Source organism: Pelmatolapia mariae, linkage group LG12 (assembly GCF_036321145.2).
Source record: "Pelmatolapia mariae isolate MD_Pm_ZW linkage group LG12, Pm_UMD_F_2, whole genome shotgun sequence".
In the NCBI taxonomy this organism is placed as follows: domain Eukaryota; kingdom Metazoa; phylum Chordata; class Actinopteri; order Cichliformes; family Cichlidae; genus Pelmatolapia; species Pelmatolapia mariae.
Window position 1 is genome coordinate 458471 of NC_086237.1, and position 288358 is coordinate 746828.

Below are 288358 nucleotides of genomic sequence, written 5' to 3' on the forward strand. Positions count from 1 at the left end.
TTGGCCAAATTTATACCGTTTATACCGCCCACCCCTAAACCAAGGTAAGCAGATGAGCATCTCTGAATGTACGACATTGAACCTTGAAGCAGCAGAAGACCACTTAGGGTGTCATTTCTGTCAGCTAAGAGCCGGAAACTGAGCCTACAAGTCACACATGCTCATCAAAACTGGACACCCAAAGTTTGTCAAAACATTGCCTGGTCTGATGGTAGGGTCAGAAATTTGTGTAAACAGAGTGAAAGCAAAATTCACATCATAGATGTGCAGCTAGCAAACTGTGTTATTCTATACGGTCAGTATGGAGCAAAATCTCTGAGAAATGTTTCCAGCAGCTTGTTGAATCTTCACCATTAAGAATTGCTATTAGGTACAAGCAAAGGGTACCTAATAAAATGTCCAGTAGGTATGATGTTTATGTGGGAAAAACAGTTTTATAACAAAGTTACATTTATATTATGTATTTAGGTAACTGATAATTCAAATAACCTTTATCTTTTGCTGAGTAGTATAAGTTTTAATTAAATTATTATACAACAGGCATCATTTACTGTCGCAATGCTGGATGCTCATATAAACACGGCCAATAATGATGTCAGTGTATGCACAAGTAAACTTTCTTAGCCAAAAGCTCAGACTTGTCTAAACACTTTGTGACAAGTTTGTGTCATACAAATGGGACAACCATAATGTTGACATTTAAAGCACAGAAGCCCAACCCACCTGTGTCTGATTATGAAGGGCAGCCAATCAGAAGACAGTTGCTTTAAATGAGATGTTAGGAAACTAAAACATCTCGTTTCAGACAGAGGGTGAACTGAGTAAAAGATAAATAATAATAAAATAATAATAATTTTCAGCTTTGAATCATGCATTGGTACTCTAGTAGACTCCAAGAATAAAAACATTAGCATGATAGGTCCTCATTAATCTGTATAATAAATTATTTGGGAATTGAAAAGAAGAATGTCTTTAGCCGTATGTCTGTGACACTTTGAACTGCAAACATGCCTTCAGCCCTCTGCACTGGCCTTCTTGAGTATCATTAGAAAACAGCCTAACCACAGTGAAAGTCAGCACATACCCAGACTGTGGACTGATGAATGTGCACAGCAATTAGGTCAACAAACAAGCTGACCCAGATTTAGATACACTTAGCAATAATTTACTCCCATTTGGTTTGTTTCTGTGATTATTTTTGAAATAACTGACTTCAAATGATTCATGTAAAAACTGTGATTATCTGGAAAGTTGTGAGAGGCTTGCACAATTTTCCAGAATCTCTAACAAAGAAGCCAATGAGTCCCAAGTTATCACAACCCATAGGCCACATGGGCCAGATTTCTAAGAAGTCTCCTGGGTTGAGGGCATTAACTGTCCGAATTATTAAAGAACATATCACATGACTGCAACTTTGCACTTGTTGCTTACTGTGCCTTTCTGTCTCTGTACATGGTTCCTGTCAAATTAAACAATTATCTGCAAAAAGGTTAACTTAAAAATATTAAAACACTGGAGTCTTTCTTTCTATCTTCCAGTTCTACCTTCACCAATCAGAGGGAGCAACTGAAGACCATGATTAACCTAAACATTCTGTCAAAATAAATATATTCCTTATGGGCAGTGCCTGCCAAAAAGGAAATATATACACTGAGGAGATTAAACATAATAAGCAGTGTATGCCTTCCCTTCATCAGCTTAAAAAAAGGTTGTAAGGAGCTGTTAAACAAGGGTGGATGAGAGGTAATGTACAAAGGTGACCTAATTGTCCTGCCTCTGTTACATCTCAAGTGCAGACTAAAAGGTCAGCTGCAGCAGGGGGTTACCCAGGAGTGATGTTTACCGTCACACTGCTGGGTCGTTAGGTTTTAAAAACGAGGTCAAAGCTGATATTGTGACTATCGAATAATAACACCACTGCCAATATAAAAAGATTTGTCTCCAGCCCCAGGATATGACAATGCACAAAGGATAAATCCAACAACAGAAGATGAGTAATGCCATCAAAAGTCTGCAGAAAGATAAGGCACCAGGCTCTGTTTGATACATGCAGAGAAGCATCCACGGACACAGCAACTGTACTGACAGGCCTGTTCAATACAGAAAGAAAAACATCTCTGAAGACTGGTGCATATTTATGTTTTTTTCTAGTTTCTAATCAGTTTTTATTTACAGTGCTTAACAAATTCCCCACCAAATAGAACACCACCCAATGTAGGGTGTCAAGCTACCCTAAATTAACAGTATTGGTAATTACCAAAACAATTTCTTATGTTTCTAGAATGGTTAATGTATGTATGTTTTTAATGCTAAAATATAATTACTCTTATCATCCAGTAATTTTCAAATTTACTACCTTACAAAAAAGCAGGGGGAAAAGTAAAGCACATTACTGTTTTCAATTAAGATCCCAAATTACAGTTATTTGCTTGCATTCCTAAACATAAAAACTTGTTTTAGTGGTTGAAATTAAATTTCTGACTTCCTAGAGAGGTCCAGTGTGCTGGCTCAAAATTGAGTATAAAAACATGATTTCAGCTTATTATCAGCCTAATAAATAAAAATATGCTCAAAGTTTTGAACAAAAATGTTGACAGAATTTTAAATTATTTGAGTGGGTTTGTTTTTGGTTGTTTAGTTTTAAGACAGTTTTAGGACAAATTTGTTATACAATGTTTTTGTATATTTTATTTTCAATTCCGTTGTGTTTCCATGGACCCCCAGGATGTTTTAATTCAATTTTCAATTCAACCCAATTTTATTTATACAGCACCAAAATAAATAAACTTGACCGAAATCACAACAACAGTTGCCTCAAGGCACTTTATACTGTAATGTAGACCCTATAATATTACATACATAGAAAACCCCAACAATCATATGACCCCCTATGAGCAAGCACTTTGGCGACAGTGGGAAGGAAAAACTCCCTTTTAACAGGAAGAAACCTTCAGCAGAACCAGGCTCAGGGAGGGGCGGCCATCTGCTGCGAGTGTTTGGGGTGAGAAGGAAGACAAGACAAAAGACATACTGTGGAAGAGAGACAAAGATTAATAATAAATGTGATTCAGCAGAGAGGTCTATTAACACAGTGAGTGAGAAAGGTGACTGAAGCAGAAATAATCAATGCATCATGGGAATCTCCCAGCAGCCTACGCCTATTGCAGCATACCTAAGGGAGGTTTCAGGGTCACCTGGTCCAGCCCTAACTATATGCTTTAGCAAAAAGGAAATTTCAAGCCTAATCTTAAAAGTAGAGATAGTGTCTGTCTCCTGAATCCAAACTGGAAGCTGGTTCCACAGAAGAGGGGCCTGAAAACTGAAGGCTCTCCCTCCCATTCTACTTTTAAATACTCTAGGAACAACAAGGAAGCCTGCAGCGCGAGAGCGAAGTGCTCTAATAGGGTGATATGGCACTACAAGGTCATTAAGATAAGATGGGGCCTGATTATTTAAGACCTTGTATGTGAGGAGCAGGATTTTGAATTCAATTCTGGATCTAACAGGGAGCCAATGAAGGGAAGCCAATACAGGAGAAATATGCTCTCTTTCTAGTCCCTCTCAGTACTCTTGCTGCAGCATTTTGGATTAACTGAAGGCTTTTCAGGGAGGTTTTAGGACTTCCTGATAATAATGAATTACAGTAGTCCAGCCTGGAAGTAATAAACGCATGAACTAGTTTTTCAGTGTCACTCTGATACAGGATATTTCTAATTTTAGAGATGTTGCGCAAATGGAAGAAAGCAGTGTTATATATTTGTTTAATATGTGCGTTGAAGGACATTTCCTGGTCAAAAATGACTCCAAGGTTCCTCACAGTGTTACTGGAGGCCAAGGTAATGCCATCCAGAGTAAGTGTCTGGAGATAAAATATTTCTATGAATTTTAGGGCCAAGTACAATAACCTCAGCTTTATCTTAATTTAGAAGCAGAAATTTTGGTCATCCAGGCATTTATGCCTCTAAGACATTCCTGCAGTTTAACTAATTTGTGTGTGTTATCTGGCTTAATAGATAGATAAAGTTGGGTGTCATCTGCATAGCAGTGAAAATGTATGCTGTCTTCTGATGATACTGCCTAAGGGAAGCATGTATAATGTAAACAGAATTGGTCCCAGCACTGAACCCTGTGGAACACCATAATTAACCTTAATGTATGAAGAGGACTCTCCATTTAATTGAACAAATTGGAGTCTATTAGATAGATACAATGATACAAACCACTGCAGCGCAGTACCTGTAATATCTATAGTATGCTCTAATCGCTTTAATAGAATATTGTGTTCAACGAACGATGCACTGAGGTCTAGCAGGATAAGCACAGACATGAGTCCACTGTCCGAGGCCATAAGAAGATCATTTGTAACCTTCCCTAAAGCTCTTTTTGTGCTGTGATGAGCTCTGAATCCTGACTGAAACTCTTCAAATAAGCCATTCTTCTGCAAATGATCTGTTAGCTGTTTGACAACTACTCTTTCAAGGATTCTTGAGATGAAAGGAAGATTGGAGATTGGCCTATAATTAACTAAGACAGCAGGGTAGCTAAGACAGCAGGATATTGATCCATTATTCATTTTACTTTAGCTTTTATTAGTTTACCTTCGCTTTTTTCAGTTAATATAATATGAAGCCTACTTGTCAGGGGCAGATTTTAGAGGTTCACAACAAAAACAATGCTGTGTAAACCCAGTTGATTCTCGGTCATGTATTCATCCTGAAGTAAACAAACACCAAAGCCTCACCAGCCTTTGACCAAACTGACCAAAGACTGAAACTAAAGACATTTGCAGTACTGTTTTTAAATTGAATCTTATTAATACACAATATTGTTTAATCTAGTACTTTTTTCCCAGCATTCTAGTTTTCTTTTTTTTTTTTTATTTCAGCTAACCAAAGTGTTTCATCACACCTACTTTCAGTTTAGTTTTACATAATTGTAAAAATCATAAAAGGCATGTTATTAAAACTACCAAAGAAGGGCATCCTAGACCTCTCCATCCACATTAGCTGACCAGAGTCAGCATTGGACTCTAGCAGGAAGGGTTCAGATGGTGCAAAGGATATGATGAACAAACCTTTGCTTTTCACAATATCCTTGAGGAATCTGAAGCATTGTCTGGAATCGATTGCATTTCTCTGCATCAACTTCAAAGACCTCAATTTAGTAAATGGTAAATAGATTGTTATTACTATAGCACTTTTCTACTCTGAGTACTCAAAGCACTTTGTACTGCAAGCCTTGTTCACCTAGTCACACATAGTTACACTTGCACCCTGACTCAGGCTTCATTATCTTCCCCAAGGATACCTTGACATGTATGCTAGATTTAACCATCCCATTGGTAGAAAACTCGCTCTACTTCTTAAGCTATGGTCACCCCATCTGACAATATTCATCTTATGAGCCAGTTTTACCAAAAGTTCAAGTGTAGCATCATCTTATAAAGTTCACAGATTGACATTGACTGAGAATCAATCAAAGTAAGGATGGCTGTAGCTCAGGAGGTAGAGCAGGTCATCTGCTGATCGGAAGGTTGGTGATTCGATGTCTCCATGCTAAATATCTTTGGGCAAGATACTAACTCTAAGTTGCTCTCTGATGCATCCATCGGAGTGTGAATGTTAGTTTGAAAGCACATAAAAGCATTGAATGCATCAAGTGAATAGGTGAATGGGTGGAATGTTGTATAAAGAGCCTTGGGTGCTATGTAAGAAGTCCATTTACCACAGTATTTCATTGTGGTGTCCACAGACATGGTTATGTGTGAAACCACAGCAAATGTACAAAGTAGTATATAGTAGGTTAAGTTTGAGGACCTGAATTATTAATAAACATAATTAGTGACAAGATAAGTACCCATATGGAAAAGATATATATAAATCTTATAAAGTTTGTATCTGTCTTGTGTGAAACTTGTATGAAAAGCATACAAGAGTGAAAACAGATATAAGATCCCTTGAAAAATTATATAATGAAACTTGTATGTTTTGGATACTTACTAAAACAATATATGAAAGTAATGAGAAAGTGGCCACTTTCATGAGTAAATCATGTAAGCCTTATATGATTTACTCATGAAAGTGGCCACTTTCATGAGTAAATCATATAAGTTTTTACTATTTCTTTTCCATATGGGTAGCAAAACAGTTGGGGATAGGAGAAAAACGAGCATCTCACCAGAACACAGTTACAGTTACATCAAGCTTGAACTTAAAAATCAAAGATACAGACATAAACACAGTCCTATTTCATCCAGTCTAATCCTTTATCCAGTCTCATTGGGATTAAAAATCAATTTTTCAAGGTTAATTTGACCAGAAGAGCAGCAGAGACTGTAACAAATATAAACATAAATTTAAAAAAAAAATAACACATGGCACAGAGTGAACCCAGATCATATGCAATAAGATATCATGAACGAGAGCAATTTCCAGAGCAATGACAAAGAGGACCACTTCCTCAGTTCTTTTTAATGTCCTAAAACTCCTCCATAGTAACCACTTCTGATGGCTTCAGATCCTACGGCAGATTATACCAGGAAATAGAAAACACGTGTTTAAAAGCATTTTTTCCTGATTCTGTTCTGACTCTGGGGGTCAAAACAGGGCTCTGTGAGACCAAAGGTTGTGTGACTATTGTTTTTACCATAATTAGCATATCCTCAGATAACAGTCAAGCAGAGATTTATATACAAAAACCATGTAAAGGGAAAGTGTATGGGCTTACAGAGACAAGAGCATACAGAGAACAGAGTTGTGAGATGATAATGAATCAGACACACATAATAATTTTACAAACTGCACAGTTGCAATGAGGGACTTAATCTAATAATAATAATTTGATTTAATGCATTAAATCGCCTTCATTGGCAAACTACTGAGAATTACTCTGACCCGAGATTATTGTCCATCAGCATGACCTTAACAGAGGAAGTAATCTGCTACCTTAAAGAGTGCGTGTTAAGCTCACCTGGCCAGAGATTTATCTGTTATTAGCAAACTTACAGGAGAAGGACAGGCCAATGGGACTACAGAGAGGATCACCCAACCCTTCTTCTTATTTAACATCCCAAAAGGTCACTGTTTCATAAAGTCTTCTACATCATATAATACTAACTAATTAACTTCAGTGATTAAATCACCTACACAACTACAACAGCTAAAAGACCATCAATAACTGCTGAATTGTTTGTTCGAGTTCTTATTGAACCTTCAGTCAGTTTTGGACTAACGGCAGCAGGTAGAATCTTTTCTTTATTCTTTAAAAGGCACAGTCCTTTAAATAAGTGTTCTCATCTGAAATCATGAGGGATGGCTGTGTGAATGATCACATATTAGTCAAATGTACACTGTTAACAAGCCAACAAGCTCCCTTTATTTCACAGGCTCATACATGATTCATGATGTCATAAATTCACGCTGATATTTTTTTCCCTGTTTTAAACCACCCTCTCTGTTTTTTACCCCCTCAGAGAAACATTGTGACCTGTGAGGACTCCAGTTAAAATTGAATTAACCTAAGGCACATGGTTCATTAGTGGAAGGCCTGCCTGGTGCCATAGGCAATTAGCTTTTACAGTCCGAGTCTGCACAGTCAGTTCTGTGTTCTTGATGACACACAGACACACACAGAAACACACAAATGCAGGATGCAGCCTATTAGCATCAAAAAATAGAGAGAACAAAATCTAACACGTCACATCCTTTTGGTTTTCAAATCTTTCTGTCCTTCTGAAGTAAAGCCTCACTCCTGATCAGAGTAGCCTTGCCTGTAGATTTGCATCTTTGAAGCACTTCCTCTTCTGGAAACAGCAGAGGAAGTAAGATAGAGACCCACACAGCGAATCAGGTGTTGTCCAGGTGCTGGCCCACCTTTAATAGGAGTCTTGTTCTGCTCACTGCAAGTTAGAAGGCCGCTCTAACCAGAACCTCTACATGATGGAGAACTGCTGCAGCATAGCATAGCTCACCAGACTGCAGAGCAGAAGTGAGGAGTTCCTGCTGCAGTGAGCGCAGAAAGAATCAGGAACTGACTGCAGCAGACTTTTTGCACCATTACTTATTGACACATAATGGAAATGGTATTATTCAGGCCAATCACATAATGTTCATAACTGCAGCTTCTCTAATGTCCACTTGAGGATGTCTTCAAAAGAGAGTTAATCCCACAGACTCCCATGGTATAGTCCTAAATTTACAGCACAATTAATCGTGTTACTGCCTCACAAGAAAAATAATTTTGATCTCTGCGGATAGTTTCCAACTTCATAACAACTCTGAAGAGTTTTTTCTAACTCATTCACCTGAGTACTAGAGATAGGCACATAGCGACTCTGACAGCTGCCCCATGGTCACATCAGGCTCCCAACATGGCAGCAGCTAAAACATAAATGTTCAAAACCAATCACATCCATCTTTATCACTCACTATGGGAAATCCAACTTGGACATTACTTGGACTGCTCTCTCTGCCCCTTCCTTTGCAGTTTCGGGAAATCTCAATAGCAACATAGACAGGCTTAAAAAATGTGAATCTAAAGGTTTGCAAATATGGACCTCAAGCTAAAAATGTAAAACTAAGAAGCGCACAGTGAATAGCTAAAGCTAAAGCAACATGAATCCTCACGACCCTCAACATTAACAGTCCAAAGACAAGACTCTGCTTGAGTTGTAAAATATACAGACCTGATGTGCTGACAAATGTGACAAATGATAAGGGAAAAGAAGGACACTAAAAGAAAACAGATAAGCAGACAGTACAGCAATGATGGAGATGGAGTAAAATAAAAATAAAAAAAAGAATAACACTAGACCTGCTATTAAATAGTTCCTGCACCTTGAAAAAAATAAAAAATCCGTCATTCACCAGTGTTGGGTGCATTTAAGTTTTTATATATGATTTTCAAGCCTAGTATTTAATCGGCAATCAGGTTGACACTAAACTGGCCAACTATTTTCATGACCAATTAATATTTCTCTAATGGTGGTAAAATTTTGATGCCTTCCTTGTCTTCAAGAAATCTTCTTCATCTTTAGATAAATAGACAGACGTTTTCTATCATTTTCTATTTACTCTATTAAATTGTTAACACAAAATGAGGCTGTTTTGAAGCCAGATTTTGTCAGACTGTTTGTAGTTAAAAAGGAAAAGAAATTCTGACCATAAACATCCTTTAAAATAGTGACTAAACGTTGCCACAGAAGTCACAAAAGCTGACTCTATGTTGAACCCCCCACCAGCTGCTGAGCAGTGCAGCCACATCATGCAGGGTTTGTTATTTTCCTGGCAGTGGTTTACATTTTCTGAAAGGTGTCAGCAGATAAAGGTCAGAGGTCAGCGGTGTTCATGTAAACCTCCCTGAGGGATGTGGACCAGAAGACAAAAACAGACACTGTGACTGCTTAATGAAACCTTAAGTCTTAAACGGAGTTATTAGAGTTTTCTATAAGTTTTTTTTTTTTATTCTTTGTACAAAAACAGCTTAATTTAATATAGTAGTAATAAAGGGTTTGCTCATTTCAGTAATAAAAGGTTTGCTCATTCTATGAGAATGTTTAGCTTGGTTTTTATTAAAAACAAAATGCTTTGGAACATTGTGAAGGCAGCTGACTCAAGTCAGAAGTGGGAAGTAACGAGGTACAAACACAGTAGGGATGGGAATCAATGCAAATTTAGCAATTCCGATTCCATTATCGATATCACTTATCAGTTTGATTTCTTATCAATTCTCTTATTGATTCTCATTAGCTTCACTTTGAGAGCCACCACTATCGCTAAGGCATCAAGCAAATTAATTGCATGCTGTGCGGTTAAATGTTAGGTAACTTACTATACATGCACTAATTACTCCCAGGAGAAAGTAATTTGTTATACCACTCGTTACATTACTTTAGCATTTCTCCGTAAAATGAACTGACACACACAGTCTCATAATTCCCATTTAATAATATAAACATATAGGCTAGAGTCTCACAGACCAACACATATTCCTATCAGAATGAGGACACACATATAATCTTTCTCTTAGCATTTAGGCATGAACACAAAGCACAGAGCAAATATGGGAACCAGCACAAAGACTTCAAAGCGATCGCCATGGTGACACTGGAAACACTTGCCACCTGATATTCGTACTTCAGAGTCTTTACAGTCTTTCAAATCCCATCGTAAAGCTTACTTTGTTATGTTGGCTTTTAATTCGAGTTCAGTTTGAGTACCATCATTTTTTTTTGTTTATATTAAATATAATGTATTTGCTTCACCTCATGTCTTATTCTTCTGTATTTATTTTTATACCGTTTCCTCTTACTTGTTAAGCACTGTGGTCAACTTTGCTGCTTTTAAATGTGCCATAGAAATACAATTGACATTGACCTTGAAATTTTACCAGAGCATCTTTTTAAGTACCTGTACTACTTCTTCACTATGCAAAAGCTTACTTACTTTTTCCAATTATAAATGCTGTATTGATTTATGCTGTATTGAATGGCGCCCCCCGTGTGCGGCAGCCTGTTACAGCAGCTCTGCTCATTCCGAGTTTCTTTCTTTCTTATCTTTTCTTCTCGTAATTTTTCTATAACTAACGTATTAGTAATTAGACTCTGCAACCATGTTCTACCGTTTTGTGCTAGTTCTGGTCGTTTTTCTTAGTTTTTTTCTACTTTTTTCACCCGTGTGTGGGGACCCAGAGCAGGGATCCTTTGTTTACAGTAAGGATCAGCTGTTAGCGCTGCGTCCCACAGCAGTACTGCCGGCGGACAGACCCGACATTCCCAGCGAGCTGAGGAGGAAAAGACGGGGGTGTCGTGCTGGGAAGGAGCGCCGTCGCCCGAGAAGGAGACGTTATCGACCATCTCTTCCTTCTGTAATTATTGGAAATGTACGGTCTTTGCACAATAAATTGGATGAGCTCACGTCGCTAACCTGGCCACAGAGGGAGTACCGGCAATGTAGCATCATGATGCTAACGGAGTCGTGGCTAACACCGCTAACTCCGGACACGAGCGTGACACTACCGGGATTCCAGCTGCTTCGAGCGGACAGGACAAGAGACAGCGGTAAGAGGAAAGGAGGGGGACTGGCAGTGTTTGTGAATGACAGATGGTGTAACCCTGGGCACATCACTGTGAAAGAACAACTCTGCAGCAGAGACATTGAGCTGTTAGCCGTTAGCATGCGTCCGTACTACCTGCCCCGGGAATTCTCGCATGTTATCGCGATAACAGCGTATGTCCCCCCCTCGGCCAACGCGGATGCAGCCTGTGACACTCTCCACTCAGTGGTCAGCAGACTGCAAACACAATCTCCGAGAGCCCTCCTCATAATATCAGGGGACTTTAATCATGCCTCACTGGACTCCACACTGCCCACCTTCACCCAGTATGTGACCTGCCCAACCAGAGACAATAAAACACTGGACTTACTGTATGCCAATGCTGAAGAGGCATACAGTTCATCACCTCTCCCTCCCCTGGGCAGATCTGATCACAACCTGGTGCACCTTGTCCCTGTGTATGAGCCCTTAGTGCGCAGGGAGCCACCAGCCACCGGCACAGTACAGAGATGGTCGCAGGAGAGCGAGGAGGCTCTTAAGGACTGTTTTGAGTCGACTGTGTGGGAGGTGATCTGTGACGACCACGGAGAGGACATCGACAGCCTTACTACATGCATTACGGACTATATTAATTTCTGTGTGGATAACACCATACCTACCAGGACTGTACGGTGTTTCTCCAACAACAAACCTTGGATTACCCCGGAAATTAAAGCTGTCCTCAAGCAGAAGAGGAGGGCCTTCAAATCCAAAGACAAAGAGGAGTTGAAAAGGGTGCAGAGAGAGTTGAGGGGACTGATAAGGAATGGGAAGGATAGCTACAGGCAGAAGATGGAGTACCAGCTTCAGCAAAATAACGTTGGTGAAGTCTGGAGAGGCCTCAGAACCATCGCGGGCCACAAACATCAGAACTCTCTGCCTGGGAGGGATGTGAGGTGGGCAAATGAACTGAATCATTTCTTCAACAGATTTGAGGCAGTCCATGAGGCAGTCTTCAACATCGGCTGCAGACTCACCCACCCCCACTGCTGCTGTTCCACCTCTGACACCTCAGACACTTCACACCTCCTCTATTCACCCTGCTCACTCCTCCCCACCCCCAACAACAGCATCCAATACACAATCAACACAAGGCTCCAGACTGTCTCTCTCAACCACCCAGGTTAGGAGGGAACTGAGGAGGATTAATGGCAAGAAGGCAGCGGGTCCAGATGGCATCAGCTCGAGGGTCGTCAGGTCCTGCGCGGACCAACTGTGTGGTGTGATGGAGCACCTCTTCAACCTGAGCCTGAGGCTGGGAAGAGTCCCACAGCTCTGGAAAACCTCCTGTGTTGTACCAGTGCCAAAGACTTCACGCCCCAAGGACCTCAACAGCTACAGGCCGGTGGCTCTGACATCCCACCTGATGAAGACCCTGGAGCGGCTGGTCCTGGCTCAGCTTCGGCGCCTTGTGAGCTCATCACTGGACCCACTTCAGTTTGCCTACCAGCCTGGCATTGGAGCGGATGATGCCGTCATTCACCTCCTACATCGCTCCCTCGCTCACCTGGAGACCGCTGGGAGCACTGTGAGAATCATGTTCTTTGATTTCTCCAGTGCCTTCAAAACTATTCTTCCCTCGGTTCTGAAGGACAAGCTGGAGAACTCTGGAGTGGACCATCACCTCACTACCTGGATTTTGGACTACCTCACCGACCGACCACAGTATGTGAGGACTCAGGGCTGTGTGTCGGACAGGGTCGTCTGCAGTACGGGGGCCCCACAGGGAACGGTTCTGGCTCCGTTCCTCTTCACCATCTACACTGCAGACTTCTCCCACAACTCCACCCAGTGCTTCCTGCAGAAGTTCTCTGATGACTCTGCTATAGTCGGCCTCATCACTGATGGGGACGACAAGGAGTACAGAGGACTGACTCAGGACTTTGTGGACTGGTGCCAGCTGAACTACCTCCAGATCAATGCCAGTAAAACCAAGGAGCTGGTGGTAGACTTCCGCAGGCACAAACATCCTCCACTGCAACCACTGAACATCCAAGGTATGGACATTGAGACTGTGGACAGCTACAGGTACCTTGGTGTTCATCTGAACAACAAACTGGACTAGACTCATAACTCAGACGCCCTCTACAGGAAAGGGCAGAGCAGGCTGTACCTGCTGCGGAGACTCAGGTCGTTTGGAGTGGAAGGCCCACTCCTGAAGACCTTCTATGACTCTGTGGTGGCCTCAGCCATCTTTTATGGTGTGGTCTGCTGGGGTGGCAGCATCTCTGCTGGGGACAGGAAGAGACTGAACAGGCTGATCCGAAGGGCCAGCTCTGTTCTAGGATGCCCTCTGGACCCAGTGGAGGTTGTGAGTGACAGGAGAATGGTGGCTAAGCTGTCATCCCTGCTGGACAACATCTCCCACCCCATGCATGAGACTGTGACAGCACTGAGCAGCTCCTTCAGTGGGAGACTGCGGCACCCACGGTGTGGGACGGAGAGATTTCGCAGGTCTTTCCTCCCCACTGCTGTCAGACTCCACAACAAAGACTTTAACTGATCATACACACACATCCACAAATGTGCAATAACACAAATGTGCAATAATCTTTCTGGCACCGTTGTATTTTTCACTCTGTTGTATATAGCATTTGTATTCTATTTTTATCCTATTGTATATTTTATTCTATTTTATTCTACTGTATATAGTATTCTATTTTTATTCTATTCTGTACAGTTGTGTACTGTATTTATTCTTATTTTATTTTATTCTAATTGTCCTTCATAACTTTTGCACTGTCCACTTCCTGCTGTGACAAAACAAATTTCCCACGTGTGGGACTAATAAAGGTCATCTTATCTTATCTTAACAGATTTGACTAATCCTATAAAACTGATTATACGCTAAAACTGAGACGTTTATTTCAGCTCACATAAATGTTTGGAGGGTTTCATGGATACTCTATCTTGGCATACGCTAGCTCTCTTAGTAGCAGCTGAGCATCAGTTAAATGCCAAAGCCTGCCAGAGCAATATTGTCCACACCTTCATGACCAGTACCCATCGTCTGACGGCTCATTCTGCTGCTCATTTCAAACTGATTTCTTGAACATGAGAAAAGATACAGTCCAGTCCAAGGATAATTATATGGAGACAGGAATGATCCAATTAAGGCGATTTGTATTTCAGAAACTGCTGTGATTTTCCCACACTACCATCTCTATGGTTTACAAACGTCAGGAAAAAAAAGAAAATGTCCATGGAGTGGCAGTTCTCTGATTGAAAATGCCTGGTTGATGTTGAGATCAGAGGAGAATAGACCACTTCAAGCCTATATGATGGAAACAGAAGCTCAAATAACCACTTAGTACAACCAAGCTATGCAGAAGAGCATCTATTCACGTTAAACCTTGAAGCAGATGAGCTACAGCAGCAGAAGACCACACCCGGTGCCACTCCTATGAGCTGAGAACAGAAAACGCAATAGAAGACTGGAAAAATAAATGCTGCCTGGTCTGATGAGTCCAAATCTCTGCTGTTATATTCAGATGGTATTGACAGAATTTGGTGTGAACAACATGAAAGCATGGATCCATCCTGCCTTTATGACCACAGTTCAGCCATGTTTTGATGCCTGTTTCTAGTATGATAACGCATTTTAAACAAAGCTCAAATCATCTCAAACTGGCTTCTTGAACATGACAATGAGTTTACTGCGCTCCCACTGTACTTCATCATTATAGCCGTCTAAAATAACACCAGTATCTGTTAATCTGGCATTACAATCGTGTGTGTGTGTTATACCTATGGAGCTGTAAGAAATATAAAAGAGTGGAAGCCACCCTCTACACCTTTTTGAAAATCTTGTGTTTAATGAGATAAACATGACAATTATATTCTGAAGCAAATTTCTAAATATTTTCTAAGTATTCTTGGACAAAACATTCCACGAATTGGACAAAGAAAAGAGCTGATACTTCCAAGTTTGGTTTGTTTGATATGAAAGCATCCACTGAATGCCTTTAACTTAATTTAATCATGACTTGGAAATTCTCCACCACTGCAGCTGCTCACCGAGCCAACATAATAACTTAATAATCATAATTGCATTGCATTGTTTAAGTGGAGGCCTGCAGATTAGACAGCTCCCCGTGGGCTAAGCACGCTTTTCCAAATGGGCGTTTTAGCTAATGGTTCCCTAGAAAGAGCGCTGTGCTAAAGGCTGATAAATGAGCACCTCCATTTACGGCACTCAACACACCCAAACACACACGCGTACACACACAGCTGGCAGACAAGCACTAATTTTAGTTTTAATTGAATTCACCACCTCTTGAATTCATCTCAGGGTTGTGATTAAGAACAAAAGCTGCGCTGTGAAACAATCACGGCTGATTTCTCCTTCACAGCTCAGAAACACCTCTGCTGTTACCCATGACTGATTTTCAGCTGAAGTGTGCAGTGAGGGGAGGAGACCAGTGTGTATAACAGGCCTGTGTTTTTAAGACTTTCTTCTTAGCAAGAAGCACGTGTGTGGGCATGTGTTTATGAAGACACCATGTGTTTGCATGCTTGAGTGTGGATACCCGTCCATCTCGTGCATTGTGCTTTCAGCAGCCACAGTTATTGTCAAAATTGGCCCGGGTTCCTGCACTATTAAAAGCCACAAATCAATGCTTTTTTAAGACCTTTTTAAGACTTCAATTAAGGAAATGCACTTGTGAAATGATGACATATTGACCCAGTTCCCTGCACTTGGATGGAGCCACTCGTTTTTTTAAAATTGTGCCGCAGTTCTTTGTCTTTTGTTTTTTTAATAAACACAAGCACCCAAAAACCATTCAGTTGCCATTTGGAGCCTCTCTAGCTTATTATTCATGTGTAGCACATCTTTAAGCTAACTCACAGTGTGCATGCGATATTCCAGACACTAAATATTCAACGCCAATCAACGACCCTGGATATGACCTTTTATTAAGAACAATGTAACCATCATCCTTTATATTAGGGTGATAGCAGCTAGAAAATTAGGTTGCACTAACCCTCCAAATATTGCTAGTATTTAGTTTGTGTCCGAATCAAATAATTTAGTAAGAACATGGTATATCATATAGCTACTGTTAGCTTCTAACTCAGCCGAATAAAATTCCTATTAAGCTTTACAAAACATGTCTTTCTAATAAACAAAATCAAAAGCAACAACAATACTGAACAAGTTAATATCTAAATATAACATCTCCATCACATGTTGAGAAAATATGACATTTTAGACTCTTGTTCTTGCCAATTTAAATTTTGGATTAGATGGCAACACACACTGCCACAAACACAACAACGTAACAAATGTTTGTTTTTTCTGCAGCTGAAAGAAAGGAACATATCACCCGAAGCATCAGAATATCCGATTCTACAAATCACCAAATACTGGTCGGGCTTTAACCCCGTCTGCTGGTTTTAAAGATTTAAAACAATTTACCATTTTTTACAACACTAATCAATAAGTGCACCGAGGCTCTGGGACATAAATATACTCAGTTTGAAACCAGAATAAGTTAAAACATCAATGGTTCTGGTTCTGTCATGTGACTGTAGAACAGGGACTAATAATGAAAGAAATGGAAAAGGACAGTAATGACGGAAAGAAGGATTCATTTCAGTGACTATGATGTTAGGAGAAAAAAAAAAAAAAAAAAAAAAAAAAACACACAGATGAGAGAATGAGGTCCCAGAGTGAAATATCTCATTAACTCCAGAGGTCAAATGTTACAGTACCTTGTGCCACATTTAGTGTTCTGTTAAATAAAAAACAGGTGTGTGCTAAACAGACCTGGAGATAAGTTGGGGCCTAAAAAGATTACAGGTCCCCCCTGGGCTGGGTCTTTTTTGTAATGTATACTTGAGCAGAGGTTCCCAGGCGCTCTGGTCTGACCTACTTCCACAGTCCTGGCAGCTGAACTCAAGAACCCCTTCATCAGCACCGCCCATCACACTCCAGATGTGCTGATCTGAACTAAACTGGAAGCTATTTAACAACGCTTACAACATAAAAATCTATATTACTGTAATAAATCTTCATTTAGTCTAGTTTGCTTCTTTTACAGTAAAAACTGCACTTCCTCTAATGGCCACTCAGGACAACAGCGAGCTTTTCTTCAAACACGAAATGTGAACTTTGTTATATCATAAAGTTAGTGTCATGGCTGCTTACACAGCTGTAGCTGCTAGCTGTATGCCAGGACTCACCTTCACTAATTTCAGTTTAATGTCACTGAGCCTTACCTTTCGATTGTGTTTTTATGTTTTTTGAGCATTTTAAAAGGAATTTTATGACAAATCATATTCTGAATTAGTCTTTATCAATAAGCACAACTTGTGGGAACTCAACTGAATTGGTTGTATTCTGTTTATATTCCTGTTGAACAGGAAGGTTGCTAAGTGCAACCGTAACTGTTAAATATTAATTTCTCTACATAGACAGGAATACATGATTTTCACTGATTTATCAAATTTTATTTCTGTATTACAAGAAATAGATTGTTTGTAATTTAATCAAACCCCCTTTCTCCTCACTCAGCAGGGGCTTTTAGCTCAGGGATCATGGTTTGTTGTTTGAGAAGACCCATATTTTCTTGGAATAAGTAAAGAATTTTTTTAAAGCTCACTTTCCCTCTCATAAACAGCTTATAATTAGTAGTATTTACATTCTCACATCATACAAACACCATGAATTTACATTGACAAACAGTGCATGAGACAAACCCAGGCATGTCTGCAAGCCAGAGCCACGTGTCTTTTCTGATACAGATTTAGCATCTGAAAAGGAACTACTTCATCAAACTTTAAAAAAACTGTTTCTGCTAAAAGTGGAAACAAACTTGTTTCACCACTTGAGGCAAGAACACACTGTCAAGTACAACGTGGTTATGAAGGAAGTGATAATGGTATGACACAGCCATGCTGAGCGACAGGGTCTAATTAGCAGAATTTTGTGGCCCAGTAATACAGCAATAATAAAAATTAAAAACATGAAACTCTGGTAAACTTACCTTTAATACTGCGACTTTACTGCGACTTAAATCCGGACATAAAAGCAGCTTTGTGAGGTCATTTAAGGGCTTTGTAGCCTCTTTAGCTTGTTAGCAAACATTCCTCTTCGTGTTTTTCTGATATTCATTTCCTGTTATTTGTTTTGCTTATTCACTTTAATGGATTCAGTTAAAAGTCCGTCTCTCATAGCGTGGGTATTTAATGAAATCCCGCGTGACACCTGCGTCATAGATGCTGCCCCCTATATGAACTTTAACCTTTGGCAAGAAATACTCCCACAAAAGTTGGAACAAGTCAAAGATACTTTCAGTAGAAAAATAAAATTAAAGCCTTTAATCTAAGGGTACATCTGTGGATTTTTTTTTTCTTTTCTTTTTTTGTTATACTTTTTTGCATTAAAAAAAATCAGTTACCAAATTGGTTAATCACCCAATCGTTTCAGTTTGACTGCTAGGGTATTTAAACAACGCAATAGAGATTAATACTGTATAATTTTGCAGAAACTCCACAGGGGCATCTCCAGTCTTCTGTTTCACCCAAAATGTACTTTTTTACATTTATAATAAATGGAGTAAAAACAAAATTTTTAACAAATGTTTCTACCCAGGACACTGATATAATGCTTTAAGGTTTTAATTTGTGTTGACTTTGGAATATGAGTCCAGTACTGTATAGCTGACCACGTGTGATTTTATTGGCGGACAAATTGCTGATGAAAGTAAATCAGCTTGTTATTTGGCCATTAATTTTATTAGCAGAGTTACATTTAATGGTTTAATATAATTTAATATGAGCCTGAGGGGATTATGAGGACATGCCAGACTGGGATAGAAGAGATGATAAGCCAGAAACAAACAAATAACTGAAGCATCATAAAATGCAGCATCAGTGCTTTACAATAACGACCCGAACCTGAAGCAACATCAAACCTTTGAAATCCAAGGTGCTGTCATGAGGCGCTGCAGGCTTTGAATCTGCCTCAGACCTGTTCCTGTGAGCTGGAGGACCTGAGGTGAACCAAGGCAGGCATGGGAATCCATTCAAACTCCACACAGAAAGGCTGGAGCTAGCTGTTTTATATGTATGTTTTTATATATGTTTTGTATCAAAACAACAAATAAAGATTATTGTTTTGACATAAGTGTAACATGTGTTTGTTCATTTTTAATTTTCATGTCAATCATCTCTATATCCTGACCTCTTAGGGGCCAAACATGGCTCACAGACTGTGTCAGGGGCTCAGTATAACATACGATGGACATGATGCAAACTACATCCAGATGTGGATACACGCTTTAAAAAGAAAAAAACAGCACAGGGCAACGGGAAATCATTGCTGTATTTTCCCAAGGATAATACAGCCTTTCCCATTTCCATAGAGAAAGATAATCCAGTATGTAGCATTTGACTGAAGAATTCCACACTATAACAAGTCAGTGAGTTTAAATATATAGGAACTACTGTGAGTAGAGATAGAAAATCATTGCACAAAATCAAGATTTAGATTGCAATTGCAAAGAAAGCATTCTCTGACTTAGCAGAGACTTTATTCAACTGACAAATTTCTTTCTAGATGTCTGAGTTATACCGATCATCACGAGCTGTATGAAGGAAAAGCACGGACAACAAACAAGAGAACTGCAGATACCATCCATGCAATATCCATATAATGAGAATATCACACTGAAAATTGTACTTTTTTTTTACTCTTAGTTTGGTACATGAATACAGGCACACTCTCTTTGTGATTGAAAGCTAATCAGAAGAAAACTGGCTTAAAAGTGGTGTGGGCGGAGAAAAAGAAAAAGATTAGTTTATGCAGTTAATCATACAAAGCTAGTCTAGCAGAGTCCAAGATTATAAATGAGAAGCTGTAAATGAACAGGATAGGTCTATCTGAAGTCTTTTAAGCCCCCATAAATGTGTCCAGTCCAGCAGAGACAATGCACGCTTTTAATGTTCATCCCTTTACACGGTTAGCTGTGCTTTGTCCATCGTTCATCCATTTGTAAGTACATCCATTCATCTATTCAGTTGCCCACACTGTGAAACAGATAATCCTTCCAAAATGGCCTTTAATCCACCCACATACACTCCCCATGCATCCATCCACAATCTGCATATTAACACTATTAGCATAATTAGAAAACAGTAAATAATTATTTATATTTAGCTCTACAGGCTGTCAGTAAACACACACTGCTTGATGTGGACGTAATGAAAACAAACATTCTTAAAATACATTTCTTCAGGAAGAATGTAAGTTAATCTAATTATCTTGAAACCAAAGAGTGATTCCTTATGCCAGGCCTGTTTCAAAATAAAGTTAAAAGACACATGCTAACAGATTAGCCACCAGTAGCTCCTGCATCCTCCCGAGGCTAGAGCAAACAAAAGCAGGGGGTCAGTGGATGAGTAATGGGAGGAAAAAGGGATATCTGCTACTGAGAACAGTCATGGAGGCTATTTCAGGCCAGGGCCTGTTTAACAAAGAGTCCTTATTCAGTTCAAATAGGCCATTTATAAAAACAATGGTCAAGGTCTGGAGCCAGACTCTGGAGAGTGAAGGACTGAAAGTGCTTGTATATGTCAAATAAGCCACCTGAAGAATGGCAGCGGTACAAATAGCTATATTACTCCAGCTATTATTGTCCTGGATCAGACAGAGGAAGTTAGGGTTGTGTACAAGATGACGGCAGAGCTATATTTTAAAACTAAAGTGGATTTTTGTGAAAAATATGGGAGGAAAAATCAAAAGCTGGAGCTTCAACAAAAGCCATCGTCCAACAATCAGATCTGACAATATTCACAACCTTTACTATTAGTTTTTGAGCTACTTGCAGCCAGACTGGGTGTTTTATGCTACTGCAGTTCAGAAAAAATACTATTAGTACAAATTTGATGAAATTAGAAATGAAGACGTGGCATTGAGATCCCAAATGTTAGCACATACCAACTTAACTTATTGTCGGACTGTCGAGGACCCTCACTGCTCATTTTCTGGATAAAAAAAAATGTCTGCTTGATTACAAGCTGGATAATCAATGATTTTTCCATCACTGTTGCACATCTCAGGGTGTGATATAAGGCCATTTTGCCAGGGAGGATTCATATGTTGTTGTTTCAGACTTTACTGTGTGCATGCTGGGCAAAATGTTTATAGAGACAACAGCCAGTGAGCCTGAGCAGCAGGCAGGTTATCTTAGAGATATGAGACAAGATCCACCACCCACTGACCAATAAACTATCTGGATAAAAGCGGTTCACGTGTCATCATTCCTAGAAGATCCCTCTGATGTAAATGCACAGACAATAAGAGAAGATTTCATTTCAAGAGACCATCTAAATCCTTTGATTTAGATCGGCGGTCCCCAACCTTTTTTGCACCACGGATCAGTTTATGTCTGACAATATTTTCATGGACCGGCCTTTAAGGTGTCGCGGATAAATTCAACAAAATAAAAGCAGTACAGGTACCAAAAAAAGAAGAATTATTCATAACACACGGGGAAAGACCCAGAGAAACTGAGTTAACGGTTGAAACTATAAAAAAATAATGATAAAAACCGATAAAAACCCTGAAAACCACAAATTTCACACGTGAGCCTCAACTCTCACAACGACTCACATACCGGTACCAGTCTGTGGCCTGGGGGTTGGGGACCGCTGGTTTAGATTCTTAGGGGCAAAATTATTCCTTCCAGTTTTTCCCTCCAATACACCTTATATATAGATATATTTAGCTTTTCTATGAGCTGCATGGAGATGTAGTCCTTAAGTAGGGCACCTATGTCAGCTCATAGCCAATGAAAAAACAAAGATGATTCATCGTCAGCTTCTTGCAACCAGTAATCATGACTGATGATGTTAGGGGTAGGTGAAGCCAGATAGGGAACATATTTCCTGGATATGTTGAACTTGTTTCAGAGGACAAACCCTAAAGAATGGTTTGCATTGGAAATTTTCACTTTTCTGCTGGTGTGCATCTTTCTAAAAAATTGTCAAGGCAGCATTTGTTCATACCAGCTGTATTTGTCCGTGTTGGGAAGGCTTGTCTTCAATGCACAGGAACATATACCCCCCAATTGTTCTTTTCTGTTTATAAAATCATAATTGCACTCTCCTTGGAGTCCCAGGGCTGAAGAGGCTCACCTGTATTCATATAAATAGGTGCAGGCAGAGCAGCTGGGTTTCTCCTGCATTGCCAGCAGCCTTTTGCTTACACTGCTTTTTGCAGTTTTGACTGCAGTCCTGTTTTTACACTCAGTTTTATTAGTTTGGTTTATTAACATACCTGCTGAAACCTGTATAAGACAGCACATTTTATGGTTGGTTTAAATCATTTTCTCCCCCTCTCTCTCTTTTCTTTTCTTTTCTTTTCTTTTTTTGCTGAAGCTACAATCTTGCACTTATTAACATGACTCCATAGTGTATTATTTTACCCAATAAGCTTCTCAGTTTGATCCCAGAATGAGAGCTGTATCCCTGGTAGGTTTATGTCCAGAAGGGCATTGGGTGTAAAAAAAAAAAAAAGACAAATCTGCCAAATCATGTGGATCACACTGCTGCAGTGACCCATGGTTTCTTCTTTCATAAACCTTCTTCCCTATTTGTATGTTTGTTTGTTTTTACTAAAATTTGTTTAAAATGCAGCAAATTTTTGTAGCATGTCATATGCTGAGTTCCTTTGAGCCACAGATTTGGTGACTCCAACAGAAGGCTAGAACAGAAGAGCTGAAACTGAAAACAATTGGTCTCTTTTTGTGCCACGATTTTACAATACATCTGAACTACAGATAGGTGAAATCTCTAGGACTATACAGTCTTTCCTTCCATTGTTTTGCAGGCACTGGTTATCAAAGGCAGCACCTAAATGAATAACCAAAATATACCGTGCATCTGAAAGAACTGAAAGAAATTCTGCATACAGCAACTCTTGTTGCTGTGCCTGTGCCATAGAAGAATACACTAAAAACTTACATGAAAAAAAAAAACAGTTCAGTGAGATCTTCTGTTTTATTAGAAAATGTATAATATAAACATTAAAGGGCTTACCTCACTATCAACACATTCAAATGTGGCTCTGTAAAATTATGGCATTTTATTTCTCATAAAGCGGGATTACGGCTGATGTATGACCACCTTCTTCTGCTATCACCCCGAAACCGTGTCACTGTAAGAGAAATGAAGCGTCTTATCTTTGCGTGAAGATGTATGTACTTATTTTGGACTGTTAGAGGTGTTTTCTCTTTTCCAAGCCAGAGCAGCTGCTCCAACTTTTTGAAGCCAACTCTTGTGTGTATTCTGCAAAACTGCTGATTTCAACACAGTTTTCACACCAATCAAACAGCTCTTCTCATTTATCATCTATTCAAAACAAATAAACAGGCTGAACAAGGAAAGACGGAAAAGATAGCGATCAAAGATAAAGCATGTAGCAAAGGTTTAAAGAAATAGCTTCATTCTTTTTTCCAGCGAAAAGTAAAATCAGATGAGTGGTTCTAAACTAATGTCTTGGTACTGAAATTTAACAGTTTGGGGGTTAAAAAGCTCATTTGTTGGCTGAGATTAGGCAACAGGACTGAAACCACTTTACAGCAAATACACAGCCAGCAGCGGATTCACTTAGCACCTCATTAAAGGCGTGAATACAGGAAAGAGACAGTTTGACTCCCTTCAAATGTGACAAGAATCAGCAGATTGAACCTCAAAGTTCAATATGTCACAGTATGTTAGTATAAACAACAATTCACTCTTTATGTACAGGGCCCAAGAATGCGAGGGCTTGGAAGGACATAGCAAACGTTGAGGAAAAAGAGGGAGACACGCAAAAAGTGGCTGCACTATCAAAAAGAAAATGCCAAATATTTTAATCAACATAAAAGCAGCAATACAAAATCTCTCTGTAACATTCATACCATATATTAAAGATGGATACGAGCGTTGTGACATCACCCTGAAGGCTCAATAGCTGCTACCATGCTTTTTAATCGTTTGAGTGACCAGTGGCATCCAAATGGGACTACATTTGAACATTTTAAGTGAAGTCCAGCTTTGGTGAAGAAGTGCCAGATGTGTAAACACTTGTGTACAGCATGAACAGATAAGGATAAGATGTGTTGCTGTCAAAACTACATTTTCAAGATGGTGTATGTAATATTTAAAGAAATTAGGTCACTGCTGAACTGTATATAACCATCATCCTTATCATTACATTAATTATCATTTCATCAAAGCATTTATTGAAGCTGTTGGCATTATGTTATAGTTATATTATAGGGGTTATCATAATCAAATATTAACATGTTTATTACAGGTGCAGTTATAACTACTTTAAAATGATTGAGTTAATATATATATATCATAACTCAGAGCCTGAGTATATGGTTACAGTAAAATAGTAGCTGAGCAAAGGCCTGAATGTATTCAGCTTCTTGTGGTATTTGAGTTTGCTTAGTTACAGGTGACGAAAGGATGTCCAGTCCACGGGGACCTCAAAGGCCTGAGATCTTTACCATATTTGGATGGATGGGGAACTTCTGTGTCTGCAGTTATCTCTTAAAATACATGGATGTTCTCTACATGCAAATTATGTGCTTGTAAACGCATGAGGGGGCGCTACAATACCCTGATGTTATAAAAGCAATCTAGAGTGTATTTTGGGTAGAGATGTACAACTGATGTTTTGCAGTTTACACCTCTCCACGCTGCGTGCATTCATTAAAATCAATTGTTTGACCGACCTCTTCTGGACCATCATTGTTTTACTCTCGTCCTCAATTTCGAACCCGTAACATCTGGTGCATTGGCCGAGGGTTGAGGGGGAGAAAGTTGGAGGTTGAGACTGAGAGGGTCCAAGGTGCTCAAACAGCCAGACACGAGTCAGTGGTCGAAGTGGGTGGACATAAGCCGGCTTATTCAAAGGTAAGGCACTACCTGTTGAATTATTTCCAAACAGTGCTGAATTGGTTCTGACAAAATTGAAAGTCTACTCACTGAAAATTACTGGTAAAGGTCTGTTTTGATTTTGGTGAAAATCTCATGAGAATTGAAGTTGAACTAATGATAATGTAAGGTTAAGTGACAGTACTGATTAAAGGAAAAGCAGTTGGACTGCTACGAGGATTTAAATGCAGTTGGACTGCTAAGGAAAGAGAATTTAAAGTAGTTGGACTACTGAATAGGAATAGGTAAAAGTAACGGAAATAGGAAAAGGACAAGTTAAAGTAGTTGGACTACTGAATTTAGGATATAGGTCATTTGAAATCTGTATATGGTCATACAGTTATAATTGAATATAAAGCTGGGCTTGGACATCAGTAAAGTCGGTTTGGTGGTTTCATAGGATGTCTTTAAAAACATAATTAAATTTATGTAGAACGGAACTGTGGGATGTTCTAAGAAGCGCATTTCTCGGAGGTGACGCTCCAAATTTCCTGGGGACGCTTGGGATTTTCCTTTGGAAGGGATAGTCCGATTGGCGATCGTGGAGAACTTGGGAACCTCCAAAATAGCTAGTGGTTGGACCACTTTACCGTTTGGAACGGTACTTGCGCTTTTTTGGGTAGCAAAGGTTGGACCTTGGGCATTGGACGCTTTTAAATTGACTTAGGAACTTTAGCAATTAGACCAGATACAGGTTGGACCTGATACTGTCATTGATTATCAAAAACTTGGAGTTTGTCCCTTGGAGGGTTAATTCAAATTTTGTCTAAATTATGTAGGTTGTGCAATTTAAGGCCTTGTAAATATTATTTAATTTATCAGACGTCTCTGTGTTATAATTTCTATGTTTGTATATAGGCTCTGTCTGCCACGGGCACTGCAGCAAGCCGGTTATTTTGAGAGTGTGTCTGTGTCTATGTAAATGAGATGCCTGTGACTTATTTAGAGTGACATTTCCTGTTTACTAATGAGTGGCTAATGACTGACTGCAGAGCCTGGGTGAAGGACGACGTATATTGGTGTTTTAAGGGAAGAATTGCTTTTATTTCTACTTTGTTGGCATTACGGTTGTTAAATACGATGATTACTTTATGATAGATGTCTGTCTCATTTTGCATGTGTGCGATTGGCTTTCAAATGTAGTTTTGTAATGTAACCTGTACACTCCATGGAGGAAATAGACCATGGAGTTTTGGAAGACGATAGCAGAGATATGACTGGCTTTACGTTTAGTCTTGTGTTGACTCCAATTACGGATGGTCAGACAGGGCTGGTTGAAACAGAGGTGCGTGTTTGCTGTGAAATAGGGGCCACTGACCATGACTCAAAACACAAAGGCTGTGAGATTAAAAATTACTGTGAGTAACGGTTTGACTTTTGACTAGGGAAATAATATGCTTGCTTTTGGGGCTATGAAGATATTTGACCTTGAGTGATGTTATGAGAGGTTGAGTTTATTTTTCTGTTTAAAAACACATAAGTATATGCACTTAGTACACCCACTCAAGAAATGATTGTGTGACTGATGCTACAAAACTGACCTAAAGAATGGTGATGTGTGTGGAGAAGTGTTAGTTGTCCTGATGTGTGAAAGAGCGCTATTAAAATGTGTGTGAGTGAAAATCAGGCTATTGTTTGTAGATAAAGATTTAGTAGAATTACTGATTATTTGTAGACTGTGAAATTAAAAGAAGTCTCTGCAGAAGCTGTAGAAACAGGAAACCGTGTGTGTGTCTGGGACAGGAAATGCATGCCCATAAAAGGGAAGCTCTCGGTGACAAGTGTGCACCCAGAGTAGAGAGAGAGATTTAACTCTGGGCAGATGAAGCAAAAGGGAGGTTTTAAGATAAAAATGAATATGATACTAATTATATGCTTTAGTGTGCCAATACAGGTGGACTCTCTCAACTTCGCAACCTTGAGTTTAGCAGCAGAAAAGTAGATTAAAAGGATTGGGAGAAAATAAGCCAGTCTTTGGCTCGAAATTGTGCAGCTTGAGCTCTCACTTTGTCCTTGACCCCGAGAAGAAACGCAAAGGACAGTCAATTTCCTGATGAAGACCGATAGAACATCGTGGACGTGAAGAAGTAACGGAAGCTAAAAGACAGTGCAGGCGAAAGCAGTAACACTGACAACGACTGATGAGTCCAGCAGCATGGAAGAAAGCACGTGATGCAACATGCATGCTGGTGAAGAACAGCGTGATATGTCTGCTTGAAGGCACTGACTGTCATATTTGCCAAGCCTGGAGCAATCTTGGAAGAAAAGACTGAAAAGATGAATGGAGAAGAAAACAGAGCAAATGAAAATAAGACTGAAGGAAGAGGAAATACTGAAAGATCAAAACAGAGAAGAAACACACTGTGTTTGCTGGAGCTCTGAAGCCCGAACAGGACACTGTGAATGAAAAGGACCAGTGAGAGATGAAGCTGGACGAGTTTGACTGCGAGAAGATAGGAGAGGATTGGATTGAAATTGAACCCTGAACTTGTGATTGTTTAGGGATGTCCACCACAGCACAACAAAGAGGTAAACAATACAAAAGGAAAAGATAATCAAAATAACTGACAATTATATTAATGAATAGAAAACACACATATATAAATTGTTACATGTGAGATTATTTTTGAAACGAATCAGAAGTGAGATAGTTTGAATGTAGAGCTCAGTGAAAAGATGCATTAATTAAATATGAATACATGAAAATGCAATAAATACATAAGGATGCAATGAAGAAGCAGCTTACACTCATGCAATGAAGAAACTGCTTACACTTAATTAAGATGATCACCTGGCATGCAATGAAGAAAACAGCTTACACTGCATTTACATGACCACATAACGCAAGGAAGAACACGCTTACATACATGACATAATTGGTATTTTTGACTAGAAAAAGAGAAATGGGTCGTTTAGGCACCCGTGATAATAATGCAAATGTCTTAGTTTGTTATTTTTAGGAGCAAAGCAGACCCGGACCAACTCTCAAGATCCAGCAGTTGGAAGAAAATTGTAGGTTAACGCCAATGGATATGTTAAGGCAAGTCTCTGGTTGAATTGTTCACAGAATCATGTGTCCATGAACCTGGAAAACAGGCCCTAGCTCCTGGCTGAAGATTAGGAGTGCTTATTTAAGGTGGGAAATTAAAATAGAGGGTTAGTAATTCGGGGAAAGAAAAAACTGACTGCTTAACTGGAGAATTGGGAAGGAGTTTGAAAGACTGTGAAGCCATATATGCAAAATAGCAAACATAAGCATATGCAATGAAGATCTGCTTGCTGCTTGTATGAGTGATAGAATGGTGTGAATGTTTAATAAAGTAGTTTAAAAGGGTGACTTAGGAGTGCTCTTGCACTGATTGATAAAACAAGTGATTAGTATAGGAAGAAAATGAAAATAATTGAATAATGTGATGAGGTTTAAATATGTATTTATCTTGTGACTGAGTATGAAAATTAGTTGGAGAGCTAATGTGAGTGATGACAGAGGAGCTTGCTGTGTGTGTGATTGAGACCTTAGAGGAGAAGTAGACTGTTACGAGGTGAAAATTTGATTAAGAGGTTTATAAATTAGTGTTGACATATTGTGAGAACGTGCTTATATGTTTGGTTGAATGTGAGTTTGGTAAAGTGCTTAAAGGGGGATATTGTGTACGAAACGGTGTAGCTTTTTACGTTTTGGGTGTGTTCTATGGCTGAAATTTAAGATTGTTGAAGATTTTTGAGGTTGTTGTTTTATTTTTAAAGAGGGAGTTTTAACAAACATGGACATGTTTAAGGGGTTTTGTAACAGTGCACTTATAAAGAAAAAACCTGTCAGGTGATTTTGTTTTGTACTTTGATGAGCTAATACTCAGCTCTCTTTTTTCTCATTTTTGTTCTAAGCAGGCCTGCAAAAGACAACAATGAATAACGGCGCCGACAATAGTCTCAGGAAAACAAAAAGTAAGGTGACCTTTTCCGAATTACAATGGGTCAGATTGTGGGTCCCTGTCTAAGAGGATTGCAGCGAGCCAATCCAGTCCAAAAGTATAAAGAACTATTTTCCTAGAAACGAGTAAAAAAGAAAATAAATGATTATATAAATACACTGAGTTTGCTGAAAGTGGAAAATCTGATTATTGGTGCGGAAGTGTACCAATACCCGATGTTAATGCGTGTGAGTGAATGTGTGGGTGAATGGACGGACCAGGAAGACCATAGGTTGGACCGACTGGACACTGACAAAAGACTGGACTAAGGTTGGACACATGACTGATAATTGTTATGTTTTAAGTTTTGTTTTATAACACAGGTTGGATGATAAGTGGAGAAAGTGAGTATAAAAGGTGATGTTCTGGTTAACACACAGGATTTTGTTTATAGGACGTTTCAAGGATGCAGGCTGTGGATGGAGCCAAGAAGGGATTTTGACATGATGATTAATTTGATTTCATTCCTTAAACACAGGTTTGAAGGCTCGGAGCATCTATACCTAATATGATATGATTAACCTTTTCTTTTAATTCCCCAACCTGAGTGAAGGATTTTGAGTTTGTAACACATGAGATGTGTCACAAAAAGGGGGGGAGTTACAGGACTTAATGTTTAAGTTGAAATGGGTTTTAGGATTACTTGATGACGTTCGGGGTTTTTGATAATTTAGGTATGGTAAAACTGAGGCAGAAAGTGTTATTTTCAGGTTATTTTTGATTTCTAGAATAAGAGGTTATAATTTAGGCGTGCACATACAGATATGTTAAAGGAAAATTGTATATATGTGATTAGCTACATGAAATGTGCTCTTTTAGGGTTACTAAGCAAATGTCTACGTGACCTTTACCTAACAACCTTTGTGATGATAAACTTGTTTACCGACTTGCTCTTTTGTAGAACATACAGACTTAGGAAAGGGGAACCTCAGCTCTGAGTTTTGAGAATAACTCTGTTAAGTTGACAGGAAACACGTCGGAATAGCCATATAGGGCAAATGTATTAGAGCTTGTAATTAAATGTGGGACTTGAAAAGAGGAAGCAAATTTTGTACAGGACGTACTTGAGATGATCAGATGAGAGAAGGAGAAGGTCAGGAATAGTTTAAAGTAAGATTGAGAAATTAAATGGGGTAAAAGGGGGTGTAGCTTCAGGGCAGTTCACAGCCCGGCGTAAACGCAAGGTGCTGTCACACAGCTTAAGTTATTTGGTTGATTTATTTTATGACAAAATAATAAGGAAATATTAAAAATATACAACACGTTGAGAAGATCTCTTTTGTTATATTTTAGTGTTTAACATGGAAGATGCCTCTCTGGAGCTTCTCTCCTGATGCTACCCCACCAAAAGACGCTTATCCATAGAGACTATGTCAGCTCCAAAACAGACAACAACAAACCAAGACTAGCAATAAACAATCTAAACATAAATAATAACAAATAAAGAACAATACAGAATCCAGATCTGAACCGAAGAACAAAATAGTGAAATGTGGATTATTAAATATTAGGTCTCTCTGTTAAAAGAAGTCTCTGTTAGCTGACGCCAAGCGGTCGCAGCAGATGGCTGCCCGTACCTGAGCATGGTTCTGCTGGAGGTTTCTTCCTGTTAAAAGGGAGTTTTTCCTTCACACTGTTCCCAAAGTGCTTGCTCAATAGGGGGTCACAAGATTGGTGGGTTTTTCTCTGTATATATGAAGCACCTTGAGGCAATTTTTGTTGTGATTTGGCGCTATATAAATAAAATTAAATGGGAATGTATTGAAGTAAACTTAAATGTCATAAACTAGGAATTAGTTCATTTCTCAGGGGAGAAATGAAAAAACGGGGACTGGTGTTAGGAATAAAAGCTATATTTTTAATATGAATCTGCTCATTATCTTGTTTTATGTACTTTAATAATGAAGGCTGGCTTGTAGAGCAAGGCCACCTTTTACTCACAAACAAGTGCTCAGCCAGACTGAAAAACAGGAAGTTTTAGTGCACAAGGCATATTAATAAATATAGACACAAAAAGAGGAACTCCCCATATAAACAACATTCAAAATGTGTGAAGTATAAAGTACCAAAATAACACTATATAAGTCACAGCTGATGATTCTAATGTTAGAGAGCTCTTGCAACTGGCGTCTGAGCTGTGCAGAGGTCGCTCTTAAGACAGGTACTTATGTAGGTTAACATAAGGTTGAGTCCAACAGAAGCAAGGCACCCCAAATGTGCACAGCATGCAGCAAGGGTGGCCAAAATAATATAGGAAACAGCACATGTAGGGAGAGAACACTCATTAAAAGTTCTGACTACACATAGTGTGGTGGCTTATGTGAATTTGCAGGTTTTAATTATGACATCATTAGCACAACAGAGACTGAGTAAAGTTTTAGATGCTCGAAATCTGACACTTACACATGAAGGAATCAATATGGCAGATGTAATGGGATTAGGAGGACCTAATTATTGTACTAAGACAGCAGAACTTGAAGGGAGAGCCAGGGAAGATTTAAAAACAGGACCTGTTGGGATTGGGGATTTAGAGATTTTTATTGCTATTATATAATGTGCCTTATGATGACTGCATTAATAACAGGTTGTACAGTATAATTTTAATAGTATTGAATATGTTTGTGATAACAGTGATGTCTCTATTTACAGGTTGAGTTTATTTCAGACACAATGCATAACTGTGCTTGTTTAGAGTTCATGTTCCGTCCAAAAGGGTCTTAAGCTTCACTGGTGAGAGTGTCCAGGTGATACATGTTGAGGGAAGATGAGAACATAGCAGGTTAATTGCATGCACGCTTACAAACACACATGATTTAAATATAGGCCAGGCTGAAGGCCTGGACTTTATGTAGCTTTTAAATTTACAGCTCCTAACTTGCAGGAATGGCGTGGACTGTAATGAATGAATGCAAAACATGTTTACAGACACAAACATGAAATGGATTTATTTTACAGGGTAAAGGTGGAACACATGTTGCTTTGTTTCTGCTTAGCAACTGCTGAGGTAAAAGGTGTTAAAGATAAATATGCAATAAGTGAACAGGAAATGTGTGAGGGTGAGCCGGGTGAAACAAAATGTTGTAGAAACTTGTCTAACTGGTATTAACAGTAACTTTCGCATGTTATGTATATGCATGAAGCAAAAAGAGGCGTAAATGATGATAGAAAATTTTGAAGTGTGTTTTCTAGCGGAGATTTAGGCTGACATAGGGATGGTGTATATTTTACCCGGGGTGTTTTTAATAGAACTAAAAGCGTTGCTCACACACATAAAGAGTATTGAGATTAAGTAAAGTTAATATAATGGATAGAGCCCAGAACATGATATTGTGAACAGACTTTGAATAATGACAGGAACATTAGATGAACAAAGTAGGTTAGTGAGGTGTAGCAGAGAAAGGCTGTTTGTTTTTTATCCCTTACAGGAGAAGATTTCCACTAGAGAGGGACCCAGAAAAGGAGCAGAAACCACTTAAGCATCAAGTGTTTTTAAGTGGGAGCTGGTGTTTTATTACTGGACCACCTAGAGGACATGAGGTGGTTTTCTGATTTGCTGAGTCAGAGGACGGCTAGAGAGGGTCAGAGCGAAGGAAGTGGACCTGGGAATGGTGGTTTCGGGGCCCATGATGCCATTAATGGATGTAGAGGTGACAGAGTGGGTCGAGGAGTGACACAAGGAAATGGTGTGGTGATGTCTCTGGAGAGACATCAAGAGAGGGAATTGTAATATTTAAAGAAATTAGGTCACTGCTGAACTGTATATAACCATCATCCTTATCATTACATTAATTATCATTTCATCAAAGCATTTATTGAAGCTGTTGGCATTATGTTATAGTTATATTATAGAGGTTATCATAATCAAATATTAACATGTTTATTACAGGTGCAGTTATAACTACTTTAAAATGATTGAGTTAATATATATATATCATAACTCAGAGCCTGAGTATATGGTTACAGTAAAATAGTAGCTGAGCAAAGGCCTGAATGTATTCAGCTTCTTGTGGTATTTGAGTTTGCTTAGTTACAGGTGACGAAAGGATGTCCAGTCCACGGGGACCTCAAAGGCCTGAGATCTTTACCATATTTGGATGGATGGGGAACTTCTGTGTCTGCAGTTATCTCTTAAAATACATGGATGTTCTCTACATGCAAATTATGTGCTTGTAAACGCATGAGGGGGCGTTACAATACCCTGATGTTATAAAAGCAATCTAGAGTGTATTTTGGGTAGAGATGTACAACTGATGTTTTGCAGTTTACACCTCTCCACGCTGCGTGCATTCATTAAAATCAATTGTTTGACCGACCTCTTCTGGACCATCATTGTTTTACTCTCGTCCTCAATTTCGGACCCGTAACATGTATTAAAAAAACAAATACACATCGACACATACACATTAAAAAAAGGGTGGAGAAGATGTGGAAAAGCTGGAATCCCCAAAGTCCTGAAACTAGCAGATTTAGTAGCAGAATAATGCCAAGTTTAAGACTAATAAAAAGCACCTTCAGTCACCAAAACTGGAGCACAGACCCCTTTGACATGCTGTTAGTACAGTTAACCACAAGCCACAATAATTACCCGTTCAACACATTCAACTAGAATCACCAGTTCAATTCCATCACTACCCGACTAGTATGGCATTGCTTGCAATCACCTCTTCGTTCATGTTTGTTCGTTAATGCTGCTTAGAGATGGTGGTGATTCTCAAAGAAGAGCCAATGACACCCCAGTTAAAAATGAAAAACGTCTGTCTGCATGCCAAAGTATCCTTGGGAAAGATACTGAACCCTAGGTTGCTCCACTGGAGTACAAATGTGTATAAATGTTAGCTAGAAAGTACCTAGATGTAGAAAAGCATGCTTGTGTGAATGAGGCATGTTGTTTAAAGCGCTTTAAATGCTCCAGTAGGGAAGAAAAGTCCAGTCCAAAAGAACCAGTTATTTACAATAAAACCAACAACACAAAAATAGTCAAGTGTTCCATTTTTGTGACAGGAATTTGCTTAGTGAAGCCCAGCAGACTGCCTGTATAGGCACACCTGTCAGTATTAGTGTCCATTCCATTAATAATGCCAACTGTAAGCTTAATAAAAGTTAAACTGGTCAGTTATATAAAAATGTACCCTCTGTGCAGTAGTTTTAATGGACCGTTTCCTTACATGCAGAATGAAATCAGGAGTAGTAGTAAATGCAAAGATTTTGGAATTTGGCTTTAACACACACCTGATCTTAGTCAAGAGTGATGCGGTATATGGGCCACATCTGGTCCACACAACATTTAGCATTGTTATAACTGAGTTGAAGGTGCCACAAGTTGCTTAAATAGGGCCTAGGTGTGTCTGCGACCAGTATCCAGCTTCTCTGTCATGACTTTTCGTTAACCCAAAAAACCAGCTATTGTTTTTAGTCTCATCTGTGTACAAATGAAAACACACACTCAGGCTCCCCACCTTACTGCAGTTAGTGAACCTTAGCGGAGATGATAGGAAAAATATGTAAAATCTACTCAGGGTTGTTTCTTTTCCGTCCTGGAACAAAACTCTCCATCTTTCCATATAATTTGATGAATGTGAACACATTCCGGGCAGGAGAAATCCTTTGTCTGAGCCCGATTAGAGTTATTCCTGCCCTATAAAGGCAAAAAGCAGCATAAAGAGAGTGAATGTGAGAAAAACAGCAGCCAAGCAGCCAAACGACTTGACAGATTTGAGAAAATGCAGTAATTTATTGACTTAGTGAAGTTTTCCCTCACCGAACACAAGCTGACAAACTGATTAAGTTTCATTTTCCGCACAGATGAGTAAAGTTGTTGCATTTTTGTTTTGCTTTGTAAGGCAGACGGTACATGTGAATATTGTTAGTAGGTCAGTTAGTGAGGGCTTCCCTGCTCTGTAAAGTGAAAACACTCCTCTCATAGTTCTCCGTTTTCGCAGGCTTGCATGGAAGTCATCTTTACAGGTCTGAAACCACTGTACTGTCCATCTGGGCTCGGGTACTCCCTCCTGATTCTCCACACGCAGCAGCTAGGGATGGCAGGATGGGTGTCATTGGGTGGGACCCCAAACCGCCAGCTGATGTACTCTCTGTAGGCACAGTGACGCAGGGTGGCAGTCTGAAGCTTTTTCAATGAAGGAGACAGGGGATCCTGGTACAGGAGCACTGCCTCCAGCAGGGAGCGCCGCAGCACCAGCTGCCCAAACAGAGGAGACGAGGTGATGCAGGTGCCCTCGGTCCGCCTGCAGCACAACTCCTCCTCCGGGAGGGAGGAAGGAGCACAGAAGTCACACATACACCAGGCTGGACGATGGGGTTTGGCATTTGGATCGGTTTTCTTGTCAAGGGAAGGCTGAACATCATCATTGGTGCCATCACTTGGCTGTAGGAGGCAGAGAATGGCTCTCAAGTGTCCTGGATCCTCCTGCAGAGATGAGAGCATCATTTTAACAATCTGTCTCTACAGTGAGAAATAAAATGTTGTTGCATGACATCACACACACAAACACACAATTAGGTTTTGTCATCACAGGTTGTTTTTTTTTTTTAAATCGTGCTTATTCCGGTCCCTCAAAAAGGACCGATTTGCCTTAGAAGATAGTACCAAGGCAAATATCTCCAGTTCCTGGGATCACTTGGATGTGTAAACCCCTAAAACACAATACGGTAGCGATTCATGGAGAACTCTGGATGCCTTAAATAAGAGGAATTCTTGGAATGTCCAAGTGAGAGAACTCGAGGCCGACCCAGGACACGTGAGAGGGATTGTGTCTCTCAGCTGGCATGCAAACACGTGTCCCCCCAGAAGAACTGGTGAAGGAGGAGGTCTGGGTATCTCTGCGGATGGATGGATGGATGGATGGATGGATGGAACTTCTTTTTTGATGAAGAGATGAAGATGCTCATAACTTTCCTTATATTTACATCATACAAAGTGTGTGTTTTGGAATGATTTTTAAGAGTCATGTTCATCTCAGCAATATTACTGAGTAAGAAAACTGATTGGGCAATATTTCTTTGCCTTGTCAAACTGGCATCAACCTTTCTAACCTTAAAAAAATGCTCATGACTTCTATATGGTTAGAAACCTCTCCACATGAGCACACCTGCACTTAAACTGCACCAGAGTTGAACTGCTGCTGACTAATAATAGAAATGTGTCTATCAGATATAGTTAAATTCACGATAGAATTTTCAGAGGTAGGGTATGAATTACGACCTCTTTGTGTTTTGGGAGTAGAAAAGACCTGCTGTGAGAGAAGAATTATGTGCTACAGGTGAGCACAGATGTTATTCTCATCTCGCTGCCCTTTATAATCTTTGCTCACATGGTGTATTTAAAAGCAGCTGAATTAGCCATTAGCAGCTCCCGTTTCTTTCTGTGGGGTTGTATGTGCAGGCTACTATCAAGCATCTTTTTTTGTACATTTTCCTCATTTACACTTTGGTTTCTGCACTCTGTGCTCTGTAGGTTTACCTTACGTCGCTGAACAGACATCGGTTTGATGACCTGTAAACTTTTCTTTTGTGAGCGTTTTACCAGTCGAAGGTTGTTCTCATCAATGTAGGAAACACAAAGGATGCACTGCAACACACGGTCACATGAAATAACATTAATGAAAGTATCTATTAAATTTTTTTTCACTGGTTCAGAGCTGCAGTAAACACAAAATCAAATCAAAACACCTTCACCTTCTCTTTATCTTGGATTGATTCCACTTTCCTTTCAGAGTAGTTTTGACCGACCTCTGCAGAGTAACAGCTGGTTCCAATCAACCAGTCGATCAGGATGGTTGTCTGGACAGAAAGACAGACTTTCACATGAATAGAGATGAGGGACACTTTCCTTCAGTAAACGTGAACTTTACACTAAATACGATAAATTACATTAGACACATACAAAATACAATCAAGTTGTTTAAATCAAAATTAAGTAAAAAAGTTACAATTTGGACATAAAACCCACATTTATCACCAAACCTTTCTTGCCAAATTAAAAGGTTCACTTGCCATATGTAAACAAAACTAAAATTACTTAATTTCTTTTTTTTTTACTGTGCATATTTGAAAGGTAAGCTTTTAACTCTTTGAAAATTTTATAAATTAGTCAAAAAACTGTCAAAAGACAATTTCAAAAGTTTTTAAATAAGTTCTTAAAATGTATTAAATAATAAGGTAACCATGACATTCAAAGGACAACATCATGTAAAAAAAAAATATATTATATATATATATATATATATATATATATATGCTTGGCTACAAGTTGAACAGCCACAAGGGGCAGTACCCGCCATGGAGAAGGAGGCTAGAGGGCAAGATCAAAGTAGCACGAAGGGAGGTTAGCCAACTAACGGAGTTGCAGAAAGGTGTGACAAAGAAGGTGCATAAGAAATACAGCAAGCTGTCCATACCTGAGGCCTTGGAAACTGCCAAGCAAAGACTCACAGCCTTGGCCAGCCGCTTGAGGAGGTACACCAGAGAGATAGAAGGCAGGAGAATAAACCAGCTGTTCTCCACAGAACCAGCAAAGGTGTACTCTCAGTGGCAAGGGAACAATAAGAGAACAGCACCACCAAGGCTGGAGACGGAGCAATACTGGAAGAGCATATGGGAGAAGGACGCAACCCATAACGGCAATGCTCAGTGGCTAGTGGATCTGAGGGCAGACCATAGCGACCTCCCTGAACAGGGTCCAGTAACCATCACAGTGGCAGACATCCAAGAAAGGGTCTCCAGTATGAAGAGTTGGACAGCACCAGGGCCCGACATGGTTCACGCCTACTGGCTGAAGAAGCTGACTGCACTCCACGAGCGTCTGGCAGCACAAATGAACCAGCTGCTAGTTAACGAGAGACACCCGGAATGGCTAACCGAAGGTCGGACGGTCCTGATCCCCAAGGACCCCAAGAAGGGACCGGTCCCATCCAACTACCGACCAATAACCTGCCTCAGTACTACATGGAAGCTCCTGTCAGGCATCATATCGGCTAAGATGAACAGGCACATGGCTCAATACATGAGCGGGGCACAGAAAGGGATTGGCAAGAATACCAGAGGCGCAAAACACCAGCTACTGGTAGACAGAACAGTCAGCCGAGACTGCAAGACCAGACTGACCAACCTGTGCACAGCCTGGATTGATTACAAGAAGGCCTACGACTCAATGCCCCACAGCTGGATACTGGAATGCCTAGAATTGTACAAGATCAACAGGACCCTAAGAGCCTTTATCAGGAACTCAATGGGAATGTGGCGTACAACACTAGAGGCCAACTCCAAGCCCATAGCACAAGTCACCATCAAGTGCGGGATCTACCAAGGAGATGCTCTGTCCCCACTGCTGTTCTGCATAGGCCTGAACCCCCTCAGTGAGATCATTAACAAGACTGGCTACGGATACCGACTACGAAACGGAGCGGTTGTCAGCCACCTCCTGTACATGGATGACATCAAGCTGTATGCCAAGAGTGAACGAGACATCGATTCACTGATACACACTACCAGGCTATACAGCAATGACATTGGAATGTCGTTCGGACTGGAGAAGTGTAGTCGGATGGTAACAAAGAGAGGGAAGGTAGTCAGAACTGAGGGGATTGAACTACCAGAAGGCAACATTGCAGACATAGAGGACAGTTACAAGTACCTGGGGATCCCGCAGGCAAATGGGAACCATGAAGAGGCCGCTAGGAAAGCTGCAACCACCAAGTACCTGCAGAGGGTCAGGCAAGTCCTGAGGAGTCAGCTGAACGGTAAGAACAAGATCCGGGCCATCAACACCTACGCCCTGCCCGTGATCAGGTACCCTGCTGGGGTAATAGGCTGGCCAAAGGAGGAGATAGAAGCCACTGACATAAAGACAAGAAAGCTCCTGACCATGCATGGAGGGTTTCACCCCAAGTCCAGCACCCTGAGGCTGTACGCTAAGCGGAAGGAAGGGGGCCGGGGACTGGTGAGTGTCAGCACCACAGTCCAGGATGAGACAAGAAACATCCACGAATACATCACGAAGATGGCCCCAACTGACAGCGTGCTCAGTGAATACCTCAGGCAGCAGAAACCCAAGAAAGAGGAGGAAGGCGAGGAACCATCATGGAAGGACAGGTCCCTGCACGGTATGTACCACCGGCAGATAGAGGAGGTGGCTGATATCCAGAAATCCTACCAGTGGCTGGACAAAGCTGGACTGAAAGACAGTACAGAGGCACTAATCATGGCAGCAAAAGAACAAGCTCTGAGTACAAGATCCATAGAGGCTGGGGTCTATCACACCAGGCAAGACCCCAGGTGCAGGCTGTGTAAAGATGCCCCAGAGACAATCCAGCACATAACAGCAGGGTGCAAGATTCTAGCAGGCAAGGCATACATGGAACGCCATAACCAAGTGGCCGGCATAGTGTACAGGAACATCTGTGCCGAGTATAACCTGGAAGTCCCGAGGTCAAAATGGGAGATGCCCCCAAGGGTGATGGAGAATGACCGAGCTAAGCTCCTGTGGGACTTCCAGATACAGACGGACAAAATGGTGGTGTCTAACCAACCAGACATAGTGGTGGTAGACAAACAGAAGAAGACAGCCGTAGTGATCGATGTAGCGGTTCCGAATGACAGCAACATCAGGAAGAAGGAACACGAGAAGCTGGAGAAATACCAAGGGCTCAGAGAAGAGCTCGAGAGGATGTGGAGGGTGAAGGTAACAGTGGTCCCCGTGGTAATCGGAGCACTAGGTGCGGTGACTCCCAAGCTAGGCGAGTGGCTCCAGCAGATCCCGGGAACAACATCGGAGATCTCTGTCCAGAAGAGCGCAGTCCTGGGAACAGCTAAGATACTGCGCAGGACCCTCAAGCTCCCAGGCCTCTGGTAGAGGACCCGAGCTTGAAGGATAAACCGCCCCCAGGGGCGAGATGGGTGTTTTATATATACATATACATATATACATATATATATACATATATATACATATACACATATATATACATATACACATATATATACATATATATACATACATATATATACATATATATACATACATATATATACATATATATACATACATATATATACATATATATACATACATATATATATATATATATATATATACATATATATATATATATATATATATATTATTAGGGGTGCAACAATACTCGTATTGATATTGAACCGTTCGATACAGTGCTTTCGGTTCGGTATGCATGTGTATCGAACAATACAAAATTTTTAATTCATTTTATCAACTTTTCTTCTGACGATGCTGTCTGTGTTGAGAGCTCAGTGGATCTGCATTCGACTACTCCGCCTAGGCTGCACTGTCGAGCGCAGATCCACTGAGCGCAGTGCAAGCTAGCGAGACAGAAGTTGCTCATTGCAACATGGCAAATTGAACCTCCCCCACCCTCATTCAGATATGGCCTTTGGAACTATTTTGGTCTTCATGTGAAGTATGACCCTGGAAAGTAAGCGCGTCATGGACAAAAGTAAAACAGTATGTCGGATGTGCCACGCAATGCTCAATTACATGGGTGTGAACTAGTGCGTTAGCGCAGTTTGCTCGTTAACGTGTTGACGCCGTCCAGCCCCACGCACGGGGCGATCCGCGGTAGCTCGTTAACGGAGATTTGCCGTGTTGTGGCGTTAACGTCATTTCAGATTAAGCTGACAGCACTAGTGGGAACACAACGAATATGACTGCACATTTACGCCGACATCATCCTAGTGCAAAGACAAGTGGAAGCAGACAAAAACAACAAGCACGCATGCTACAAACTTTACCCGAGTCATTTAGACAGCCGTTAGCACATGATTCTCCTTATGGGGACCTGATATGTTTAATATGCTGCTGAGAGTATACCCCAGAAGAAGCGTATAGTATAGCTTTTATTTTGGAAAGAGCCATTTCTCTGTAATAAACTCTCTTTTCCAAAGATGAGGGATTTCTCCATGAGATATTTATTTTTTTATTACTTTGTCGTTTCAGCAACATTAAATTTAAAAAGTGTACTTTTGAGTTAAATATATATATTTATAATTTTAATAAATGATAAATTAAAAAAGCATGAACATTTTTTTGTATCGAAAAAATATTGAACTGTGACACCAAAGTATCGAACCAAACCGTGAATTTTGTGTATCGTTGCACCCCTAATATATATATATATAATTTTTATTTTTTTTAAATTGAAAAAATCAAATATGATGCAAAAGGTAAAGGTAAGGAAAATATTTGAATACAAAAAAAAATGTTAAAAATCTAAAAATAAAACAAGAGATAAAAAAGGAGTGTTAACATTAGGAACATTTTTTGTTTAAGTCTTACGTTAAAATTAAGACACTGTACACATGAAACGTATTTTGACTTTTTACTGTGAGTAATTAATACAGTTTAAGAAGATTAAAATCATGTAAATTTTATGAAATCATGAATAACTTCTCAATTTTTAATGACATTAATTGGCTTCCTTTGATATTTATGGTTGCTCCTCTGCAGAGGAGTTGAATAAATTTTCCATGCGCTGCACTCCCACTCTGGACTCTAACACTGAGTCCCACTGTGCTCACTCCTGAAGGAGGATAAAAGCATGAATGGACATGTCTGTGGTCTCTCACCAGGGCATAGTAGGACAGCGTTGAGCCGATGTAGATGATGAGTTGAATGAAGCTAAACTTTCCCGCCTGAAAAACAAATCACAACATTTTCCCCTTTACATTCTCCTCTCGCCAAAAATTTAGATATACTGACGTCAGAAATTCCCAAGAGCAAACAGGCAAGCACAAATTGAGTTACTGATAAAATACATCTTGTATGACTTGTCAGTAATTTTATTTCACTAACAAGATACAAAACTTTTTCCCTTTCAACTGAAAAAAAAATGCACATAGCCCACTAAACATAAAAGCCAAAATTCACAGATACCGAGTCTAAAAATGTTACCAATCACATAAATCTGATTTGTCTGATCTGATTACATTTTGCTTCTCTGTCCAACATCAGTTTGAATTTTCCAGTGTTAAACTTAGATTATTTCCTACAGCATCACACAATCAGTCCAGTTTTAAGCATTTTTTAATCCAGATTCCAGCTGGCTTGACATTGACTCCATTTAAAACTGTGCAAAAGTTGCATAACAGGAGTAGGGAAGAAGTAAATACATAATTACATAAAAAAGGGGATGGCAAAGAAAGTAAAATAGAAAAAAAAAGAGATTATGAATGAGTTTTTCGAGAATAGTTTGAAAGAGTTTTTCAAAGAATAAGTCATGTTAAAAAACTGGAGGCTTATGCAACCGATTTCTTTGAATCCAAAAATTGTTTTACATGCAAGGTCAAATGACCCAACTGTAATACATTATACAAATACAAAATCTTATCTCCTGGAAGTACATCTAAAATGACTACAATTTCTTCACACAAGGCAACAAAATGACAGGAAGCAGGTTTTATTACAGCTGTGTGAAGTTCAGAATTCAGAACATATCAGAAATGAATGGTATGAAATAGAAAGGTTAACTATTAACATTTACATTTGTCAGTGATGTTGACTGTTTAAAGGAGCACCTCATTGCTGTGCATTGCCGTTATCGCCTTCTAAGCGTATTCACTGCTAAAAGAGGTAATAAAGGAAGCACTGACCAACAATCAGCTCTTTTTATGGCTGCAGATACTTCAGGGTCACTTCACTCATTTCAGAGCCTTCCTGAGAAAAGTTCACTTTTCAGCCACAGTCCTGGAACTTTTGTCTTAATGAGGGCTTTTTGATAAATTATTAAATAGGAGGAAAATATACGGTGGCCCTGAGAGGCCAAACGGACTGCAACTTAAGAAAACACCAGCAATAAGAAAAACACTGCAAAAGCACACAAAACAGAACGGAAATAGGAAAAACGAAAACAGAAATAGGAAAAACAGATTTCCAAAAGTACAAGGGAAGTGTTTCTGGGGAGACAATAACCCGACGGACCAGTTGCAGGAACCAAAATATGCTAAGAATTGCGCTGGGAGACACTTAAAAGAAGTGGAGGATCGGTTTTGTGAGGAAAGAAAAGATGAGAGGTAAGTGTGTTAGCCTAACTATTAGCCTAAAAATCCGTCATCAGTATTATATGAATCATGATAAAACACACCTAGCATGTTTTGGGTTCCTGCAACTGGTCCGTCGGGCTATTGTCTCCCCAGAAACTAGGGGTGGGTTTTAATAATCGATTTATCGATTAAAATCGATTCTGGCTTGGATAACGTGAAATCGATTCATTAAAATCCTGAATCGATTTTTAAATATAAATTTATTTTGCCCGAAACGCCAGAATCTCAGGTGAAACCTCACAAAATTTCAACAACCACCAAACAGCTAAGACAGTAAATGAGAGCAGGCACACGGATTCTGCACAAGGACGTAAACACACAGCGCGACCCGCGGATCAGAATCAGTGAGATGTCGCCTTTCTCACCCGACGGGCGCTGCAGCTTTAAGCGGCTGCGCGCGCTCCCGCGGACGGCAATCACTTTCTGGCAGACAATCACTTTTTGGCACAACAACTGCACGGACACGGTCGGGGCTGAAAGCCGACAGCTCGCTGATTCAGATGTTTCGGCGGGTCCGCGCTTTGTGTTCACGCCCTTTTTGCGCTGATTCTAAAGCTGTTAGTTTGATCTCTCTCCAAACAATATTGACCGAAGCAGCAGCAAAAGAAGATCCAAACTACGCTTCACATAAACATTGTCATGAAATCACTCTGACTTTTACTGTTTTGCTTCCACCACGATAAAACCACACTTCATGCACAGCTCTCTCTCTCTCTCTCTCTGTACTTCAAGAACAGTTTCCCGTCTAAAAATCTGTTTTCTGCATTATTCGCTTGCTTGTTACGCACAAGTCTACCGTTGTTTACAGCGCTGTCGGCCGCAGTTTTTTTTTTTTTCGTTTTACATACTTCCAAAAAGAAAACCTAATTTCTGCCGTTCAATACTGAACAAATTTAAACTTTTTAATATTATGCAAAATGCAAAACGCTTAGCTGTGTCTCTAATAAAACCGCTGTAACGTCAGAGGTAACGTTCATATGTTGATTAATGGTTTTCTTTCGTTTTTGATGTACTGCAGAATAGGGCTGCCACGATTAGTCGACTAGTCACGATTACGTCGACTATCAAAATCGTCGACGACTGATTTAATAGTCGACGCGTCGTTTGAAGCTTTGTAAGATCCCAAAAGACGCAGAAATAAGTAGTAGGATTTAAGAGTGTAATAACGGACTGAAACAGAAGATGGCAGCACTGCATGTACAAGGATGCCAGCTGCCGTTAAACCCCGAAGAAGAAGAAGTAGCTCTGTCCCAGAATTCATAGCGCAGCTCAGTTTCCAACAATGGCGGCAGCTAGTTAGTTTTAATATTACTCTTATTATTCTTTCTGGGTCACAAAATAAACGTTTAACATATTTTCAGGCGAGAATGTAACTGTGCAAACCTCAAATATCTGCTCAGTTTATCAAGACACCACATATTTTCAAAAGCGCTCCGACGTTTTCGGAGACGTCTGTTACCCACTAGCTCGATAGCTAGCCGGGGGCAAGGCTCACTAGAGCCGCTGAGAACACCGGACTCCCGGCAAATCGTTTTCAAACCCACTGCCGTCTTTCGCTACTCAGGTTAAACATATATAAGTCACTTAGATAACTTAAAATGTTACTGTTTGGCTTTTTTTTTTGTATTTTATTTGTTCCTGAGTAAATCGGTTTGGCTGAGGTTAAAGTTATAGTTTTTACACAGCTGAATAAACGTCAAGCAGACAACTGATTATCAGAAGTGTGAGATGCTCAAGAATATACTCCGGTGTCCCGTTACATTTTAGATAGCAAGGAGTTTATTAAACTTCACCGAAACAATCTGCAAATTTCATTAGCATTTAATAAACTATCATCTTGTCTTTATTTTTAGTTAGCACATACCTTAAACACTTTAAAGCTGTAAGCTAATGATAGTCATATAAGAGCAGATGCTGCTGGTGCAATAAGCTGTACGTTTTACGTCCAATGGATGCAAGATCTGATTAGTCGACTAATCGCAAAAATAATCGGTGACTAGTCGACTATCAAAATAATCGTTTGTGGCAGCCCTACTGCAGAATATTTTTATAAAATCCCAGGCCAGGAAAACCACCTTCATGTTTTTCTGTGTTTTATCTTCAGCTACTTTGACACAAAGGCATCTGCTGTGACGCTCACACCTTTGATAATGTCTCGCAAGTGTCAGCTTCCTTTTTATAGATACAAAAATATGTAAATGTACTGAAATGAATTATAATATTTCTGGCTGTCAAAATTTTGAATTGAATTGAATTGAATTGAATTGAATCGAATCGTGGATCGAATCGATTCGGGACCTTGTGAATCGGAAACGAATCGATTCTAGAAATCAGTGACGATACCCAGCCCTACCAGAAACACTTCCCTTGTGTTTTTTCCTATTTCTGTTTTCTTTTTTTCCTATTTCCATTGCGTTTTGTGTACTTTTGCAGCGTTTTTCTTATTGCTGGTGTTTTCTTAAGTTGCAGTCCGTTTGGCCTCTCGGGGCCACTGTAAAAATATCATAAACTCACTCCCCACTGGGAACCCATCAGCTGATCTAAAGCAAACATTTCCCAAATTAGCGTGCCAGTGTGGCTACAGTACGCAAGGACTATAGCAGTGCAGTGGTTAAAACTGCTGCCTCGCAGGAAGCAGGTTGCTGGTTCAAATATCCTGGTTGGCTTGGGCCTTTCTGTGTGGAGGTGTATATAGTTTGCATGTTCTCCCTGTGCCTGCGTGGGTTTCCTCCCACAGTCCACAGGCATGCATGCTTGATTAACTGGTGGTGCTAAATTGTCTGTAGGTGTCAGGTAGTAGTATTTTAGGTGAATACTGTGAGTGTTTTCTTCTAATATGATTTGTAATCTGAAGTTCTTCGACATTACCATGATCAATACATGGTTTTGGGCTTTTTTATGGTTTCTTACTCATTTAATGTGAGTCATGCTAATATGCAGTAAAAAATAAAAAATAAAAAAATAACAACAGCAGCAGGAGCAGATTGATTTCTCCTAAAACAAAAAAAGGTCACGATGTGCAAAACACATCATTTCAAGGGGGGAAAAATAATAATTAAACTATTCTGAAAACATGACAACAAAAGAGAAATTTTCAGTTTTGTTGTGGTGTCTTATATTAATATTGTATTTTTTACTCCTCTGGGCCACAGTAGTACATCGTTACTATGAATCAATACTGTGATTTTCTAACGAACACCAGTCTTACTCTTTGATGAATTCATTGTTCTGCATTAGCAGTCAGCTTTACTTTAACCCTTTAACAGAGGGACGAAACAATGAAGAAATAAAAACCTCACCTGTCCGAATACCATGACATCAAATCTGATCCCAAATGCTTTGTAGAGTGTTCGCTCCTCCACTCCATTCACAGTGTTGTACTTTGCAAACCTGGTGAAAAAACACGGATGTGACAGATACAATAACTTTGAAGGGCTGACGTAAATATGAAAGCAAGAGAAGGTTTGTCACCGCTTGTTTATAGCTTTAATTGTTTTCATTGTTCCTTTAGTGACTCTTGACTGTCCAGTGCACACAGAGCACGATGGAGGTGACCTTTGACCCGCGCTCACCTGAAGTTGAGGCCCGGATAGAGCGTCTTGTTGCTCTCTTTTTCATCTAGTCGCTTGAAAGAGTATCTGGGAAGGCAGCGCTGCATGAGCCTGTCGAGGTTGCAGTCCCATTTGATCAGGATGCCGATGACGCCTCCCTGTGGTCAAAAGCGGGACTACAAAAGCTCAACATTTACAGAGGAAAACCCAGAACTGATTTTTTACATCAGTTCATGTGTCAGAGTTTTTATTGTTTACTGTGCTTGTGTAATAAGGTATATTTTTCCCAACATATTAAACTTCAAACCTTCAAATAAGAGTATTTCTACTTATGTCTGAGAAAGAAAGAAAAAAAAAAAGCAGGACAATAGCTGCAATTAAAACAAAGTGCACCCTGAAAACAGAACATAAACATAAAACAAAATTAAACTATTTCTCTATTTTTATGTCCACACACAGTTTGTTGTGGCAACGCTTCCTTTTTTTTTTCTTTTTCTTTTTTTGCGCGTCAGCGGTTTTTCACTTCGATTTGAGGACAGAAATGACTCACAAAGAGGAAGGAGTGTTGATGTTCATTTTACTGACTTTAAAGTTAAAATCTCAGGGTGGAGAAATATTGTGGTACCAAACCACTTGGGGATGAATTCTGCTTTCACCTGAGAGACCCGTGAACACATTAACTCACCTCTACTGCCATCTCAGAGAACTTTTCCCCGGCCTCTCGGACGATGTCTCCCAGTCTGAAGATGGGGCACAGGGAGTCGTTTCCTCTGTGGCAGTTCCTCAGGTAGGCGTCGTTCATCTCTGGGAGGATGTTCCTTCTGTTAAAAAAAAAGCAGACTTCAATATTTCCGTAAAAAATCTGAAGTTTCAGTTCCCTGGTAACGAAGAGGGTCTTTCTGAATGCTTTTTTTTTTATGCCAAATGCAAAATATTAGCATCATTAAACACAATGTGCAGTTGCAACAACCCAGCAACAAGAAGCAAGGGTAACACAGCAGCATAGGGGTTTCTGTATGTATTTGTGCAAACAGATTTGCAAATGCATGGAGTGCTGAACAGTTTTGCTCCTGCACAACAGCACAGTAAACCTGAAATGAAACAACTGTGATCCAATTTAAGTGATATAACATCATTGTTTTCATTGAAGATAAAGATCTGCAAGATGAACTGTAAAAAAAAAAATCTCATTAGCATTAAGAAGAAACTGTCACAATGATCAAGCTCCAAGAATTAAAAACTCTAACTCCAAAACTGCTGATGCAGAAAAAACAAAACAAAACAAAACCCTGAAAGAAAAACAAACTCATTGAAAAAATACAAAATCTCTGCATTTCTTAACTGAAGCAGCTGAAGGGGAGAAACCGAATCTGCTGTATCCGCAGGCACAGAGCAGTCTCACCTGATGTAGTTGAAAGCTGGGAATCGGATGTTGTTTTTGATGAAGACAGTGAAGTTCTCAGCTGCTGCCAGCAGAGCAGGTCTGCGTCACAAGAAGTGATGATTATTAGCCAAAACACTTTTGAGAGCAAACTAGACCAATTAAAAACTGCTGGGAAGTCCTGTCAGCTTCTCAAAATGCTTCTTGTTCTGTATAATCCATAGATGTTAATATTTATATGAGTGGTAAATGTATGACTCTAGTATTCGAAGATTGTGTGGTGGTTTAAACTCGGTTTCTACTTATTGGAGGGGGTGTGATGGTATGTATGAGTATGTTTTTCTCCTGCTTTACAGTCCAAGCTTTTGCAGAGGACTACTTGTATGATGTATCTTCCAGCTGTTATCATAACAGAGCCAAAGAGGGCGTGGAAAGAAGGGAACAAGTCATGGAAGAATAACAGCTGTGTCTCTTGCTCCTGATTGAGTTGGTATAACCATTGCACAGTCTACATGCATCTAACTAGATGTTGTACCCATGTTTTTTAGATCGAGCTCACATGATGTGGCTGTCAGTGAACTTCAAAGACTTCTGAAATGTCACATTGTGTAGACAAATTCATTTCTCTTACCTTGGAGGGGTCGTTCTGGTTTCGATCGGACACCACGCAGAAACTTCACAGGTTTTCTTCGATAAATCAAACTTCACACACGATCCCGTTTGAATCCCTGCAAAAGGGAAGCAGTCGTATAAACCCTACAGGATGTTTGATTCCTGCAGCAGATTCAGAGCTGCACAGAACTACAACCATCTGAGCTGCACACCAGAAATTATTAATTCCTCTGGTTTCTGTGGACACAGGACGTCACTCTCATTTTGGGAACAGCACAGGGATCCAGTGGTTAGCAGAGTCACGTCACAGTGGGGCCTTTCTGTGTGGAGTTCTCCCTTTACGTTGGGCCTGTGTAGGTTTCTCGAGGGTACTCCAGCTTCCTCCCACACGAAGATATGCATGTTAGATTAACCAGTGATTGTAAATTGGCCACGGATGTGAGTCGTAATGTGGGAAGTAACCATTATATAATATAAACACATGGTTAAAGGTGCTTTGTAGTCTAAAGCACTTTGAGTGGTCAGTATAAAATGAAACATACAACATTTTTAATGCTGTGTTTTTACGTCTTGTTACTCTTGATTGTCTCACAGCTTCAGTAAAATGGTTTAGTTGCTCTACTTGTTGTGTATGAACCACTTGAAGTTAAAAATTAATGTAATGTGGAAAAAAGTGCTTCTGAACACAACTTTAAGAGAAAATACAGACGTTTCTTTATTTTTACATTTCTAATCTTTATAGAAAATCTATTTAAACTGACAAAAGCGGGATAAACTGACACCAACAAAGTGTCAGTTTATCTTTTAATACTTAATGATGTCTTTATTCTTAGCTTCAAGCTTATTTATTGCTACTGAATTTCTAATTAAATACTAATTAAAAACTAAAGTTGGATCAAAAACTGCAGTTCCTTAATCACTGGTGGAGGCTGACTCCAAAAGTGAGTAAATCTCCATAGACTCTCATGTCAAAATGCCCAATTTCAAAGAAGAAACAAACATGTTTAAAGCCTGGTGAACTGGACCCCTTCTTACTGTTTGCTGCCCTTCTAGCAGCTAAAAAACCTGCAGTTTGTTGGCTCAATTTTTAGCCCTGGACATGAAACAAGGTCTATTGAAAGAAGTCACTGTACCGTGTTTCTGCTGGTCCCAGGCTCCTTTCTCACACTCCTTATCAGTGTGACAGAATCTGCCTTTGAGAGGAACCTGAGAAATAGACAGTGCAGAAAATTAGAGTTCATCTTATTAATGTCATCTTCTATTTACTGTGGTCTTTGTTAGCAATACAATATTTGATCTCAATAAAACAAGATGAACACAGATATGATAAAAAATATGAAATGGTAATGATGAAAAAGCACCTGCGCACATTTCCCCTGCTTCTGATTCTTTGTCACAATGACGTTGGTCACCACAAAGAAGGTGTTCTTCCCCTACAAAGATTTTAAAATAAATAAATAAAGGAATTTTCATTTTTAACAACCACAAAAAAACCTTCACAGCTCAGCACCCAGAGAATCGAGCTCCCACCTTCCAAGGCCCGCTGTAGTCCACCTCATCCCAGACCACGTTCCCGACCCCGGGCAGGGGCGCCTGAGCCACACCCTTTACCTTTGTGGTAACCGAGCTGACCACCAGGTCAAACTCCTGGTACTTCCTGTTCCATAACATCATGATACTGCAAGATACATTTTAAACATTTTAAATGATCAGAGCTTGGGGATTATGAGTCACATTGTCTGGTTTAGAGGATAAAGACTCAAAACTGAAGGAATACGTTCAAGTTGTAGATATTTACCGGACACTGATGGTCAGCTTTTTGTAGCTTAACCAGTTTTAGGCACAAAAAAAGCTGCAATTAGCTGTTATGGTGATTAATTAAAGACCATTTTGATATCTTCTTGTCTAATAACAGAAAGGTCATGTTTTTCTGCAGCTGTCTCTCTTGTTTTTTGTCATTAATGCTACTAGGATGTTTGGTGGGAAGCAACAAAAATGCTCCTTTTCCAAATGGAAATCAACCAAAATGAGTTAAAAACTTGCTGGATATGAAATTTGTTCCTCCACAAATTGAAGATAATTTTAAGGACCTCACACTCAAACTGGAGTTCAGACTCAGTCAGATATTCATAAACGATAGTTCGTGTCCGTTTCTCCCTGCAGACGCTCTGAGCTTTAACGGGACTTGTGAAAGTGCAGAAGTGAGAAGTGCCAGCTGAGCCGCACTGTGCGTGCGTGCGTGGGCTCAGATATTTCACATCCACTCACCAGATGAACAGCAGAATGGCTACGTTCAGACTCCACTTGAGTGAGCCGAGCCGGACGCTCTGGATCCGGACCAGCTTGTTGGTTTCATACTGACACAGAGCGCGCAGCCTGCAGCACGGCATGGTGATGATGGAAAGGCGCTCCGGGCTGGATTTTTAGGACTTTTTGTCTGATTTCTGTGCGGAGGAGGAATCTCTGACTCATTTCTCAACTCCTCTTCCTGTGTGGATGGTCACATGGCCACACTTCTGCAGATGCACCATGCGCTCTCACGGAGGGAATTAAACTGCAGCGCATCTCGTGATATCAGGATTTGTATGTCTAACAAATGTAAAAGGTAACCTAGACATCCGAATTATTTTTCTCTGACGTTATTTAGTGTTTCAATATTAATGATAGCCTTTAATTTCATTTACTGGGAGAAACTTCCTACGGTTCCCAGTGTCACCCCACTCGTAGATAATTTGTTTGATCTGTTCTGCTGATTTTATTTGTAATGTTTGGTTGAAATGTTTCCTTTAATGAGGGGTCATTAAGTCTGATATCGGGCTGCTTTTGACTCATTTTAGCGCGAATTTATCAGCTCAGATGTGTTTATTCTCTAAACTTTTTGCATGTTCATACATATTTATGCTTTTTGTTTATTTATTTCTGATTAATTTTACTGAAACTGCTGTTTTTGTTTTTATTTTGTACGTGATAAAGGTCGGTTGGACCGAAACGCTGATTTAATAAAATAATAATAAGCTAGACTGTGTGGAGGTTAGAATGTATCATTTATCCTTTTACTGAGACTGCAAAGCACTTATTAACTCACAGCCGTCACCGAGCAGCTTACAGATCAATGTGGACAGATGTTTGAGTCAGAGCCATTTTCAGTAACTGGAAGTAGCATGCAGGACATATAAAGGATGTTTTTAAAATATGGAAAAAGTGACACAAGAATAAAAAAAAAATCATTAAAATGTTTAAAGTATTTTAGCTTTTTCATGTCTGTTATTTCACTGCAGTTGTGAATTGCTGCTACACCCTGTGGATTAGAGCGCAGCTCATGTTGTTGAATATTTTCTCAACAGTTTTGGAAAATACACGCTCATATTTTTAATAAAATATAATTTCAAAACACAAAATTTAAGACAGTGAAACCAGGTCTTTTTGTGTGTGTGTGTGTGAGTGTGTGTGTGTGTGTGTGTGTGTGTGTGTGTGTGTGTGTGTGTGTGTGTGTGTGTGTGTGTGTGTGTGTTTGATTGTTTGTTTCTCGTCTCTCTTGTGAACAAACTTACTTGATTTTTAGAAGAAGAAAAAAAATCTCCTTTTTCCTTCTGGCGTCTTCGCGTTTGTCCACCTGCCTGTGTACACAGAGCCAGAGGAGAGGAAATGCTGTGCCACTGCTGACACTGTGTTTGTGTTGTTGTAGAGGAAAATACATTTACCTCTAGACTCATTCAATTGTTCTGTGAACTCATAGTTCAAAATCATGAAAGGAGGTGCAGGATGCGGAGGGGATCGGGAGAAACCACTTTAGGACTGTCAGAAAAGTTCCAGATGAGGACCTCAAAATGATTTTTGAGAGGACGAAGAATAAAGAAGAAGGGTGTGAAGCTCTTATGTTCAATGTGTAACACAAACATGAAAAATAAAGGTACCAAGACTTGAATCTTTTTTCTTTTTTTCTTCTTTTAAATAAACGCCTTCCTGTACTCTAGATGGCAGTGTTGTCTCGAATGAGTTTAGGGGACTCTGATCAGATCACTGTGGAAGGATTACCTCTCTGTCTCCATGCAGACTTATTAAAATTATTTTTTAAAAATTATTAAATTAAAAAAATACCAAACTGAAACTTCTTTCCATGCAGCAAAGAGAGAAAACTAAACAGCAACAAAATGAAGAATTTGGTTGTTCCATGTTTGCTTATCTTCCAGATAAAGAGCTTCTTGTCCCCAGCAGGACAAATGGATTGTTGTGATGGGACAGACTTTCCCATGAGGAAACAATGAAACAGTCATGTGTGCAGAGCTGGAATGTCAGTGAGAACATTTCACTCAGGTCAGGGTTTCTACATAATCAGTGCATTAAATGTCAGACCTTTTCCTTTCCATGCAGTAGTTTAAAGCAGGAACTATAGAGCCAGCATCATATTTATTAAATGTGCCTTTAGCATAAATAAGATCAAGGTGGCATCCAGAATTGAACCAAAAACCTCCTGATATGCAGTCAAATGCTCTACATCTGAGCTCTACCCTACATGTCCCCAGCCCTGTGCAAGCCCATCATACAGTGTGGGTTACAGCGAGCCTGAAGGCAGCACTTTCGTAATCATACAGAGAAGAGGACACACAAAGAGCTCCAATCCTGACATCTCTTCTCTTAGTGGTATTAAAAGTATCACAGAGCCATAGCATCCCCTCACTGCAGGATTCAATAATTCATTTTTTGTCCATTTTGCTCAAAGTCTCTACATCTAATTTTCCAAAAAAGAAAAAAAAAACCTGTTGCCCCCTCTCATATCACAATTACAGCTCAAATCCTGTTTTCCCTCAATTTGAGATTTTTTTAGAATCTACACAATATTTTTTCATCCTTTTAAAATTAGATCTAACCTTTTTGCTTTAGACGTCCCAAACAGAGTTCCATCAAGACTCTGAGTGCATGAACAGAGAGGGCGACTCAGCTGTCACCGTCTCCAATCATGCTATAAGGGACTCTTATTTTAAGTCCAGGGGCAACGTTTGAGTTTGTCGAGAAATATTTATAATTTGGCTTTTTCTTAGTCATTCATCTTGTTTGTAAATGCACATGAGTGGTGTACAAACAAATGCAAGAACCTAAGCTCGTGTCAGTGTATTTAGTTTGGGATATTCTTATTACTGTGTAGAATTTATCTAAATTGTGAAGCATTTTTTAACTGTAAGTTAAAAAAAAAAGTGATACTGAAATTAAGTTATTACTGTATTATTTAAAAGGCTGAAGATCTCCTATAATGAGCATCAGTTTTCTTAAAAACTCACTACAAATGTTTGATTTCAGACGTTCACTGCTGGAGGATGGTGTATGTCAGTATCACAGATCTGTGGGGAAAAGCTGAAGATCAGGTTTTAAAATGTTTTCTGGGGAGGATAGCCTTCTTGTGACCTTATCTTGAATTTGTGATAGCCACAGGCTTTGTTATTCAAAGTATTTCACCCAAATGGAAAATGTCTAAATCTGCTCTTACATAAGAAGTGATTTCCAGAAATTTTGTGACTGGCTGACACCTTAGTTTTAATCAGATGTAAATTTATTTTTATTTCTTTGTACAAAGTAAAGATGGTTAAATGTTAATGATTTCTTTAAGTATGAAAACATCCCAATAAAAACAAACTGGACTGAACAGTCCAACCAATAAAGTTTGATTTTGTCGGTTTGCATACAGAAACCTCCTCAGCGGAAAAACTTCTGCAGTATAGGTTTAAGCTGGGCAAAATTGCCGCTGTTCTTCAGCTTCTGTGGCATGTTGCTTGACTTCATGAGCGCCTCGTGAGCTTCTTCGAATAACTTCTCACCGAGCTCTTTCTTCACTCTGTCCCTCCAGACAATCAGCTTCGGGCGACCTTCAAACCCATCAAAACCAGTTCCAAAAGGCTGCAAAACAGACAATAGTGCAGTTATATTTGTGGAAATCAACTGACAATTGTTAGAATTTAACAAATCAAACCATAAAAACTCAGAAGACAAAATAAAGTTACAGAAGCAGCAGTAGTGATAGAAATATTAGTACCTGCATGATCTCCACTATGGCCACCACATCAGCCACAGAGATTTTGTCCCCGAGGATGAACGGTTTACCCTGGAGGAATTTCTCCTCCAGCAGGTTGAGCGACTGTTTCACATTCTCAACAGCAAAGTCCATCGTCTCCTTCGGGATTTCAGAGTCCATGACAATCTGATACAGAGCCTGTTTACACGGACACACAGAGATTAACTGTTGGCACCGGCAATGCAGTCAAGAGCCTAAGAGAGGTAGTTGTTACTGATCTAAAGAAAGAGCTTCAAATGTTTCTGTTTAGTTTTGTTTCTGTTTTTCTTAGTTGACTCTTTTAAATGTTTTTCCGTGTGGAATGTGCATAGATTTCCAAATGTTCTTTTGGATATCGTTATGCTTAAAATCTTTAATTGTTAGTGTCTGACTGGCAGGTGGTCATAACCTCAACATTTACTGGATGGACATTCACAGCACGCAAAGAATACACCTTTTGACTTTTCCTTTTGTGGCACCAGCAGGTCATAGCTGTCATTTATCCTGTGAAGTATCACAATATCCTGGCACACTGTTTACCGTAAAGTATTACTGTAAATATTACAAACAAAACATTGTACTAATGTTGCAAAACGTACAGCTAGGCATAATAAGAGCCTCACAGAGCTGCTTGCATGACTGTTCCCACATTGATAGTAGGAGGACCAGGATTTATGTATTACATAACTTATGAAATCATATCTACAAAAGGAACTAATCAAACAAACGAGGCTGATGAAATGTGTGTGTTGAAAAAGGTCAGGTGAGGACGCAACAACTGATTGAACTGGGACACGAACCCTGAGCAGGAAGACCTTTGAACAGTGAGCTCTGAGGTTCATGTGCTGCCAGGACAAGTATTCATTCACACGTGCTCGCTGCTGCAGATCAGCAGGAAACCAGTGATCTGCCACTGACCCCGAGTATTTCTGCACAAGGTACTCCAAGATCGCAGTACTGCAACACAAGAGAGAGCAAAAAATAAATGATGTTTTAACCCCTACTTGCTAAAGTGCTGAATTTAATGATTCTTAATTATCTTTTAGTTTGAGAAACTCTGTTTTGTAGGTTCAGTTTTAGCATTTAGGATGTCACAATCCTGTTTTTTGAGCTGTAAATGACCATATTTAGATTACTCTCACAAATATCTGCCAATTACTGCCAAGTATCAAACAAGTGAAATACTCAAAACTCACTGAGCAACACTGAGGCATAAACTTCTTAGATATACTGTTAGTACAATTACAGTAAATGCACAGGAAGCTGTTTAACGTGCCACAGAACTGCATGCACATTGGTCCAAAAGGCACAAATGTGGAACATGTGATATTAGCTATGCTGCAAGATCTAAGTAAAGTATGTCAGAGATACAAGAGACAAGTAAAGTAATTCAATTAAATTATGTATATAATTATATCATTTAAATAATGTGTAAAAAAGCCAGACCAAAACTCAGACCCCTGCTGTACCTCTCAGTCAGAATGAAGCTTCCATCCTTCATGACAGGAACCTTCCTCACAATGCTGATGTCCCCAAACTCCTTGCTGTACTGCTGCCCTGACACAAACACATGAACCCATGCAAACACATTAAAAAACAGGTCTAGACTGCACAATTCCATAAATTGTTTCAGAATGTGGGGGGAAACAGATCAAACAAACTAAACTGTCTGGTAGCAGAAAGCATTGCAATGTTTCTTTGTTGCTTTGTCTTGGTTTTTTTCTCTCCTTGTTTTACTTGCTTGAAAAACTTCCCCATCTTAAAAAGTCGGGTATCTCAGAGTTAACAAAACTCTTTCTGGGTGAAATGTGAAAAGTGTAAAATGATAGCCCAGAGGGAGATTTTGTGAATGTTAGCAATTACAGCACAAGTTAAAAGCCCCGGGGCATTCATCTCCTCCGAACTCTTGCGAAATCTTTTTCCAGTCCAAATTATTCAAAGACAAAGAGAACAACTTGCTATGAATGCAGTCATGCGGACTTCTATGATAAGTTCAAAGTCTACAGATCATTTAGCTCTATATTTATTTCCAAAATATACAAATGCTACTATTTTAGAATGTGAGCTGAAACTTTTACAAAAGCATGCATGAGTCAAATATAAACTATCATCTCTGTCCCATGCAAGATTACCTGTTGCAAGGTCGACAACCTTGAACTCAAAGGGAATCCTGAGCGCTCTGGCAAACAGAAAGACAGAGCGGCAAGGTGGGGACATCAAATCGAGATAGAGCTCCATCATGTCGGAGTGTGACGGCTGCAGATGCTTCCCTCTGTGTTGTGGCTACTCTCCTGCCTGGCCTGATATAGTCTATCTGACCAGAACTCCGCCTCTACTTGCTACATGACCTACTAACGTTTAAGTGATAGTGATCGTGCAAAGTAAGCAATGGTTGAGCAATCTGAGCTTTGGTCTCAACTTAACCAAACATTTCATGAACTCTAGTCACTTTTTCATCTACTTTATGGGTCTCTTAGCTTAATTAGTGCCTGGTTTAGTCCACTGATCTCAGCCTAAGAGAGGATGCTTTTCAGTTACTAAAGACAAAACTGAAGGCAGAGAGACTCACAAACAAGCAGCATCTGAAGGTGGTGGCAGTAAAAGCCTAACAGAGGGAAGAATGCAGCATTTGTTTAAAACAACGTTTATATTTAAAAAGAAGTTATTCTGCCTATGCATAAAATGACTAAATCCTAGATTGTTAATTCAAAACTTTTTTTAAATCTTTGAATTAATCCTCAAAGTTTATAATTAAATTTTCATTTAAATCATTTTGCATTAAAACTTACAACATTGCATAACTGTGCAAATACTGACTGTAAGTCATAGAGCTCTCACCTACATCTTATCAGATGCAGCTGAAAGCAGGGATTTGGATTTTGTTTTTGACACGACAGCAAAGTTCTCAGCTGCATCAGCAGAGCAGGCCTGCATTAAAAGAAACAATTGGTAATACGTGCAGAAGCCAAAATAAATTATTCACAACCCAGAAAAACAGTTGTGTTGGATGCACAACATGGAACTGCAGAACTTTAAAGGCTTAATGTGTATTTAATGAGTTCTTGGAGTTAAATGGTTGTTCCATATCTGCAGATGCCTGAAAACAAACTGAATGATTGGTGCAGAGCAGACTGTGGTGTTCATGGACAGTGTAAATTTTATACTAATTTTATACTAACTTTACACAGCTGTTTAAATCCATAAAGGGTTGCAAACCTCAGAGTCACAGCAGTATAGGCCAACTGATTACAGTCTGAAAAACGAGAATAAAACTGCACTAAAATGCTAATTGTTTTCTGATTTTTTTAAGTTATAAAAAAATGCTGAACTGCTGCACTGGATCTTTAAACCCTAAATAAACCAGTAAGACTGCTGAAATTGCGCACTGTGTAGACACCTTCATCGAACTTACCTTGTGGGGCTTGTTGTTTCTATCAGACACCACACAGAAACTTTTCTTTTTTTCCCTCACACATCAGACTTCACACATGATCCCCTCCAAATGCCTGCAGGAGACTAACATTCATTTAAACCTTTCAGACCTTTTTGATTCCTTTCACAGATGAACTGAACCAACCTTGAAATTAGCACAGAGCTGCAGGGCTGTATGACTGACTGGCTGAGCCTAAAAGTGCAACACAGTAATGATAAATTCCTCTGCTGTCTGTGGAAACCGGTGGTTTCTATCATTGCTTCTTTTTTCCCCCTTAAGGAGCTTTAATTTTGCTAAAGTTAAACATGTTAAGTGTTTAAAATGCAATATTAAAATGATCTGAGACTTTTGCACATCTTTTTGAGGCCTTCTTTGTTATTTTTTCTTTGTTTGTTTTTAATCATGTGCTCTAGATGGCAGTGTTTGCTCAGCTTTGGTAATAAGCGACTCAAATGGATAAATGAGTTAAAACTACTAGCAAACTGAAACGTCGTCCTCACTGCAAAACAACCAAGAATTTGATTGTTACATTTTGGTCTTCTCCCAGGAAACAATGAAACACATATATGCTAAAAGCTGAAATATAACTCAGAATATAATATTAGTGTTTAGGTTTAAACACTGTTTTGAAATAAATACCAGCTCTTTAGTATGTACGTGGATCTATTTACCCTTGTGACTGTATATGTCTACATCACAGATGTAGACATGCTGAATAAAGGCCTTTGAGTATTATAATCGTCCTGAGCGGGAGAAGCGTTGCAAAGTGAGACCTCATATCCACTCATAGTAGTACAAAATCACCCAAAATGTAAAAGAGTGATAGGATCAACTAAATGCAGTGGGCAGTAGTCTGTTTTGTCTAAGTTTAAAAAAAATAAAAGATCACAATACTAAATTTTGCTCTACCAGAGCCTGATATACTCTGCTCAGAGACTACATCAGGTAAAAACATAATTCTTTGTCTTTACATTCATCAAGTCCCAATCAGCCCAAATAGCAAAGAGAAATTAAAAATGCATGCCATGAAAGAGTTCAGGTCTTGGGAGGTTAAACACACACACGGAATATTAATTTTTTTTGTGTCTTAATGATTAATACAAGTTAAAAATCACCTGAAAGTTGCAGGAAACAACATTTTTAGCCCTGACTTCAATGAGCTAACAGATTCCACACACCTCAGGTGTGAAGGGTTTTCCCACATCTGGGGAGCATGAACAATAAATGCTGCTTCGCTTTGCTTCGTCCTAACCCTGGGAACACTAAGCCTGTTCCTGATGACCTGTAAAACTATTAGCACAACTTTTAAATATCTCCTTTTATACACAGGGAGCCATTACAGCGATTTGATCCCATATGGAAAAGAAATAGTAAAAACTTATAAAAGACTTGCATAAGATGTGGCCTACTTCATATAGTGAATCATATAAGGCTTATATGATTCACTCATGAAAGTGGCCACTTTCTCATTATTTTCATATATTGTTTTAGTAAGTATCCAAAACATACAAGTTTCATTTCTATAATTTTTCAAGGGATCTTATATCTGCTTTCACTCTTTTATGCTTTTCATACAAGTTTCACACAAGACAGATACAAACTGTATAAGTTTTTACTATATCTTTTCCATATGGGATGACTCATGTCATATGGTCCATTTTTCTGGTGTTGATTGGTTTTCAGTTGCCTACTGAAAAAATATATATATAAACAAGTTTTTCTGTATCTTTTTTCACCAGTAATCCCTTAAGTTTTGCAATATTGTTAATTAATAGGCTAACTGAGGAATGTCAGTCTGTGCTGTTGCCCTGTTTCCATAGGAGAATGGAAACAGGGCAACAGGATGCATATTTTAAAAATGCTTTATAGACAAAGTTATAATTATTTTGAAGTTTCTTTGCAGAGAACATGTCCAGCCATCCATAAAAAGCCATCAGACTCCAAAATAGATTTATCTTAAGAAATCACTACAGATTTACAGTAAATGATCAATTAAGTTATGAGCTTTCATTGCTTGATGGTGCTCTCATTTTCAGAGAAAGTGTGCTGTACTACTACATACAAGTTTATTTTCTTTTCCCTCTACAATGTGTTAACCACTGGCTTTGTTATACACAGTTTTTCATCCATCAAAACAGAGAATCCTCCCTGTGTTTTCTTCATGTATGAAAGAAATAACGCAGTAAACCTTAAGATGGAACACAACAGGCAGTCAAATCATGATTTATTGTGTCTGTTTGTACACATAAACCTCCTCAGTTGAAGAACCTCTGAAATCTCAGTTTGAACTTCTCAAACTCGCTGCTGCTCTTCAGCTTCTGTGGCAAGCCGCTCAACTGCATGAGCGCTTTGTGAGCGTCGTCAAACAGCTCCTCACCGAGCTCCTCCTTCACTCGCCCTCTCCAAGCGATCAGCTTCGGACGGCCTTCGAACCCATCTACACCAGTTCCAGGAGGCTGTAAAACACACATTGGAAAAGGCAGTTATTGGTATGTGGGATCTATTCCTCTTCAAAAATTCAAACCTTTTTGTTCCTATATACATAATTTAGATCCTAAAATGTAGCTTTTGAGCATGTGGCCATCAACAAAAACAACTCTGACATCTTGGGCTGAAAATGTGGGAGAAATAAGGTGTCATGTGTGGCTGTGTGGCATGCAGGATCAAGGACCCATGGAACGTAAACTTCGAGCAGCAGCTTTATTTGCTGGAAAAAATCCTCCATAAAATAAACATACAAAAAAAAAAAAACCAAAACCCTGAACATAGAAACTAAGAACTAAACACTAGGAAATGAGGAGCACAGAACTAAGAATGACAGAAACCAGAAAAACTGAAAAACCTACAGCACATGGAACAACACAACAACAGGCAGAGGAAAACACAGGGCTTAAATACACAAGGGAGTAATGAGGGAAAGAGACACAGCTGGGAGTAATCAAACATAACGAGACGGGGAGGAAGCAAAATTGAAAACATTAACAAAGGACGCGAGACTGTCAAAGTAAAACAGGAAACACGAGACGGGCACAGAGACACGGAATTGACACCGAAATAAGGAGAAACACAGACATGAAAACATAACTTGACGAGGACACAAGGAACAAAGGAGAGGCACAGGGACAGAAACCTAAAGACCAGGAATTGTAAATAACATAAGCAGAACACAATAGTGAGAATCCAAACCATGAAAAACAACAAATCCAAGAATATAACTTAATCAAGAAACACAAAACACTGGGTCCTAAACCTAGTACCGTGACATTAGGTTCAGTGTTGAAAGTTTCCTTTTAAAGAAAAAATGCCTACAGCTATAACTAGCATCTCCATCAAATCATTAAATCTCCACTATGGGGTTAAACTCAAGAAGGGTTATGATAAATTCAGAAATTCCCTCCAGACTAACTATCCACAGGATGAGCAGGACGGAGATCTTCCCGACATATAAATTGACTTTTATGTTTTAAGTGAGGTTTAGTCTATATAATTTGTTTTAGTAATTTCACTGGGTTATTTTTTAAGTTTTGTTTATTTCCGCAGGAACAAAGCTCCGCAGTTCTAAAATTAGCTGAGAGCTGAGAGTTAAAGCAGAAATTCTGCGACAGAAGCAGTTGGGGAAGCAACAGGTTTGTAGTAATAGCCATACCAGGCACCCCAGATTTCACCCATATGTAGTAGAAATAGTGACAGAAGCTGTGGTACCTGCATGATCTCCACTACAGCCACCACATCTGCCACAGAGATTTTGTCCCCGAGGATTAACTGTTTGTTCTGGAGGAATTTCTCCTCCAACAGGTTGAGCGACTGCTTCATATTTTCAAGAGCAGCATCCATCGTCTCCTCCGGGACTTCAAAACCCATGATGACCGGAAACTCAAACAGACACACAAAGATCAGCAAGCAGCAGTACTGATCCAGCGTGGCAGCTTATAGTGGCCGGAAGACTAGTAGGTATTTGTTAGCATGGTCAAAATATGACAACATAAAACACGAACCGTTCTATTGTTTTTGTATATTATTCTCCTGTCTATTACTTATATTTTATTTCGGCACAGTTGGTGTGGAGCACCCACAAATTAATTTCACGTGTACAATGATAATAAAGGGTTATTCTACTCTATTCCATTGTATTCTATTCTATTCTATTGTAACCTCAGAGAACAGTTGGGCTTAAGGAGAGCTTCACAGAGCTGCTAACATGACTGTAGCAACATTAATAGTAGGAGAAGAAGGATATTAAGTATTATATACCTTATAAAATCAGCTACAGATAAGAACTAATCGAGCAAATGAGCTGATGAAATGTGTCATGTGAGGACACAGCACTTGGTCAAACTGGGACACGAACCCTGAGCAGGAAGACCTTTTGACAGTGAGCTCTGAGGTTTGCATGCTGCCAGGACAAGTATTCATTGGCACGAGCTCGCTGCTGCAGGCCGGCAGGAAACCAGTGATCTGCCACTGACCCTGAGTATTTCTGCACAAGGTACTTCAGGATTGCAGCACTGCAAGACAAGACAGAACAGAAACCAATGATGTTTTAAGGACAGGAAATGTGACAGAAACTCTGCTAAAACTGAAGCGCAGAGTGCCTGGATGGTCATTTTGTTCAATTAACTGCAGAATCATCCATTATTGTTTTTCTGATAATAGCACTATTAAGTGTTAATAGTACTAACAGCAGCATTAAACCATTAGATCTTCATCATTAGTACCTTACTCTGAACAAATGAACCAACCAGACTCCCAAAGCAGCTTCAGGCAGCAGCTTGAAAAATAATCAAACTATTTGAAACAAAGCTAAGCAGAAACTCAATGCCCCGCTGTACCTCTCTGACAGGGTGAAGCCTCCATCCTTCATGACAGGAATCTTCGCCACGATGTTGAGTTTCCCAAACTCACTGCTGTACTGCTGCCCTGACACAAACACGTGAAATTCACAGACGTGCTTAAGTTGTTTGTGTTGGCATGTTTCCATCACATGGAGAATGCAGAAATAATAAAGACAAAAATGTCAAACTGGTCTCAATTCCAGTGGTTTTAATGACTCATAATCCCCCTTTTTCTTCTTTGTATCTGCTTTGAAACAGTTTTCTTAATTTTCTTTCCCCAGCACGTCTCCATTATACACAGTCAGGAAAGGAAAAGTTGTGCATCAAGAGTTAATGTAACTCTAGCTTTCTGGGTGAAATGTGAAAAAGAAAAGCAGCCCAAAGGAGCATTTTTTGTTATTGTTAATAGTTACAGTACAAATGAAAAAGCATGCAGGACATTCTAGTCTCCTGAACTCTTGAAGAGTCTTTGTGTAGAGTTGCAGAGCTGCAAACTTCCAAGTTCAAAGCCTGCTGATCCCTCAGCTGTGTAAAGCTGGTCAGTAGCATTCTGTTAATTTCCAAACTGTAAATAATAATTACCATTTTACTGCAGAAAGTGAGCTGCTGTGAGATTACCTGCAATCAGGTCGACATACTTGAACTCAAAGGGAATCCCGAGCGCTTTGGCAAACAGGAAGACGGCGCGACAGGGTGACGAGATCAGGTCGAGATAGAGCTCCATCATGCTGGAGAGTGAAGGCTGCAGAGGTTTCGTCTCCACCGACCTTCCTCTGTTTTCTCACTCCTCTTCTACCCGGCCTGTCTGTCTAGAACTCCACCTCTCCTTCCACTACACCTCACTGACTTTTAAGTGGTGCCAGCTATTCAAAGCAGAAGGTCAATGCGACAGAGTGAGCTGAGCTTTGCCCTTAGCTTTGCCACCATTTTTTTTAAATGCTGAGATTATCACTTTTACCTACTGGTGCTTGCAATCAGATGCACATTTTCAGGGCAGCAACTATATAATAATACCAGCCGTTTGTCCTACGACTGAAGTTCCTGACACAACTTCAAGCTAGAAGACTTGGATTCAACACTTTTCTGTGCAACCACTCACTGAAATAAGCTGTGGAACAAATCACCTATGCGGTATACAACTTTTAACTCCACTAATTAAGCTAATTATGATTTATGATAAGATTTTTGGCTCAAGAAGGATGTAAAGTAAAGCTCAGCAGCATTCCTGGTAGATCAGCTGATCTCAAAGCTAGCCGCATCAGCTAACGGTTTCTACATAACCACGGGGAGATGTCATATGGAGCGTGCTGTTTAAGCAGCCTTAATAAGCCCACAGTTGTCACACATCTATAAGCCGTTTTGCATGGAGGAGTCCCAGGACAGGACAACATGGGAATTTTCTTCTCTCTACAAAACAACTCATGGTTGGGCACTCAAAAGAACATCCATTCACCCTCTTTCCCTTATCAGTTTCATGTGGGGACTGAAACTAGAGGACAAATTAGAATCACCAAGTAACCTATCCCAACTAATTGTATGTCTTCGGACTGTGGGAGGAAACCAGAGTGCCTGGAGAGAACTGGCACAAACACAAGGAGAACATGCAAACCTCCACACATAAAGTCCCCAGCCAAACTGTGGACTCAAACTGAGGACCTTCTTGCTGTGAGGCAACAGTGCTAACCACCACGCCACCCGCATAACTTTCTGTAAATGTAAACGTTCTGTAGCAAAACGACGGTGATTATTTGCAATAGTAACAGAACAGGCTTAAAGAGAAGTTTATTTTCACACAGGTGATGGACTCATAACCACTTTTTCTTTCTCACTTTTGACAAGAATTTGTTCAGCTTTCTGCAGAAGCTCCTGTGTCTGATTCCTGAGGGAGAAACAGATTTTATACGCTGCACAGGTTACACAGAAACAGGACAAGATTAGGAATGTTACATTTACTACCTTAAGATTCTTTGCTGAACGTTAACACCTTATGTTTACAGAGACTAAAACACATTTTGACTATTTGTCAAAGAAAAATGCAAAATATGTGCAGCACACAATAGGAAGGACACATTAGAATCATCATGTTATAAAACTGGAAGGAGGAATTTGTTAGCAAACAGTTGCTTATTTCCACATTCATCAAAGTAATATTACCACTCAGTGGTCTTTGGTTTGTCTGCAGTCGTCTTTTAACATCTGCAGATTCACTTCTAAGTGAGATCAACCCATAAAATAGCACCATCCTTTTGTTCTTCTTCCTTCACTCTTTATTCTTATTTAAAGGAAAATAATTTAGGTGCTGAACTACTTTTCTAAATATCTGGCATTCATGCAGAAAGTGCAGAACGTTTGAGGCCCAGGACACTGACTTACTCTACTGTGTGTTAAACTTGAAGCCTCATTTAGTGAGGAATGCATTGTTGTTCAGCTACTTTGATGACAAGTGTTAACAGCCATTCTGGCTCTGTTAGGACTCGGGCCTCGTAGGGCTCTGATCCAGCTCACTGAGCTGCTGAGAGGAAACAGCTTCAATGAAAACAAGAGATCAGCTCCCAGCAGAGTCCGCACTGTTGTTTTCACAAGTCATGAGAGTATGACACACAATCCAGTGAAGAGCGGTTCCAGTACCTGACTGGCATGAGGCCAGAGGTCATCTTCAGAGCACGGCGGTGCTCTCCAGGATCTCCAGCAGCCTCTGCACCTTCCACTGATTCTCAGACGACTTCTCTGCGTCCTGCAGATGACAGAAAATGCAAAGCTTTGATAATGACTGAGAGACATCTGAGTGGACAGAGGCATAGAGAAAGTTTTACTCAGATATCTGATCTAGTTGAATATTAAATATTCTTAAAACGACTACCCAGTACATTTGTAAGAATCTAACAGATTATAGTTGATCCTTCTCAGTGGTTGATATGCTAATGCATTAAATCAGGAAGGAGGTGCAGGTACAAGTGAGTAAGCATGAGCTTATAAATATAATTCATTTTTTCCTTCTAACTGTAGGTTTTACTCCATTTTTACTGCTGTATTTCAGCTCTTACTAAAGTCTAACCATGTCTTGTGTGTTTTTAAGATAATGTTTGATATTTTTCTGTTTGATCCCAAATACTTTTCTCCTCTGGGAGGCAAAAAGACAACTTGATGTTTTAAACTTACCTGTAAACATGACATTCTCCCACCTTTCAAAAGAAACGCTGCAAATTCAAATGTTTTTAAATAAACCATAATTTGTTGTCTTTGTAACATCTGTCTTTAATTTACAAACAAATACTCTGAAAATAAAGAAAATATTATAAGTTCTGAAAGTTAAGTTCTGAATATAAATCTTTACTTTGTCTATAACTCTTGCACCACTTGATGCGTGTGTTAAGAATATAAATGGGATGTTTGCCTTCTCTTCAATAAGCTCTAGTGGACAGTAACCAATATTTTCCTGCCCTGCAGCTACCACACATATCCAGAGTTTTCCAGAGGCACTAAAACAGCGGCACTGATACCCTGACTGTGTTTTACCGACAGGATGTGTCCGAGAATGATGGCTGCTTCCTGCTTGACACCCTCCAGCTTCAAATTCTTGCACCTCACTTTCTGGATCTGGTCTGAGAGTGAAGTTATCCTGGCTGATTTTTGACGACACTCCTCGTGTACTAAAGACAGACTCTGGCTGAAAACAACGGTTAAACAACTCTGTTAGAGCGTAGCTCAGTTTAAATGTGTGACGAGAGATGAGCTCTGGTTAAAGTCTACATGTGTATATACGTACGTAGCACAATTTACAGGTTACTGCCAATAAACTGACAAATGAGATCGTGACCTTGAACGCAATTTAAGTGAAGACCCATTCGGGATGCTGTGTTTAAGCATCAAACTTTTTCACCCTGGCATAAAATCATTAGTCCTTCAGCCAGATAAGCTGAAAATGTGTTTAATAGCCTGAATCTTTACTTTTAATGTAAGTCTGTCAGTCGGTACTAAAATAAATATGTGTCTGATCCTGTTCTGTGGACATTTAAAAAGACATTTGTCTTCTACCTGAGAGCCTTGATTTTAGCCAGTGTGCGCAGCTTAGCCAACGTACAGTCCTTCAGCTCTGTAGTCAACTGCTGGCACTGCTCTCTTAGCTCATCTAGGTTCTGAAAAATGGAAGACAGTGAATGATTTTAGTGATTATTGTGCTTTAATTAATGATATTTAATGTTACTTTTATTTCTTAGTCATAAACAATATCAAGCTCAATGCTGGGAGCTTATATATTTCAGGCAGAAGCTGCAAACATAATGATTTCATACATCCTATCAGATAAAACATCAATTTTCCATCTTCTTCTTGGGTTTGACCTTTGACACTAAAACAGATATCTTTAAGTATATGTGTAAGTGCAAAACACTGAGACCAGTGCTTGGTCCTCACAGGAAATGGAAGACATGCACTGTTCATTTCTTATTTGATGTAGAGAAAAAAATGTAATAAAAAATACTGCAAATTCTCAAATATCTCAAAAATACTGCTAACTTCTTGGGAAGCAGCGACTTTGAATGATAGGTATAAGTTTGTTTTTTCAGTCCTACTTAAAATCACTCTCATCAGTTGACTGTCTTTTTTTAAAAAAACTGAAACTGAGTAGACTTATATAAACTTTCAGTCTCAAACCCGTTCTAGGAAGCTGCTGTGAGCTGTCCGCAGCACCGACTTTCTGAGAACACTCGGAAGGCGCTTTAATAAGAAACATCCAGTGTCTTAGTGGGGTGACATTACTGTCATTAACAGCTGTCCTCTCACCTTCTTGAGGATGGATTTCTGCTGAATAATCTTAATGAAATCTTTCTCCAGATCATCTTGTTCAGAACAAAGATCCCTCTGTCTGGCTTGCATGGCATCCACGTCCTCCTGCAGGGGCACCAGCTCACTCTTCAGAAAGTGGAGCTGCTCCAGCCGCTCCTCGTGCTCAGCCCTGTTTTTCGTAAGTATTTTTTCAGTCTTCAGCTTTACAGTAGGCTCCACGATGCTCTGCAATCTCTCAACTTTCCTGGTGAGTGGACAAGAGAGATTAATGGATGAATATTTATTGCTTGTTGTGAAGAAACAGTCAGACCCTGACTGGACTTCACCTGTCCATCTCCCCCTGTGCTGCCACCTTCACTGTTTTGGTGGCACTGTCATGCTCTTCCTTCTGTTTTTCCAGCTGCTTCCACAGAGACTCCATGGCAGACAGACGCCACTTCACTGAAATCAGGTCCTTCTCCTGCTTCTCCAACTTTTCCACTGAGGGGAGGAGAGGAGTGTACAGGTAGCAAAGAGATTATTGATTCATGCTCAGTAATCCAGGTAAGGAAATCTAAAAAGTTGATTCTGAAACTAAGCCTGTGGCTCATTGTTAAACAATAGTGCTAGCTTTAGTCATTTCTAAGGTTTGGGATTTAATGACGTAACGAAATATGTCTCCCTGAGATAGAGAAGAGATGACGCTCCACTCGAAGGTGTTTGAAACAGTGTATAAGCACCACCTGTTCCACATCAGAAGAAAGTGGGGACTGTGACCACACTGTCCTCACTGCTTCTTACATTTTATTTTTATTTTAAATTTCTCTATTTGACATCACACTGCAAACAGCCCTTTACTAAGTTATTGCATCTATAGGTATCCAACGTTTGTACATACACACACCAGCCATTTCATTAGTTACACCTTGCTAGTACTCGGTTTAAACTCCTCTTGCCTTAAGCAATGCCTTAATTCTTCGTGGACTCAACTGTAGCTCATCTGCTATCGTTGAAGTTCTGTGCATTCAGAGATGCTCCTCTGCATACCTCGGTTCTGCTGAGTAGTTATTTGAGTTACTTTTGCCTTATTATGAGCTCAACATGACATTTTCTCCCAGAAAATTCACTGGATATTTTCCCTTTTTTAGACCATTCTCCGTAAACCCTAGTATTAGCTGTGTGGGAAAATCCCAGGACATCAGTGGTTTCTGAAATACTGGGACCAGATCATCTGGCACCAACAACCACGCCACATTCAAAGTCACTTAAATCCCCTTTGTTCCCCATTTATGTGCTCGGTTTGATTTTCATTCGGTCATCTTGACCATGATGGTTAGATGACGCCTCACGGAGTGTGTGGAAAAGTCTGCTTACTGTGTCGACACTGTGTGGAGAGAGACTGAACTAGGGTTAATCATTCTGACATCGCAACAACAAATCAGTGAATACTAAATGCACTGAGTCACCGCCATGCGAGTGACTAATTAGATATTTGTGTTAAAAAGCAGCTGCAGAGGTGTACCTAATAAAGTGGCTGATGAGTGTACATGGATATCTTTCCCCTTTCAAAGAGCTCCTCAAACAACAACAGTGTAAACCCAGGAAGTGCTCTGATGTGCTTCCTGTCCTGTTTTCAGGTACTGAAGATATTTGTAAGAATATCAAAGAATTTTTTTGGTCTCATTAATAATTTGCTTTTTTCCTATTGGTGCTGCTGTCAAAATGTTCTCACCCTCTATCTTGTTCTCTGACTTAAGCTTTTCAATCCGCTCACACATCTCCTGCATCTCCTTGCTGTGCTGCAGCATCATGTTGTCTCTGTAGCGTTTGGCTTCCTGATGCTCATTCTCCAGCTGTTCCAACAACTCAGTCACCCTCTTTTCTTTCGCAGTCAGGATGCGTTTCAGGTGACCAGTCTGGATTTTTGAGTCCTCCTGCAGCACGGCGAATTCAGAGGCGAGCTCCTGGTATTCTTTCTCCATCTGCTCTTGTTTAGGCCGACAGCTGCAGGTTGAAGAGGGACATCTCAGTCTCAGGGATTCGATTCAAGAATCTAGTTTGACTTTTGTTATACATATAGTGTGCATCATTGCATTCACTTGTTCACTTAATTGTTACTCAAGGCCGCTTTAAAAACATTTACAAGGAGAACTGGCTCCTTGAAGGCAACACTTAAAGAAATGGGGGCTGCCTCAAGACTGTTGCCTGGTACTGCACTTTAAATTAATTCTCTGTTATATTGCGTTTAACGAAAATATAGTATGCTCTAAATTTTATTTGCATACTACCCTATTTGCTTCCCAATAATCTAAATTTCGAGATTTAGGTTCAAATAAAGAGCCAAATCTTTTTCTCATGAAATATTTATTCATGCACTTAACATGTTGGCATTGGCAAGTAGACAACACTGAAGGGAAAAGCTCAAATTGTTTTTGATAAGATTAACATTAATATGTTAAAAGTGGGAAAGAAAGATACAATTACACTCATATTTCACTGTACTGAATGAACTCTTACGGATTTATTTCGATAAAAGTTGAAGAGAAATAACTTACCTATCCAGCTGCTCCTCTAGATATCGAATTTGTTTCAAATATAAGGTCATTTCTTTATCGGAAGCCATTTTATCTGCTGTGCTTGCTTTTTCTCCTGTGTATTTTCCGGTTTTATTAGTTATTTAACTAGTTTAAGCAGAAAACGATAACTGCAGACAAACCGTTAGGCTACTGTCCTTGTTACTAAGGAACTGACCGCTCCGGAAGTTCTCAAGTCAAACCTTACTCGTTATAATTAAACGTTAAATATTATTAAATCGATGTTATCTATTTTATCCGATATCAGTGCCATTTTCTTCTTTGTACATATCTTCATTCCAGTTTATGGTGTTTTTCAATAGAAAAAAAAAACGAAGAAGAAAAGGAACAGGTTATTATAGAGTGATGCTTTCAGGGACCGTTTGTTAGATCAGTTTTCACAATCTAACCTCAATATTATGTGGTTGCGTTTGTTTATTTATATTCGCTATTTTGAGGTTTTAGCCTTTTATTATTTCAAGTTTAGAATTTATATAGAAATATATGTAAGATTTTCATATTTCTTAAATAACAAAAATTTATTTTAAAATTCCTGTTTTATTTTATACTTATTATAGATTAACTTTTTTCTATGTTATATAAATTTCTTTTCCATACTGTAATATTTAAAAAGCAATACAAACCCCCATGAATCAGTGCTAACACTGTGATCATCATTAGTTGATTATACATACAATACATAGTGACTGCAATTTATCTTTAATATCTATGCTTTTAAGCTGCTGATGTCATCTTTTTCTTTAGTTTATTCCTTTTATATTTGGATGGATTTGAGTTCACATGTGTTTTCTTTTGTTTTTTCATCCTGTTTTTGTTCCTTTCCTCTCCATCGCTGATTGTTTTCCAATACACCATGTCACATAGCACACTAAAATTAAAGGTTTCCCATTCCTAGTGTGGTTGGATAACAGCAAACTCAAAATAGAAGAATAAGTCCAGATATTGCTGCGTGGATGATATAATAGTAGTTAGACTGTGGTAATGACTACACTTGCACATCAAATTGCAGATATGAAGAATAAAACACACATACATGGTCAGACAGTATGTCAGATTGACTTGAACATCAGTAATTGCTTGATTTATTGTCGAGGTCTGTCCTATAATTGGAAAATGCAATGAGGTGGCTAATCTCTGTCTTATCTTACCTGTCCTTCCTGTTCTTGAACTTAATCAGTGGTTTGCACCTTGTTGTGAACTCAAGATGATGACATGCCGACCTCCTCAGCAGTAGATGTTGTTTTTTGTCTCTCTTTGATCCTCATATTTAAAATCATGGAGAAAAGCTATACACTCTAAACTCAGCACTTTGAATCAAGCTCAAACATCATGTGTACTTTATTTTATTGAAATGAAGAAAGAGGCCTCACCTGAAACTGCCTGTCGATTGGTTGTCCAATTAGTTTTGAGGATCTGAAAATGTGGCTCTGCCCATATGGAAAAGAAATAGTAAAAACTAATATGATTTACTCATGAAAGTGGCCACTTTCTCATTACTTTCATATATTATTTTAGTAAGTATCCAAAACATACAAGTTTCATTTATATAATTTTTCAAGGGATCTTATATCTGTTTTCACTCTTGTATGCTTTTCATACAAGTTTCACACAAGACAGATAAAAACTTTATAAGATTTACATATATATCTTTTCCATATGGGTGTGTATAAAATGAGTCCAGTTCCTGATCAGTTACTCTAAAGTCTGTACAGTGGCAAAACTATACAATTCAGTTATCCAACAAATTATAGACTTAACTGTATAACTCAGTTAATTAGATTGGTTGTGTACTCATTAATCACTCATCCATTAACATTTTGTAGGAAAGACTGAGGACAGTTGGTGTATTGGTGTGACTGTCTCACAAAGGGAGATTTAAGTGGGTATTTTTAGAGATATTTTCTAGTAGGTTGCATTTCCAAGTCACCACCAACAGAGGTCAGCAGAGACGCTGGGATCCTCGTTATTCCCCTTTGTGTTCACATCATGTTTGTGTGTATGTTAAGCTGGAAGCAAATATTTGGACATAGTTAGGAAATAGTTTGATGACTGAGTTACAAAACAAAATGAGCCTTTCTTTAAACGTTAGTGCACTATTACTGGAACTGGGAATCCTTTGTTAACGTTTCAGGCCTTAATTGCCTCACCAGGACTTTCATGGATCATTATCAGCTGATGACATTCCAGATGATTAGTTTTCTGTCTCTTCAAGCACTGATGGTACCCAACAACCACCCTGGGGTCTGAAAATAAAGTTTACTGGTGTTTCTAAAAGAGGAAAACGCCAGAAAAAGATATTAAATTACTTCCAGCTTGCTGTTTCAACTCTCTGAAACATCCCTGAGAAATGGCAGTTAAGAGAAGCTGTGAAAGTCATGATGAAGTCTTTACTGAAGCTTTTCACATAAACTGCACATCAGCATCAGCTTATATAGTACGTATATGAAACAGTAGCTGGAGAGCTTGAAGGAGGCATGGTGCTCAGACAGGTCTACATGGAACTGTTATAAGGAAGAAATCCCTGTTTAAATTAAGTCTAAATTTATTGTTGTCTTAGTTATTTCCCTCCTGGGCTTTTTGGCTTTACCACCACCTCTTTCTGTAATATGCAGTTCTGCTCCTGTGTTTCAACCTGTTATTTTTCTGTTTTGTTTTGTACAAATAAGCCAGCAAAGTGTAGATAATAGAATAAAGAGTATACAAATTCAATCTTTCCAATACTTGACTTAAATTCTTTCACGTCCTCAGAAAACAAACCGCCGAGTGGGAAAAAGCTTACAATTTTAAGAATCAACTTATATGTGTAAAAAACAACAACTTTTCACTTTATTCATTTCTTTTACTCTCAAACTCACCAGGTTTTAAGAGTTACTTACCAACAACCTTCCTGTGTGCATTTTGATAATTTGAGAGGAATTTTCATTTTTAAAAAACACCTAAAGCTGAACATTTGTTAACGTTCATTGTAACATTGGTTTACAAGTTCAAACTTCAGCGAAAGAAAGAAAGAAAGAAGCGGTTGGTAAACTGAGCCGTCTACAAAAGGCCTTCTTTGAAGTGTCAAACTGAAAAGCATCACTTCTGTTGTGAAACGTGTTTTATTTTTAAAACAAACACAGTCTGTTCCTGAAAATAACAAATCTGATCAATAAAAAGCACACATCGCAGAACAATCAAACATATTTTCAAAAAGAAGTCAATAAAAGCAAAAAATAAAAATAGAGAAGTGTATGATGTGAAAAGTATTGAAATGGGATCCTGAGGTCAGAATGTTTTTGAAAGGTTAAAAAATATAGTTTTGTTGTTGTTATGTATATGCTTCACTGGAAGCTAAACCTGCTCAAGATGAGGAAGTAGAGGAGGGCATCCATTACTTGGAGGGTTGGTGGTTCAATCCCTGGCTGCTCCACGCTGCATGCCAACGTATCCTCAGGCAAGACACCGAACCCCAAGTTGCTCCTGACTCATTTGTCCAAGTGTGAATGTTAGATCAAAAACACTTAGGTGTACTAAATTTCATGTCTGAATAGTTGAGTGGAACAAGTTGTATGAAGTGTTGCAGTAAAAAAGTTGTAGTCAAAACCAGTTGAGTCACCATTTAATAGCATTAGTACTTTTACCGAAAGAGCCACTATAACGCCACTTCCAAAGGGAAGTAAGATTTAATTCAACTGTGTGACCTTGCTTAGATCCACTGCAGATTTCAATCATCCTAGCAATCAAAGGTCTTGAACACCCACAAGCTCAAACTTCTTTTTCATCCCAGAAATTACAGGAAACTGACATTTGCTGATGTAAACTTATAATGGGAAAACCCATTATTTGACTGCAAAGGATGCTGAAACCAAACATCCTTAAATGGAAATCAAAGATTAGCAGCAGCAGAACATTTTACTCTCCCCGGTTTGATCTCCTTCCTTTCTGCTTTCACCTCTTTGGCCCTTTTGTTGTGGCGAGGGCTGCCACGGGTCGGCCGGGGTCACGCCAAAACGAGGCAACGAGGCTTAATGCCTTCAAACCCACTAATAACCCCCAACGCGTCCTCTCTAGCCCCCTTCAGAGCAATTTTTCATAGCTCTCCGCCCAGTCAGTCCACGGTCTGGTTTGCATTAAATGGACACATGTGCTCTTTGTTTTGAGAAGTGCGGCTGACACGGACCTTTAACCAGCCACATGAAAGATGGATTTCTCAGGCAGCGGCTAAACTTTGTTCAGGGACTTTTAACAGGAAGCGTCATAGTGACAGGAAGCGGATGATTTGACTTCATTAAGAATGACGGGTAGAGTATGCCTCCAATGCGGAAGAGTTGATCTGAGAAGACCTTTATAAGCGGGTCAGCAGATAGATATAAATCTAAAGCCAGTATGAGGTTAGATGCTGCAGCTCTACCTCATATATCACATGTCAGAGCTTTACAGACGCATGTTGCTGTAAAAGAGAGGCGACTTTTCTGTCCATGACCAGGATTTATACTCCGCGGTCATGAATAATAGCTCAGTGTTCAGCTCAAGAGCATGTGGAAGTTGATGGACACATGAGCTAAAGCTGTGACCCAACAATGTATCTAACTACCAAACCACCCTGGAGCACCAAACAGCCATGAAATGTTTTGATGAAGTTCCTTAGGAGGGACCTTGTAGACTCCGGCACCAGCATGTTGGATTCAAGCAGTTTTGCACGATTCACAATTTAAAATAACCCTTATTCATTGACTTCCAACAAGAACCAAGACAAGGAATCACATAGTTTTTTAAAGCATTTTCACTAAATGTCTCCATCAGAGAGACAGATGGCGACAGAACAGATAAAGAGATAGGTGGATGCTGGGCACAATGCACAAAGGAGGTCTTTTGTCTGTTCCAGAGGTCCGACTGATGAGCTAAAGAGTGTTTGCAGCTTCTCGTCCTGTGTCAGCTGGGACGGTCCCCCTCAGCACGCATGTGTTTAAGAAAAGGGATGCGCTGATACCCATGTGAGCAGCAGGGAAACTAGCAGGAGGGGAATCTGGATTTAATCCAGCGATCTCTTGATCTGAAGTCAAATCTCTGCCACTGAGCTACACCCCCTCTCTCCTTCAAGCCACTTTAAAAACAAAACACTGTATAAGAGACAGACTGTGCCCATTATGTCACCTGCTGGTTTGTGAATATCTCAATTTACCTGACAAGCAGACCCACTGAGCACCACTGTAAGCTTATCAGCAACTTCTCAATCACAATTTAGGTCTGCCCTAAAGCGTACCATAAATTACCAAACTCAGTGGTATCCAGATTCAATCTCAACTATCTCATCATACAGTCATTGTCTTACATTATCTCTGTGTGGTCTTCCTTCTCTGGGGCACAGAATATGTTTGAAAATCAAGACCCTGCACGGATGTGGGTGCTGTCATCCTGAATGATAGAATTTGACTCTATTATCAGAAGGTGCTCATTCACTGCATCTTGACGGAAGCATGCGTGATACGGCAGCAGTGATGATCGTATATTAGCAGAGGTGGGTAGTAACTATTTACATTTTACATTTACTCAGTTACATTTACTTGAGGAACTTTTTGAGGAAAAAATGACTTTTAGGAGTATTTTTACTACACTGTACTTTTTACTTTTACTTAAGCAATAATTTTAAGAAGTCTCACTACTCTTACTTGAGAAAAGATTCTTGCTACTCTATAGAATAAAAAACACATTTTAACTATAAATGCATGAGATACAGACACAAACCTGCAGTGTTTTAATGTTATTCTATCTGCTGAGCCTGTCATGCCATTTGGAGAAGTAAAGTATCATCATGTATTGTCACTTGAAGTACTTTACCCTATTCTAACATATATTTATATTACCTTCTCTAAATATTAGTTTCATAATGATTTGGAAAACTGTTTCCTCTGCTGAGATTTATTATTTTGTAATCATCTTATTTATATGTAGTATTTTTATTTTGCTTTTCAGTATTAAACTACATATTTTTGTCTGTCTGAATATCTCATTTTTAAACATTAAATCAAATGTTATGATCAGTTACTCAGTACTCAAGTAGCCTTTTTCACCCAATACTTTTTAACTCTTACTTGAGTAATTTCTTGGATGGCTACTTTTTACTTGAGTAAAACTACGTCGAGGTAGTGCTACTATCGCTTGAGTACAATTTCTGGCTACTCTACCCACCTCTGTATATTAGTAACAGCGAAAATAGCAGGGGGCACCCGGACTTGAACCGGAGACCTCTTGATCTGCAGTCAAATGCTCTACCGCTGAGCTATACCCCCACATTCAGGTCATTTGCCTGCATAACACCACCCATTGGTTTATGAACTTTTCAATTAAACTGACAAGTAGACCCAATTCTACAATAGCAAAATGCAAACACAGCACAGCAGATCGCCTGACTGTAGCCATGTTTTTCCTTTAAACCAGAGACCTCCCACACTCTGCAGATATCGTCAAAGAATGTTTCCAGCACCTTGTTCTCTCTGTGCCATAAAGAATGAAGGCAGCACTGACAGCAAAAGGGCCAAAAAGACAGCAAAACCAACCAGGTACTAGGAAGGTGTACTTACTAGGGCACCCCCTCCTAGCACCAGATGAGTGTATATATTGTACTTTTGAAAATCCACATCATAAAATGCTTCACAGAAGCTACAAAATAAAAACATGGAAAGGTAAGACAACATTAGGTCCAATAAACTGTAATGAAAACAAAAGATTGCTTGAATTATATTAAAAGTAAAGCAAAATGAGGGGACTTTCCCATAAATATGTGTTTGAAGACATGACTCTAAAAGAAGTCACTTCGTGGGACATATTTATAGAACATTGTTAAATGTGCAAAAGTGTTTAATTAAAAGATTGAAGTTTGGATACCTTGTTGTGCTGAACGCAGCATCTTGAAACGTTTCGCCTTTGGTGTTGTTTTGTCTGATCTACAAGGTGTTCGAGTGGCTGCAGGGCTAAAACACTATTTAAAGTTCGAGGTAGACGCCATGTGTTTGAGTGACGTGGGATAAAGTCTGGATAAAATAAAGCTCACAACCTCAGTATGAATAGACCCACTGTTGGTTTGAGATACGGAGACGATAAGAAGAACAGAATACGATCAACCTTTAAAGGATCCTGTTTGAGTTATCACACAGCTGAAATGTTCCTTCATGATTTGCTATCTGTGACATTTGCATAGCTGCAGGCATCACAGCTCATTTTACACCTTCAGGGGAGTTCGTGTGCTGCGCTTAATTTACCTAAAATACAGGAAATAGTTTCCAAAATGTAAGATCAAACTTTCAGTAGCCGTGAAGGAAACAGCACTGGTGCATAATGTCACACCCTGCTTCCCTTCAATCACCTGAAACCAACAGGAAGAGTTTTCTCAACTCACTGAGTCTAATGTGGCATGCAGGAACACACACACAGTTACCCAAGTTCAAAAGGTTCTTACCAGCGAGTTTCCAAGTTTGGGGTTTCAAGACTGTCAAGTCAAGACAAATCAAAGCCCTGAATCATTTCACAAACATCGCCTGCTTGTATAATGCGACTCGCTGCTCTATGCTATTTTAAATTAGCTGTTGCAAAGAACTAGTCTGAGTGCGGTCACAGATCAGTGATGATGAAGCTTTGATTTTTGTCAGTCGTTTGTGAGCTTCAGAGAGGAGACACAAGCTTGCTTCTCAGTCCTGGCTGCTGTCACATACATATATAAAAGATGGATGCAGTCAACCTGATGTCACCCATTGGTTTTGAGAACATGAGTGGCATCCTACCTCATGCATTAACAGCAGCTCTACCAGATAGTATTTTATTAGTGACATTAATGCTCACTCTGAAGGAAACAAACGCCAAAGCAGGTCAAAATATTCATAAGATAATTAACAGAGATTATATGACCTCCTATCAAACAGCGGCCATGCTCCTAAATTTGAGCCTTTTGGATGAAATAAATTCACCCTTCTCTGCAGTTGTTGTGAAGGAGGAAATGACCATAAACCAATGAAAGCCAATCTTTTTTGCCATGCTTATTTCTAAAAAAAGGTTGGAGGGGCCTTGTTTTTGGCGACAGTCTCAAGTGCAGATTAGAAAAACTGCAATTCTTTGCTGGTTCCACACCAACTTTATTTTTCAGCCTCGTGGTTACCATGTGGATGCAATCTGCAACTTCTCCACTAGCTGCCACTAAAACCTACGCACTGCTGCTTCAAGGTGTCATGGCGCAACTTCTTCCTCTCCCCTCCATCAGCTCAGTTTTTAAATTAAAAAGTTACAAGGCATAATTTATTTTTCTTTTAATTGAACTGCCACTTTGCTCTTGAGTGCTACACTATCATCACCTGTTCCGGGGTGAGTGTTTCATGAGCCCTGACAAAGTATCCCATCCTTGCAAAAAGCAAACACTCAGGGGGCATCTGGATTTGAACCAGAGACCTATTGATCTGCAGTCAATTGCTCTACCACTGAGCTATACCCCCAGGTGCCAAGGGTAAAGGTGATCACTCAACTTGATGGAAGTGTGCATCAAAAGCCCTCGCAACACATCCCATCATAGTTACAGTTGAATTAGCATCTGGATTTGAATCAGAGACCTCTTACACTGCAGTTAGACACCGTACCCCTGAGCTATATCCCTCGTTCCCAGAATCCACCTGTACAAAAACTGCATGAAAAGTTAGACCTAGTGCCGTCACATCACCCACTGGTTTATGAAACTTTCAATTCAACTTATAGGCTGATCCAACAAATCCCAGTGAGAAACTTAGCAACACTGTAAGCTTACAAGCAACTTGTCAATCAAAATGTAGATTTGCCCTAAGACGTACCCTAGTTCACCTGTTTTTTGAAGGTTTATCATACATTTTGAATCTAATGGGATTATAATTTACAAAATGATCACCATGCGATATTTAGTAAGACCTGAAACTGAGACTGTACTTCCACAGATCCACTTTTCAGAACTTTTTATGCTTTTTTATCTACTGTGTGTGTTTATTTTTGGTTTCTATCACTATCCGCCTCTGCCTTCACTGACAATGGGGCTCTTTCTTTTGCCAAGTACAGTTTCCAAAGTTAGTCCAGGTAATCTACCATCCCCCACTCCATTTACCCGAGGAAAGCTACTGATAGCAGCTGGGAAAACAGCATCCTTGTCCTCTTTTTATTCTGCAGTGGAGGCTGAGCTCTCCTGCCAGTAACCAGTAAACACTCCAGTAAGCCAAGAAAGACACCCTAAGATCAAGAAAAACATCCAGAGATTGTCACTGTTACGCTTTAGAGGGGCGGTGACAAACTGGCTGCTGGGTCTTTTATGCTGTAACATACAAAAACCCTTCAAATCTGTATTTGTATTCAGGCAGATGTGATAAGGGAACAACAACCATCGCACACATGCAAACAACAGCGCAGCATTATCTCACTGGCATGTCACGCTGCACACTTTTGTTTGTGTGTCTATTTTTTACGGTTTTTGCATTTTTACCAAAAGGAAAACACGGAGCTCCATCAGCATAATCAGTGCGTGTGATAATAAACAGATTGAAGCCTCCGTTCAAAAGGCACCAGCTGCTGGGTCAGGACCAGATGGGAACCACTAAAATCTTTTCATCTGAAAACATCCTGGGCTTGACTTCACCTTTACAAAGAGATGGCATAAATAAGGATTGGACATAAGCCTGGAACCAACGTGCAGCTGTCAGGCTGTGATGATTGTTATGTGTGTTAAATATTTAAAAGCATGAACGTGGATGTTGTTTTCCTTAATGTGGATGTGACGTGTTTAACCTAAAATGCTGAATGAGAAATAAGTAGGTTAACTTAACCACAGGTTCATAATGTGGACGTTAACTGGTAAAGTAGATCTTAGTAGAAAAAAAGCTGAACTTTACTGAATTTAGCAGATTTCTGTTGCTTTAAAAAAAATAGGCTTATATACTGTACATGGATCAAAATAAATTCAAATTTTACAAAAAATGTCTTGATTTGTGCTTAATTTCTAGCAGAAAGTAAGCAAAGCAAGGAGACACTGGTGGGTTGGGTGTGTTGTGATGCCTACATATCTCTGTCCTAACTGCCTCACAAATTATGTCCACTGTGTTATTCACACTTAAAACGTATTAAATTATCCCTGTTTTAAAGGAGAAAATACAAAAAGCACAATGATAACTAAACCTTTTTAAACTTGAACTGGAGCAAGTCGACTTAGTCTGGAATCTGAAAATAAAATGAACTGAAAACATTAGTTAAAAAAGACGAATAGAAGTAAAAACTGATTAAAAGTACAAATGTGAAAATAAATCTGATTCAAGGGTGGACTGGTTTAGTGACTCATGAAGCCCATCACTGGATTTTGTCACAGTGTGTTACTGTTTCAACATCCAACCAGACAAAATTATAAATGATTTTATGTGTCACTACTTTGAATTAATTTCCCTGCAATAATCCTTAGAAACTTTCTGTCAGATAGAACTGTGAGTGTGACTGGGATGGTTCATGGGTGAGGCGTTTCAGACATTACCACTCACGAGAGGTCTGGGCATCTTTTCTTAGATTGTTGCTCCCATGACTTAGACCTGGATAAATGACTGGCTGAATGGATGGATAGACAGATGCATCAATAGAACCAATTTCTTTTTCCACAGATGGCTAATGACCTATCATTAAAAGGGAAAACATTTTTTCAGACGGCAGTGTTAAGCAAAGAAATGAGACACTTAGGAACCAAACATTTCAGAGTTGGCCCACTTGGGAAGGTTCTGAACAGAGCCAGGAAGACGGGTTTCTGGATTTCAAGAAAAGAATAAAAAGAAAACAAAGATGAGATGCAAGAGGACAGAAGCTTTTCTGTGCACACTGGTGTGTACTGAAATATATCAGCTGGCTCTTTCAAAAAGTTTGACAACTATCAAATTCATCAAGATGGATCTTCTGTTTATCTTCAACTGTTTGTAACACAGTGAACTAACCAGTAATGCCATCCAAGTACAACAGAGTCCAGGCACTCTCACATGGCTCACATCTGCAGCCACTAGAAAAACTACCTTGAAGCAGCCTGTGTTAACATTTAGTCCTGGATGTTGGCATTTAAACCTTTACCGGTGGCTGTGTTTCTAATTACATGCATCAGCATTCTGCAGCACCTTAATCAGCATTTTAAATGAAACGCCAAGTTTCCATTGTTTCCTTTGACCAGTGTCACTCCAGCAGATTCCTGTTCATATTTATTGGACTTGGCAGTGACTTGGATCCTAATTTTGAGGCGTATTTCTTTTTTAATTGAGAGCTGCTGTCATGTGTTGGAGCAGTGCCACCACTTGTAAAAAAGAAAAATAAAACACAGAGGAGCAAAATGTATTGGGACCATCTGTGGGGAAGTGCTCATTCATATAATTCACACAGTGACACTGGCTAGCTCAGCACAGGTTTATGTACAGTTACCAGAACTGTTTTAAGTATGCGCTAACTTTAGACAATAACACATTTGTGGAAAGTACGGAGAGAATGAAATAACAGACCTGCTGGAGATCAAGAACACTCTTCTTTCAAACACAATAAAAATATATGGAGCGTGATCAAAACGCAGTAGATCTGAGGTTCAGCTACAAACTCTCAGATGCCTGCCTGAGGCAAAAATTATCTCATTGGTTTGGTTCTGTCGTAATAGATGGAGACAAATATGCAGCTTTTGAAGTCCAAGTAAACTGGCAAACTTTAAAAAATAGAATAAGTTAAAGCACCAGCGACACCGAACTATAAAAACAATGGTTTTTCTTTGCGTTTGGGCTTATGGCCTCAATCGGGGCTGAAATGTTTCGGTCAAGAAGTGAAGTTGTTCTTTATATTAAAAGCACCACATGAGCTTTAAGTTGTCCAGATCTTATCCTCTTCTCCATGCAGAAATGATGGCTTCTTTAACCTTACTCCATCTCTGTTGTTTGCTTCATGTAATCCTGTTTAAGGGCTACTGGGCTAAAATGAGCCAGTAGGAAAGCTGATCCACTGCTTATATCTGGGAAACCATTCATCATTCTAGTCACTTAACCCTAAATTTAATTACCATCTTTCTTTTCCTTTTCAATTTTCATCTTTCTGTGGATGGCAGAACTTAATAGATAACATATTTTTCAGTTTTTGCCTATCAAAGCATTTCTTGGCACCACAGATTTTATCAGTTCCATGTCAAAAGCTTGTTATCTCCGACCATGGCTTTATATCACATGCTGATGAAGTGCCAGTGAGTAAAAACATGTGACCGTATTAGCAAAAGTTGAGCTCCGGTTTGCAGCGTAAGCATTTTTTCTAAATAAGTGGTTGTGGGGAGAAAAGAGCCCATCTTACTCTAAGACAAATTTGTACCCTTGAAATTCATGTTGTAACACAGCATTTCATTACTTCTATTCAGTTTAATGTTTCCCCACAAGTTTTTAGTCATTTTGAAAAGCATTTTGCAGGCACATGTGACAGGCTGGTGGTTATATTATTTACTACAAAGCCTGGGAGTCTTAAATATTTGCAGCATTTTATGCCTTGCTGGTATTTACAGTCATGTGAAGAAAGAAATTTTCACATTAAAGCATTCCTACGAAAACGTAAGGACAGTATCAGCCATTTGGAGCTAATCAAATGCACCTGACTAACTGAAGTTTGACTACCTCTAAAAAGTAAACATTTTGACAGTTTTTGATTGTCTGAAGCTTTCCAGTCTATGTTACAACAGCACCACAGCCTTCCCAAAAGTGGACATCCCAGCAAATTCACCCCAAGATCAGACTGGACCCAGAGAAACTGCAGAAAACCCAACAGCTACATCCCAGACTCTACAGGCCTCAGTTTGCATGTTAAATATGAAACTTTGTGATAGTGCAAATAGAAAAAGACTGAATTGTTTGGAAGAGTTGTTAGAAGAAAGGCTCTTCTCACTAAACAGACCACGGCAGCGCACCTTAGGTTTGCAAAACTGCATCTAAATAAACGTCTTGATCCATGCCCAATCATCCAGGTAAGTAAATCCTAAAAGGTTGATTCTGTTCATCTAGACTAAAAGCACTGCACACTGTGGCCCAATTACATTTGCACAAAATTTACAGTACTTACATGCTGTGTTTATTGAAGACCAAACACAGCATATAAGCACAAACACCTCATACCAACTGTCAAGCTGTAGTGGAGGGGTGAGGATCGGACAGCTTGCAGTCACTGAGTCTAATCTCGCCTGGATACCAAAGTGTTCTGGAGTCAAATGCGACGCTGTCCGACAGTTAAAGCCTGGCTAAAACTGGGTAATGCAACAGAGCAATGATCCCAAGCACAGCAGCAAATCTACAACAGAATGGCTGAAAAAGAAAATAATAATAAGATGTTGCAAAGGCACAATCAAGGTTTTGGCCGGACCTTAAGAGAGCTGTGAATAAATGAATGTGTGCAAACTTCAATGAACTGAAGCAGCAAAGAATAGTGGGCCAAAATTCCTCCTCAATGATGTGAGAGAATGATAAAGTCATACAGAAATGATTTACTTCAAGTTATTACTGCTGAACTTGGTTCTACAAACTGCTGGGATTCACAATGTTTATCGCCGGACTGCGTAGAGTGCATAAAATACAAATTTATTTTGTAAAATAACTGGACTTTTGGGTGTCCCCTGAAAGTTTGTGATGCTCAAAAGAATAAAGGTTTCTTTCACTGAAAGACTTCAGTGTTATTTATTATAGGATTTGAAATTGCAAATGTTTGTTTTTAATCATACTAAATGTTTATAATTTTGGTCAGTTACAGTTTAATTTGTTACAGTGGACAAAAACAATAGTGTCGTGCTGTGGTTCTCTCTATATATACTCTCATCAGCCCAGTGCAAGCTTTAAATCAGCCTGTTTACGTAATTCATCTGCATGCAGTAACATTAATTACAGTTTCCTGTCCAGAAATTAGTAGTGTTACTTTCTTACAGAGCCTTTCCTTTTTCTCTGTCATTACACTTGCAGATAACAGGCCTGATGTGGTGCAGGGCTTGCAGTTCTCTGTCAGCCAATCAGATTTATTGAAACCCTTTTACACGTTCAAATAGCCTTCAGAAACCTGACAGTCATTACACAGAAAGGCACTGCTAAATTCTTTACCGCTATTAGTGGTTATAATTACAGAAGTGTTCTCACACTGGCTCACAAAGAGGTTTTCCTCACGAAGGGACGGCGCTGCAACTGATAAAAATAGACTGATGGATATTCCAAGTATTTTTGAAGTTTTATCCTTGCGTCAACACTGTACTGGAAAGTAACAAAGTGCAACAAGTACAAGCTAAATTGTGCAACTAAAATACTTGTATTCCATTTCCATCCACTCACAGCTTATCCAATTCGTGGCTGCAGGGGGGCTGGAGCCTATCCCAGCTGTCACAGGGCTGCCCTAGACAGGGGTCACTGTAACTTCAGTTACTAATTACTTTCTTATCAGATTACTTTTTTTTATCAGATTACTCATACAAAATTCTAGTAATGCATTTAATAGGATTAATCTATCAGTGTTATATTTAATGCTGTAATGTAGTACTGAACGATGTATTAATGATGGGTCAACTATGACACCACCAGGAGAGAAAACCACATGCAAGCACGCTTTTTATGTAAATGGTTAGCAAGAGCTTTACTGCTAGCTACATTAAAGTGATGCATGCATGAATTTAATTAGTTTGCATTTATGAAACAAAACTGTTTTGAAATAAAGTTTGCAGTCAGTGAAATTGATGACTAGAATAACTTTTGGTGTTTTTTGACCTGCCTATATGATATTATTTGGCTATTAAGTTTTTCAATTACACACACACACACACACACAAACAGGGCTGTTATTACAATAAACACATCATTATTTCATATTAGTTGTCACAAAATTGCATTAAAATGCTCCAAAATGAGCGATGTGGCAGTCTAGAGGTTGGGTTTGTACCTCCTCCCTGTGTTCACTCGCCCACAGTCCAACTACATGCATGTTAGCTCAATTGGCCATTCGTAGCTGGTCATAGGTGGGAATGGTTGTCTTTCTCAATGTGTTAGCGCTGTGTCAGACAGGTGACCCACCTCTTGCCCCATGGCAGCCAGGATAGACTGCACCAGTGTTCACAACCTTGAAACAGTGGACAGAAAACCAGCTCAGTAATTCAAATAATCAGAGGTGTGTAAAAGCAGACATCTATCAGTTATATCTTTTGGCACACCAGTCATCAAAGGAGGCCTGTCCTTATTCATACACAACTTTAAGCTTTATTACAATTTAAATGACTCAGTTATATATGTTTACAGACTCTACACTGAATCCAGTGGAATCTCTGGATAACCTCTCTTCCTTGGGGTACATCACTCATCTGTAAAGGTCATATAGGTCCAGTGTTATCACTTACAAGTCTACTTTTAGACATGTTACGCTTTAATAGAGTATTAAAAACCATGTACAGACACAAAGTTTTCATTTGTTTAGTTAAATGTTACAAACTTTGAGGTCCAGTCCTCACCCCTTCCGGGTGTTTGTAGCTAATGTAGTAATAAAGTTTCCATGACATGACAGTCCTAACAGAGGTGAGATTGGCAGCAGTTCCACTGCAGCCACTTCCAACAATAAGGGAATTTTGTGAAAGTAAGGACACCCTGATTTACAGGTTTTAAATCTTTAATAATAACACTTATTGGAAATGAACTCAGAGTCTTATTTCCTAATGATGCACTCAGAATTATGTCATTGTATAAGTGCTTACCCTAACCTAACTCAGTAATGTGCTGGCACAATCACCCAAAATGTTACCAAGAAAAGGGGGTTTGGTGTCAGGCAACACAAAAAGTTTAAATCACACCTGCTTTGCATGTGATACCATTACATTCCACCAGAAGGCCGAACACAATCCTAAAACTCTGATGGTTTATGATATTCTTATTACAACATGCTGATGTCAGCCTTTTTTATTACAATGCGATGATATCAACAGTTTTTATAGATTATTAATGCTGATGTCAGCATTGGTACTATGGAAATCTAGTAGTGTATTAATCTTTGTGTGTTATTGTGAATTCATACATTTATGTGTTGAAAAATCAATGTTCTACAGATCTCAAAAAAAGAAAATGCTTATGTCGCCCAATGACATCAACATAATCTATTGCTTTACATTTTGGGCATCATCCAATGGAAACCACCTGACCCTGACCTTTGACCTGTGACACTGAAGAATTACATATTGAAATGCTTTATTTTATTATCTTTGCACATATGGTCGGAGCCAAATTGGCTGAAAACTTTGGCTTCTATAAGCTGTAACGAAAATGAGGTTTGAAGATATATTCATGCATTGTGTGAATATGCTAAACTTTATAGCACCAGTGTGATCTTGTAGGTCTTTCTTTTTTTAATAAAAAGTGTGCTGTACAGTTCTCTCCGTGCCCTTTCATATGGTATATGACTCAATAGTATATTGATGTGAAGTTTGAAGACAATATTTTAAAAAGTGGGATTATTGATTTTCATATTTGCTGTAGATCACTTTGACTTTGACCTTGAACATATTTTCAGGAAGAATAAATCAGCTCTGGCTGTTTTTGGTTTCTACCATCACACAGAATTTAAAAATGATATCTTGAAAAGTGTTAACTGCGAACAAACAAAAAGACAGACAGAGCCGATTACATGCTACCTGCGTGATTATGGAAATTAAGTTTAAAAAACAAATTCCCCCGCTCACTCTTATTTCATCTTGTTTTCAGAATAATCGCATTACATTTTTTCTAAAAGTACTGAATAGTTCCGCTGTACATGTGTTTGAGTTTATAGTTCATGCACTTTCCCCACTTAAACTTAATCCTGAGTTAAACTTAATCTTGTTTCTGAAATAAATAAATAAAAATAACAGGTGGGTGAAAATCCCAAAGCCATCAACATCATCTGTTTTGCGTTGACAGGCGTGGCAGTGAAAGGGTTACGAGTCACATGGTAGCGGGTGGTATTATCAGCCCGGGGCTGTAGAAAAAAGAAGAAGAAAAAAACAGAAAGTCTATCTGGAGAAAAAAACTGAGAACAAAGAAATCTGTCTATATAAGTTGCCCCAGATCCTGCAGCGGTGTGACTCCGGGCTCTGCACTCCGCAATCAGCTGCGCCAAAAAACAGCTCTCCTGTGCACCACCACCACCACGGCTCCGATGGCTGCAATGATGCGGACTTCTCTGGTCGTGTGCTGCTGTGTTTTTGCGCTGCAGTACTTACAGGTCATGCTTTGTCTTCCAGCGCGGGGGTCCAGCAGGTACAAAGAGGCACCGGTGAGTTGGAGCACGCCTGTTTTTTCCCCATTTTTGTAACTTGTCGCCGAGTGGAAGCATCCGTGCTTTTGCAGAAGTTTGTAAACTTTGAATGAGTCGCGGTGGTTCAGCTCTGACACTGTTGCACGAGTCAAACATGACTTGTTGCTTTTCATTTTGAAGGACTGTGCAGTGTTTGCTTTCTTCATTCTTTCTGCTGCTACAATCGGCCCCAACGCCCCCTAAAACACACACGGACACATGTGCACACAGTCGTGCACAATAGCCCGCTTTACCGTGCAGACTTTAGAGTCTGCTCCAGAATAAACACGCTATTAATTGTTGCATAAAAACGGCTTGACTTGAAATTACTTCCAGGTTTTCTTACGTGTTTCTCCAGCTGCAAAAGTGCTCGCACGTGCACGCGCGTGGCTTTCAATCGTCACGACCAATGACCCTTGTGTTGTAATTAAGAAAATGGCTATTTTAGGGGCGCGCAGCAGTTGACCTGTCACTGTAATTAGCCCGAGAGCTGCTCTTACTTTGAAGAAATTACTATCATCACTGTTTACTTTTTGTCTGCTCAGCAGCAGCATCCACGAGCGTGACTGCAGCCAAACCTGACGTCTTCTGCATTGCATGCACGCAGGGTGACAGCAGAGTGTTTTGGTTTTGACTCGGATGTAATGAGGATCTGATGGTTTCGGAGAGAGAGGGAGAGAGAAAATTAAGGTTGCAGGGCTCCTGCAGTCTGTCTGCAGGGCAGGAAGCTGTAATAACAGCTCTTAAAGGCATTTTGTCAACAACACCATAAAAGTGAGGGGTCCTCCATATGGCCCCGGCATGATGGCGTCTTTCTGTCATTGTCATGTGCTGTGGTGGCTTTTCTAATTTAGCAGTTGTTTGGTCTGTTGCCATTATGGGGGACTTGACCACATGCTGCAGTCTTGTTTAATGTAACTATTTATTCTAGCATTGTAATTTAAGATTCAGCTATGTTTACTACTCCTTTAATCCGTGTTTTTGCTTACACAGCTCCTCCTGCATCACGTGACTCCTTTCTAGATTATTTAACTGTTATTTACTCAGTGAAGGCCTGTTTAACATGGATGCTTGTTCTAAGGAATGTCCTGTTTACAGGTATACAGCAAAAACGCATTTTATCAAAACAATCTGGCAGCTCGCATATGCAGTTACAGAGAAGAATGTAATCCTTACCCGGAATAATGATTACATTCTTCTGATTACAAGTTAACAAGAATTTTTTTAACCTATTTTTAGATACTGATGTGTAGAGTAAATAATGTGCATTATGTTTTACACACAGTGCAATTTGGAGAAAAGTTGCACAGCACAAGATGTAAAGATTTCCTGACAAGAGATTTCCAGAGAAATAAGAATACTTTAAGGCAAGTGTATCTGTCAGCTGGGAAATTAACAACCAATTGTTTCATGAGAAATGCAATGGCGAGTTTTGAACTCTAAAGCAGGGAAAGCTATTCCTGTAAAGGTCTTAATCCAAGCTCACACCAGGTCCTTGATCAGGTGAGAACATGCCAGGACTGGTCTACCATAACAGCAAGCTAGTTTGGTAGCAGGTTCATACACTTTGTTGGACGAGTCTTCAGAACTCGTGCCAGTGACTGCTGCCCTGGCATGATCTACTGGTATGGTTGGAATACAGCATTTATAAATATGTTGTCATTGGTTTCTAATTGCCTGTAACTCCGACTGAGCTCTTGATAACTACACTGGTAGCACGTCCTCTCCCTAATATTTATCCTGGAATGAGGGCCTTTTATTTATTACCAGGAAGTGATATTTTTCAGGCACGCACAACATAAACAGATTTCACTCATATCTGTTATGTGTAGTTATTTAAGAATTAAATAAATTAAATTATATGACAATGTAGCTTAAAAATAATCTGTTTTATTTTTACAACAAGATTACCCATTAACACTCTGCCTGAAGCGGCTCAGGGCAGCTGGTTACTGTGTTTGTGCCAGTCCAAACACAAGGAAGTTGCAGAGTGCCCTCTGGTGGACAAACTATGCAACATCAGCTCATTATATGTTTGAATGGTGTTTCTCCCGGCTCTTTTTTTACATAAAATTTTCCTTTTTCAGCTGTTACAAATACTAACAGCGATATCAGCAAATACCATCAGCAAGTAAAGAGTAGGGTCCAATTCTTCAAAAATTTCTATACAATCTGAGTACTTTTTGCAACAAGCAGACAGAATACGTTCATTGCTACACAACTGGAAACTAGTCTAAACAGTCATATAATCTTTAAGCATTTTCAACATTCAATATTTTAAGTTAAACCAAGAAGTAACTTTCTAATGGCTGTTTAGGGTGCAGTAAAATCAAGAATTCAAGTGAAAAATTAAGATAACATGAATCTACTTACAATAATAGAAGATACCCAGTATTTCTTTTCTAGTTTTCTTAATAGTAAACAAGATTTTTTATTTAAGCAGTGGAGCAGTATTGTCTAAGACAGGAGAGCTGGTATCCATGATCTGATGTCTGCTCTACTTTATGGTAACTTCCTTTCATTGGAAGAGGCAAGTTCTTTAGCCACACTTTTCTCCCACTGAATTACAGGAGACATTTAGGATGATGTAAAGAGGACGGTTCAGCAGGACCTGATTACAGCTCAAAGTGTGGGGTCTGGGTTATGCATATCTTTGTTACTGACTGCATGTTACTGCTAACTTGCTATCCAAGCCCCATTCCTAATCAGTCAGTGCTATAAAGGATTGTATTTTTTTCCATTATAGAATCTGATTCTTCAAAGCACTCTATGGTTTGTTTGATAGCACAAAGTTGAAAATGAACATGTTTTGCTATGAAATACTTCTCTAGATGCTTCTGTGACTATCACAGATGCTGGGCTTTGTGTAGCTTGTTTGACCCTCAATGCCGTGTCAAATTATAAGACGAGAGATGATTCAGCATTGAGGTGACAACATCCTATAAAGAAGTCTCGCTGCTCGGAATTTGTTTTCATTTTTTCTTTTTGTTTTTTTGTGCTTTGTCACACATTTTAACTCCGGTGATGATTTACGTGAAGAATAAGCAATGGTGGAGATTAGGGCCTGTAACACGCTGCATTTGTCATGTAGAAAATTGTCTGACCCCAGTTTGCAAAGACAGGAACATACTTTACTTATTTCCAGGTCTATATATTTTTTTATATTTTTTAGACTGTTTGTAGAGTAGCTTAGCATGATTGATAGTTCAAAATAATCCTTAATTTAGTGATACCACGTACCAGTCAGACTTTTTCCAGGTCCAACATGATTCATAGGCTTTGGATATCTGCTGAAACTTATCACTGATACAATACCAGTGCTAAATGATAAACAGGCAGTGTTCTTCGCTCCGAGGAAGATACTTGGGGATAGTTCTTTTATGAAAACAGGTGAAATGAAACAATATTAATTAGTCATGATGACAGCCAGGCTTAAAGTCGGTCAGAATGACCTTAAACAGCATTCCAGCACAAAAACAGAACATGAGAGGAAGATGAGAGATTATTATCAAAGGTGAGGCTGCTCAGCAAGTGAAAGTTGGTAAATTGGGAAATTAAATCTTACATGTAATGTTATAATTGGTTTTATTAAAAAAGAAAAACAGTTATGCATGATGTGTTGCTGAATTATGTTTTTGTGAAATGGCCTGTTTAGTGGTCAGTACTATGATGAATTTACTGCGATACACTATGTTGGACTGGTGCAGAGAAGGCTGTGGTGTTCATGGTCAATGTAAGGCTGCATCAAGGGTAACAGGCATCCATCCATCTTCTTCTGCTAATACCAATTCAGGTTCACTGTTGAGTTTGAGACCATCCTAGTGGCCATAGGGCAAGATGCAGGGTACAACCCAGACAGGACTAACACATACAGAAAACCATTCATGCTCATGGTCAATTGAGAATCACCAGTTAACGTAACCTCATGCATGTCTTTGGGAGGAAGCCAGAGTACCAGGAGAAAACCCTACAGACACAGAGAAAACAAACTCAGGAATCAAACCCATAACCTTCTTGCTGTAAGGCAACAAGCTTCTCACTGCACCACCATGCTGCCTGGTTCACATGCAGTTCATATTTAAGGAGATAACGCTGGTTAGATTTACCCACCAAATTCTACCTTATATACTCGGTCTTTAGAAGTCAGTGATAACTCTCAAAACATTTGCTTACATTTTGTCGAGTACAGCTGGCTAAATCCACAAAGAGCAGTGAATATTGAGTGAGCAGCACTGGTCAGCTGATCACAGCCTGACATGTTAACCTGCCCTGCTGTTGTGCTTCCATTGTTTTGAATAATTTCACATATTGTTTTCCACATTCTTTCAATTCTTTCCTCTTTTTTAATTTAAAGTAATCAGACATCAGATCACTGCAGTGTTGTTATGACTATTGTCACGGTGTGAAAAATATTGCCTTACTAGCAACACATTGTCAGAACTATGTTACAGCTGTGACGAAAATGCTTTTATGACTCCTGGTCATTTCATTGGAAAGTGTAATCTGCAGTGTTGTCAGTTTGTTTCTCTGTTTTTTGACAACAGAGTGAGCGATCACACAAGCCCGGGCAGGCCCGTGTGTCTGTGGCATTCAGGGCAGTGGGATACATAGCGCCTGTTTTCTCTGGGGTAAGGGGGCCGTAAGAGCTAACTGTTTGCATTTCGCTTTTGTCAGTAAAACCGGAGTGCCCCTTGGTTTTCCCGGTCTGTTTTTTTCCATCACGTTGATGCCATTCAAGCAAAGGGATTGGCCGGGGAACCGTGAGAGCAATGGTGACATCAGAGCCAGCCTAGGTTCCCATCAAGCGGATCTGGGTCACAGCTGCAGCGGGCTCAAATTGTCGAATGAGACACCACAGGAGGGGGATACACTTAAAAAGTACATGCACCCCTCCTTAATACAGCTTTTGTTATTTAAGAGGAGGAGCCTCATTCTGAATCCTTTACTGACAAGGTGAGAGGAGGTGGATGGTATCAGACCTTTATATTTCCAGTTCAGGTTGCTCTACTGACTGAATGCAATGTCTCCCAGAGAATTACACTGTATTTGTGTCTGTAGTGGGGCAGTAGGTGTGCACATGCAAGGTCTGACTCCATACTCTTGGACTGTTGCTGCAGGAGGTAGTTTCACTTTGCAGCCTTGGTGAGCTCGTCATAGCGGCACATGAACCAGTTGCCCACCTGCAGCAGTTTCTGGTTAGATGCAAGTGTAGATGCAAGAAAGCTGGATGACATCAAGGATGTAGCCTAACCAGCGTGCCTCGAGGTAAACATTTTATGGAAAGGGTTGGGGGGAAAAATCGATATAGCAATGGTATCGTGATATTTTGAGTGGCGATACAGGAACACCAATTATCATTATTTTATTCAAATATTCTGGGATTACTATGAATAAGAGGGCTCGTTTCATTCATCACATGTATGAGTTAATGTTAGCAAATCTGCATTAAATCGGCTCAATGGAAAAACCTCCAACACAGAATTCTGGGAGTCGGAGTTCTGGCTGAATTGTAGGGCATCAAATACGTATGTCACAAAATGACACCCAAATCAGTTCAGAACTTTTATATAATGTGTTATTTATAGATTTTTTGGTTGATATTTTGTCCGTCTTGGTTCAAAATAAACTAGAACTAAATGAAATTAGAGATTATTTATTTGTTTCTAAGTGAGGAAATCTACAAATTCAGCGAGGCATCAAAAAATAATTTCCTCCACTGTAATCACAGACTGATATCAGACAGACTCCATCTTTAGTCTTTAGGTGTTAGTGAAAAAAATAACTGAAATCAGATAACTTTATCTTATTAGATAAAACAGGTAAAGACAAAGTTTTACTTTGAGGACATAATTTGCAGTTGAAAAAATGTGATTAAATAGTAATTCGCCATAATGCACTCAGCATGTGAGAATATATTAAAAATCGCAATAATATGGCACCGAGAGGGAAGCGTTGCAATAATATTGTAATGTGGGAAGAATCTGTTGATTCTCACTTATAAAGTATTCATAATAAAGTCTTTAAGATTCTAAGATGGATTTATGGATTTCTGTCTCAGGTGTTTTGTAGGAGCAGGTCTCACCTGTTGTTTTGTTGTCTTAAACTAAATAAAGAACAACTGAAAACTCAATTTACACAGTTCAAGCAGCACTGCTCATGCACCCAAAAAGGTTATGAGTGCATAGGCTACATATAAAAGTATATATAGCGACTGTATATAGTGATGTCACCCACTTGTTTGTATTGGCATGCAGCGTTTCAGGTTGGTGCTAGAGCTCAAACTGCATTACTGTAAACACAAATCTGTTGAACAATTTTGTATTTGGATTTTACGGTGGATTTTACTGGTCCAGTCCCCAATAAAACTTGAGCCTGATTAATCTGTGGTAAGAACGTGACCAATCAATCACATCTGTTAGACACAGCGCATACGTTCTCCTCAAGAGTTAAACATCTTTTGGTGCTAGATGTGCTGTTCGTTCTGCTAGAACCGTACACCAAGTAGTCGTGACTGATGCAGGCTGATGTTACTCAGTCGGTGGTGAAGTTCTGTAATTGTGAAGCCTTGAGCACAGCATTTTTGCCATCGCCATCTTGGTGTTTTGAAATCAGATGTGATGAGCGAGGGGCGAGAAACAGGGCACTGCACATGCTCATTGGCTAATAATTTGTGATTGGTGAAATGGCAAAAAAAAAAATGACCACAGTCGTCAGGGAAGAGTTTACAGAGCTCATGGATCACATGAGCTGGAGTCATGTCTCAATGAAAGGTGATGCCCCCCACTGGCTGGTAAAAAGACTGCAGTTGTGATGCCCTTCCCTATTGGCTTCACTTTTCAGGTCTGTAGGCTACGTGCATCATTTCTACTGTCTATGAGCAAAATTATAGAAGTTTGCACAGCAGTAGTAGTAGCATCTAGCTAGAAAAGAGGAGGAGAAGATTGAAGGCTGAAAAGCATAACAAAGATTTTAAAGATTTTTAACCCATAGCAGCTCAGAAACAGGAAAGGAAAAGAATTCAGGTAGCATGACATAGCTACTGAAAAGGCCACTGCTTATTGGACATCCAGGACTCTTTAATGTTATTGTTTAAGTTCAGTTAGTTTCTGTAGCTTAGAGCAATGCTCAGTTAAAATTTATTTACACAACAAAAGTTAGAAACACAGTATCAGAGCAAGATCAGCAACAGCCAGTGTGCATGCACTTAGCAACAGCGGGGCAGAAGAACCCCCTTTAAACAGGAAGTTTGGTGCCTTGCTGCAGGATTTTTCCCTTCTCTGGAAAGAAATCCTGTTAAAACTAGTCCAGATGTTGAAGCCTTGTACCTGATGTCCTCACTTTAACTCTGGCACGTCTTACTTGTGTCGTTTACTTTTCTCTAAAAGCCGAATAGCAAATCACACCACAGTAACCTTAAAGAAAAGCCAGGGCAGCCTGATTTTCCTGGTAGCTGGCTCTCCTGGGGTTTTTCTCTAATTAATAATCACAATCAGCAGTGAAATCATCCTGCGGCCAGGCGAACAGGAGATCTGCGAGTCTGAGGTCATATGAGGAAGCGTTTTTTTTTTTTTTTTTTTTCTTGACAGGAAAGATAAGAGATTCAAGCAGATGCCCAGATGGTTTGTATCACCTTCAACTGCCGGGTGTTTCTGATTATCAGAAGATAAGTTGGATTAGCAAAGTAAGAAGGAAGATAACAAAGTATTTCTTGATGAAAAATTGTTATACTCCCACCATCCCCACCCCCCATCTAGTACAATAAATGTTCTCCTACTGTAAGCAATCCTTTTCCCCGTTGTTTCAGTAAGAGCACACCCTTTAAAATGAATCCTTATCTGTCTCCTCAAGTAAACACTCACTTATGACTTACTTCCTGTTATCCGGATTAGGTTTAGACTGTTTCTTTTGGATACTCAGATATCATGTTGATGAAAAAATCTTTATACTTCTTGTTTTTCTGCCATAAAAAAGACCATTGTTTGAAGCACTGGCAGCATCACCTGTCGCCTCTTTGAAACTTTTTTTTTCACTTCAGACATCGACGCACCCTGGGGTCCTTTTCCTTTTCACCAGTCTGTGCTACTCTCTGAGTTTCAAGAAGATGTTTTCATATCAAATTTTATAATTTCCTTTTTTTATGTAGCCAATTTCCTTTATACTTAAGCTGCAGTTATAGATTTCCTACGGTCCTTATTCAAAACACATGTTGTGTGGACGTAATTCACTCTGCTGTACTGAAGCAAAGGGTCTATTAAAAATGTGACTTTTTCAGAAGAATCTCCCCCAGATGCATTTTTTAATAAAAACAATGTCTATCATAAAACTACAGTTAACAAATCTGAGAAAATATATACAATAAATCTTGAGCCACCCCTTATTTCTTTATATTTTGCTTCCAAGGAGACTGGCTGTCTTTTCATTTTTAAACTCTGTCTATAAATCATTGAAGCATAAAAAGACACCTAATTTAAGGGATGAAATAATGTTGTGTCTACCAATAACAGACAACTGAGCAAAGTAATAATTTCAAATAGTATTTTTTAGCACTTTGTTATAGCAACTCGTCACAAAAACACATTTCCCCCCATTTCTTTAGCTGAATCTATGAAAAATGCCAGCGATAACACAGTTTAAATTAGGCATAAAATAGTATACTTTTCATGGTCTTATGGAGTGTGGTTCAGATGCAGAGAAAAGTACAACAGTGAGTATCTACGCTTGTGCTTTTTTGGTTGGTAATTGTAACATTTTTACTGTGTTAGACTTTTTTCAGTATTTTAGAGATGCATTTCTTGACTCCAGCTGTGTTTGTTAGCGTTTGAAAGTTTTTGTCTGCTGTGATGTTGAAATAATTATATAAATAGTATGAAATTGAACAGAAGAGTTAAATTTGTAATAGGAACTCTCCTTCGATCTGTGTCTATGCTCTGTGTCTATCAAAGACTATACAAAAGGACACTAAGGAATGTCAGTGGCCCAGCAGAAACCTGGCTTTAAAATTTAAAGTTAAACCAGTCATTAAACATTCACAAAAAGCTGAAGTATAAACATGTAAATTAAAGTCATCACAGGTACTTTCCTCTGGTAATTTCTTTCTTCAGTTAAAAAATATGAAGTTGGAATAACTACTCCAGAAGTAGTTGCATGTGCTTTCACTAACAGCTTTCCCAAATGTCTGTAACATATTAACTGAAGGACCTCTCTGCTCGTGTGAAGATGTGCTGTGGATGAAAGTGTTTTTCTTCTTCAAACGAGTGGAAACCATCTCCCTGGAGGTTCTCTGTCACATCAGTGACCCGGCGGGGGTTGCGGTGGATTTGTTGTCAGACTGGAGACGCTCTTCAGACGCACCGTGCACAGACTTGTCTCTCTGTGCTCTCTAAATACCTCTTGCAGATCTCCTGCACTGCTTCTTGCAGATCTTGTCAACACTGTAACCAGAAGCTAGATGTGTCCGTGCATGTAACGGATGACCCCCTTCGCAGCCACCATCGCACACCCCCTCCACATGCTCTCAGCGTGAGAGAGCATCTTCTAGGCCTTCGGGCTTTTTGGAGATTTCGTGTCTCATCGTTAACTTGCATTCTCAGCAGAAAGTGACAGATTAATTGTCCTGAAGGTAGTTTTTCATTTCTTTCTCAAACATCATCACACACTCTCCTGACAGGATTTCCATTGTCTGTGTGTGCGCACCTGCAACACCGAAGTCTCATCAGCAAAGTTGTGGAGGTGGCATCAAACAAAGCGGTCTTTCATATAACTGGGCTCAACCTAAAATGTTGGTAAGACAGAACACGTTTATCCTAAAATATTCCCCCAAAAAACTCATTGTTTTCCAAAGATTCTTCTTTTAGGTTAAATATATGCTGTTTGAAGCTGCACTCGGAGTCTGAAATTAACTTTTTATCTGCTGAAGATTAAAAATCCATCAGCTTGTTTTCTAACTGGGAAAAATAATACATCAGACTCTGTTACACTGCATTTCATCAACGACATCGGCTAAGATATTATCTTGAGTACAAACTTAAACTTGCAGAAAAACAAGCAAGTTAAAGTTAAAGCTCAGTAAACGAAGCTTGAAACCAAAACACATTTAGGTGAAGATAATACCTGTGCTTGGGTTTAACCTTGAACGTCAGTGAACCTGTTAAGAATCAGGCACATTTATGACTGCGGGGTCACGCGGGTCAAACAATCCATTTGACACACAGCTGGGGAGGCTTAGTCTTTAACAGGATTTCTTTGAAATGACCAAGCAGCGCCCCCCACACTCCAACCCTGTGTACCCAGCGCCAGGTATAGTTTTACGATCCTGAAAGCCGACACTCGCTCACCTCAGCACGGATGTGATTGAGATCAGGTGGGGGGCAGCTTCAGTCTAAACTGTCTCGTTTAGAGCCCGGGGTTGGCTGGTGTCCAGGTGATTCACAGTTCAAATCCCCGTCATCAACACAAACCACAGAGGCTTCGTGCTGTCCTGTCAGCAAAACAGCTATTGTTATTATGTTCAAACACCTGAGATGATAACGACCAGGGGTGGAAAAACAACCAGGCAAAGACTTTAACTTATATCACAAAATACCTTTAAGGTTTTTTTTGGGGGGGGGGTTAAGTTAGCCTATGTGAGGCTTGGGGATGGTTTGCACAGAAGGCATTGCCCCAGTGCTGCCTAAAGGTTAGAACAGGCCATGACCTCTTATGATGATGACAGGTGTTTTTAAAATGTGTTTTTATCTGTCTGCGTTGCTGCATTGTGCTTGTAATTATCACTTGCACAGATAAATAATCTCAAGAACACAAACACGAGCAAGAGGTCAGCCTCAGTGACTCCAATTTGCCGAGGTGAGGCCTAACAGACAGATAGCAGCTGCAGTCATTTGTGTGGATGTGTGTCAGTTAAAGCAGCCGCAGCGCTAACTTTAAGCCTCACCAGTCTCCAAATGGTTGAGTTATTACAACAAAAACATCCATACAGTTAATAAGGCGAAGGGAACTGTACATGACGACAAAAACCTTTTTTTATACCGGGCTGCAAACATATGTTTCTTCTGAAAAGTTGGACATGTTAACATGGGAGTCTGTGGCGATTGACTCACTTGTGGAGACAGCCTCAAGTGGCCGTTAGAGGAACTGCACTTTTTGGCACTTACTAGCTGTACTGATTTACTGTTTCTGCTTGAGGCAAACTGGCAGAGAGGAAGTGAAACATCAAAAGTGCAACAGAATGACCAAAAAAATGAAAACAAAACCTCAAAGCCATGATAAAAAATATGTGATACATTTTGCATAATCTGTAATTGAACTAAATGAACATGAACTCACTGGCTTTGCCAAGTAAGATATGTTCTGTGCTTGTAATGTTTTCCTCCAGTTTAAGATCAGCAGCCATTAGATAGATAAGTTTCAGAACACATCGTATCGTGATAAGGGTTTTGTTGTTTATCTGAAGTTTTTGTTGTCAGTATGAACTGCAGGAAGGCAGATAATAGCGCAGAGACAGAAAGCTCGCATCAGACTGGTGCTCAAGGAAGAGCAGAAAGAAGCTGAACAAGGTGTAAGCTTTCCAAGGCTGCCTTCGAAATCTCATGGGGGGGGAAACTCTGTTTAAAAGGCCTTTTTGTTCAGTCGTAACAACACTAACAAGCCATTTAAAGAAAAGCTGCAGGACATGAGTAGAAACATTCCCCCAAACATGAATAAGTCCTTTCTGCAACAAAACAAGCAGCTGAAATCTCCTTTAAACAAAGTGAAACGCGGGAGGTGGAGGGCTGTGTATGCGTAGTGTTTGTTCTGCAATCCAGATCCATCAGTCACTGCGTTTCTGCAGTCTGGAGCACATTCCACAAATCCTGCTGGGTTTTGTTCCCCATAACCTACCTAACAGCGACACAGTAGAGTCCTGCAGAGCAGAGCGAGTCAGGCTCATTTAAGCACAGCACATGCACCACTGTGACGTTACTCAGATAAGCATTCTTCGTTTAATTATTTTGCTTTTACAGGTTGTGTGGCTTTAATGGGAATTCATGTTGGGCTTTTGATATAGTAAAGGTTAGACCTGGCTTTCTGTCAGCACTGCAAAACCTCTGTAACATCAAAGTAATGATGCACGACGGGTTGAAAATACATTTTGGCCTTTTAATTTTGCAAACAGGTGACATAAAGTTTTGCAGAACCCGTTCACTGGATAGCTTTGTTTCATTATCCTGCACCTTAAGTGTAAATTATTAGCATCTTCTTTCTGTGGCTATAACTGCAAAATCATCTGTCATAATGAAGCATTTAATTTAAGCAGGTTTAATGCTTCATGTTTGATTTATTTCCTCTGTCAGTGGTGAAAACTCTTAAGGAGAACTTTTTTATGCTTTTCCTTTCTGTCTTTTCTGTCATATAAAATGGTTTATTGTCATATTAATGAACATGGCCCAATTGTCAGAACATGTATTATTATTATATTTATCTTGGTTCACCCCTCAGTTCATCCCCAGTCTCAAAATGGCATTTGTTAGCTCCTCTCACCCTTCCTTTAAACCACAAATGCCCAAAAAACATAGCCATGTATGGTGACAGTAAGCACCAACACACCCAGCTGAAGTCTATCTGTGTTTGAGGCCAAGGTTACCTCAGTGAAGTGCTCTACTGGGTTGCACATTCTCACGGCCGTGAAAGAGAACAATCAGCATTAGAGGAGGCAGGAACCAGAAACCCTCAGAAGGACACCAATGAGAAGAAGAATTAAAACAGCAAAGCTGGAAAGACCGCAAAGGAACCAGAGCAGATCAAAAAACCAAGGTCCAAACAGCAGGTTAAGAGTGAAGATGTGCAACCAAGTGCAGTGAGTCTAAGAGCAAAGCATAGCAGTTCCACTTTCTGAGACAGGAGTACGGCTAGCGTCACACAGATTGCTGTCTCTTCATTGAGTTTCTCTTCCTGAAGACATATTCAAACTCCACTGCTTTAACTGCAGTTTGGCCCTTGTTCTCTTTTGCAGACTCAGTGAGCTTAGCATAGCAACACTTAAGCCTGGTCTCCACCTGCCGCAGGTTCTGGGTCTTCTGATTGGCTGCCCTTCATAAGCATAAAGTTTAATAAACAGCAGGTAGGTGGAGCCATTGTGGCAGAGATGACTATATTAGCAACATCCCTTTCCTGTGACATAATTCAGATCAAAGAGTAGAAAAAACTGCATGAAACTGAAGATTTAGGGCAATCTGAGTCTTGTGTTAAATTGACCTTATAATTTTGAATTTGGGCCATGTTTAATCTGAGCACCAACAAACGTAACACATATTTTTAAACTGTTTTTAAACTAACAATGAGTCTTAAAAACCTACAGACCTCCCACCTTTTATATTAATTGTGCAACAAAAGTCTCATCTTGAAACATCCCACAAGCATGCAAACTGATAACCAAATGCTAATTCCTAAATGCCAAGGAGAACTAGTGCTCAAAGGGAAGATGCATCCATCCATGCATGCTTCATTATTTCGTAAAAGGACAATATCCGCAAATGTCGGAGCTGCAATGGCCTGTGGGAAGATTCACGGGCACTGATAATGGAGGTAATTTGTTTCATCTGTACGTATATCGATAGTGTCTTTTCCCACAGGTTTTTCTGAGTGGCACCGGAAAAGGAAATGCACATCATTTTGTGATAGCATGAGTACACCCAACAGTTCCCTGCAACTGCAGAGCTGCAGATGCAGTTTTGCTTTAGGCTGAGGACAGAGTGAGATGAGGAGGTGCAGATGGGATAGATCCGCTCTGTAATTTGCTTCTGTGGAAATAAGCAGAGGCATTTCCTCTTGATCTAGCAGGGGGGAGGGTGGTATTAATGATAATGGGACATTCTGGGACCAACTGGCTCTTAAACTGAGGAAAAATACATGACTCAGTGACCTGATTATGAGGTTATGCTGTCATTAACCTCGGGGTTCAAAATGATGATGATTCAAATCCAGAGAACATTGACCTCTGCCTCAGGGCTTTCTGCAGTTTGTTTTTGCTTCTCTCCCTTCTTATTACTTATTTTCTTTGTTTTGTTTCTTCTTTTCTTCTTTGTTCTTTTTAACTTTATGTCCCAAGTCAAATATCCCAACAACTTATAGTTGGATTATCACTCAGTTTGCCTCACACATTCACATTCCCTGCACCACGAATCATAACAACTTTTGGTGAATTTGTAGCAACTTCACAACTGATAAGATGCACATATTATAGCAACAACTGTGTGTGCAGAGCCAAGCATTCACCCTCTAACTGCAAAGTTTATGTCATTCAGACTGAAACATTAGTGATTGCCTGCAGAGGCAATGAAAAATGTTGTAAGGCTTCTGATTAAGCCGGTAGATATCAGAATAAAGCAACACTTCCTCTTCTATGCGTCCATCAGTGTTTAATTTAAGATTATATATGCAGAGCATTTCTAAAAATCTGGTTTTGAGATTGCATTTCAGCACATGCCTCTGTTGCTCTCCACGGGGAGAGTTTGGACTGCGCAAATGGGATTTGCAAATACTTCTTTGACTAAATACTGAGTAGAAATGGAAACCTAAAAGGGGGGCAGCTGTGGGTCAGGAGGTAGAGTAGGTTTTCCACTGATTAAAGAGTCAGGTTTGAAAAGTCACCAGTTCTTTCACGTGCTAAAATGATTGGTTCAAGCATGGGCAGCACAGTGTGGGACAACCACATAGCTACAGCACACTTAATCTAAGCTGTCATGTCATGGCATTTCCATCTAACGTCATGACATCATATCTGGCTTCACTAATCTCACAAACAGCTGCAAACAAAACAGCAATTGTAAAAATACGGGCTTATCTAGTGGGTCATCGGAAAGGCACCATCTTAACAACTGGCCTCCCGCTGCCGTCATCTCAGGGAGGCCATAGAAATGTTGCCCTCACTGAACCTTGTTCTGCTGAAGGTCTCTTCCTGTTAAAACAAAGCAGATTTTTTTCACTTCCACACTGGCCTTTACGTTAAAGTAAAACCTGCCCTGTGGCTGCTTTTGTCGTGAAACTGAATTGAAGTTTATTACAACCACAACATTTTTAAAAGTGCAATGACATTATATTTTAATTGGCAAGAATTTTTTTCTTTTTTTGTCTTTGATAACATCTGGAGGAAGTTTCTGGTGTTTCTGGGAAGTCAGTCTTCTGTTATCGAGCAGCACATACTAAACAAACATCCGATAATTCTTTCTTCAGATATATGAAACAGTAGTTTGGAAATAATCAAATATTGTTATTCGTGTAATTGTGCATCTTATTAATAAATCAATTCTAAATAGTTGCCAAATCGGATGCATTTACATGACAGACTTCAGTCTCCCTGTTAATTAATATGCATTGCTCCATTTAGCTAAAATAAACATAAGCTTAAAGGTCAATTTTGTGTGTTGGGCTGTGATATCAATTGCAGGAGAAACTGGGGCTCATGCAAACTCTATATAGCCGTGAGGCCTATGTAATCAGATTAGGTAAGTAATTGTGTCAGATTGCTTTTAGTTCAGTGGATTAAGTTACTACTTACAAAAAGCTGCCAAGTAATTTGTATTCACTGACATGTTCAAAGTAATCTGATCCAACCCTGCCTACAGCAAACTGCACACAAGTGGTAAGTACTGACCCACAAGGTCACGTACAGACATGCCAAGTTGTCCCTGCCTATGAAAGCATGACGTTGTCTAAATAAACCACGTTGTTGTTTCAGGTCTCTGAAAACTTTCAGGAGCTGAAGAAGAGAGGAAAAGCACCTCAAACTCAGGAACTGGTTAAAGAGGCACACTCATTGACAAACAGCACATTGAACCATCCCCGCTGCGGCGTACCAGACTACCCCACCAAGGAAGAGTGGCGGCACCGGGGGCGATACCGCCAGAGACGCTACACCCTGTATGGACAACGCTGGGACAAGACGGACCTCACCTATAGGTACACACTGGGGCCCTTAGCTGTGTTATAACTATATGCTCTGCTGCATGTGTGTTTGATTATAAATAAAGCTAAATAAAGCTTACAATAATAAAACGTGAACTTCTACAGTCCCGAGAGAACTCCGTGCTGATGTAAGCCATGGGATTCATCCGAAATGTGCAGCTGAAAAAGCGTCCTGCAGTGTTACCATTTGGTGCACGCACATACGATTGTTTTTCTGCTTCAGCAGGTGGCTTTTTCAGACGAGAAAAAAAACTGTTTTCTCAAAACCGAACAGCAGATGGACGCAGTTAGAGATTAGATGGTGAATATGGTGAAGTATTTAGGAACAATGAGCCAAATATAGAGACTGAGAAAGTAAAGGAATTGTAGCGTCTTAGTAAAGTGTTTGGACAATGTTCACAACAGCTTCAGTGCAGCCTGGTATTGATCCTCCAAATCTCTAATCATCATTCTTCCAAAAAATATTCATTCAGGTGGTGAAGGAGTAGAAAGCTATGACTGTATGGATATGGGCAATGTCCACTCTCATCAGCATAAAAATACTTCATCACAGGATAAATGTGATCACATCTCCTCCCATGTAAATTGGGGGCATCTGGATTTGAACCAGCGACCTCTTGATCTGCAGTCAAATGCTCTACCACTGAGCTATACCCCCTCAGGCAGCCACTGACTTCATGCAGAAGCTAGACATAGGTTCCAGTCTTGGAAAGTGAAGGTGATGTTGCTGTGCCTTAAGGCTGCATTCTTTCAAAGTTGTATAGATGTTTTTGAGAAAATAAACCTAGTTCTCATTTCAAGTGTCATCACTTTAAGTTAATTAATAGGTATCACTTTAAAGTCATGTCTCATCTGCTTAAATTCGTGTTGACTCACTTCCTCATGTCTCTTCCTTGTTCCCATCTCCACTGGGAGACGAGGAGTTGAGCATGTGCAATTTGGGAAATGATAATGGGAGAGACTCCCAGTTAAAGTTAAAAAAAAAATACAGAGAAAGGCACAAGCGCGCGGCTCAGGGGAGAGGTTGGGAACTCCAGGCCCCAGGGGCCAGTGACCCTTGGGGTGCTCCAAGGGACAGTCCTTATTTAAACATAGTTCTTATTAAAACAGGGGGCATCTGGATTTGAACCAGAGACCTCTTGATCTGCAGTCAAATGCTCTACCACTGAGCTATACCCCCACAGCCTGCTCTTGACTGTATACAGAAGATGGACATAGGGTCCAGTCTTTAAAAGTGAAGGTGATGTGGATGTGCTTTAAAGCTGCATTCTTTGTAATGACCAGTTGTATAGAAGTTTTTGGGTGAAATGAAATTAGTTCATATATCAAGTGACATCACTTTAAGTTAATTAATAGGCATCACTTTAAAGTCATGTCTCTTCTACTTAAATGTGTGTTGACTGACTTCCTCATGTCTTTTCCTTGTTCCCATCTCCACTGGGAGACGAGGAGTTGAGTATGTGCAATTTGGGAAATGATAATGGGAGAGACGATGAGATTCCAGTTAATGCAAACAAGATTTATTCTTTATTTTCTGCAGATTTGTCAGCTGCATGTTCATTCCACCAATCATCAAATCATCTTTTTCAGTCAGATAGGCAGCATTTAAATAGGAATTTACTAAAGTTACTCAGTACAGGCCCTCATTTTATCCACTGTCTGCAACATTATCTTAGGCTTCTCCTTTAAGGGAACTTGCTTCTGATTGGCTGACCATAACCAAACGAAAGGTTGTGCCCAATTTGCACCACCCAGTATGGCCATAAAGCCCCATAAATGCTGATTGGTGCAGCTTGGAAAGGTTGTTTTCACCTTCAGCAAATAAATAACTAAATCACAGTCCTTATTTAAAGAGGGGGCATCCAGACTTGAACCAGAGACCTCTTGATCTACAGTCAAATAATGTACCACTGAGCAATACCTCCTCAGCCACTCAAATTATCTCTGCAACAACTACAACTGAATTCTGTAAGAACATAAATACATGAAAGCCCCATACAGGTTCTCTATTGCTGTGATAAACACACATTCTTCCACAGTTTCCACGTCTGAAAAGTGAAGACAGTGTAGAAATGACTTAAACTTGCTTTCTTTTAAAGGCCAGCAGGGGGCAGCACCTCTTGTTGGCCTATTTCTTACTTTTTATGGCCTCAAAAACTCTTCTGATGAGTTTATGGGTTCAGTCACTGTATTCAGTTCATTTTCAAGTCTTACTTCTGATTTTTTCCACATTATAGTCCCAGTTAAAATTTAAAAAAAATACACAAAAGAGCACAAGCGTATGGTTTAGGACATGGCTACCTTTCAATCAACCAGTATCCATTGGTTTTTCAGTCAAATAGGTACCATTTAAATAGGAATTTACTAAAGTTACTTAGTGCCAGTCCTCGTTTTATCCACTGTCTGTGACATTATCTCAGGCTTTTGCTTTAAGGGAACTTTCTTCTGATTGACTGACCCCTACCAAACAAAAGGTTATGCTCAATTCGCACCACCCAATATGGCCATATTGGGCATAACTGCCGAATGGTCCATCTTGGAAAGGTTGTTTTCAACTTAAGCAAATAAATAACTAAATCATAGTCCTTATTTAAAGAGGGGCATTTGGATTTGAACCGGAGACCTCTTGATCTGCAGTCAAAAGCTCTACCATTGAGCTATACCCCCATGTCTTTATTTGCTTCCTGTCATAGACTGTATATAAAAGATGGACACTGCGTGCAGTACAGCATTTTGATTGTGGTCTTGATGTTTTCCTTTAATTTGTCATCTAAGCATTAGCAGAGAGTAACAGCAGAGCTAAAAGAGAGTGAAAATACACACATTCAACATATGAACATTACTCTGTGTTCACATCTTGTTCCTGCTCTTGAGACAGACTGGATTAAGGACTTAAGGAAAATAATCAAAGATTACACAACCTACAGAGCACTTTCAGTCATCAACTTGACCTTCAGAAAAAGGGGTGCTGCTTTTCTTTAATCTAAAGCCGTGGCACCATCGAGCGTCTGGCGGTCGTCTGCTAGCTGCTGCCTCTCTGTCTGGCTCACCCGGTGTCCCTTTCATTGTACTCATTCTTTAACCTAACACTATACGAAGACAGGCAGAGAGAAAGCAAAAGGTGGGAGGGTGATTTTAATAGCAGCGCTGGCCACAATCTAATTAGATTCTGCTTCACAGGACCAGTGTAGAGCTCCTGGTGACACCTGACGGAGTGATGTGGTTTACCAGGATCAAGGCAACACCCAACTACGTCAAACTCTCTCTGTTATGACCATAATAAGGCCCTCGTTCCTCCCCAGCCGTTGTAAATGAGTCTGATATGAGAGTGGAGCCATGCTAATGAGGCCCTGTGTTTATTTTTTATTCAAAACCAGCCAGCGTTTTGAGCTTGTGAGGCAAGCTCTGGCATGACACCGAAGTCAAGCTGGCTCAGCTGAGAGCGCTGTTGTTGTAACCACTTGAAAGGTTTTTAGATAAACTGAAAAGGTGGTCTCAGGTGGCTGCAAAAGGTTAAAGGATGGCAGGGCTGCGTTAAGGGAGATAGATTCCACGAGTTTGCTTTTTTATATATGTTAGACTTCATTCTTTAACTTTCTTATGTTAAAAACATTTTGTCTACTGCAAGGAAGCAAAATAAGTTGTAAAAGGTTTGCTTAAACTGGTCTGCAGTGACAAACACTGCACACACATGGAGTAATGACTTGTCAGTCATACAGTAAACCAAACCCTGCTGCTTTTTGAGTTTAAAGGAGACAGAAAAACATCATAAAACCCACAGGGAAAGTGTTTCCTGTGGTCACTGCTTCACTTCAGGACTTCTAAGGAAACAAGAAGTCGCCCCTTTAGGAAGAATGCTGGTTTAAGTCACTTCAGGTATATCTTTGGCTTTTAACCCAGAAGCTGCATCCATGTTTATACAGTTTATAGTATTAAACAGCAATTTATCCAGCTGTTACAGAGCAACACCATTCATTTGGAAACAGATCGACGCAGTCTAAAGTTCTCTCTCTTTTTGCACTGCTCTCCACCAAATCTGAGAGCATGGGCTGTGATAGTTTCACCTGCTTCTTTTAAAGTCCTCCAAAAGACTTAAATATATATTTTAAAGGGAATAATTTATTATTTAGTAAGTACCTAAGTACCTAGCTCGTATTTAGATTTATTTATATATATCTTCTAATGTATGCAGTATTTGAGCCATACAGGTAGATGTCTCTTAACAAAAGCAATACCTGTACACTTTGTATTTGTAAAAATACACTCTAAATTCAGAATCAGACACTTTTCATTTTTCAGTAAACACTCTGTGGGCATTTCTTTTCCCACACATCGAGGTTTAAGGGTTTTTTTTACGCTATTTGGAGGGCAAACTAAAAAGGCAGTTATTGGGATGAATGTCTGGAGTTTTTACTGCTTGTGTGTCTCCAAATTAAGACCATATTTTCCATAAAACCCCCAAAGAACAGGAGCTGATAACGACCACTGTAAATTATGGAAACGTGCTGTGTACAGACGGCGCTTCTTCTCGATTAGTTTCTTGAAGCAATGCACTAAATTCTTAGTGATGGGCTTTGTCAGCCGTTTATGTGCTCAGTTTTAAGTTGCTGTAGTTGCTTTGATTTGTTTGGTACAGATGGTTGCAATGGTTAGTTTCAGATGTTGCTTTTCTGTTGGTTTTATTTGCAGCCATTGCCGTGTTCATTTGAAGGCGTTCCTGTGGTTGCAGTATTTGGCTTAGGCGCTTTAGTTGCCATATTTCACAGTTGCTTGAATTTTAGTGGTTAGTTTAATTTTTTGTAGTTTAAATGTAATATTGCTGTAGCTTCAGTATTAGTTGCTGTAGTTTTACAACAATTAACAGCAACTGTAGTTTTGTAGTCTTTGGGTAAGAAAAAGTTACCCAAAAACAAGTCCACAGATGTCATGCTCAGAGCGAGAGAGGTCTGTTGTAAAAGTTCTGTCTCCTTTGCCTCTCGGTCTTTTGTGCTGCACATCCAGCAGGCCCTGATCACATGACCTCAGGGACTTGCTGGGGACGTATGGATGAAAAATTTCTCTGATCCACACTGACGCTTGTCCAGGCATAACTCTAAAAGTCAAAATCTTAAAGTGGACTCTAAAGGCAATGGGGAGCTTACTTTATCCAGAAGTCTCACAGCGGCAATGTGAACAACCTGCACATGTTCCAGGGAGGTTTTGTTACGACGTGAATAATGAATTGCAAAAACCCAGACGTGATGAAATAAAGGCTTGAATAACAATCTCCAATTCAGAATGTGACACAGTGGAATTCAGCTTGGCAATATTTCTCAACTGATGAAAGCAAGAGTGAGCCAGAGACTTAATGTGAGCATACAAAAGGAAGGCTGAGTCACAAGTTACACCAAGGTTCCTGATATAAGATTTTTCAAATGTGGTTAGGAGTTCCCCATCATTAAGTTGGATAAAATTATCTGCCATCCAACTTTTAATAGATTCAGCATCATCTGCATAGCACTGATAGGAAATAAAAGTGCTTGAAATGTACTAAAGAGGGAGTGGAAACAACAGAAACAAGAAAGGCACCAAACCAGAACCTTGTGGCACACCGTAGACAAGAGAAGTGGAAGAAGACAGCTTAGCTTAAACAGTGGAAGAGAGTTAGCCTGGTTTCAACCAAAATTATTCCACTCATATGCAGAGATGGGCAGTAACGCGTAATCCGATTACTTTTTTCAAGTAACGAGTAAAGGTAATTAGATTACTGTTACTTTCCCGTAAGCACGCTGCGTTACTGCATTACTACAACAGTGATTTTTTTGCAAGAGTGTCTCATGACAATGACGTAAGCGAGTGCGATGTTCGTGACAACAGCTCTGTGCAGATCAAGATCAAATTTAATCTTTGCTTGATGCATAAAGTTAAAAGATTAAAACTAATAAAACAATTTTTAAAAAGAGACTTTTCCGTTTGATTACATTTTGTATGATGGATTATGCAGGAAAAGTAGAATTGGGCTGAAAGATCTATTGCTTTATCACCTATTCATGTTGTAAATCGTGTTTTTAAAAAGTAACTAAGTAATTAATTACTTTTGAAAATAAGTAATCAGTAAAGTAATGGGATTACTTTTTGGGGGGCATAATCAGTAATTAGTTACTGATTACGTTTTTCAAGTAACTTGACCAACACTGCTCATATGTCACATTAATGAACATTTTAGATTTTGATGTCTTTACACAACAGGAAGTTTAAAACCATAGTTTGTGGCTTGAGAGGACTCTTTACTTACAGTGAAGCTATTCATTGTGAACAGTCAGGTTGCGTGGTCTGGTACCACTGTGCCAAAAAATGTTATATAGCCAGGAGCGCTACATACAAGCTAAGCACGTCCTGACAGCTCTGAGCAATCTTCTCAATCTTCTAAAAAACTTTACTCATGTAATTGAGAACCTCATGTAAGTCTAGATCATACTTTACAGAATTCAAGTACCATTCCTGTTAAAGTTCCCCACTTAGCACCGTACAAAGTGTAGCAACACATGGACACACATTTGTGTCTTCTTTTAGAGTACTTTCAGTTAATAGGGCCAAGAGTATTTTTTTCCCTTTTTACACCCATGGCAACAACCAAATTCAGGTGTTTAACACTTCTGCACTGGCTAAAGAGTTGCCTTAACTTTTTTTATCCTCTCTGTTAGCGCTGCGTGGCAGATTCTGTGATGATTGGATAGTCAGGCCAGCTTGCTGCTTGTTTTCAGCAGTTATGCCTCTCTGCAGATGTTGCTGTAGTCCAGTGGGTACTTAAGCTGCAGATGTTTAAGTGTGTGGTTGCAGATGTTTCTGTTTTCGCAGTGGTTGCTTTACCTGTTGCTTTTGCCATTTATAGTTGTGCATCTTGCAGTAGTTGCAGTAGGTATTTTAGTTGCAGATGTTGCTCTGTTTGCCTGAAGAGGGTTCATGTATTTAGGTGAAGGTGATGACGTTGCTGTATTTAGGTGCAGATATTGCTGTAGCTGCAATGGGCAGTTTAGTGGCAGATGTTTCCTGGTAGTTTACTAGTTGGTTTAATTGCTGTAGTTGCAGTGGTTAGCACATTTGCCTTACACATTAACGCTTCCTGGCTCCTCCCTGGGAGGAGACACAGCGCCAGCCTCATGGGGTACTTAGTGTGCTCCCAGGGCCGGTCCCATGGATAATTGCGAGGGTTGCGTCAGGAGGAGCATCCGGTGTAAAATCTGTGCCAGGACAAACATTGCTATAGTGACCTCTCGGGATATAAGAACGCATCCGAAAGAAAGTTTCAGTGATTGGGTTAGTCAGAGTAATTACTGTGTATAGTTGTGTAATCGCAGTGGGTAGGTTATTGACAGACATTTCTGTAGTTTGCTAGTTTGTTTAATTGCTGCAGTTTCTTTAGTTTCAGTGGTCGGTTTCGTGTCAGTAGTTACTGTGTGTAGTTGGAGGTGATGCTACAGTTTTTCTGGTCGGTGTGGTTGGAAATGTTGCTGCATTCAGAAGACGTCCAAAGCTTTGCTTGCCAGAGGCTGTTGGGGAGTACCAACCCCAGACAGCTGTGCATTTCCATAATATGGTAATCTCATTTACCGCAGAAGCAACATTGAGATTTGATGCAAAGCCAGTGTTGGTCCATATGATTTATGAAGCGTTTCAGTCTTCTTGGTAAAGCGTGATGTTTTGGGGATTTTTGGTCAAGTTTTATTTTGTGGGTTATCACACTGGGTGGTTTTATCTAAAAGGAAAGGGAGGGGATTTTACCGCAGTGTTTTGTTAGCAAGCCTGAGGGTAGAAGCACACCTCCCCGCTAAAGAGACGACTGAAGATATCTGATTAAAAGGGGGATGCAAGGCTGGTGGTCTCACTTTGCTACTGTACATCCTGTGTGTGCGCATGTGTGTGCACATGTGTGTGTGTATGTGTGTGTTTAACACCTCTATTCATTTCCTGCAGGATTGATGGATTTCCTTGGCAGTTTGGAGAGGAAAGGGTTCGAGGGGTCTTTCGGGATGCAGCGAAGATCTGGAGTGACGTCACTCCACTCACCTTTACCGAGGTCCGTAATGGACATGCTGACATTCGCATCGACTTCAGAAGGTGGGAAGAATTGCTGAAAAAAATATTAAAAAAGATCAGGAGCAAATGTCATATTACACCATGTTGTGAATTATATTTAATTAGGCCTAAATATAAAACGTGGGCATCGTTACACCTGAGAAATACAGCTGCATTTGGGCTAGAATAATACAGTTTATGATGCGGTTATGCCACAAATCATGGTTAATAGACATTGCTTTAAAATGGCTCTCAAAGGACACATTGTCACATTTTCTTTAATATCTGTTGCCTTGATTCCCTCTCCTTGTGTCTTTTCCTCACCTCCTCCACTTGCATCTCTGGTGGGAGGGAGTAAAGCAAAAAAAAGGGAAGCAGAGGAATTGAAAATGTGTAATTTGGTAAAGAAGAGTCTGTGTTTGTTTTCTTGCTGCCCCAAAATGCACAAAGACCCAACTAATCATTGTGCAGGAACAGCATCCAAGCTGTGCTAGCTTTAAAGTCAGGGGGCACCCGGATTTGAACCGGAGACCTCTTGATCTGCAGTCAAATGCTCTACCACTGAGCTATACCCCCACACGCCGGCTCTTTGCTGTATTAGAGAATGCAGAACGGACTTATATTTGCTTTCTTTGTAATGTCCAGCAGGTCACCACTGTAGGCAAAAAGATAGTATAGAAGTCTATGATAAAACCTTTTCTTTGTAATTGCAGTAAACACTCTACTACTGACTTTATGTTCTCACTAGTTCACGTCAATATAAGATGTTTATTTCATGAATTATGTTCTCGTGCTTTCATTTATTGGTTGATGAATGAAAACAATTTCTTAACATATCGGTAAAAACCTAATAGTGACCGATAATGTTGCCTGTTAACCTAATTAGTTCTAAACTGTTCCTCCATTTTTTTTGCTTTAGCCTTTACTTTTGCCACCTTTTATTGCCGCCGTCCCAACTTTTTGAGACACGTTGGTGCCATCAAAATCAAAATAAGATAATGCTGTCTCAGTTTAAACATTTTCTGTGTTCTATTGTGAATAAAATGAGATTACATTTACATTTTTAGAATTGGAGTTGTAGTTGTGAGTTAGATCCAGCATAGATCATTTTGAACTAAAGACAAAGATCTTTGCTACAGAGGGATTTCCAGAATCACAAAGATAAAAACACGAGATTACAGAGCAAGAAAAGACAAGCAGATTATACCAGAGATATAAAACTGGACTTTTGTGGGGGATCTGTGTCATCCTTGGAATTACGTAAATTCTTTTGTGAAGCTTTGATTGGTTATCAGTGGAGCGATTTTTATGTTTTTCCTCTTTTGAATCAGGTTGTGTTTTTGGTTTTGAATTGCTTTTATCCACTCTTATAGAACCAACTACAGATGAATGATAAGTTAAAGGAAAAACCAGCATTAAATGCCCCAGTAACCTTTACAACCACCAGGTGCTCGATAATTCAGGTCTATGAGCACTTCTGGAGGGCTGATTACCTTTCTTCCCAAAGATATTCTCTTATTTTTTCTTGCATTAGTGATGGAGAGTGAGGTCACACATTAATCCAAGATGTCCCATTGTTGTTCATTTATGACTACACAGACCAAAACATATGGTTCATTTTCCTCAAATATATATAATCAGCAAACCGTTTAGTGATCCCTCGTGCCACACAGATACCGCCTCTATCATGGATAGAAATTTTTTATGATGCATGGGATTGCATCACTCTCATCCTATGGCTGCTGGGATAGGCTCCAGCCCCACTACACAAACCTAAAGTCTTACAGGTATCCAACTGGATGAGTTTGAAAAGGATTAACTTCTATATGCAGTTACAGTCCATAGAGGCCATAATCAATGTTGTGTCATTCTACAAACATGTTTATTCGTGGTATTGATTTGGGCATTTTAAAATGGAAGTTAATGGAGATTGTCTAACTGCTGTAGACAGCCTCAAGTGGCTGTTAGAGCCGCTGCTGAATTTGCTACTTGGTTTAGACTAAGCACAAAGTCTATCCAAAGGCATTAATTGGGCAACTCAAATAGAAGCGATACAGCTGCGATTCTCCCCTGATTTGTGGCTTCTTCTGATTCTTTATTACAAAAACAAAAAGAGAGAAGAGGTGAAGAGGCTTGGAGAAAAGTAAAAGAACGTGAGAATGTTACAGGTATCTCCTCCATTAAAACGGAGATCCCTGTAACATTTATTGCAAAATAAGAAAGTTCAAAAGGTAATCCTCAAGTTAACCACAAACCAGGGAATGCACTAGTGGTGCAACGGATCAAAAGACTCGCGGTTCGGATCAGATCAAGTCATGGATCGAATCAATTTTCGGAGGATCAAAAAAAGAAAAAAGACAAGAAAAAATTAACTCGTCATTTATTTATTGAAGTATTTTTTGCCCATTAAAAAACATTCAACTCAAGACTCATTCCACGCAATTATATAAAAACAAATTAAGTTGCAATATAGGGCAGTACAGGGCTTTGCCTCTACCACTCCGCTGTGATATAATGAGCGGTCACGTAGCTTTTTGTTGCCCTGGAGGTCCACCTATTTGTAGTTAGGGCAACAGAAGATGCCTGGGATAGTTCAGCCATAACTGTAGACTTTTCCTGCTAATACATGCTTGGAACGATCTTGTTACCGAAGTGGACACGCAACGGGATGTCATAGCGTGGCTCAAGCACGTTCATCATATGTTTAAACCCCTTGTTTTGCACAATGGAATATGGCCTCATGTCTGCAGCCATAAACACCTTTTTTAATAGCTTTAGCCCAGTCGGATTGGGCAGCAAAGGGCTGCTTAAATGCCGCGAACTCCTCTGCTCCTCCACTTGGACTGCTAGCGCTGGCCATGACTATCGCTTGACAGACTGACCATGCGCACCATACACACTTTTATTTTCTTTTTCGAATCTTCGGATCAGGTGCGTGCCGAACCGTGTAGTGGGATCAGTTCAGATCATGGATCAGCAGTGATCCGTTGCACAACTAGAATGCACACATTAAAGATATAGGGATATAGGGAACTACAGTGATCTAGGAGCAGGGGAACACACAACACTGAGGGACAACAAGCAAAAGAAGAGATGAGCAGTACATTGTTAATCCCTCTAAATGTGCTTATTCTTTCTGCTAGTGTTGAATCCTCCCTTAAAGCTGAAGCTGACAGATGAATGTTTAGAATCTTTTGTCTGTAAAGCTGTTAAAAGGTTTCTGCTCAGTGCCTTTATTGCTCATCGGAGTGTTTGTTTTATAAAAACCTGCAGTTTATGGCATGGAGACAACCTTCCCTTCGATGGCCGGGGTGGCATTCTTGCTCACGCTTTCTTCCCCAAAACACACCGACAAGGTGAAATTCACTTTGACGCTGATGAGTCATGGACACTCGGAAACCACATGGGTGAGTGTATGGCTGAGTTTATTTTTTATTGCTGGAAGCTGTGCATAAAAACTGTGAAATGAATAGAATTACAAGAGCTGTAATTACTGTCTGAATATCTCCATTGTCTGCTGCTGTCGCTGTCACTTGTTTTCCAGCAGAACATTTGTTTCAGTAAATAGCTGCCATGTTTTGTGGAATTGAAGAAGGCATTCACCTGTGGCTCTCAGTAATATCCAGCCCATTGTTATGGGTTTTCGATCCCTGTATACCATAACAGGAGCTTGGTTTTCATTGCTAGCAATAATTCATACCTCTGATTTAGTTCATAATTTTTACTGACAGAATTATTGGGCACAGCAAAGGGACAGAGGGGGTCAGGTTCAGTGGTTAGAGGATTTTGTCTTTGCTTTATGCAGATGATATGGTTCTGTTGGGCAGCTTGAAGTCAGGTGTGAAGAACCTTGATTGGGAATTTGGTTAAAGTGTGAAGCCGTGGTTCTCAGTATGAAAAGGATGGTGTATGTACTCTGGGTAGAGATCTTTGGAAGAAGTGCCGCAAGAGGGCAAGAAAGAGTGAAAGAGATTGATGGAAAGGGTTGTGCAACATTTACAATGATGCAGATGGCCTAACGGTAAAGACAGATGAACGTGAAAGTAGAATTGTAACTTTATGGTTGATTTACGTTCCTGACCTCACTTTGGGTTGTGACAGAGGGAATGAGTTTGCAAATAGCAGCAGAAATGAGCAAATGAGGGCATCTGCTACGTGCTGCATGAGGTAGCTTGTAGCCTCCTTTCAGAAGAGCTGGATGACATGCACAGGGGAGGGAAATTCCCTGTGACACTAAGATAAGATAAGCAGCTGAGGATGGATGGATGGATGACTTACAGACATTTTTTTCGCTTGTTTAGTCAAATTATAAATTAGTTGCCAGGAGCTTCCATAGAAGTTGTCAGGTACATTACTTTAATATATGGACTGAACTGACGTATATCTAAACTTTCATACTGCAGTTTTTTAGATAATAGTGTTATCGCTAAGACCAAAACAAAGCAAGGCAAACTTTTATATGAGAAAAGTACGAAACTGACAAAAAATACTCCATGTTGCTGTCAGTTTCTTAAACGCAATGTTTGTGACAGTCCAGAAAATAAGTTCAATGTACCCCAAATGAGGCAGTAAAACAGCCACGTAAATGACATAAATGTGTTTGTACTGGAAACATCATCAACAACATCTGTGTATTGTTTTAGACTTGCAGATGTTTTTGTTGTCTTGTTGTGACCAGCTTTGGCTGGGGAGACTACATCACTTTTTCAATCATGTTTTCTTGAAGTCATACATTCATAGAGTGCTTGTCATACTTTGCAGCTAATTTAATATTGCCAGTAAGAAGTATGTCTCTGAATCCTCCAGAAAGTACCCAAAAGAAACTCGTGCAGGCGTGCAGAAACTCCAGATTCAAATCGAATTCCTTATTACCGTGCACTGCTGCAGCACTTACAACGTCTGTGTGTTGGTGAAATGTGTGGCTGAGAGTAGATATGAGTCAGCAGGGAGAGGTACTTTTTATGACTGTTCAGGAGCGTTGGCACTGGATGGGCTTAGGTAGCAAAATCCCCACCGTGCAAGCAGGTCAAAACAAACAAAACTATCTTCAGACTTTGTTTGAACCAGGTGTGCCCTTCCATCCTTCCACCCTGCAGGCATGGACCTTCTCCAGGTTGCCGCCCATGAGTTCGGGCACGTCCTGGGCCTGCAGCACACCCGTACGAAGGGAGCCATCATGTCCCCACACTACTTCTTCGCCGACTTTCCACCCAGAATAAGCAATGACGACAAGTGGGGCATCCAACACCTGTACGGATCTCGGAGAGTTCAAGCCCCCGAACCCCAAACCACAACCGCCACCACAACCACTACCACAACTACCGCTACCACCACCACCAGCACCACCACCACTACTACTACTGAGAGCAACGAGATCTTCCCTACTGGAGTAAGTGAAACTGATGCAACAATCACAGAGTCATGAAAATCACCTAAATCTACACGAGAGGTTCGCTAACTGTGTGTGAAGTAAACCTTTACCCTGAAGCTTTATGCAGGCATTCGTGGTACCCAGAGGATAAAACTTTTGTTAGGATTTCATTATTTGCATATGTTATATCTGAATATACTATATTTTGACTCTACTATATTTCTGTTGTACAACTCAAATTAGTTGTCATTCAATTTAATAAACAGTTGAATAGTTTCCAAAACAAGAACCATAACAAGATAATGGTTTTTCTAAACAGGATCATGTTAGCCTAAACAAGTTAAAGTTTACCTAAACAGGATCATGTTAGCCTAAACATATTATTGTTTTCAAGATAATCAGGGTTGCTGATAGTCACGTTTCTGGTTTATGAAACACACTTTTGCATTCATTCTCACACCACCCAAACAAATCTTACACCTTATAAGGACTGGCCTTAAAAAGGCATTTCCGGAGCTTAAACATAGGAGAATGCAAAAAAAACAACAACAAGGTTTACATGTCTGACAATCTGACTGTAAGAGCTTATTAATCAGATTTCTCAGTAAACGCAGCTGATCCTGTATTGATAAGACTTAAACTGGAGCTGACGTGTTGTTTCCAACTGTTTATTAAATGCCTGCAATTTCATAGCGTATGTATCCAAAAGTGAGAGAGTCACGCACATTTATGCATGTGGCACAATAATTATCAATCAGTTACTGATTGGTGATTAAAGGGAGTTTAGCCTTCACAGTGTCAGGAACACTTTACTTTAGACTTTAAAGCGCCTTGAGGTGACTGCTGCTGTAATTTGGTGCTATATGGATAAAACGAATGAACTGAGTCATATTGAATTATTCATTACGCTGAGGGCGGCCCGGTCAGGACCCAACACTGGGCCAGGTCAGCTTTGACACAGAGTCACAGTTTTACTGTTAAACACAGGTTGAGGAGCTTCAGTCAACTGCCTTATTCTCAGTCTTCACCTCTTCACCAAAGTCAAAGGTGTTTTTTTGTTTTGAAACTCAGAGTCAGTGTTTCCAGTAGAATCTGACAGCATGACAAGCGCTAATGAGCTACAGGCAAAAAGCATGAAACAATCCAGAGGTCACACACAAGAAAACGACTATGAATGGAAGGAAGAATGAACAGACGCAAACAGCACCGCAAAGACGATGAAATGATTTGGCCAGTTGGAAGGGAAACATGGGTTCATATACTGAGGAGGGCGATTGGCTAATTGAACACAGGTGTGGCCCAAGAAGAACAAAGGTATAGTTTAAGACAAATAGAGATTTCAAAATAAAGTAGAAAGTGACTAATAGAACACAGGTGAGTCTGATCAAGTTACAAAGGATGGAAAGCTGCCAAACAACACAGCAAACGACCATGACATCATGACAGTGTATAACTGAGACTTACGTTCATGCATGCTTTGTTAAAACTTTTGCATATTGCCACTGATTAATTAGCTTCTTAATAAAATGTATTAGCTTGCTAAGCTGTAGAAGTCTGATAAATTTTCACTATATGGACAAAATAATCAGTGTATCAACCAATGAATTATTTGGGGTATATACACAGTGACACCTCTTGACTATTTAAAGAGCATATCTGATTTCTTTGTGTTGGTATTGCTCCAACAACAGTATAATTACTGTTGTTCCACGACCACCTAATCAACCACTAACCAATCACATTGTTGTGCTTTTTTATTTTTAGACATACTGTATATTTAGGGGCTCAGTCTGCATTAGGGAGTTCCAGCGGATAACCTACATGTGTGTTTTTAATGGGACATATGGCTTGTTTTGGGAAAACAATGGAGCTCGGTTGAGTTTTATGGGATTTTTCAACAAGCCTCATCCTGTGAATGGCATCGATCTGTGCGGTCAGGAGACGCTTATGTTGCAAAATATATTTCAAGGCTGCATGCCAGTCTGACAGTGCATGTCTTTGAAACTATACCACATTAGACATGAGCGTTTTCTTTCATCAACCATACATGATAAATGGGGGTCAAACACAAAAGTAATCTTTTAGTCTCGTGAGAGTTTCTCTCAGGCGAAGACCGGGAATTGTTTCCACTTCACATCACTTCTTTGTGTAAAATTTGTAACTGAGAGGATTTTCACTTATACTGAAAATCCCTGAAATTCCCTGTGATCGTTTGTGGGAATAAAAGTAGTCTTCAGCCTTACGAAGCACAAAGACCCACTTTACTTGCAGTATTCTGGCGTCTTTTCAGACAATAAAATGGCTCCTTAACACTTCATTATGTGCAGCATAAATCTCACTTATTGGAAATTTTACATTTAAGCAGATGATTGCATGTGAAAATGAACATTCGATCTGTCTTTTTTCCAGCCCGATGCCTGCAGGACAGACTTTGATGCCGTATCTATGATCCGAGGGGAGCTGTTCTTCTTTAAGTCGGGCTACGTTTGGAGGATCAGGGACGGGCATCTGGAAAGCGGTTACCCGGCACTGGCGTCCCGTCACTGGCGGGGGATTCCCAACAACATCGACGCCGCCTTTGAAGACAAGTCAGGGAATATTTGGTTCTTTCAAGGTGAGCAGTAAAGACATTTGAGCTGCTGTTAAGTGGTTTATGGTTTTATGTAAGCGCAGTTCAGGGGAACGATAATTGCACAGAAACACAGAAGTAAAGCATTCTACCCATGTATGGGCATGTTTAAATAGATGTAAAAATGTTAATTAACATGGGTCTGTGATGTGCTGCAGTCGAGTGTACGCAAACTCTGCAAACCACCAGAGACTCCCAGAAACACTGTAAAAGCTGTTTTTATGTGAAGTAATTATACGTATAGCTACATATAGCTAAATAAAATAACTGTTGCTCTTATCTTGACAAACGTCAGCTGCTTGATCAGCGTCTGCTTTATGGACGGGTCAGTCAAAAAGTCTTCTGACATCGTTTTTTTAAAAGCATTTAATGCCTACTAAAGTTAACTTAACCTATCAGTGGAAGAAACAACAGGTCTGAAGTCATCATCAAGATGCGTTTAAGAAATATCAAATGAGGTTGAAATAAGGCCAGGCTGTACTCTCGTGTAATACCACACTGGACCACAAGATGGCGAAGCATCTTAGTCAACTTGACACATAGCTCAGCATACAGCGTTCAGAATTCACGTGACTGTCATACTTAACCGATTCATTTTTGTAGCTAGAAAATACATTATACCAAAGAAATGAACATACATTAATTACAAGTCATCTTATTATATAAAAATACTAAATAATTTAAAAAGTAGATAGAAGAATGTAATCCTGGTTGGTGTGGAAAACATTAGCACCTCAATTTATCCACCAGCTTAAAACCGCAATATAACTCGAAAACTGTAAAACAAAAAGATATTTTAAACAGGTATGGATTGTTTTTGAAACTGTGAAGCATTTTCTAAGAGTTCCCTCTGTGCATATGATTATGCACAGATACCTGATTCATTGTGGAGACTGTAATGGTGGCGCAGTCATCAGATTTATTGATTGTAGGGATGGCAATTCATATATATTTAGTAATTCCATTATCAATATCACTTACAGATTTGAATCCTTGTTGATTCTCAGTAGGTTCTCATTGGCCTTTATTTAATCATCAGAATTATTTAGATATGTTTTCTGTGTATAGTAATTTATTTTAATGTAATTAAAGTGTCTCAGCTGTTGAAAATGAGGAAATGTGTAGCATTAAATTAAAGTGTAGAAGGGCATGGGTGCAGTTACCGGGTTGACCGTAATTTGAATGGCACGTATTAATTGGAGCCTACCGTCTGTGCAGGTGCAAACTACTGGGTGTTTGATGCTGAGAGGCAGATCAGGGGGCCGGAGTCCATCAGGAATTTGGGCCTGTACGAGTCTGGGATCCAGGCAGCACTGCGCTGGGGCCAGGACCCCAACTACAACACCTACTTCTTCAAGTCAGGCAGCTACTGGAGGTTCAGCCCCCAGGACAACCGAGTCGAGTCTGCCCCGCGCAGCATGCAGGACTGGATCGGCATCCCCAACGTCGTGGACGCCGCTTTCCGAGACATCTACGGTACGTGCGCGTGTCTCTGAAATAAAATGACATTTGGAGCGCTACATGTGATTGTTGAATTAAGACGCAGGAACGTTACCATGCTATAAATATGATAATAAACAGTTTAAAATACTTTACAAGCTTGGTAAGTTTTAAAAATAACTCAGCAGTGGTTTTAACAGCTTGTCAGCTTTGCAAAAAACAATGATTTTCAGCATTAAGATAATCTGATACAGAATCACGCCGCAGTGAGGTTTCATGTTTTACATGAACGCTATCAGTTTATAACGATTCCTTTTGATTTCAAGCAAATCGAACTAAAAACACAAATGCATGGAGAGAGGAAGAGAGGCTGTAAGTGTAACTGTACACACAACACAACAAGGATAATTTTATCTTCAACATGTCATTTATGAATGACCCAGATATCATTAAAGCGCTGCTGCATGTGTTCCTGTGGATGTTTTGCTCTGCACGCTGCTTGTTTTCCTTGTTCTGCTGCTTCAGGTTTTCACTTGCTTATCTGACATCTGGCCAAGAGCGAACAGCTGTTGGGCCAACGCGGGCACATTCGCAGTGATGCTGATAAAAAATGTTTTGTTTGTGCTCTCTGTGTTTCAGGCTACGCTCACTTCATCCAAGGACGGCAGTACTGGAAATTTGACCCTGTTAACATGAACTCTTTGGAGGGCTACCCTCGCTACGTCGGCGTGGATTTCTTCGGCTGCAGAAACGGGCGATTCTGAATCTGAGGATCTTTTTGTTTTTTTGCAATGGAGTAGTTTTTTTTTTTTTTTTGCCTGTTTGGTTTTTTTTGGAGCAAAGACATTTTTATCTTTGGAGAAAGATTCAAAGGAGATGAAAGCGTCTCCTTTGAATCTGTTTATCTTTCATTTATTGATACACAGATCAAGTACACCTTCTTCTCAGGAAAACCAAGTTGTATTCCCTCAGACTTGGCACCTCCTGTGCAGCTATACTCATATTTATTTTGCACATTTTTGTCACAGTAAGGCTGAGTTCTGGGCCCTTGTCTAACGATGTGTGCTGTGAACTGCACACTTCTCACCTCCTTTCTCTGAGCCGAAAAGTGAGATTTTGGTCCGCAGACTTTCCTGCTTAGTGCCCGTAGTCTGTGTTTTCCATTCCAGCAGTTGTGTGTTTTCATCATGGACGGACTTCTGCTAACCCTATGAGGGTCTGAAGAGCGACATCAAACTTTGTACATGAGCTGCTGTAGGTGGCAGTCAGAGTTTTGTTTGAACGATGTAACCCAGGAGCCACTCAGCAGGAATGTCAGCGAGCAACAATTTCAGCTATGCTTCCCTTTTTTACAGACATGATTGCACATGTTGTTGATTTTCCTGCCAACCTGAGTCCCATTAACCATAATTCAAAACCACCAAATCTATAAAAAGATGGACAGCCTAACAGGTAGTCCCATTCTGAAGCCTCGAGCTGAGCATTTCTCAAAAGAACGCAATGTTACACAATCTCACAAGTGTGAACATTGATCGTCCTTTATGACTGCAGGGGAAAGTGTAATTTATACCCCATGTTGTATTCTGTATGGCTTTAATTTGGCAAATGAGGCCATGAACTCATTAGGTTAAAATTATATTTGATCTAGCTTTATGTGCATCTCTTATATACAGCCTATGATCAAAACACACCCAGATGTGAGAGACATTTGGCAGTTATGGCAAATGTAGTGTGGGCCAGATGTGTCTCAGATAGGACACAGATTTGGTTTGGGCAACATCTGGCCAGATTCACCATCACTGCTGACCCAAAGAACATCTGTGCCAAACATTCATTGCTGTTAGATACCAAAAATATAGTGCAGATAGCATTACCATAATATTTTATTCATGCATTATTCAGTGAGTCCTTTCAGATCTGATGTTTTCAGACACCTGAGTCATGACGATTTATGCCACGTTTCCTTTGCACTTTATCTAATTTAAACTTTTTATCCATACAAAAACCAGAAACTTCCAAAATTATAGCATTCTAAGTTTCTAATGTTTCAAGCTCCTATTTTAATTCTTTTCCATACACCAATAGAAAGTTTTGATAAAATTAGATACACAAAAATGAATGAAACAAAAAGCCAAAGAGTGAAGAATCAAAAAGTAACACTGTAACCACTCAATTTGCTTGCTTTGACAGATAGAAACCATATACCGATACACCTCCTACAGCTTTTTTCATGTCAGCCTTGCTAGAGGTGAAGCTAGCCACAACCAAAGGTAGCCATGATGTGACAGTTAGTTTTGGTTGGTCACTTTCAGCCAGTAATAGTGGCCATAAATAACATGTATGTTCTTCCTTAAAGTTTGCTCAGAGGTCTTAAACTAACTCAGGTGTGAGTCACTGAATAAATATAAGAAACCCAGCATCTCCTCTGGGTCAGAACATGTAACACCAGCAACGTTTCATCAGTGTCCGCTCCACTGCTGTTTGAGACGAGGAGGTTTTGCCTTTACTTTTTATATTTGAAAAAGAGGTTTCAGATACTCTTCTTCCTGGCATTAGTAAATATTTTATATGTTTTATATAGTGCAGGGTCTTAAAAAAAAGGCAGAAGAAAAGCGAATGCCATTGCTGCACATCATGTTTTGATGTCACTCTTCCAGCATGATGGTGTGAAGCTCTCACTTTCTCAGCGTGCAGGCACCTGTTGCAGGAAAAGCTGCAGGGCGCCATCTAGAGTGCAACACTGTCAACCACCTCAGAGACCATGGTCACTCTTTGTGCCATCTTTGAAGTCATTGCGTCACCATCTGTAACATGGTGCTCTTTTCTGTTTCATTAGTCAGAGGTTTGGGAATAGCAGCTGCTGTGGAGGTCAACCTGGTAACAAAACATTTTTTTTTAATTAGGATTTAAAACTAAATTTGAGTTGAAAATTTTGTTGCAGCAATAAGAAAGTTACATTTGGTTTTGTCTGCACCAGAGTCATTTTCAAATGCTATATTGGTGCAGTCTGAAATATTAAATATACAAAAGTGTTCGAGGATCAGCCTGAGGTCAAAATTTACAATATTTAACATAAAACTGTAAAGAAAATACTTTCCATCAATGCCGGAAAGTAAAAGCAATTCAAGGACTTGAAAAACTCTGGTTGCGACTCCTCTGTAGGTCAGCGCACCCCAGGTTGAGAACCATTGCGCCATCATTTCCTCTGACGACCGCTCTGCTGCTCCCCGATGCAGCGCTTGAAGGCTCAGTGCAGGACACTGACGAGTTTTAACAGCTCTCATTGTTGTTTGAATCATTTCTGCAACCCGTGAACTCTGCTTTCAAACATATTTATACACAAACAGCTTAGAAAAATGTTCCTGTATATACATGTCTTTAATATTGTTTTCAATCTTTTGTAGCCTTTACCCTGTTCATTGAAATGTATGACCTGCGTATTGTTTTCTGTTTTTTCTAAGTTACTGAAATAAATTCATAACCTTTTTATCCGTCTGGCTCTGGAGAGATTCAAGCTCAGAAACTGATGCAGACACTTTAAAACAGAAATTCACATCCTATTGCATTCTATAAGATATATTTCTGTAAAAGTAATTACAGTTTTAATAATGGATTGCATTTATATAGCGCTTTTCTAGGCACCCAAAGCGCTTTACAGTTTTGATTACAAAGGTTAACCCGTAACTCAGCCTGACATTTTTGCGCTTATGCAAGCCTTAAAAACTCCTCACAAGGATTTTAAATAATATTGCAGGAGTTTGTTTGAAGCAGTGGGCTAACGCGCCTTCTCCTCTACAAGTCAGGGATCTTACGTCACTCAAGTGAAACTCCATCTGATAAAGACCGACCAAAAGTACAACAAACATTAGAAATTATGTTGGCAGGGTAGGGGAAGCCAAACTCTAATACCTGTCTGTTTGCCAGGAATAAAGCATGATGTGGGTTTCAGACCTTTTTTTTTTATTGTCACTTGATTCTCAGTGTACAGTGTAAGTTTGTTGCACAACACAGAATGGCATTAAATTGTTCACTTGAGCTTTCCCTGATGGTCATATATGCTTTTATATAGAGTTATTTAAAGTTAAAGACCAGAGCTGCTGAAAAAATGTCCAGAATTTGTCGACATTTACAGGTAAAGTTATGGATTATGTAACACTTATTTAAGAATAAAAATAGATAAAAGTTTTTATCTACAGTATTAAAATATACTGTAGATAAAAACAGAAATATTACTGAATCTTATTATAATATTACAGACCTGTTTAAACTTTTTAACTTTAGTCTTTTAATTGTAAAACTGGAAAATGTGCTTTGTAGAAATCTTTAGAGAGATATTAGTGTCATTATAAAAAAAAAACTAACAGTCACACTTTCAGTTTAGATAACAGTCCCACATCATTCTCTTGTTAATATTACATTCCGGGAATTTGTATAGCTGTTAACATAAACTTTAACTAACAAAATAAATATTAGATAAAATCTTAATAACATCACGACTCAAAGCAATTGTGTTAAAAATTTTTAAAATGCATTTTTGGTCTTCAAAGCGAAGACATTGTGCTAACGGTTTGCTGTGTTGGTGGAGTGGATGGTGTTAATTGATGAGTGGATGCGATTGTCAGGTGGTGGGAGGGGGCGTGGCCTGCGCTGCTCTCTCAGGGAGTAAATCATGGCTGACAGTGAGGCAGGAGCAGCAGCAGCAACAGCAGGGATGGCTCACAGTTTCACTCAGGAGTATTTTCAGATCCCTGTGGTGACCCGAGCGTACACGACCGCCTGTGTCCTCACCACTGCTGCTGTGGTAAGAAACAAATGCTTCAACTCTAACCTACAATCTGTCGATAAGAGGGGAAACCTCTTTTGTCCTCAAACTGTTCAAATTAGAGATGTTGCCTTTTGTTATTCTTGGACTCTTACAACATTTTAACTGTGAGATTGTGAGTTGTACTTAGGGGATCTAAACACTAGCTACACTTTAAGTAAAAGTTATGAAAACACTTGAGTGGTAAAGTTAGGCACCTTTTAGCACACAAGTGTTGAATCTAGTTGTAGCCTCCTCATGTAGAAAGTGTCAGTGAGATCGTGGTTATATCTGAAGTACTTTGTTATTTAATATGATACGAAGTGAAAGCAAGTCACGTGTAATAGAAAGTACCTGTAGTATCAGTTGATGTGTTACCACTGAACTTGGTAAATAATTTCAAAATTAAAGCAATAAAACTGTCATTTGAAAAGAAGTGCCACGCAGGCGTTTGGTGTGTCCTTTAAACAGAGGAAAGGGGAAAATATTCAAAGGAAAAAGTTAGTTACAGTGAGGTGCGTGTGACACTGGATACTAAGGAAGGAGAGAAGGACTTGTACTGATTGGCCAGGCAGAGAGATCGAGCTGGAAAGGATGTGCAGCAGGTTAGGATGTGAGTGAAGAAAGGAGTGTGTTGAGAAGATGGAGGGGGCACTGATGAATGAAATAAGTAGAGGATTAGTAAGGAGTAAGTGAGGTGTATCCTCTGTCTAGAGGACACACCAAACACCTGCATGGCACTTCTTTTCAAATGACAGTTTTATTGCTTTCATTTGGTCCACATGACATACCTGTGCAGGTAAAGAGAGGGTGTCTAGGGGAGAAGGAAGTGGACTTTTTGACCAGAAATGTAGAAGAAGTTTACTGTTACTGATTTTCAAGAATGAAGGTGATCTGCAGAGCTGTAGTAACAAGAGGGATAAAGCTGATGAGCCACACTGTGAAGATATGGGAAGGAGAGAGAAGCTAGGCTAAGGAGAGCGGTGACAATCAGCGGGTAGTAGTATGGCTACAGGCTGACAAAGAACATTACAGATGTAATGTTTGCTTCAAGAGTTTTTTATGGAGCAGTATTGAGAAGAGAAGATAAGATAAGATTTATTGATCCCACGACGGGGAAATTTTTTGCGTTACCTCAGCTCAGGTACAGATATCAGAAGGAAATACAAAAATACAAATAAGTCCAACCAATGAAAAAATAAGTAAGACAATACACTATATACAACGGTAGCATACACAGTATGTGACTATGGAAGGTCAGCAGAAGCTTCATTGTGACTCTTTGCATCTAGAGAAAGCGTGTGATAGGGTGCCAAAAGAGGACCTGTGGTACTGCATGAAGACGTCAGGAGTGACAGAGAAGCATGTGAGGGTAGAAGTGACAGGTGGGTTCAAAGTGGAAGTGGGATGGCATTAGAGATCGGCTCTGAACTCCTTCTTCTTTGCATCGTTGACGGACAGGCTGACAGATGAGGTCAGGCAGGAGTCTCCGTGAGAACTGTGATGTTTGCAGATGACATTGTGATCTTTAGTGAGAGGTCAGCATAGGTCATCAGAAGCAAGACAGAATACATGTGTGTGGATGAGAGGAAGACAGGTGTAACAGTGAAGCTGTAAGCAGTAGAGGTAGTGAAGGTAGATGAGTTTAAATACCTGGGGTCAACGGATGGTGCACGAAAGAGGTTAAGAAGAGAGTGGAGACAGGGTGGAGTGGGTGAAAACAAGTGTGAGGGGTGATTTGTGAAAGAAGGATAGCAGCAAGAGAGAAAGGGAAGGTTTACAAGATGATAGTGAGAATTGATTTGATACGATATATGGTTTGGAGACTGTGGCACTGACCAAAAGACAGGTGGCAAAGCTGGACATGTGCAGAGCAGGGAGAGTGGATATACTCAGAGAAGATGAAGATGGAGCTGCCAGGAAAACGGGGGCACTACAGTAATGAATGATCCATGGGTTTCGTGAAGTGGGGCATGTGAGGGTAAGCGTGACAGAAGCAGATGCTACGGATAAGATAGGATGGAGGAAGATGATTGGTTGGGGCAACCCCTAAATGGAGCAGCTGAAAGACCAGGTATAGAAAAATTATCAAAAGGTAAAAGAAGAGCAGCAAACATCTAAAAACTTTTCAACACACCTGCTGGTAAAATGCTGCCCCCTGGTGGTGGTGAAGGTTTTATTTAAATTCTGCAGAGGGTAATGACAACAAGGACTTTTTAAGTGAACTTCCAGTTAGTTATAGCGAAATATCATACAAGCTACCCAGAATTAATTAATTTTAGGCTGTATTTTACTTTTTAGCAACTTGAGTTCATCAGCCCATTTCAGCTCTACTTTAACCCAGAGCTCATCATCAGGAGATACCAGGTACCATTTACCAACTATTTAACTGAAACTTTGAGTATGATTATGTGGTATATCGTCACTTTTACACTCCTCTTCCCTCTCTTTCTCAGATATGGCGCCTGATAACCAGCTTCCTGTTCTTCGGCTCTCTTGGATTTAGTTTTGTGTTCAACATCATCTTTCTGTATCTTTTTGCCAAAAACTGAAAAAATATGAAAGTTTACCAAATTAAAGCTCACATTATGGTGAAATCTGCAGCAGAGCTGAGCAGACCTTAACTGAAAGTAAGCTATCGATACTGTCGGATGCTGGAGGAAGGCTGTTTTCGGGGCAGGACGGCAGACTTTGTTTTCATGTTCCTGTTTGGAGGGATCGTGATCACTGTATCCTTTAACATGTTTAGGTGAAGGATGAGTGATGGGTAAACAACCACAGCTATGGCATGGTATAAGATGAAGAAAATCTGGAATAAGATCCTTTGACTTTAAAAAGTGCTTTTTAGGTTCCTGGTCAAAACCAGCTAATTTAATCAGAGGATTAAAACCATGATAATGCTATGAATGATGCTCACAGTGATTTTTAACAGAATAGCCCACATGGAAGCATTTTTAATTTTAAAAAGTCAAAAGTGCTGAACACAAGCTCTCTTCTCTGTCACTGAAAATCCCACTGTATGTCGGCTTGTGTAATTTGCCTGGATTGCGTGGCATCCAAACTAGTTGTGAAATCCTGCTCCCAGATTTTCCACAGATAATTTAAGACTTCTTCCCACTTTGATCAGAAATGTCAGTCAGAGACTTCTGCAGACGTCTGCAGGCTCCAAGCGTGTAAAGTCAGCCGCTGTACATAGAGTGCACCTCTTTTTGATGATGCGCAGCAGTTTGCTCAGATTCCAGGTTAATGATACTGTTGTGAGTGGGTTTACCACAGACGTGTCTCTGGGTGGTTGTTAAACAGTTATTGTGCAGATTTATGCAGTCATGCTGTGTTTCATGGGGATTTGAACTGCAGGATTAATTCTGCCATAAACATGTAACAGGGTTGGCTGGAATGACGGGAATGTCGTAGTTTGGCTTTTATTGTGGAGGGTTTAGCATTCATTAAACAATAACATTGTCTCTACCTGCAGAGATGAGATGGAAAAACTTGTTTCTTCTTTTTGTTTAGTTTAATCAGCTACTGTGCAGTTATATTCCAGTTCTTTACACATCAGGGTTTTTATTTTAGATTTCTGACTGCAAAAACATGCTGTCTGACTAATAGATGTATAAAACCCTGTTTCTTTCAAAAAACATAAAAATCAAATAAAGATCAAATAAATAGCTTTCTCTCTTAAACTAAAGCTCCAGCAGTTCAGGTTAGTTTGTCCTTTGAAAAAGGTCTCTTAAACTTTGACTCTTGATGATCAGGTGAATGTTTTTATTTAACCTGAAGTCCTGCAGCTGTTCGGTCTGTTCGCCAACATCTTCTTCCTGGGTCAGGCCTTTATCATCATGCTGGTGTATGTGTGGAGTAGAAGACATCCGCTCATACGTATGAACTTCTTCGGCCTCCTGAACTTTCAGGCCCCATTTCTTCCCTGGGTGCTCATGGGATTTTCATTGCTGCTCGGGAACTCCATCGTGGTCGACCTGCTTGGTATGAGTCGACTTGAATTCTGCTCATTCATTTAACACCAGTTAACATGAATGGTTGGCAAAAGGCGCTTTTTAGGAAAGGACCAGCTGACTCATCCACTTATACAACTGACTAACTAACTTCTTCCCCTTATTCGATCCAATAGTTTATTTGAAATTCGGGTATCTGACTTTATTCTCTCCTCAGGTATCAGTGTCGGTCACATGTACTATTTCCTTGAAGATGTGTTTCCAAACCAGCCGGGAGGAAGGAAGCTGCTGATGACTCCAGAACTTCTGTAAGAACCAGTGTTTATTCAGCTGAAGTCCAACATGTGGAAACTCTTTTCTTAGAGAGATGACCAGCCGAGGCACACAGTCTGAAAACTCGGTCTCAATACTGGTTATACCACCTATACACCTTTTATATTTTGCTAGGAAAATGGGAAATTGGTGCAGCAATTTATTGAAACATGCAAATATACATGGAAATACAGTATATAAGCCAACAGTGTTTGTACAATTATAACAAGCTTGAAAGGCAGTATTTGGAATGACCACATTTAATCTATGACAGTCTGAACTCTGTGGGGCAGCTCTCTTTTAATTTCTTTCAGTAGTCTTCAGGAATAGTTTTCCAGGCTTGTTGAAGGACATCCAAATCTCTTCCTTCTGTTGTTCTCTGTCAAAATGATCCCACACTGCTTCAGTGTTGAGGTTCAGGTTCTCGGGAGGCCAAACCATGACTGACAGTGCTCCATTATGTGTTTTTTATGTCCAGGGATGCTTATACTGCACTGGCAGTGTGTTTGGGTTCATTGCCATACTAAAAAATTAGGCTGCTGCCAATCACATGCATTTTCAGATGGTATTGCATGGTGGATCAACATCCTACTTCTGAATTCATGATTCCATAACTATTGACAAAACTCCCAACACCACTGGCTGAAATGCAGCCCAAGCCCTGACAGAGCCTCCACCATGTTTTACAGATGGATGTACACTCTCACACACACACACACACACACACACACACACACACACACACACACACACACACACACACAGAGTGCAGTTCTTGTGTAGTTCGGCATACCTCAGACTTTCCTCCCTGTTTCCCATTCTTAAGAATTGCTTCTTCCACTGAGACCATTTCCGATGAGGCTTCAGTGAACAGTAAATGATCAACTGAAGGATCAGATCTCTCAGGTCCCGTGTCAGGTCTTTGCTGTATACACATCAGCCCTAGTAAAGAAAGCCCAGCAGCACCTCCATTTCTTGAGGGTTCTGAGATGGAACAGGCTGCAGACTGAACTCCTAGTGTCCTTCTACCGTGCCACTATCGAGAGTGTGCTGGTGCACGCCATCCCTGTGTGGTACGCTGGTTGCACAACAGCTGACAAGAAGAGACTACAGAGGGTCATCAGAACTGCAGAGAAGGTGATCGGCTGTCCACTCCCCTCCCTGGACTTAATTGCCAGCTCAAGATGTCTCTCCAGAGCCAGGGCAATTATAAAGGACCACCTCCATCCTAACCACCACCTCTTCAACATCCTGCCCTCTGGAAAAAGGCTCAGATCCATCAGGTGCAAAACCAACAGACTAAAGAACAGCTTCTTCCCGTGGGCTGTCAGAACTATTAATGAAAACTAAGAGTGTGTAAAGACTTCCCCAACACATCCACCCTGACACTGCTGTTGATCATCTATGTGCAATATCTCAGTCTTTCCATGTTCTGTGCAATATTTTTGGCTCAAGTGCAATTATTTTGGTCCCAGTCTGTTTCAATGTTTCCTACACATACACCATGTATATAGTTCCACTCACATATGTATACATATACACTGCTTTTTATTTTATTTTATTCTATTTATTTAATTATTTATTAATTTATTTTTTTCCGCCTTCGTTGTATATTGGTTTCTCTTCTTCTTACTTTAGCACCTTTGTGGTCCAGCTACCCAATTTCGCTGTGCAAGAAACTGCACAATGACAATAAAAAGCTCTAAGTCTAAGTCTCTAAGTATTTTTTCCATTTCCTTAAATACATGACTTTTAGGTACTTTTCATCCACTTCCTCTTTTGTCCTCCACTTGTACAGTGTCCTCAGATTGTTTTTTTTTTAATGGACACACTGCACACCATGCTGAGATGTGTTTTCAGCTAATAGCTCTTTGGGAATCCTCTTGTTAGTGAACTCTGTTTTATGCCTCCCAAACTGCAACATTTTCAGTCACAGAAATGTGAACAAATGACGTGTTTTTGTAACAGGCTGCTAGTGACAAAATGCCTAAAGATAACATTTACAATTGGTTCTTTGCCAAGTTGTTGGTTATATGTACACACAGCATTGGTGTCTTAAGTTTTATGCTTGAACAATTCAGCACGTCATTGTTAAGTGACTTAGCAAACCAAAGAGAAACCTTAAAATGGTCAGGTACAAGGACTAGACAACAACACTTTAAAAACAGAAGAAAGTCTGCCTCCTTGGAATCCAAATATGACGAAATATGAGGTGACTCAAGAGTTTTGCACGGTACGGTATGAGGTGAAAATTAACACAAGTGTCGTTTTGTTCTCTCCTAACAGACGAGCCATGTTTGATCGGCCAGAGGACCCAGACTACCGTCCCCTCCTGGAGGAGCAGCAGCAGGGTGGAGACCTGCAGCCGAACGGGGAGCAACACAACTGAGAGCCCAGAGAGCTGTGAAAAGTCAGACACAGACCACCACAGGACTGTAAAGCTGTATAGACTGAATATTTAGCTTTGTTCAGCATATTGTAACCACAGAGCCTTCATTTGCCTTAACAAGAAAAAAGGACCAGAAATGGAAGAACAAGCTGAAAACTTTTAACTATGGATGGACATGGAGCGTCCAGAGTTTGCTACACCAACAGCTTTACTCTGTATAAGTGCAGGTTTTATACTTAACAGCAAACTGGTTGAGTGAGATGATGTGGATGACGAGCTCAGTCAGAGGGACGCTGTAATAAGGTCAGCAGTAAGGAGACATTGGTTAAATGCCACAATTGTTTGGAATTTTTCTTACACTGATGGCAACATACCGCGTTGTCATCAGTTAATATTTCACCTCAGCTGTCTCAGTCTGCTCCACACATGATGCAGGAAAAGGAGAAATGAGCACAAATATAAAACAAGAGCACCCAGAGTGCAAGTCCCCCCGAAGGGCGAGGGATATACTAAAACATTGTTTCATGAAGTTTTTATTCCAACATGCTGATGTCAGCCTGTTTTTTTTTTTTTTTTTACAGTATCATGGCATCAGCCTGTTGTAGCATCAGTGCCCTTTCATATGATATATTACTCGATACGGTTTCTTCTCAGCTCGCATTGTTATTGGTATCTACCATCACACAAAATTTGAAAATTATATGATGAACACAAGACTGCTAACAGACAAACACATGGAACCGATTACATTTTTTTGTTAAAAAAAAGCAAGAAAAACTCTGTTACAATACTGCAAATAAATTAGGAGAATGCCAATAATTCTTTTTAAAGTTTGTTTTTGTTATTTTACCAATAAATACCAATTCAGTGAATTTCTGATCTTGGTTTTATTCTTTTTATAGTTCGGAAAGCTGATTTTGAGTCCAGCGTACTCCGCAAACACGTTTAATGACAACATCTCTTACCGATGTCCAGTCTTTATTAAAAAAAAGGCTCCAAAACAAAACTTGCATTGGTGCCTACATGCAAGTTTAATGTTCTAAACATTACCTGAGCTGATTTCTAGGAGGAGAAAATGGATGGTCGAGAATTGTTAAATAATCTTTTGAGCTAAACAAAAATTAAAACACTGTTGATCAAGAGAAAAGCTATCTAGATCAGGGATGTCACACGCATTTAGGCCACATACAGCCTCATTCCGTTTTAAGGCCCGGTAAAACAAATGCATACGAGGAAAAGCTGTAAAACTTAAAAAAAAAAGCCAAAAGTTAAAAATCTATGCACTCTTTCATATTTTCCAAAGCCGTTCAGTTTGCCGGATTGGCGTCTTTGACAGTTAGATTCTGTTCCCCAGTCCTTATGTTTGACACCCCTTTAGCAGGCTGGTTCTGGCCCCTGGTAAATCTGTAATTTGAACTGTGAAGCATCTTAATTTTGACCTCCTGCTTTCCTTTTATTAAGCAGATGTGTAATCTCAGGTGAGGACGAGGTGAAAGGAGCAGGACTGACCCGTAACTGTGCTCTCTGCTTTTCTGCTGCTGCCTCACTGAACTGCCGACGGCCTGAAAGCCGCCTGCACACGCTGCACTTTCACCCACCGCCTTTGTGACTCAAACACTGGGAACAAAATGGAAACTGCTTAGCACAACAACAAGCCTCAGTGGGACCCCGACAACAAAACAAGCACTTCATCATCTTGTGCAACAGTGCTGCTCCTAAGTATCAAGTCAGAACTGGGGTCAGACTGTTTTTTGGTTTGAATTTTGTGTTTACAGTAGGGTTTTTTAAGCTTTCCACATGAAAGGACATTTGGGGAATAATTCAGAAATCTCAAAATTAAATTTTTGAATTGAATTTTATGGGGTTTTTTTGGAGGGGGGGATTTATGGATAGAAACTCCAAACATTAAGTGTTACATAGATAATCTTCTATGTTATGCAGCCGTCCTGGCTGGACAAGCCCACGATCATCTAGGAGGCTTCCAGGAGAGGCCTTAAAACCATGACTGGAAAACATTTAAGCTACAGTCAATTTGAACTGATTGACAGGGAATTTTTTTAGGATTTCTTTTTGGTGGGGAGACTGGCACCATTTGGCTCCTTTTACCCCTGAAACTCTCCAACAGAGAGCATGCAGGACCCACAGAGCCACAATAAAGACATAAATGAGATGCATGTTGACTTTTAACAAGCTGTAATGATCCTTTAAATGATCACTCGTTCCATCTTTTTAAGGAGACTTAATTAAAGCTGATGCCTGGGAAATTTCAGCTATATAAACCTACAGCCTTAACAACAAAATAACTTGTTTAATAGCAATAACAGCAGCAAACTCACTGATAAACTAAACAGAATACCAAGTGCTTTATTGTTTTTTGTCTTTTTTTTTATTACTATTTTTTAAGAATTATTAAAATGTACAAAAAAAGACAACAAACACAACATAATATATTATCTGAGACTGGTGGGCTGTGTGTGTGTGTTTTCCTCCCTCTGTGGTCAGATAAAGACAGTCAGTGGTCAAAGTGAGAGAGCAGCTTCTCCACGCTGAGTGTCAAAGGGAAACACAAAGGAGGCGAATTTCCTACCAGGGTCTTTGCCAAACTGAACAGAATATCAATATTAATCATAAAAAATAACAACAACATGGGGAACAGCTGACGGAGGTCCAGGCAGAGCAGGAAAACCCTCCATCCTGTGACGGAGGAGCTTCTTCATGGCTGATGTTGCAAACCGAGATGATGTCATACCGCGATGGTATGAGCGCCGTTGCGGTAGGCGTTCCAGTGCTGCTTTGTTTACCACGCAGGAGCCGTGTTCGCGAGTCGCCTCATTCGCCTGTGGAGCAAAGAAGAACAGAGCATCAGTGGAGGCATTCAAAAAAAATTTTTTTTAAATCCACACTTTTCTCCTCAAAACAGAGAAATAAAATATTCACATTTAGAATAATTTGGCTGAAATTCAACCATCGGTGAAAAGTTTTTCAAGCAAGACACTCAAAGACAAACGTGAAGGTTAAAGCGACCTTGTATTCATGTAAGAAACCACCATTAAAAGCTGGGACCGTTAACGGCTGCAAGATATTCTTAACATTTCAAAGTTAAAATGTAAAAAAGAAATAAATAAATACTAGCATTTAACCTTTGCTAAGTTTTAGTGGAAAAACTACGCTCAACATCAGGACTTCTGATTCCTCTCTGGATCATTTGGTGTTTTGATTTAATCCCTGAGGTGCATTTTTTCAGGCTGATGCTGGCCAACGTTAGCCTGCATGATAACAGGGACAGAATCCAAACTATCGGATGTAGTGATGTCTCGTTTTCAGTTGATGAGGTTGGATCATTCATCCACGTTCTGGAGTTTATTTGATTCAGTTTATCAGCAAACTCCTTTTTTTTCCTCTCCAGCTAATCAAATAATGATTTAAAATAACAGGCGGCACCCACCTTGTGTTTCTGTCCTGGTCTCTGATCTTCTTCTCCATCTCTGCGTCTGTCAGCGTCTCCAGCAGGGGGCACCACTGGTCAGCATCACCTGTGTTTCTGATTGCTATCTCCACTGTGGGCAGAGGGTTTTCACTGCAAAAGAAAAACCAACAGAGACTTTAATTTAGTTTCCTTTACTACAACGACCGCTTCCTGCTGCAGCTCAGTCTGTGAGGTCATTGAGTTTAAATGTTTTCCAGTCATGAGGTTCAAAGACGAGTACCGGACACAGTTTCCGTTACACCAACTAAATACAGTTTTCTGCAGCTGCGATGTTTGTCATGTTTTTGATCATGAAACAAATAACATTCCTGACTTTGCAGATATTTAAAAAATATTTTAAAAACATCACAAGAAGTCAAAAACTGATGTAGAAACAAGCGTGAGAAGCTGAGGCACAGAAACGGCCTGAACTCATGTTTTTGTAACTGTTGACCGCCGTCGTGAGCAAATGCTGGCAGAAGCAGCTCGTTACCACACTCCCTGATGCTGAACTCTGTTTAGTGTGACTTTTCTTTGCACTGGTTGCAGTGAAAACACTTCATCAGTCACTCTTTGTTGCCATGAAAGAAGCAGCAAAACAAACGGTCCTAAAGTAGTTGTTCCACAGCTGAAGTCCAGCTGCCGTCTGGGTTTCAAACATTTCATCACTTCTCGTCTGACGGCAGCAGACAGGCGGCAACATTTCAGCCGAGGGCAGAGGAAACGCACCCACCCAAAAAGACCCGAATCCAAAACCCTTCCACTTCTGTCCGGTCAAAGGTCGCAGCCAGATGGCCACTGCACCAACAGCAAACACACACACCCAAATATTTCAACACTATCTGCTGCTCAGGGTTTCTGCAAGTTCAGAGTTTAACTGAAGACTTTCAAACATCAGAAGATAAATGTAATACTTGTAAAAATGATAAGTCATGAATTCACCTAAACTCATCCAGTAAGGGCACATTGTTCCTGTGCAGGGTTTCCTAGCAGTCAACTGCACGAAATAACACTGTTGAAAGGGTACACATACATTTTGGCCACGAGCTGCAGGCAGCCTGGATACCACATTATCAAGGAAATCCTCAATTTCACGTGTCAGTGTTTGAGGAATTTTGTTCACCGCTCCTCTGTATTTAAGGAAATTTAACTGTCGAGGGGTCATAAAATGACACTACAGCCTGTAACACAGTATACCAGCATGTTATTGTGTCTCCATAAATTGTATTAAACGACATACCAATTAAACTTTTAAGGAAAGGTACCATTTTATCAGCACACTATAGTCTTTTAAGCCTTATATTATGGTTTTTTTTTTGTTTTTGTTTTTAAAAAGGAGACCCATTCTGCACATTTCCACCTCTATATTTTTATTCTTTGACTTAACTACAGCAGCTCTACATGAGTCACATTTTAAAATAAACCTTGTTTTTCTGGTACTGACATCATACAGAGTCAAGAGTAGAATAAAAAGCCATGAAACAGAGTTTTGATCAGTCTGAAGCCTCACAGGGGTTACTTATACATACCTCAGGGTGCTGTAAGTAATTAATAAGTAAAGAAAGGCATATCCTTATCTCCTAAACTGGACTGAAATCATCTTTAAATCCAAGTCGGGTGAATTGGAGTTTAGAACATTTAGTTTTCAATGAAAGCTCTGTAATGAAACACCTCACATGATCAGCTCACAGATCCATAATGTTCAGCAGATTAAAAGCATTTTATCAAACTTTTAGATAGTTTTGGTATCACTGTGGATTGATTATTTCTCCAACAAATCTTCTGTTGCTTTCTCGCCTTGCTTAGACTGCCTCTGTGACCCCGTACCTGAAGGCGTACGTCCTCTGGTGCCAGCTCAGCTGACCGCGGATGCTGTAGGCGATGGTGGTGACAAACTCCCCGCCGAGGCCGAGCTCAGAGCAAAGCTTCAGGGCAAACTTCTCTGGAGAGTTCTCCCTCTCAGACATGTCCCACTCAAACTGGTCCACCAGAGAGATGTTCCCAACGTGGATGTTAAGCTGGAACAAGGGGAGAAGAAAACTGGGTAAACTTTTCTGTGCTACAGGTATGAACATGTCAGTTTACGTGGAGTGAGCATCACCTTGATGATCACCCTCTGGTCCGTCTGGTCCTCCAGGAGGCTGTCTGTCGGATAAGACTCGATCTGCTGTCGAATGGCGGAGGCGATGGCGGGGACGAAGGCCAGCGGGTTGAGGTCCAAGTCGTCACACAGGATCTCAGCGAACATCTCGGGTGAAATGAGCTTCTCTGTAAATTCCAGGAAAGGAGAACAAGTTTATAGTCTCATGCTGACTTACTAAATTTCCAAGCTGAGAGGATGTGAAGACGTTACCGTTCATATTCCAGGTGAACGCATCCCTGAGCTTCTGCCCCTCAATCTCCATGTCCAAGCGGATTGGAACGAGGACTTCGGACTGAGTGGCATTTTCATGGATCACTGCTGGATCATGGTCATCAAAGCTGGGAAAGAACCACCCCGAGAAATAAGAAATTATAACAAAAAAAATAAAAAAAATAACAGTTAAATATCCGGATGGTCTGAAAGATATAAATGATAGAATTTATTTTATTTTTAAACAAAAAACTTTTATCTGTAAGTTAGTCTTTGCTCTAAAATTTAGTTCGTTAGATCTGCTTCTGTGTGCAACGACATCAAGCACTGAAGATGCAAATTCAATATTATTAGAAATTATTCATAACAGATATTAAAATAAGAAAACTTTTTCATTAAATATAACAAAACTTTAAACAGAAAAATCACCCTTCTTATCCTTGCTAAAAGAGAAGGTGTGTTGCTCTTTTCATCAATCGGCACAAGTCAAATGCACCAAAAATAAAAAAAATTGCATGTTTTCACATTATTGGAAATACATTACTTAAAATCTGTTTTAATCTGTTTCACAATTATTTATTTGTGTTTATTTATGTTCCTTTTTAGATGACCTGTATTTGACAGATACAATCAAAGATATTAAGAAGGAAGCCCATTATTATTATTAAAACGTAGAAACTTTAGCCAGAGATCCGCAGTATAACATCTTCTATTGGAGAGAATGTGTGTTGACTTTCGTGCACTGCACTACTAAATGCTCTTCAGTCTCTCCAGCAGCTCGATGCTCACCACAGGGGGAAGGTCCTCTTCTTGTCCCGGCCCAGTCGGCTGCGGTTGATGGTGGTGGAGCAGGGCACGGCGTCCAGATGATGGGAACTGTTGGGCAGCGTGGGAACCCACTGACTGTTCCTCTTTGCCTTCTGTTCCCTGGTGGGAGACAAACACAGAGAGATTAGAATCTAACGTAAATAAAGTGCGATGTTGTGTATTTAATGGACTCTCTGGAATTGACTCCTATCCGGGAGCCCTGGAAAGGGTTAGCCTAAATAGAGCTAGGACTCGACTGTCCTTGAGGCCTTTTAGCAGACTAAACAAATGACAGCTCTAGCTCCTTGTTGACTACATTTTCTTATCTGCAGGGTTGAGGTAGGAGGAGGTGTATGAAACTCTGTAAGAGCACAGCTTCACAAGTGGATCAGCATACCTGGTGCAGCACGTCTTTATAAAAACGCAGCAAAAACCAGTGAAAAAGCTAATGACAGAAGTGCCAGCACTTCCTCTAACAGCCACTTTAGGATGGCTTCAAAAATGAGTCAGTCAAAGGATTATCATGTTAAAAGAATAAGCTAGCATGTTTACAGCCAGTGTTCTTGGTCTCTCCGGACAGTTTCTCCTCCTGTTTGTAAGGTTAGCCTCTGAACTGGACCTCTCTCTTCTCCTCTTTTAATGCAATTGTTTGTTGTTTCCTTAATAGATATTAAGGTGTTATTTACACATTTATGTATTTATGTCCACACGATTCACCCAAAATATAATCTATATTTTTGTGTGATTATCTACATGACTGAAAACAGATCTCTCATCTCTAACAAATAAATCATTAAAATTATAATGACACACATTTGGGGATGTTGTCCTGTTTTGTAAATTTTATAAGTAATGGGGGTACCTGAGGTAGGCAGGGGGCTCAGTGCTGATAGAAACCGCTTTGTACTTTTCGTCATTTCCTTCAAGAATCTCCTCGACCTCAGAAGCCTTCAGCAGGGTCACGCTGGTGGCCAGCTGAGTGTAGCCATGATCTGAATGAGAAGAAAGAGGTCATTCAAATCAACAAAGAAGCAGCAGCCAATGGACTGAAGGTGAGATTAAGCGGAACAAATAAAACAATGTGTCAGATTACGTAACCTTCACCACATCTGTAAATAAAAAAAGAATAAAATCTGTAATTCTGCAAAAGCAAACAGATGAACATGAACACTTCTGACATTTAAATGAGTTATTGTTGGAAAACTGTCACCATCAAGGTACTGGTCCTGTCATAAATCCTTTTGTGGGCAAAATCACGTTCAATGCAAGAAAGATTAAATGACATAAGTGTCACTTTATTTCAGTTTAGACACATTATGAGTGCTGTGAGAATAAATAAAAAATGTAAGCAGAAGTTTAGCTTCGTTGACTCAGACTCTTTGTGTTCTACCTCTTCAGTGCCCTCTGCTGGACTGCAAGCAATTTCTGTACAATTCTGGAAAGACCCTCAGAGGAAACAGAGCTGTTCTCTACTGACCGTGTGATGACTCCACGATTTTCTTTCGTTCTTCTACCGACGCCAGTTTTCTCCATAATGACGGGTACCTTTTATACAAGGAGCCTCTAAACATGCGAAGGTAGTTTCCCACCTGGACAACAAAGACACGGACAAGGAGATTATGAAGAGAATCTCAATGACAAGTTCTCACATTTAGGTAATTTCTTACTATTAAAAAAAAACCTTTTTTTTTCTTTTTCTTTTTTTTTTTTTATTTAGAGTGTATTTTGTATATTTTATACTTTTCGTGGGGAATATATTCCATATAGGTGTCTTCAGGTTGTTCATATGCCAGAGTAAAGCCAAACCAAAAGAGATTCAGGCCTCATTATTGCTGAAGAGTGCAAAAGTAAATATAGCAACAGGAAATTGACTGTGTCGATTTATTCTCCAACCAGAAACCACAGGTAGAAATAATGATGCTCTCTCACTCTGCATAACACTGAGGTGTATATTTATGTTATTGGGATTTGTAATGGCATGTTTCCTACTTCTACAGATGTTTTTATTTTTTTGTTTATAAACAGGAATTGGCTTATTTCTGTGTGCCAGAACCTAAAAGGAAGTGTAAAACACAGGAAGGCAGCAATATAGTGATACAAAATAAGATATTGACAACTAATACACTTTTTGCATTAAAATCATTTAAACCCATTGTTAAATTAACCAACAATATGTTGGTTAATGGCTAACAAAGGAATAGATAACAGAGACTGTCTTGATGCATGCTCAATCATCCAGGTAAGTAGATCCCAAACGGTTGATTCTGTTAAACTGGACTTAGCGTTTTCAGTGGGAGAAACATTTCGTCACTCACCTCACAGCCCATTGTTCATTCAGTGGGCTGGTTTTAATTATTGTGCAAATGTACTGTTTATAAGGTTGGGGAAACCTGCAGTCAGCTGAGACAAAAGAAGTCACTTGGATGAGTGACGAAACGTTTCTCCAACTGAAAACACTACGTCCAGATGAACAGAATCGACCTTTTGAGACATAACAGAGACAGTATTCGTTTGATAAACACAATTTTTTTTCAGCAACAGATTCCTTCAACCTCGCTGTCTGAGGGAACGTTACAGGAGGTCATTCCTTCCTGCTGCTATCAGACATATGACAACTCAATTTCCCTCTGGGATGAATAACGTCTCTCTGAGTCTCATTGAGAAATGCAATCATTAAATGAAATGACAGCCCCATTCTGTCATTTTAGTCACCAAACTGCCATGATCCCTAAATATCTAAATATTAAATTCAATCAGGACTATTGATTGACTGACAATTACTAGTTACACCATTTCTCTGGATATTTTTTTGTCATTTATGCCCTCCATTTGTGCCAGGAAAACAAATATGCATTCTCAACAGCTGCTTTTTTTCAGCCTACAATGTGCATGTTAAAATCACGTGTTTTTAAAGGCCAGTGAAGTGCTGCTTGTTTCATGAATGCAGAAGAATCTTAAGCTTCCAGAACAAACTTGTCACTGTTCATGAAGATGTTTCTAGCTAAAAGCTGGAAAGGTAGGACGTAGGAAAGTACTGGAAAACACCTGCCCTGCCAACAATGAGCCCTACAATTTTACAACGGTGCGACGTTCATTCAAGCTACGTAACTCCGAACAGGCCAACAAACCCGTAAGAACACTATGAAGTGCCAGGTGATACACCATCTTGAATTACAGACCCAGAAACTACTCAAATCGAGTAAAATTATCTCTTTTGTTATATTAAACACCGCTAACTACCCGGCTAATTACTAGCAGTTCAGGAGCAGAAACCAAGCAAACATCCGGGTGCAGGTTTTCAAGTTAAATGTTAATCTGAAACACCAAAATAACGGTGGACTTTCTTCCCCGGTGGTAAGGTTCTAAAATTATTTAGCAACAGATCTGAAATCAATGAATGAGCTTCAGCGCTACTGGCGTCGTTAGCTAAACTATGCTAGGCTAAGCTAACGAATTGGTCACCAGGTTAAACGAGGCATTATCCGTTCAAACACGTAAATATTTACAACAACAGACTCTCGAATACGTTAAATACTGACCTCCGATCCGATCATGTAATAGTCTCCATCCTCCTCGAGCTGAAATTTTACCGGTTTTTGTCCAAACGTTTTACTCAGCGCCATACTGAAATAACAAAGCTCTGTGCCACTGCGCAGGCGCACGTGACGACGAGCTCGTTCTTCTGTCCCAGTTAGATGACGTAGAACATACGCGTCGAGCAGCCTATTTGAATTTTTTTATGTTTAGTGAGACAGTTTAAACAGCTCTGTTTAGGTGTCACCGCATCGCAAATCATCCCAAAAACACAAAAATAAATGAAATAATATTTTCCATTGACATGCTATGAAAATGCTACATTTTACAAAAGAAGACCCTAAATATGACCATGCTAATAATCATATCTCCTGTATCTTACACAGGAGTGCATGTTTAGCATTTTTGAGTGTGTTAAACAGCTTTATGACATCAGTCCATGATTTCCTGTTTGAGGTGACACATGTAGAAAGCACTCAGGTGCGTCTCAACAAAGAGGACACAAACACCTCATACTAGCTGTCAGCATGGTGGTAGAGGGCTAATGACTTAGGCTAGTTTTGCTGCAACGGGCCCTGGGCCCCTTACAGTCTTTGAGTCAACCATTAACTCCTCTGTATGAAATGCCATCTTTGCACAGCAGCAAATCTACAACACAATGGCTGAAAAAGGAAAGAATCAAGGGGTCGCAACGGCTCAGGCCACACCTCAACCTGACTGAAATGCTGTGGTGGGAAAGAAAGTTATAAAAAAAAGAGCGGGCCAAAATTCCTTCACAATGTGAGAGATGGATAGTCATTTAGGAGATAAGGTCTTAAAGTTATCGCTGCTACAGGTGGTTCTACAAGTTACTGAACAATAGGATGTGCTTAGTTTTTCCACACAGTGCTTCTGGATTTTGGCTTCATTATTGTTAAACAGAATTTGACATGATGTAATATGTTGGTCATCAAAAGCTCTATTTACCTAAAGTTTAAATACCCAGTAAAGGCCAGAACAGTTTTATGTTCCAATACCTAAAAATCGACCAAGGATGTACTGTTTTAAAAAACAAAACAAAAAAAGTTTATAAAGGTTCTCCTTAAAAATAAGCACAAAAGAGAAACAGAAAGTCCTTTCACTTTTATAAACTTAATGTTTATTCATATATACATGAATATATTAATCTATAACCAAGAAAGGAGAGAATGTACAATGCAAAACAAAATCTTTATATACAAATTAATAAATAAACAAAGACAATCAAGGACAGTTTCTGTTTTCTACACAGGTTTTGTGTTCTTGGGGAAAGTAAAACAAAGAAGCAGTTAGAAAAAGTTCTGAAATCTTTTTGTTAAAATGGGAAATGGCACCCGAGCACAGTTCAGGGAACAAAATAAAAAAATAAAAATAGACACACACACATACACACCACACCAGCTGGTTTCCAGTTTGTTGTATTTTTTTCTCCTTGTAAACGCAGCCTTTTTTCTTTTTTTTGTTCAAACTCGCACAGAATCAGGTCAAATCACAAAAAGGTATGTCACTGTCAGCACGGGCTACGACGACACACAGACTGGTCCATCACGTCAACCTCACCAGCACAGAAACGCTCGCAGGGTCAGGAAGTTTGTCCCAAAGGTCCGCGCGCTTACACAAAGAGATGGAGCTGCTGCAGAAAACCTGCTTTCCGATTACTTCAAACATCCAGAAAAAACAGGACTCAAAGTGTGAAAGATTTTGTTCCAACCAAACAGTACAGAGAAGGAACTGATGCTGCATTCAGGTCACGTTTGGAAAAGTGAAACTCTAAGGCTGGGGATGTTCTGTTTTGCTTACTGACAGCCAAATGTGGATTTATGTGAAAGGGGAAATGGTTAAGAAGCAGACTCATGCTTGGATGTTTTGATCTTTTCAGTGGGAGATATTGACAGTAAGACAAATAGTGGGTATAACACAGCCTTATTGTTTATAAACATGACTGTTTTTATCAGATTTGTTCTCTCATTTAATTTTATGTAATCAATTAGTGACATGTAGGAGACAATAAAACTATTTTTCACAGAGATAGTGTGAAATTTTCAAGGTCCTGTTGTGTAAAGAGGAAGGGAAAAGACTGTATGCTGCACTGATTGGCTTGGATGATATCTCAACAATATGTTGGTTGCCTCACAGCAACAAGGTCCTGGGTTCGAATCCACTGACCGACCAGACCCTGTGTCTTCGTGGGCTCTCTACGGGTACTCTGGCTTCCTCCCACTGTTTGCATGTTCAGTTAATTGGTGTCTCTAAATTGGCTGTAGGTGCGACTGTGAGCGTCAATGGCTATCCATCTGTTAGCCGACAAACTGGCGACCTGTCCAGGGTGTACCCCGTCTCCCCCTCTATGTTAGCTGCGATAGGCTCCAGCGACCCTGATAGATAACCGGAAGAGAATGGATAGAAATCCCAACAGCATGAGGTAAAAAAGAACAGATGCTGCTGTGACTATGCTGAGTTGAGGCCATGTAACACACGAAAATGCCATCAGACGCAGTCTACAAGTGGAATATTCAAATATATGTTGCTAGTTTTGGTTTCAGAAGAAGCTGTGTGTACTATTTTCCTCTAGAAAGTTGAGGTTAAAGAGGGTAAGACTTCAAACTTGAGGTCAGGTCAGCTCACTAATAAAGTGTTAGCAGGTCCTCTGCAAGTTACAAACTGCTTAGATGAAAGAAAAAGTTAAACTTATTCCAAAAGTGCCAAAACTGCAGTTCCTTTATTGGCCACTTGAGGCTGACCCAATTTCATACGCATAGAAATGCCAGTTTTGTAGCTGTTTTCATTACGTGAAATTGGTCAAAAGATCTCAAAGTCTAGTGTGACACGTCATGTAATCCAGCCCGTGATGTTTGGTTGGAATAAAAGATTCAGACATGCCAAACAAAGATTTTAAAACATGAAAAACATTTTCATGAAAGTGCAGTTTTTACGTCAGCGCCTGACAAACACGTCTGCTTCAAGTTTCTCGGACAACAGTCTCCACAGGGAAATGGGTCCACACATTTTTTTTTTTCCATAGTGTTCTCCCCTTTTTTTCTTCTAGAAAACAACAGTAAACAAACAAACTGTGAAAAGGCAGAGGACCCGTCTGTTCAACCTTTTTCTGTCTTTACATGTTTTTTTTTTTTTTTTGGCACATGTAGGGTCAAGCCTGCCGCCTTTGCTGCTCGCCTGAGCGATAAGCAAAGGGCGGATGTTCACTACGACATCATTAGAAGGGAATGAGACGTTTGGGTTCACAGTGCTCGACAGGACGCGCCGATCAACAGGCAGAGAGGGCAGAGTGAAAGGGTCGAAGGTCACAGTGTTCAACAGCGAAGGATTTCACGCCACAGCGGTAACAAACAACACCCACGACAGCCAGACGCCGTGCCTCCAAGCTGATCATCACCATATTGCTATCACTCTTTTTTTAAATAGGTGTTTCATTCATTTGATCGTTTGTACGTGACCTTCATGCAGATGAAAAAACAAACAAAAACAACAAAAAAGGCAAAACATGGTCGCAGCACAGGCCAGATGTTTTGTTGTTGTGGCGATATTAATAACACATCAGGAAAAAGTCCAACCTCAGATTGTAGTGTCTTTCTGGTGACTTATCTTTTTTTTTTTTTTTAAATTTACCATTTCCTCCACTTCCCAGAATGCTTTGCAACAGAATTTGATACTTTCTTTTCAGCAGTGTGAAAGAAGACAGACATACTCTGGTGTCATTTGAGGTCCTTTAAGCCTTCATTGTATCTAATGGCCAGCAGGGGGCGACGCCTGCAGCTGCAAATAGACTTCTATTACAGAAAATGACCACACTACTCACATGATCTATGACCTCGGGAAACAGTTTCCTCTTAAGTTTATGGTCTCAATTGTTAGATTCAAGTATTAGTGAATATAATATTGTGTAAGTCTTTGGAAACCATGGTCCCCATTAGAGGTGGTTGTCATTCCCTAGCCTATGACGGTGTCTCTTAGTCGCTCAGCTGATTCACCCCTGCTACTGATGGCACGTTACAGTGGGTATGTCCATCTTTAGTATACAGTTTATGTTTAGCACCTCTCCACCACTTTTTATTAGCTCTGGCAAATGTTCTCGGTTAAGCCACATTAGTCTGGCATCGGTTTAGCTGTGATCAGATGTGTTTCTGCTCAGTTTTGTCACTCAGTTTTGTCATTTCGCACCTGCGGAAATGAAGGAAATACCAACCACAAATATCTGAAGCAAGTCACCAAAAATTGCTTGTTAAAAACCCAGCGCTGAGTGTGTTTAAGGTTGGATTTTTACCTTTAAAGAAACAGAGAGCGTAAAGAGAAGAGTTTGTTCCCCCGTGTTCAGACTGGCAGCGTCACCGTCCTTCGCCTGGGCGCCTACGCACGAAACATTCAGGAGCTCTTCTGTACGCTAAAAGGAACAGAGAACCTAAAAATCATCCAAATCTACTTTTTTCCCCACATGTACTGTTAGTTAGAGCCCAGAGAGGAAAGACTCTGCTGCCATCACAGACACGTAAAAACCACAGATGATACCGCAGCGCTCACCTGGCCCGTCATGGCACATTTGGAAACTGATGGTTATGAAAGCCAAGCCGCCATGTTGGAAGCACAACTAAAACAGAGTGTATCGACTCTTCCGGGCAGAGCGGCCCTTTTTACTTATTATTTCTGTAATGCCTTGTGTCCCTCAGATGTTTCTGTGTTCCTACATGGCGGCTGGCGGTCAGGAGGAAGAGAAAAAACAAAAACGTGAGGTGCAGCTCATTATGACATCTTCAGAAAGATAAGTAGCAGCACCATATCAAAGAGAGAGATGCAAACAAATGTACAAAGAGAAAAGAACAAAGCGTCGAGTCTGTTAACAAAATCTCGTGGTCCGTTTGAAAAGAATATACTGCACAGATGGTGTTAATCGATATATACACTCAGTTTTTTTGTGTCTTGTTCTCAGCTCATGTTTCTGTCCCACTTTGCGGCATCCTTCTCCATGTAGTGGTTACGATTCATTAATTAACAATAATAATAATAATAATAATGATAATAAAAAGAAAACAGTGGCATGTGATTCATGGCTGCGCCCACTGGTTTTGACACCACGTCTCTGTTTCAGGCCACGTGACCTTTTATTTTTGTGTATGTGTAACATGGCAGCGTTCAGGATTTTAAAGAGTCCAGATCTCTCCACGCTCGCGTCAGCGTCGCTGGTGTTAAAATGCTGAGGCGGCGGAGAGCGAAACCTTCAAGTGCTGCAGTCCTGCAGGCACTGTCGACATCAGGGACCACCGGGGCGAAAGCGGTGGCGGCGGTGCGCTTGAAACAAAAGCTCCCTGAAAAAGTAGAATCACATTCAGACACCTTTCTGTCCGTTAGTGTTCGCGCCACGCAGGAGGGTGCGAGCATGAAGACCGCAGAGTGATCACACAGGGATGAGGCTCTGCCACAAAAAAAAAACAGAAAAGAAAAAAAAGTGTTTTTGTCGAAGGTGCAGAAACGACTGATCTGACCAACTGATGTTAAGATGTAAACAGCTGTAAACGAAACGTAAGAGGACCGGGAGATCTGATGCTTTTCCATGAGCCGGCTGAAGCAGCCAACACGCCTCGTTTGTTCCTCACACAAACGTGTCCTTCAGCCTTTTAACGTCCTCTCAGGGTCCCGACGACGCGACAGTTAAGTGTTAAGGTGCTCCTCTGCTTCCCGTTAGTCCTCAGGAAGGTGCGCTTGGTCGTTCCTCCTCTTGCATGTCCAGTTTTTGTATAAACAAAAACTCAAGCACCTGAGCAGAAGCTGACGAGTGGAGGCCAGAGAAGGTGATCGAGGAGGAGGAAGAGGGTGAGTGGAGGAGGAGGAGGAGGAGAGAGGAAGTCTCCTCAGAAAATCCCTTTGGCGATTTTCAGTCCCTTCTGTTTCATGCGAGGCAGCGTCGAACTGGCCACGTTCTTGGGCCGCATGGGCCGTGCCAAGCCGCGCTTTTTCAGCACAAAGTCATAGTTGGCAGTGGAGTTCATGGCGTAGAAGACGTTGGCGTTGTCCGGGATCCGGAGCTCTGCAGGACGAGGTCAGAAAGAGAGAGGCAACACGTGGTGACTAACAAGTTTAAGCAGTGTTATTCTCAGGGGACATGAAAGAAAATCAATTCTTTATCTTTCACCACATGAGAAACTGGTCAAGTCAACACATCGGCCATTAAATTCATTTTAAATTAACAACAATTAAGACAAAACACATACAGTTACATGTTTACTATTAATTACTCTCTCATATTTTGTTTTCACTGTGCATAAGGAACCTGTATCATAAAAGCACCGTAATATTAAATTCACTGTTAAAATCCAATAATAAATACATAAAACAAAGAAATGATCACCTTTGTCCTCAGAGATTTTCTGCATGAGTTCGTAGTCCTCGGTCTTCTCTCGCTCCAGGTTGTGTTTGATCATGGCCTTCCTGATCACCGCCGGAGTCTTGTCCTGACTCGTCACCTGAATCGCAGACAGAACATCAACACACATCTGTTCCTAACTACTAACCAACACTTTACACAAAGAGAAAACTCTGACTTCACTGCCTCTTAAAAAGCCTGAAAGCTGTTTTTCTGCCCTCACCAGGATGCTCTTATACATGTTCCCGTTCTCCACGTCCAGGCTGACCCTGATGATGCAGCAGTCGTCCACCTGCTGGTTGTACAACGGCAGCGACAGAGTCGAGTAGTTCGACACCGCCGACACCGAGCGTTTGTGTGAGCGCGAGGCCGACATCGGGGTGGAGGAGGAGACGGAGGAGGAGGAGGCGCTGCTGGAGCCGGAGGCTGAACCAGAGCTGGAGCCCATCCCGGACGTGTCCAGAGACGACAGAGACGTACATTCCCAGAACTGAAAGGTTATCAGAGGGAGAGGTTAGTGGAAGAGGCTGAAAAATGAAGCCAATACTGAAGAAATAACCTCATGCAGTTCCTCTGATGACCACTTGAGGCTCCAAAAGCAAGTCAGTCCCCATCAACGCTTCATGTTAAAGTTTCCAACTTTACAGGAACATGTTTACAGCTACAGTAAGCAATTCTGGTATCTGTAGCTAATTTCCTTCTTAATAATAAGGGGAATTATTATTGGACAATTATTACAGCAGGTTTGCAGCTTTCTAAATCGAGCACCCCACCCTCTCAACCAAAGTCCAAATGGTGGTTTGCAGACAGTCATCCAAGCCATTTCAGGTTTTCAGAATGAAATGAACAGAAAAACATAGCAGCCGTTACCGTTGAGGTTGTATCTGCAGCTGGAGCTTCTCTTCCCAGTGCTGAGACAGTTAGTTTCACCGAAGGAGTCGACGTCTGGAGGAGGACAAAGGAAAGCAAAACAGAACCAGTCATCGCACGGCCCCAGACCACTCTGACACGATCGGGTAGGAGACGTTGACAGCCATGATTTTTCTCCACACAGGACACAGAGATCATGCTCAAATAAACTGAACTTTAGGTGGGAACAAATGTGCTCTGTGAGTAATCCCTGTGACTTAAGGACTTAAGTTCCCAGTGTGGCTGTGGGCTGGGAGTTTTTCTAAGTATAACACAGAGTCCTGTGGAAGTCACGTCTATTTGTTGTAACTGTGAGTGATCACCAGGGGGCAGCGTGGGCTACTCTTACTCATGTTTGTAGAATTTCAGCAGTGAAGTCAAACCTAGCGTTAAACTACATGTTTATAATTCCTAGAGTTCATATCGTCTTGATTTTGAAGGCTAAACCTTGGTGTATTCATAATGTCACATGATTTCAGTACAAATGACTACAGGTCCCACCGAGGCCTGGTTTTCTGTTCAGTTACGATGTGTTTTGGTACCTTTTTTTGATTTTACTGATTTTATTTCCTGTGTTTACATTTTTCGATTGTCTAAAGTGTTTCCTTGTCTTTATTTCCTTTTGTTTTGTGTGTGTTTGCCTTTCAATATCTGACGCTCCTTCTGCCCTGTTTTGAATTTCGGTTTTGTTTTCCCCGCTGAACTTGTCTTGTAGTTTGTAGCAGTTAACATTGTCCAATAAAGGCTCGCCTTTTTTTTATTCAGCCTGCTTCCCTGTCCTCCATTTGAGTCCTTCTTTCGAGTTTTATCCTCAAAGTAAAGACTTCAAACATGAGGAAACGTTTCCAGCAGAACAACTGTTGTTTTCTTCCCTCCTCACAAACAGCTGCTTAAAAGTGGCTGTCACATGTTTTACAATGTGGCAGAAAATTCTATGTGCAGCTTTTTCACCTTTCTCTCGTGTCCCTCCGGTGAGTCTGACAGGAAGCTGGCGTTCACATCCTCCAGGTCTGATCCGCTCGAGCTGACAGAGGTGACGCTGAGAGCGTCGCCGCTGTCCCCCCCTCCCCCTTGGTACGGCTTGTAGTGCGAGTGGTCGAAGGACTTGGAGTGAGAGCCTGCGGCACTGCTGCAACCGGCCTCCGTCAACTGTCGGCTGCAGATGACACCGTAACAGGAGGGTTACGAAAATAAGACTGGTGGTCAAGTTTAAAACAATGGTATTAACGCTGCGACTTACTCGCTCCAGCGCTTCATGATTCCTCCGTTCTTCTTGCCTCGGAGCGTGTTGCTCGCCGACTCTGACAGAGGCTCGATCTCACAGGACAGATTGTAGCTGCAGGAACAGGAGGGAGTCAGGACGGCAAGAGAAAAAATGGGAATTCAAAGATGGTAAAGACAACATAAACTCAAGGATGAGATAGGATAACACAGTTAGCACTGATAACACTGAGCTAAAGTTAGTAAGAATGGGTCATTCCACCTGCAGATTTGTAAATTTGGTGGGTTTCACCACTACTTCCATGAATAATTCTGTCATTTTTAATGGTTTTGTATTATTTTTAAACCTCTCACCGCCTCCTCTGACCACCAGCATCAGCATTATTTTTTTGAAGAAAACCTTTTAATATTATTGAAAATGATATTTTCACCATTTTCATCAAAACGCACAGATATTTAAATCCTGACGGCAAAACTGAGGACAAACTGAATAACCCACGCTTCATGCTGGCAGCCAGTGCTGTGAATCATTTCATAAACTCCTAAAAATCTTGGAACATGTGAACATTTCATGTGTTCCTGCCAAAACTTGAGGGTTTATATATATATAGTTTTTTTTAAAGCACAGCACCAAGTTTTGTTAAATTCCCCTTTTCACTGTCAGAATTAAAGGATGACTGCAGATATCCAAGCACCATCAAAACAACAGCCAGATTTCCTGCTTTCCTCCGGGGTCAGAGACAGAGAGAGAAGCATAATGACTGACCTCTCTGCTTCGCTGTATTTGTCCACGCCGGCGAACCACTCCCTGAAGTGGCTGTCCTGAGTGAAATTGTAGTTGTTGGAGGCCAGCTGGAGCAGTTTGATCTGAGCGATCACCTCAAACTCCTGCAACAAGAGGGCAGAGCCGAAAAAAGGGTTTGACTTTGGGATTCGGACTGGCAGATTATTTTTGATGATGATTTCAAACAAACAAAAATAAATAATTCACCTTTCTTCTCTTCTCGAAGTTAATCAGACCACCCTGAAAATGAAGAAAAGAAATTATTAGCAGTGATAGAAAATAAAAAATACAAACCCAGGAAGAGGGTTTAAAATCCAAAAATCATCACAGTAACGACTCCCATCTGACGTCTGACCTCAGTGTAATCCTTCATGGCAGTGTCCATCATCACCAGGTCCGTTAAGAAAGTCCCCAGGTAAGGGATCGTCCCCTGCATCACTCCCTGTTTACGGAATACGTGGAGATGAACATGTGCAAGTAACCATTTCTCTAGAACAACGTTATTTAAACCAGCGCTGCAGGAAAAATTTGATTTTCATCAGTAAGTAGCCCTGCAAACTGCTGCAGAAGTTTAAGCTAATCACTGCTTGTTGAAATTTGTAAGAAAACTTCCAGAAAGCTGAATTTGAAGAGCAGCTGGCAATCCCCCATTCAAAATGTGATTGTACTCCTTAAGTGGATTTGAAGGGGATTTGATATAGAGTACTGGTTGCTGCAGATGTGCCTGTTAGCATAAGAAAGAAAAATAAATGGAGGCTGCTCAGCGCCTGAAGCAGTGCTTTGGTGGAAAAGCATCAAGCAGATAGCATGTGGTCTCACCAGGTCTCTCTGCTGCTGGTGTCTCCTCTGAGCGCGTTTAGGGTTGATTTCTAAAGTTGCAAACTTGGAGGTGCCCTCCTGCAGAATAAACAACACATGGTAAGTTTTTCTGGATGCTAAAACTCACAAATGTGCAAAATACAGGCCAAACACTAAAAATACCCAAACCCCCTTCCACTAAGGTGCAATAAGTGAGTTTTGCTCACTCACTTCTGCAGAAAAACAAACGTCACATCCCCACAACAAACATCCCTGTGCTACATAATTCAACATCAGACATAGTTTATCCCATATTGTGTTCCTTTAAATGACTTCTGAATACACACATTTCTCCTGTAATATAGTTAGATTAATTTTTGTTATGCGTTTCCCAAAACCACAAATTGACAGATAACACACTAAACAATAAAACATATACAAACTGAAAGAAAAATAATCATTCTGACTGACCCTGATCAAAATGCACTCCCTCAGTACTCAGTGGTCAGTTTTGGTCTTTTCTAAAATATAATGTTAGGCAACTTTGAACAAAGCTGTAGTCGGGCTATAACATTTAAGATGCAGGTGTTTCAAATGTGGTATTTCAGTGACATCGCTTTAAAATGAGGCTCTGAAGCGAGGACGTCTCATTCCGCCTCGACTCCTTCTTCCTCGTGTCTCGTCTTCGCCTCCTCCGCTCGTATCTCTCGTGGGAGGAACTGAGACCAGGGAGAGGAGTCGAGGACGTGCAATCCGGGGAATGAGAAATGACGCACAACTTACAAGCTAACTCAACTCATAATCCAACCTGACACATTCTCCAAGCTTTAGAAACACTATAACTATTTCATTCCTGTCAGTAGCACTCAAACATTTCTGGATTTTTCTCAATAAATGTACATACTCTTCACTCATCATAATAAGGATGCTATAAAAGAAAGTGTATTTCATTCCCAACTTCTTCTAATCCACATAATTCACACAGCCTGTTGTCCTTCTGCGTGTTTTTAAATCTGCGAGGGGAAAATGAAGGATTTCCTGTTGATTCCTGTGTAATTAAATACCTCTGATTGATTAATTTCTTCATATCTTCTTCAAAAATATCAAGTAACATTCATGATAAAATGTTAATATACACATACTATGGCATGAAGCTGTAGCAGAACATATAATGATCTTTATATGACCGAACACACCTGTAGTTTATATACAGCTAATAAAGTTTTAGACATTTTTGTCTTTGGCTTTCCAACACGATATTTTGTGGTCAAATCTAACCACAGAATGTGTCACACAACTGTTTTCACTGGCTCAAAATATGATGACGTTACGGTTCACAGAAAACACATGTGCCGTTTGGTGATTTAAAGCATGTCTAATGCATCCAGCTGGCCTGGAGGTCAGAGACGGGCAGGCTGGGCGATTTTTAACCAGGAACCTCCCTTCAAGGATGTTTTTCTCCAAAAGCTTTTTTAAACTTCATATACTTCTTTTATGTGTGACAGCAGATTAGATCTTTAAAACCTGTTCTGGAGTAAAAAATAAAACATCTGCACGACCTCAAAGTAAAAACTGGGAGGAAATCCACCTCCTTGGCGTTCTTTGCACATTCCTCAGAGTGATGTAATGCCCGGAGGCCTCTGGAGCTTCGTGCAACTCGAGCCAACCGAGTCGAGTCAACGCAGCCTGGCCCGAGCAGATAGACAGAGGCAACGCCCTGAGGTCTGCTTTCACATATTGGAGCCGTTATCTACACCTGCCAAAGGGTTCCTCCCTGTGACGTCAGCAGGGATTCCCTCAGCGGACGCCGCGGGTGTTAACTAACTCAGCATTACGTCAGAAAACTTCTCAGGTTAAAAATAGGTGATAATTCACTCTCTACCTTTACTCTGACTAAGCACAGCAGACTGACCGCTAAGAAAGATCACCTTACACAAGGGTCAAGAGGACCTAGTTTGTTCAATTATAAGAACACTGTATTACCAATGTCATCAAAATCCACCAAAACATCAGTGAATGTGTTGAGACTGGTATATTTTTATATCCCCCTGTGCCTTAGAGATCTATTTTCATCAACGCCTATTGAAATATAAATAAATAAATCACACCATATTCCTCATCACCACGAACACCCACATACACCGACTGTCCTGCACGCTGCATCGTAGTACATGGTTGTTTTTCAATCCAGTAAGTCTCAATATCGTGCATTAGGCATGAGTTCTGCAATTATTTACAATGATTATGAGCTTTTTCCTAACAATTGAGCAGTCTTTATGAGCGTGCAAATGTCAGAATGTGACAACTTAAAAACGTGTTGATTGTAAGGACGGCGCTGCAGCATAAGTGCAACTAAATCCTGTTTCAGGCTAAGTTTCTTGTACGATAAAGGCCAACATCCCTACTGCTCTTCAGACCTTCTGTTTACAAGCAGCAGCCACTCAAAAACGAGTTGGTGTAAAGGCGGTGGAATTAAAACAGCTTGTTTCAGACAGAGGATGAATGCAAAGCCCCAGTGCAAGAAAAATAATCATTATTTTGACCTGTGAATCATGCAAAGCTTCTGTAGTAGAGTCCAAGAGTAAAGACGAGCAGTGGAAAATTAGTAGAATCTGTGTTTGACTTTGTGTGAGAGCAGCAGCATGTGCAGCATGTGCAGCCTTGTTGATCTGTCATCTCATTTCCTGCTCACTCAAATATCTTGAATTAATGAATCAGCTCCTGCTAACCTTCCACTGAATGCGTCAATACAAGCTGCAAAACACCCCGAAGGTGTCAACGCGTCTCTGCATTAAACCCACTATATCACACTAATGATGACAGCAACCTGTCTACTGCACAGAGCCCGCCCTGGACATCGTATATGGATCCTGTTGTCCAAAAGTAACAGAACAAGGTGCTCTGATGTGCAGGAAGCTTGGGTGCAGCTGTTGTGAGGAAGGATACTGACGGTAAAGGGTCACCTAGCCGTGCATCCTCCTGCCGCCTGCTCAGCTGCCACGTGTTACTGTTATGTAACTCATAAACTGATTTGTCTGCGTATTATTGCGAAGATGGTTTTTCCTTCAGCGGCAAAATACACCTCCTCCGTTTTCACTGTGCACCCCCTGAGTGTTATGTTTACATCTGTTGCTGTGACTCACCTTCACCAGCAGCTCTCGGCTCAGGGAGTAATTGTTGTCGTCAGAGAAGATCTCGGACAGCTCGCGGAAGGTTCGGAAACTTTCCCTGTAGGCGGACAAAGAGGTCAGCGCACAACAATCACTCTGCAGAGCCTGCAGGCGGGCACGAAACCTACCGTGACACTTCCTCCCAGGTCCTCTTTAGGCGGTGGATTGCGTTGCACTGCAGGGCGGAGAGGATGGCTCGCAACGAGGAGAAGTTCTTTAGTATTCGACACTCCTGAAAACAGCAATCGTTCAGTCAGAGACAAACCAAAACGGCTGTCAGTCCCAAGTGCACATGAGCTCAGCAAACCAGAAGTCTCACCCGGGCAACTTCTATCCACCTCTCCAGCAGACGGGCTCTCTGGTTGGGCTTCAGTGCCGGGTTGCTCAGGCAGGTGGTGATGACACAGTTGGTGACAGAGTTGAATTGGGCCACGGTGGCCCTGATGGTGGGAGCCAGGTGCTCCTTACCTTTCTTATCCCGCTGAGACCAAATCCCCCCCAGGCAGTGGTAGGGAACCACCTTCTTGAACAGATCCTGAATGGACAGAGAGAAAGAGGGGAGTTAAAATCGATACTTATTTCTAATTTAAAGAGAGGAGGTGCAGATATGATCTTAAGAATCAACACCACCAAGTAACCGTGCTGAAAGGGACAGGAAAGATTCTCACCGCGTCCATGAGCGTGAACTGCTCTGCCACCATGATGGGGTCAAACGACAGGAAACTGAAAGCAGGAAGCTCATCCTCAAAGCCGCTCTCTTCCTGCGTAGCAAAAGGGCAGCCGATGTGTTCCCCTAAAGAGATTAAAAAATATATATTTTTCACACAGCTGACTCCACCTGAGCTCAACCTTAACGCAGCTCCTGCACTTTTTTCTGAGCCAACACTTTCTTTGTTCTTTACAGCAACAAATATCTCAGCGTTTGAACTGAAACTGAACATCTGGAGCACAGCCTTCAACTGGTTTATTCTAACACTTCAGTTTTTTTTACTGTGGGACCACCATTCTGGTATGTTAAAGGAGTCCCTGCCTGCTCTGGTGTCCCTCTCTTGTCCTGCCTTCATACCATCAGGATCAGGCTCACACTGCTGTCTTCGGTGGAAGTGGGCCAGCAGGTTGCGGGCACGGCGCTCCAGGTCCGAGCCGGGGAAGTGGAGGTGAAGGTAAGCGAGAAGCTGATGCAGACACTCGTAGTTTGGAGGGCTCCAGAAGTCCTCAGAGTACTGGTCCAGCCACGCGCCCAGGATGGACGAAACAGTGCTAAAACACACAGGAAATAAAATATAAGAAAAGAGCCTCACTTATCTGAGGCTGATAATCGACTTGGCTCTGAAGTGGCCTCCTTAGGAAACCCACAAAGCAACAATATGAAAGTAGAAAAACTAAATTTATAGAAAGACATTCTCACATTTTCAATTTTAAGGTACGCTTGAGAGAATGATCTACTACAGTATGTTAGTGTTTATCTGAACTGGTGACTCTCATGGTCAGGCTGTTTTTCCATCCTTTGTTATTTCCATTCTTCTGATTCAAACTAAATCTAAACAAATATGGTTTCTGTTATACAAGAGTAAAAAAAAGCCCTGTTTTTCTGAATTAATGAGCCATCTTGAAATTCTAAAAGAGCCTCTACTGCCTAAAGCTCGATGTCATTAACATGAATGACCCTCCACTTAGTTTAATACAGCTTTATTTTGGCTTAGATTTGAAACAATGGGACCTCCAGGCATCTTTGAGTAATACAGCCTTCACTCAGGATATAAGGATGACGCAAATAATGCATAATGCATTATCATAAAATGCATTCAGGGTGACTACATGGCTACAAGACGGAGGTGGTTTTTACTCATGAAATCATGTTCCCAGTACAGTGATTTGAGTATCTGAAGATATCTCATTTATTTAGAAAAAAATGAAAACTGCACAATGTTTCCATGAAGTTTAAAACAACAGCTACCTGAAGTCAATGGGAGCATTTCTCGGAAAACAGTGGCTTGACTTTAAGGATTTAACTAAAGCTCTTTTACAAGAGAATAAGAAAATGAATAAGTCTTGTTTATTTTTCAGTGATTTATCACATTTTTAGGGCTGCCTGAACCCAAACAGCCCCCTCAGTCTGACAGGTATCCAGCCACGAGGAAGAAAAGGATCCCTTTAAGCCGGGGAGGAGGGGGGGTTGAGGCTCGGTGCTGTGAATGTACTCTGTGATTAATGCTGGAAGCTCGACACTGAAGGTCGCAGCACGCTTACTTTCTCAGCTCTGTGCAGTCGTCCTGAGAGACTCTGTGTGCTGTGGCTGCAGGCACATTTTGGAGCTTGGCATACCTAAAAACAGAAAGAAAGAAAACACCACAGTTTCATTTAATGAACCAAACTAATAAACGAAACAACCAAAAAAGAAAGAAGCTTCAGTCTGAGTTCAGTTTTCATGTCAAGGTTTGATGGCTCTCTCTCTCTTTTGTTGTTGTCCCTAATAAGCTAAACATTTTAAAAGCACATGGGCATTAGTAACAGTATTTTGTAATACTGTGCAATATTTAAAATTATGAGGCAAACTTGAACCCACGCCCCTGCAGTAGCCTTTGGTATGTGGATCACATACGGTGATACTGCTCAACTCATTGAGCCTTACTGTCACCGGCATCTTTTTATTTTTTATTGCCGTTTTATTATTGTATCATATTTATTTTTTACTACATTTTGCTTTGCAGTACAACAATTGTAGCAAAAGTACAGGAGTAGTAAAACTAGTTGTAGTTGTAGACCTCTGACCACTGCGCAGGGTCCATCCACCAAGTGCACGATGACCGTTTAAAAAAATACAACTTCACAGCACAAGTGAACACATTTACCACAAATCTGCTGTGTATGTGCGGCTTTTCCCTTCATCACAACTGCTGGGCAGATATATTTTTTTTATTGGCTTTTCAGGGGTGTGGTCCTTTTGATTGACAGGTGTCCAGGCGCAGGCAGTTGTCCCGGGCCTTATCTCTGTTAATTCGACTCACTTAACTGAAATTTTTAACTGTGTGTGCTGTTGGAGCCTTTTGGATAATTTTGCATTGAACAACTGAATTAACCATGATATCACTCAGGGTACCAGGTTCAGCTTTTTTGAGAGAAATTCAAGTAATTTATAAGTCTGTTAATTAATGTTACATCAGTCCTCTGTATACAGTGTGTAGGCATGATGGGGTTCATTTACAGTGTGATCATTTTGGTACTTTTGGTCCTTTATAATCTTAAGAAATATTCCCTTGTTTCTTGTAATTTGGAGAATTTATTTCTTAGTAAATTTGCTATTTTAATCTTCTGATATACTGAATTTTTGTTTGTTTTATAATAATGGATCTGAGCATGATTATGTGTCACAAAACAAAAATATTCAAGTAAAATGTCTAAAATTTGTACTTAAACACAACTTCTACCTCAATGTATTCATCTTCATTTCTGATTAAGAATTTAAATCAGAAAAGTCTGGAAAAAACACAAATCTGGTTTTCCACCTGGTGTGTCGTCTGGTGTCACCGTACCTGTTGAGCAGGAGATCGAGCACCTGCTTGGTGGTGGCGAAGGATCGGTAGGTACAGAGGAAGATGGTGACATAGGTGGAGTCTTTGCCCTTGAACGCCGACACCATGTACTCCACCAGCCTCTCCAGAGTGCCGGCCTTGATGGTCCGCACCTTGCAGGTTTCGTAGAGGCTCAGGGCGGAGTCCGTGTCCACGCCCAGCCATCGCTGCCCCTTGCTGGCCGACTGGTGAAGCTGCACCTTCCTCAGCGTGATGGTGAAGATGGCGTCCTCCTCGGCCTCCTCGCCGATCTCCTGCGTCGAGCTCTGAGAGGCAGACAAGGAAAACAAAACTTTTTACTCCAACTGTCAACTTTGGTTGGGTGAAATTTTGTCCCAGGATTCACGGCGGTTTCTTCATGCTGGAACAAGCGCTTCAAATAAGTGTTTAAGGGACCAGATTAGAGGGAGCTGAAGGCTGAGAAGAGCAGCCATCTTTACCGTGCAGAACGTGGAGTTAAAAATGTCCGGCATCTAATTCTGGGACTAAACCCTTTAATTATGACCATCTGTGTGACCTGGCCCTCTCCTTTCTGGTCGGTCCCTCTCTCTGAGTCATACTTCGTGAATCATGTGCGTGCACAAACAAACAATAGCTTGTTACCAAACAGAGCTTGCTGGATAACTGGGTCGACAATACAGGCTGCAGCCTGCATTTACCCAAACGGGGAATTAACACAAGCTGCTTGTTGCCTGAATGAGGGCTCTGTGGGCCGCTGCAGGTCACCACCCACGGCAGTTTGTTGTTGTTTTCTCCTCAACATGAAAAACGAAGATGAAACAAACCATGAACTGTGATGCTGACGGGGATCATCATAAAGTAACGATATGAATTCCACTTCACCTGATGCCTCATCAGCACCGCTCGCGGTTACACAACAGAAACAAAAGTGTTACGACACCCATTAAAAATAAGCTGAGTAACTTCTGACGGCTTATGAGTAAAATTAGATCTTTAACACTAATTTCCTTGAAAACACCAAACTCTAGTTTAGCTGCCTACAATGCATCATGCACTGGGATAGTTCTTCAGCTGGCCTGCAGTGCTGTTTCCCCATCTAGCTTGCCCAGTTTTAGAGATATCAGCAATAAGGATGTCTGCCTCTTGAATTTAATGGACGTAAATGGACCTTTGGAGGGTGACTTAAACATGTAAGCAAAGATCAGCTCCCAAGAAATAAAGATGAGAACAGAATTAGATGAGTTCAGTTTCAAAATATTAGCAAGAAGCACTTTTTTCAAGTTTTCTAGAAACCTGATCACGGTTGGATAATTTTTCTAAAATGCTAAATTGAACAACCAAATATAGCTGGACTGTCTGCGAGTGGGGAAACACCACTGTAAAATAAACATTAGCTGTTTGAGAGCCAAGAAAGATGAACATATTAAAACCTAACAGGAAGAGCTATGGCGGTGTGAATCACTATGGAGGAATGGCATGCTGTGCCACAGTCATCTGTCACGGCCACTTATCGTGGATCCTCAGAGAATTAGTCATTCAAGTCCATTTCCAACATCTCAGCTCTGGGCTGAGAGACGCTCAGCACGGTTTGGAGCTGTAATTAAATGTCAACAAACAGCCAACATTCTCTGAGTAATAATGCAAAGACTAAATTGGGAGAAACTGTTATATTTTTCACTATTTTACTTGTATGGAGTGAATCGGTAACAGTTAATCGCCAAAAAATAATGAGCATAACCGTGAGCTGCAGCCCGATCATTTAGTGTTATGTCTCAGAGCCAGCCTACTAACGAACAGATTACAGACAGAAGGCGATGCCATTTCACACACTTGATAACCAACAATGTTTTCATAAACACAGACAAAAAAGAGTCAAGTCAAACTGGCTCTAACTGGGATATCTAACCTCTGCCCAATAAACAAGAGTCCTGTACACAGAAGGTGACCTTCAGTAACCCTGAAGAGACCCTGACAGCTGAGGGAGGGTGTATGTGACAGATAAAGAGAGGAGGCAAACCCCTGGACTGCTGTAAATCCTGCTGGATATAATGGCCGAGGCACAGCTGCAGCTGAGAGGCTCAACAGCAGGAGCGGCTCTTATCAGCCAAACCGCAGAGGCCGCGCCGCTATCACCTCCGGCCCGAAAAATGCAGCGCTCAAGGGCAGCTCCTCGCTCTATCGGGCGAATCGATTCCCAGAATAATGCTCCTATTCATGTTCCCGTAAGTGTTGCCATGCAAACCAAACAGTCCGTGCTAGTAGAAAAATAAGTGAGAGACTGATGCTCTAAAAAGGGGAGTTCAATGCCATCTTGAAATGGCTTCAACAGAGGAAACTACCAAGTCTGAAACCCGACCGTCTATTTCAACATGACTAGAAGCTGAATCTAGCCTCAAAATGTCGGTGAAAATGAAATCTTAAAGTTCATTTGAAGGTTTCTCCAGTGAAAACGGACAGAAATGCTCGTCTCTCAGTGACTCGGGTCAGTGGTATTGAAAAGTTATGGTCTCCTGTGATTTTACTGATCTCTTTTCCAGCTCGTCTGGGTCTGGCTCCAAGCACCTTGTGAACCATCTCGGAGCTCAGTATGTTTTAAAATCGAGCCTTAAATCTAGAGGTGACTCTGTTTTTGCCATAAGAGATTTAGTCTTCAGTCTGAAAACTGGGGTGTTTTCCTGCTGACCATTACAGGAGAGCCAAGAAGCAGGTGACAGCGTTTTCAGTTTTCCTCTTAAACTGAAACCAGTTTTACAGTTTGAACATTTGGGCTCGATCACTCTCCTTGTAAAAAAATGAAAAGAAAGTTTATTTTAAATCAGGTTTAGTTGCAGTTTGACTTAATCATCATAATTTACTGATGTAACAGCTGATGAACAAAAGGACTGATAAGACATTCAGTGGGGGGTTTCTCATAAAATCTCATAAATCCAGAAGCAGCCCTTTTCGTTTCACTTACATTTATCTTTTCCTCGCATTCCTTCAGCCTGACTCAGTGTTTCATCAATAAAATCAACACCACACCATGTTTTAAAATCCCCACGATCAACAATTAATGACACACCAGACAAAGCAGGGTCACAGTTAGATGTTAATTATAGAAATCACACTGAAACAGAAGCACTGATTACTTTTATTTATAGAATCCAATTTACCCACTGTGGTTAAAAACCAAACTAAACAAACTGCGTCACAGTCATTAAAGCAAAGGAAGGGGTTTTTGGGTTATTTTTAATTTACCGGCAGCTCTCCTGAAGATAACGATGCAAATTTAGTCTCTTAGTGTTTCCACTGAAAACTACAAGATGTTCAAAGTGAATTATACAAATTATTTCTTTTATCCTGATGTGTCAGGATGTTCAGGCATAGTAAATTCTGGGAAATAACTTGATACTTATTAATATGGCATGTGGATTTTATAGTTTAAACAGAACCTATTCTGCTTATTTCTCTGAGTCGACATTCATAATAATCCTTGATCATCTCATGCTGGACCTTCCTCTGTCTGAAATAAGCCATTTTAGCTCCTCTCTTTTAAAGATCATCCTCCCTTTATCTCATTGTTTAGTCCACTTTGATCACAAAGCAGGACAAGGTGGCTAATGCACAGAAAATGTACCATATATTTCTCTCTCTCTGTAAAAAAGCTGCAAAACTTATGAAAATACAGTTAAACGTCCAAAATGTATGCTCTCAATCACATTTTCCAAAGCATGAACATACCCTAACCCAGCGGTTCCCAAACTTTTTTTGCTAGGCCCCCCTTTGTTTTACAAGAAAATCTTTGCGCTGATTAAAACATATTCAAAGTGAAGTGGCTGTCTGCAAGTAACAGACAGTGATGATGATGCTGGTATCATTTTAAGAAAGAACTGATATAACTGTAAATATAATCTGGAGCATCTGAGCTGAATAATATTCCTCAAACAGTGCTCTGAATCGGTTACACTGACGGTAATATAAATGAAAAAACTACAGAAGGGTCCACAGGAAATGTCTGGCATCTAGAAACGGCCTCCTCCACACTCTACATTCACCTACACCGTCCTGGCTGTGATAACCATGAATGCAATGTGGGCTGGAGGAATGTGAGGCGAGTAAAAGTGTCAGGACAGAGTCACGAGGCAGGGAGGATACGTTTCCAGAAGGAAGGAAAAGGAAAATTAAGCCACATAATCCTTGTTTTAGACTTGTTTTAATGCTCAAACAAACTGGTTTATATTAAACACAGTGATTTTTTTCCCCTTGGCTTTCTTTGGCCTGACTGTTGCCCGGTGTTCCAGTACAGGAGTCGGCTCAGCCCTCACATTAAATGGTAATCTTACCACTCTAATGTACCAAAGCAAAATCCTAGTAGATTTACAGAGGGCTGAAACAAAAGAGGCTTGTCCAGCTGCTAAGTGTCGTTTTTAAGGATTCCTGCTGGCCAAGAATACCCAAGAAGGCACTTTGGTCAAAGACATTTAACAGTTTTCAGTTGCTGGGTAGTTTTAAAACTTGCACTTATAAATAAGGAGGTCAAACCAGCATTTGTGATGGATGTTTTCAACCATTTTGAGTCCCTGTTTTCCTGCTTCCAAAAAACTCTGGTGTTTGTTTTTGTTTCCATGACAGATTTTGAGGTTATCTTCTACCCTGATCCAAAACATAAACTTAGATTATAAACTTATTAACACTGACAAAATGACCCAAGCTGAAAGTAAAGGCTCTCTCACGGCTATTACCAAGAAGGCTGCAGAGTTTCAAGATTTTCTTCGAGTAAAACTTTATTTAATCTGTAAGTATAGATGGAGAAGAGCTTCTGACTGCATCAGGATTAGGAACAAACACCTTGAGTGACTTTAAGGGTTACTCCTGCATGACTCCATCCAAAAAGGAAAATCACTACGATTCTAATTTTTAAAAAAGTAAACCAAATGAGAAAAGTTTTTATTGATTACACAGTTAATTCAGGAAAGTTCACGTATTTTCTATTAAAAAGGCAGCACAGACTCTTGCAATGCCTTAACTACATGTGGGCCACATATGCTTACATGCACAGTCATCTATCAAAGGGTGAAGGAAAAACAAGGCGGCGACAATTGGTGCTAAATTCTATCTTCAGCAGGACAAGGTGACTAGCTCCTTCCTGCACCTGTCATGGCAGTTAGGTAAGTATGACTGATCATGAAGGATCGTGTAGTTTTTCATGATTTAATAAGGTAAAACACACACACAAATGTATGCACTCAGCTGTGTGTGTTCATGTTAAGTAGGGATGTGCATAAATACTAAAACAGACATTTCAAAGCTGCTATCTTTGCTCATCTCACACTGTGTATGTTTTCAACATTACACATAGCCCAAACATTTCAGCAACATTTAAAACCCTAACCCATTTAAAACATATAGCTCTGAAAATATACAAGAAATGTTTATTTGTCTAATTAACTCTGTGGATTTCAAGTGTGCTCAGTATTAAACATTTTCTAAAGGGATTCTGTGTTTTTAGACTCTGCAACTAGTCTAATTTCATAGCAAACATCCCTAATGCTAATTAGTTTATAAAACAACCATAACATGTTAACTGAGAAAGGCATACCATCAGGTAACAAGCTTTGGATCATAATTATCCTGCTTCCCAACAACTTTTTATGTCTCCTGATCATAAACATAACCTTTGTTAACAAAGCTCTTAGCACTACCAAAAACAATGGCCACACTTCTAATGACCCAAGCAGACGTAAACAGGAACGATTCTCTATTGAAATTAAAAGTTGGAAGAGTCGAGAGCATCAGCATCAACTCCCAGCCTCTTCACAACAGCCGGCTGACCTTTTCATTAGTTCGAAAAAACAATCACATCCCAAAATTTAAAAAAAGAAAAAAGTTTATCTTAAATAACAAACCTCCTTCTTTCTATCTGATAGTGTATAGGCTTTATAAACACAGCTAACTGGCACAGGAACAGGCTAAAATAAACATAAGGGCTGAAGTAAACCTTGAGGCTGCGCCAAATCCCCCCAAGGCCAAAGAGCCCTCTGGGAGCGTGTTCGGAGGAGTGAAGCTACAGGGCTCATCAACAGCAAACACACCTGCTTCGAAAGTGACCATTAGAAATCCCCTCTGAGGCAAAGTCTAAATGCAGATCAAGAGAAACTCTCAAGAGAAAACCTGCCCCCTCCCCCAAAAACAATCAACAGCTGAACAAAGGCAACAATAGCACGCGTCCATTTCAACTCCACGGCACAAGCCGGTGACTTCCCCTCGCTAACAATGAATGCTGAAAGGCGGTGAGATCATTTGGAAGCGGGGTAAGACACAGAAGAGGGGAGGAGGGTGTAGCCGAGCTCTTTAGCTGGTAAACACTGAGGCACTGAGGGGGTCTCTGCGAGCAGAAGGCTGGTTTATGCGCCAAAGTCATTACTCATCTCCCACTGATGCTTCTGAACAGCTAAAGTGTCGGGACGCAAATGCAAACATACAATTTCCAACTTCTCTTTAAAATAATTTGTCCAAGAGCTGATGTTTTAGTTTTAATCAAGCAACCTGAACACTATAGCAGGTAGATATGCAGATACTTTCTTGGATAAGACAGTAAATGTAACCAGATGCTGGCAAAGTCATGAGGCAACCAAACACTTTAGTTCCCACCCAGTGCAGCAGGTAGATATTCAAATAACTTTCAGCTGTTGGCAGCAGAGAGAAAATGAGATGGCCAAAGACACTGGGATATATCCCCCGATAACTATTTAGATAAATTAAATTTAAGTCACAAGTATTAGTGAACCAAAAAGGAGCTAAAATCATAAAACAAAATTTCTTCTTATCCATAAAACAAAAATACATAAAGACACACTCCCTTACTTCCAAATTAACTTTATTCCAGCAGTTTCTCCATCATTTCTTTTCCAAACTAACAACAACACAAACGGTCTATTTTTGTCCCTGTGCTTCTGCCATCCAAAAGCTGACTTTGGACATGAACAGATTTTGCTGAGAAATTAATTTGACAGACCAGCCGTGGGTCACAGAACTTCTGATTAGATTTAGGAGATGACCTCAATCTACATTTCCTGTAATCAGATTTTTTTTTTATTAAGTTGGCTTGTTTACAGTGTCAAAGAAGATTCAAAGCGACAGCAGTGACTGTGGATCAGCAAACGATGGAGGATGGAGTTTATTTTCTTTCATGTTTTTTTGAATTATACTTTCTACTAATTTCACTCAAATTTAATTTTTTTCTATAAAAACTAAAATAAGACCTTGATTTAACCCTCAGCTTAGGACATTTCTGCCCATGTGTTGCCTCAAACTGTGTGAGAGAAAGGTATTAATCGAGCCAAACTGGCTTGGTCATTTTAGCTTTGCCATTATCAATCATGCTCACAGTTTAATTGGGAAAATGAGCCTCTTATACTGGTCCCGTTCAAACAGGGCTGATTTTCATATCCATAAATCACCATTGATGCAAATTAAATGCTAATCAAATTTGACTGTAAAACTTCTCAAATATCAACACGACTTGGATTCAGTCATTTATGTCACCCTGAGTCAGACAAGCCCAACTCAAAGTCCACTCTGTTGTTGACTCTGGAGCTTTTGCACATATCTATGCAGACGTTTGGTGTCGTGGAAAGTTTAAACGCTGACATTTCCATTGAGCAAGCTCGTTCTGCTGATGAGGACTGTCTGATACGTGGGAAGGCTCCAGAACAAGCAAAGTTTTATTTTTTAAGACAACCTGCAGTTAGGATTTCTTGCTTTACACTCTGGGAGTCAGAGGACATCTGCACTAAAATCTAAAATATATTTTGAAGGATATAACAAAAGATTTCAGTAATTTTGCATTCCCAGACTTCAAGTCTGTATCGTGAAGTTCTCTGCTGATGCAAATAGCATTGACTCAAGGTCTGCTCACTAGCTTATGCTGGAGGTTTTCCTAAGTATCACTTAACTGTTACTATCACAGTCACTTTTTTTCTAATGATAATCTTTCAGCACGGCTGAAACCTGTGGAAGAGAAGAAGAAGAAAAACCATCCTCTGTGGCTCTTCACAACCTCATAAAAGAGTTACGGTCAGGTAACTAATACGAGCAGCAATCCAACAGAAACATGTGGTTAGGCTACAAAAACAGCATGACAGAAATCCCAATTAATTCTCAAGTGATAATGAGTACTTTGATCATTTTGTCCCGCAGGAGGTTTAAACGTTACTTCTTACAAGCAAAACCTCTGAGCTGTGTCCACGCACAGCGCATTAAAGACCTCCATCCTCCCCCTCTGCTCCCAGTTAATCCCGCCGAATTAAATCAAATCCCTCCAGAACCTTCTCTCCTGCTCTGACCCACTTTGTAACTCGCTCAGTAAAACAAAATAGCTGCTTTAAACGCAACAGGGTTGTATCTGCTTTGTGTCTTTAAAAAAACTTCACCTAAATCCAAACATGAACTCACAAGTTTTAAAGCCTACGGAGGGACACCAGTCAGCCGGTTTTCCCTCTCAAGAAATGGTGATGTTCTAACGCCTACCAAAATAAAGCAATGCAATGTTGTTTCTGCAAAGATTATATTGATGTCAAAGTGTTTCTCCAGGTTTAGATAAACATGCTGCAGCAGACAGACAGCAAGTGCAGAATCAGGCAATTTGAGCAAAGTTGGAGAATCGAGTATTTTTCCAGGCGTCTGGCCTTCACATTCCAGTTTCTGTCTGCTGCTGAGATCCAGCCCTCAGCCACTCGACTTTCTCTCTTCAAAATGAACCCAGAAACAAAAGCTCCTCTGTGCCGAGTCGGACGGTCCGGCTCCTGATTCTCACCGCGACACTTAACCAAACTTCCGGCTGTCGGGGCTTATCTTAAATAAGAGCACATCATAAATGGCATCCCCGTGACTCAGGCCAGAGAAAGCTGACTGAAGTCACTTTTTCTTCACTGTAAATCCAGGTCATGTGGATATAATTAGACAACGAGACATGCACAGAGGAAACCGTAATCCAGCATTGTGCACTGTCCAGTTTTTGGTTTATTTGGTTCTGATTGTGTTTGAGATCATTTCTTCCATGTGGGGCTAACCGGTGCTGCGCTGCAGTATCATAACATACATCTGGGATTGCTCACAAGCAAGGCTGAGTCACTGTTAGCTCCGAGGACAATCAGATGATGACAGAAAGAACGAAGTTCATGGAAAATGTTTCAGCAGCTCAGAGTCTCTCAGTTCGCCGTCACTCTGCGCTTCTAAAACTAAAGACTCCTAAGTGCTCCCCGAGGGTAGCTGCCCACTGAGGGGCTACCCTCACTGTCAAGGGCTTTCTTTCTGTTTGCATTCACACGGTTACGGTGCGGCTGGCATAGCAACAACTACAAACACAACAAGATGGACGACTGGAGGTGTGTGTCTATTAGGGATGGACTGATCTGATATTTGATTGAATATCAGTCCGATCGACACATCGGTTCAGTTTACTGCACCACGTGTCAGCAGCAGCAGCTTTTTTAAGTAAAAATAAAACATATTTTCTGTTGCTCCTGTAGGGAAACAATGACAGCGTCGTGCTGAACACTGTCCAAGGTAAATTGCATTGTTTTTCTTCCTTTGAATACCCCCTTACTTAAGCTTGGAATTCCAATTTCCCTGCTTTGTTCTAAATTTAGGGGATATTTTTGGTAAATAGCTGATGTTTACACTGATTTTTTTTAAATATGCTGATAGCTGGTGCTGCAATAACATGGAGAACATTCACTAAACACTAAGGAGAATGATCTATGAAAAAGTCCCTGCACTTCCTTCCTTCCTAAACCGAATCAGATCCTGTAAGCACAAAGGTGAACAGAGTCCCTTGAACCAACTGCTCTGGGAGTTGCTTCGCTGCTTCTCTGATGTTCTCTGCAAACTGATTTGTAATTGAATGAGCTGACAGTTCGAAGTGCTCACTGTTTCTCTTGAGACGGGCTCGATAAGCAGCAGTCTTTGTTCAGCAGAGTTTTATGAAAGGTTCGCCCCCTGATCCTGCTGCTTTGCTAACGGACTGCATCGTTGGTAATTATGACTATTTTTAGCTTGAATGCACTGTTGTATACTGTTTGGCTTATTGCATCTGTGGCCAAGAGGGCTTCTTGGCTCCTGTGAAAATTAGATTATACAGGGTTAAAAAAAAAGAAGCAAAAACACAGTTACATAAAGTCAAACAAAGCTGGTAAAGAAAAAGAAGAAACAAAGCACGATGCACAAACAGCCAAGGTACACACTGTTACACAGAGAGACCGCTTAACTCTTAATGCAATACATTTGTACCAATCAAATGGCAAAAAATAACAAGAAACCCTCTGCTAACTGAGGTTAACAAAGACTATCCTCTTCAGCTACACGTGGACAAATTGTGGTTGTATGCACAGTCACCCCTCAGAGGCCCATTTTGAGCCAGGAAAAAAAACTCTGCATGAGTGCAACTGTTTTATTATAGGGTAGAAAAAAAGCAATTCCATCAACCTTGCCACATCAGTGGGTCAGTTCCTGCAGAAAGATACAAAATGTTGTAGAAGTAGGTCGATAAATGTAACTTGGTCAAGCACATCAGCTTCAACCTCAAAATTAAGCAGGCACACATCATTTATTATAACAAATCCGATTTTACAAAGAACCAAAATGCCCATTAATCGCCCAAAACAATCATCCAGTCATGACACAGCACAGCATCATTTTGTTATTAGCCTCACACTGCAGTAACTTCATCTCGTGGCACACCTCCATTTTAAAGCCACTCGATCCTCTCAGCTATACGATACAGTGCATTGAGGCTGATGTTGCTGGTTACACAGAGCCAGAGGGATCAACAAATAGCTCAATCTGACCGCCGGCAGCACCAGATCAGCCCCAGTGACCCCCTCATGCTGCAACACAACCTCAGCATCAAATAACATTCACGGCTTGTGCAGCAGGGGGGGAATAAAGGCAGCGATTGTGTAGGAAACCCCTCAGCCTCTGCAGGAGGGGGATTAGGTAATTGTGTTAGAGCAGAGGATTAGATTAGAGCAAAGGGACGAAGCAGAACAGGTTAGCAGGGGACGGGAGACCAGCAGGGGCACACTGAGGCAAATGGGGGGGTTAATAATGAACCTCTGATACCAGTCCAGTCTGACCAAAGACACCAGAAAGTAAAAAGAAGAGAACATGTAATCCAGGTACACAGACTGGAATACACGGTCTCCATGGTGACATTGCCATCCAATCCTTGGCTCCGTTTAAGACCAATAAATATGATTACTCATCCTCCCCTCCTTATGTGATCGAATGTTCGAGATGTATGGAGCACAAGGCTGGAAAACATTTATTTAATCCAGAACAAAGGCAATTTTTATAGATGGCAATGAAACCATATCTATGAGCCTGGGTTTAAAGAGGACAGCTAGGCGGGGGGAACATGACAGTTAGAGATATGAAAACAGTGTAGTGATAGAGAAGCAAAACACACGTGATCTTCATATACAGCAGGGACAATTTCCTGTTATTAACTGCTCTAAATTTGCAGAGCAAAGAAAATATTTGCATACCAATAAACCTCTATTTAATTCACAACAGAACACAGAAAACATATCATAAATATATCATTTTACACAGCATTAAAACTTTGGCACAATTGGGTTTGTAGTGTGTTCAGTCTTCTAAAGTCAAACATGTTTCGGTTTAGTTTACTAAAGAATAAAATAACCCTCCCTGTGTTTGAAGAGTGAAGCATTTAACCTGCATTCTCTCTAATGGCCAGCAGGGGGAGACTTTTCTAGTTGCACTGACTAGTCAGATTCTTTATGAATAAAGACCCCTGCTGCTCACTTGACCTATGACCCTAGCAAACGCTTTCCAGATGAGTTTGTGGTATCAATCGTTAGTTTTACATCTTTTAAAATTTTATAACTTAAACTGCCACACAGACTCAAAAACAATAAAGCATAGTGTATCTCAATCTCATTAGTTTGTTCCATCTCATCTCAAACCAGCAAGATGGTGACAGCGAAAAAGTTCACTGTGAGGCTTTAAAACCTCATTAACAAAAAAATGAATGTGGTCACACACAGCTTCCTGCAGAAGTCCTGCAGAACCGCGCTGGCTCAAGCAATGTGACAGAGACTGAAGTTACAGGGGCAGTGGCGTCCTAACATTGTTGAACTAGCAGGCAACTGCTGTTGTACTTCAATGAAATAAGAATAATTTGTTTAATCAACTAACATTTGTAGTGCCAACTAGTGGCTATGTCCATCTTTTATGTACAGGCTATGATTTGAGCTCTACTAGCATCACAATTCAACTCCACGGGAACACAAACAAGAGTCTAATTCTTGATTGTCCATCTGAGGTCTAAGTGATCAACCCAACCTCTAAAAACTAGGGCCAGGGTAGTGAAGGGTTGGTTTTATCGCCTATGCTGACTTAGAGCACAGAGGGTTAACATTAATGTGTTAAATCTACTCTTGTACTCTTGTAAATCTACCTCAGCAGCTGTTACAGGTCTGTTTGTTAGTAATATGTAGTGAAAACACAATACAAATTAGTAAATGATTAATAATGTGAGATGCTGTCATCTTTTAATGGCAGAAATATGCTGTTTTTCTTGTTTTCATTTCAGTAAAAATAACAGCTGCTTAAGATTTAACAGCTCCAGTGATGCAGACATATCAGAGCACAAGTAATAAGTGATTGCAGACAATGACGTCACCCACTACAGCGGGGATCCAAAGACCCCAATTTAATCAAGCATCCACTCAATTAAACCTGGACCGATCCACGGAGGCCCAACCCAGAACTCAGAGGCTCACGGTTCCCTCGGGGGGTGTTTTTGATGTAATACACTCTGAAGTCATTCTGCTGCGTGTGTGCTTTTACTTTTAGATTCACTTTGATCGTGACCTGAACATGTAAAAGCATCTGATTCGCTGGCTGCAGCTTCTATATCTGAAAACCCGCTTGTTTCTTCGGCTTTCTATGAAATTACACTAAAGTATTTCTCCTTCAGATTGCTGATTGGACAAAAGAAGCCATGTGTAATCTTTATTATGACAACTATTCTAACAACGAAACAATGACTCAAACAGCTGGGGTAATGATCTACAGATTAATCTGTAATTACAGTAATCATGGCCACATTTAGAACTGCAGTGGAGCTTCCTAAAAATGATTCAACTAACTAAATGGATTTATATCTGTCTGTTAAATTAGATCAGAACCAAAAACAAAATCTTAACTTCACTCCTTTGTTAGGTGACTTTGTTGACCAATCAATGAATCATGTTGCTGCAGTAACAGACCACTACTTCCTGTAACGACTAGTGCAACTGTAAATAACACGATTGATTCAATGTATGCCCGCACATGTGGAAAAACCCCTAGAAGTACAAGCGACCAACGCAGAAAGCATCGTTCTGTAAAATGACAAACAGAACGACCACTCTCAGTATCAACCGTGCAGATATTTCATGGCATTTGGTGAGGTTTGACTCAGCGACACCTGCACAGGAGGGTTTCAGTATCAAAGAGAATCAGAGGGAGGGAGGGGTGATAACCACAGGGCTGAAAGCTTCAATAACAACATGAAAAAGCAAGTCATCCTGTAACTGTACTCTCCTGCCAAGCAGCACCGCAGCATCATATTAGATTTCCCTGTATTGTTATGTTTGTTATGAGACTGTATTAACACAGTAAGCTGCAGCCAATCAGCAGCTTTATACTGATAATCCGTTTACAAGGCTTAAAAATACAGGATTAGAGCGTTTATGGCACATTGCATCACCTGGGTGACTCACCATGTTGAATGTAAGCTTATTTAACGCAAATTTAAACATGTTTTATGGGCATAAAAGTAGATAAAGCTTTGAAATACGTGGAGATACAGGAGAAACATCACAAATCTCTATTTTAACGGTAAGAAAATGTTTCTTTAAAAGCACAAGTGTTGTGTTATTCCTCCAGAATCGCCACCCTGAAGCCTGAAAACCTGTTTGGATCCGCCCGACCACCCTCCTCCATGACAACACAGCAAACCGCATCAGCTAACGGACCTCTCCTTGCCTCCTCACCCTCCTCACCTCCACCAGCGGCAGGTCAGGGTCCAGGTGGGTGAAGCTGTGCAGGACCACCGGGCTGCGGTCTTCGACCACCTCTAGCCTCACGCCGTCCCAAATGTTCCGCACCCTCCACGAAGAGTCAAACATCTCGAGCAGCTGGCCCGGCTTGACGCTACGCGCCTCGGCTTGCATCCCCGGGAAATAGACCATGGATGCCCGCAGAGTTCAGTCACACCCCCGCGCTGACATTTCTAATGTTTTTTAGGACTCCCACAGACACACACTGCCGCTGCCGCCTGAGGTTAACGCTTCTGTGTGATCATCGCCTCTCTCAGTACAGTTTATCACGGCCCTGACTCACACCGGGGCTTTTCTAAACCCCGCCCCCAGCAACCGGTGCCTTCAGGGCTATCGGATAAACCAAACGCACAGCATGGCTTTAGCGAAAATTATCTTTTGTCTTGTATTTAATCCCACACATTATACATATTTTTTTAAAAAGTTAAAACTTTAATTACATTAACGTGAATACAACTTTGCAAAATTGCTGTTAAACATCTAACACGTACTCTTCATGGAAAAGGAACAAACTACTTCTTTTCATTTAGTTATTTTTCATTTACATAGATGTAATGAAATGCTATTAACCATACTTTAATGTTCATAACTACGTTCGTCACCATATCAGACTTTTACTTTGTGCTAAAACAAAACAAAACAAAAAAACACTCTACGGTTGTTGTTGTTATTTTTTAGTGCAATTATAATAGTTTTCATTTTTCTTTTTTCCAGTTAGTTTACAGAGTGAGTTTGCTCATTTCAGGTAATTTTTTCATTGTTGGAAAATATTTTGTTTTACTTTAATATTTATTAGTTTCAGCCCTACTTTTAGTTTGTTTTTGTTTTTTTTTTTGTTTGTTTGTTTGTTTGTTTGTTTTTTAAATATTATAATCTGGGGATTCTCTATCAGGGACAAAATTAGAATGAGTATTACAATAGAAACACAGTTTGTTACGGAAGTGGACTCAAAGACATGCAGACAGCCTATTATCTCAATAAGCACATTCCCCAAAGCCTCATCACTCAAATTAACAGACTAGAAGTAATGTTATTTAATCTGCATTTTAATTTTAATGTGATTAGTTTTCTAAGGTCACAAATCATTTACTTACAAAAGTTTATATTTGCTTTTAACTTTAATTTCAAGTTTCCCACATTTTATTTTATCAGACCTAAATTTAGGTAACTATAGTAACCTGGGCGACACAAGCACACTATAAAGTTGTTATGTATGAAACGGGAGTCTGCGAGACGTCCCTGAAGGCAGCACTTACTCCCCCGCTCTTACTCATGTCTCTGGGAAATGATGGCGCTGTTTGTGCCTTCACTGTGGCAGGAGGACTGTGTGGGAAAAGAAAACAGTGAAGTCTGCTGGAGTTACACTTTTACCGTGAGCCCAGAGCAGCTCAGCAAACAAGCTTCCCCCACCTTCTCCTCCACTGTTACACTAAAGCACAGCTTAAAGGTGGCATAGAGTTTAAACCAGTACATGCTCCTCTAACACCTTTCAAAAGGGCAACTTTCTACTTTTCACTTAGTTTTCCAAAGATTGATTATGCATTAATATAAAAAACAAATTACCTGTGAGTATGTTAACTCGTTATAAAAGTCTAAGTCACACTTCAGCAGTTTTACTGAGATTATAGCTCCATAAAGACATCATTTAAATATAATTATTTAGGGTTTGGGAGGGGGGGGGACTTTTTTAGGTGACTGGTTTGAGTTTTAAACATATTTGTGGAAAGATGATAAATAAGTATGTATTTAAATGGGAAAAAGTCTGATTTTGTGTATCTAAAATCTACATTTTTCAACTTCCATTTTAGTGTTTAAGACATTTTTATTCCATTTTATTTTGATTAACCAAATGTACTGAGCTTTTACTTTACACAAGTACTATATTATATTATTTTTTATTTAGATCTTCACTTACTGAGCTTTTTAAATTTTACTTATTAGATTTTTTTCATTTTTGTAATTTTTACCCTATTGATCTATTTAGCTTTGTCACTGTACTTTTTCTAGTCTGTTTAAGCTGTTTTGTCATAAGCTGCTGTAACTCTTTGCCAACTTTTAGAATAAACACATTCTGTCTGATCTTACTATACTTAGAAAATACAACAGGGAAAATCAGCAGGTCCTCAGCTGAAAAGATAGAAAAGAATAATTTTTCCAAAATAAATTAGCTAAATTACAGATTAATATCGAAATAGCTCACTGACCAAACTTTTCAGCTGCAAACAGTTAGGAGCAAATGAAACAAAATCCTCACTGAAACCACCTCAACACAAAGATCTCAATGTTATATAATGTTATCCTGCACACACCTTGTCAAAGCACTGCTGCTCACCATAAAAACAAACAACCTGACTTTAACAGTCAGAAAGCACCTGAAAGCACCATCAGGAAGTCCCTGTTAGTAAACTGAATTTGTTTGTGTTGTGGTTCAACAAATGCATCTTGGGGGAATTTTAGGGACTTCAGAGAAAGAACCTGAAGACGTCTAACACTGCCTCCTACTGGTCAGTGTCAGGAACAAACGTCTCCAATCACACAGAACAAATCTTTTAAATTCACCACAGCCTGCTTTAAACAGCAGAACAAAACCATTTCCTAACTGTTACATTATTAAACCTTAATTTTCATTCACATGTTTTTCTTTTTGGATTTTTTGAAACAACCCACTGCTTTTCCACACCAAGGCTCTGACAGGTGTGAAAGCATTTTAGAACATTTAAGGAAAACATCTGCCGCACCAGCTGAGGCTGAATGCAACCACAAGCACGTCCGACCTCGCCGACCTTTCCTCGTCAAGCGGCTGCGCTTCATAACTCAGAAATCTGCAGCTGCCCGACGTGAAGAAGACGAGTGAGGGAGCAACACGGGTTTCTAAAGGTTTATACAGATTTAAGTTTCCAATAAATCAAGACAGCCATGGTTCACTGTGGAAGATTACAGTCTAGTGATTAGAAGTGGGAAAGAAGATATTCCCAGACAAATTTCCATTATTGTCACCACACCAATGAGCCAGGTCCTGTAAAAGCAGGTTTCCTGATATAACATGTTTTAAGTGTTTGAAGAAAGGTTTTGGTTTCATTTCACTTCATTTCTTGTACCTCGTGGGCAAAACAGTGGTTAACTTTGTCCCCTCACAGCATGAAAGTCCTGGGTTTGAATCCTCGGGACAGCTGGGGGCTTTCTGTGTGGAGTTCTGCAGGTTTTCTCTCTGCTTCCCCTCACAGTCCAAAGATTGCATTGGGGTTATGATTACTGGTGATTCTAAATTTCTGTGTGTTAGTCCTTCGACAGACTGGTGGCCTGTCCAGGATATATCCTGCTTCTCTCCCTACGGATAAGCTCCAGCCACCTGAGACTCAAATAAGTGGAAGAAAGAGGATGCATGGATGGACTTCATTCCTTTATAATTGGACAAATCACTTACAAGTATCCTTGATTACAAATAATAATCAATAATCAAACCATATGAGTCAAACCATAAGTGCATATTTTCAAATTGGCTCTGTGACCTCATAAAAAGCTCTGAATGCTGCATCTGATCATGCAGGCTGTATGATAAAATGTGGCTGTTGCTGTTTCTCTTATCACAAATCTGCAGGATGTTTATTTGAAAGCTTTTTATTAAACGTTTTGTCTAAAAAAAGATAGAAATTTCCAATTATTTAAATGTTTAAATATCCAAACTTTCCATATTGTTTTAAAGATTTTAGTACCAATTTATTCCCAGACCCTCAGTGGCCTGTCCAGTGCTTTTCTACCAGACTGCAACAGAAACACGAGGCTTTATTTATTATCATTAATCAGAATCAGAATCAGAGACACTTTATTTATCCCCAAGGGGCAATTAAGATACAACAGAGCACCAAAAACTATACTGCAAACACAGCCTGAAAAACATCCTAAAGTCTGTTGTAACACAAAGCCTGACCCGGATGGTAGATCTGTTTGAAAGATAGCGTAACCCGTGTCGAGCAAGACTTGACTATTCGCTGTTTCATCTGCACAGAGCACAGAGCAGCAGAAAGCCTGAAAGTCACAGAATAACAAGCACTGGTACTAATATCTGCCCTACAAAATAACCCACATGGGCTGAATCCCAGAAATCTGACAGAGCCTGGAGGGCCGGCCAACTCTGAGTCTGCTGCGATTTAACTAAAGCTCTTTTTCCATCTGCTGGAAATCAACACCAGAGGATGTTGTTGTGCTGCTGCTGCTGCGGGCCTGGCTGATGTTTTACGGCTCCCCGAGGACGGTGACGCTAACAGCCCACATTACGTCCTTATTTTCTCACACAGAAACACTCGTGTTTTTACTGAGAGGCTGCACCCCCTGACCTACAGAAGAAGTTTCACAAAAGTATGTGAGGAGGGCAGATCCAAACGTCACTAACCAAAGAAAGATTCCCATCACGACGAGGGTAAAATTAAAATTAGGGCAGTGACATCAGCGGCTTATTTTAGTCCTGCTGACACTGAGCAGTGCAGAAAGTTCTTTATTCCTCCTGTCAGGAGGCCATTTAGCAAGGCATTAAAGCTGGGTGGTTATTCTGGGTTGCTGCCAGGCGCTCAATGTTTCCTCCAGTGCTTCACAAACAATAAACCTGAAACAAATAAAAGCCAAAGGGAGAGCCAGACATAGACTGGATATCGAGTTATGTAACAAGAGGAAAATAACAAGCCCATAAATCACGATAAACTGATTAATACAAGAAAAAAATACAGATTCACGTTCAAAACCCTCCTCCTAATAGAATCAGCTAAATCTGTAAAATTCAACTTCAGTGACACAAACACCAGCGTTCACAGCTGTTGATTCATGGTCTGCAGAACTGCACAGAGCACAGGTTTTCATTCTACCTCAGATAAAGGCTCAGAGCTGAGGACAGACAGAAGCCTGAAGCACACATTCAACCAATCCTGACACAGTTTCACACCTGTGAGCTGCCTTCTATTATAAATAACAATTAAACCAGTAAAATCTTTTCTTATTCCTGTAATCTGAAGGCCTGAGTGAGTGTGAGTCATGCAGAGAAAAGGTCTGGCTTCCTGTACTTCCTGTCGTCTGAGGTTGACAGCTTCTAAGCAGAGCAGACAGCTGAGGTCAGGCGTCTGTGCTGCTTCATGTCGCTGTGAAGCCAGCACACTGTAATGACAGCTAATGGGAGCAGATTATAGAAAGCGAGGCATTTATTCTTTCATTTCACATGTAATGATTGGTTCACGGTGCAGACATGTCGTGCTGTGAAGTCAGATTAACTCAAGAGCCGACCTGAGCGCTCTCACTGTTACAGCAATATGCACTATGTGGCTGTTGGACACATTTCATTTTAAACATGCAGGACGCGTATCTCTACCAGATCTTTAAGACATTTGGAGAATATTTTAAGCAAGTCCTTTTTAAAATCACTGACAGGTTTAAACGGGTTGATATTAATCTTGGTCAGTGTGCTAGTAATCCCTGTGAGTCCAAAGCTTGAAGCCTAAACGCTCTGTTTCAAACAGTTTTTTCTACTCTTGACTCTGTGTGATGTCACTAAGAGTCAAAGATCCCCTAATATGGTTATCCCAGGCACAGAAGCCCCACCCACCCATCCGTCTTGTCACGAGGGGCAGCCAATTAGAAGACAGGGACCTTAAAAGAGACAGAAGATTGCCTGCACAAAGGTCGAGTATAAGATAAACAGGGATTATTTTGAACTGCGAATCATGCAAAGCTCATGTGGAAAGGTCAGAGAGCAAAAACATGGAGTTGTAAAGAACCATAACAGGTCCCTTTAACAACAGCATCACAAACTACACTTAAAAACTTAAACTTAAGACTCCAAATCCTTCACACAGCCAGCAGAGGGGTGCAGCCCCTTGGGAAACCACTAAAACTTAATTTAAACAAGAGCAGAATTACAGATAGAAAATTTGTAAAAATGGAAAGAGCATTTGACAACTAAAGAGCAAAACAAATAAACAAACAAAAAGCTTTCACACTTTAAAATCTTTTGAATTTTTCCACTCCAGGTCATATCTGTCAATCAGGAGAACGTCAAGAGTGTCACTGTGATGTGTCAGAAGTATCACTTCAAAACAACTAAAGTTTCTATTGAATTATTTGCATAGTTTAAACAGCCGAACAGTGAGCTGTTCGGCTGTTTTTTTACTCTCTACTTCCAAGTGAGCAGATACCAATCCTGCTTGTTTTTTACATTCACCAACACAGTTTAAAAAAATTGTAGAGAGCACACCCAGATCATTGGCACAGATCATTAATTCAGGTTTATGACTCATAAATATGACTATCACTCATAATGCATCACTAATATAAAAAGGGTGTTCAAAACAAGTTGTGGTATTAAACTGCATTAGCATTAACGGCAAAGTGTAGCAAAGGTTAAACAGTAAAATAAACACTGGTAACTAATGCTGAGTCAGTGCTATTTACACTGGGGGGCTAAACTGGGGAGCACTCAACCAGAGTTTAATTTATCCTGGGACTTATTTTGAAAAAAAAAAAAATTCCAGTGCTTTCCCTGGAACTATAAACCAGTATCCGTCTAAACGTGTCTTCCGCTTCACTACAACTTCCTTCGCTGTTAGAGGGTGGCATTATTTTACCTGCAAGGAGCCAAACTCTAAATGTGGCCAGTCCTTCAGTTCAAGCCCAACACTGAACTACAAACTCAGCCTCTTTACACTTACGAGCGAAGGCAAACATTAAGAGCTCCAACCTGTCTTTCTTTTCCTCCGACTGTCCTGTAATAATCCTCGCCATCCCAGGTCCCGGCCAGCAGTCCACAGATCCACCGGCTCCAGCACCACATCACGGCTTTGTTGAGAACCAGTCCCAAAAAACATGAGGATCCTGGAGGAGCAGAACCTCAGTGAAGGCGACTCCAGGGCTCCCACTCCCCTCTTCACAGATTGGCCGAACCCCAACCGCCAACGCTCAGCTCATGCATATTTACTTTAACAGCTGTGTCAACAACACGAGGAACAACACTAGAAAAAAATTAACCTATGCCGGGAAAAAAGGAAAAGGCTTTCCAGAAGAGGTGCACATCTGTCCGTGTAGGTCAAAGGTGGAGAGAAACCACTTGGTAATGACCTCCACCTCCACAAAAGCAACACCGTGAGGCTACGGCGCTCAAATGTCCTGTTGTTACCGCTCTCAAGAGAAAATGAAACCTCAACATGACGCAATAAAATTCAAAGGAATTTCCTGCTTAACTGAAGGAGGGGATTATCTCCAGGTAGTTTACCTGTTTAACAACGTCATCTGAAGCTATGTGAGCGTTAGGCAACCTGTAGGGACGAATAAAAACAGACTTACAGGAACCGTCTTAAGAAATTCAAACACCTCTAACTGAAAACAACTTACTGAACCTGTTCCTCTGACACCTCAGGGCACTTTGTAGTTGTCATCATCTTGATCCAGAGGAAGAGGTGTTTTTTTTAATTAGTGTTGTTTGACTCAGTTTGCAGATACACATATTTAATGCTACAAGAAAATATAGAAGCCCTGCACATTTATTTTTCTCAGAGGCGAGTCCAAAAAGTAAAGAAACAAAAATCCAAATAAAGCACAAGAACTCAGGGAATAAATGAAAAAGTCTGATTTCTGGACTACCTTCCTGGTTAAATCAAGATAACAAACAATAAATTAATAAATGGGAGACAAGCATTTACTGGTCAATAAGTGAAGGGAACACTCAGTCATTACAGTAAAAAAACAAAGTTAAATTTCAGTGCTATCAGTCTCTCCAGTTAGTAAGCAGAACCCACTGTGAGCCCATTTCAGCTGCTTTGGTGCAGATGGTCATGACAACAGGTCCACTGGACAGGCAACAACATGACAAACCCCACAAAGGGAATGTTTTAGCAGCTGGTGGCTACAGCCCATTCCTCTCCTTATCCCTCCTGACTGTTTTTCATCTAAATGTCCCTATCACTGCAGTTATCATGCAATAGTACTTGCAGATAATTCAGGTTGCACAGGTTACTACTTCAAGATGGCACACTGATACGAGCAGATATGTGAGGAGATGTAAGGAGAGCTGGACAGGCTCGCTGGTTCATGTTTCTGACCAAAATGTCAGATTCAGACTCCACGAAGGGGAACACGGGGTCCCGGCGTCCTGTAGCAGGACCTGTGCTCGCAGCTAAGCCCCACGCAGCTTGATCGGCATTCGGCAGACAACACCACAACTGGCAGCTTTGCTTCTGGTACCCTGATCTCTGATAACATTCACCAGAGCGCCTCCAGACTCTTTCACGCCTGTCACGTGTGCTCAGTGTGAACCTGCTCTCTGAAACGGAATATTTTTAAAGTAAAAAAAAAATGCATTTAACTTACGGCACTAAATAAAGAGAAGATTACATTTTTCCTTATGAAATAAACAATAATTTGTTAAAGAATGTCTCTGGAGCTGATTTAATGATCCATTAACAAACAAGAACAGATAAACTAGAAACTGTAACAGCAGATTATTTATTATTTTGTTGGGTGATTATTTTAGATTGTGTGTCCTGTGCACACAAAATACATTTTTTGCCAACATATATTGTTTTTGAATGAAACCCTGCCGGTTTGTGTGCTCTTTATTCGCATTTTTTATGACTAACCGGTAAAGACATCTTACAGTGCAGCATTACAGGGTTTTATGGGATCGTAGTCACACAGTTTTCATGGACTTGGAACTGTCAAAGTGCACAGAGCTGGTTGAAAGAACTACAGAGCACGTTTGCCGCATGGCTGATTAAACAAACACAAACAGTGTGTTCTCTGTACAGATGATGAAAGCTTGTTTAACTGCTTGAGCAACAGAAGTAATTTTGGTATATCTAATCTTGTAGTTCAAAACAGAAAAGAAAAACAAGAAAATAACTTAAAAATCACAGATTAATTAGACCTAATTTTTCAAGAATTCAATAATAGGTTTTGTTTCTCCTTCCGGAGCCTCTTCTCTTTTTACTGCAGCAAGAATTTAAAAAAACAAACAAACACAGGAGAGTTTCCCAGTAACAGACACATACAAGAAGAAGCTTCTGAGAGCTTGCCAGATTGAGCTGCCTCTAACAGCCTTTAGATTTATCCCCTGCTATTATTTCAGCCAGTCGAGCCATTCAGGTGCTCCTCCAAGCTCCTGGCATTTAAAAATGCTTTCTCGTGCCAACTGTAGCCACCCGGGGACGGCAGCTCTGCTCTGAGGCATCCTGACAACCGTCGCACAGGCTGAGAATAAAATAAACCAGCCTCTGTTTGTTTAGGAAATTGTATTGTCAGAAAAATTATTCTGCTTTTTTTTTTTTTTTTTTAAAGATGACTGATCATCAAACCGAGTGTCGTCTTTAAATTCGACTCCCTTCACTTTAATGCCATGTTTGTTGTTTTGGTTTTTCTTTTGATGTGACACTTTTCTGTCAGCCCAAGATGTTTTTCAACACTTTAACCTGCACAAATTAAAGGCTGTGTCTTTTTCTGGTCTTTCTGAGAGACGTCACAATATCAAACAAATCTGGCAACCACACAAAGTTTCAGTTGTATGCAAAGTTTAAGTAAAGCTGTCCAAACTGCACAAAGTGACTTTGTAACAACTTCTCCACGATGACAACCAAATCAGATGGTAAATGGCTCTTATAGTGCTGTTCTTCTATAAAAGCGCTCTATACTACAAGCATTATTCACCCATTCAAACACAGATTTAGCATCACACTCCTGTGATGGAGTGGAAACCTCAAGGGAGATCCTCTAGTATCCACTAGAAGCAGGCTTGAAAGGTGATTCAATCCCATAGGCTCCAATGTCCAACTTTGCAGCAGCAATAACCATATTCACACCACTACACAATCCTGTTGTGGTCCCTAAAGCTATGTTCAGCCATCATGACAGTCAGTGATGATTTGGTTATAACTCACCCATCTGGATTTGGCTAAAGCTTTGACTGAAAAGTGTGCAGAGACAGGTAGCTGCACTCAATCACGGCCTTCTAGGTCTCAGTTCTGCTAATTCAAGTCAATGAACTGGACCTTTCAACTCTTTCTGTGATGCTGGTGACTTTTATATCATTTTAATGCAACTGAATGACAAATATTACACAGGACCTGAAATTAATTTCCCCAAATTTAGGGAAATTGCACCATGATGCTTTTTACAAGGGGGAAGAAGGTACCAGTCTAAAGGGGGTACTACTTGTGAGCTTAATTACATGTCTTATACAGTCACCCATTGTTCTTCTCCAACTACAGCATGGCTGTATTCTCTGCTCTGTCCATCTTTATCAACATAGGTCTTTTCTCTCGTCCATTGTCACCTCAATATTTTACAAATACAGCAGCTAAACTAACATCAGGGTTGGCCGTATGAGGATCCTGAAGATTCACCATGTCAACATTAACCTCCCCTGGGACTGCTGTTTTTTTCCTGAGTGCACTTCTTGTCAGTTGACATACATTACAAGACTTTAAGATCCTTTTGGCTGCTCTTGTATTCACAAGGGCCCATCACAGAGAGTAGAGTTTTTACACCTGATGCCCTTCCTACTGCAACCCCAAAGGGATGTGTGTCACCTCCTGGGATCAAACTGTTAGGCAAACATGTAAGCCACTACACATTTACATAGTTTAAGTGCCTCTAAGTCTGGAGCTAAGTCTGTGCTGATTTGTGTCCATTTCATGCCTAAAGTGAGAATTTTCATCTTTTAAAAAGCCAAAAAGGTCTACAACTGGAGGCTGGAGGAGTTAGCTCCAGAATATTAAGGTGGCAGACAAAGGAAAACTCAACCCTTTTTTTATATCAAACATTTGTCCTTCTTGTCAAAACTTGCACAACCAAGCAACACAATCATCAACATTTTATTCCGGGTTTTGCCTGGAAACCGGAATGTTATTTTCCGTGGTGTTCTGCTCTTTAATGAGTCCGGGGTATAAACCACCTTCCACTTGAAAGAAACCACAGCAACAGATGGAAAAGCAAAGAAAAGAAACTCCTGCTCTGCTGTGCCACTTTATTTCAGTCCAAATGTCTCCGGTGTACTCCTGCCTTTCCATATCACCTCCACCTCCACATCCACCTGCACACCTGCTTCCAATTTCCTCTTCGGGTCCTTCAGCAAGCATACCCACACTTGAGTTCCTTGCCAAATTGTCAATCGTGCTATCTGAGATGTAGATTTCCAGCCTTCTGTCTGGCCAAGTCGCCTTGTTTTTGCTTCTTCTTCTTCTTCTTTCTCTTTTTGGACCCATGCCTGCCTGCGCATGCCCCTCAGGACTTCCTGTTTAACGACCCACATCAGAAATGGATGATCATTGCTGACGGCTTCATGGTTGCAGTGGGAGCTAAGAGCAAAGGACTAATAGTACACTGACTGCCTACGAAAGAAAGTCTGGATACTGTTGTGCAACAACAAAACGCTGCACTCATCGTACTCATTAACTGCTGAAAACTGTCTAAATGTTGATTCTAAATTGAAATATGGCTCAGAGCCTCAGCCTTGCTTAGTGAACATTATCAACACGTCTGCAGATGCTTCCTTCAGAGTCGACTCACAGTTTGACAACTGACAACATCTGACTGTTAAACTTTTTCTTCCTGATCACTGGCTGTAAGCAACTCATCAGTGTGCTGCACATCCTTGTTTTCTAACCTGCTTCAGAAAACAAATGTTGTTTGCAGGAATAGCTGATCACAGTCTGTCAAAGTTTACAGTTTTTAACTAAAACAGAAAATATGGAAATAAACTGCATCAAACCACTCTAAGAAAGTCTGACAGTAACACATTGTTTCCCATTAAAACAAGAGAATAATGCATTCTGCATTCAATATTTGCTGTTTGCCCATAAAATACTGCTACATTCTGTGAACAGCTTTGCATGCTGGGGTTAGGTTAGAATAAAGACAGCAATGCCCCACAAATACAGAAAGCTATTGTCTTTCTAGAAGAAACACTAGGGAACACAAGAGGTGGTTGTGATTTTCAAATAGTGGAATAGACATTTTATTAAGAATAACACTACCAGCGAACAGGCCAATAAAGCATGGTTTCATGGAGTGGTCATATTAAATGTTACACAAGTCTGGAGGCGTTCTGTGAACGGTACACAATACAGCCACCAAACAGCTCTAAAATCTGCCTAGTAAAGCTAGCAAGGCTATTACAGCACAGTTATTCCATTAAAATTAACCATATCTGAGAAGTTCCCACCTAATCCCCTCAGAATCAGCTGTTTTGTTTGTTTGGGGATATGTGTGGAATCCCAATCCAATGCAAAATGGCAACCACACATAGTTGCAGGGCCTTTAGATGCATCTATTAATGGGTCAAAACTCTTAGTCGCCTTATAGTTTCCAGTATTTTTGAGCCCACAAAGTGTCCTAAATACAACAGATATCCTCTTCATATTGTAGGTTGAAAAAAGCAGCTCTGGTAAAAGCTGCAAACATATCAATTTTGAACTTTGACCATCAATATCATGGGTTATCTAACAGTTTTAACAAGAACACTGCACAAATTTAATGCCTATGAGGTACAGTTACAAAAATGGCACTAACATTAGAGCAGCCAAAAACACCACATAGACAAAATAATTGAGATAAAACTTAATCTTAAAAAGATACGGAGCAGGATCACTAACTGCTCAGGTGTTTAGTGCATGAAAGTCCTCTCTGGCATTAACAACAGCACAAAACTGTGCACCAGGAGCTTCATGGCATGGGTTTCAATCCGAAGGTGTAACGTGTTATTTGGCCTAGTACTTCTGTTCTTACAGAGTAGCTCACAGTTAATACTGAATAATGTTTTGTTTGAAACCCTCACCTGTATTATACAAAAGATTAAAGAAGAAAAGGCCCAGTACTAATTTGAGTAGGTAAAGAAAGTCTATTACAAATCTACCATAACTACTTACAGTCATCTGAGAGCAGTGTCAGGTTCAGTGGGATCTCCAAGTGCAGCATTGTTGCTTGGAATACACAGTGTTTTATCACACACATCACTTTTTAGTAGCGGTGGATGGAAACACAACTAGAGCTTCAGACAACCTTAACCTGAGGTCTAATGAGTCAAAACACCAGTATGGACATGCAGAGCCTTTATTTAATTTAGCATACCATTACATGTGTGTGCTGGTGCATTGGGTGTGACTTTCTAAGCCCCTAAAACCATTTTGTTAAAGTCATTGTAACATGTTTGTTATAAATTTCTAGTCTCCATGGTTAACCCTGAAAACACAAAGTGATTTCATTAGTTTTTTCTTTCTCAAACTTGACAAAGGACCAGAGTAAATTCTCTATTTTTTTTAAATAAAAAAAGACTGGTCTTTATAACTGCAAGTCTCCACTTTTTTTCGGCCACATCCAGCCGTAACTACACCAAAAGCCTAACAGCAGGGAGCGCAAGTGACTTTGTTTGACCCCAGAGAAGAATTCGGGCCACATGAAACACAATCCGGTGATACAGCTGAGACACTAAGTGAGAGTTAGAGAGAGACGATCAGCTGACAGTACATATCCACCTCTCACACTGACAGCACAGCAGAGGATCACATCTAATTAAATATTTTTGTTAGAGCAGATTTCCTACAACAACATTACGAAAGAAAAACGTAAAAAATGTCCTTGATTAACCTTGAAAACTGTGACTACGTTGTCGTTTCCAATCACAGACTGGAAAAACTGAGACTTTGCAGTTTAGTTCAAACATGTTCAGTATTTCACAGGTGGAGCAGACTGCCAAACAAAGCCACAGGAGGACAGTTTGTGCAGCCAACCTACCTGCACACGAACGCACCATCACACCTAACTTCATTCAGTTTACACTTGAAACCTCAAAACAGCACAGAAAGACTGGATACATCACGGTCAGAACTATGTGGACACCCCTGTTACATTAATTCTTGATGTCTCCCCATTTTTGAAGATGTTGTCCAGGAAGATTTTAAGCCGCCTGCAGTGATATTAAAACACAAATCTATTAGTGAGATTCAGCACTGATAATGAGGTGAAAATTTCTGGCCTATGATTGGTCTTCCAGTTAATCCCACAGTTGTTGGATAAATGGGGTAAACAATTTCTTTGGTTCTTTGGTGCATTGGCTTCATACTGGGAAAACGACATGTTTAAAGTTTAAAGGGCCACTGGGCTTGTAATACGCTGGAGGATAGTTGATGTTGTGGCACAAAAACACTGATAAAGCTGGTGTGGCTTAGCTCAAACTGTGAAAAATGGCTGTCTGGAATAGTTTTTGCTTGGGCTGCCAGCTCACATTGTTTCCACATTTGTCATATTACATCCATACCTGCATGTCTAAAACTGCAGCTTCATTTTAGCCAAGAATCTATCATTTAAATAGCTGCCAAAGACTAAACTGCTGGTGAAGACCCAAGAACAGAATACTTAACGATTTAATACTGAAAAAAAATCAAACTATTAAAACGTATTACTTAAAAAAAATCCTTCTGTTGAAGATAAAGCTCCTGCAACCCTCATACCAGTGTACGTGTAACTAAAAAGAACTCCCTGTAAACCATTTTAATCATGAGCTTCTTTCAGTCGCACATTTTATTAAGAGCAACACATTCACTACATTCACCATGGGATCATTACAGACACGACCAAACATGTCAGGATTTCAAGGGGCACACCTTTATCTGCAGGGAGATGGTTTCCTGGGTGTGCTGAGTTTTATATCAGCAGCAGCCCGACACACACACACAGACTATGCTATGTCACAGCTCTGCAACAATGAAATGAAAAAACTTGGCAGTAACAAACACATAAAGCATCCGTCCCCATGCAAACAGAGGTATAATTCATGTGAAGGAACAGCCTGAAACCATGCTTTCAGAGTGTGACAGCTTCTGAAATACAGCCAGAAGCAAAACCTGAAGGCAAACTGACAGATCAGGTGAAAAGGAAACGGAAACATGCAGGTCAACGGGTGAACATATGCAACCTGCAAACCTGGGCTCAGCACATTTTGACAGAACCTTTAGTAAAGGGGTGCAGACAAACGCCAGCGTTTATATATATGTATATATTCCAGTTAGGTAATACTTCGTTTTTTCTCTTTGCCCACTTGCTAATTTGTTTCCTTTTTAATTGCTTTTTACCGTCCCTTTCACTCAGCCACTAGAAACTTTTCAGTTATATTTAGGCACAATTCATTTTTGGTTTAAGATATTCATTTCACACAACACTAGTTGTGTTGATATATTATAACCAGGAAGGTACTGCCCCTTCTCATTAATGCTAAACCGGACCTCCTGCATAACTGAGACAGACCAGCAGCTTTGTTGGAATAAAAATAACCTGTCCCAACAAACAGAACCAAAAAAGTCACTCCAATTACATTAACCCAATAATGGCAGCAAAAATGTTCTCAATTTGACTCCTTGTAAGTCACAAGACTTGTCCAAAAGCTCTAAGTGGCTGTAACTGCTCCAACGAGTCAAACAAAACAACGAAGACATAAAAGAGCAACACAATTAACTTCTCTGGCCAGAAAAAGAAAATAAGTAAAAGCAGAGAATGGTGGGTGTTATCGTTCCACGTCCACTAAGAGCTTCACTTGTAAACCACACACACTCAATACTGTAATCATTTACAGCCATACAAGTAAACAAATGAATGGATGTATACAGCTTAAGAAACACACCATGACGTTCCCTGTGTCCATTTTAAAATAATCTACAGATGTTAATACTGCATTAAAATACACATTCAGTCTTCTTTTTACAGTAAGCATGCACAAATATATGCTACAGTATCAAATATGTAATTAGTACACAGGAACACACTCACACACACACACTCTAGCAATTAAAATTTAACTACATACATATACAGTATGTATGAATGCACTTATGTTCCTCTCCACACACACACGCTGCATCCACACACACGCACACCCAGCCAGCCTGGCGTGGTATCAGAGCTCACCAGGTCATCCAGGATGGTGACGGGGAAATCGAACATGCACATCTTGACAGGCTGAGCGAGCGCTCTGTGCAGGCTGAACAGGGATTTGGCTTCCATGCTGTGCCCTGAACGCACCGTGCAGCCAACGCTCGACTGCACGCAACCACAACAAAAACACAAATAAAACCAGAAGAAAAAATGAAAAAGGAGGAGCTCCCCAGTCTGGCTGCTTGCTTCGCAGTCCTATCACAGAGACCTGCAAAGAAATCCACCTCAAAGAAACCCCTCCACCTCCTTTTCCCAAACACCAACAACCATCCACTCCCCTTCCTCTTCCTCTTCTCGCCTTTCTTCCCCTCCTTCTCCTCCTCACCAAGGAGCGTCTAACTGTCAGCAGCTGCTCTCTCGTCTTTCCGTCCTCTGGGGGTATTGCCCAACACCACTCAGCTGTTTTGCCACGACCGCAGTGCTCTCACATTCAGACGGAGGTGCTCAGACTCGCCACCGAACCACAGCTCACGTCTGCCCGGAAAAAATAAAACCTCGCCAAATGAAATAAAATGCAGCAAGTACACAGAGGGTCCTCCGAGTTGCCGTCTGACTCGCTTCTGCTTCATTATGCTGCAGCGATTTAATCAGGAGAGAAGGACCAGCTCTGTTTTGCTCCTGTAGTGCCAGACGGTCTGTGTGAGCCCATTAAAGATGAAGCAGGGTGACTGCTTCAGAGGCTGATGTATGAATCAGACTCTCTTCTCATTAATGTCGCTGGTAAATGTGAAGGCACGCATTCTGCTGAGTTACCAGCCCTCATGCTAAAACTTATTTTTCTTTTATGGGTTTGATGAGAGTCTAAAAGTCTGAAGATCTTTTTAACAGGATGTTAGCAAAGTCCTTTCTCTCATTTTTTTTTTTTTTTTTTTGGGGGGGGGGGGGGGGGGGGGTTGATTTTAGTGTTAAATTATATGTTTGATGGTCTCTTTGCTGTGCTCCTTCACTGCACGTGGGCAGCATTGTGACTTTTGCAGATATTTTCAACGATGCAATTTTATCTTTATTGCTGCACAATTTACATTAACTCACATTTAACTTGACTTACTGCAAATACAACCTGAAACTAAAAACCAGCATGTGTGCCTCAAACCTGCAACATGCAGTTGATGCCTCTAGTATAACAAAGACTTCATAGAAATTTATGGTAAAATGACCTAAATGTTCTCTTGCTCCATGTCCTCGGTAAACATTTTCCTGATGGGTTTATGATCTTTGGCGCTAGTCTTAAAGAATGCAACAATTATTATTAGACTCAAAGACAATGTTACCGCAGAATGTGCTTTAGGGTGTGGCCACTTTGTACTTAAAAAATATTATTGTTGTCAAATATACAAATTTGTCAAACTGGATGTCAAATAAAAGGACAACAAAACAAACTAATCAAAATCTCCAAGCCCATAAAGTGCAGTTCTTAAAATGGAAACATGAGGATGGTTCCAAAAATTGTCCCCATGTCATGATCTAAATAAACATGTTTACCTGGTACAAAACATTGGTTTTGGCCTCTATGCAGAGTTTACCCCTTTCTAATGACTGTAGGGGAATACTGGAGTCAGGGGCATGGACACTATTGACTGGGCCTCATTGTCACTGAACTTGACCTCTCAACTACATTTGTGTTGTTGGTGCCTTTTGGAGCATTTTAATGTCTTTCTTGGACAGTATAAGCCATCCAAAAAATTGACTTTGAATAGTTTTTTATTTAGCACTAATTAGCATGTATTTGCGTCATTCTACTTTTATACCTGTAGAGTGTATGGATGGAGTATGCTAGAATTAGCTGATAATTAAACTCTCCACTCTCTCCAAATATGCTCACTTCTGGCTTCATTAAACCAGCAAATGTTGAAGCTTTGAAGCTAAATTACTGAGCAGCACCATGAAAATGTCACCGATTATCACTTGAAACAAGGAGGTGTCAGACGACAGTCTGTGAATCAGCTCTACCTGACAGTGGAGGAGACACATGGGCCGATTATCTGCTCATTTATTGATCCATGAGGTAATTACAAGGTTGTTATTGAAGCTGCGGGTTACAAACAAAAAGAAGTAAAAGTAAAGTATTCAGTTTAAACTAGAGCAGAGCGGCTGAGATAAAACAAACCTTTTCAGGACATATTCTCAGAGTGTCTTTCATGTTTTTATTTGCCGTGTGTAGGTGCAGGTTTCCCCACAGCAGCAGGATTGATTCAGAGCCCACCGGGAACCATCTCGCCTCCAGCTGGACTCCGTATTGACATTCTGATATAATATCTTTGTCATGTTTGCAGCCTGAACCTTAAGGCTTTAATGTGCTTCTGCAGAGACTCAAAATACTTCTTGTGAAAGTCGCTGTATGTAGGTCACACGGCTGTTACCCTAAATGGCTGAAATGCTGATAGAAAGGAAGCAAGTCTGCTTTGACGTGAAAAAACAGGCTTAGAGTTGTGAAGACATGTTTTGTTTCTGAAAGTCTTTCATTTTTTGTCATGCATTTTTTGTAGACCTATCACATGCATGTGATTCGGCAGATTATGGTATTCTAGTAGAAAAGATATGCTCAGCTGGCTTAGATCAACAGCACATTAAATGGTTTTATTCTTATATTTCTGGTACAACTCAGACAGTAGTCTCCAAAGGTTTCACACCTCCTGCCATTCCTGCAGATGTTCCACAAGGATATTCTCCTGGTCCACTTTAATTCACCTACAAACTGCAGCCATCGAGCCACAGGCAGTTCTCTTTTTCTACACTTTAGAAAAAGAAATCAGGAGATGAACAACCAAACTTGGTGCACAGGTGCATGTTAGGCCCCTGAAGGTTCTTATTTACATCAGAATCATTATTTTATTTTCATCACATCATATGACGTAATCATGGTGCCTAGCAGTCATATCCAAGAGCCTAACGTATTATTTATATCAACAAAACTTCCATCCATCCATTTTCTTCCACTTATTCTGGGTTACTTCCAGGTCACAGGGGTGTATAAGTGCACATGGCACCAGGAAACTCTAGACTGCAGGTCGTTGATCGATTCTGTAATCGCTGGGAACGCCAGGCAGAGGCTCCCATCTCCGAGATCTTCAACTCCCACCTTCAGCAGAGCTTTAACAAAAGTCCAAATAAACCATGTTCAGCACCTCCATTGTCGGTGCCTTTCACGATGGTAACGCCCAAACTAAATGCTTGACTCCGGTGGTGAATGGAACCATTAAGCAGAAAAAGGAGTCCTATCAGGCTTGGTTAACCTGTGGGACTTCGGAGGCAGCCGATAGGTCCTGACAGGCCAAGCGGAACGCAGCTCGGGCAGTGGCTGAAGCAAAAATTCATGGGAGGAGTTTGGAGAGGCCACGGAAAAAGAATTTCAGACTGCTTCGAAGAGATTCTGGCAAACCATCAGGCAACTCAGGAGGGAAAAGTGGTGCTCTACCTAAACTACACTGCACTGTGTATAGTGCAGGCAGAAAGAATACTTTACCACATCTGCTAAATGTATCACATCAGATACATTTCAGAAAAATTCTAATCAGACATAAGCTGATAAGACTGAGTGCATGTTAAAATTATCCAGCCTATGGTTTATATTGTATGTTATATTAATAGTTACAAAAGTGAAACTGTTGACTCTTAAAGATACTTATGGTGGTGTTGTTTATATGGAAAAAAGCACTTGATTCTTTCTGTTACAGTGTACTGGTTTTATTTCAGTTGATTCTTTTCTTGTTGTGGGGGGTTTCATTGAAGTATAAGTTTACATTTATCTATCTGCAGTTATTCTTACACATGCTTATTTAAAACTGTGAACATGTATAATGTGTCTTTGTATTATTTGTCTGACTCTCTATATTATTGCACATCTTTTGTGCACAGGTCACTCTTGAAATAATAATCGCTGGTCTTGAGGAACTTGAAGAATTATAGCAGGGTCTACCTTATAGTATAAAGCACCTTGAGGCAACTGCTGTTGTGATTTGGCACTGTATAAATAAAACTGAAATGAATTGAGTAGAAAATTTGAATTGATTTAAAAAGTGCTGAATTCAATGATGCTCAACATGGAGATTTAAAAGTACAGCAGCCACTAAAGATGAGGAACTGCCGCTGCTTTTTAAAAACACTATTAAGAAGTAAAAGAAGTAGCAAAGAAGCTGAAGGAAAAGAGAGCGAGAGGGCCTGAAACACCACTGGGAACTGCTTTCAGATGCAGAGACCGTCCCACGGATGAATACTGTAGGAGAGCGGTTGTCATGGAAACAGGGAGGCAAAGCTGGCTCTTCATAGGGCTATATAAGATAGACCCCCTCCTCCTCCTCCTCCGTCTATAGATACACAGCCAGGACAGGAAGCCAGAGTGTAACCTGCAGCTCGGCTTCCTGTGGACTCAGACAAAGACAGGACGGGCGGTGCAGGTACACGAGAAGTCAGTTCATCCGAGACACACGACTACAGGGTGCAAACCTGTTATTACAGCTAAACGCTGCTTTTAGACAAATGATTACAGATTACAGAACAACAACAACAACAGTACTTGTTCTGACTTACTGCTTAACACGAGACTTTCAAGGAAAGATCAAAAGAAACATGTAAACAGGAAAATATAACCTTTATGTTTCTAGATTTTGCTCAGTCTGCTGAGCAAAGAATAGAAACAAACAGAAATTATCTACTGAAAACTGGCCTGTTACCTAGTTTAAATAAAGAAGATCTTTAAGACCTTGTCAAGGACAGGGTAAATCTGGTCCTTCACACTTTTTAAACTGATCTAAATATCATTTTTTGCTCCTCACAACTTTCAACAACATTAATGGTAATAATCTGCAAATTAATAAAAATGTTTTAATGTTATCTGATTTTCTCTGAGCATAAAAAGAGGTCGTATCTATTTGATATGAGATCATCTTTGTTATGTAAACATCTAATTTTTGTCACTTTGAATCCACAATCCAGAAATTATATTGTGTTGCTGACAAGAAACAGGCTTCAGAAAGTCAATGAACTGAAAAGAGAACTACAGAACAATATGTGTCTTTGAAGCTAATTTCAAAATGATGGAGATGTAAAGACAAGTTTCACTTTTATGTGCAGGCAGTTTTATAGCTGAAGGTTTGGCTAAGATTATTTTAATGACACTAAACATTCACTTTTTTCATTTTTTTTTTATTTAATCCAACCCTTTCATATATTTTCTGTCATGCTATACTTATTTTTATAGAGCTATTGTAGTTTATTTAAGCTATTTCGTTTTAGGCTATATTCAATATTTTGGCTGCTGGGATAAATAAACATTGTTTTAAGTTAATCAGAAGGTTTGGGCCATGTGTTCATCCTATGAGATACATAAAGGATATAGCCATCATAACATGCTTCAGAAAAAAAAGAAAAAGACAAACATGGACTTTTTACTCTGTAGAGCAAAGAAAAAACAAGACTGGAAATGTAATGATTAGGTTATTTTACGCTCACTCTTTCGCTGTCAGACAGAGCTGAACTGTAAAAAAAGCGATCTACATACCTACCCTCACCTACAGTCACGAGCTTTCTCCTAAGGGTGGCTGGCCTCTCCCTTAGAGACAGGGTGAGGAGTTCAGTCATTTGAGAGGAGTACAGACTAGAACTGCTACTCCTCCACATCGAAAGGAGCCAGTTAAGGTGGTTTGGGCATCTGACACGATGCCTCCTGGGTGAAGTGTTCTGGACACGTTCTAGCAAGAGGAGGCCCGGGGCAGATCCAGGACATGGTAGAGAGATTATATCTCTCAGCTGGCCTGGGATGCCTGGGTGTTTCCCCGGCAAAGCTCGAGGAGAAGCTAGGCTGGGGAGAGAGAAGGAGAGATCTGGGCTTCTATGCTTAGATAGATGAGCAGATAAGCGTGAGAAAATGGACTGATGGATAGATGGACAGGATGGGTGGAAGTTATGGAAGGCAAAAAGAATGTGTGCCAGGTGATTTCACTTAGAAAATACAAGAACCAATCAGTAATGAGAAAAAGATGTCAGGAGGTGGAAAAGGAAAGGGGTGAATCTTATATGTTCAACTTCCTGCACAACTATGACACTGTCATATTTAGGCTGCAAAGAACTTGGAAACATATCTTCAAGGTCAAAAATTAAAATTCTTTTACGTCAGGATTTATTTGCTTTTACAAAATGTTCCGTTCCACCCCTTAACTGTCACATCAGACTTGTGAAACAGGTGGTTGTGAGTTGGCTCCATGGTAGAACTGTGATCAAATATATTTCTTTGGTTTACTAAATGTTATAAAAGTTAATTTAACTTTTTAGGGGGTAATGGTTTAGAGCTTTATGTAAATCAAACTGTACTTGAAAAGGCATTAAATATGAGTCATTTGAATGATGTCTTCCTATGATGAAGAGAGAGAGGTGCTAAAAGGAAAGCAGAATATTAGATCAGAATAAACTGAAGGTTTTCAGGCTCATGTGCAGACCGGTGCTCTGATACATATGAAATACATGAAAGGTTTAAAAAAATATTTTGTAAAGTTGTGAGACAAACATTTAGGTACTTATGTAAAAGTTGGAATCGTGCAAAGCTTTTGGCATTAAAATATACTAAAAATATTTGAAATAAACATACTCATAATGCAGAATCATATTCATAATATTATTGGATCATAATCATTGATTCACTCCTTGGTATATAACTTAAATCCTATTGCATTGGAGACAGTTTACATTGCTCATATAATGCTGTGCAGATTTATCTATAATATAACAGCATCATATATTGGCAGGTTTATTTCTGCAGAGTGGCATGGAGTGCAAAGTACAATACCTGCATCCAAATTATAATGGGGTAGAAGAAGAAAGTAGTATAAGGATAAGCACCAAATCAATGGTAGTCCAACCAATCACAGCTTTGAGTTCCTTTTTTGGGAGCAATCAGGCTGAAGTAACAAATAATTCTTATTCTTAATGTCAGCAGCCTGATTACACATTGAAATAAGAGTTTAAGGTTACTGAAATACCCAGTTTGTTCTTAGTCTTTTGGAAAACACAGCAGGAAGGCGACGCTGGTTGTGCAGGACAGAACAAGGATTTCACTCATAATTGTAGGGCTGTGTGATATGACCAAAATCTCATATCCCGATATAAGACATCTATCGTCCCGATAAGGATATAAATCACAAAATTTCATCATTTTCTGTAAATTCTGTGAATCTCGGGCAGCTCGACTTACGTGAAGTGTTTCCAGCTGGGCGTCGTGTACCTGGAGTTGACACTTTTAACCGATGCATGAAACGATACATTTTTAGTCATAAGTTGTAACGGCCGCCGTTTTCTTTGTGAGTATTTATTACACGGCGTGCTGCGGGGAAAAGCCTGTTCTAACGTTTGAATCTAAGGTTTATTTTTTAGCACCTGGCGGCTCTTTTTTGTTTCTCATCCGTAAACACTCTGCATACTCTTTCACGGGATTCAGTTTATTTTGAAAAGTCTCAACAGGATCTTGAGCTTTATTGTGAAAGGTTTATGTGGAAAATAAACAAGCGGACACGCGATGGTTTTACCGTCGTTGTTGCTAACCACAACGCATAAAAACAGGCGCTTGTCCGTCCGTAGTGTGGTTATATTAAATATAAGAGAAAGAGAGAACTTTAAGAAATTAATATAGCCACTACAGTGACCATCAAAATAATGAAAAAATATTGCCGTAAACAGTTTATTTTGCGACACCACAAAACAAACGATAGCGTAAAATGAAACGATAGATGTTTTTATATCGTCATCCGATATATATCGTTATATCAAACAGCCCTAAATAATTGTGACTTAAAGTAGATCCGTGCCAACTGTAAACTGTATGTGTGACCATGTGCACAAATAGAAAGTTGAGTTTTTCTCTCAGAGTGTAGCCTTGTACACTTCAGAGCTCATTCTGCTACTTTTTTCGGCAGTCACATGATCAACAAACACCAGTGACCCAGTTCCTCTGACACATACATGCCCATGCAATAACAATCCCTCCTCTGAGTTTGACAGATGATGTGATATGCTTCATTTCATGAGCTGTTTCTCTCCTTCTCCCTGCTTTACTCCTCCCATCATTCTGGTCCAAGTTCATATTAGTTTCTTCTGTCCAAAGAGGAAGGAACTGGCTTTTTTAGCAGGATTTTTTAAATGAAGCCTAAAGCCAAAATGACTAAATAAGTTTAAGGAGCCTGTATGATACTTGGATGATAAACCGTGGAAGTAATTCTGTAATAATTCTCATGCACTTTAAATGTCTTCAGCTGTTTTTCAGGCCTTTTTGGTTTTCATGAGCAGGACACTTTCTGGAATCTTTCTGTTAGTCTTACTTTGTTTCTTTCAGCCTAATGATAGCCTGCTTCACTTGCATCAGCGTCTCTTTTGACCTCATACTGAGAGTTCCAGTGAAAAGACACCATTTACTCATTGCTGTCATGCAACAACAGTAATGCTCATTAGTCAACGATGTCCACTTACTTTTGAACCTCAGAAAATGGGGGGTGGTGTATAAAATGCCTGCAATTCCAACAAAGTTAATGCAATACCTTTTTACCCTCCCTGAATTAAAGCTGAAAGTCAGCACTTCCACTATGGAGGTGTATGGAGCAAAAACTACAAAAAAGAAGTGTCACCGTCCAAAAACTCATGGCTCTAACTGTATACAGATAGGAAAAAAAATACTAAAAATATAATCTATCTATCACATATGATTCCTAAGAGCAGAGACAGGCATACAAAGAAATTTCCGGACTCTTCTGCCTGTTCTGTATCCTGAAATCATCTTGTTTCTGGCCTGCAGAGTCTCTGGATGGAAAAATTTGCCTTCACTCAGCATGAACACGCCTGCAAATGATTACAGTGTCTACACACTCAAATCTAATCCTGTCACAAACGTGGACAAATGTTGGCAGCTCTGACACAAAAATTCGAGCTGTTTGCTGACCGAACAAAAACAGAGTGGGGCAAAACAAGTGTCATCAACGAGTGGAAATGTTACACTGCTCCTGCACTTTGCAACACTATTCATACACTTTGCCCAGCAGTGCAAAAAGGCTTCTTCAGAAAAGAGATTTCAAGGACAAGCCCTTCCTCTACATAAACGAAAAAAAGGAGAAAAGAAAAGAAAAACCCTGAGGACTAAAAACTGGAGAAAAAAAGTCTGATTCTTGTCACATTCCATCAGACAAAGAAGTCCGATATGCTTGGAGTGAAGTCAAGCTTCAAGAATGGAGTGGTTTGTGCAGAAAATGGAGCGACAGAGAGGCTTACAGCTTTATCTGCGATTCCTACAATAGTACAAAAAAACCAAAACTGGGAGTGCAAATAAATGTTTCAAACGCAGATAAACATCAATAATACCAGCAGCAGGAAGCAGGATTTACATGGAGGAGACAAAGAAGAATAAGGGTGTTTACAGTAAAATCCAGGCACCGTGAGCTGAGGGTTAAACGCAGCCTTTGAACGGAGGCGGTGGGAAGCCTCACATCCATCCTGCTCGCCTCGCAGACAAAGCTCAGCAGTGACCTTTGACACAGATTCATCGGGTTTACTTGATGATTTCTAGCATGGAAAAATTATAGAAACAACACAGGGAGGCTGTAACCCTGTTTTACAGTTATGAGCTGGGATTTTTAATAGAAAAGACAAGAAAATACCATGATAGCATCAAATCACGGCAAACTCTCCCACTAAAAGAGAGGCTTTTTCTTTTAGTTAAATCAGCGGGAAGCTGCAAAATATATTTAATCCTGATAATGAACATGACACGGCTTATTGAGACTAATTAATATGCTTCCTGGATTCTGAAAACAGTGCTTCTAACTATAATTAATGGAAACACCGACAAGTCCAAACAGGCCTGCAAGCGTCCTATCAACTTGCCCAACATACTCTTTTTAGCTAGACTTTAGGCCAAAGTTTATATCAAACTCTGGGCCTCTCTGAGCTGACTGGTTTTAACTGACTGACTTTTATACCATTATTAGAATCATAAAATATTTTTACAATCCCAATGAGTGGCATTACCTATTGGTTATGTGTATTTTAAAGCCTCAGTGTTGGCATTTAGGCTACCAACAAATTAAATTTGGAAGGCAGCAACTGATACATTAAACATAGTCCAAATGGATGAATGGATTCTTCAAATCTAGAGGTAGTGACTTAAATTAGTGGAGGTGAGGCCAAGCAGACAGCTAGCAACACAGGCACGTTTAAAAAGAAAAAGGAGGAGATCTGATATCAAAATTTTCTGTCCTCAAAAAGTAACACAAACACCTGCATACAATTCAGATTTTCCAGCTCAAGCCTTTAGACACCAGGAGAGTAAACACTGCAAAGACAAAATTAATCAACAGGAACAATTTAAGGAAACTGATTAACTTCCCACTGAGTGACTGAAAGAATTAAAATCAGACACACCTCCTCACATCTCTGACGGTAAGATGTATCATTAACGCTCTGTTTATGGAAGCAAACAAGAGGAAGTAACTCCACCAACATCCCGTCAACACCACCTCCTGCCCTCCGTTCTTGGACAGATAAGGTTATGAGTTCTATTGGTTGAAGGACATTTCCTGAAGCAAGTACCAAGAGGCAACAACAAGCAGAAAACTATCACTGAAAATAACTCATACTTCAGTTTATAAGCATAGGAGACAAACAAACATCTGCCTACTAGTTTTAAAAACTGTTCCGTGAAATTTCTGGCCAATAATGTAACCACAGACATGTCTTTATTAGTATTTCATATTTGTCACTTAACATTTTAAGTGAATCTACTGAGATATGTTCGGTTTTTATCAATTTTCCAACTTTAAACCTTCAATATTTAATTAATTTATTTGTCAGTTTGTTTGAAAAACTGTTAAAAATAGGACAGTTATTTATTTATTTTTTGGTTGTTTATTTTTTTTATTTATTTATTTTTACTGGAGATAAACATAGTGGTGAAAAAATATTGGTTGAATTGGTATTTTATAACAATTTTATCCATCCAGGACTTCATTCAATTCATACCTAACATTGTACAATAACAATTTATTTTTCCATGTAACAAAAGTTAATGTAACAAAATAAAAAAGACAAAATGGCGGCATCAGGAGCGGATGCCTGACAAACTGCTATTTTAAATGTTGGTATTGGCCAAAAATTTCACATTACAGCACGAGGGCTTGTTTGTTTACCTGGAACAAGAGTGAACATAAATAACACAAAAAAAAGAAAGAAAAAATACATTGGTATCGCCACGAGCTAAATAAAATATCTGCACAGAAATCACAATCAGCGCATCCCAAATATTTTATAATGAAGATTTATTTGTTCTCCCAGGCACATGGGAGGGAATAAAAAACAAGAAAACAAAGAAAAAAACATCAGATATTATTTATTAGGATTGACCTGTTTAACAAGCAGTGACTTCCTAAAATTTTATAAGATTTGTTCCATAGAACAGAGGTGAATGTAAATATTAATACAAAAAATGAAAAAAAAATGCTGGTATCACAACTAGATATACTTTGGATTATTATTTTTGCCTGTTGGTATCTGCCAGAATTTCACAATTTGGTGCATCCCTAATAGTTTATAATTAATTTGCCTCCCTGAAACAAGGGTAACCCTGAAAACCAAAAGGGACTGAAAAAAATATTGGCATCAGAACCCGATATCTGTCAAAAAACATTGGTATCCATCTATGATTCCACAGTTGGTGAATCTCTAATCCTGCTATAATGATTGTAAGATATGTGGTATATGTGTCTTATGTGCCAGGTGGGCCAATCTGAACAGAACTTGGCATATATATATATATATATCAAATATTAACATGTGTTTTTAAAAAAAATGTTTTTATATTTTGATTTGTCTTCTACATTATGTTCATCATCCCTCTGCAAATGCAACGTTACATACACCGTAGTGCTGGGCGATATGGAAAAAATATTTATCACGATATGAATTATTTTATATCACGATAACGATATATATCACGATATACCACCTGACCTGTGGTCATCTGGAAAGTATGCAGTCTGTAAACAGCGAGTGGAGAGGGTGCAGTCTTTGTTTTGAGTTACTGTAAAGTATGTCGCAAATCCGGGTGCATGTAAAGCAGCACCATGTTGCAAAACCACAAGACAGTTTCGCGAAAAATACCATATTTTTATACTTTATTTTCTCTTGCATAAAGTTCAGAGTATGTATAGTGAGAAGACAACACTAATATATTTGCACAGGCTATTTAACCCTTTAAGACCTACCATAGAACCAAGTCCGCCAGAGCTTATCTTTACATTTATTTATTTTGAGTGTCTTCATAGTTTTATTTTTGAGATACACAAATTTTTATATATAAATGAAAATAAATAAATGCAAATTTGCAAAAAAACAGCATGTGCATCAAAATAAACTATTTCCAACAGTGTAATTTGACTTCTAAGCATCCCAGAAACGATACAGAAGAGCATAAAGTCAAACATGACTTTTAAAAACACCAACATAGACTTTGAAGCTTAAAAAACTACATTTTCCGCGAAAGTGACGTCATGCGATAGTTCGCGCTGACTTATATTCCAACTAGGAAGTGTTATGAACAGCTGATCGGATCGGCAAAGCCTGTTTCTGGAATATTATGTTTTTGTTGCTGCAAGTCTGGAATATTATGTTTTTGTTGCTGGAAGTGCTTTTTATGCAATTTTTGCAAAGCTATATGTGGAAGAAAACCGTGACCTAGGGCAAGCTAATGGAATAAGATGTAAGTACAACTCCTACGGTTTCATATGCAAAAAAAAAAAACATTATTGCACTACCTTACGTGGTTACAGTTCTACAGGGATTTAAAAATAGTTAGGGAAAACGGAGTGTGCCTGCTCTGACCGGTTGTAAAGGGTTAATGATATATTTTATGTAATAATTTGTAAAATTCGGGTTAGAAACGATAGAAACGATAGAAGACAAATGGCACGATAGACACTTTTCTATCGTCCACACGATATATATCGTCATATCGCCCAGCACTAATACACCGTTTGTATTTTTTTTTTCCAAGCGTCATGTTCAACATACTTAACATGGACCTAATTTAACAATAACAAAATTTTGTATCTGTGAAGAAATTCCATTTCAGTTGGGTAGGTGAGATGTTTAGAATTTTTCATACCATAATTACTGGTGACTCGAACAAATAATATAGTACAGATCTATTTTTTCCAGTCACACAAGAGGGAATTAATAACAACAAACAAACAAATAAATAAATAAATGATTGGGAGGGGGTCAGATTTAGGTCCTAATTATTTTACAAAATGTCTTTATTGACCTAAAATTTTGCAATCGTGCAACCCTAGCTTCACAATATTGATAATGTCTTGTAAATTTAATCCCCCCAAAATTAAAAACACATTTAATTATTGTAAATGCTATGTCTTACATCTTTATATACAGTCTATGGCTTAAAGAGCAGCAGGAGAGAGAGTGGCAGAGAGAGGCAGACTTTAAGCCGGGGAGAAGGAGAGAGAGGGGGATTATTATCATTAAAAATGTGCTGATCACCTGCATAAATTCACCTTTACAGCCCGTTACTTCTATCAGATCCCAGCTGTGGCAGGGGTGCAGCACGCGCCCCATGTAGGCCTAATTACTATACGCAAATGAGCTCAGGTGTGCATTTAAATATGAACCCGCTGACTTCACGGCTCTGTGCTGATTTCTTACCTGTTTTTCCAGCATGATCATTCTCTCAGTATCATGACCTTCATGGAGTGAGTATCCATGCGAGTTCTGGTTCAGCGCTAGACACACTCCTCCTCAGCCAGCATCTCCACGGACGAGCGAGAAAAATGTAAAAAATAAAAGGTACTAATGGCTAACTGGCGTTACCCTTTGGAGGTTAGGAGACCCCTGCGATGTTTTATCCTTGAGATAAATGTCCTCGGTGACTCCAGCATGTCTTCGCAAGAATAAAAAAAGGGGGGGCGCATTAAAGGAGTGTTTATTCATGGAGGAAAACACATCGGTCAGTGAGCAGGGAGGGGAAAACGGGCAGCTAACGTTAGCGTGCTAGCGTTAGCCGGCTATGATCAGATTTTTATTTGTCTCCTCGTGCCTTCATCCCAGTCACGCTCCAAAAACCGCACGGGGACGGAGTCCTCCAGCGCAGGCGCTCCCGAGCGAATCCCTGCCGCCGTTACTCGACGGCGGCATCCCAGCGGAGCGGAGAGTCCGAGCGGAGAAGGATGCGAAGTGGCTCGACCAGTGTAAATGGATGATGCTGGTGGTACTGCTGCCGCTGCTGGCTGATGGGGATTCTCCGCTTTCAGCAGGGCAACAGGACGCTCCTTTGCTGCTGCTGCTGCAAACACAGAGAAAGTCGGAAAAACGACGCTCTTGAATGCACCACACGTAGACCGACGCATCAACGGCAAAACAGGCGCTCCTGAACACAGGAGTTCAATGCAATTCAATTCAATTCAGTTCAATTATGTAAATATTTTGCATTTAAAACACATTTATGAATTATTTAAAATAAAACAAAACTAACAACGACGATCCAAACACAAAGTCGTGTAAAACCTATGGCACGAGGGCCGGAAATAGCCCTTTAAAGGGGCAAACTTGGCTAGTGGATGTCTGTGTTAAAACTGCAAAGAAGTCGTCAGAAGTCCAATATTATTTACTGTTCAGTTCAATTTAATTTATGTGATATTTCACAGGTCTGGAAATAGATATACTTAATTTATTCTAAAAGTTGAGAAAAATCCTGTCATAAAGCAGCTAAAACACACACAAAAACAAAAACATTCAGCTCAGTAAAACAAAGGTGAATAAGGAATAATGTAAATATTAGCAAAACAAAATAAAAAGACAAAAAGGTATCATCATTGTAACCAGATATTTATGGTTGTCTTCCATTTCGTTCGACATATTGCATTTCTTAGTGATTAATTTGTGTCTCTATTTGTTTAGCATCACTTAATGTTTGTTTTTTGGGGGGATTTTTCGCATCTCTTTGTTATTGTTATTCAGTATCAGTTTTAGATCATTTTGCATCTCTTTGTGTCTGTTTTATGTTCTTTATGGTTGCTTTTCCAATTTAATTATTGTTTCCATCTTTGCAGTGACTCTTAGTCTCCGCTTAGTTATTTTTAGCATCTCTTTATGGCGGTTTCGCGTCCTGTTGTTTTCCATGTAGTTGTAATTTGCAGGTCTTTGTGGTCCTCTGAGGTCTGTGATGATGTCATGTTTGCATCTCTTGGTTTTACATCTGTATCTGTCTCCATCTCACCCTATCCCTATTCCCAGCATCTTCTTCTGCGTGCCCTCTGCACTACACCCATGAACCTCCTCTGAGGTGTTCCTCTTTTTCTCCTGTCTTACAGCTCCACATTCAACATCATTTATCTAGTACAGTTACCATCTTTCATCTGCACATGTCCAAACCATCTCAACCTGACCTCTCTAACTTTATCTGCTTGTTTGTTTGTTTTTGTCTCTTTACAGTTATTTTATATCTCTTTGTGGTGATTTTGCCTTTCTCTGTTCATCATTTAGCGGTTTTGCATCTATTTGATGTCTTTTTACCCCCTTGGTTCCCTTTTTATTGCACCTTTTCTCAGGTTTTGCCTTTGCGCGCCACTGGGGGCGGCACACATCCTGACAGGCTCAGCTCAGGGCACCCAAACCCTTTATCCCTCGTGGTGCATTCTGGGACTTTATGTAAAGCCAACATGGCAGCCTCCTGCGCCAGAACACTCAGTAAGGTCGGCTTGTCTTTTCTGGAGTCTCCAGCAGCCCGTCGGTCCGGCTTCTTCTCCTACCTGCTGGGGAATGTGGGCGCGCACGGATCCAGGAGGGCGTACGGCACCGGCGGAGCGGGGTTCCGGTCCAAACTGCTCTCCGGTGTGCGCCAAGGGGGAGGCAGGGTGCTGGGCTGCGCCTTCCTGCTGGGTGGAGGTTTGGGTTTATATCAGACTGTGAAGCTGTCCGTCCAGCAGCACCTGGCCGAGGAGGAGAGGAAGGTCAGTGAGGTAAGTGGGTGTCTTTGATCATCACCGTCTGCCTGCAGTAGGCTCACCTTCCTGAGGTGTGTGCAGCCCGGGTCACCTGTCAGACCCCAGCTGCTGCGGACACCTGCCACTTCTTCTGAATACTGCGTTTTATTGTGTTTCTACTGGAGTAGAAACACAATAAAAGCTTTCAAAATGCGCTGTTGTTTAGTTTTAAAATTAAGTTTACAGATTTGTCTGTAACGTTTTGCTTTTACTGGATCTGCTCTGCATGAACTACAGGCGGTCTGCTTTACGGTCTGTTAGTGGCTGGAGAAATGCTGTGGATCACTGCTGTCTGTGTGTCTGCAAACGTTTCCAAACTCTGGGCCTGGATCCGCTTTATCTGTAATAGCCATCAGCAATAAACCTTTGCAGTCACTGTGCTTCACAAACGTTTGCTCTTGAAGCCTTGAGGTGTTCTTGCACATGGTTTGGCTGTTCTCAAGTATCTCCCCCCCCCCCCCTTTGTATATTTGTACATTTTATATTTTGGAATACTGTTCATATTTATATAGTGCCGCAGAATTGTGCACCTCACCCTCCTTTCTTTTCCCACACATCTGCACTGAGTAGGAGACGCTCTGTATCTCATTGTACATGTGTATAGTGACAATAAAAGGTATTCTCTTCTATTCACCCACCTGCAATGTGTTGCAGGTTTAATTCAGCATTTATAAGCAGTATTATCACATTATCAAGCACCACTAGCTTTGCATAATTCACAGTTCATAATAATCCTTATCTCATACTGGTCTCTCATGCTCCCCCTCAGTAGCTATATTCAGGTCCTGCCTCCTTAAACACCTCCTGCCCCACACCCCTTATTAAAAGCCCACTTTCTTTTGATTGGCCAGCTTCCGTTAGCCTGTTGTGGAGCAGTATTAGTTCTTTCAGATCCATAGACAGTATAAAAGATGGACAGAAAAATAAGCTTGCATTCTTTTTAGCGGCCCTTTGCCAAGCTGGGGGTGGCAGCTCTTAAGTGTCCACATACTTTAGCCTCATAGCACTCTCCTTTGCTCTGCTGCCTCCTTCCAGGCTCCAGGAGGCGCTCTGAAGCTGACCCTGTACCAGTACAAGACCTGCCCGTTTTGCAGCAAGGTGCGAGCCTTCCTGGACTACCACGGGCTGCCGTATGAGATCGTGGAGGTGAACCCGGTGATGAGGAAGGAGATTAAGTGGTCTACCTACAGAAAGGTGCCCATCCTGATGGTGGATGGTGAGGTGGTAAGACATTTGATGTCATCTTAAACCTCTGAGATGGGGGGGGGGGACTGTTGAAAGAACAAAGTTAAGACTTGTTATGTTTTTGTCAAACATTCAGAAAGATTTTAATTTCTGGCATACCTTCATAACCCTCACTCACCACAATTTACATATTTTATATTATTTTAAGGATATTGTCTTAAAATCCCAACACTAAGAGCAGTCTGAGGACTGGGCTTCTGCCTCACAGGAGTTACTTACTCACAGAATTTGTATGACAGAAAATAAAGAAAAGCATGTCCACAAAAAAAAGAAAAGAAACCTTTGTCTAGTCTCTAATTAAGTACCTAAAAAATGTGCCGGTTTTTCCTGTGAAACCCTTCAAACCATCATGTCCTGCTCTATTTCCTTTTTTAAATCTGCAGCAACTGAATGACTCGTCTGTCATCATCAGCTCGCTCAAGACCTATTTAGTCAACAAGTAAGTTGTGACTTCCTTCACTTGTTATTTCATGAGGAATTTTGTTTATATTTTCTGTTAATCACTTCAAATAAAGCTCTGAGAAATAATTTGATAGAGTAAAATAATCTATAAAATCTCAGGTGTGAAACTCTGTGGTTTCCCACCCTGATCAGAGCATTAAAACTAAAATGCAGAAAAAACAATTTTAAAAGTCTTGTTATTAAAAAATGTTATTATAATGTTATTATTGTACTTGATGTATGTGACAAAATTAAAGTTTATTTCTATATTTTACTGAGAAAATATTAGAATTTAGAAAATATGCTGATTGTTATTCGACTAGTTAAATCCTTGGTCTCGTGTTCTGAGGTCAAGGTTTCTTATTTTCCTTTCCAAAGAAATACCAATGCAATAAATTTAAATAAGCCTCACAGTTTGGATGCTTGGGTTAATATTTTAAGAAAAACATTTGTAAATTTTCTGGGGGGGGGGGGTTAAGTGACCCACTGCAGCAAGTGTGCTGTTATTTAAAACTAATTGTAAAAACATCATTTAATGGTTCATCCTTACTTCCTTTGGTGTGGAATACACTTGGATGTGATTTATATCCAGCTCAGTGTTTTTGTCTTGAAATGGCATCAGTAAGCCCAAAAGTGAGCACGTCACTGTAGACGCCCCGTGTTAAATGGTCAAACAGTACACTAGAAATATATTGCGGCCTGTCAAAAAATAGTGGATAGTTTCTCTCTTCATAACAGTTCTTATTGGGGCTCATCCACCTGGATAATTGAGTTGGAGGCATCACTTTGTTGACTGACAGGTGCCCTCACACAGGTTGCATGAGCTGATCTTATTTGGACTCCATTCTTAAAGATAAAATATCTAAATTTATGCCCTCTTTAAAAAAAAATAAAATAAAAAATCTTTACCTTGGGGGTTTTTTTGCAGGAAGAAGAGCATGTCCGACATCCTTCGCTGCTACCCGGAGATGAAGTCGGTGAATGACAGGGGGAAGGAGGTGATCGAGTACAACAACAAGTACTGGCTGATGCTGAGCGAGGGCGAGACCGTCGCAGTTTACCCACAGAAGGAAATGCAGAAGTAAGCCAAGCCCTGTTTCTCACACACAATTATTAGTGGACTCTTATTTTGAAAGGTGGCACGTGGGTGTAACCCAAAGTCTGTGGAGCGTTATTGCTCTCAGGCTTGTGATTGGTCAGCTGATATGAAGTCTCTACTTTTAGCAATGGGAGATTTCTGTTTTCATCATTCTAATGAAGATCTGTGTGATGAGCATCTGTTGGAAGGAAAAATCTTAAATCTGCATGAAAATGTGGTGGTGGAGTTTTCTGCAAACTAAAGTCAAGTGGTCCGCATCAGACCGTGACTCCATCTTTTCTGTGGATCGTAAATGTTTTCTGCTCTGATTTCAGAGAGGAGATGAAGTGGCGTCAGTGGGCTGACGACTGGCTCGTACACCTCATATCTCCCAACGTGTACCGAACCACCAACGAGGCCCTGGCCTCCTTCGACTATATCGTACGCGAGGGCAAGTTTGGTACTTTTGAAGGCTTCTTCGCCAAATATGTTGGCGCTGCGGCCATGTTTGTCATCTCCAAAAGGCTGAAAAGTCGGTACGTGGTGTTAGATAACAGGCTATCGTGTTTCTGGTAATTTTAAGGTTTTTGGGGACGTGAGGTATTAATTTTCACTCCTTTGACCCAACAGACACAATCTGCAGGACGACGTCAGGGAGGATCTCTACAAGGCTGTCAACGACTGGGTGGCAGCCATTGGCAAGAATAGGAAGTTCATGGGTGGAGATCAGCCCAACCTGGCAGACCTGGTGAGGAAACGCAACTTAGGTTCAGCTTAGGCTTGGTCCAGGGTCCAACTTAGGCTTGTTACTAATTGAATGTACATAAATTAGCCTGATTAAAGCTTCACCACAGACTGATAGAGATAGAAAGAGGTAGTTTACAGGTCTGAAAAGTGAAGCCAGTGTTGAAGCAACTTAAACCTGTTTTCTTGTAATGGTCAGCAGGTGCTTGAATAAATACATCTTGTTCTGTAGATGTTTAAAAAGCATGCACTGATGGCCACAAATACAAATTTTAGGTCTAGATTACTAATATTTTGTCCATGTGCCTGTTCGTTGTGTATCTCCAGCTGTTGATTTGCTCCACCTCACTTACACTCGGCAGGTGTGATGCTGATGAGCTGAATAAGTGCTGTGACAAGTTTAATGTTGTGTGGATGAGCTGTTCTCATCTTATTTTGGCTAAAAGTTGGTTTCTGTTATCAGCGTTTCCCCTGCGATGACTACTGTCTGCTCCACGCTGCATGTTGGGGGCGGGGCCTACATACACGCTGATCCATGTTGGTTTGATTGACATTGTGAGGACATTCAATCCCATTATTGCCCTCTCAAGCCTCTTACCACTAAGTTAAGCCTTACCATAACTTTAAAACTAAGTCTTAACCCCCAGAAGCGAGAGCTAGCCACAGTGTGTGATGTGTTTGCAGACCATCTATAAAGGACAGTTACAAAAATAACTTGGTTACACTCCCCCAGATGGAGGCGCTGCATTGGTGCCCAGTTTGTTCTACGTGTACAAAAATGTGTGTACTTTCCTTTAAACATCTGTAGTTCAAAAGGATCATTTTCTTGCTGGTGTTGAGTGCCATCAAGAAAGTTACTCTTTGTATTTGTGCTTGTTTTAAAGCATAATGTTTACTGTTACTGTAAAAGTAACACTTTTTAATTACACAATTTTAGTATGTTTATTTTAGTTACTTTATGCAACAAAACCAGGCAGATAGCACTGGATGGAACACTTTACTGTGTGACTGACAACCATTAGCCAATAAGCATGTAGATCCGCCTCACAATTCTAGCATCCAATTTAAAAACACGACAAAATGGCTTCACTATGTCCATCAGTATACAGTCCATTATATCCACTCCTTTATGACATCACAGAGATCCAAGAGCAGAAAAAAACCCTGAAATACGGCATTTCGACCAGTCTGACCAGTCCCTGAACTTTTGGCTCACAGGGATTGCCTAATTATTTGAAACTCTGGACATGTTTCATACAAGCATCCACAATTTTAACAGTGAGTAAACTTTAGGAAAAAAGTTATTTTTAATCTTCAGGCTTTGCACCTGTGCTCTTCTTTTACAGTCAGTGTTTGGAGTCCTGAGGGTGATGGAGGGCCTGCAGGCGTTTGATGACATGATGGCGAACACCAAAGTGAGATATTGGTACAGACGCATGGAGAGAGCCACGCTCAACCACGAGGGTCTTAACGCTGAGCCTTATAAACACTGAACAGTAAAAGCTCCTGAAGGACGGCGACCAGAAACGAGAAGACAACCACCGCCAGGTCTTGTAGTGGTCACTCAGCTTCCTGTACCTGAACCTGTTAATTCTTGTGAGTGGGTTTTTAATTGACTCCATCATTAACAGAGCTGCTTTTGTGGATCAAATCTGCTCTTTCTTAAAGGTCTGTCATTTTTACTGGCCTCTAGTGGTGAAATAGACAAACTGCAACAACAATATCATTGAAACACTTGATCTTGTTTTGTAATTTTTAAGGAACAAAAAAGTCACATCTTCAGAGTACGGTTAAAGGAGAAATCTGCACATATTCATGCAGCTAGTCTTCTAATTTCATCCACATATGTTTGAATTACTTTAGGTTTTTTCCGTTCTCATTCATCAGGTAGTCTACAGTGTGGCTATGAACAAAATTAAACAGATTTCCAGGTCGAGACTGGTGTGTGAAGGAAAGAAGACATGATTGTTCCCTACGCTGGTTTGTCCTTTTGAACATAGGAATTTGGAAACTGCCTGTGTAAATTATTTCTTGTAACACTGTTTATTTCTGTGCTAGAGTTTTACTTTTACTTATCTCACATGGTAAAATCTAAATCATCTGTGCTCAGGACTGCAGAGTCTGAGGCTCGTTTCTGCAGCTTTGTGTGGAAAAACGGTTCATGTTCTCTGTATTTATTTCAGATGATTGTTCCTCTGATGCAGTGTCGGTCAAGCCATGACGAATCGATATGTTCTGCGACTGTTTGGGTAAAAAAAAAAATGTACGAATAATCATCGAGCTGGCACCGAATCTGTTTAATATGCAATATTTCAGCTGCAGCTGAAGTAACTGTAATAAAAATGACTCAGTGTGCATAAATGTAAAAAGGTCAAATAAAAAAGGTAAACATGAAGGTTGTCTCTTTTTCTTTTTAAACCACATGTTGGTGCAGTTAATGTGTTAGTTTCATAAAAATGTGTGTTTCTGATCTAAAACCCGCAGGACAAGGGCCGGTCTCCTGCAGGTTTTAGATCTCACCCTCGGTCAACACACCTGAATCAAATGATTAGTTCATTACCAGACCTCTGGAGAACTTCAAGACATGTTGAGGAGATAATTTAGCCATTTAAACCATCTGTGTTGGATCAAGGACGCATCTAAAACCTGCAGGACACTGGCCATTGAGGCCTGGCGTTCCCCATCCCTGGTTTAAGGGGTAAATTAGGTTAGGGTTTAAAGGGTTAAGCCACATGCTTGAATACCAGTTTTTACTGAATTACACTTCAGTCTCACTTCATCTACTTTCAGCATTTAAAAATCTTACGAAAAATTGTTTTAGGACATTTTAATACAAATTAAAACCTTATTTGTAGCATAATGAATTAAGTTGTCCCCCATGTCCCCCTATGGAGGCCTTCCTGGAAACCCTAAACCTTAGACTATTCCTCTGTGTCAGCACCTTCACTTTCTGTCTTCTGGCGTTCCTTTAGGGCTCGCCATATTGGCTTCCATCTCAACCCATCCTAGCAACCTCTTCTGTCACGTCTACCATCTGCATGTCCTTCACTAAATCTATGAATCGTCTTGCTAGAAGGGCTCAACATGTTTCTTGCCGTGTCTTCCTCTGTCCAGATATCCACCATCGTTCCTCTGCACACATCCAAAATGCCCGGCCACCGAAATACTTATTTCTGATCCTGGTCACTCCCAGTGAAAATATAAGCATCTTCAGCTGTGCTCGGCTCTTTTCCATAGTGCCACCATCTCCAAACTACACATCACAGCAGGTCTTGGATCTTTGTGAAGACAAACATGTCGAGCCCCTTACATGCAAAGTGGGGCAGGGAGCAGTCACTGCAGATAAAACACTGCAAACAGACAACCTTTAGCCAAAATATAATAAGAACAGTTCATCCAAATGACCTCAAACTTGGCAGTAAACATACTGGAACCCTCTGAAACAGCTGCCATGTTTGAAGAGGTTCAGTTAAATGGAAGCTAAGATACAAAGAACAGAGCTCTCAGATAAATAGTAAAATAACATCTACATTTTTGATCTTGTGTGGGAAGACGTAAGCTGCACATTCCTTCCACCCCAGGAAAAGAAATCATTAAAAGCCCCAAATTGCATTCATTCATCAGTGCATATAAACTTCTGACAGCTGTACATTGCAAATTTGCTCAAAATGTCATGTCAGACAGTTTAAAATACACAGAACAAGCCCCAAATAATCTGATTTTAGAAGATTAAAGCAAAAAAAAAAAAAAGATAATGTGACAGACTTCTACAACGTGATGAGCAAAAGCAAGAAATCCAAAAGGGAAATTTTCCACTAAGTGTTGATTGATTTTATTTCATTTTGTTTACACATTTTCAACAACTCCTGTAGACTGCACTAATTCTGGTACCCATAGATTTGTTTATTCTTCATTACATTCAGAAAACAATCACTTTGAGTTTCACTTCACAAAACAGTCTTCGATCATTTCTGGATCAAACCTTTGGTTTCTCTCATTGACAATGATTTAAAACAACACTTCAAACCATGAATTTTTGCTCCACACAGTGAGAAAATAAATAAAAAGTCCAAATCATTTGACACAATTTGATTTGAACAGAAAATATTAAGGCTGAATAAACAGGTTTCTACCTGCTCTGCTAAAACGTTGCGAGTAAGCAGCTTCTCTCTCCTCAGGATGATGAAACTTATAATGTTGAGAGCTGTAAACAAAACGACGACACTGGAAACCTCACTGATTTGGACGCCTTAAAATCAACACGTCATTTCACGTCCTCATTTTCTCATGTTTTACTCCACTCAGAAATCAAAGCAGGCACATCTGGCCACCTGAGCAGATGTTCAGGTGACCGTGTTTACGTGGACATGAGCTTTGACTCAAAATCTTTTGACATCAACTTGAATCTGCTTCTTCAGGTCGGATGTTAATAGATCAGCCTTTAAAGGTAATTTTTGTAATTTGCCCTCTGCAGAATCTAAACCCCTCACCACCAGGGGGCAGCATTTTACCAGCAGCGTTGCTGAAGTGTTTACAGATGTGTGCGGCTGCTCTTTTATTATTTTATTTTATCCATTTCCTCTACAAGCTTTGCCTTTTATCAGGCTGTGTTCACCTGGTTAAATAAAGGTTAAACTTACTCACTGCACCATCTGGTGGTATAAAATTGATATTGCACAGAATTAGAGCCCAGCCTGAGCTTAACTTCAGCAGATCTCTCTTCATCTCTAAAATAAAGTATGATAAAGTCAAAGCAGTTCTGCTGATGGCTTCAATTTTAGAAGGTTTTAAAGCATTTTTAAAACAGAGGGATTTTCAAGAAGAACCTTTAAAAGCATCAATCATTTGATTTTTACTTCGACAAATAATTTTGTTTCACTTTTTGATTTCAGTAGCTTTTAATCCAGTTTTTATTAATCAATCTCACCACATTTTGTTCCGGTATGTCAGAGATCGGAATGATCAAATGTTGCCAGCTGCCTTACACAGACTATGCGTGAGTAAGGCGACAGACGCGTGAGCAGCAATGGTGGAAATGCACCGAAGTATCGACAAATAAGACGACATTCGACGGTGTCTGCGCAGCTGAAACACTTTAAAACTGGTCAGTTATTTTTGTAATAGAGATTTTGTTGTTTTTGTGCCACAAAAAAGAGAAAAACAAGAAGGTAAACTATTAAAAATTATTATCTGAATCAGCAAAATAATTTAACGTGAAAGTTAAGGCTGTGAAAGCGTCTCTCTTTAGGAGGAATGACTCGACACACCTGGGAATTTAAAAAAAAAAAAAAAACCCTTAAGAAAAGCTCAAGAATTTCAGCAGAAAAGCAGCCAATGAAATTAAGGTTAAAAGTACCCCACAGGTGTCTCAGTCAGTACCAGGATCACATCTGCTTCAGGTCAGCAGAAGCAGATGTGACCTCAAAAATGTGACCTCACAACCGCAGAGGACTCGTGAGGCTTCCAGTGTGTGTCATCAGTGTGTGTCGTCAGTGTGCTCATTTAGATAAAAACTAAAACCACAGGACAACTTTCTCCCATCTTTCCACTCACAGATGCTCTCAATTCATTTCTGCCTGACTCAGTCCTACAATGGCGTCGTCACCCAGCGCAGGTCCTCATCGGTCAAGACCTCCAGAACCCGGAGCCCAGCTGGCCTCTGGGCGGACTGATCTGTCGTCTCTGCAGCGATGTCTGAGATAAAACACAAAAACAATTATTTAAATAAAAGCATAACACTGCACTGGTACACCTATGTGTAATAACAGACAGCATCTCATCATTAAGCCCCTTAAAATGTTGAGCTGATGTTTAAACTCAGCTCAGTGAGAATACAACTTAATTCCAAAGTTTTAATCCAGCTCAGCGTCATGCAGTTCAGTTCAAATATTACAGAATTTCTCAAAACTCTGACTTTGAAAACAGACGGAGCAAAAATGGCACAGAGTCTCTAAAATAAGACTGGTAGCTGAAGTCAAACCCTTTCTACCACTTCACTTATAAGTGCTCAAGTAGATTAGACCACCAGTCTGTAAACACTCATAATCCAGACTAGATCTACTTTACACCCGTTTCTGTAAACACTACACCGGTTTTAATTATGTTCCCTTTTGTTTTACAATCATTAGTTACCCCCTAACCGTTTTACTGTTAGCCATGCAGCACTTTGAATTGTAAATCAACTTCTTTTTGGCCTTTATTTAATTTTATTTCTGAATAATTCAGCAGTTTGAATTATAGGAGGTGCAAGAAGGAGAAAAACCAAGCATGGAATTACAGTTTTAATCAGGGAAGGAAATATTTCTCTCTGGGTTTACAGCAGATCGATATTAAAGCCGTTAATCTGCAGGTTTAGTTTCAGACGCTTCCCTTTATTTGCCAGTTAAATTTCACATTTACTGAACAGCTTATTAAACTCTTACTGTTTTTTTTATAGATTACAGTAATGAGCACTGCTGTTGTTGAAGCATTTTCTAACCATCGTGTGGTTTGTTCACTCAGTCGCAGCTTCACGGCTGCAGACCTGTGATGACCAAAGGGCTCAGCATGGTTCTCGCTGGCAGTGCCTTGGAAAACCTCAGGGAGCCTCGGACAGCCCGTCTACCCGCAGAGAGCGTCTGTTGATGGAGGCTGTGTCCAAAGTATGAGACAACTGGTCTGGTGGCTACTCTCATTTGTGCCGTTGTCGGTCCATCAGCTCGCCGTGGAGTAGAGTGAAGTTAAAACATGCAAAGAGCTGAAATGAGGGAACCAGTTTAGCTCACAGGGTGAGCAGGCGACCATATGTCAGAGTGGCCAGGGTGTGAATCTGACCCGAGGAACTTTACTGAGTATTTTCCCTTCACTCTCCACCATCTAATATCGGTAAAAAAACATTTAAAAAAAAAAGAAGAAGAAGAAGAAGAAGAAGAAGAAGAAGAAGAGCTGAAATGAAGCAGACCATAAAAACAACGTCTCCACTGCAGATACCGTCTGTAGTTTAAGCTGGATGTTTATTTGAAGCTTTTCCATGTTTTCCTGCCGCTCCCTTCCCTGTTGCGTTTCCCAGAGGACTGCACGGGAACGTGTTTGTGTACACTGAAAAGCCCTCTCTTTAAATAACTACAAACTGACACCTGCTCATCATCTTCTTTCGGATGATCTGCCTTCACCTCACAGTATTCCACCATCCTCCTGCCCTCTGCATGTCACAATACACCCATGAACCACCTCTGTAGTCTTCCCCTTATCCTCATGCCTGGCAGCTCCATATTAAACCTCTTTTGTCAAGTATGTCCACTTTCCCTCCAATCACATACCTCCAGGAACTGTTTGAGTCTGATGACCGAGCCCATCTGTCCACTGCTGGTCACCGCTTCAATCCTGCACAGAAACACTTCTAGGTTAAACCTCTCACATGACTGCTGCAGCTGAAATGTTTACTGTTAAAACATGCTTTCTACCTGGGGAAGTATTCCTCTTTCAGTAGCAGGATGAGCTTCCAGAACTGGCTCCGATACTGGTTCATCAGAGCGTTCCCACAAACCTGAAGGAAACAACGCACAGGAGTTATCCACAGCTGCTTTCAGCGACAAAGAAACTGAAGTTTAGATTTAGGCTTAAAGAGTTTCAGGGACTGTGGTCATTTGACCTGACACTTTTTCATGGTTCATGGGCCGGTAATGCAAGCCACTGATTGTTTGAAGCAACAAACACACCTGATAATGTGCAGGATGTGTTCAGACTCACCTCTAGAAAGTCAAACAGCAGAGTCGCTGTGACGTCTGCCAGAGGCTCCATGTTGAGCATCTGAGCCAACCAACGCCAGCCGTGGTTCAGACCATGAGGAACGGGCTGAAACAAAAATAAATATATTTTTGAAAAAGTGAGGGACTTTTAGACATTGTAGGCAACTTTAGGTTTAGCCTTGGACAATTCATTGCCATGGTAACTAAGATGCTCCAGAGTAAGTTACGCCCAGTGATTGAGACCAATCAATTCTCCAGAAAACCTCCTCGATGCACAGAAATAATATATCTTCTCTTCCCCCGGTTATTTGTTTGTTTTTTAAAACTGCATCTTTAGTCTTTCTCGTTTCCTAATAAGAATCAGGAAGAAATCTCTGCCTCCTCAGTCTGAAGTTTTGCTTGTTTGACATTATAAAAAACAGGAAGTGGGACAGTTTTTACCCCTTGTTTGGAGCTGTAGGGCCACTTCAGCTGGATGATGGCGGCATAGAGGCGAATCATCCCAGACATCCTCTTCAAGAAACTGTCCTGACCTTCGACTCCAGAGTCGTCTACACGGTAACCAAGAATCCTCTGGTATTCATCCACGGGCGTGCCCTCCTTCATCGGCGGGTAGTGAGGGATTGCATAGGGGCATTTCTTGTGCAGGTGGGCGAGGATGAGGTCTCCCACCTGAGGGTGCAGCTCCCAGACTCCAGAAGCCACCACGGCGATGGGGAAGGCCGCTTCGTGGTGAGACGCCACTTCCTCCTCTCCTTGTTTCTACACAACCAAAATATAAATAAATAAAAGATATTAAAAAAATAATAATTGAAAAATCACAGCTTCTCCTTGCTTATACAAATACTACAAAATATATTAAATTAACAAAGCATTACATCACAAAAAACAAAAAAACAAAAACCAGATTTCTGTGTTGAATCAGTTGTTTTGTGCGCACGCTCACCACAAACTTCTCAGCCAGTTTGTAGCTGGCGAACTCGAGACCCTGCGGGTGTTGTGAGGTGGACACCGATCTCCCCCCGGACACGACCGGCCGTCCCGACAGAAGCTTGTCGATCTTGTCGAAGATTTCTCGGAGCTGCGATCCAGAGTTGCTGGCGATCTGACTGACAGGGATGGTGGCAGCTTTCTGGAGCTCCAGCTTCAGTTTCTTTGTCTGGGAGAAATTAAACCACTCGAGTCATAAACAGACAGTGAAGATGTTTCGTGTGTGTCAGCTTGTGTCTGAGCTGCTTTTTAAAAATGTTTTAATGAAAGAATTAAATGAAGTTTTCAAACAGAGATGATTTCACACCATCAGCTCCTATGACTAAGTTATTAAGGCTCGAAAATGGTGGCCAAAATAATAATAATAATAATAATAATAATAATAATAATAATAATAATAATTATTATTATTATTATTATTATTATTATTATTATTATTAATAATAATAATAATAATAATAATTATTATTATTATTATTATTATTATTATTAATAAAATAAAAATAAATGACCCAACTTATTATATTATAAGTTGAGTCATTATATATTAAAAAATAAATGTAAAAAAATACAAAGCTATACTATTAAATCCTCCGAATGTAATATAAAAAGGGCATCAATTTATGAAATGTGAAAAACTGATTTTTTCAGTAATTTTATTACGTGTACTATTTTTTACTTTTCAGTTTTAGTATCTTTTTCTTTTTTTTTTAATTCCCATGTAAATTTTGCTATTTATTAATTCATTTTATTTATTTTTCCTTCCCTTTTAATTTTACCTCTGTGCATTTATTTATTTTTATTTTATTTATTATTTGATAAAATAGAATAAAATAAAAATATTTATTTATTTATTCAAGGACAAACAGCTGTCTAGACTTTGAACAACAGAGTGCCCTGTTCAAGGAGAGCCACAACAGGGGGCAAATAAAAAATGAAAGAAATCAATTTTATGAATTCATTATACAAATATTTAATTTTAATAGTATATATTTTTTTACTTTATTTTTTGTATTTATTTTGGCAGTTTTGGTCTTTGGGTAATTGGTGAGCCTATAACTCAGAAGATACTCAGTGTCAAAGCTAAATTGGGATTTTTAATGACCAAATGCTGTCTTTAATACTTTTCAGCTGAGTGGATCAGGTGGGACCCCCTCATATCAAACATGGAAACATGCTTGGAGAACGAGGGAAAGAGGCCAGTCACCGAGTTATTAAAAGAGGACGAAATTTCCTTTCGATGTCCCTGAGAATTCGGTGACCTGCAGTGTTAAAACAGATTTCTCATTTGCACCAGTAATGATACATGAACCAGGACTGAGATCTTTAAGGTCATCACTTAAATAATTCCTAGTTCAAAGTCCAGATCCTAAAGTAAAAGCCTACACAGACAAACAGTCATTCTGTGGGTAAGACACAGAAACCATCAACCAAGTCCATCATTTCATAAATCATGGATTAATGGATTCACTACTTAAAGAATTAATCTATTAAATTAAAATATTGCTGGAATGGTCTTTGTTGGAACCTTTGTAGGTTAAAACCTTTAAGAATGTCACAGTCTTTCCTCCGTCATCTCAAAGTCTTTCATCTGGATGTGAACAAACCCACCTGTCCGTCTTTTGCAGAGTTGAGCTGTTCGAAGGACTGAGCGCACCGAGCAGCCGCCTCCTGCAGATCCTTGTACCACTTCAGCGTGACGTCTTCAGCGCTGTTCTGCAACCCTGCAGGAAGAGGTTCAGTATGAAATGGTGAAAACACTCAGCAATATATCTGGGTAAGGGGGGGTAAATAAATAAATTAGTCAAACTCCATACTTTGGTCTATAATTATTCTCCAAATTATTTTATGCAAACAGGATGTTTTGTTTTGTGCACAAGCTGCTGACAACACCTCCAGCTGTACAGATGCATGACGCAGCTAAGCCTTCTCCTTCATCACCTTTCCTCTGTGCCTTCTCTTTGGCCAGCTGTGCCGCCTTCTTCTCCCCCTCCTGCTTCGCCAGCAGCTCCGCCTGCTTCCTGCGCTCCTCCTCCTGCTCTTGCTCCTTCTTCTTCTTTTCTCGAACCTTGGCCGCTTCCTCCTGCATCAGCCGAATAAGCGCTCTCATCTCATGCAGGGCTCGCTCTGCCACAGTCATGTCCTCCAAGCTGGGGAAGTTGCCCTGAAATAGGCAGAACACACGTATTTCATGAGTACAAGCAGAAATTAGGAGGAGCATAAACCTTAAAAATCTCAATGTAAACCGACCTCTGCAGTCTTTCGCACCACCTCTGACACCTGGGAGCACAGCTGGTTCCCTCGGGTGCTGTAGGAGCTGAGGCTTGCCGGTGGGAGGTCCGTCTTGGTCTGGGTGGAGGGCTCAAGCAGCTGGTTGAGCTGCAGGATCTCCTCTTGGATGCTGTTGAGGCTACGCAGTCTCTCCCTGCCCTCCGCCTGCCTTTGCCTCTCGAGTTCTGCCTCCCGAAGACGCTGCTGCTCTGCCTCCCTCAGCCGTAGGTTGACGAGCTGACGGACAAACAAAAAGCATGAACAGCACAGGAACGAGATAACTTTTTCTACCCCACTGAGCACAAGAAATGCCCCTGTATGTGCAGGAGATCATTACTACAGCAGACTACCAAAAGTAAACAGCATCTACTTCTCCTGCTGCAGAGCTCTGCACATCCAGCATCTCACAATCTGTTTCACACTTTTGAAATATGCACAATTTTTGCGAGTTCAACAAGCAAAATTAAAGAGTTCAGTAAACAACTTGACAAACATGGGTTTAAGCTTCACGTTTCCTGAACTTTCCACGTACCGTTATTCTTCGCCGCTGCTCCTCCTTCAGCTTCTCTTGACGCCCGATGCTCTCCTTCGTTCTGCAGTACAGGAAGTGGAAAACCAGACCAGGTGTTTAATCGCATGTAACATTTCAGACATTTTTAAGCATTATAATCATTTCAAATGCTTCATGATTTCCCTTACTCTCTTTCCATCATGTCCCTCATACTCTGGTACTCCTGCCTCTGCTTCAGCTCCATGAGCTCCTCAAAGCGTTTCAGCTGCTCTGACTCGGCGCTCGCAACCGCCGCTACGAGCTTCTCCTGCATCTCCTGCCGCACCCTGAGGGCCAACTGAGTCGACAGATAGAAGACAGTCCGGTAAGACCCTTACCAAGTATATAGTACGCAGGGGTCAACATGCAAAATATATAACTCTGATCAGTAAGCCAGCAGAGGTTAGTATGAAGAAGTTTAGACCTATTTCCAGTAATGTGTAAGTGTCTAACATTACATGCTTTTTCATAAACTTTAACAGGAAAGCCTGAACATATTCATATGTTTAGATTACATGTTAGTTTCTAAAAACAAAAGCTGAAAGCAAACAAACTAAAATAATTACAATAGCACAAGCTGCTACTGACAAAAATCATAAGAGTTAAAAAAAAAAAAAAAAAAAACATTTGAAGTTTGGTTTGCAAATAAAATTAAATGTAAAAAAAAGATGATCACTGTTAATCTGTTTTTCAGTTAAAAAAAATTAAAATAAAAAACACTGTCAAAAACTTGAACCTTAGCCTTTTCTCGATGCTCCTCCTGAACTTTGATGATACAGCCAGCCATCTCCATGGCTTTGGGAGACAGGAGGGAAATGGCAGGTAGTGATGTAGGACTGGAAACTCCACTGACATCTGCCTCTGGACTTTCATCCTTCACCTTATCACCAAGACTCTACAGAGCATCAAGATGAGGAAAAAAACAAAGCAAAAACCATCAGGGTCAGATATTCAGTCAAATTGGAAAACTGTTTTACAACATGACACATAAGAGAGACACTGAGGACTTGCCTGTTCTCGCTCATTTTTTACAGATGCTGCTGCAGAAAATGCAGCTGTCCTGGCGCTGACATCGGGGACAGATCCGGTAGAAGAAATGGAGACTTCTGAGAGAACAGGGCTGGAGTCTCCGGATCTGGAGCCCAGGAAGGATGATGACTTCTGCAGGGGCGCCGAGCTGAGACGCTCCAATATGACACCAGCGATTGGGGACAAGCTTGGGGAGTCTTTACAACCTGCTAAAAGAGGCTACAAGAACACAAGCGGGCTTCGTTTAGAGATGGTTTATGCACAGAAACTGTATGCATCACTCATGTTCCCATATCCTTTCAGAAAGTAGGACTCCTTAAAGCCTGAAATGATTTAATCAAAACAAAAACACATCAAACACACTGGATTTTCCCTGTCTATAAAAACATCAGGTAAAGCCTTACACTTGTAAACACCTTCATGAGGAATCAGTGAGTTCATACCTCTGCTTTTATAAACATGGAGTTCACAACAGAAATCTGTTTCAAATCACCCCTGACACTCGTCCCCCTGCCTCCCCTTTCTTGTGTGCTGTCCATTTCTTTGGACGGTTTAAAGTCCTCTACCTTCACTACCTCTGCTCCTTACATCCTCACTGTTGCACCCGTCTCCTTCTCAAACACACACATTCCTTTTCCCTATACCGCCACCTACTCCCTCCTCACTACAGTCTCACAATGTCATCCGTGAACCTCACAGTGTATAGAGACTCTTGCCTGACCTCATCTGACAGCCTGCATGTCACCACCGCAAACAAGAAGAGCGGGATTATAGTTGACCATTGTCCACTGCACTTGTGTCAAAATCTGGAAACTAAAATGGAATTCAGCCTCCCAAACTCGAAAAGCGCCATGAAAATCAACTTTGCTCTTTAAAAAAAAAAAATAGAATAAAAACCTTTCAAAGAAAGTCCATTTCAAAGAATGTGTGTGTGTGTATGTGTGTGTGTGTGTATTGGTTTCACAGTTTATAAACGGAATAACAGTGTCACTAATTCTTTTATTTGTGTCACTTCGTGACTTATATACGGGAGTCACGAAGTCACATTAGTTATCTGTCAAATAAAAGTAGTACTAAAAGTAGTCATTTGATGAAAATCCATAAAAGGATATCTGAAGATTAAAAATAAAAAGTACGTAACTACACTACGTTATTTGCGTAAATGCCTCTCAACCCTTTGTTTTCAACCACTGTTTATTGATTAGCCTCTGAGCTGAAGTCTTACTGCCTGATCTAAATGATTAAATTGTCACTTTGAATAAAACTCACCCTTGTAGTGATTATTTTAAACAAGCGTAGCGTGCTAACTTTAACTAGCTACCGTTTAGCTAGCCCTAGTTGTTTTTTTTTAGCTACCTGGCGGCAACTCACCTCTCCCCTTTCCAACCAGAACGGGTCGAAGGAGATTTTCCCCTTTGGTGAATTTTTCAAGGCCTGTAAAGTTTCCCATCGTAGACTTTCAGAAGGCATCGCGAAACACAAAAAACTACAACTGATTAACAGTAATGCTAGTCAAGTTTGAATCCGCCATACGGCGTTACATAAAATACAATCCGAAGAGAAACCACCAGACTTTATTAAGTTCCCATCTGGGACCTTTATATATTTATTTCTTTGCTATCTGTATAATCACACATCACAAAATGATAGAGATAACTCTATTATAGACTATTTTAATATTTAACTATGATAATTTCTTTATTAGGTTCCCACAGTCCATTTTACTAAGAAAGATTCCTGAGTGACGTGACCCGAGGTTCACTTTCCTTTATTAAGAAAAGAGATTAGAAAACGCCTTCCTACAATTCACAGCTGAACTGCTGTAAGAAAATCTGCTTCTTTTCCAGTTGCTTCGCGTGAAGAACATAGATTTATACAAACTCTCTAAATCAAGATTATGAGCTATATTAACTGATCAAAGTATTTTCAAGGTTCAGTATAACTCAATTTGGATCGATAAGGTCTATTCTTGCATTCGAGCCTGTAGGATTATCATGAATTATTGTTTACTGTGATGTTTGACTTCAGTCATAGAAATCCTAAACAAGGGAGAAGAAAGGGGTTTTACTGGCTCAGTACTCAGCAGGAAAACAAGAAAATAAGATGTGTTTCATTAAAAATTACCGTATTGTGCAATCGCAGGGTTCTCTAGTAATATTGCGCTATAGGCCAATTTCTATACGACTATCCAGTTTACTTAATCAGCATTCTACCAAGAAACAAGTTCATTTCTGCTGCTTCATAAAAATCCAAGTAGTAGTGCTCATAGGACTGGAAACTGAAAATAAAAATAAAAAACTTCTAGAACCAAACATCATAACCATAACAGGTATAAAACATGCTTTTTAAGGCCAAAAGAAGACTGCATTGCCGCAGACAGTTAGCAGATCAGGCCCTAGATGTTCCTTCTTTTTTAAACATCCAGTCTTTGTATTGATATATTTCACAGACTGTTCTCGTTTATCTGACACGCATAAAACAACAGGGTAAAAACATGCTGTGGTGAACTAAAACACTGGTTTTGTAGTCCAGTTTCTCTACATTGTAGTCTTACAATGCAGATATAATGTTCCAAAAGTACCTCCTAACATAAATGAAACAAGTCTTTTCTTTTTTCTTTTTTTTACATTGACTTTAATGACACTCTGGTGTAAAATACAAAATGCTATAATATATACCTCACATCATTTTTTATGTTTATAAATCAGCAAGAATATTGTAAATCATAAAAACTCTTATTGGAGTTTCTTATCTTGTTACTGGTTACTGGTAAGTTATACATAAATAAAATGTTTAGGCTACTAATAACTGAGAATTTATCCATGAATTCAATTTTATTAATTTCATACAAAACATGAAACCTTCAAGTCAAAAGCAGACCTTTAATAAATGCGGTTCATGTCCCGTACGATAGTTTGGGAGGATCACTGCTGGTCAGGCTGGATACATTTTGCTTGTCAGCTTCCAAGCAGAGAGTCACCAAACACATTTCCGTAGGAGGTTTTGAGAAAATGGACGTAGTTCTGCAGGCTGCGGTTTGTCGAGTCCGACTGCTCCAGCCTGTCCTTCATGTTCTGCAGCTGGCTCTGGAAGCGCCGCTCCATCTGGGAAACAAAGGCAGGGATACACTCCTACATCACAACATCACCTTTTTTTCTCTGACCATCTTTGAGCATCATTATCATGTGATGTATCAGTTTCAGTACCAAAGCTGCCTTAAATCTGCCCAGATTTACTAAAAGGACAAAACCAGTGAAAGCAATAAGAGTCTCTGTGTGTCTTTGGACCAAAAAAAAAACAGGAGTGATGCGCACATTTACACACGTGTCACAGCAACAGTAACTTCTTCAAAGCATTTATTTTTCTTCATCCTGAAACTGCTGTGTGAAACAGCGAGCAGCTGAAAGGATGACTGTCTTCACGTTTATGATTGCTGAACAGGTGGTTTAATGAAGGACCCTGATTGGCTTTTTACCTGTGAAGGTTTTTATAGTGATTATAGTAACGAGCGCTGCTGCTGGAAATTTGAAAACACATTTACGTTCACAACACCTGAGCTCGCTGCCTCCGTCATGTTGCCACTTCCTGCGCGAGGCTGGAGCTCCTCAGTGAGCTGTGACGGAGGAGCTGCTGTGTTTTAAACTTTTTTTTGAAAGGCTAGTTGGCCTTAATCTTAAAATATTTTACACGAACACGTGGTCCTAACTATGTTTTTATTTGCAAACGAGCGAAATGTGAAAAGTGACTCCCGCTCCACCTTTCTCCATGTTTGCCACAGGTTTCAAACACCTCCTCTGCTGACTGATGTAGAAGGTTGGTGGAACCTTTGTCACTGACCCATATGGGCCAGAAGGAGCTTTCCTGAAATACTTTTGTGCTTGGCTCTTGGTTTTATCGAAGCCTGCCTGCATATGTAGAAGTATTCATCGGTGACTTACTTCCTCCTTGTTTCGCTGCAGTTGGCTCAGCTCCGTTTTGGCTCGGCTCAGCTGGCTCTGGAGGTCCAGGGCTTTAGACTGAGATGATCTCTCTTTGGCTAAAACCCTCTGCATGCTGTCGTCTACCTGCAGGCCGAACATGAAAAATAAACATATGAGCACCGAAATCCTTCAGGGAAAAACTGATGATTTAGTTTCTTTGACCTTATCTTTAGTGAGTGTGTACAAACACGTAAATCAAAGCTTTAGTCTTTACCCCAGTTTAACTCAATGACCAGCAGTCAGTGTGGACGTGGACACAGCTCACATTGAGGAGGTGTAAAATCTGGATCATCAGTTTAATACAGAACAGAAACACCAACCAAAGTTTTGAGCCTCACCCACATTAGCAGCACTAACACTTTACTGACAGCATTAATCACGCAAATATATAAAAAAAAAGTCTGATTTAATTGACTTGAGGACAATTTTGCTCAATCACAAGTTAATACATTTGTTTCACCATTTAAGTTAAAGATTGCTTGCTGTGTTCAGCTCTGACTGACCCACAGACCAATGAAGGAGAGATGGAAATCATTAGATTTTTTGACCACATCAATGTGAAATTAAATTTATTGATTTATATTGCCTGCAATAAGTAATGTATCTAGTAACAAAGTCGACTGACTGATTTTCTAATCTCAGCTGCAGTCTAAGTTTTTACTGCTTTAATTGCAGACTTAACAGCAGTTTAAACACCTTCTGCATCACCAAGTTAATCCATGCAAGCTGTGTGTCAGTGTTTGCACAGCAGGACTTCACTCAGTTATGTTAGTGAGATACAGATCAACAGTGTGCATGCATAAAACATCCATCCCTCCCAATCCGGGGACAGGTATAAAAGCTATTAAATCAAAATAAAAGAATTAGTGACACTGTGGAGCCTCCAGCTGATTTTAAACCAAAACTCCAAACGTAACCTGCTTCAGAAAAGCTAAAGTGTTCAGCACCAGTAACCATGGCAATCTCTTAACATCCTCCAGGTCACTGCTGAACACTTTAGAGTTTGGGAAGTCCAGGATAATGAGTGATGCTACCTGTCAAATCACTTCTCTTACATGCATTTCCTTTTACAGTTATTCTATTAGGAGATTTTTATTGGGTGAGGTAGATGTGAACCAAACCCCACTTCTAACCAGTTCAGCAGCATCTTGGTAGCTGTTAAGAAGTAGAAGGAGAGCCACCGTCTTGATACTGAAACCTCTGGCTTTAAGCTCATCGCAGATCGCTAACCCATTCACCCCTCTGGTGTGTGATGTTTTGTGGAACTGTGAGACCTCCGTGACTCCACATGTCTGTACCTGTTTCTGTACGTCGTCCAGAGTTTGCTGCAGTTGTCTGGACAGGACGCTGCACTCGTGACTCTTCTCCTCCAGCTGCTGCTGGATGCTGTGGATACTGGCTTCCTTCGAAGCGAGAGACTGAGACATCTCTCTGTTTTCTGCCTTCAAGCCCTCCAGCCTCCTGCAACCAACACGCAAATCTAGTGTCACAGCTTGGAAAAGATCAGATATAATACAGATTTATCTGTATTACTGTAGGATCTTTACAATATAAAGCACCTTGAGGCACCTGTTATTGTGATTTGGCTCTGCGGTATATAAATAAACTTGAATTGAATAATGTCCATTAAATGCAGTTTCTCTGTGACTGTTACCTCTCGAAGTTGTACACTTTCTCCTTCAGGACGTTGTTTTCCTCCTGCAGCAGCAGGTTCCTCTGCTGAAGCGTCTCCAGCTGAGTGCCTTGCTGCTCCACCTGCAAAGAAAAACGTTTAGTGGAACATGTCAGCCATGACGGGTTCCTGGGCACACTGTGCATGGATTATATTCATCAAACTTGTTAATCTTTCCAGATTTGTAAGTATGCTGGGTCTTTTGGGTCTGAATGAAACCTCTACCTTGTGCCTGACTTCAGAGAGGGCGGAGTTATTCTCCATGTTCCTCCTCTCGCGTGCGTCAGCTTCCTGCTGGGCTTCTCGGAGCTGCTGCTCGGTCTTCCTCAATCTGTCCGGTAGAGTCTCGAGCTCTCTGAGCCGCCCCAGCAGCTCCCGCCTCACCTGTTCCTTCTCCCTGTCCAGGCTGACCTGCACGTCTAGCGCCTCCTTCTGCACCACCTCCAGCTTCAGGCAGTACTCCTCGGACTCCAGGCGAGCCTGCTGGACCTGCAGAGAGGTTTACCATCCCAACATGGGTTCGATTTCAGCACAGAGACTTTAAAGTCATTTTTTAAAAGTTATAATATGTAAGATCAAAGTACCATCTGACTTTCCTGCAGACTTTCATTTTAAATCTGTATTTAAAGTGAGCGTGTGTCTGTACCTTCTTCTTGTATTTCTCCACCAGGTTTTCATACTTCCTGATCGATGCTTTCAGCTGACGAGCTTCAGACTGAAGCCCTCGCTGTTTCTCCTCAGAAGACGTCAGCTGACTCTAAATGTGATGCATGTTTATCATAAACTACACTCAAATACATTTCCCTTAGACCACAGAAGTTTTGAAACAACATTAGATGTTGGTTTTTCTTTAACAGTTTTTATTTCATATCAACCAAATTCAAAGCGTGCTGCTAACTCTCCTGAACATACCTTGAGACTTTGATTGTGCAGCTTGGTGGAGGCGTTTTCGGCACTGAGATGATGCAGCTGATCCCGGAGTTCCTCCCTCTCCGCCCGACTCTTCTCCTCCGCTGAATGAAGCTGAGCGTGCAGCTCGATCACCTGACTGTGACATAGACAGGTATAAAAGGTTACTTTACTCAACAACCACAATTTTCTAAGTAACATTGTTTCTGTTTCAGTTTCTGGCCATAACACAGATCCTGCAACTCCAAAGTGTCAGTAGCCTCAGTTTCAGTACCAGTTTGTGTCACGTGACACCCTCTGGGCCTGAAAAATGGAGCCAATACAGAAGTGCCCCCCCAAAAAAAGTAAATAAAAAAGCGCCAGATACAAAGAAGGTTTTGGTTTCTACGGCTTTTTCCCTCCTTTATAAAAACTGTGTGATGGGTGATTTTGTAGGGTGGGAGGGTTTGCACTCATCTTACTGCTAGTGATTTCAAGAAGCAGAAGCAGATAAAGAGACACCAGAGAGCTGATTTCCCAATTCCAGCATGAACAGGAGGAACATAGAGCATACCAGTCACAGATCCTTGTTTACCTACAGTAATGAACAACCTTAAGTGTACGATATCAGCTGCTGAGGTGCACGAGTCCGCTGCCACCTGGGCCTCTCTACGGCCTTGTACACGTTCTGCTGTGGCGGGATTTTTCGACAGGGTTACAGTAAAAAAACCAGTCAAAAGTCTGTGGTCCAACCAAATGACCCCACGCTGCCCACCACTTCCACATCCTTCTCTCCTCATTTCTTAAATTGGGTTTCCATTTAACATATGTTAAGGGACGGAAATTCCCTGTAAAAAGAAATGTTTAAAGTCCAGTAAATCTATGCTTGTCTGATATAACCACAGCTGGTTTCACCTGCCTTGCACACTGAAGCATCTCCAAAAGTGCTACAGACTAAGCTGCAGGGTTGTCAGTGTATTGCCACCCCTCCCCGACCCCCGAAGTTTCTCCTTTAATCCTGGAAGGTCTCGGTATGTCGGAGCAGCTCCTGCGGCCTGCCCTAGGATCCTCATCCCACAACATCATTCCTCCACAGACTACAGCTCCCCTGCTCTGCCTCCTCTGCGAGACCTTAGAGAGCTCTCCTCCTCATGCGACCTGTGACAAAGAGATTTAAGAAACCTCTGCATCCATCTCCAACTAGAAAGGTGAATGCAACTCCACCCTGTTTGTCAGCATTTGGCTTTTCTCTCCAAAGCCACTTCCATTTCCTCCTCCCATGGAACAGTCAGCTCTGCCACGATGGCTATTCTGGAGGACGTGGACCAGACCAGGATATCTGGCTGATATCTGGAAGAACTGAACCAGCTCAGGCGAGCTCAGCCGTGCCTGGGGCATCCTCCAGATATCGACCATGTGATGGCCCCGCTGCCCCCAGCTTTCTTGCAATACTGGCTCACAGCTTTGATCTTGTAGCTTTCATTTTCCATCTTGATGACTTCTGATATGGCAAGATGTTTCCTTTTCTTCATGGTAGCCTTAGACTAGAAATTCTGCCCACTTTGAACTGAAGAGGGGCAGACCAGTGAAACTACGTGATAAAGGTGTGAAATTACAGAAAAAGTTCTGTTTGTTGATTCCCCAGACTGTCCCATAATTATAAAAACAACATTTCTTACATATCAAATAAGGAGACAGACATTTCTATAGTAGATAGTGAAAAAGCATGTAATTGTTTATCTGTTACTTAATTACTTTGGTGTACTATGAAATAGAAATGGGGTAGGGTTCCTTTATCAATAGGAAAAGTTGTCAAACTTATGAAAATACAGTGACAAAGTCAAAATCTATGTACTCCTTCATATTTTCCAAAGCTGTCTAGTGGGCCGGATTTAAGTCTTTGCAGGGCCGATTCTGGCCCTCAGGCCTTATGTTTGACACCCCTGCCTTAGACATCTCCTTGTTGTCATCTTCCAGGTCTCCAGCAAACCAGACAAAGTTGGACTTGAAATTCCTTATGAAGACATAAATTTGAAACTGACCACGGCCGCCTTAATTTTCAGGGTGACTCACATGTTGTCCGATGATGCTGGGCTACATTTATCGATTTATTTACAGAAACAAGGAGAACTAAATGAGTGTTTCCATGAATGCACTCACTGTTTGAGAGCAGAGATTTCCTGTTCTAGCTGTCCTTTAGCCGCTGCCTCCTTGGAGTGGCGGAGGCACCAGTCACTGGATGTGGACAGAGCCTGAGCCAGCTGGGACTCCTTTAAGAAAAAACAAAAACACTCACACACTTTCTTCTTTTGTTTTTGACCTTATTTATTATTTCAAGTGCTCCTCATAAACAAGTCACCTTCAACAAGGTGAACAGGTGAAAGAGAATGAACAGAGTAAGCAGGAAGTGTCTGTATGCCTGTTACAGGCTCAGTCAGACTGCTGTTCCTTCAACAGGCAGTCCTCACCTCTGTTGCTTGTGTGTTTCACTGGAAACTTGCCACTTGGCCAAGCGGCTCTCCTTTGAATCAGATTTGCATAAACCACATGATCAGACAAGACACCACGGAGAAAACTCATTTGCATGCAGAAGAAACCACACAGAGGTGTGACAGTCACACAAAGGAACCAACATGTTTTCTCCACCACCTTCTCCATCTATAATCTACCGCAATACCAGAAAATGATGAAATACTGTGAAAAGATTTTTAAAAATATGGATTGGAAAATAGTTTTTAGTTCATCACAGGATGTAATGTAGGTAATGTGTCACTTTAGGAAACCAGTGACCAGGTTTAATCACACGGGCTGCACATACTGACCTTCTCCTGAAGTTTCTCCGCAAACCGCCTGGCGGCCTCCTCGGCTCGCTCTGCCTGCTCGGTGAGCAGGGCCAGACTTCTCTCCTCGGCCTCCCTCTGCTCCCTCAGAGTTTGCAGCTCCTCCTGAAGCACCTGGAGCTCCTTCTGCTGCTGCTCCTGGCTCTGATACATCCTCTACAGAGAGCGAGAGAAGCAGGAAAGCTGGTTTAAAGAGTAATGAATGCTAAAGGGTGAGTTTAGGATTCTGAATTAGCTTCACTGGCAAAGTGTGCACATCAAAAGACTCTTGTTGTTACTTATTCGACATGCACTGTTATGTGGACGATTTACAACAGATACATGAAAGAAAACATACGTTCAGAACAAGGACGAGGGAAACAAAGCAGCTAAAGTGCTGCTATAAACTTTAAAAAGGTTGTGCCAGACTTACTTTTCCTGGGAAAAGCCTCTTTTGGCTTAAAGAAAGAGTTTCAGTGTCTGTTTTGTAACTGAAAGGTGTGAACACTTGTATATTTGTGGCCAGTCTAAACCCATTGCTGAACCACACTCATGAAACCTGAACATGAGCGTAGTGGAGGAGCAATGAAAAAAAAAAAACACAGGAGCAATGCACACACTTGGCACGATAACTGAGAGTCAAAGAAATATTGTTTCATGTTCTTACACATACATAAGTCAGCTCTTACTCACAGATTTCAAGGTTATACAGCTGTAATAAATCAGCCCTCCTCTTTCTGAGCTGTGAGATTGATCCAGAGATGCCTCGCATTTATCCGTACACAGTCCCAGAGGAGTTTGCCTTCATATTAGAACATACTGATTCTCCTTCAGCTGGCTCTCACTGACCCTAACTGCTGTTTCTGGGGAGAAACATGTGCCTGTGCCTACACTCCATTATTATTTCAGTAGATTACTTTCTCCCTCATTGGGTCAATCTTTTTTTGACCTGCTAGTTTGTGCTGTTTTCAGCAGATTGCAGATTCCTCCAGGAATTGCAGTGGTTCTAACCGACATCAGGTTGGTGTTGATGTCTGGAACAGTGTAAACACTGGATGTAGTAACTTCACCCTGGGGGTACAGGCGTTAAGATTAGTCATATATCCTGTTTACTGAAGTTCACAGCTAAACAGGTGGAATGAATTAGAGTTTGGAGGAAGCCACACAGTGGCTGATGGTCTGGTTGTGTTTTTACTTTTACTTTTTTATTCTTTACAACCTCCATTTTATTATATATCGTATAGTCATTCGGTGTAACTTGTTTTCGGGCATTTTTAAACGTAAATGAAAATAAAGTGTTACAAGTATTTGCTATGGCAGACCCCAGGTTTTGCAACAAATATGTCTTTAGATTCCTTCATGTGGCATTTTTGGCAGTTAAATTGCAGAACTCTCACTTGTGCATTTTTTTGCGATCGCATTAATTGCATTGACTAGTAAATGTGGCCTGAAATATCAAAAGGGTTTTTTAAGTCTTTGGTTGTAGTCTATGTCTGCTTGTTCCAGTGTGTTAATGCATATGATTGCGTTCTGTGTTAACAGACCTGAATCTGAGCGGCCAGTCGGGTCTTTTCTGCCTCTGCTCGGCTCAGCTGAGACTCCAGGTGGCTGCGAGTTGACTCCAGGATTCTTGAAAGCTCCTCGGTTGACTTAACATTGTCCTGCAATGAGAGAGGGAAGCAGAGGATGAGCGGGAGAGATCATTAAGGGTGCGCATGTCTGTCTGAGAGGTATCAGTTAGTTGTGGAAAACCTTTTCAAAGTCCAAATGCTCTGCAAGCTTTGAGGCCTCTTTCTCCTTGTGGGTGAGTTTGGCCAGAAGGCGCTGCAAAAGAAGAAACGTCTTCTCAGAAATTTTCTCTGATGTAAAATGAGGTAAAAAGCGGGTGATAATCACTCACCATGTTCTCTGCTTCACTGTCGGCCAGTCTCTTTCTCAGGGTGTCTGTCTGTTCTGACCTCACCAGCGATTCCCGCTGCGGATACAGTAAAAGTGAATAAAGGCACGCTGACAGTCCCACTCCTTAAATTTTTGTCTTCTTCCTGTACCTCATGTTCACTCCACTCTCTGAGGAGCTGTCGGAGGCCGTGGTGTGTGTTATCAAACATCTCGATCTTTTCCAACAACAACTTCTGCTGCCGTTCCAGAGAAGCTGCGTGCAGTTTTAATGGCGTCTTGTCCTAAAACATAAATAAACATGTACATCCAAACATGTCCTAATCTATTCCTTCTGCCTCATTTCTTCATCCACTTGATTTATCAGTAAAATATCTTCCAGTGCAGGTTTTACCTTGGCAAAGCTGTCCATAGTTTCCTTCAAAGCTGTCAGCTGATTGGCTACAGCTACGCCGTCAATTTCTGCTTCAACGAGGGCTCTCAGGAGCAAATCTGCCTCTCTGTGTTGACCTTGAGAATCTGACCTGTAAACAAAGCAGACCTGAAATATCATTGTGTGCATCAGCAGAAAGTATATTGGAGAAAAAGTTGGCCTTATTATTCTCATTTCCTCTACTAGAGTATCGTTGCAGGATTCACTGAAAGCTGAAACTTGTATTTCCTTGTGCTAAATCCACTTGTTCCCCTTCTCTTCCCCTGACTGCCAACACTGCGTGATTCCTCTGGTACCCAGTCTCCGTTCCAGTTGACCTGCATCAATCACACCACCTGTTTAAAGGTGCAGCAGTTATTCAGGGCGACCTTGATTCTGGGTGAGCAGCCTTCTGCTACACCACCTTTCTCAGTGTTGTGCTGGTAACCATGCACACTGGTAGTTTATCAGGCATTTGACATACTAATCTCTACCAGTAGAGGTGCTACTTGGAGATGCATTTAGTTCATTTAGTCCACAGGTGTCAAACTCCAGTCTTTGAGGGCCGGTGTCCTGAAACTTTTCCATGTGTCCCTGCTGTAACACACCTGAACAAAATTAGTAGGTCATTAGCAAGACTATAGAACTTGACTGCTGGCCCTCGAGGACTGGAGTTTGACACCGCTGGTGTCCATTAAATTGTAAAATAAATAAATAAAAATTAACTAAAACACCTTAATCTATGAACATTAGCTCCCAAGTTTGGAGGTACTTGTGGTTATTTTCATTTGTTTGTTTTGAATAGCACCCTCTCACTGTTAGTTCTCCTCCTTTTATTGCTTTACAAAGAAATGTGTAAAAACTTGTTGCCGCCCATTAAAGAGACTTCTGCAACGCAAAGATTACAGTAGAAGACTTTTGTAGTAAAAAGGTTTTTTTGGCAGATTTACCAAATTAAAAAAAAATCTGATTTAACTGCATATTCTTCCATTGCAGCTTTTACATTATAGGAATAGGAGAAATAGCACTCATCATTAATTTCATTATTCATTTTGCCTAATCATTGCTATAACATGAATTCATTCAGCATTTGTTTCGTGCTCCAGTGAGAAGATTCAGAGACACTGTACAACTAGACGTTACTCTATCGAACGGTAACGGACGCCTCACTGTCTACAATCGAGGAGTCACAGTATCCACCGGAATTAAAAACTTCACCAGAAAACAAAATGTCTCAGGAAGTGATGTTTATTCTTTATCGGCTTCAAACGCTACTAAACCATTTTGGTTAAACTTCCTCTGGATATGAGGTCACTAGTGCAAATGTTTGTGTGTCAGACTGCTGAAGCTGTACGTACTTCTTCAAACGGCGAAAGCTCTCTTGCTCTCTAAGTAGGATGCTGAGGTCCTTGGACACTGCATCCAGCTCTTCCTCCTGCTCCTCTGCTTCGTTCTGATGTCTGATCCCATTTTCTGTCTGATGCCGTACTCGGCTCGTCTAATCACAACAAACAGAAATACGATTCAGGGATCAGCCTCAAAGAAGACAGAAATAAACTGAGAACAGCTGCACCTACCAAAAGAAACAAAGTACATGTTCATCAAACTATCCTCGACTGTGTCTTAGAAAAACTAAAATTATGTTTAATCCTCAAATTAAAGCCAAAAAGGCGGTCCTGTCTTAGGCTCTCTATGATTAATAGATCCCAGTCAGTGAGGGGTTGACCAGACACATCTGTCATATACAAATATTATTTAGGAGGGGAACTCCTTGCTCTCTATGATGTGCAGGGTGTTGTGGGAGTTGAAGTCTTTTAACGCCTGCTACGTTAGCCACTGTAGCAGGCGTCTGCCAGTCGTTCTTTGTGTGATTAAGTGTTTGTGGGTTAAAATGTATCCAACTCCTTTTATTCAGCTCACTATTTTTATTTTTTCTATGTCTATGGATATTTATGACATTTTCCTCTTGCCCTGGACATCATTTTTAAGATCCTCAAGTCCCAGGGTTGTAGTTTTTTATGTCTTGCTTAAATTCTACTTCTTTTACTTCATTTCTACTTTTTCTTGTAAATGGCCCTATGTTGTGCATATTGTGCCATCAGTGGCAGGTAGACAGCATAACAGAAAAACATCGATCTAACATGTCAAAATAAGGAATATAAGCTCAAAGTGATATGTGAATACTCTTTGCGTGGGTAGTTCGGATGGTCCATGGTAATGGATATCAGTTACCTTTGTTAATTTGTAAATCAGCCCTGAAATGAGAGTATAGGTTCTGGTTGTAGTCTTTTTGCTACTTTCAGTACATCTGTTTTGTTAAAGAAACAAGCTGCTGCCAGAAAATCTTTCCTCTCCACAGCTCCCAGTACATTTAACAGAGATGAACAGTAATAAGAGACCTGGCACTTGTGGGAGTCCACATCTCTTCTGCAGGACAGCCTTCCTGGAGGAATCCACGGCTTCCGGACCTTTGGTCTGCCTCCATCGCCCTTCACCTGGGCACCTTTTTCCCGACTCTTTAGAAAAGGTAAACAGATTCAGGTGAAACGCTTCAAGGCTTAACGTAGCGTCCTGTTCCTCTGGAAACTCTTTGAAAGCTTGCGAAAAGGTGGGGTGAGGGCTGTCTAGAAGAAAACTAAAAAATCTTTGCAGCAGAAATACGACATGTGATTAACATCAGCAGTATTTCCCCCGAATCTATAAAGTACAGTAACCTGTGGGGTTTTGCTGGGACTCCTCCTCATGTGAACATGTATAGGTGTAGTCTCCAGTACGTGGAGGTGAACCGGTGGCGGCGGCGGGGGTGAATCCCGGGTTTTCATTCTCATAGACCCCGTTTGGGCACATTAATGACCCGTTAAAATAAGTATTAAAAAGCACATTTTTATCATGATACACAGTCTGCTTCCAAGATGAATCTCGGCTTCTCCCTGTAGAGCAAACGGTTGTTTGGCTTGACAAACGACCGGCCTGATGATTGGCTCGTTTGCAAGATCCCGCTTTGTGATTGGTTGAGAGGAAAGTTTTGTGCAAGCGTTGTCCGTGGTAACCATTAAAAGTAATCGTGATGTCCACGCTGCCTTTAGGTGGTGTCGGAAAAAAAATCCAAATAAATTAATACTCTTCTTAAATGTTTCAAGCTTCAATTCGAATAGGAATAATCTATCTCTTAAACATTATAAAATCAGATTAGTTGTTACATATTTATAGCAACAATGGAGCTGCAGCAGATACCTTTGTTGTGACGGTTTCGGGAATTCCGTTTGAAACCATGTAACCTGAACGCAGCACAAAACCGTTATAACAAAAAAAAAACCCCAGACAAACAAAAAACAATGAACGTACTGTTAAATGTTTTACTTTTCAAATTCAGTTCATGTATACTGATGGCTTTTCTGCTAAAGTAAATAGCCGTTTTCCAGTTAAATAACACCGCAGTGTTCGAAGTCTGAGATGAGCTAGAGATGAATCCACTTCCTGTTTATTTCTGTGGCACTTCCGAATCTTAAGCTAACACGTTTATACTAGCCAGCCGCTCCAAAGTCCACCAATCGAAACGATATAATAAATGTACACAAAAATTTAGTGGTCAGAGTTTTATATGTTTTATCATTTGTGCTGATATCTGACAGCCAGTTATTGATTCTCGCTCCATGCGCCGTGTCGGCTAAAAACAAAGCTGCTAAGAGTTTCAGTAGCTTAGCTTGTGGTTAGCCTTCCATGTGCGCGTGGCTGTTAACAAACATGCTGGGGCAATTAACGGTGCAGTATGTTTTCTTTATGCTCCTGTTTTACCCCAGTGCCCACAAGCTCGGTGAAGGGTGTGTTGCGGCTGCTGCAGCGGAGGCACAGGACCGAGGAGCTAGCAGCACGGACACCCTGATCCTGTGCAGGGCTTGCGGACACGAGTTAGCACTCGGGACGGACATCCGCTCCGTGCCTAGCCGGCTGGCGCTCTCCAGCCGCAACGACACGCTGCTCGGGGGTCGAAGGGTTAACGTTCAGCTGTTTGAAAACCCCCACGGACACCGGTTTGAGGTGATCACGTTCAGAAAAGCCGACGTTACTCAGCACTGGCCGGCAGACAAGCGCTTCTCCTGGTTCCCGGGGTTCTCCTGGACCGTGGCCAGCTGTCCCAGGTGTAACACTCACCTAGGTGGGTAAACCTACACATCAGGGTTATTACAGTTAACTAAACTCATGTGTGAGAAAGCTAAATCGAAACGTCGATCTACTGTTAAAATAAACTTAACACACATCTAAAACCTTCTCGGAAACGTTGAACCTAACTCGAAAAAATATTTTGGTATCTTTCCATCTGGCTAAAATATGTTTAAAACGTTTATAATTTTGTTCAGTGTAAAACATAAAATAAAGAAGTATGTTTTAGTTATTTTTATAACCAACATGATGTCTTTAAAACACTTTGAATTGACCTATTTATGTTTGATAAATATTTATTAATCAATATTTATTTTTTAGCTCATTATTATCATTATTTAGCAAAGTCTTGTTTTTATTAACTCAAATCTTCTTTCATAGGTAATTTTAGTTTTTCCTTTAGTTTTATTTCACTAAAAAGTTTGGTTAGCTTTCAAATACAATGTACCGGGAAAAATAGTTAGTTTTAATCTGTCATCATAATCCGCCTTAAAACGCTTTGGTGCAGTTTTTGCTGAGATTAAATATTGTGTTTACATTAATCTACTAGTTTAATATTAAAATGTTTATTGAGATTTTCATGTTCTGAAAATTACACTGCTGACAAAAGTGCTTTTTGTTATAATAATAATGAAAACCAGCACTGAAACTAAAGTAAAAATAAAAACTCAAATAAATTAGGAATAAACAACTATAATAACTCTGGTTTACATGTTTATATTTTGGTTGCATATTTTTGTGCTTTACAGTTTTAACATAAAGTCATATAAACAAGTTAATCCAATATGTTTAAACTGTATATTAGTAGTAAAACCTTATCTAAACAGATGAAAAATTGTTTGCAACCTGTCAAACTATTTCCTTTCTGCGTATCCTTGATAATCTTCTTGACATTTTGAATGACCCGTTTATGAATGTTTTATTATGCCCCAAAATGAGCGACTGAGCCATTAACGCACCAAAACAAACAAAAAAAAGTTTTCCAGGGGCAGAGCAGAGGGTAGTTTTCCCATAGACTTGTAAAGGACCAGAAGTCCCGTTGCGGCCACAAGATTTTCCCCCTGGTGGCCTTTGAAAAGAATGCAGGTTTAAGGCACCTGCGTCCTCGTGTTATACCATCTGTGCCACAATCTGAAACATGAATTTGATCCCTTAGACTGCAACTCAGTCACATATAGAGCCCTACCTGCCCACAACTTTAGAGATATCTGATTAGACCTTCTTTTAAATACAGATGCTTGTTTTAAACAAATTTATATAGGTTAGATGTTTTCTTAGATACTCACCCCTTACTTTTTAAAGGTATGGTTGACTGCATTTGTGTGTAATGAATATTGGGACATGCACATTTCTTTCAAGTGAGTTTTTTTTTTATCCAAACTAAAGTACTTGAAGTTATTAAATACAGATCTGGAAAATAGTTCATTTTTAAGTCAGGATTTAGTACATCTGAATTCAGGGTTTTATGATTAACCTGCACTGACATGTATCCCACTTCTCTGAAACACCTGAACAAGTTGCATCTTGCTTTCAGGTAACTGATTTTGTCACTTTTCTCTAGGTTGGGCCTTCCAGCCAAGTGACTGGCCTGACAGGATAACAAAAACCAATTTCAAGGAATCGGAGCACACCTTCTTGGCTTTAATCACCCATCGCCTACTAACAGAGGACTTTGCTTCAAGCCTGCTTATGACTCCAAAATCCTTCTCCAGCTGACAGACTTTACAAGTAGTTAACCCTGGTGCCTTTGCCACTACCTGAATTATATTTTCTTAAATTTGAATGCACCCACACATGTATACACAGTAAGTTTTATTATTGTAACAAAGCAAGTTGTACACCTCAAATTTAAAACAATTTCTTCCCCCCCCACCCCAAGCGAAAAAAGGAAAAGGGTGATTAAATGTAAATTCTGAGATAACAGGTCCATTTTTTAAACCCATGAAGCAGTGGGGGGCAAAATTTACAAGCTTGTTTTTTTTTCCATTTTGTTCTTTATTAAAAATGTCATTTCAAATCTCATGGATATCTGTAAAACAATACAATGAAAAAAAAAAGTCCCATAGAAATGGTGTCAAAATAACCACTCTCCCCAATATCCAACATACTCCTGCCCCACCCTGCCCTCCCTCTAAACATTACAAGTCAAAGGAATGAGCTGGTACTCATTAAGCACGTAGGGGAAAATAAGTTTTAAGGGTTCAACATCCCAAATGAAGAAAAAAAATAAAATAAAATTTAAAAAAAAAAAAAAAAAAAAAAAAAAAAAAAGGAAAGAAAATATTGAGAGGTCTGCTAGCGCTAGGTCACTACACCATGGCTTTAATCAATTTACCACACAACCTTGAACAGAAGAACTTCTGTGTGAATAGTCTTCAAATCTACTTAGGATGCCGTGCTGATTCTATTTTTTAGACATTTTTATTATCATTTTTAGATGACTTGAGGGGGATGGTACTCAAAATTCAGGGCAAAGTGCCATTCGCCTTAGATGAGTCGAGGGATAACAAAACATGGCACCAACAAGTGAAAGAGGCTTCAGAATGGAAAATGAAGCACACACGGATTAAAAAAAAAAAAAAAAAAAAGTAACAAAAAATAAAATAAAACCTTTGCTCCCGAACATGAGTGGAAAAACTGAACAGGGAATAGAAGGTTGAGGGTCTTGGTAAATGGTGGTTTTCTTAGTCATCTTCTCCCTCGTCGTCCTGAAAGAGCGAGACATCACGCAGTTAGCAAGTGAAGAGGGAGGGGAGGTGACCCCGCACCACTCACATCAATTTTCTCAGCTTTTAGTAGATTACCTCTCCATCTTCTCCATCATCCTCTTCATCTTCCTCACCATCTTCATCTCCTTCCTCATCAATGTCCTCCAGACCCTCCTCATCCTCTTCATCTTCCTCACCTTCACCCTCTTCATCCTCCATATCAGGAACCTAGAGATGAGGAAATCTTAAACATTTTCTTGCTCTGGTTCTTACATTTTTATCATTTCATGGATTGATGAAAGATGTGACAACACTGTAATACAGACTAAACATCATAAACATACCAGGTAGTACTGCAGAGGGTTTGGCCAGATGTCATCCTTGATGACCTCCCCGAGCTCATCAGCGCCCGCGTCGGCATGATCAGTGAACCAAGTGAAGAAGCTCTCTGGTTCTTCGTGTTGCCTCTTCCTTCCTGCTTTGTTCTGTGTCTGGCTGGAGCGCTTGGTCAGGTCCTAAAAACAGACATCAGGAGTTACCAAATAGTTTGTGACTGTTACAGGAAAAAAAAAATCTCAGCACATCACATTTAACCCTCTCAAGGCAGGCGTTGCAGATTTGCAACAGTTTACAACTAACAACCTGATTACCCCACATACATATTTTATGAGGGTTTTTTTTGATAATTTTCCCCGAATATCAGATTTCTCCTGTAACTAAAACTTAACTTGAGCCTGAGAGGGTTAAAACTAACAATGTGAGATATAAAAGTCATAAACTCACTACAATTCTGAATAAAATCTATAAACTGTAGATTTAATAGCTCTGGGTCATGAAACTAGAGTAGTCTTTAACCTGCATTACTTCTAAATGCCAGCAGAGGGCAACTCCTTTTGGTTGTATATCTGGGAAAATGATCACATTTCTGACTTATCTCTGGTCTCAGTAAACACCTCACTGATGAGTCTATGGTCCCAGTTGTAGGTTTAAAGTCTTATCCAAAACAAAAAATTAACTTCATTATGTCAAACAGGAGTACTGTCAATCATGATTATTTAATCAATGAGCTTGCTCCAATTTGGCACTGATAAACATGATAGGTCAAAGTGGTGATCCACCCATTTACTTTGGTTCACAAACTGAAAGCTGTGCATACCTTTCCTGATTTCCATTTGATTTCTGTTGACTTTGAAGATGGGTCTCCGCTCTCATTCAGATGGAACTCTTTGGAAAGAACTTTGTTTTCGAAGTACGGATTTTCATCGAAATACTAAAAAAAGGAAAAAGAAAAATTAAAAATGCACCCAGGTAAGAAAACTCGCAAATAAAGGAAAAAATAACTTTTTTTTTTTTTAAAAGATCACTAAAGTGTTACGTGAAACCATTAAACACTTACAAAATCTATTCTGTAGCCTGACTTGATGTCTTCAAACTCTGTCACCTCCACTCGGCTCAGGTAATGAAGCGCTTCCTCATCTTCCTCCCCCAGTAGGGCTGATACTGTAGGAAAAACAACATATGGATATACAGATTTAAAACTCGATTCACTGTCCACATCACTCACACTTGGCATTGTGATGCCTTTTTTAAATATAGACAAATTAGAGTAATAAAATTTCTGAGATTATCTGCTTACCCTGTGGATGGTTGACAAATGTGGTGACCCAGAAGTTGGGGATTTTGGCGATCAGTTCTGACCTCTTTTGAAAGAATGGCTGACGGAGTTTGTTGTATTTCTGTTCTACTTTGAGGATCTCCTCACTTGCTTGCTCATTCAACCTGAACAAGAAAAAGAAGTTTAAAATTTGCACAATCCAGGTAACCAAGTGTAATGTCATCATATAGATAAATGCTATATTTATTCACATATGCGTGTCCAACAGTGGACAGTGTTGTGCCCAAACTTTATTTTCATTTTGGATTTATTGATTATTTAAAAAGGGTTTATGCTTTCAATTTACCTTTTGGAACATGATCCAATTTAGCTCAATTCACATTCATTCAAGTTGTACTTAAAATTGAAGGAAAACCATTAAATTTAAAAGAAAGGTTTCATTTTTCTTCAAGTTTAATAGATCCACAACTTTTATAAAGCCCAAACTCTGCCTTACACCAAAACAATTAATTTACATTTCGACTTATGCCTATTAAATTCCTCACTGAATTAAATTTAGATGTTTAATCATATTTAATTGATATTTTACTTTATGCTCTTGTGTCATTTTCACCACAATGAACAATGCTGCCTTGCATTTCAATTTATTCAACCCTTCCACTTTAAGCTATGTCATATTTAATATTCTGGCTGTCTTAACACTATAATAACTTCATCTTTTGGACCAATAAAAGTGCATCTTAATGCAGTTCAGTGATTATGCAGGTTTCCAGATTGCAGCATGTTAATTTAGCGACATAGTTCCTCTTTTCATCAAAGCATGTAGCAAACATCCCCGAGATTTCTACAAGGCAGAAAATCTACCCCTATAAGGAAACGTTTAGCTTAAAATGTTTATTACCTGTCAATTTCATTTTGAACTTCATCAATGTGTTCAATAGCTTCTTGCTGCTCTTTCTCTGTGGGAAACAAAAAAATTGTTAAAAGATTATTATATGCAAATTACACACAGCAACAGTCAAGTAGGACCTCGATTATTCATTTATTAATTTTTTTTTGCTTTTAGTCAGTCCTTCATACAAACTTATTTTACAGAGAAACTAAGTTTGCCATTATCTGAAAATCCTTTTTACACCAAATGTAATTTTATACCGACACCTACCGGAGCACAAATAAAACCCAACTTAATTCTGCGTTAGTACAGTGTAAGTAAAGATATATGGCTGATTAAATCCCCCGGAGGTTAAGGTAAGGTAAGCGGCCAATAGCTGCAGCTCTAGCGGCTCAGACACTCACCGTTTCCTGCCGGCTGCTACCTATAAGGCCGCGTGGTTTAAATGTGGGACATCTGAGTGCACACACACACACAGAGCCGCGATAACATGAGGGACCAAAACCGGGGACAGATGCCAGAATACCCCCCATTACTGTGAAACCGTCCCCCATACAGTAGAAATCCTGTGTGTTTTCGTCCACATAAAATAATTATCCGGTTCACCTGACTGCGTGACCAGTTGATTTAAATGCATCTTTAGCGGTAACAAAACACAGCGTCGTCAGCTAGCATTAGATAACGTTACAACAACAACACACAGGTTGGCTAACTGCTAAGTGAAACGGCCAACTTTAACCCTTTTAAAACAAAAAATAATTAGCTGCAACCCTTTATCGGATAGTGTGAAGTGATTTTACTCCCAAACACAGAAAAATGTTCTTCCAAGATCACGCACGGACACTCAGTTAGGAGCCTTCGACATCACTGGCCACGCTGATGATGCTAAATTAAGGAGCTAACATGGCCTCTCAGCACCGGTCTGAACTGAACAACAGAAGGCAGGAGCAGCGGCATGTTAGCTGCGGAGCTAGCCACCGTTAGCGCAGCGCGAATACACGCAGCAACCGCCGTGGCCAGCCGTGAAGAAGCTCCCGTGGCGTGATGCAAAAATCAAAGCAGTGCACAAAATAATTAGCAAGAATAATGCACCAAGTGGCAATGCAAAAATATGTTAAGAGAAGAAAGTGAAAATGGCGGTGAACAGGAGGCCGCCATTCCCCTTACCGGAGGTCTCATCCGCTCCGTCATGGTTTGAGTTCAGCTCCTTTTTACTCACTTTTGCCGCCGAGGCCGACATGTTTTCGCAAGCTGGGGTAACTTACAGACGTCTGAGAGAATATCTGGTAGCTTTGAATCCGGTTTCTCCTTGAACAGGAGAACGTTTATTCGGCGTAAAGTTCAGCGTGCAGAAGCCAACAACGTGCTGCTTTCCACACAATGTAGCTGCCGATGAGCGAGGAAGTCAGAGCAAGCGCCGCTCACGCGCTCCTTTCATTACGAACGCGCCTCGCCGAATGGAGAAGACCAGCTCCGCCTCTCAAAATAGGTCTTACTACTTGGCTCCAATTTGCTGGTTTACCGCCGTCTCTTCTCTTAAAATAACACCAGAAATGAGCAAAACCTGCAATTATCACTTTTATTAATGTCATATTCGATTATGAAATTAACTTGCTGTAATATGTTAGATTTACTCAGGCCAGGCCGAAGCTGCCGACTCACACTTGCGCACTTAAAAAAAAGCTGAATGTCAGTTGGAAGAGCCTCATTCTGGTGGTCAGTGCTAATTAGCTGTTAGGAACGGTTTGACTCCAGCTCAATTGTTTTATTTAGTTATGAATACTAAATATATTTTGGTTGAGGTTATGGCCAGAAGGTTGCTTAGTTCTCCACTGTCTTTGTAAACGAATGTATGATAACATATTTGTATTTGCTGGTTTAGTAAGGAAAAAGACAAGCTAGTGGAAGTGTAACTGCATAATTACACGTCTTAGGTCCCTATTTGCTCATCTACTGCCATCTGTTCGCTTCAAATACCAACAAAAAAAAAAAAAAAAATATATATATATATATATATATATATATATATGTGTGTGTGTGTGTGTGTGTGTGTGTGTGTGTGTAATTTCAGATTATCAAATTAACCGGTCATTTGTTATATGTACTCCAGCCAGTGCTAAGCTTCTAACTTAAAGCTAACTGTAAGTTGGAAAATGGAACCCCTTACTGGTGATCTGTGTTAATTAACTGTTAGGAATGGTTTTGACTCTAGCGCCATTTATTTTGTTAAATTTGGATGTGAATAGAGAATATATTTTAGTTAAGGTTATGCCCGGGAGCTTGATTAGTTTCCCACTGTGTTTACAAATGAAGCTATGATAAAATATATTTGTATTTGCAGTTTTGGCAAGGGGGGAAATAAAATCAAGGTAGTGGATGTCTAAGAGCCTAAGTAAGTAAGTAAGTAAGGTCCCTATTTACTGATCTACTGCCATCTGTTCGCTTTGAATCCCAACCAAATAAAAGTGTAAAAAACAAAAACGAATAATAGCTTAATAATATCATATTTGATCATCAAATTAACTAGTCATCTGTTATATTTACTCAGGCTACGGTTAAGCAAACTTAAAATAAAGCTGTAAGTTGGAAGAAGGAGCTAGTCTGTGCTAATTAGTATTAGAAAATTAGCTACATTTTTAAAATTTAAATTGGAATAAGGATGATATTTTATTAAGGCTATGTCCAGTATCTTGCTTAGTTATCCACCACGTTTATAAACAAATCTATGATTAAAATGTATTTACTTGTTTAATAAGGAAACATTAAAGCTGGTAGCGGTGTACCACACCTATTAGTGTGGTTCCCAATTTGCTGGTTTACCGCCGTCTCTTCTTCTTCTGAGCTATTTTTTGTAAATTTTTAATTTGATAAGAATAAAGAAGATACTTTAGGTAAGGTTATGTCCAGTAGCTTTCTTAGTTATTCACTTTACCTATAGACAAAGCTATTAAAAAATAAGGTTTCCATTTGCAAGTTTAAAGAGTTGATAAACAATGTACCATGTGTAACAGCCTGATTACAACACGTGTATGGTCCCAAATTGCTCATTTATTGCCATCTCCTCTACAGATCACACCGCAAATGAACAAAAACCTCTAAAGAATTAATTGTGGTCATCAATTAGGTTTATTACATCTGAATGGAAGTACATTCTTGTATTCTTGTTAGTTATACCCAAAGTAATTTTGTGATTTACATATAAATCTTACATTGTAGTGAAGGTTTTGTCAAGTAACTGTTGTAGTCTTCACTGTATAAGCAGGGTTTAAGACTACAAATACGTTTGGTATGCATGCCAAAACGTGGCTGTCTGCCAGAAAGTTATTGCCAATGTTTCTGTTTGTTATTTATGCCTAATACCTTTACTGATATGGGTAAATAGACTGTAGTCAACAGGATTTATGAAGGCTTTACTTATAAAATGAAGAAATTACCTGTTTTGCAAGTATATTTAATACAGAGTTATTGTACCTTCTATTGTTCTACATTATAATCAATCCAGTCCTTTTTGGCTACTTTACATACCTTTTTAGAACTGCTATTTTATAACTTTGTGGCGCACTCTTGGACAGATCTCTTTTGGAAAATACATTTTTAATGTAATTGACATATTATACTTGGATAAATAAGGCATATGAAATAGTTACTTTGCCAAAAACCTACCTTTTGATAGGAATGTTCTTTCTGGCTCAGAATGACTCATTATAATTCATGATATTCATATGTTGGACAAATTATAGGCCAACAAATCTTTTACAGCACTTTAAATACTCACAATCTTTTTTTTTGTTGCAAAATACTAGAAATCACCTTTTGAGATGTCACCATTTTAATGAGACAATTTCAAGCTGGTGGATGTGTAGCAGCCTAATTAGGGCAAGTGTGATGGATTGTCTGTTCAAGTGTGTCATTGTGTAGCTACATTAATTGCTTTCAATTTGACAGGCAGTAAAGTGGGAGACCACAAACACAGAGCTGTCATGCGTGACTGTTAACATCCACACTGTCAGTAAAAAAACAGCCAGACAGGCTACATCATTATATCCAGGAACTGATTTCCCCCCTGCTGCTATCAGTGTAGTTATTTAAGTCTCTCATCTCATTCTTGTTAGAGTAGGTTAAACAAATCTCCTAAGCACTGCAGGCTCTTCTCTGCTTTGTCCCAAAGAGAGCACCAGCAGCTCTGCTTGCCTTTTGGTTGGTGGCAGAGCAGGAACATGTGGTCATGCAACGGCCAATGCCGAGCCCTGAGCAGGCAATCGGCGCTGTCAGAGCAGCAGCAGCAGCAGCAGTGCTGGCACTGGAAAGGAACTCTGCAGAAAGAAACCCATCTAAAAGAGACAGGGAAAGGGGAGGGGGGTGGATTTGATTACAGACCGGAGGATGAGGATGCAGTGGGAATGGCATGTTGTAGAGGAAGAAAAAAGAAAACAAACAAGAGGACAGGCTGTTTGATCAAGGTCTAAAGATGTAGGAGCTGCATCCGAGGAAGCAGGCAGTCAGTGTGTCTGTGAACGCACCATCACATCAGGGGACTTGTTGTGGTTCAAGGATAGTGAAGGTGGAGAGGTGCAACCCGAGAAGTCCCCTTCCGCCACTTCCACAGAGGATGACAGATTAATCCTTATTCAGCAAGGAGCGAAGAATCACCCCGAGGTGAGTGAAGTGCAAAGTCATAGTGTTTCCATCTGATCTGAGCAGGTTATTCACACTTAATCCATGTCTACTTTCGCTCTTGTTTTGGTCCAATATGTAAATGAGTTGTGTGTGTAACCCTCTCTCTGGTGAATTCCTCACGTTCCACCACACGTTACGCTAAACTCTGTCTGTGTTCAATCAGCATGCTGCTCCAGTCCCAGCTGACCTGTCTGTGATGAAGTGAGGCTTGTTGTCTCTTGATGTGATGTTGTTATCCAGGATCAGATGTTGTCCACGGCTCAGCAGATGCTTCAGGATAGCCGCTCTAAGATTGAGCTGATCCGACTGCAGATTATCAAAGTCGCCCAGGCTGGCAGCAGCAGCAGCAGCAGCAGCAGCGGTGGTGTTGATGGTGGTGGAAACCCTAACAGCTCCACTCATGGAGGTCAGAGTGCTGGGACAAGTGAGTCCCCTATAATACTCTGTTCTTCTACTTTATTTAAGTGTGCAAATTACCTTGAAAGAGGCGTGAAATCATCTATTATATTGCCCGTGGCCAGTCACAACAATTCTGTTCGGATTTGGATTTTCAAATAACTTGTCTCGTTAACCCAGAAGGAGCAACCGAGTTTCCAGTGCATGCAGATATGTGGTTTGAAAATTTAGCGCTTTAATGAAGGTTTTGCCAGAGCTTCCATTTTTTGAAAGGGGATTATCTGTTTGACTAAGGTTTTCCAACAACACATCACAATTCAAAAGCTTTTCTTGTAAGTGAAAAAGTATGAGTTTTTGATCCAGAGATACTGTGATGTGAGTACTTTATCATTTGCTGCCAACAGTCTCCTGTGCCAGTTATGATGACAGTATATTGCACTAGTGAAACTGCTCTGACACGATTTTTAGAGACAGAGTGTAAGTGTGACATCTAAACTGGTGATATGTGCCATTTGTGAAACTCTGAAAGTAATGTTTAAAAAAATGATTCCTGCCTGACGGAATATGAGACAAGTAACTCTATACCATGGCTCCTCAGGTCCTATTTCCTTTCTTGGACCTCTGACCTCTTTTCCTCTCATTGATTTCTTAAAATGTTATCATCTACAGCCAATAAAGGTCCTCTTTACTACAGCAGGCAGTTTCATTCACTGTATCCAAGTGTCAGCAGAATGTGTAAAAGCAAAGGCTGACTCTAGCAAATGGTTTTCTCAATCCATCCATCCATCCATCCCCTCCTTCACCTGTTTTAATGGGAGACTGATGGATTTCCAAGCCAGTCAAGAGACATAATCAAGTCCAGTTGGATATTCCTAAAACACCTCAGATAGGAGACGTCCAGGAGGTATCCCTAAACATTAGCTCCTTTTGATGTGGAGGAGTAGCAGCTCTACTCTGAGACCCTACCAAACACCAGACACCCTTTGTAGAAAGCTCATGTTCGTCATTTGTATCCGTGACCTCATTATTTTGGTCACTTCTAGCAGCTTGTGGCCATAGGTGAGGGCAGTAATGTAGATCGACACCTTTGCTTTCAAATTCAGTTCCCTACAGCAGACCAGTACAGCATCTGAAACAATACAGCAGCTGCACAAATCCCCTTTTCAACCTCTAATTCCCTCCTTGAACTACTCCTTCACTTAAGACAGCAACTCATTCCCAACCCCAAGCGAGCACTCCTCACTTTTGACTGAAAACCATCGCCTCAGACTCAGAGAGGCCAGAAAAAGTGTGATTCACTAAGTCACAGGCCAAACCCAGAGACCATGACAATAATAATTCAATGACTTATGGTCGAGTAGAGACCATAAATTACATTGCCATTATTGTTGCGGTAGCAACCTTTCCATTGATGTTGCTTTGGTTAAATTTATTGTTACCTTTAATTCTCAAAAATATTCCTAAATATATTTCATGTTTCAGGTGACAACAACAGTCATCCGAACCAAGTTATATTGTAAATAGACCTCCATGTGTATCCATATTAACTAAAAATACCCTTTTACTCTTTTTTTAAAGCACTTCCTAGTCTCACTCCAGTGTATATGTCAGACATGGTGACAGCGAATGAACCAGTACAACCCGTCTGGTCATCCAGCATAAATCTACTAATAGTTAGGTACTCCTTATTCACAGTGGGTCGCCACATTGTGCAGCTCCACTTTTTGAGTGTTGTAAAGTTTATTCTATTGCACAATGATTCTCTCTGTTCAGTATTGTATTTTTTTTGATTGTTTACAGTTTTATTTGATTGACTTTGATTATTTAAAAATGTCTTTGATGTTTCAACCACTGTTTTAATTTGCCCATTTTTGTTACATTTTGTTATGTCTTATTATCAGTAATTAGGTCAGTCATCCGTGAAGTGTTCTGAACTGCATTTACCTCTATGCAAGGTATATAAATAAAAGAGAGAGATCCCCAGTGATCTGATGATCCCTGTCAGCAAGCATTTGGTGACAGTGGGAAGAAAGAACTCATTTTAATAGGAAGAGAACCAGACTTGTAGGGGTGGGTGCAGGGAAACAAAAGAAAGAAGAGAAAAACGAGGACCATAGAGAGACAGGGACACAACACCAATTACAGGAGAGAGAAGACTCGAGTTAATGCAGTAGTGGTGTGTAAATGCATGGGCATGGTAGAATAAATGCTACCTAAGTGCATCATGGGAAGTTCTCCAACTGCCTGAGCCAATAGCAGCATAACTAATGGATGATTCAGGGTCACCAGATCCAGTTTGCAAACATCTACTTTTAGTAGCAGACTAATGAAAATTCAAAACAAAATAAAATCAATTGAATAGAACACAAGTATAATAACTCTGCAGCTCTTGTCAGTCACTGGTTTTGATTAATTTTAAGAAATATGTTTCTCCCCCCCCCCCAAAAAAAAAAAAAAAAAACAAGCAGCAAGAGAAAACAGGATTCTTTCATTTCTGGGTAATATATTTAGTATGCAGTGTTCTTCTTCTTGTATCAACATAGCAACATTTGAAGGTTCTTCCCTAGCTGCGATGTTTCAATCCTTCCTTTTAGAGCTTTTCTACATTTTAAAAAAGTGTCAGCTGAATGCCAGACACATAGAAAATGTAGTGTTTTTAACTCAGTGACATTTGAGACAAAAGGGTTTACTTCTTATTTAGGAATACTGATAGCAGGTATCAAGACTCTCTCTTTCTCTTCCCTCTCAGGGATATCTCCCCTCGCTGCGAGTCTCGTGGATGCTCGCTTGGTAGAGTTGCAGCACTATGTGCAGAGGGAGTCAGATGCATTGGTGCTGGCCAAAGATGTGGTGAAGGAGCTTGAAGGGATCTCATCGTTGGACCAGAAGGCCCTGGCTGAGGTAGGACTCTCAGTCACATTTATTTTAAAGTACGTCAGAGGAGAAAGGAGTTTGTTTTAAGGCATGTCTAAAAAATCAGAAGAATTTTCTAAAAAAAAAAAAAAGAAAGAAAGAAAAAAATGGAGACTGGCTGTACTGTGCAGCTAAAACCACTTTTTCAGATGGAGGATGAACTGAGGGGCGGCACCAAGGTCCAGTATCAGATAAAGAAAGATGATTTTGAAGTGTGATTCATGCAAGACTATTATAGTATAGGGTAAGAAAAAACATGGGGCTGGAAATGTTAAATATTGACTTTCATGTTTGCTCTCGTTTGTGTTTAGTTGTGTTCTGAGCATCACTTTCACTGATTAGCTAATATAATAAAAACACAAAATAAAGCAAAATTTACAAAAAATATATATAACATCTAAAGTCTGAAAAATATGTTTATGTTGGAAGTAAAGCAGCACAAACAATATCCAAAAATACTAAACAACCTATATTTAAAAGGCCAAAACAACAATATAGTCTTTATCTTCTTTGCAGGCTCAGTCTCGGGTGCAGGAATCCTCCCAGAAACTGGGTCTTCTGCAGCTTTCCCTGGAGAAATGCCTGAAGGAAAAGAACCAGGAGCCTCTACAGCAGCCTGCAGGAGGGGGACCTCCTTCTACCCAAAACCCCACAACTGGGTGTCCCCTTTCCACCTCGCCATCCGTCTTCTCCATCAGACCTGCCTCCTTAACCGGTACCAGCACAAACTATGCTTTTTCTGAGCAGTACTTACATTTAAAAGTGTGCTTTTAGAGACAGCTTTGTTTGCAAATTAATTTACTAGATCATACCTCAGATATAGGTATAGTCATGGGTCAAATGTTTCAATAATTTGACCCAAAAAATCTGTAAGAATATACATAACACAGTTTTTAGTGAAGGTTGCACAGTGCATTAAGTATGAATTAGCCTGTCAGCATTATCTAAAGCTAAAATGGACAGTGCATGAGAGGGGGGAAGGAGAGTGTGTCGGCAGGGTGGAGTGAGTGAAGACGTGTGTCAGGTGTGATTTGTGGCAGGATAGAAGCGAGCGTGAGAGGGAAGGTTTATAAGATGGTAGTGAGACCTGCTCTGATGTATGGTTTAGAGATGGTGGCACTGACAAAAAGACACGAAGCAGAGCTGGAGGTGGCAGAGGTGAAGATATCGAGGTTTTTTATTGGGAATGACCAGGATAGACAGGATTAGAAATAATGACATCAGAGAGACTGCTGAGGATGAGCGGTTTGGAGACAAAGTTAGAGGCAGGACTGAGATTGTTTGGAAATTTGCAGAGGAAGGACAGAGGATAAATTGGACAAAGGATGTTGAATGTGGAGCTTCCAGGCACCTGATGTAATGAAGGAAGACATGTAGAGTTTTGACAGAGGGGATGCCAGCGAGAGGCTGAGATAGAGACAGATGATCTGCCGTGGCGACCCCTAAAAGGAGCAGCTGAAAGGAGGAGGAGCCTGTCATTATTAATGATGGTTTAAATACCTGAAATCTCTCTCCATGACTACTTTAAGATTGACTATCATACATATCACATCATCAATACAATTCTTGTTTATGTCAGATTCTGATCCCACCATCTACTCATACAGCAGACCAGGAAACGTTGTTCCAATCTTCTGTTGTCCAAGTCTGGTCATTCTGTTCTTATCGAAGTTATCATAATCAGGTTGTTTTTAATCTTTATTATAGTCTGTTGGCCATGGTTCACTACTAAACATAATGTGGTGATCAGAAGTGGAAAATTACAATAAAATAATGCTAAAAACAAAATACATGCATAAATGAACCCACTCAGTCATTTGGAGATTATGAGACAGACCTGATTTTCACGTTTTAAGGGATTATTCAGGGTAGCTTCTCTTTTTATTTTCTTTAGCTGCATAATAACCTCCTGCTCCTGGAAGAAACTAACAAACAAGCTTACAGAGGAAACTAAATTTCATGAAGGAACTGCTCTTTTTAAATACAAATCATTCACTTATTACAGAATCATATGTTTAATTATAGGCACATTTTATGTGTTGGTACATTCAGAAGACCGGAAAATAACTGGATTAACTAATTGCAAGTGTACTAATTAAACACTATTTTTAAGTAGTTATTCCCAGGAAATCTGTGTGAAATTATTACTGACCTTTAAAAATCTCTCCTAACATTAATTTGCTCAAACACCTACATCTCAAAGAAAGAGAGAAAAAAAACATAAAGCTAACACACAACTCTTTCTACCGGCACCATTCCTGCCCAGTGTTGGAACATGGCTAACCATACGCTGACCTCTGGCAGTGGATAATCAGACATGTAATCTGCTGGTTTTGGACAGTTCACTTGTAAGCCCATCTCTCCCTGCTGGAGGCTAAAAAGGCAAAAAAAAAAAAAAAAAAAAGCCTCATGATGATGATGTAACGAGGAGACAAATCCTGGAGTTGCTCTGTATGCGGCGAGCATTCAGATCGGGTCTCACTCGGGGTGATTTTGTGCTTCACAGCTGTTAGCAGTACAGAGAAAGGGAGAAAATGAGGATGTGAATGCTCAGCGAGCAGCTCCAGACAGCGCTGATTAGAAGCATGAGAGATTTATTCATGCAGAAAAAGAAAAGGTTTTATTTTAAAAGGCTCCATTCATTTTGGTATTAAATGCAATTCATTACTAAGGACTTGGGAAGGGGAGGCATTGTTACATAATGTAGTGATTAAGTATTTTGTGAGAATATAATCATTTAGTGATCATTTCAGGATGTTTTTAGAATCTTAAAGTTTGTTTTGTTTTTTAAAAATGTCTTTAGGCAAACTTGAAGTCCGGCTTCTTGGATGTGAGGATTTACTGAAACCTCTGGGAGATTCAGAGCAAGAAGACCATCCAAACACTGCAGAGACACCAGCTACTCACAAACCAGACGGACCTCCAGGTAAGCAGACATTTTGCATTTTTAAAATGTTTCCTTGGACACGAGTGATTTGATCTTAGTTGGAACAAGGAAATAATTAAATTGATGTTTTTATGTTCATTTATAGTGCCACATTTTTGCTTTTGCACTCTTCTAGAATAGCTTTGCATCATCAACAATTCAAAATAATTTTTATTTAACTTACACTGAGCCTTTGTGCAGCACTTCAGGTCATCTTCTGAGTCAAACAAGCTCAAACAACATCCTAACTTCTCCAACCAGCCAACTTTCTTCTAATTGGCTGTCTCTTGCAAGCAGAAGGTTTGACAATCTGGTCACTTTTACAGTGTTTTCTAAGTGGATCATTCAGTAAATGCAAACACTTTAGAGCATACTCTGCACAATAAAAGAAAGATTATTAAACAGCTTTATTAATTCCAGCTCACGTGAGATTACATTTAGCTGCATGAATAGTGTGACTCCCGGTCTCTGTTTTAAAAAGACATTTACATCAGTATGAGAGTGCCACAGTGTCACAGCCGAACACTGAAGTCTGGTGCTGTGCTCAATGGGTTAACCTACTTTTTTGTGAAGTATGGAGTGCTTTTAAAGGTAATCTATTACAATAAGTGAGCTTATTACTTTAAATTACATCATATCCTCTGTCAAGGATGTTGAAAGGTCCTTTGTTAAATGCCCTGACATTTAGTTGTTATTTTCCTAAAATAGAAGATAAATAAACCAGCATGATTTCATAAGCTTGATCTTTTAGAAGGCAAACCGTCTGGCTCCAGTCAGAGTCACATGATACTCTCAGAAAAGTACTTTTGTACCATTAAGAGTACGGTGGATAATTACTGGGGAGGTACCCTCTAAGGCAGTGCTGCTGAACCATTGACAGGTGTTTCTTATTCATTAACCCTTTATTGACCATGGGCCCACCGGCGGGCCCATTTTACACGTAAATTTGAAGGGCCAGTCAATAAAGTGTTAAGGTACAAAGCATCTTTATGCCTTGCACCTGCTTAAAACCAGCCTTGAACCTTCAATGTAAAGGTACAAAAAAAAATATCTAGAAAAAGTTGTGTGCAGGGGTACCCATTAATTTATTGTTTATTACTCATTCATCCATATTCTACTGCTTTGGTGGGTCCAGCAGACTAACCCCAGTTTCTGAAAATAAAAACCTTTTATAGAAAGCTCCCAGCATTGAATGTTGGATTTTCAAAATTTAAGACTTCAGTTAGTAATACAAAATTTATCAGGATGATTATTGTCATATTTTCAGTATAAAAGCCCCTGATTAGTTAGACAAAGTTGTCAGAATTATTAGAATTATGTTGGATTTACAAATTAAAAGCACCTAGTAAGTTATTGAAAGTTAAAGTTTCATTTAAAAAAAATGAACATTCATATAAATCTTCACTGCTGTAAAGATCAAGCCTGTTCAGGACACAGCCAGTAAAACGTAAACATTTGTCTCACCGCAGAGATCAGTGGTGTGCTCAGGCTGGACGGCAGAGTGGTCGGCCGGACGCGCTGGGCAGCCATCAGCAGGCTGAGCTGGGACCAGACGTTCTACATCCAGCTAGAGCGGGTGAGTCCCTACAGACCTTCAGATACTTGGAGTTAACCGAGTTAACTGAGGAGTGGGAAAACAAAAAAGTAATAGTCCGTTTTTATTTCCTAGCATAAATTATGTCAATTTATCAGACTGTTGCTCATCTCTTTTGTCATAATGGGTCTCATTCAGTGAAATGTTAATACACTAAACACAAAGTGCACATTCAAAATTACCATCAGATTCATGAAACATGTTCACTAGTCATTTTTGTTCTGACCACAGAGCTCATGTTAGTGAATCAGAATCATGTTTCTCACCATCTGCAGTCTGCCACGTCACACAAGGAAACATATTTACCTCAAGCTGTAGAGGAGAAAGCCTGTACCATTAAAACAAAAAAATTAAATCAGAATCAGATTTTGAACCGAGGAAACTGAAACAACAGGTTGGCATGAATTAAAGCAACTGGAGTTTAAGAAGCACCAGGGGACTGTCAGAAACCTGGGCTTTGTTCCAGAAGCAGGTTTAGTGAAAAGAGTTTATTAATCCTGAGATCAGGGAAACTCTAGGTTTTCTGTTCCAGAAAGAGAATTAACGTAAACTCTGAGTCAGTTGCCATGTAATCTGTGTGATCTACATGTCTTTACTGTCAGGCTACAGCTGAATAATTTGATTTACAAATGAAATGTAAAATCTGCTCAAATTCCAGTGGTATATATTAAGAAGTAAAGTCTGCAAAACCAGGCTTTCTTTGTGTTAGCTGGCTCGACAAAACGAAAAACCCCAGTTGAACATGGGTTATGAACGGTCTGTGTCAAACCAGGATTCTTCTTCAGGGTAAAAGGGGGCATTTCATGTGTCACATGGCTCGTCTTCCGCAAAAAGGGATCGCTCTGAGATCAATCATCGCTCAAACATGCTGTAAATACAGGAATGAGTTAAGAGGAGACACTTCCAATTTTAAACTGAAAGAAGCATAAGTTACTGCGGCCAACCTTGTAAAACTGACTTTAAACTCAACGTTGCTCACTAACCCACCAATCTCACTTCGTAGTACACCCCTTGGCTTCATCTGTTAATGAAAATTTGGGTAAATAATGACTGGACGACACTGAAAAAATAAAAGGCCCTACCCTTTAAATACTTGTTGCCGTGGTGAATTAAGTTACCCGAGCTCCACTAATGAGGGCTTTCTTTCATTACTCATGGCCTTAACTCAGGGTGACGATACTCAGAGTTGAACTAACTCTGATCAGCCTTTCTGCAACCAAAGACCTCAGGGCTACCAGTCGCAGCATTAATTAGCTCAGAGTTTCTGGAACATCATGTCAGGGTACACTCATGTTTGGCAGCTTTTACTAAACTTTTTGATCATATCAGTTATAGTGGGAAGTTAAACTACAGAAAAACAGAGTAGCACATATTTTCCTCTCGTTTTCCCCATGATTTAAACCGCTGCGACGGCGAGCCAGCTTTCAGCATTTGTGAGTCATTTTTCATGTTCGCTCTAATCCACACCGCCCACGTTCAAACTGGCCTTCCTGCCCATTTACTTCCCTCCCAATCATCCTGTTTCTAATTACAGAAATGAGGCGCTGTTTGAATACTGTTCAGTTGCTGTGCAGCACACTCACCGGTTCAAGGAAACAAGATCCATTACAATCTGTTCTTCTTGTTATGACCTTTGTCTGTGTGACATTGATGCAGATAAAAACAGCATCAGCAGCTTAGTACATGCTGTAGTAACACTTCATGTGCTGACAAGAACAATATAGCAAGCACCCAACCATATAGACTGTACAAGGGCGCTGTGCAGGTCAGAGAGTAATCAGACTACACACATGTATCGCAATGAGCAGGAATAAGGACCCACATGTAGGAGGCAGAATTCAGAAAGCCCCAACAAATAGCAGGCTTTGATGGCCAATGAAATGAAGTCCAAATGAGAACAAAATCCACAAAAGCAAAGAGGTCAGCATAGGGCAGGCACATCAAAAGATGTCTTGATAGAGGGAAGATAAGACTGCATATACACAGAGTGCTGATTAGGATCAGACACAGACAGACAACTATCAAAATAAAACAGGAAATGAACAACCAACCATTTCTGAAACAAAGAAAGACTAAACATGAATGGACTAATTCGGGGGGAACAGAAGGACAATGATAAAGAAAGCTGGACTAAAGAGAAGAGGGTGGAAACAAGAAGACTAAGAAAAAACTAATAACAATAAAAGAAACCAGAAACACCCAAAGTCACTGTAAGAACATGAAAGTTAAAGAGGAGCCAAAACACACAAAACAGAAAGTCATTACCAGGAAAACCATAAAGTATAACACTGGAACCAAAGACTGAATAAGGATAATAAACAACAAACACAGAAATCTAAATTCCAGTCTATAAAACCCAAAACAGAAACCCAAACATGTTAATTAAGAATTCAAAACCCCAAAACAACACAAAGCCAAGGACCATGACAGTATGAAGAGACTCCTCTCAGGGACATATGAACTGGGAGAAACAACATAAAACCAAAACACAGCCCCAAGGTCTTAACGAGTTCCTTTGGAAAGAACACAATCAATTGAAACACACTTCTTGACTATTTTGAGTTTAGTTCAGAAGAACTGGGACAAAATAGACAAAGTCAGGAGTACAAGGATCTCGTCAGATTCACCTTACACTGTGTGCCCTCGCCCAGCCCACCCCTCTCTGTTTTTCACCCGGCACGGCTGCAGTATGTAAGTGCTTCTCTGCACAGCACATTAGGCGACTTCCAGCGTAATGGATGGTCAAATGAAAAGTGGAGATGAGAGAGGGGGAATAAAAAAATAGATGCAGCTAAATGGTGAAAATAAATCTCAGAGTGCAGGTCAGTCAAAAAGTCCAGTTAAAACAACAATGCTTTTATGCATTGTTGTAGTTTAAATTCGGTGAGCGTGTATGAAGTCTTACAATACTTTTGCTGGATGCTTTACTATAAACATAACCATCTGAATGCTTATAAGATGTTGGCTGATGGTTTTGCATGTCAGTGTGGGACTGATGTATTCCTGGTGAGCTTTTGATGGTGCACTTTCAGCCTTATCACACATTGACAACTCAGTCAGTGCGATCTTTTCTGCAGTTATGGATACAGATGCTCTGCACCCCCTCTTATTTTGAGTGTAATTCTTTTGCCATGAGGAAGAAAGAGAAAATCTGATATGGTTGCAGCCTTAAATAACGCAGAGCCAGTGATGGAGTCAAGTTACCGTATTGAATTATTGTTTCACTCCATCCTTGGATGCTTCTTTACACTTCTGTGCTGCTCTGAGATTACTCTCAGGGAGCGCCTCATTTTGCCTCAACCATATAAGCAACGAATCCCAGCTTAAGAGATTAAAATATCACCAAATAACCATGAAGAACGAGAACAAAGGGGTCTGAAAATAATTAATAAAAATCCAAAACCCATCACAACAAGTCCAGCACCATGAAAATTATATCTAATATAATAGTTATTCAATAAATGCTTAATAGTCATAGTATTGAGCTGCTTCCTTGCCAAAACCCCCCGACAATTACAGTTAAAATCTACAATCTACACACGTATAGACATGACCTTTAAAATAAAGTAGCTGATTGCCTGATGAAGGTCTTGTATTAAAATCTTGTAGATGAATACAGTGTTGTGGGTTAGATAGTGTGTGGCGGTGAGTAAAGAGACCCTGACGTATCTGCATCCGTAATAAGAGCTGCTTGTAGTTGCTTAAATATGCAGGAAAGGTGCTTCAGCGCTTCATTTATTATAGCAGATGATACACTGAGCCATCATTAATGTGTTTTCCATTTCATATGATAATCTGAACCTACAACTGCAGGTAATAACCACAGATAAATTCTGAACATTACTTTGCTGTGACAACATTTTTAATGTATAAAAACCGTGATATAAATAAAGATTAAGAGCTATAATTGCAGTCTTTAGGGTTATAATGGATTTTTTTCACTTTTTTCACTCATCTTTTCACTCTATAAGCTATTTCATTCTTTCTTTCTTTCTTTTTTTCTTTCTTTCTTTCTTTTTTTATTACAGCCTTTGTTATGTTCCTTCACGTCTTTCCTTGTTTTTGCCACTTTTTCCATGAAGTTAAAGTGACTAGTAAAAGGAGGTTTTTCCCCATCTGCTGAGCCCTACTCCATGTTTCACTGGCAGGAAGCCATTAAATTCTAGTGTATCGTGGGTGCTGTTGTGCATCATGATGAACCGAACCCTCCTACCCATTAATCCCTCAGTGAACATTCTTGCGCCATAGACTAAATTGTTGTTGCAGTTCAGTCTGAGAGCAGCAGGGGTCGCCCTCTACCTGCAGGTATTAGTTCATCACAGACTGAGCTAAAGACATGCTTGGTACTGTAGATGCTTGTTTGTTTCAAGTACTTGGTTTCCAATTTGCAGTACTGTAAGAAAAACAAAAACATCCTGAAATTAGCAAAGAACAATTAACTTTGCTGAAGATATTGTTTGACATTTTGATTTTTAAAAAAGTCCAAAAACATCACCAGTTTATTCACTAACAGCTGCAAACAACCTTTGGCTCTATTAATTAGAAACACTCAGTTAAACTGAAATATAATAAGTAACTTTACTCCTCTCACCAATCCACAGTGAAACTTTAAAGACTCCAGCAAATACTCACAGGCTTACTTTAATCTAAAAAAAACAGCCTCATAACAATGAGTCAGTGATCACAAACATGATTGAACCTCTTCTAAAGATTCTCAATTGCAACAGAAATGAATCACAACATGTTGCTACTACCATTTCAGTCATGGTGGTGCTCACTTCCCGCTCAAACCTTCAGTCTGTGTTTTCTCTGCTGGTCCTCGCTCTGCTGGCAGTCCCGGGAGCTGGAGGTCGGTGTCTTCTGGCGGGACCGGAGGGCGATGTGTGCAGTCAAGTTCCTGCGACTGGAGGAGATGATGGAAAACCCAATCATCAACCAGGGGATAACTTTAGAGCCACAGGGCCTCCTCTACACTAAGGTACATACAACCACCTGCCTTGTGTACGGTGCAGTGGCAAAGAACAACAAAACATAGATACACACATACAGCATAAAGAGAGCAATCGGCTTAATCATATTATACTAGATATACACCAGAAAAAGTTGTAGTAAATGCCGACATTAAGCCTGGTAAGTCATTCACTAAAGTTTGCCTCAGCATCAAACCAAGTTCCTACAGGTCACATCCAGAAAGGCAGGAGATTTTAAGATTTTAAACTAAACGCTAAACCTGACAGGAAGTCAATGCAAAAAGACTGGAGCCGATTGACAGATGAAAAAAACAGTGGATTACAATAATCCAAGTGAGAGGAGATGAAGGCATGAACAAGCATCTCCAAATCACTTTTTCAGACTAAAGTTTAGCAAGATTTACTAACTGGAAAAAACAAGAGTGGGTCAGAGACTTTTTGTGAGCATCAAACATCAAGGACTGATCAAAAATGATCCCACGGTTCCACATGTTAGAGTTTACTGTGAATGACAGGGACCCCACTAGCTGCTTGAGCGCTGATGTTCTCAGGAGCAATTATTTGTCACCTAGCCTTGCACCCTGATTGCATTAAGACAGTCGATTGAGCTGGATATCCAGTTCGTGAGGTTTCAAAGAGAGGTACAGTCGAATGATCTCGGCATAAAAATGATAAGAAACTATTTTAAAACTGCTGATAATATGGCCTTGTGAGGATATACAGTGAATATAAAAGAGAACTTAACCAAGAAAAAACTGAATGATAAAGAAGCAAAATCAGAGTAAAACTCCCCCACCGAACCCAAAAATCAGTAAACCTGTGAGGTAAACCAAAATCACTGCCATGCTGTTTGACCTGTGGATCAAAAGCTGATGATCAGCGGTATCAAAGGCTGAGCTGGGGTCCAGCAAAGCAAAGACTTGGAACAGTCAGTCTTATCTGCAGCCATCAAAAGGTCATTGGAGACTTTAAGGAGAGCTCTTTAGTGGAGTGTAACTCTCTGAAACCAGACTGAAAGAATACTATCTCCAAAACTTTGCTTAATCGTGTCCCAGCAACCTTTTCTCTTATTCTGGAAGGCATATAAAAGGAGGTTTTTAGATGGACCTATAACTCGTGGTAAGTGATGGGTCCAGGTTTGTTTTTTTACAACATCAGTTGGACAACACTGAGATGTTCAAGTGGTAAGTGGCAAACTTAATCTGCTCAGTCTTTTGTTAGTCATCCTGTTCCTGAACCCTCGGCAGCCCTGAGGGGAGGGAAAATCAGATGCAAACGTGCTTTAAAAGTGTTCAGTGAGCTGTTTAAAGTCAATATTATTTCATTTTAACATTCTCACATTAATCCAACACACTTCAGAGTCCCATAAAGAGCTGCATGTTGACAGATTTCAGTGTGGTTGTAGGAAATGTAATACTAAAGATAAGAGGCATCTACTATAGATGCTCCACATTATGTTCTGATTTAACAAAGTAGAGTCTTATTGAGGAACAGAAATCTAACATTGGGTGAGCTTTGGCACCACACTCACAGCTTTGAGCATTTCACTGTGACACTATGCCTTTTTTCTGTCTCAAATTAATCCACACATTAATCAGCTAGTGCCAACTATCACAGCCAATAAGGTGCAATATAAGCCATGCTTTTTCATCCCAGTTGGATAGAAATGCAATTAATTTCTCAAAAGTTAAAAGAAATCTGTTTGTTCTGTATTTTGCAGCTTCGATTTATTGACACTGTGCTCGAACGGCAGCCAAAGCTGAGACGTCAGCGGTGCATCTTCACTAAAGAGAGAGGTACAAACACAAAAGCCCCCAAACAGATTTATTCAGATTGAATTTGTGTTTCTGCAGTGAAATGATGATTTGATTTGTTTTCTTTGTCAGGGAAGAACTTTCTCAGAGCAGCCCAGATGAACATGAACTTTGCCACCTGGGGTCATCTGATGATGAGCATCCTCCCTCGCTACAGCTCCTTCACCACATTCAGCTCATCTTTCTCTGCGACCCCTGACCTGGTGGCCAACAACGCGCCCCATGCAACTGAAAAGGAGCCTCAAACTACCACTTCACTGCCAAGGTATGAACTAATCATAAGTTCAGCTCACATTGTGATAGATAGTTCTTATTGTGTATTTTAGCTGGATTTTTTTTATTTTCATGTATATAGTACCGTGAGGAGATAAAACTTTTCCAATGATAATGTCAGTAGTTTGACTCCAGGTCCTGGCCTCTCTCAGTATTTTTTGACTCTCTACTATCTCACTACATTTTTCAACACTTGTCTCTGTGGGCCTGCAGCGAAGCTCCAGTAATCAGACTGAGCATCACTGAGGATCAGCCCTCTCCCACCATCCTCGACCAGGAAGAAAACACAGCTGGCATCATCAGTGCAGTGCACCGAACATCATCTGTGCCCGCACTGCAAGAAAAACTGGTAAGTCATTAGCAATAGTTGACACGCCAGTGCATTTAGAATTTACACATTTATATATGTGGCGAGAGACAAATTAGCTTTAGAAGAGTGAACTGTATCCAGTAACAGATTATAAGCACTAAGAGTAAGGATCTAAAGCCACACTGGCAGCTTTGTGATGTGATAATGGCCAAAAACATTAACTTTTCTGCTGATATTACAGGTTTAAACAGCAGGTTTTAGAAGATCTAAACATGTTCTTATTGAGCTCTAATTTGTCATTGAATTTTTATTTGCAGTCCTCCATAGAAGAAAGCGAAGATCAGCCTGTATCTGCTCTAAAGTACACACACACACACACACACACACACACACACATATACGTCTTCACACACTTCACACTCTACGTCCTCTTCTAAAAATTAGGAATTAAGCACCATCCTTATTTTCTATTTTTGGTCTTTTTTTTTCCCAAAAGGATGCAGGTGGAAGATTTTAAATATATCTCAGTTCTTGGCAGAGGACACTTTGGGAAGGTAAAAGTTTGAAGCTTTTCTGTAAAACACTGTGACTGAGCCAAACGTCTTCTCTTGTTTGTCCTCAGCTGATCAGGGTTAGATTTGCTGTGAATGTTTTCCAGGTCCTGCTGGCAGAGTTTAAGAAGACCGGAAAATTGTATGCTGTCAAAGCTTTGAAGAAAAGAGACATTGTGACTCGTGATGAAGTGGACAGGTGAGTGGAAGGAAAGACAAGAATGCTTTAAATCTGCATGCAGGTGCACGTTTTGTGATTATCAATAAGAAACCTCAGATTATAGATCAATGGGATGCGTTTGAGTTTTGCCTTCACTCAGTGTCTGTTATGGCCTATAGATAAAGGCCCAAACTGTTTTTGTATCTAGTTTCTAATCATGCTTTTTAATGCTGTAAAGTTGGACATTTAAACACTGGAGTCTAAGGGAATTGACTTCCTTTTGGAGCCAGCCTCAAGTGGTCATTAGTGGAACTGCAGCCATGGACGTTATTACTGAGCTTGACAAGAAAAACTCACTCTTTGCAGCTTTGAGGATAATACCTGAGTGATGTATTTTTTTCTGCAGTCTTATGAGCGAGAAGAGGATCTTTGAGATGATCAACGCGTCCAGGCACCCGTTCCTCGTCAACCTCCACGGCTGCTTCCAGACCAGCGACCACGTCTGCTTCGTCATGGAGTATTTACCCGGCGGTGACCTCATGATCCACATCCACAATGATGTGTTTACCGAGGCTCAGACCAGGTGTGCATAAAAAGAGTAAACATACTGCCTGAGAGATTTCCAAATATTGATTTGTTTTCTTTCCCTGACATAGAAAACAAATCAAATCAATGTATTTTTTAAGGTGTTGTTATCCAACATCTCTGATCTGTTGTTGCTATCATGTACAGGTTTTACTCAGCATGTGTCCTGCTTGGTTTAGAGTTCCTGCATCTGAATAAAATCATCTATCGGTAGGTGATAAGTGCCAAAGTGATCTCATGTTACAAGAAAACATTTGGCACCCTTCAGTTTGTGTACTCTGTGTTTTAAACAGAGATCTGAAGCTGGACAACCTGTTAATGGATGCAGATGGATTTGTGAAAATCACAGACTTCGGACTTTGTAAAGAAGGTGAATCCATTCAGCACACCTGTCTGTACTCTAATTTCTGGCTCAGCACAAGTAGCAGTAGCCACATTCTTACCTTTTATACTACTACCCAAACAGAATCAGTTTTATGATTTAAACTCTCGATACTGCCATCTGAGAGGACTGAAGTGTGTGATGTATCGGCAGGGATGGGACACGGCGATCGGACCTCAACTTTCTGTGGGACTCCTGAGTTTCTTGCTCCTGAAGTCTTGACAGACGACAACTATACGCGAGCAGTGGATTGGTGGGGGATGGGCGTCCTCATCTACGAAATGCTTGTTGGAGAGGTTATTCATATATAACCTCATATTCAGTTCAGCTTTTGCTGAAAGCTTTTAATGTCATAGTGATCAGTGCAAAGTTCCACAGTCAATCTCAGTTGAGCCTAACTCAGCATCTTTCCGCCCTCCTGCTAGTCTCCGTTCCCTGGTGAAGATGAGGAGGAGGTGTTTGACAGCATCGTTAATGATGACGTGCAGTATCCAACCTGCATTCCTCCTGATGCTGTCGCCATCATCCAGAAGGTATTCACCTTCATTTGACCTCTTGCATTTCTCGATTATTTTTTATAAGTCACACATCAAGTTGTGACAGGATTTTAATTCATTTTGGCCATTTATGAAATGGCCAATGTTAAGTACAATATGCATAGATAACTCTTCTGTAAGGTAAGAGACTCATTGCTTTATCTAAATGTCAACCAACCAGCTGTGCAAATAGGGCGCTATGAGCCACGAAAAACCCTGCATCTATTTTTATAACCATTTTTCCATCTAGGCTAATAAACACACATTATCACATCAGCACCTATAGCATGTTTAGAATCACCCATAAACCTTAAAAAACATCTCTTATGACTGTAAAAGGCAGCTAGAGTTCACAGAGGAAAACCACTTCATGCAGGAGTAGGGATGGGTATCGTTTAGGTTTTATCCGATACCGGTGCCAAATCGGTACTTTTGAAACGGTGCCGGTGCTTAAACGGTGCTCGAACCGGTGCTTAAAGAATGGAGAACACAAACTTTGTCCAAAAACCTCTTATGTTTTTATTTTTAGCAGTCTCTTTTTTTCTGCAAAATGATAAGCACCGTCCAGCCCCACACACGGGGCGATCCGCGCTAACTCTCTAATGGAGATTTACCACACCCGCAGTAGATGTGTGAGGTGTTGCAGCAAGCTATCAAATACGGTGCATTACTCGGCTTTTAAAAAAACCTTATGCGTCGCCAGGTGTTTCATCAGATTCGAGGTGTTACCTCCTTTGCACAGTATCACCTTAAAGCGCTTGTTGCAGGCTGCTGAGTTTGCCTCTTTTGCTGTGAAGTACAGCCAGACTTTTGACCGCTTCGCCTTGGGCGTTTTTAATTTGTAGCTCTGCTCTAAAAGAATGTACGTACCTGGGCCCGCCTACTATCCTTTGAAAGGTAAAATGATTGGCTAGAATCCAAAGTCTATGACATCTCAGGAAAAAAAAGCACTGAAATGTGTGCTGCTTTTCGGTCTGGTTACTACTGTTTATGTCAGAACCATCCCTATCCAGGAGGTTCATATGTAGATCCTTTTTGCAATGAGGTGATAGTACTATTTTTTTGCTTAACTCATAATTACTTCTGAATAATATTTCAGAAAGATTCTGGTGAAAACGTAGAAGTCATATTGCACCACACACTTTTTAGAACCTAATCCTAGAACCTGTAATTGCTGATTTAAATTTGAGTATAAAATACGGCGAGTAATGTATTTCAACCTGAAACCTGAAATCATCCGTGTTTGTTCACAGCTGCTGAAGAAGAATCCACTGAAAAGGCTCGGAGCTGGAGAGAGGGACGCAAACGAGGTCAAAGGAGAGAAATTCTTTGAGGTATCGGATCCATATCAACTGTTTGTCTTCACTTTCTTTCCACTGAACTACTCTCTGACATGTAAACATCTAAACAACATGTAAACAAGCTGAGTAGTCGTTATAATCAGCGTCTACCACTCCTGATTCAGCCTGATAAGTGATGAAGCACTGATTAGTACTGATTAGACAGTGACTTAACCTGTCCACACACATCAAAGCTCTATAAGCACCTCTATCTCCTAAATTATTGATTGATGAGTCAAAGTACTAAAGCTAACCTGTTATTGTTGTTTTCTGCTCCATGTTTTTATTCTCTGACTCTGCTACAGTAGCTTTGCATGATTCACAGTTCAAAATAATCCTTATTTATCTCAAACTGGGCCTTGTTGCAGCCACTCCATTCACAAAGTAGTTGTTTTAGCTGTTTTTAGCATTTTTTTTCTTACTGCCTCACCCTCGACAACACAAAGTTTGAACTATTTTCTTGATGACATCATACACTGCCAGGATTAGAAAAAACTGCCTGAAACTGAGGAGGTAGCATAGTCTCGCAGAGATAACTTGTTTTCTTTAACTTTGTGGCTCTTTTGCAGACCATCGACTGGGAAGCCTTGCTAGCGAAGAAAGTAACGCCGCCCTTCCTGCCGTCGATCAAGGAGCCCACTGATGTCAGCAACTTCGACAGCGAGTTCACTCGACTCCAGCCAACCCTGTCGCCTCCCTCCAAGCCCTTCAGCCTCTCCGCCGAGCAGCAGGAAGCGTTCGCGGACTTTGACTTTTGCGCCTTGCATGGGTGAAATTTAAACTGACATGACCGCAGGGGTAAATTACAACCAGAATGTCCATGTTAGTGTCCGCACTGGCAGGTAACCCACGTTTATCATAACCACAACCCTCCTATGGCAAGCTACTTTATTTATATATTTTTAGATAAAAAGCATTAAAATGCATTAGTAGGGGTTTACAAGAACAATGACAGGACTTTTATATTTTTATATTTTGGTCTGCTGTTGTGTTAGTTGATTGGTTAATCAGCCAATCATTAAAATTGATCAGTTTTGAGTCCTTTATTGAATACAGAAGTGAAACATTTGCAGATTATAACTACAGCTGTGAGGATTACATTCCTTTTACCATTTAATTTCAATCCCTTTTTAAGGCCTGACTTCAGACTTGTGATTGCCAGTGGCCTGTGATTGATACCTTTTGACAGCTTAGAGATTGTAAATAAAAACTACAAAAAAACGAATGAGTAGGTTAAAGGAATAGTTCAACATTTTGAGAAATAAGCGCAGAGGCTCAGACAGTGATATCAGTCGATTTTGAGACTCTGCACTTTACAGATTTGGTTGCACTTTATTTTACGCCGCACTGATGAGACTTAACAAGGTGGCAGTAAGTTCAAATCGTTCCCTGTGAGTGCCAAGGCTTCCATTTGTCATCCATTCTGTTCAAATCTTCTTTGGATTGAATTTTAAGGCATGCACAAAGGAAGGAAGGTGTAAGCATATCAGTCTCAGGATCATGTCTCTGCTTTTAGTCCATGATATGGCCCCTCTGGCTTCATCAGGTGATGATCTCCAGCTTGCTCCTAGAGCTGAAAATTAGACCTTAGTTTTGCAGGTTGAAATGCCCCAAGTGGACTTTTTTGTTTGTCTGGGACTTATTCAGCAGTGCAGATACTGTACCAGTTTGTTGTGGTTGAGCTACTTTCAAAGGGTGTCTGGGCTCAGCCTTAGAGATACAGTGAGGAGTTTAGTCATTCAGGAGCAGCTTAGAGTAGAGCCATTACTCCTCCACATGGAAAGGAGCAAGGTGAGGTGGTTTGGGAATCTGACCAGGATGCTTTTTCAACACATCCTAGTTGAGGTATTTTAGGAATGTCTAACTAGGAGGAGACCCTGGAGCAGACCCAGGACAGGCTGGAGGGATTAAATCGCTTGGCTGGCTTAGGACTTGTCTTGGTGTCCCCCCCAGAAGATCTAAAGGAAAAGGTTTAGACTGCTGGCTGGCTGGATGGATGGGTAGGTGGGTGGATGTCAAATCCCTTCCGGCCTGGATGTTGTTGTGAAGTCTGTAAATGTAATATAATTATCTGATCAGATACAGGTCATAATTCATGGATGATTGTCCATGGTTGTCAATGTCCATACTCATATTATGAGTATTTATTTTCTTGTCTTATTAGTGTGCCATAAAATAAAGTGCGAGCATAAATCTTGCTTGATTCCAGCTCAATGAAAGTTTCCCAGCCTGTCTTGATGCTGACTCTAAATGTTTCTGCAGCTCCACCATGTTCAAACTGATCCCATGGCTAAAAACGCTGACTGTTCACGCTATCATCGATCTGACAGCACAACAAAGATAAATAAATAACCAGGCAGCATCATTTTTTTGTGTTTCTGACTGAGCAAACAAAGTGATAATGACCCTTTATAATCTCTGCAGAGAGCCAAAGTTTGCCCGGACCGCCAGCCTGCTCTCACCTCCTCCTGCTGTTAGTTTATTTCGGAGATCTGGTGAAAGGTTGAAACAAATCTGATAGAGACAGACACGGGATGCTTGAAGAGTCTATACCTTTATCACCTCTAGATAAATATGCAATGTGCAGATCAAAAACAGGAGGTTCAAAATATAGTTCTGAATTTACAGTAGCTAAACTCTGATAATAGATTTTCATTTAAACTGTTGAGAGAAATGCTGAACTACAAATATTCTGGCTTGTATCAACTAAGCCCTCACATGTTGTTGTTACAACTTCACCTCATGTCGCTGTTATTTCCTCTGCGACACTACACGGGTTTTTCCTTTAGTGGCTACGTCAGAGGGTTGTGCATAAAACCAGGCATGTGCAGCTGCCTGCTGTGGCGATCCCTTGTGAAGTAGCTTTGTTTTACACTAAATGGTTTTTGTAAATTTGCCTCTAATACAGCAACAATTTGGGTTCCTTCATGTTTATTTATAAATGAATGAAGTGAATAACTGTCACACACTTCCCCAATTGTTCATTCTCACTTGATCGTCAGTGCCAAGCAATTACCACATGCATGAAAGACGAAATGTCTCATGTATGATGACATGATATCGCACAAGCATGATGATATCACACAGGAAAGCTACAAAGAGGAAGACAGCAGCGCTTTGCGGTAACTTACACAAAAACACTGAAGAAGACTCAAATCAAATCGACAGCCTGAAAATTAACCAGTCTTAAAAAATGTGTTTGAGCAGCAGATAGATCCCATCTAAACTTTATTAAAATTAGTAAAAAGGAACACTAGATTATTCCAAAGGAAAATCATGAGCCATCCCAAAGCCATCTGTCATCCAAGTCCTGATTTTAACACTAAAGAAACCAAAGCTAGGAGATAATCAAAAGCAACAAATTTAGTAGTAAATGTAGGTAAAAAGCTGACTTCATATGCTATAACTTGTTCTGAGCAGCTACCTATCCCACGTGGTAAGATGACCATTTGAAGGTTTACCCAGAATGCCCTTTTTGAAATTTGAAATCATCAGAAAACAGTTGAAACATCCAGGTAACAACACTTGTTTCTGTTCCTCTCCTGTATGCCACGGACACATTAAACCAGAGCAGGTTTACTATTGAAACTATGATCATTTACATGATAGTGAAGTTCAAATTTTGTGACAGAAAACTGAGTATAGAATTGATCTGAAAATGTCCCGTGGATATCTCTGGTACTTATAAAGTTTGAAGTGGGCCTGTAAATGTGGACGTCATAATTAAACAATCAGCTGATTCTGAAGGGGTCAGGTGGGATTACCTCCTGGTTCTTCCTGATGCATCATAAATGTGCTTTCAGTTTGATTATGTCCACTCAGATGATAACATGGATAAACCTGGGAGCATAAAGTCATCTTCATAGCCTCTTCAAGCCTCCTGTGCGCTGGCGACAGATGGAGCTCGCTCTGTGGCCTTTGCTTATTATTTTCTTCTCCTGCAGAGGTTCAGTATGTGCTGCCGTCTCTATGCACTGTGACAGGCTTTGCCCACTGCCTTGACCAAACAGATGAAACAAGCTACTCTGACTTCTGGTTTCAAAACCTTTAAAAAAAGAAAGTGTTAATTTCAGTCCAACATGTGTGAAGTCATTCCTTCGTCTCTGTTACAGCAGTAGGAAGCGCATGGCACTGTGGTGAACTCGTGCACTAGAAAATCCTGTAATCACTAGCAGTATAAAAGAAGCCATAGATAATCTATTATAGCCATACTAGTGATAAAGTATCTGTATTTTGAATTTAGTGACTCATATTTAGTGAGCTCTACTGATATCAAGGCAATAAAAAATAAAAAGAGGAGGAAAAAGCCCTGATTTTGTTCATGTGCTCCTAGAAATCCTGGAATTTGCCTGCAGCTGGTGACGAGCTGGGGTTCAGATGAGGCCTGGGGCTTTAAAGAGTAACTTAACACTAAATCCATCGTTTGATCAGCAGCATTTCATATTCAGTCATGTTTACTGTACAGGTCACTGATCCGGTTTCAGAGAGATATTGACGGCCTAAGCACGAGACATCCATGAATATTGTTTTCTGGGCTAAATCTGGTCAGTGTGTTGCCGGCTTAAAAAGACTGACATCCAATAAAGTGAAAGGTGAAATGTCTTTTCAGGCTATTACAAAGACTTGAATTCACAGTCACAGTTACTGAGGCCAAAATCCAGTCGAATTAGGTTCAGAAGTGAGCAGCAGATTACTCTAGCAAGCTTTCAAAACTGCATACAAGCCATTAATTTGAGCAACTCATTGACAAAATTAGAAGTTTACCCAAAGGGTGAATGGGATTTTCTCCTGATTTCTGTTTTTTTTTTTTCAATAAGGAAAGTCAAAGTTACAACTTCAAACCTTCAGAGCTTCTTTATCACATTTTTATTGTAAAACACCAGATAATTACAAAGATACTTACTATGACACACTGAAGGGGCTTTGTGTCATGTTCAAGACTTGAGTCAGGACCTAAATGCGAGCAAAAGAGGAAATGAATAAATCAAGGGGGCGTATTTATTTATAACATTAAGGCAAAAAGTTGGGCGTGAACTCAAACCCAGGCCCCTGTTGTAGCCTTTGGCATATAGGTCACCTGCTCAACCAGGTGAGCCGTAATGTGCCAAAGTGGAACTCCACTGGTGACAGCACCAGAATAAAAATGATCCAGGATTGGGAGGAAAAAGGGTTTATTTCACTGATTCTAGGCATCTTTTTAACAACTTACGAGTTCCTATTTTACCTTACATTCACACCTGTGGTGCAGTAGTTAGCACTGTCACCTTATAGGCCGGGTTTTAAATTCAGGGTCGGTGGCTGTGCATTTCCATGTTCATCCTGTATCTGTGGACCCCGAGTCCACAGATACAATCGGGTGTGTACCCTGCCTCTCACCCTGTGATAACTGGGATAACCTCCAGGCGCCCTGCAACCCTGACCTGGGTAGGAAAAGAAAGATGGCTGGATGAATTCAAATATTCACCCTGACACATGCTGGGACATAAAGACTTCTAAAAAAGACAGCTTTCCACCTTTCACATCTCAGTGCTGTTCAGGTTTTGTTTTTTTTTTTTTAACTGGAGTTAAAGCCCCAAATAAAGAAAAATCTGTATCACTGCATCAACTTTGCACTGGAGGGGCTGCTTTCCCTCTCTCAAATATTGTTTTGCAGTTATTTAACCATAGCACACACCATTTTGATCATATAAAGGGATGTATTCAGGGTGTTATGTTGCTCTTTAACAGCTCTGAAGGCCACCTCTGAGCAGGACACTGAACGCTGCACTTGCTGTCAGCTAATTTAAGAAACCATAGCAGGGCAGTCAGGTGGTTTAACTGTTGTAGCACTTTAAGTTTATGCTGCTGAATATTACATGTTACTTCTGTGTCAGTACTGTATGTATTTATGTACTCTATGTATGTACGTGAATCCTGACTGGGAATGTCAGTGTGTACAGATGTACTCTATAACGATATGCATATCATCTGTGTTTTAATGTACTCTTTGCTGTCAATAAATACAAACAGAACATTACAGTTAAAACTTGGTAAAAAAATGAACTTACTGACATCAGTTTACAGGCAGGTACCAAACATCAGCAGGTTTAAAGGCATTTAGTGTAAATAATGTGGGGTCACCACTCTCATCACTTCACAGCAGGGATGTCAAACTTATTTAAACTCCCTTCTGTCAGCGTTACGAATTTCACACATGGACCAGATTGGAGTCTTTGCCGAGCCAATTCTGGCCCCCGGGCCTTATGTTTGACAACCCTGCTTTACAGAGAGCAGTGACCAAACCTGAGTGTTTCAATCACATGTAGTGCTTATTTCTGTCTTCTCTTTTATTCAACTTAAAAAAAAACCAAACAACTTATGTGCCACTTGTACACTGATATTCTAAACACCACCTAACTTCAAGGCAAGAGAGCTCAGTTTGACATTCAGAAAATACTTAACATGGATCTGCTTTTCCTTCTTTTCCTCTTTCTGACTGAAGAGTCAAATATAACTGAGAGCCAAAAGCTGAGATTTCAGACTGCACTTAATGCTCAGATTCAAACTTTTCTTCTGTTCTTGGATTCATGTGATGTCAGAGTTTGTATATCCCTAATATATGATGATGATGATGCAGCGTGGTTTGCTTTGTGACTGGTGTCCTGTTTTCAACAAGCAAAGACGATAGCTAGACGAAGAATAACTCTTCATTAAGTGTTCAGGAATTAAGTGTTCAGATGTCCTGTTTATGGGGGAAAGTGTTTAAGACGAGCCTTTGCAAACCAGTGGTCACATCACATCAACTAAATCCAACTTCTATACACAGCCTCTGCTCTTTTAGCTTAGAAGCCCCGCCCACTGGGTGTTCAAACCTTCTGTTTGCAGATAACAGCCAAACAGAAGACAGCTGGTTTAAAGAGGGAGGAGCTAAAGCAGCTTGTTTCAGACAGAGAATGAACTGAGAGGCTGTACCAAAGATTATTTTGAGCCGTGAATCATGGAAAGCTAGTCTAGAATCCAAGAATAAAAATGAGCCCTTTAATGTGCCGTTAACACTAAGTGCATCTTTTGGTTCATAAAATCACAGGCAGCACTAACGAGGGGCTGAGACTGAAACAAGGTCCAACTCCAGTTATCCTTTCCATATTAAGAGATATGAAACTATCAACAGTTACGACTGCGTGCAGAATATCAGGTTATTTTTATTTATTTAGGTCCGCTGACCTTCTCAAAGTGTAGCTGGAATAATCAAACGGTGCCAGTGACACACGTCAAAAACACCCCCACACGCAAACCCGTGACGTCAGCTGTTGCGCATCACACGGTAAAACACCAACACTGAACGTGTGTTTCAATGCTAACTGTAAATACGGGTAAAGGGATTGTGTTAAGGCAACACTGCGCACAGATACCTCTGAGGTTTGGATTAAGTTGTTACATGAAAACAAGTCCGAGTTTCCAGCCAAGAACAGGAAACTGCTGGGAGCACCAGAGTGATTACAATCCTCCTGAGACGGTCCGCGTTTCAGTCCAAAAAGTTTCCTTTTGATTTTTGTATCTGGATAAAACAATTAAAGACGAACACTTTCTCATTCTCCTGTCTTCATCTTTGTGAAAATACAAAATCAGTCAGAGATTAATTGACTCCAGCCTCTGTGGGATCAGACTGGATTCAGCTTATTTCTGTGGTAAACCTTCTCCCACATCACCGTCCTGCAGATGCAGAAGAAATCCCACAGGTTGCAGAGGACGCCACGGTCGAACGGATTCTCCTCGTCCTTGCAGGTCTTCAGGTATGAGATCCTGTGGCGGGACATGAACTCCCAGGTGGTGCAATTGATAGAAATCAGGTACAAGTGGGAGCCTAGCAGCAGCACCACAACCACGGAGAAAATCCCGACAATGCACAACGCTGCCAGCAGAAAGCCATTCACCCTGAACCACTGCTCCCACGTAAGAGCAGGAGAAATGCCTGACCTGAAACACAAGGAAATTACACAACAGGTATAAATCACCACTTAGATCTGTTTGGCTATAACAGAAGTTCATCATTAGAAAAAAATCTGGGTCAATTCAGCTTGATTAATTCACTGGTTTGTCCCATAAAAAGTTGTTTATAAGAAAACTAAACATAATTTAGCAAGATTAAAATCATCATCAGTTTGGTTGTTCACAGAATTTGCTGATAAGCAAACAACTGAACATCATAAGCCTGTTCTCACCCTCAATACTGACTAGTAGGTATAGAGTGCATGCTTCTTTTTTAATCTTATATACAAAGAAAGCAGCAGACAATGATGAAATGCAAAAAACTGCAGTTCCTCTAAAGTCCACTTGAGGCTTGCTTCAGTTTAAACAAACTGCTTGCCTTCTATGGATAGTCTGCAACCATAGTGCTTCGGGATGCCACATTTTGAAACTGAAATCAAGGTTGAAGAAGTTATCAGCTTCTTGACGGTTGCAAAACACAGCCACATATGCATCTGTTAATAACAAAATACTAGAAGCGCAACCACCAAAACTGAAGCACAAACTTTTAGTCAAATCCATTAAAATGCTCGAAAAAGGCATCAAAAGCATAAAAACGCTCAAACTGTTCAGTTCAGAGGCCCAATGGAGAACTAGCTGCTACAGCGGCCTGTGTCAGCACACCTGGATTAACTGCAGTATCCATAAGGATGAGTTCAATAAAAATCCCATTTACTCATTACTATATTGGACGAACCTCGATTTTTAGTGTTGCCACAGAGACCGGCACACCCAAAACAGCAACGCAGTGGTAACAGAAAAAAAACAAACAAACAATGACTCTTTAAAAATTACAGCGTTGGTCACGTGACAGTGGTTATGTCCAGCGCTTATATACAGTCTATGATTTATCTTCGATGAGAAGCCTGCTGCCTGACAGGACAAAAACACTAATGGTTTCTTTTTTGGTTGATGGCGACATCGCTGTAGGCCAGAGGGAATACATGCATGTCTCAATGTTTAAACATCTGCTATAAAACTAAGCGGGATGTAGTACGTTACATTACCTTGAGAGTCATTTAAAATATTACATTTTTCACAGGGCAACACGAAATATCGGTTATGTATTTTTGAAAGTGAATGAATTAACAAAATCTGAAACAAAACATGCTACATCATCTTTGTTGTCTCCTGACTAAAGGCACATTTCAGATTTTATTTAGATGTATAAAAATGGGTGTTTAACAACCACGCTGCCAGCTGTTTGGCTGCCTGTACTCAGAAGCTTGCAAAGTGTAAACTGACATGTTTTTTTTTTAATTCATTCTTCTGTGTCCAGGGCAACACTGGTTTCAATAAATGTCATGAAATATTGTTGAAAAGTTTGCCCACATTACCCCGAGTGTTTTCTTTTATGCTTTACTCAGTTGATAATCTCTGATTATTACTCAGTAAAGTTTAATTACCACAGAGCTTACTTCTGCCTCTGTGTGTGTGCACATAAACCTCTGCTCCACAGCGGTGCCTTTAACTGGAAACCTTAAAATGAGGACGACTTGAACTTTATAAGTGTGCTTAAGCAACCTGTCACAGATCATCCTTACACAATTTAACCACTCAGTTCAGTGATGTTCTCCAAAAGTCATAAGTTACCCAATTCCGTCTAAAGATAAAGCAGCAGAGCAGAGTACACTCAGCACAAGATAAGTTTTCACTGAGTCACTGCTGGAAGGCAAACTGAGGCCACAAATATTCCAAGATAAGGACATTTATCTTAGAGGCTGGAGACGGGCGAAGGCATTTAGCAGACGTACAGAGCGACGTGAAGGCCCGACAGCAGGGTGAGCAGCTGCACCAGCAGGTAGATGATGAACCAGCGGTGGTTCCTCTCTCCCACGCAGTTCTCAATCCACGGGCAGTGGTGGTCGAAGCGATGGACGCAGCGTTTACACATGTGACAGTGCTTCGCTCTCATTGGCTGCTGCTTGACACACATGGAGAGAAAATAAAATAAAGGTGCTGTTACTAGGAAAAGTTGATCGCTCTCCAGATTTTTTAGATGGTTTCTTTTGTGTAATGCGACCAAAAGAGAAAGTTAAATCCTTCTACAGCTGCACTGATTAGTTGATTAAAAGAAAATCAATCTGCAGCTGTTTCTGCAATTAAATCAGTGCTGCAAACAGACAATGCCTCAGGGCCATAAGAACATTTGTTGGGCTGTAAAAGTCCCTGATAAGGAAATAGGGGTAAGATACATGGGTGTGGCTGAGATCAACACAGAGGGAAAGAATGCAGATAAAGGTGACATACACAGGAATGCAGGTGTCCCACTGAAAATTTTTCTGCCACTGAAAAAATACAGTACAAAAAGTTTTGACTGAGCTTTGTCTGGCAAAACTTTTTTTTCTCTTTCATGGTGGAAACAAGCTTCCATACTTGAATGAACCAATGCACTGGGTGAATTTGGTTAATGCTGGCCTACAACTGAGTCTTTGCAAACTCTGACAGTGTCTGTGAGCCAGGTTGCAGGGCTTATTTAATTATAGAAGAAAAAATTAAATGAGACTTAATGTAGCAAATTTAAAAAACACAGTTTGGTTGTTAACCAAAGAAAATGACTGGACATCATAAATCTTTAAACAATGACAAAGGTGAGTCTGTGGCTCTTCTTAGCTTGAATATTGACTGGCAGGCACAAAGTCTGAACTTCAAAGCAGAACATGTTTACAGCCTGGTGAAAAAAACTGTTTTAACCTTTTTAGATAATGGTTTTTTTTTTCATTTTTTTATATAACTTAAACTCAGAGGTGTGGACACTTTGATTAACAGGTGTTCCAACAAATAAAAGCTGGACAAAGCTGTGGTGACATTACCCATTCGATTTCACATTTTAAGACCTCGGCGTGTTTCTGCCACCGTCTGAAGCCAGGAGTGACCATACTTGGGCAGATTTCTGGTGCACAAAGGCGTGTTAAAAGCAGAGCCAAATTCCAACAGATACTTCTTTTTATTTACTTTTCGCTTTCCAGTAAGCTCAGCTACCATGTAGCTTTCATCGTCCCGTCAAATACTTTCACACAGTCCAACCAACAGTCAGCCTGAGGTCCTGTCCACACACACAGGTCATGTAAGTGGTGGTATTAGGCTGCTGAAAACTGAGCTTTTCATTAGCTTTTTGTCTCAGGGAAAATTAAGATTTTGTTTTGCAGTGTCACCTTTTTTGTGAGACTGTTGTCTTATTGTTTGCTAGTGATACACCTAGGCTTCTGATTGGTCAACGTTCCTGTATGGTTAGAGTTACATTACCACCTGTTGCTGTGGCACTTTTGACAGCTCATGGCCTCGGTTTTGTTTTTGAGGGTTTTCTTGTGACTTGTGATGCAAAACAGTGTTGCTGTTGACGGGGTCTTATAAACAAAAAAGAAAAATTTCAGTTTTTAAGAAATCCTCATGTGCATGTGGATGTAGCCTCAAATTCACACTATATTGAAAGCCAAGTTTCTTTCAGGAGGAGGATGTTTGTGTCTTTGGCGCCATTTTAGTATCAGCTGCTTCTCCTGACACATGATGCAGAAAGAGACCATTTAAACCCAACACACAGAATTTGATGTGTTGGAAATGCGGTCATGTCAAACTTGGTGAGCACTGGAATTTGGCAGCTGGCAGCAGCTGGCAGCAGCTGGTTACCTGCAGCAGGCAGTATCCACAGCGCCTCAAACGAGGGGTCGATGACTGAGGGATCATCGCCTCCATTTCTTCATTCGGACTCTGAGCGCCCTGTGTAACACAAACAGACGTCGGTCACAAGTGTTCACACACACACAGAAACACTGCGACCTTTCAGCATTAATCACAGGTTAGTACAGGTTTTAGTCCATTTGCTGATAAGAAAACATCACATCACTGCTGACCTCTCCGCAGCAGAGGAAATGTTTCGCTTTTAACCTGGAGGCAGTCAGTGGTCACCACTAACCAACCTTTCACAAAGTGTTTTAATCCTTAACGATGGTAAATTAACTGCTTCTTATATAGTGCTTTTCAACTCTATTTGAGCATTCAAAGAGCTTTATACAACATGTCTCATTCATCCATTCTATCTAATGTTCTCACTCTGATAAACGCATCAGAAGAAACTCAGGGTCCAGTATCTTGTCCAAGGATACTTTGGCATGCAGACTGGAGCAGCCAGGGATTGAACCTTCTGAGCTGTCTGCTGAGCCACAGCCAGCCCTCAAATTAGGATCTACTTTAACTTTGTAATCCAAGTCTTTTTAATTAAACTCACCTTGACAGTGTCATTGAGCACAAAGCCGGGGTCCATCAGGGAAACGGCAAAGTACAACAGCACTGACAGAACGACCAGCAAGAAGAAGAGAGCCGGCAGCAGCAGCTCTCCCTGCTCCTCACATCTCCGCAAGCCTACACACACACACACACACACACACACACACACACGTAAGAGCTAACAAAAAGTAAGATATTCTCCAAGATTTATGTAGAAATGTGACAGCTAAATAATCTTGCCCTCCTGTGTAGAGGGAGGGCAACCCTAACAGCGGAAAGGACTTGGGGTCATAGCATACATCCACTGTTTTCCGAGTATCAGCTGTTGCCTTCAGAGGGGAGGTATTCTTTGACTTGTTGCAGAACAAACTGATTTAAATTCTCACTTGTTCCTACCACTATTAATTTTTTTTTTTTTTTAATTTATAGTGTTTTTTCTATTATGTGATTTGTTGGGGTTTCAGGGTGTATGTGTTATCTATGCTGCTGACTACAAAGCACATTACCCCTCAGGGATAATACACTTTATTTTAATCTTGATATTGAAAATGTACAAGGGACAAAAAAACAAAACAAACAAAAAAATCTTCATATTCGTTGAGACTGTAAAGTCACAAGTTGTTAAAACAAATGGGAAATTACTTTTTTCTTCATTTTAACTCTACTTGTATATAACTTAAAAAAACATCTTATTATATGGGTTCATATGAGTACATTAAGGCCACTGTACATCAGATATTGGATTTTTTTTATTTAAAATTTTATTATTTAAATATATATGACAAATTATTCAGTCTGGAAAGGCATTGCATTAAAATATTTAATCTAAAAATATTTAATTACGATATGACCATTTTTAACCCAGAAGATGTTTGTCCTAGTATATTTTTGTTATTTAAAAATATATATTTATTGGAGGTTTATATATCTGTTTTTATTTAGGCTCATTTCTTGTGTTTTTAAATAAAAATATTCTAATTTGTGGAGTAACTTGTAACAGCAACTGACAGATACATGTCAGGTGGTAACAACTACATAATTTCCCTCATAAATGTAGGTAATATAAATAAGCCCAACTACCATTCAGCTCCATCCTGTTCCTAACCGCTAACAACTAGCTGGTCGCAGTCTGAGTGACTTACTAGTGTTGTGCAGGAACAGAATGACGGTTATGATCCAGGTGAGCAGGGTGTGAGCGACCCGGACCAGAAAGCCGCTCCGAAACACGTTCTGCACCATATTAATAACAGCACCTGTCACCTGTCACCGCTGCTAACGAGCCAGCTAAGAAGGTTAGCATTACCAAAATAAACACATATATATTAAATAAAGACCGAGAAGCTTTTAAATATACTACAAAGCAAATGTAGAAATGTAGAAAATAATCTGGAGTCGATTACAAGCGTAAATACGCATTCAATCAAAAATAAAACAACCGACTTCTGTTTTTATGTTGTTCATTCTGTCTACTTCCTTGTTTCCCTACGGCAGCCTGTATAGGTCAAACCGTTCGAACTGACCATGCGCAAAAGAAGGTTTTCGCAATAGTAAAATACGTCGGCTAATGTTACATAAAGGCACCGTTTATTTTAAAAAGATTAATTTCGAGTTTAAAAATCGTTTTTTCCCATCAATAAAAATTTTTAGAAAACAGTGACATCACTTTTTTCTCCTTTTTTTGTGTGTGTGAAAAAGGTTGACACGAGCATCTGTTTCATTAACTCAGGTAGTTTAGCGGGTAATGGCTAATCCATTCTGTAATTAAGTGAGCGCAGAGAGTTTAGCCTGCTCTTTATCTTTGGCTGCCACCGAGAAGCTTCTAGAAACTGTCTGAAGCTTCTGGGAAGCAGCTGATTATCGGAAACTGCACAGGAAGTGTCAAGAAGCGTTACTGTCACAGGGTTAATATGTTAATGTGCCACTCACTTACTTACAAATATGTAAGACTTAGTGGGAGGTTAAATCAACATCATTTTTTATAAATTTTAGTTTTTTTTTATTTTTATTATACAGCACTTATTGAAGATGTTGTTGTAAAACAATCTGAGATATAATCAAAATGTTATGTAAGCCACAAATCATCTTGCTGAGAGCACCATTAAATGATCAAGTCAACAAATTTATATTAATATTAATAATATAATTATTGTTGGGGTTTTTTTGTTTGGTGTTTTTTTTCCAGTGGTGGTACTTAAAAATACAAATGCGACAAGGTTAAAGAAAAATGTCCTATGTTAAGTAATCAAAACCGAAAGTATTCACTATGACAAAATGTCTCTTTTCAAGATTTTAACTTAAGATTTGCAGCTTCCAAGTGTTTTTGTTTGCAAACAATAATAATTTGTCACATGCAAGATAAGAAAATAAAATACAGTCTTTTAATTTTGTTCCAGTGTGCACAGGGTGCCAATCCTTTTCTTTTTTCCTTCTTTTTTTTTTTTGAAACATATGATAGGACAGAGAACAGGACAAACCCTGATACAGACCAGAACACTTACAAGATAACATAAATACTGGTATAAACATTCAAATGAGTGTAGTCCATGCAGGTGTGTGTATTACTCTGTTCAGTGTGAAAGTCTTTTCATTTCTTCATGTTTTGCTTCCAAGGAGCCAGACTTTCTTTTATTTTTTCAAGTGCCCTTGAGCAATAGTTTTCCAAGCTTTTTGAATGCCCTGCTTTTTCTCTCATTTACAGTCCAGTACTCGTAACTGACCATATTCAGGGAAATCATGAATATTGACCTATGAATCATTCGTGCACAAGAAAAGCACCTAACTTAAATCAGTGTTGTGTCCACACATGACACACAACTAAAGAATCTTTATTCACTTTGTTACTAGCAGCCTCCCACAAAACACATAATTTGTTCCCATTTCTTTAGTTGACTCTATTAAAAATACCAAACCTAATACAGCAACAGACATGACATAATGATTTTGCACCAATAAGATGATTCCTAAAGAGAATCACCTGAAAATTTGGCACCTCTCAGTATGGTGTGGAGCATGTCCTTAAAAAACTGGGGAAACTCAACAAATGAAGAAAAAGGAAAAAGTGACCAGCCTAAATATCTCTACAGCAGATGAACAATATCTAAAAACAGTCCAGCACAGACCTGACACAGGATCTGGTCCTTCATTTAATCCATTTACTGAAGCTTCATCCAAAACAGCCTCAGTGAAGGGTGACAAGAAGCCACACTTTAAGAAGGTAAACAGGGAGGAAAGGCTGAGAAAAAGTGGACTGAAACTCAATGGGAACAGGTTTTATGAAGCGATGAATCCAAATCAGCATGTAAGTGTCTAAAGCCTCTGTCACGGTTCTGAGCTTCATTTGAAACTGTGAAGTTGGAGATGTGAAACTGGGTGGGAAAAGCATCAGATTTTCACCATGACAATGATCCCCAAAACACTGTCAGTGCAGTAAAAGCATGCCTGGATAGAAACACACCATTTAAAATATAAAGAAATTAGAAGTGGCTCAAGACTTTTGCACAGCACTGCACATAATTACATTATACTTTCTCAGGAACTTGCGACAGGCCCAGTTACCACAAAAACTGCTAATTAACTTCTACCGCTCCACCATCGAGAGCCTTCTGACCTACTGCTGTACTGTGGAGGACAAGAGAAAACTGTAGCGGGCGGTGAGGGCGGCAGAGTGGGCAATTGACACTTCACTAATCCCCCTCAGAGACATTTATACTAGCAGACTTCAGCAGAAAGCCAGTATCATCAGCAAAGACCCCTCACACCCTGGACACTCACTTTCCCCCCCTTCCTTCTGGTAAACGCTACAGGTCCATCAGGTCAAAGACAAAAGGACTCAATAAAAGTTTCTACCCACAGGCTGTCAAACATGCCCCACCTCCACCCTGATTGAAGGTTAACTGTGCTGTTAACATTTATGGACATTTACACTGTATTTATAAACCATATTTATTATAGTATAATGCAACCAACATTCCTACCTCTATTTATAAACTGTACAATAGCAACCAGCATTCCTGCCTCTATTTATAAACTGTATATATTATAATAGCAACCAGCATTCCTGCCTCTAGTCCTACCTCTAACTCAATGTGCACTACCACCGATCACATTGCACCTGTTCCTTTATATGGCATATATCATTTGTATATAACTTGTACATATCTGTATAGATACTTATGTTATTACATGCTTTCCCTGTGTAGGCACCTCTTAAACTTTAAGTCTTTTTTTTCTTTCTAAAGGAATTTTAATGTAAAAATCTACATGCTGCTAATGGAGAGATGCCAAACTCTGTTTCATTGTTCTTGTAACAGTGACAAAGATCTATTCTATCGTTTCTGTGAGTTTTATTTCTTTGCTCTTTTGAAAATAAAAGGAATAAAAGAAAGGAATTACAAAGCTCTTCTCCAAAACATGAAGTTAAAAAAATAAAATCTTTCTGAAATAATCTCATAACATCAAATCCTCCAGGAAGGTTCCCAGGTGTGAAGTGACCCTGAAGAATCTGCAGCCACAATCAGAGCTAGTTAAAATCTCTAAAAAGAAAAAGAAAAGAGCTTCAGTGTTTCCTGTATGACCTACTTTATCAGAGGATACACTGAACTGTTTGTGAAAGGAAAGCTTGTGATTCCAGATACTTTCACAAACCTTCCCAAGAAAAACTGACAAATGAGTTCAAGGAAAAGTGATTGGGAAAAGGGAGGTAGGAGGTAATTTTTTGGACTAGTTGTCTGGAGCCATGCAGTTATCACATCTGCCAGACACTTCAGGGTCACTTCACTCTGTAAATGTTGCTACTGATCATAGCCATTGTGTGCATTTATATAGCAGGTAATTACTCAATTCTTGTTTTGGGTGCAATGAAAAGATTCACTTTTGGATATTACAGATGCACCACCCAGACCATGTGCAGTTTAAAAATAAGAAGCCTGTCTGCTGAGGTTCCACTTCTGTTTTCATCACATGCACGATCACTCGATCTGCATAAGGAAAACCCTCTAAACACCACAAATATGTAAGATTACCAAACTTCTCAGTCTGGAGGAGTTTGCTGTTTGGAGCTGAAGTGTACCCCTCAGCCTTTTTGCGCTTCAGTGTGTGAATTTCAGTGTAAAAAAGGAGAAATGAGACACAGATTTATAATTTCCATTTATTTGCATCAAAAATGGTCCATTAAAACACTAAATCGGCATTGACAACGTCATTTAGAGGCTTACTAGCATTAATTAAAGTGCATTATGCCGTCTGTCTTTTCACTTTCAAAATACACATGCTCTTCTTTAAAATGAAGAAAGAAAAAAAGCAGCCCTTTAACCTGAGGTGAACATTAAATAACATTCAATTAAACAAGAATTAGGGCGACTAAACACATCAACGATCTGAAGCGGATTGCATCAGCAAAGGTTTTTTTTCCCCCCGTTTTCACCATTTCAGACAACTACACGTAGTTATCAACATTAAGGCTGATTTATGTAGTTGCACATTTTGGCTCAAGATTTATTCCTTGCTTCCCTTTCTAAATAAAACAATAAATACAGGACGGGTGGTAATAAATACTCCGGTCAGTCAGTCACTCAGTCATTCATTCAGGGGTGGAGAGAAATTCAAACTGTGTGCAAAAATCTTCCCGTCTGGGACATAATCATTTCACTCTGTGCATTTTAATGCTTTATCCACCAAGATTCACTCAAGAGAACAGCAAAAATATTTGGTCCTTGCTTCTCATACAGTCACCGTTCAGCTTCTCTTTAAAGGTAATAGCAGCAGTCACGACGTCCTGAGCTCACAGAGTCCATAACCTCCACCTCGCCGTGTCCTTTCTAGTCTTTCGTCAGCTGACATTCACAGAATGAAATGGCTCTGCGAACCTCTGGAGGGGCCTGAAAGCCCCCGGGGGGATTCCTAGCATGAGCCTTGGGAGGGTGAGGGTGGGGGACTAGGGAGCCTTATCTTGAGGTCACTCCCAGCTGTGTCTTCAGGTGCTCGTACACAACGTAGCTGATGCTGACGGCGGGGATGACTTTAAGGAAGTTGGGGGCCAGGCCTCTGTAAAGCCCAGTGGGCCCCTCGTTCTGCAGGATCTGCCTGAAGAGGCCGGACATGGTCACCTGCTGTTGGCCGCCATCTACCGCAGCTGAAAGGGTTAAAAATGGACAAGCTTAGACTTGTGTTCAAATACAGTTACTATCCAGTTATTTTTAAGTTACTAAATGTATAAAACCATCTGCTACTGATGGAGTAACAGTTCAGTATTGAGGCCTCACCTTGTGCTTGCATGCGGGTTCGGACCAGAGCCAGGGGGTAACTGGCGAGCTGACCACAGGTACTGGACACTGTGCCGCAGGCCAGCAGGACGAACACACCGGGGTCTGTGCTGTTGGTGCCGTACTGCTGGAGGTAGGTGTTTTTTAGCGTCTATGGAGAGAAAACAAAACGTCAATCTACAGTCTCAGTTTGAATTTTATTTTGTAGGAGTTCTGGGGATTTCTGAACAACATATGCTTGTGACTGCTCACCTCGTACACCGCGAGGTCAATGCCTGCATAGGGCACGATGCCCAGCATGTTGGGGATGTATCCTTTGTAAAATGCACCGAGGCCTTCTCTTCTGAAGATCTGCTTGGCGCAGTCAGTGATACCAGCATACTGGCCGGTCTTCCTCAGAGCGAGACGGGTTTTAAGCACCTGGAACAGATTCAGTAGAGATAACGTCAGCTTTGTTTGACTGTACAGTCGCGACAGAGGTATCACAACGCAATTGGAAGGATCTAATTAAAGAGATAATCACCTCCATGGGGTAGATTGTGCTCTGGGCAATCACTCCTGCCAAAGATCCTGCAACAAACCGCTCCAGGATGCTCAGAGCTTCCTTATCACTGCCGATTAAACGCTTAATCTGGAGAAGCAAGTTGAGAAAGAACAGATTAGCAAATGACATCGAGAACACTGTGCCTCGTTCATTAAACCCGTCCCTCGATAAACCCATCATACCTGCTCGTAAGCCATGAACTTGAGGGCCGACTCGGGGGCAATTTTGAGGATATTCACGCCATTTCCTCGCCACAAGGACCTCGTACCACCTTCTTTGATCATCTGCATGAGTCCGCTCATGATGCACATGTTGTTGGTTCGGGATCCGTAAACCTGAGGGAGGAAGAATATTGTATTTGATTAAACTACTACATAAACTTCTTTAATTATGGGATGACTTGGGCATGGTGCCATGTGGGTCATCATGTTTTTAACCAAATCTAAGCCAACTGGGTGAGCGTTTAAATAACTGTTGGGAAAATAAGCACAGAATATCTAATCAATAGGACAAAGTCTCCTGACGCACACCATGGGGATGATGACACACATTTCGAGTATGGGTAGTTTGAGCTTGGATGACAGCGAGTACTACGAAGCCAAGGGTGTGATAGCGGTTTGAGAGCAGTCATTGGTCATTGCCTGGACTCTGGCCCCTTGCCGTTACACACTGTTAAACGTTAACTTGCTTATGAGCGTTAGGTAACGGGCGCTTGAGCAATTTCAAAACATAATGGCCACAAATACTCAGAGCTAAAATCTCAGTAACGTTTAACATTATTTCATGCATCAGCGGACACTTGAAATGCCTGACAGCTTTAGTCATAAGACCCACAAGCTGAGAAATTTCCACAACTTCCTCTTCACAGGCCCATCATGTGCCTGCACTTGATCAACAGCTGCTTAAAGTGTTTTAAGAGGTCCAAGTCGATCTTACCTGCATCATGACTTTGAGTCGATCCAGGGGGGCAGTGCAGGTCCTCGAAACCGCTCCTGCTCCTCCACCTGCGACCAGATGTCTCCACCACATCCCAGTCTGCTTCTCCTCAATGGTGAAGTCATCGGGGACCATGAGATTCTCTCCAACATCGAATATCTGATCAGAAGATGACAGGAATGGTCAGCTATAGAGAGCAAAAAACCCCTGGTAGAGGTTTTAGTCATTTTGTTTTGGCAACTAACAGAAATGACTCCTCATACCCTTCTCGTTATGGAAACATACATGAAGACAGGACAGAGTGGAGGTTAGTTTCACATGGACCACTCTTAAACATTTTGGAACAGGATCCATTTTGTGTCATTCATTTGTCCTCAGCTGTAGATTAGAGCTTCTATTCTTAAACCAACATGTGGTGAAAATCCTTTGTGTTAACATCTGATCATTTCTCTCATGTGGGCCACATGATGGTGAGCTCATGTGTGACTGCAGGTCAAACATGTAAGCATCCCCCCACCAGCACAGCAAAGGTCAGAGCACGGGGATTGTTTTCAAAGGAAGACATGTTGAGGTTATAGGTCAGGGATCCGTTTAAAACCTCTAGCTTTCCCCCCTTTAAAAGAAAAAACAAAACAAACCTCAAGCATTTTGCCTTCTTATTCTCTCTCTGGGACTCTTATGGAGATAAAAACTTAAATCCACAACAGAAGTAACTGTGCAGGTTGACATCTGACCTGACTTTCTGCAGTCTGAAATGATCCAGCACTTTACATCTCTGCTCAGCTTGAGGCCGGCTTGTGCCGCCAGGCGAGTCTGCTGGTCTCATTAGCTCTAAAATAACTTGTTCAGCTCCCTGAGATCAGAATGTCCTCCTCCGGGAGCTGTGCTATATTACATCTCCAGTCTGCACCTGCTCTGACCACTGCTGCTCTCCTTTACATAACAGCACCGAGACAAATCCTTCGAACATAATCCTGCAGGAAAGAGCCCAATTCCTTTCATGGCCTAAGAGCTTAATTGCTGACGCATGGCTTGTGCTCATGGCCTTTCTGGGAATTTGCTCTTTAATTGACCCACACAACAGGAAGGTGTAAGAACTTTTGCCTTTGCTATGTTATTGTTATCGCATATGATGATAAAGTTATCAACCAAGAATAGCTAAAAGTAGGACATGTGAAAAGTTATGCAAGAGCAGAATTTTCTACTTCTCTTTCATAAAGTTAATTTTGGCACATTAATGATTTGTCTCTAGTTTTAGGCTCTGAAGGTCAAAGCAGCAGATTTGTTCCCTTTTTTGGGCAAAACTTTTGGTTTCAGTGTAAAGTACTCACCGTGGAGTGTTTCCAGTAAAGGATGATCTCAGGAATGTTCTCCGTCTTCTCCACCATGGCATACTTGCTCCAGTCTTTACTGCTGATTGTTATCATGCCGTTCTTATCCATGCTTTAAAATAAATAAATGTTTAAAATGATGAGACATTGTTCCCTTAAAAATAAATAAATAAATCTAAAATCCCAAAGATTAAAAAAATATATACTTTTTTTTTTTTACCTCTTAAGGACTTTCTCTGCATGTTGCAGAGAAATATGCACACCAAGGTCACGGAGAGACTGCATGAACTCTTTAGGGTCAACGCGGCCTTTAAAAGGAAGCAAAGACACACTGTGAGAAAATGCGTCCTTCACACTTAAAGCTGCGGAAATGACACAAAGTGAAATTCGAAACCACTCGAGGAGTTTTGTGTGAAACAAAAAGCATGACCCTATCTCCTGCCACATACCTGCATTCTTCCTGTCGAGACTCTTCACCACAAGCTTCAGGTCTTTCTCGTAGTCTTGTAGATAGTGAACAAACTCTTCAAAGTCCAGCTGTCCGTCCGAGTTGTTTTCTTCCCTTTTTAATGTTTTCTGTGAAGAAGAAATAAAACCAGAGTCAGACAAGACGTCTAATTTACTGATACCAATCCAGTGAGTCAGCTTCATGGAGGAGTAGAAGGTGACATTTAGCAATGGTATGCAGTAGTCATCTCCCCTGATAGTTTAACAATGGCTTATGAAACAAGTTTTGAAATGTACCCTGTAACTGATGTCTCCCAAATGATTGGCCAAGTGACCATAAATCAGCCCTGGAGACCCACTGGCGCATTAAAGGTGTCCCCTCAGCTTGATTTTTATTACCCCAAAGGGTACCTATGACCCATTTGCCAGGCCACAAGCCTCTTGGCTTTCTTGAATGACGTCCATTTCTCCTGGACCTATTAGGGTATTAGGTAGTAACACCCTTGTCCATCTTCACCCTCAACTGCAGGCTGACCCAGCC

At 40.2% G+C, this 288358-nt stretch overlaps 13 protein-coding genes, 5 non-coding genes and 1 pseudogene across 25 annotated transcripts in view; 3 read left to right on the forward strand and 16 right to left on the reverse strand.

Moving 5' to 3' along the window:
- Positions 1-34557: 34557 nt before the first annotated feature.
- Positions 34558-51120, reverse strand: p2rx7 (purinergic receptor P2X, ligand-gated ion channel, 7). The gene is made up of 13 exons (XM_063489787.1): positions 50898-51120; positions 50160-50307; positions 49991-50062; positions 49763-49835; positions 48649-48745; positions 48039-48119; positions 47322-47457; positions 46658-46794; positions 46385-46475; positions 41613-41678; positions 36690-36794; positions 36475-36582; positions 34558-35421 (listed from the first exon to the last, which is right to left on the reverse strand). The coding sequence occupies exons 1-13, from the start codon at positions 51017-51019 to the stop codon at positions 34915-34917; spliced, it is 1743 nt and encodes a 580-aa protein (XP_063345857.1). The 5' UTR covers positions 51020-51120; the 3' UTR covers positions 34558-34914.
- Positions 51121-54154: 3034 nt separating this feature from the next.
- On the reverse strand, positions 54155-56960 carry LOC134638587 (glutathione S-transferase theta-1-like). Its single transcript, XM_063489318.1, has 5 exons — positions 56805-56960; positions 56142-56229; positions 55473-55629; positions 54655-54831; positions 54155-54518 (listed from the first exon to the last, which is right to left on the reverse strand). The coding sequence occupies exons 1-5, from the start codon at positions 56911-56913 to the stop codon at positions 54318-54320; spliced, it is 732 nt and encodes a 243-aa protein (XP_063345388.1). The 5' UTR covers positions 56914-56960; the 3' UTR covers positions 54155-54317.
- Positions 56961-60320: 3360 nt separating this feature from the next.
- Positions 60321-63672, reverse strand: LOC134638916 (glutathione S-transferase theta-1-like). Its single transcript, XM_063489874.1, has 5 exons — positions 63556-63672; positions 62935-63022; positions 62448-62610; positions 61808-61978; positions 60321-60561 (listed from the first exon to the last, which is right to left on the reverse strand). The coding sequence occupies exons 1-5, from the start codon at positions 63662-63664 to the stop codon at positions 60361-60363; spliced, it is 732 nt and encodes a 243-aa protein (XP_063345944.1). The 5' UTR covers positions 63665-63672; the 3' UTR covers positions 60321-60360.
- Positions 63673-65593: 1921 nt separating this feature from the next.
- Positions 65594-70324, reverse strand: LOC134639181 (cilia- and flagella-associated protein 157-like). Its single transcript, XM_063490276.1, has 7 exons — positions 70257-70324; positions 69434-69705; positions 68049-68202; positions 67720-67966; positions 66973-67073; positions 66454-66604; positions 65594-65671 (listed from the first exon to the last, which is right to left on the reverse strand). The coding sequence occupies exons 1-7, from the start codon at positions 70322-70324 to the stop codon at positions 65594-65596; spliced, it is 1071 nt and encodes a 356-aa protein (XP_063346346.1).
- A 6168-nt stretch (positions 70325-76492) lies between these two features.
- trnac-gca (transfer RNA cysteine (anticodon GCA)) lies at positions 76493-76564 on the reverse strand. The gene has a single exon. It is a non-coding gene; the product is annotated as a tRNA-Cys (tRNA).
- Positions 76565-78682: 2118 nt separating this feature from the next.
- Positions 78683-78754, reverse strand: trnac-gca (transfer RNA cysteine (anticodon GCA)). Its single transcript has one exon. It is a non-coding gene; the product is annotated as a tRNA-Cys (tRNA).
- Positions 78755-87364: 8610 nt separating this feature from the next.
- LOC134639346 (stromelysin-3-like) lies at positions 87365-133284 on the forward strand (annotated as a pseudogene).
- Positions 104116-104187, reverse strand: trnac-gca (transfer RNA cysteine (anticodon GCA)). The gene has a single exon. It is a non-coding gene; the product is annotated as a tRNA-Cys (tRNA).
- trnac-gca (transfer RNA cysteine (anticodon GCA)) lies at positions 104638-104709 on the reverse strand. The gene has a single exon. It is a non-coding gene; the product is annotated as a tRNA-Cys (tRNA).
- On the reverse strand, positions 112089-112160 carry trnac-gca (transfer RNA cysteine (anticodon GCA)). Its single transcript has one exon. It is a non-coding gene; the product is annotated as a tRNA-Cys (tRNA).
- A 1584-nt stretch (positions 133285-134868) lies between the features above and the next one.
- smarcb1a (SWI/SNF related, matrix associated, actin dependent regulator of chromatin, subfamily b, member 1a) lies at positions 134869-142772 on the reverse strand. Its single transcript, XM_063489365.1, has 9 exons — positions 142645-142772; positions 140583-140694; positions 139968-140097; positions 139088-139225; positions 138299-138426; positions 138047-138213; positions 137773-137963; positions 135925-136056; positions 134869-135316 (listed from the first exon to the last, which is right to left on the reverse strand). The coding sequence occupies exons 1-9, from the start codon at positions 142726-142728 to the stop codon at positions 135277-135279; spliced, it is 1122 nt and encodes a 373-aa protein (XP_063345435.1). The 5' UTR covers positions 142729-142772; the 3' UTR covers positions 134869-135276.
- Positions 142773-143754: 982 nt separating this feature from the next.
- On the reverse strand, positions 143755-203799 carry LOC134638459 (ral guanine nucleotide dissociation stimulator-like). 5 transcript variants are annotated; one of them, XM_063489099.1, is made up of 18 exons: positions 203188-203799; positions 159446-159750; positions 158163-158237; positions 156943-157172; positions 156581-156705; positions 156232-156447; positions 156041-156144; positions 155886-155970; positions 152764-152841; positions 152300-152386; positions 152152-152184; positions 151927-152048; positions 151180-151275; positions 150891-151095; positions 149901-149975; positions 149254-149520; positions 149016-149130; positions 143755-148694 (listed from the first exon to the last, which is right to left on the reverse strand). In XM_063489099.1, the coding sequence occupies exons 1-18, from the start codon at positions 203206-203208 to the stop codon at positions 148519-148521; spliced, it is 2415 nt and encodes an 804-aa protein (XP_063345169.1). In that variant the 5' UTR covers positions 203209-203799; the 3' UTR covers positions 143755-148518. The 5 variants fall into 5 exon arrangements, with proteins under 5 accessions (XP_063345169.1, XP_063345168.1, XP_063345164.1 ...); XM_063489098.1 differs by lacking the exon at positions 203188-203799 and adding an exon at positions 189478-189612; XM_063489094.1 differs by lacking the exon at positions 203188-203799 and adding an exon at positions 173497-173980.
- A 1371-nt stretch (positions 203800-205170) lies between these two features.
- Positions 205171-211419, forward strand: ptgesl (prostaglandin E synthase 2-like). 2 transcript variants are annotated; one of them, XR_010095276.1, is made up of 8 exons: positions 205171-205499; positions 206559-206747; positions 207152-207207; positions 208138-208290; positions 208623-208823; positions 208918-209035; positions 210378-210627; positions 211215-211419. XR_010095276.1 is itself a non-coding variant. In XM_063489547.1 (7 exons), exons 1-7 carry the CDS (start codon positions 205200-205202, stop codon positions 210522-210524), a joined length of 1164 nt encoding a protein of 387 aa, XP_063345617.1. In that variant the 5' UTR covers positions 205171-205199; the 3' UTR covers positions 210525-211419. The 2 variants fall into 2 exon arrangements, 1 of the variants encoding a protein (XP_063345617.1); XM_063489547.1 differs by having other exon boundaries at positions 210378-211419.
- Positions 211420-212887: 1468 nt separating this feature from the next.
- On the reverse strand, positions 212888-223122 carry gle1 (GLE1 RNA export mediator). 2 transcript variants are annotated; one of them, XM_063490479.1, is made up of 14 exons: positions 222970-223122; positions 221581-221817; positions 221306-221464; positions 220719-220867; positions 220552-220612; positions 219999-220256; positions 219690-219912; positions 219360-219472; positions 217705-217917; positions 217200-217520; positions 216760-216864; positions 216474-216556; positions 216330-216393; positions 212888-214725 (listed from the first exon to the last, which is right to left on the reverse strand). In XM_063490479.1, the coding sequence occupies exons 1-14, from the start codon at positions 223066-223068 to the stop codon at positions 214657-214659; spliced, it is 2154 nt and encodes a 717-aa protein (XP_063346549.1). In that variant the 5' UTR covers positions 223069-223122; the 3' UTR covers positions 212888-214656. The 2 variants fall into 2 exon arrangements, with proteins under 2 accessions (XP_063346549.1, XP_063346550.1); XM_063490480.1 differs by lacking the exons at positions 212888-214725; positions 216330-216393 and having other exon boundaries at positions 216470-216556.
- A 1140-nt stretch (positions 223123-224262) lies between these two features.
- LOC134638641 (outer dense fiber protein 2-like) lies at positions 224263-236422 on the reverse strand. The gene is made up of 17 exons (XM_063489411.1): positions 235980-236422; positions 235665-235781; positions 234624-234763; positions 233248-233377; positions 233006-233137; positions 232858-232932; positions 232710-232781; positions 232502-232618; positions 230961-231134; positions 230299-230408; positions 228163-228298; positions 227897-228007; positions 227476-227739; positions 227233-227333; positions 226877-227039; positions 225537-225662; positions 224263-224702 (listed from the first exon to the last, which is right to left on the reverse strand). The coding sequence occupies exons 1-17, from the start codon at positions 236091-236093 to the stop codon at positions 224556-224558; spliced, it is 2229 nt and encodes a 742-aa protein (XP_063345481.1). The 5' UTR covers positions 236094-236422; the 3' UTR covers positions 224263-224555.
- A 2730-nt stretch (positions 236423-239152) lies between these two features.
- seta (SET nuclear proto-oncogene a) lies at positions 239153-244079 on the reverse strand. The gene is made up of 8 exons (XM_063489412.2): positions 243809-244079; positions 242651-242708; positions 241771-241913; positions 241531-241634; positions 241291-241404; positions 240479-240649; positions 240231-240362; positions 239153-240134 (listed from the first exon to the last, which is right to left on the reverse strand). Exons 1-8 carry the CDS (start codon positions 243879-243881, stop codon positions 240111-240113), a joined length of 819 nt encoding a protein of 272 aa, XP_063345482.1. The 5' UTR covers positions 243882-244079; the 3' UTR covers positions 239153-240110.
- Positions 244080-246933: 2854 nt separating this feature from the next.
- On the forward strand, positions 246934-273662 carry LOC134638640 (serine/threonine-protein kinase N2-like). Of its 2 annotated transcripts, none has more exons than XM_063489409.1 (20): positions 246934-247297; positions 247559-247742; positions 250464-250615; positions 251144-251342; positions 253431-253553; positions 255023-255129; positions 259982-260125; positions 261838-261913; positions 262004-262196; positions 262418-262553; positions 262832-262875; positions 263011-263068; positions 263173-263264; positions 263632-263808; positions 263958-264020; positions 264104-264180; positions 264346-264488; positions 264618-264725; positions 265982-266062; positions 266638-273662. In XM_063489409.1, exons 2-20 carry the CDS (start codon positions 247565-247567, stop codon positions 266839-266841), a joined length of 2355 nt encoding a protein of 784 aa, XP_063345479.1. In that variant the 5' UTR covers positions 246934-247297; positions 247559-247564; the 3' UTR covers positions 266842-273662. The 2 variants fall into 2 exon arrangements, with proteins under 2 accessions (XP_063345479.1, XP_063345480.1); XM_063489410.1 differs by having other exon boundaries at positions 247559-247724.
- A 38-nt stretch (positions 273663-273700) lies between these two features.
- Positions 273701-279860, reverse strand: LOC134638643 (palmitoyltransferase ZDHHC12-B). The gene is made up of 5 exons (XM_063489414.1): positions 279442-279860; positions 278301-278434; positions 277703-277792; positions 275830-275996; positions 273701-274024 (listed from the first exon to the last, which is right to left on the reverse strand). The coding sequence occupies exons 1-5, from the start codon at positions 279536-279538 to the stop codon at positions 273709-273711; spliced, it is 804 nt and encodes a 267-aa protein (XP_063345484.1). The 5' UTR covers positions 279539-279860; the 3' UTR covers positions 273701-273708.
- Positions 279861-283431: 3571 nt separating this feature from the next.
- slc25a25a (solute carrier family 25 member 25a) overlaps positions 283432-288358 on the reverse strand; it is a 6309-nt gene continuing 1382 nt past the window's right edge. Inside the window, exons 2-10 of the mRNA XM_063489841.1 lie at positions 287820-287946; positions 287591-287678; positions 287371-287482; positions 286040-286198; positions 285286-285438; positions 285083-285190; positions 284812-284979; positions 284560-284710; positions 283432-284429 (exon numbers count right to left, since the gene is read on the reverse strand). Coding sequence (XP_063345911.1) covers positions 284242-284429; positions 284560-284710; positions 284812-284979; positions 285083-285190; positions 285286-285438; positions 286040-286198; positions 287371-287482; positions 287591-287678; positions 287820-287946 — 1254 coding nt within the window. The 3' untranslated portion in view covers positions 283432-284241. The remainder of the gene's footprint in view (positions 284430-284559; positions 284711-284811; positions 284980-285082; positions 285191-285285; positions 285439-286039; positions 286199-287370; positions 287483-287590; positions 287679-287819; positions 287947-288358) is intronic.

Excerpts from the sequence above, each read along its gene's own strand:
- seta (XM_063489412.2), bottom strand. The coding sequence starts at position 243,881 with ATGTCGGCCTCGGCGGCAAAAGTGAGTAAAAAGGAGCTGAACTCAAAC. Across the intron at positions 242,709-243,808 it reads CGGAGCGGATGAGACCTCCG|AGAAAGAGCAGCAAGAAGCT; the intron begins GTAAGGGGAATG and ends TGTTTCCCACAG. Across the intron at positions 241,635-241,770 it reads ATTTGTCAACCATCCACAGG|TATCAGCCCTACTGGGGGAG; the intron begins GTAAGCAGATAA and ends TTTTTCCTACAG.
- LOC134638640 (XM_063489409.1), top strand. The coding sequence starts at position 247,565 with ATGTTGTCCACGGCTCAGCAGATGCTTCAGGATAGCCGCTCTAAGATT. Across the intron at positions 264,489-264,617 it reads ACGAAATGCTTGTTGGAGAG|TCTCCGTTCCCTGGTGAAGA; the intron begins GTTATTCATATA and ends CCCTCCTGCTAG. Across the intron at positions 266,063-266,637 it reads AAGGAGAGAAATTCTTTGAG|ACCATCGACTGGGAAGCCTT; the intron begins GTATCGGATCCA and ends GCTCTTTTGCAG.
- p2rx7 (XM_063489787.1), bottom strand. The coding sequence starts at position 51,019 with ATGCCGTGCTGCAGGCTGCGCGCTCTGTGTCAGTATGAAACCAACAAG. Across the intron at positions 50,308-50,897 it reads GCCATTCTGCTGTTCATCTG|TATCATGATGTTATGGAACA; the intron begins GTGAGTGGATGT and ends TGTATCTTGCAG. Across the intron at positions 50,063-50,159 it reads ACTACAGCGGGCCTTGGAAG|GGGAAGAACACCTTCTTTGT; the intron begins GTGGGAGCTCGA and ends AAATCTTTGTAG.
- LOC134638587 (XM_063489318.1), bottom strand. The coding sequence starts at position 56,913 with ATGATGGAGCTCTATCTCGATTTGATGTCCCCACCTTGCCGCTCTGTC. Across the intron at positions 56,230-56,804 it reads GGTTGTCGACCTTGCAACAG|GGCAGCAGTACAGCAAGGAG; the intron begins GTAATCTTGCAT and ends TGTTTGTGTCAG. Across the intron at positions 54,832-55,472 it reads CAAAGGTCTTCCTGCTCAGG|GCTCTGTATCAGATTGTCAT; the intron begins GTTCGTGTCCCA and ends CCGTGTAAACAG.
- LOC134638641 (XM_063489411.1), bottom strand. The coding sequence starts at position 236,093 with ATGAGAATGAAAACCCGGGATTCACCCCCGCCGCCGCCACCGGTTCAC. Across the intron at positions 232,933-233,005 it reads GAGAGTGGAGTGAACATGAG|CGGGAATCGCTGGTGAGGTC; the intron begins GTACAGGAAGAA and ends CTGTATCCGCAG. Across the intron at positions 232,782-232,857 it reads ACAGTGAAGCAGAGAACATG|CGCCTTCTGGCCAAACTCAC; the intron begins GTGAGTGATTAT and ends CTTCTTTTGCAG.
- LOC134638459 (XM_063489094.1), bottom strand. The coding sequence starts at position 173,685 with ATGGTCTATTTCCCGGGGATGCAAGCCGAGGCGCGTAGCGTCAAGCCG. Across the intron at positions 156,145-156,231 it reads GGTGGATAGAAGTTGCCCGG|GAGTGTCGAATACTAAAGAA; the intron begins GTGAGACTTCTG and ends TGCTGTTTTCAG. Across the intron at positions 149,521-149,900 it reads CTGCAGATACAACCTCAACG|TTCTGGGAATGTACGTCTCT; the intron begins GTAACGGCTGCT and ends ATAACCTTTCAG.
- LOC134638916 (XM_063489874.1), bottom strand. The coding sequence starts at position 63,664 with ATGATGGAGCTCTATCTCGACCTGATCTCGTCACCCTGTCGCGCCGTC. Across the intron at positions 62,611-62,934 it reads GGCTTCACCCTGTCAGAGAG|TGCTGCAATCCTGAAGTACC; the intron begins GTACAGCGGGGC and ends CTTGTCTTGCAG. Across the intron at positions 61,979-62,447 it reads TCTTCCTGCTCAGGGTTCGT|TTTCCGGTCATCATGGGTTT; the intron begins GTCCCAGTTTGA and ends TGTCTGTTTGAG.
- smarcb1a (XM_063489365.1), bottom strand. The coding sequence starts at position 142,728 with ATGGCGCTGAGTAAAACGTTTGGACAAAAACCGGTAAAATTTCAGCTC. Across the intron at positions 139,226-139,967 it reads GAGCCCCCTGCCTACCTCAG|GGAACAGAAGGCAAAGAGGA; the intron begins GTACCCCCATTA and ends GTCTCCCACCAG. Across the intron at positions 138,427-139,087 it reads AAGAGGACCTTCCCCCTGTG|CTTTGATGACCATGATCCAG; the intron begins GTGAGCATCGAG and ends GTTCTTTCCCAG.
- gle1 (XM_063490479.1), bottom strand. The coding sequence starts at position 223,068 with ATGCCTTCTGAAAGTCTACGATGGGAAACTTTACAGGCCTTGAAAAAT. Across the intron at positions 221,818-222,969 it reads TCTGGTTGGAAAGGGGAGAG|CCTCTTTTAGCAGGTTGTAA; the intron begins GTGAGTTGCCGC and ends GTGTTCTTGTAG. Across the intron at positions 221,465-221,580 it reads TAAAAAATGAGCGAGAACAG|AGTCTTGGTGATAAGGTGAA; the intron begins GCAAGTCCTCAG and ends GATGCTCTGTAG.
- LOC134639181 (XM_063490276.1), bottom strand. The coding sequence starts at position 70,324 with ATGGCTTCCGATAAAGAAATGACCTTATATTTGAAACAAATTCGATAT. Across the intron at positions 67,967-68,048 it reads GCACAGGGGGAGATGGACAG|GAAAGTTGAGAGATTGCAGA; the intron begins GTGAAGTCCAGT and ends TCCACTCACCAG. Across the intron at positions 66,605-66,972 it reads GCTAAAATCAAGGCTCTCAG|CCAGAGTCTGTCTTTAGTAC; the intron begins GTAGAAGACAAA and ends CGTTGTTTTCAG.
- LOC134638643 (XM_063489414.1), bottom strand. The coding sequence starts at position 279,538 with ATGGTGCAGAACGTGTTTCGGAGCGGCTTTCTGGTCCGGGTCGCTCAC. Across the intron at positions 275,997-277,702 it reads GTGGATACTGCCTGCTGCAG|CAGCCAATGAGAGCGAAGCA; the intron begins GTAACCAGCTGC and ends TGTGTCAAGCAG. Across the intron at positions 274,025-275,829 it reads TCGGGCCTTCACGTCGCTCT|GTCAGGCATTTCTCCTGCTC; the intron begins GTACGTCTGCTA and ends CTTGTGTTTCAG.
- ptgesl (XM_063489547.1), top strand. The coding sequence starts at position 205,200 with ATGGCAGCCTCCTGCGCCAGAACACTCAGTAAGGTCGGCTTGTCTTTT. Across the intron at positions 207,208-208,137 it reads AAGACCTATTTAGTCAACAA|GAAGAAGAGCATGTCCGACA; the intron begins GTAAGTTGTGAC and ends GTTTTTTTGCAG. Across the intron at positions 208,824-208,917 it reads TCCAAAAGGCTGAAAAGTCG|ACACAATCTGCAGGACGACG; the intron begins GTACGTGGTGTT and ends TTGACCCAACAG.